This window comes from Wyeomyia smithii, chromosome 1 (assembly GCF_029784165.1).
Source record: "Wyeomyia smithii strain HCP4-BCI-WySm-NY-G18 chromosome 1, ASM2978416v1, whole genome shotgun sequence".
In the NCBI taxonomy this organism is placed as follows: Eukaryota; Metazoa; Arthropoda; class Insecta; order Diptera; family Culicidae; genus Wyeomyia; species Wyeomyia smithii.
Genome location: NC_073694.1, coordinates 46,924,517 through 47,212,874, shown reverse-complemented (window position 1 = coordinate 47,212,874; position 288,358 = coordinate 46,924,517). Strand labels below are relative to the sequence as shown.

The 288,358-nt window shown below is 39.4% G+C and overlaps 2 protein-coding genes and 1 long non-coding RNA gene across 5 annotated transcripts; 2 read left to right on the top strand and 1 right to left on the bottom strand.

The window, feature by feature from the left end:
* The first annotated feature begins 5,866 nt into the window (after positions 1 to 5,866).
* LOC129718580 (uncharacterized) lies at positions 5,867 to 6,556 on the top strand. Its single transcript, XR_008726973.1, has 2 exons — positions 5,867 to 6,013; positions 6,122 to 6,556. It is a non-coding gene; the product is annotated as an uncharacterized LOC129718580 (long non-coding RNA).
* A 4,236-nt stretch (positions 6,557 to 10,792) lies between these two features.
* Positions 10,793 to 70,656, bottom strand: LOC129718574 (mitogen-activated protein kinase kinase kinase 7). Its single transcript, XM_055669471.1, has 8 exons — positions 70,273 to 70,656; positions 69,914 to 70,213; positions 69,089 to 69,595; positions 68,480 to 68,974; positions 68,363 to 68,423; positions 11,606 to 11,982; positions 11,433 to 11,543; positions 10,793 to 11,368 (listed from the first exon to the last, which is right to left on the bottom strand). Exons 1-8 carry the CDS (start codon positions 70,354 to 70,356, stop codon positions 11,120 to 11,122), a joined length of 2,184 nt encoding a protein of 727 aa, XP_055525446.1. The 5' UTR covers positions 70,357 to 70,656; the 3' UTR covers positions 10,793 to 11,119.
* Positions 70,657 to 107,699: 37,043 nt separating this feature from the next.
* On the top strand, positions 107,700 to 264,259 carry LOC129717854 (segmentation protein Runt). Of its 3 annotated transcripts, none has more exons than XM_055668070.1 (6): positions 107,700 to 108,592; positions 109,846 to 110,248; positions 133,308 to 133,530; positions 187,734 to 187,934; positions 251,066 to 251,482; positions 263,179 to 264,259. In XM_055668070.1, exons 2-6 carry the CDS (start codon positions 110,003 to 110,005, stop codon positions 264,045 to 264,047), a joined length of 1,956 nt encoding a protein of 651 aa, XP_055524045.1. In that variant the 5' UTR covers positions 107,700 to 108,592; positions 109,846 to 110,002; the 3' UTR covers positions 264,048 to 264,259. The 3 variants fall into 3 exon arrangements, with proteins under 3 accessions (XP_055524045.1, XP_055524047.1, XP_055524046.1); XM_055668071.1 differs by having other exon boundaries at positions 107,702 to 108,592; positions 133,308 to 133,524; XM_055668072.1 differs by lacking the exon at positions 187,734 to 187,934 and having other exon boundaries at positions 133,308 to 133,524.
* Positions 264,260 to 288,358: the final 24,099 nt, after the last annotated feature.

Sequence of the window (288,358 nt, the reverse complement as noted above, 5' to 3'; positions counted from 1 at the left end):
GCTGGATTGTGCTACAGCAGTGAACGAGACACAAACGAGGAAAAAGAAGAAGCCATCAGTGTCAGCGAGTCGTATCGCTGTGTGGAGTGATCTCACACCTGGCTCGCTGCTGGTGGCTGTTTGGTGCTGCTGTATTGGTGCTGCTGGCTGTAACGGCTGCTACTTCGAACGATCGGACAACCAACCTTACTGGAAGGGAGAAATAAAAAGGTACGTGTTCTTGTCAGCGCTAGTGCGCTAGACTTAAGATGGATGTAGATCCCTCGCCTCCCGCGCCACCATCCCCGAACCCCTCTGACCCTGACCCTTCTGTTACCCCCTCCCCTGTTCATTCTTCAGTCCCCCCTCGCCCCAGGCTTTACCCAGACGGAGCCCAGGGCAGCTATACTGTTTATTTTCGGCCAAAGGCAGGACCGAAATCGAAAAAGTTGAACCTCTTGCAGATTTCTAAAGACCTGACGAAGGAGTACAAGGGCGTGACCGAAATTTCCAAGGTCCGGCCTAACAAGCTCCGTGTCGTGGTCGGTAACCTGAAAGAGGCCAACGATATAGCTTGCTCTGAGCTCTTCACACGCGAGTATCGCGTTTACATACCCGCACGAGACGTGGAGATCGACGGTGTCATAACCGATTCGAGTCTGTCCGTCGAGTGTATACTGCAAAGTGCCAAAGGGTGCTTTAAGAACAAAACGTGTCCCGAAGTAAAGGTGTTCGACTGCAAGCAATTGCGGTCAGCATCGATCATCGGTGGCAAAACAGTATACACTCCGTCAGACTCGTTTCGAGTTACGTTCGCCGGGTCTGCACTACCAAGCCACGTCTCGATCCACCGGGTTCGTCTCCCTGTGAGGCTATACGTGCCCCGCGTCATGAACTGCCTGAATTGCAAGCAGTTAGGCCATACAGCCGCCTACTGCTGCAATAAGGCACGTTGTGGCAAGTGTGGGGAGTCTCATGCGGAAGATTCTTGCAGTGTTAACGCTGAAAAGTGTATTCACTGCGGAGAAAATCTGCATGAGCTCTCGACATGTGCGGTGTACATGCAGCGCAGGGATAAAATAAAACGGTCTCTCAAAGAGCGTTCAAAGCGTTCCTACGCTGACATGCTGAAGAAGACCGTTACCACTTCTCCCGTTACTTCGAACCCCTTCGATCTGTTGCCCTCTGAGGAAACCGATTCTGACGATTCACCAGCGGGAGCATCTTACGCCAATCCTGGGGAGTCTAGAAAGAGGAAAAGTGTTTCCTCTCCTAAACTTCCCAGAAAAGGTCCTAAGATTTCTCAAAGTGAAATGAAAGTTACAAACAAACCAAACAGTGCTGCGGAAAAACCGAAGCAAACTCCTCCTGGGCTGGCAAATTTAAAGTCCCAGAAGGAGTTCCCAGCACTGCCAGGAACATCTAAAACCCCAGTTGCTCCTTTTACACTCCCAGTTGATGAAACAAACTCTGGATTAGGGAAATTTTCTGACATTGTGGACTGGATTTTTGAAACTTTCAATGTACCCGATCCAATTAAAATTTTTCTTACAGCATTCCTCCCAACAGTTAGATCATTTTTGAAGCAGTTGACTGCCCAATGGCCTCTCCTTGCAGCGATTGTATCCTTCGATGCCTAATTCAACTGCGTATATGAAGGATTCTATCTCTGTCTTACAGTGGAATTGTAGAAGTATTTTACCAAAAATTGATTCGTTTAAAGTTTTGATAAATAAAAACAAATGCGATGCATTTTCCCTTTGTGAAACTTGGCTTACTTCAAATATTGATCTCAACTTCCATGATTTTAATATTATTCGCCTTGATCGAGACACCCCATATGGAGGAGTACTTTTAGGGATTAAAAAGTGCTATTCTTTCTATCGTATTAACCTCCCCTCGATTCCAGGCATCGAAGTTGTCGCATGTCAAATGACAATACAAGGTAAAGAGCTTTGTATTGCCTCAATATATATTCCCCCCAGAGCACAGGTTGGGCAACGGCTGCTCTTTGATTTAATAGAACTTCTTCCCTCGCCACGTTTGATTTTGGGAGACTTCAACTCTCATGGCGTGGCTTGGGGTTCCCCATACAATGATAACCGCTCCTCTTTAATCTATAACCTTTGCGATGACTTCGACATGACTATTTTAAACAACGGTGAAATGACACGTATCCCGAAACCTCCAGCGCGCCCAAGCGCTTTGGATCTATCCTTATGTTCGACGTCGCTACGGTTGGATTGCACATGGAAGGTAATCCTCGATCCTCACGGTAGCGACCATCTGCCTATTCTTATTTCAATTACTAACGGGTCAACTCGCATGCGACCAATTGACATTCCGTATGACCTCACACGAAATGTCGATTGGAAGTTATACGAGGAAATGATTTCAAAAGCGGTCGAGTCGATTCAACATCATTCACCACTTGAAGAATACAACCTCCTCGCGGGCTTGATTCTCGACGCCGCGTTGCAAGCCCAAACGAAGAAATATCCCGGCGTAACGATCAAAGAACGGCCTCCCACTCCGTGGTGGGACCAAGAGTGCTCCGATGTCTACACGCAAAGATCCGACGCGTTTAAGGCCTACCAGACGGGAGGTATACCTGGCGACTATTTACGGTATTCGGAGCTTGATACCAAGCTTAAAAGCTTGGCTAAAGCAAAGAAACGTGGATATTGGCGTCGGTTCGTGAACGAGACGTCGAGGGAGACATCGATGAGCACTCTTTGGAACACAGCCCGAAGAATGCGGAATCGCGTAACGGTCAACGAAAGCGAGGAGTCTTCAAGTAGGTGGATATTTGATTTTGCCAGGAAAGTATGTCCGAACTCTGTTCCTGAGCAAAATATTGTTCGCGATGCGTCTCCGGGCCACGACGCGATAGAATCACCTTTTACGATGGCAGAACTTTCAGTTGCCCTCCTGTCCTGTAACAATAACGCGCCTGGATTAGATAGAATCAAATTCAACTTGTTGAAGAATCTACCCGGCAATGCCAAGAGGCGCTTGTTGAACTTGTTCAATAAGTTCCTGGAGCAAAACATTGTACCGCAGGATTGGAGGCAAGTGAAGGTGATCGCCATCCAAAAACCAGGGAAACCAGCTTCTAATCACAACTCTTATAGGCCGATTGCAATGCTATCCTGTATCCGGAAATTGATGGAAAAAATGATACTCCGTCGTTTAGACCACTGGGTCGAATCAAATGGTCTACTATCAGAAACTCAATTTGGCTTCCGCCGTGCCAAAGGGACGAATGATTGTCTTGCGTTGCTTTCAACAGATATTCAGCTGGCGTATGCTCGTAAAGAACAAATGGCGTCTGCGTTCTTGGACATTAAGGGGGCTTTTGATTCCGTTTCTATTGACATTCTTTCGGGTAAACTTCACCGACAAGGATTTTCTCCAATTTTGAACAATTTTTTGCACAACTTGTTGTCCGAAAAGCACATGCATTTTACGCATGGCGATTTGGCAACTTTTCGCATTAGCTACATGGGTCTTCCCCAGGGCTCATGTTTAAGCCCCCTTCTTTACAACTTTTATGTAAATGACATCGACGAATGTCTGGCAAATTCATGCACGATAAGACAACTTGCAGACGACAGTGTAATCTCTGTTACAGGAGCCAAAGCTGCCGATTTGCAAGGACCATTGCAAGATACCTTGGACAATTTGTCTGCTTGGGCTTTACAGCTAGGTATCGAATTCTCTCCGGAGAAGACTGAGATAGTAGTTTTTTCTAGGAAGCATGAACCTGCTCAGCTTCAAACACAATTAATGGGTAAAACGATTTCTCAGGTTTTGGTACACAAATATCTTGGTGTCTGGTTCGACTCTAAAGGCACCTGGGGTTGTCACGTGAGGTATCTGATGAAAAAATGTCAACAAAGAGTGAATTTTCTTCGTACAATAACCGGACAATGGTGGGGAGCCCATCCAGGAGACCTTATAAGGCTTTACCAAACAACGATATTGTCTGTTATTGAATACGGGTGTTTCTGCTTCCGCTCCGCAGCAAACACACATTTGATCAAACTGGAGCGAATACAATATCGTTGTTTGCGTATCGCCTTAGGTTGCATGCAGTCGACCCATACGATGAGTTTGGAGGTTTTAGCTGGAGTACTACCATTGAAAAACCGCTTCTGGAGCCTGTCTTCTCGTATTCTAATCAAATGTGAGGTCTTGAACCGTCCCGTGATTGAAAATTTTGAAAGGTTAATCGAACTTAATTCTCAAACCCGTTTTATGACATTGTATTTCAATCACATGTCCCAAAATATTAACCCTTCTTCGAATATTCCAAATCGTGTCGACTTATCAAATACTTCTGATTCTACTGTGTTTTTCGATACATCCATGATAGAAGAAACTCGTGGAATCCCGGATCATTTACGCGTGCAGCAGATCCCTAAAATTTTTTCCAATAAATATCGAAACATCAACTGCGACAATATGTACTACACTGACGGATCACTTCTTGATGGGTCCACTGGCTTCGGTATCTTCAATAACAATTTAACCGTCTCCCATAAGCTCGATAATCCTGCTTCTGTTTACGTCGCAGAATTAGCTGCAATTCAGTACACCCTAGGGATTATCGAAAAAATGCCCACGGACCATTATTTCATCTTTACGGACAGTCTCAGTTCCATTGAGGCTCTCCGATCGATGAAAGATGTTAAGCACTCTCCGTATTTCCTGGGGAAAATACGGGAACATCTGAGTGCTTTATCCGAAAAATCTACTCAGATTACCTTAGCGTGGGTCCCTTCTCACTGCTCGATACCGGGTAATGAGAAAGCGGACTCTTTGGCTAAGGTGGGCGCAACAAACGGTGATATTTATGAAAGACCAATTGCCTTTAATAAATTTTTCGCACTTGTACGTCAGAATACGATCATCAGTTGGCAAAATGCTTGGACCAGAGGGGAATTGGGAAGGTGGTTACATTCCATAATCCCCAAAGTATCGACGAACCCGTGGTTCAAGGGGTTGGATGTAGGTCGGGATTTCATTTGCGTGATGTCCCGGCTTATGTCCAATCACTATAGATTTGACGCGCTCCTCCGTCGTGTTGGGCTCGGGGAAAGTGGTATCTGTGCCTGTGGTGAAGGTTATCACGACATAGAGCATGTGGTTTGGTCATGCCCTGTACACCGTGACGCCAGGTCTAAATTAATAGCTTCCCTGCATGCCGAGGGTAGACAGCCGGCTGTTCCTGTTCGTGATGTCTTGGCGAGCCGTGACCTATCCTACATGTCCCTTATATACGTTTTCCTGAAATCCATCCACGCCCTAGTCTAGTCCCGTTCCCCTCCGTCTACACCCAACAAAACGACAAGAACACGTTTGAACCTTAAGCACAAAACCAGCAACCAGACCCCGCACAACAGAACCAGGACCCAAGGACTACGAGCCTCTGTCCCAACTCACGACATCGTGGCTCAGCAGAACGAATCCATACATGCCATTCGACGATTATCAGACGACCATTGAACAACAAAACACTGATTGGAAATCCCATGCTAGTTTTAAGTTAGACTTAATTTCAGCTCGTAGTCGGCAGCGAGGATAAAAAATTTGCTTTAGTTTTTAAGTCATCAGATATAATTGGCGCCGTTAAACATTAAATTGTATTTGTGCCGTGTCAAATAAATGTTATGTGAAGAAAAAAAAAAAATACACTAAGCACACAAAGGGTTAATATTAAGTTCACAGTACACTATACACGAAAAACTGCTAGAAAATAGACGGGACGACTTCAGTTCAGGGGACGGATTGAGCCGGGAAGCAGAGATGGCAAACCAAGTGGAGAGAGAGAGAGAGATGGATGGGAGTACACGAAAGCTAAAAGCTTATTGAAAGCTGAGTATCGAGAGTCGGCCTCATTTCCATTGTACACATTCGAAGAGCAAGTGACAAGTTATACCCTTTTGTCAAAATCGATAAGTGTCGATCATCCGGATCGAAATTCCTTTGGTGCAAATCCCAACTAAACCTGGAAAAGAAGGCGAATCAGGTAAATTAATGGGAAAATTGGTAAACTAGAAGCAAGAGCGGAAATTAGAGCCTTCTAGCGAGGAAAGCAGTTTGGCCCCGATATTGAGTATTGCTTTCTTCTCGTTAGGACCCGAAACTTAATATCCCATCGAATTGGACCCGTAACGAGCCCCAAGGTGGAATTGTTGAGTTTAGATTGGAGAAAACTCACCAACCTTCGGGTTCCCGAGCCGTGCCCGGACCGGCGAAAGAGATCCGATAGTGTATGGTACACGTGTAGGAGTAGTCTTCAGAGGAATAAAGATAGAGACCCAGCTGTGATCCACTTTTCTGCTACCAACACACCCGCGAGAGCCTTATCTTAACGCCCACGGCGCGCGTTGCATGGTACCAACGTAGAAAGGAGAGCCCGCCACGTTCCCGTCCCATCTGTGCTGACCAGCCAGGAAACCAACCCCCCTTACCGTCGCCACAAGGTAACCTAGAATTAGCCATACAGTGACACTGATACACACCCACACAGCTTGTATAAATTTAAGGTTATTAAACGTTAAAAGTATAATCACTAGCTTTTCTCTAGTTCACACATATCACCGTCCTGATTAACCGACTAGACTTAGAGCCGACCATGAGTACCCGCCCCAATCGGTCTTCAGAGGAACGACCAGGGACCGGGGGTCTAGAATAGTAGGCCAGTCTGGCCTACTAGTAACAAATTTTTGTCTTGTTTTTTTTTTTAAATAGAATTTACTCAAATTTAAAAAGTATGCCCTTCAAAATGAAACCAAGAGATATTTTTTATATTCGCCCCTAAAAAAATGACATAGAAATGAAAAATGATGATTGATGAAAAATATTAATAACTTTGAGTAAAACTGAGATATTAACGATGTCAGCATCGCAAATTGTTTCTCCTTGAAAGCTCTAAAAGTCGTTCAAAGACAGTTTTGAGATGAATCTTGAAATAAAAAAGTTAGAGGGTAAAATGTGTTTTTTTCAATATAAATCGGTTGTTTTCAAAGATAGAGAAAAACTTTTTTTACAAAGTTAATTAAAATTAATGGAGCTATAACATTGTAGAACAAGTTTTTCTTCTATCTACAAAGATAAAAAAGTTAGATACTTGATTGCATCGAAAATGTTGGTCACCCTAATTTTTGATAATTTTTCAATAAGCGCTTTGTATGTAACAACTTTGCTCATATGTAACAACTTTGTAGAAGAAAGTTTCTCTCTAAAATGTTGCTATAGAGCTCTAGACCCAAATTTCCCCCTAAGTTTGGTTTCTGCACCATTGTGCACTGGCGAGTAGTCCGGAAAGAGAAAAAAAAACCTACCGGGCAAAAGTGTAGTTTTCGTGTAGCTACACCGCGAAAACGAATTCGACATAAGTAAACTCGACCAGCACGAGCAACGCAGTCTATTTTTTTGTCCCAATCTCATTTCCATTTTTGCCATGCTTAGAGCATGCGCACCGGTGAATTGCCATTTGAGTTGCTATTTTCACAACGCTGGCCGTTGCTATTTTGGATGGCAACCGATGTTCGCACCGGTCGTTGCTATTGGGGATTACGGGGATTACCAATTCATCTATTTCTTTTTAACGCCGCAAAGCAAAGCCTTGGTGCTACATTCCGTATCGGAACTCGACCTTCTGTTTATTATACACAGACTTCGCAGCCAACTGTTGAGTGTACAGGACAATTGCGGGGCTAGCGCTACGATCCTACTGACACTAACAGTCTCTCCCGAGCTGAGACTCGAACCAACGACGACTGGCTTGTTAGGTCAGCATCGTACCTCGAGACCAGCTGGGAGGTTTTTTAATTTTTTAACGCCGGCAGTTGCTAATTTCTAAAGACCGTCACTAGCTAGCATTAGCAAAATGTTTGTGTGTGTCGTATTTCCCTAAAATTCTGCGCATCTAGTAATAACCAATTTATCTGTCCGTCAATTGTTTCCGGAATGATCTGCGTTCTTTCTGCTTCATAAAATATCCCCTTTATTTCAAGAAACTCTGTTTTAGCTTTGTTTCCGTTCTCCCAAATTATCGATAACACAATTCTATTGCAGGTTTCTTCGTTTGTGCTTGCATGGATTTTTTTATCCTTGTATGTTTAATTAAAGTAATTGCGTTAGACCGTGCAACGTTCCACTACGTTGCCTTCAATCACTATTAAACTCAAAATTGGCGTACTGTTATTAATTGTATTTTGTACTTTGTGCTGTCTCGATTCCTACAATTTGCTATCAATATTTTCAAATTTGCAGCCAAACAAAATTTAAATGTAGAACGCGGAAATTGTTCTCGAGTATTTGGTTGATTCTAGTGACGAAGAAAATGATTTCGCGAAACAAATCTTTTTATACGCGAGTATGAAAAGGATTTTTGGAAAGATTCGGGGTGGCTCTCAGCCTGGAATACGGTAAGACATTGGTATTAGGAAGAGTCACCTTTACCCTGTAGTTTAATTGGCCAAAACACCTTGCCGGAGACAACGGAGATTGCGGGTTCGAGTCCCGTCTGGACGAGGGAAATTTTTTTCTAATTCTAGTCACACCTTCTATTCCCGTTCATCTTCGCATTCCCGCGAAACTACATACATTGCCCGCTTTACTAAACACGTGATCAGCTGGTCTTGAAGTCCACGAAGATGTGAGGTATGACTCGTTGTACGACATTTCTGGAAGATCAATCTGGCAGTGAAGATATGATCCGTAATAGCGCGTGCTGGCGTTAAGCTCGTTTGATACTGTCCTACCAATCCTTCTGTTAAAGGAAAACGACGGCGAAGCAGGATCTGAAAAAGAAGTTCGTAGGGGGCGTCGATCAGCGTTATGCTTCGGAGGTTTCTGCATTGTAGCCGCTCGGTCTTTTTATAGATGGGGCATGCAACTCCGGCTCTATTGTTCTTCAGGGACCCAATTTCTGGTTTAATTTCCAGAATTTGGAGAAAAGGGATATTACTATCATTTGGAGGTGCCTCAAGGGTAACTTCCCTATCGCCTACTTCGGTTGTACCGCTATTGAAGTTCTTATTGACGAGCTACTTCCACCTGTCGACCACCTCGCGCTGGCCCGTGATTAGCCTCTTACCTTCCAGCTTCTGCCTAACGCACAAAAATCCGTTCCCAGCTCGTTGGTTGATCCACCGCTCTGGTAAAACTGGGTATTGTCGCCACGAACTTCCCACACCTTCTCTTCTTTGCGACAAATCCCCTGCAGAGTTACGATGCCAAATTTGTGGGATTCTGGCGGGTCGAGTTTTCGCTCGTAGTTAAGTACACAGTGTGTCCAGATTCTAAATAACTCGAGCATAAATCACCTAACTGGATACAAATTTAATATACACTCTCCGAAGTTCCCTAATCAACGGAAAAGTGTTTTAATATTGTTCTTTGTCCTTCTTGATTACGCGTAGGACATCGCAATTTGTAGTTTGACCATTCACTTAAATCGCAGTGGATTTGAATACGCTTTTTCGTGAGAGAAATTAGGCTTCAAATGGTCCCAAATTTAATTCTATGAATTATTCATATCTCTTGTTAGAAGAGTTGTGGCACTGATACTGACTCAAGTGGCGTCAACTCTTGTGCTAAACAGTACATATTTCGAGATTAAGAATAAAAATGACGGGAATTAGTCAAATGTTTGTGTCTTGATCTCATTACCAAACGCTCCAGTGATAATAATGGTTGTAGATCTTGTTTTTTTTCAATATTAAAAGAAAATTATTTCACGCTTACTTACCAAGCCGGTTAGACCAGGAGTGTCTCGAGTCTCGAGCTGCATCAAGAAGCCACCACCATTCAACTTGATATTTAGTCTGATCGAATCATCATGCATACTGCAACTACTGTTTCTGATGCCGAAGGAATTGCAGAAGAGAAGTCCATCTGCATCCTTGCGATGTATCTAGCTCTCTGCAACCTGCCGACGTCTACCAAATGTACTATATGGTTCATAGATTGAAAAGTGCTATCCGTGGGAGAATTGATTCGAAATAAACTCACATGTTACTAATTCATGACTCCTTGTTATGCACGATAGACGTTATAATGCTAGAGATAAAATTTTGTAGGCGACGGTTATAAAGCGTAATGCCATGGTAGTTACAGCCTTTAAGCTTGTCACCCTGCTTGTGGATAACGCAGACGATTGCCTTTATCTTTTTTTTTCGGTAGTTTCTTCCTCAGACCTTGTAAATAACCTAGTATAATACTTTTACAGTGTTTGTAGAATTTGTTGTTCGTCACCCTTCCAATCTTCCGTTGAAACTAATGTAGTTCGGGAGCTGATATCCAGTCATCAGCTGGTGGTTCGTCCAGGTTGTCTTTGTTGTCGCTTACGGTTGACGCTTAGTCCACGCTCATTCTAGAAACCCGATGCCATGATATTGCCAGAGTCCCTTTTGATCGCCCATCACGAAGTTCATCAGCTCTTACGGTCTTGTTTGAACTATAGTTTAAGATTCCAGGCAGATTTGTTTCGGTGCACGTTTTTTGTGATGATTAATTTCGTTAATAATTCTCTACATTTGCCATACATTATTTCAAGCTATCGAGTCCATCTACCGAATCATCAGTTAGACACTGAAATATTGATAACAGGCTTCACCAGTTTTTTACACTTAATTTTCAGTCGCTGTGCACTCTGGAAAAGCTGCAATTATATACATTTTAAAGTACTAAATCAAGCAGTTTTCTGAAATTCAACTTACAAACATTTGCAAAAGATTTTTGCCAAGGATTTCTTCTAACCTAGAGTCGTTCGTTTTTTGTTTTTGCGAAACACAAATTTCGTTTCAGTGTAATAGCATCATTAACACCTTTCTATTTGGTAGAATCATAAACATCTAATCGTTTTACTTAAACCTACACAAAATGGTATCGTTACTGATGATTCAGTTGTACATAGATAAATATGCAGCGTACATATTTCAAACACATAATGATCACACAACAAGGTAAGGAAAAGTCCTTCGCGCTGCACAATTTTTTGGCACTTGGATTGCACACCGTACCGCACTGCAAGAGTACTCGCCCGGCAACTAGTTATTATTGTCCGTGTACTGAAACGACCATCACACAATGCTTTTGGAAAACGGAGTCGCTCGTTAGTCGTTCAACTTGGATGTTGATTGCTGGTGGCAGCGTTGCCCGCTTCTATCATCACCCAGTCCGACCCGGTTGCTGAATCTTGTCTCTGGAGACCTGCCGGAGAACTGGAACCACCAGGCGGGGGTGCCGATTGTTGGTGTTGGTTTTGCTGCAGCTGAGGATTTCCTGCGGGATGCAGCTGACCACGGTAAGCCATTCGTTTTCGTTCGTCCAGCTGTTTTTGTAGGTTGGCTTTAAACTTAAGCAATGCTTCCTAAAACGGAAAGTTGATTTAGTCGCAGAAGGATGCATAGTTGAACTGTATATGTAATACATACCTTTTCCTCTAATTTTTTCAAATACTCCTTCTTTAGTCGTAACTCTTCGGCCGGCATGTTCATTTGTAAACTATCACGATGAGCTTGGTTGGTAACAATTTGTGTTTGAATCTGAAAGATGATGGAACAAATTATTGCTGATGCTTTGATTTTTGGTTTTTCAAGATGTATACCTCCCAATAATCCTTCACGAGCTGTTTGTGCTCATTGTGAATCTGCTCGGACCGAGGGTTACCTGGCACCGGTGTCAGCGGTCGCAGGTTATCATCCAGAATACTGTTCAGTGATTTATAGTCAATAGCCTCGGTGGCACTGGTGGCGAACGTTTTGGAGGTACTGCTGCTGCTAACGGCTTCGATGCCACTGCCAGCCTGCTGAGCCTGGCTGCTGGTAGTGATGTGACTAGTGCTGAAGCTACTGCTGCCACTCGACGTTAGCTTGCCGGAAGCTACCGTACCGGACGTCGCCGTTGCGCATGGCAGGTTGCTGCTATCGATTGGACCATTGTTGCGTCTGGTGACGACCAGTCTCTCTGTACCTTGGTTGTTTGCTGCAATTAAAAAAAAAAGAAATGTTTTCATGAAAAATGTGACAATGGTGGCTTCAAAAACAAATAAAAAATCAGTTTATAAATAAGGGAGCAATATCTGAATCAAAAGCAAAAACGGGGCTCGGCAATAGTTTTTGACCGTTTTATAGTTGTGTTAGAATATCATTGTTGCATTTTCAACAAGTAATTTGAGCAACGAAATGTTCCACGAATTCTACAACCAATCCAAGCTGATAGCACGGGAACTTCGTAACCGCAAGGTTACAGAGTCCGCTTTGATAAGCGGGGGTGGTCGTGGGTTCGAATCTCAGAAAAATCGGACTATTTGGTTGTCAAAGGACTTTAACATGAGTTTATTTTCAGGCTCCTTACCACATACTCTTCTATCAAGCTGAACTACTTTCCTTCTAACAAAAAACAAATCCCTTTAATAATAACACTGGTCTGCGTAACGTTTAAAATAGTTCTCATCAGAGAATTGTAATTATGGCGCGGAATTGGCTGGAGGAACGAGCTTTCGATTAGACTCCTCTTTCTTCTCGACAAAACATAAGTTCTTCTTATAATAAAACTGGCTCGAGGTTTATCATAAAAGGTCTCTACAGAGGAATTGGGATTTTAACGCGGTATTGGCAGAAAGAACGAGGGTTCAATAAGAATCCTTTATGTTAACAAAATACGTCCTTCTCATAGTAAAACCATTACGATAAAAATGTTCGTCTACTGGGGCAATTCACGAATAAAACCATTTTTCAAAGTCTTTTTATGAGTAGAACAGCTGATGTGCCATCGAACAAGTAATAATAGGACGACGCAATATCAAGGAAATGTGGCGGATGAGATAAGACTTCCCACTTTAGCGTTTCTAAGTAAGTTTTAGCGACTTTGACAGTATGAGGCCGAGCTCACTTTTTCGTGCTCCAGCTCGTATTGTAGCCGTTTTTCGCGCAGTGCACGGCTAGACTATATTAATTGAAGTTGTTCAATATTGTTCCCAAGTGTGATTTTGTTTGGAATCAACAGCTCATAATGAATAACACCGATCTGGTCCCACCAAATACACAGCATAGCCTTCGCAACGCCTAAATTTGACCGAGCCGACGACGTAGACGTAAACCGGGCAGTCACCACGGTTTCCTTTTTTTTTGTTTTTGCCAGTTGAATCCATTTTTGTCACCCGTAACGAAGCGATGAAGAAAATCCTTCATTTCCACCACTGCACACTGGGCCAGAAATGAAAAATCTAGCGGAACGAAATTATTAGCGCTCTCAAGATTTATTCAATCGGTTTCCAATCTCCCACAAAGTTTCTGGGTGTAGTTGGAACTTCAATTTGAATGTTGCTGCGATGTGACCACAAAGGTGGCACTGTGATACCAACTTTTTCCGCTTACACGCTGGAGCTTTGCGGTCTTCGACAAAGTTGTAGATTAATAAATTTCATAAAACTTCGCGAAAGACATGAAATTACTATCTCTTAACATTTCAGAGATCTGCGAGTTTTTCAAAAATTTCTCTGAATTTTACTTTTTTGGGATAATGTTGTTACATAATGTGGGTTCACTAAAATTTACCTGAAAAAATCCCGATAGAAAATGGGTATTTTCGTTCTTTTCTCCCGAGTATTTTTTAAGTTCTAACTATGACACAAAATTTGAAAAAATACACAGCGAATCTCATTTAGTTGACCATGATCGTTTCTTTGCCCATGAATAGTTTTTCATTCTCTGAAATTTTGAAAGATGTATTTTTTTGTGTTTTTATGATATTCCAATTTAAATGCCTGGATTCATGTAAAAATGAGTTTATTGCATGAAATACAAAAAGTGTAGAATCAAATCATTTTAATAACCCTTGTCAAAGACACAAGATTTGTATCGCTTCAGTTTTTGGTAATATACGTTTTTTTTTCAATTTTTTTCTAATCACTTGTCTGGTTTTTATCTTTTAATTATTTTTCCTCTGGTCATAAATGGAATAAAAAAATTTTCCTTGCGGAGTATAGAAGTTTTGAAAGCGCAGATATTCTTTATTACTGATAAAGTGCACAACAGCGATAAGAAAAATAAAAACAAATAAAATTGAAATAAATTGGAAGGTAAACAAATTTTGTGTCTTCTACAAAATTTCTTATAATTTTATGATCTACAACTTTGTCGGAAACAGCAAAGTTCTAGCGAGTAAGAGAAAAAAAATCAGTGACGAAGCGCCATCTCTGCGGCCAAATCACGAAGGAAAATAAAACATTTTATTTAGGGCTCTTATTACACCGAGAAACTATTCTGAAGACTGGAAATCGTTTGGATTTCCCAATTGCTAACACTTGCTACTAGTTCACAATACTGTATACTTTTTTTCAAATTTTAAGTCAAAACTCATTAAGATACTTTAAAAACTTCCATATTCGATACAAAAAAAGGAATAATTCAATTTCTATCGAGAAAAATGCAAAAAAAAATAATTTAGATTAACTCATAGCATTATCCTAAAATAACGTGAAATTCAGACACATTATACACAAACTCGTAGATCTCTGGAACTTGAAGAGATAGAAACTTTATGTCTTCTGCAAAGTTTTATAAAATTTATTGATCTACAACTTTGTCGAAGACCGCAAAGCTTCAGCGTGTAAGAGAAAAAAGTTGGTATCGTAACATCATCTCTGCAGTCAAATCGCAAACTAACACAACCATTCAAATTGAAGTTCTAGTTATGCCAAGAAACTTTGTAGGAGATCGGAAACCGATTGGATAAACCCTGAGACCACTAATAATTTCGTTCCGCGTTCCAGGCCTAGTGTGAATTGGAGCAATTGTTTACAGACGAAAAAACAACACTCAGCATCGCTTGGCTTCAAAAGCTAAAGAACTCATGTTTCTTGTTTTTAAATAATTCTCAATCCGTGCAATCGTTAGGAAATGGCTTGGTACTATCAATACTGAAGCAAGCTGTTCCTGCGTCTTGCATGGATGCTTAGTGAGTAATGCCTCAAATTCTTTTCCGTGAACTATTTTCAACTTTCGATGTGCTTGAACCGTTGTTTTTTTAATAAAATTAGAATAGTAACACTTCCCACACGCCACCCGACCTCTCAGGAGCGAAGCTGCGAGAATAGGGCTCATCATTAACTCTACCAAAACGAAATACAAGGTGGCTGGTAGAAAACGTGCTAGTCCGACGGATGTTGGTGCTGAGGTGGTGTTAGATGGGGAAACTTTTGAAGTAGTCGACGAATTTATTTACCTGGGTACATTAGTGGAATGTGACAACGAGGTTAGCCGTAAGATAAAAAGGCGGATAGCAGCTGCAAACAGGGCCTTCTACGGATTGCACTCAACAAAACACTAATTCTTCCCGTGGTCCTCTCCGGCCATGAATCATGGACATTGAAGGAGGCTGACCGGCGAGCTCTTGGTGTTTTTGAGCCTAGGATTTTGCGTTCAATGTAGTGCGTAGAAATTGGCGCATAAAGTCAAGCAAATAAGACACGGCAGGTTGCAGTTAGCTGGGCTTGTAGCTAGAATGCCGGAAAAACGACAAGCGAAGATAATATTTAGCAGAAATTCCGATACAGGCCGCCGATTTCAAGGTAGGCCCCGCACTCGTTGGATGTGTGCTGTCGACGAGGATGCCCGCAAAATAGGTGTTAGGGGAGATTGAAGGATAGCAGCCCAAGACCAAGAGACATGGCGACGGATTCTGGATTCGGCATTGGATCGATTGTCGTCTGTCGCCGTAAAAGTAAAGAAAGTAAGTGAGTAACACTTCCCACAGAAGACGATTATTTTGTACAAAATCAGACATCTTCACTAAAAGTGTCTGTCATAATTAGATCGCAAACGTTTCGCGGTTTGTTTACCATATGTCTCAGATTGGTTTATGACGGTTGATATGTATGTATGATATGTCAGAGTCGACCAATACTTACGACTGGTTTTATTAACAAATAGCGAAAATTTATTGGCGTACCTATTATATTAAATATCGATTTTTTTTTAAATCAGAACTTTTTTCTACTATGAAAAATACAATATTTAAATTAGGATAGATTTTTGAACTTGTAGAAATAAAAAAAAAATATAAATTTTCAAATAATTTTTTTCTATGTTTTACAGTGCTTATTTTTCTTTTTTTTTTTTTGAAGGACAAAATTATTATATACAACTTTGCCGAGGACACTGAATTGACCAGATAAACCGTTTTGGCTTTAGATTTTAGCTTTTCAACCATTTTTGTGACATTTGATGCCTCTAGCCAGTGTAGAACTGCGTCAACTTCAAAGTGTCGCATAGTAACTGCTCGCCGGGTTCGTCGCTTCATCGTTAAGTTTACGAGAAAACTTTTCTGAGTCTCTGAAAAAATGTTAGTGGATAAGGGCACCAAAATTCACAGGAATGGTTAAAAAGCTATGTTCTTTTATTTTTTTTAAATACTGAACTTGAAAAGTTGTCGTTTGAGAAACTTTTGTTCTTAAGAGTGCCCATTTTGGTTTGTTCAGAAGTGTTTGAGGCAACTTTTAAAAATTAATTTTTTTACCAATTATTTCAGAGTAGGATCTAAAACTATCACTTCCTGAATTAATTACATTTTTTGTTTTATGACTTATATTTTAAGTTGTAGAGTAGGCAATGTATGTAATTTTTTCGAGGACGCGAAAAATGAGCAAAGGCAGAGAATGTGATTTAGACTTCAAAAATTGTGATTGTGATTTAGGCTTGTTCATTTCTCGCATCTTTGAAAAAATTACATACATTGCCTACTTTACACTAATAAAATAACTCTCTTGAAATAATGTTCATGGAAAATAGTCAGATATGGCCAAACGATGCGGTAGTGGCTGTGCACTAGGCTGTCCCAAAAAAAAGCGATGTTGAAAAAGTCAAGGTGCTCAGCTCTAAATTGTAAGATAATGCTATTTATAGCATTTTTGTAGAACATTTCAACTTTCTGAAAAATTGTTTTCAGGTTGCCCAAACGTGATTTATGAAAAAATGACTTTTTTCAGCTACAAACCCACTCTTTTGCACTTTTTTCAATTCTGTTCGATTCCTTAATTTTTCCATATATTTTTTTATTTTTGTGGGGTTGTTTCTGATTATTTTGCATGGTTTGGTTCAGCACCGCATTCAATTATTTGACTCACAGAACCCATTGAATTTTCAGATAAAACCCTTCAAAACACTAATAAAAAATTTTTTGATCAAGAACTGTAATTTTTACTGCAAAGCGGGATTCAAGACGAAAATTTACATGAAAAAAGATACTTGATATCTTATCGGGGGGCTGAGATATTGACGTTTTTACATGTGATGGAAAACTATGCATTTTGTCAAAAATACCACTAAAGCTTAATATCTCCATTGCACAGTGTTTTGTTTTGCTGTTTGTGCGTATAATTTCCTAAATAGTGATTCAAATGATGATTATAGCCATAAGATATGTTCGGAGGAGTTTCAGGATATTCAAAAATGCATCTTTTAATGTAGAAAGATGGGTGATCAATCCACCAATGAGTGAGATAAAAAATTCACTTTTTAATCAGAATAAGATAGACGCACGGTGTCTTCGACAAAGTTTTAGGTTATATTAAAAAAAAGAAACTTTACCGAAGATATCATGTTTCTATCTCTTATATACTACGAGCAATGTTGAGTTTTCTATTAGAAGGCACTAAAAATCACAATTTCCGTTCTAACTTTTTCCGCAATTTTTCCAAATTTTTAAACCTTCTACTAAGTTATCAGCCATCTAAAAATGCATTTGTTTTCTGAACATTGTTGTTTTTCATCTCCCAAAATAAAACAGTTATTTAACATATTTGTTAAAATGCATAGTTTTTCGTCACATATAAAAACGCCAATAACTCAGCTCCCCGATAAGATATCAAGTATCTTTTTGCATGTAAACTTTCGTCGTAAATACCGCTTTGCAATGAAAATTTCAGTTTTTGATCAAAAAATTTTTTTAATTGTGATTTGTAGGGTTTTATCTGAAAATTTTTAGAATAATTAATTTTTTTGTGATGTTGATTGGGCTCTGTGAGTCAAAAAACTGAATGAAATGCTGAACTGAACCATGCCAAATATTTAAAAACTACCCCACAAAAATAAAGAAATGTATGGAAAAATTTAGGAATCGAACAGAATTGAAAAAAGAGCAAATGGGTGGGTTTGTAGCTGAAAAAAGTCATTTTTTCATAAATCACGTTTGGGCAACCTGAAAACTTTTTTTTTAGAAAGTCGAAATGTTCTACAAAAATGCTATAAATAACATGATCTTTCGATTTAGGGCTGAGCACCTTGACTTTTTCAACATCGATTTTTTTTTTTTTGGGACACCCTACTGTGCACACAACCCTTCGATTATTCAAACTAAAAATTAGACGACAGAGTTTCATCGAACGTCTCACGGTCTCATGCCATCACTCGCTAATAAAATTATTTGAGCCGGATGGAAAGTCTGCCGCTGCCACTGCCACTACGGCTGTTAAATTGTGAATAAAGTGTAATGAATTAACAAACAAATATTGATTCTTCAAATTAAATATTTATTTTTACTCAAAAGGGCAATTTGTTGTTTAATCCAATATCGGATATAATGCTGATCGCATCTCTGTGGTATTTCTGACAATGGGAATCAGGCACTCTCCTAGTAACAAAGTGGAGAGCTGTTTTCACACTGTAAATTTGACGGTTGACAAATTTTGATTGCCAACTTTCCCATTAGTGCGTTATCAAAATAAGGCAAAACTTTTCTCTGGAGAAAGTGCTGGCCAATGCACCTACCGCTACCGCACAAAGATAGTTTTTACTAGAGGAAGTAGTGCCGCTGCACATATTGCTGACGCAGCTGATACCAGCTGCCGCTACTGCTACTATCCGGTGCTGTTAAGTTATGACTATCCTAGTGGCCATCCACCGGTGAATTCATTGGTTTGAGCCAAAGCAGGCTCTTATATAGCTCTCAGAGTGCATTCCTGGTTTTCTGGGTATATAGTTATGTCGACCGTGCTTGGGAAAGCAAGCATTAAGCGACCAATCAAAGATCGGAATCTGCGTTTTAACAAGCCATAACAATTTTCAATACCTAAATATATGTGATAGATATTTCACCAGTTTAAGAAGTGACGGAGACCTGCAAATCAGGTTTTAGTAGGTTCTACTGCACCTTTACGGAAAAATTACTTTGTAGGCTTGGCGAAATGTTTGAATTTTAATTTTGGGTTAATTTGTGTAATTAATGACTTATTTCTGTTTACACTGTATTTGGTTACGTTTATGTTTACTAAGTGTTGCATCAGAACATCGGAAATATTTATTTGCAAATTTGAGAAAATGAACGCCAAAGTAGGTATTACGAGTTTGATGCCCACCCATAAGTAGCAGAAGGAGAATTCCAGAGTAAGAGGATGTTATTTGGACACAGTTTATCGCAGCATAAAGTGTCCACATAATGGTCCTAAGCATCGGAACCTGGAAAGTAGAGGTCCGCGGTTTGCCCGTACGCTAAAAGTGATCTAATTTGTCCGCATTTCCTTAGTAACTTTCCAATGTGAGGAATCATCATAGAAGACAGCATATCACGGGTTAAATCGAACCCAAAGATGGCTGATGGAAAACGTAAAGTTTTGAGTTAAAGAGATGAGACTCCCTAGAAGGCCGATACGTCCCCTGATTTGGCGTGTGTTGTAGCACAAACCTACAAAACATTGCATCCTAGTTTGAAGACTTTGAAGTCTGTCATAACGCGTACGTGGTTATTGATATCGGAGGACTGCGTTCAAAGACATATTCTTTTCCGGCGATGTCGTGAGGATGCCATTGATAAAAATGGAGGTCATTCCGAGAACATTTTTTTTGCAAGAGCTTAATAAGGATAACTAAACTTGAAAATTTTGAAATGATTGGCTGAAGCAGCACCATACATTTACGCATTTTTCCTGTCGCATCCTGTGGCTCGGTATTTAAGGGGTAATATCTACCAAAAAAAATGTTTTATTGGCTTAAATCATGGTAAAACTGTCCTAACATCAAAATATACATCGCCCAAGTACTGATCTATACTCAACATTCGTTTAAACCAATTTTTATCGAATAACTTTTATGCTCCAAAAAAACATTTTTTGTTGAACTTGTTTGTTATTTTGGCGTTTGGTTTGTTTATTTTGGCGATGCTCATTTTTCTTTTTAATTCGAGGCTTTGAAAACTAACAAAAGTTGCCTATGATCGTTACAGGGATTTAAATTTGAAGTATAGAGGTCGCTGCATCAAGTTTCGACCATTATAGCGTCTCTACAGCACGTGTTTACTCACAATTCCCCTTTGTTTAGTCGAACAGCCATTCTCACTGTGTACGTTCTTTGTTTGAGTTTTTCTATACGTTTTAACTGTCAGTTATATTCAAAAGTGCTTAAATATGAGTGACAAGTTTGAGTTTTGCGTGAGATCGGACGCCAACCACGTCAAAGTCACTGAGCGTCGCATGTCCGATACCGCGAAAGAGAGTAGGCGCAGCCTACTAGCCCAGGAATGACAACTTTACGGCGCAGGGATATTATTGCGATTCTTAAGATTTATAGCATTTTGAAACTTTAAACGCGTTTTTCTCAAAACCATGTTTTCAAAATCGGCGAGCAGTAGAACTTAAAAAGTTTACATCCGATTGACTCGAAATTTTAACTGTAGCTTCTTCATTAGATTATCTAGTGAAGTACACACGATTTTAGCGATTGATTAACAACAACAAAAGTTATAAACAATTAAAGTTGGTTTTTTTCTGTCGAAAATGATTTTTTTCTTCAAACCGTTGCCATTTTGCGAAGAAAAATTCTACAAATATAATCATGTGTACTTCACTAGCGACACTTATGTAAATAATGAAGAAAAAAATTTGTTTTGGTTATAGGGGGCGTTGGGCACGACTTCTACTGCTCGCCACGGAAGAACTTTCAAAAAAAGCGGTTCACGGCAATCGCTGCACAGCCGCCATTTTGTAACAAAAATAGCAATAAAAATATTTTTTCTATTCTGCAAGAGTTGCTCAATCCAATGATTTATTATTAATATACCTTAAATCTCAAATGTCCTGTAGAAAAATCATGAAAAAAGCCTTGCTTTTTTGAGCATTTGGTAGATATAACCCCTTAATGCTCATTTTTTTTTCGATGATAGAGAATGTATCTTCATGAGAAAAAAATTGGTTATTCTTTTGGCACATATATCTGTTTTTATAGCAGTCAAAAAAAGTCAAAATTTTAGTCGTCCCTTATTGCTCCTCTTTTCAAAATTTGTAAGCTTAGCACTTTCGCGTGCAACGTAAATTAACATGTAATATTTTATACAATATACATACAATCATACAAACATAAAGTTTGGGGCTGCAGGTGCCGAAATATTGAAAAAAAAAATCCAAATAAACAATTGCAAACAGATTTAACTCAAAATTCCAAAGCGTGCAACCTGTGTAAAACATTCGTGTTTTGTAGATGGTGTCGAAGTTGATGTCTTGAAAACGTTGATTTCGTCTCAGTTTATTTAACTTTTCGTAAGAGGGTTTTCTACGTTGTACGCAGGGGTTTTCAAAAAAATCCAGAGAAGGGTGAGCTTCAACTCAAATAAAACGACGAAATGAATAAAAAATGATAAATGATTCATTGTGTATCAAGCTAGGTTAGCCGTTCGAACATTTCATAGGTTAATTTTATTTTGAGATTTACTGCAATCTAAATGATAGGGGACCCGCCGTCGAAAGCTACGGCCTCTTGCAAATAAACCGCTGATTTTGTAATGTTTAAACATTTCATACGTAAATTTTATTTTGAGATTTACTGCAATCTAAAGGAAAACAGCTGATTTTGTAATTTTTGTTTCACACAAAAATTAGCATTTATTTTGAGTCAAGTTTCTGGATTTTTCCACTTACTGTGAAACTGTTTATCAGTAAATGACCTTCTGACAAAAAATTTTACAGAAGTTCTTAAAGAATTCCTAAAGAAAGTTGAATATGATAAGTTTAGGTTAGCAGCAGAGGTAGTGCCATAAATGACATCTTCTAATAGTCTCAACCAACGAAAAAAAAACAGCTAGGTCACACCATCCATGGCAGCGATTAGTAAAACCGACGGCTCTGTTCGGTTGGTTGTATTTGAAAACACTGGCTGGTTCGTCAAGAATAAAATTGTCATAAAATGTAAGAATTTTGTGGTTCCCACATGTTTGCCTTGATCCCAATTGTTTTGCTTTGATCTAAAAATGCCGGAGCCTAGAACACATTTGTCAAAATTAAATTTATTATATTATAAGTACCAACAAACGAATTTATTCGACCTTTTGTGCAATAAATTATCTCGGGACAGATATCTTTCGGCAGTGCGCAGAACTAAGGTGCATCTGCGTGGAACGAGACGGTACCGTATTTCTAGCTGAGGTTCTCATTGGTAAAGTGAATAATTGTTCCGCGAGGATGTAAATCTTTCCTAATTGATATTCTTCATAACTAGTTAACACAACCGGTCGTGATCATTCCCTATCTTTGTGAACGTTGTACCTCGACTCATTTAGTCTATATCTAATTATCACATTACTAACATTTATGAGCCTTGAAACTAAAAGTGACATCAGTTTTTATCTAGAATAATTGTAAATTATTATCTTTAGATTTGTGGGCAAACCTCCACTGAGAGGCTGCAATATAATTTTCATTAGTACTCTTTCTTTTCTAAACCATTTTGCGCTAGTCTTCGTTCATCAACTGGTTGGCTACCAGCCCGTGGTAAGATAATAAATTATTTTATGTCAGAACACGAACAAATTAGGGTAAGGAATATTTTTTTCGCTTAAACAGCTTTTAATCAGCTTTTATAGTTTGTATGCAGGGTCTCAGAAACGAATCCAAAATGGACTCCAATGTCTGTTGCAACAAAAATAGATACGTATTAATCAAAACTTAAACTATCACCTACTGTATACTATCCAGCAGCTCTGCAGACTGCTGGAGGTGCTCGTGGAAAGCACGGTCGCGGTAACGCTATCACACATTTCGGGGCTGCTGTTTTGGAGGGTTCCGGTCATATGCGCACACACACGAACACACTCGGGCGTAGTACGGTGGGTTATGGTTGCGGGTTCGATTTGCCACTACTGCTTCCGAAACTCGTTCCGCAGGATTGCACGTGTTGAGATCAGTCTTGTCGAATGTGGTTTCGATGGTTACGAATAGCTAAGGCACTTAACGGTGATTACTCTATCGACTCATTTTCGATCCACAAAGATGAGTTTTCTGCACTAAGGCACTAAATTTCTTCATTTCTTACATAATAATTTGGCCGGGTACAAGTGCACATTAACGAAAACAAGTTTATTTATTTTCGTTTATGTTGATTTTTGCTTCCGTGTGATGAAGCACTGAGAGTTTCACTGCCTTTCTTCACAAAGCCGTTTAGAGAGCGTGGTCAAAAATGACGATTTTAGGCAGATATTTTTAGCCGATGAGAAGGCAAAAAACGATAAGTTTTGGCTTGCAGGCATATTTTCCGCACTGTTTGAATGCTTCTACGGAATTTCCTCGACGGCGGCACTATTTGCGCTAGGGTCTTCCAATGTCGTCGATGTTCGATAAACTGCTGCGTCGAAGGCTGCTAATCCAAGATAAATTCCGAATCTTACTTAGAGGATTTGCTACGTGTTTGCGTTTAGGAGCTGTACTCGTTTCAAATGACGTAGTTCTCATGAATTGTCTGATCGCGCTACATTTTCGTGCTACTACACTCCGATATCGATGACTAAGGCGAAACACAGATACACAGACACACACACTCGATCAGATGCTCGGAAGGGGGTGTTACTTGGTACCACCAGCAAGTTGTGTGAGGAAAATTGTCGCGGCGAAAAATAAGCGATTTCTATTTGCGCTGATCGATGGATGGCCGTGGCCGCACGCTCGACTCGATGTTGATCCGAAAGGGCCGTCTAACCGACTGACGCGCAGAGTGAACCCGAGTGCGATCGGAGTGTGAGTGGGAACGGAAAATTGCGTTTTCCTTTGGTCGGATTCACGCTCAGTGCACGCTTAGTCAGACTCTCTGACCGTTCGGTCTGTTGCTTCTCGTGAATACAGAACGGCAGACCCTCGCTCTCTCTCTCTCTCGGATTTCGGTCGAGCCAGTGTAAACAGTGTTTGATACGGAAAAGTACGACTCAACATTGGCCAATAGTTTGACTTTCAGCAGCATTGTCAGTTATTGGTCGTAAACTCCAAAGGAAAGGAAAATAATATAATGGCCAAGGGAAGAACATATTGAAAATAATTTTTTTTAGAGCAGACCTTGGGGTTATCTGAGAAACACAGTCACTTGTTTTTGAAATGCGTATGTTTCATTGTTTGGATACCAGATTACCATGTATTTAAATTTTATCAACGCATGCATCATAGTTACCGGCATTGGTGTCTGAGCTGTCAGATAAGCAAGTAAAGCTAATTGAAGTTATGACTACGGTAGCCTCTTTCAATAACATGCTCACAGATCGTTAATACTACTGCAACGCGTAGACTGAATAAAGATAGATACCGTGGGAACGATTAGGCTGAATAGTTATTTTTTATTGCCACTCCATGACCAGAGATTCCCGATTTTTGAGCCATCCGTGAAGGATACTCTAACTAACACATCGAGAATCCTGAGTGAGAATTTTCAGGATATCTATAGCTCGGTGACGGAATTGTGAGAAGAATCGTTTCTGCGATACGGACAGAATCTGTTCGAATAGCATATGGAAAACCTTCTTATTGATTCCTAAGAATCCAAATATAAGAATCTCTAGATTTCATTTTGAAGCTCTTCCGGATTCGCATATACGCAACTGTAAACGATCCGATTTGTACAGGAAATAGGATATATGTTTCATGCAAAATGGTACTCACTGTGGTTCTACACACTGCCATATTTAAATTTCATCGTAAAACTTTGATGTCACGGAGTATTATAGTACATATATTATTATTATTGATTTTATATAGGTGCTAAAAGCGTCCTGGTTAAACCAAACCATATATTCTATAATATAAGAAAGTTAAGATTGAGTTTTGACTCAGTTGCTGTCCCATTTTGACATTTTTACGCACTGAAAAACAGTGCCCGGCATCCAACAACTTTTGTCTACAAAACAACAGTAGGGAAGAACCGTACAAGACGCACCAGTTGGGTGAGATGGCCCATGCTATTAATTCCCCAAAATACCTACACATGTGGCTTTTTATGACGAAATTCTTCGCTTGTCTCATACAAACCCAGCTTCTCTACAGTTCTCATATAAAAAAGTGTGCCATAATGACTACAATACTCAAAAAACTGTGCAATTGGCTGTGGCTCTGTTCAACAAGTAATTATTCATGAATTTAATTTAAGCTTTTATGATTAACTGGCTTGTAAATAATATAAAAAATTATGGTTCCCCTAACCTTTACACTTTTGGAGTTTATATTATTATGAGTAGTTCAAATTATTTCACTTACTTTCGTTAACTTTTACCTAAAACAATCAAAATCAAAATTGGGGCAGAACGCACTATAAAGAGCTTGACAACTTAGAGCATGTTCCATTATTTTTTATTTTACTTTCGAGACTTCCAGCGCTTGTCACTTCGCGTGCTGATTTCTGCTAGTGGCATATTAGCCTACTGCTTTGGAGCATACTGACCTATGTTGTGGTGCGTTTTGGTCACGGGCTTGTTTGGCGACAATGGTAATTTTTACCGAAAAAGACATTGAAATCGAGTATTTTATAATAAACTTCGTCATAAACATACAATAAATAGATCCTACAATCATCCTACACGTTCAATGTCGCTTTGAAATAATTTGAAGCGCTGTAAATCGCGCAAATGCTTAACTGGTGCGTTTTGTACAATCCTCCCTTATATGACCTAGATTTGCGTTTCTGAGGTGACGGTGAATTGAGGAAATATAGATTTCATCTTATTTATCTCGCTCTCAAAATGTTCTACTTTCTGATATAATCCTGTAACTTGTTATTTTAATTCTGAAAGTAAAAAAAAAACCTATGTCTGGAAGTAATATTGACAAAACTCTTAATATAACTGATGGTTAACAAATGAAAATTTCTTATTGATAAAGATTGCATTTCAGCAAATCTGAATTTGTAGGGCAACTCCTGTTGCCCCACCAGGAACTTGTGATATTTTTCTGTAAATTACCACAAGTATTCCTGTACGGAATGCTTGATTAAACAAGATTAAATTTATTAATTGTAATTACCTTACGCTAACCCTAACTGCTATGTCTTTCATACTTATGCCATTATATGGCTATTTCGTTCTGAACTCACCTGAGTCGCCCATGTGCCGCTGAGTGCGCCGCGTGATCGTTCTAACTGTCCTACTTTTAAATGTTTGTTATTTGACCTGAACAAGAATGTGCAGGCTTTCGCGGTTCTTCGTTTCCGTCCTATTCAAACCCCGCAGAAGGCTTAGTACACCTTACTATCTGTTTAGTAGGCCTAGTAGCTTACTATCTGTTTAAATTTTATCACCCGGTAGAGTATTTGTTCTTCTCCGGGTTCTAGCTACAACAAAGTGACGGAACCCTGAAGGATATTCTTCACGAAAGGAGGAAGGGAGCCGTTACAGATTCACTAATATTTTTATCCGGCTTCCTCTGAGCCTGAAGGAATAACAATTTAGAAAGACCAAAAATTAAACATATAGGTATATCAGCAAAATAAACTGAACACTGTGCACAGGTTACAGGTAGTTCGAACATTATACCGCCTAGTGTTTGTAGTTCGAAAATGACCGTTAATATGGGTAATCAAAACACGCTAGAAAATAATTGTACACCTATTACTCCAGCTAATATTGCTGCCGAAAATATTTTTTCTAATGTCAACTGCCTGGGGCCTATTACGGCAGGTAAACTTTCTTTTTTGCAACAGGCAATGTTCGAACTTATGAACGCCATGTTGCAGGCAAAATCAATGTTTGAAGCCATCCAAATAGGTACAAATTTTACAATTAAAATTGTTTCTAATTTAAATTAAGCAATGATTTTAAATAAACCAATCAAAATTTTGAATTGGAATGCTCGCTCATTGAAGGCCAATGAGAATGAGCTTTTTGATTTTTTAACAGTAAATAATGTGCTTTTTGCAACCTATTACTGAAACATTTTTGAAACCTAACATAAAATTAAAATATGATCCCAATTACGTGGTTCTTAGATATGATACGATTCAGGGTTCCGGCGGTGGAGTTGCAATTGTTATTCATCGCCGAATCAAACATCGTGCTCTTCCCCATCTTGAGACGAAAGTTATTGAAACTTTGGGAATTGAAGTTCAAACTGAACTTGAGATTTTATTTATTGCCGCAGCATATTTACCATTTCAATGCACACGCGAGCACAAAAATTATTTTAAAGGTGATTTACAAAAACTCACCAGAAATCGTTCGAAATTTTTTATAATCGGCGATTTTAACGCTAAACATCGTTCATGGAACAATTCTCAAAGTAATTCCAATGGCAAAATTTTATTCAATGATTGTTCTTCAGGATACTATTCTATTTTGTCTCCGAATAGTCCTACATGCTTTTCTTCTGTAAGAAACCCTTCAACAATTGATTTGGTGCTAACAGATCAAAGTCATGTATGTAGTGATTTGATCACACATGCTGACTTTGATTCTGACCATCTTCCAATAACTTTTTCTTTATCACATGAATCAGTTTTAAACCCTATGAGCTCTGTTTTTAATTATAACAAGGCTAATTGGGAAAGATACAAAACTCATATTGAGAGAAATTTCAATAATGAGCTTGATTTGCAAAACGAAGTGAATATTGATTCCGCTTTGGAAGCATTAAAATGTGCAATTGTTGATGCCAGGAATTATTCTGTTCCAAAGGCTCAAGTGAAATTTGATTCACCAATAATTGACGAAAATCTTCAACTTCTAATTCGTTTGAAAAATGTCCGCAGACGTCAATATCAACGTTCTCGTGACCCTGTTTTTAAAACTATTTATAAAGATTTACAGAAAGAGATTAAGCATAGATTTACTCTTCTGAGAAATCAAAATTTTGAGACTAAAGTTGAAAAATTGAAACCATATTCAAAACCTTTTTGGAAGCTGTCGAAGATTCTTAAGAAACCTTCAAAGCCTATTCCAGTTTTAAAAGATGGTGAACGTTTTCTTGTATCCAATGAACAAAAGGCTCAAAGACTTGCTCAGCAGTTTGAGAGTGTTCATAACTCAAATTTGAATTTTGTGAGTCCAATTGAAAATGAAGTCACACGTCAATTTGATTTAATTTCTTCCCAGAATTTTTTACCTGCAGAAATAATTGAAACTAACTTGAATGAGATTAAATCAATTATTAAAAATTTCAAAAATATCAAAGCACCTGGTGACGTTGGAATCTTTAATATACTAGTCAAACATCTCTCTGAGAGCACAATGGAATTTTTAGTGAAAATTTTCAATTGCTGCTTCAAAATTGCGTATTTTCCCAAATTATGGAAAAATGCAAAAATTACTCCAATTTTAAAACCGGATAAGAACCCAGCTGAAGTTTCAAGTTATCGACCAATCAGTTTGCTTTTTTCAATAAGTAAACTGTTTGAGAGAATTATTCTTAACTAATTTAATTCTAATTTTTGCAAATGAACAGTTTGGATTTCGCCATGGGCATTCCACAACTCATCAATTGCTCAGATTTACTTATATGATACGAGCTAACAAATCTGAAGGTTATTCCACTGGAGCTGCTCTTTTAGACATAGAAAAAGCATTCGACAGTGTTTGGCATAAAGGTTTGATTGCGAAATTGCAAACTTTTGATTTTCCAATTTTCCTAATCAAAGTTTTAAAAAATTATCTTACTGATCGAACTCTGCAGGTTGTCTATCAGAATTCAAAATCTGATAGATTTCCTGTCAGAGCAGGTGTACCTCAAGGTTCAGTCTTGGGTCCAGTCCTGTACAACATATTCACTTCAGATCTTCCTGATTTGCCTCCAGGATGCACAAAGTCATTGTTCTGCGATGACACAAGCATTTCCGCAAAAAGAAAAAGTCTTCGTGTCATATGCAGTCGATTGCAGAAAAGTTTAGATATTCTTTTCTCCGTACTTGCAAAAGCGGAAAATCTCTCCTAACGCTTCTAAAAATCAAATGATAATTTTTCCGCATAAGCCTAGGGCTTCTTTCCTCAAGCCAAACAATAATCACGTTGTCAAGATGAATGGGGTTAGTTTAGGTTGATCTGACAAGGTTAAGTACTTGGGACTAATTTATGATAAAAAACTGATTTTCAAAGAGCACATTGAGAGTATACAAGCCAAGTGCATCAAATATACGAGATGTTTATATCCTCTCATTAACAGGAATTCTAAACTTTGTTTAAAGAACAAACTTTTGATTTACAATCAAATTTTTAGACCAGCAATGCTTTATGCTGTACCGATCTGGTCAAGTTGCTGTTCAACAAGGAAGAAAACGCTCCAAAGGATTCAGAATAAAATTCTGAAAATGATTTTGAAACGTCCTCCTTGGTTTGGTACACTCGAATTACATAGACTTACTGGTATTGAACCATTAGAAGCTATGTCAAATAAAATTATTAACAATTTTCGACAAAAATCGTTGCAATCCTCAATTGCTACGATAAGCTCTCTTTATAGCTAATAAGTTAGCAATTAAATTAGTTGTAAGTATACTTCCCTTTTTCTGACAAGTAGGTTGAAATCCCTACGAATGATAAGTCCTAATTGCGAAAGCAAACAAATCCTAACAATTAAAATTACAAATTTCTAACAGTAATGAGAAGTCACCATTTGTGATTGGACACACATGAGCAATTCTCGCTGAAACCGTCTCACTGGTGACATGAGGTCTTTCAAAAAGGATATTTTTATGTCTAATTGATTGAAAGTAGCAAAAAAATGAGAAAACCGTTTTGGTTAGTTCATATTGATGGACCCCTCGGGCACAAATCGGTTAAACGGTTTTTACAAAAATTGATTTTTGAGCAATTCCTGACCTTTTTATTGATTTATTTCTTCTGAATTTGTCATTGAACCCCCTGCAACCAACACATTGTTTTCAAGAGGAATGATAGAGCTTTCATTTGAAGTAGAAAAAAATTGGCCGCCATCTTGGATCTCGCCGCCATCTTGGATTCTATCAGAAAAACGTGTTTTTGAGCACGTTAAATACTTAAGCTACTAACAAATCCCCCCCCCCCCCTAAAAAAAACTGAACACTGCGACTGTACATGGACCTGATGACCTAGACGTCAATCCGAAATTGCTTCAACTTCTTAGAATGCGAACGAAACTTCTTTGAACATGTGAACCCAATACAAAGTTCAACAAATAACACTAACAAGGACAGGCTAATCAACGGAATAAATTTATATATCCGGTCGAACACATAACTTTCGATTGATTCGCCAGGATTTCTCACATTGGAATCGTGAGCGTCCTCGATGAGCAATCCCGAAAAAAAATTTTCGAGACTGCCTGTGGGACTAGGATTCTTGACTGAGAATCACTTCAAAGGATTCTCAGAACTGGAAACGCCCGAATAAACGCAAACGGATAAGGAATACCGAAAAAAGAATCCTTTGCCCAATCTATGAGACTAGGGTTCTTGAATGAGAAGCGTGTTATGAAAATTTTCCGGATACGAAATCTTTCACTTTAACCTTTATGTGCTTGACGGGATACCAATAGCGATACAAATCAGTGACATCGAAAAACTCAATAAAAGGCAATTTCTAATAACAATAGTTTTTATATAGCAATAAAGAGGGGTCTGAATGGCGGACACTTGAACTTGAACCCGGGTACCCACAAATCAAATTTTTTGTAGCTTTTGAAATTTTTATCCGATTTCAATAATTTTAACACCAAAAGATTCAGTTACTTTTCTTCTTTCTAGCCAGGGGTACTCCGAAACAATTCTCTATCCCCGAAAACGCGGTTTTTTGTGGGCATGTTCCGACACTGAGGGGTTTTTTGAGGATTTAAAAAGAATAATTGGTTCAGAGTTTAAAAAAACACTTCTACACACCATGGTTATGGTTCTGGGGTTTTTGGTGATATGCTTCAGAATGCTACTCCCGAAACAGATTCCACTGGGGATACTGGTAGGTATAAAAACATTGAAATAAAACAAGGTCAAATCCCATCCAATATGGCTCTCTGTTTTACACCAAAAACCACCAAAAACCACCAAATTTGGCGTTCCTAATATTTCAGGCTTGCTTGAACGCAAGTTATTCTCTTGGATTTTTTTATTTCATCGTTGCACTTAGTAAGTGCTTTATTTTCTTCACATATCATTTATTTTACACGGCACAAATACAATTTAATGTTTAACGGCGTCAATTATATCTGATAACTTAAAAACTTAAAGCAAATTTTTTATTCTCGCTGCCGACTACGAGCTGAAATTAAGTATAACTTAAAACTAACATGGATTTTTCAATCAATGTTTTGTTGTTGAATGGGAGTCTGATGATATATACGTTTCCTGAATATACGTTTTTCTGAAATCCATCCATGCCCCAGTCTAGTCCCGTTCCCCTCCGCCTACACCCAAGAAAACGACACTTGGACGTGCTGGAGGTTTCGGAACACGTGTCATTTCACCGTTGTTTAAAATTATCATGCCGGAATCATCGCAAAGGTTATAGATCAAAGAGAAGTAGTAAGTGCTTTACTACATAAGTTACGATCCCGGATTGTTCAGTACGTTTATTATTCAAAAAACTACATGTTGGTGAGCTGAAGGACGAAACTGGACTGATTTATTATGTAGTTCGAAATGATCAACAGCAAAGGTCGTTAACGTGCATTCTGTCAACTAGGGAGTTTTGGTGCTATTGCATCGATAAGCAAAGTGAACGGATTGCTATATGTCGATATAATAGAATTTTATTTTTTTTTGCGTTCTTAACTCATATACCGAGCAAAATCTCAAGTACGTTTTACTGCATTGAACATTTTCCGAGATGTTTTCCTAAAATAGTCCAATTTAAAATTCCACCGCGGCACATCCCCGTTGGGAGACGAGTATTTGACAGAACAACTATTGTTGTAAACGTTCAGAATCATTTTGCTTAGAGTTTGTGAGAAAGAGTCAAGTTTTCGTCTGAACTGATTCTACAGTAGGCTGTCCCAAAAAAAATCGATGTTGAAAAAGTCAAGGTGCTCAGCCCTAAATTGAGAGATAATGTTATTTATAGCATTTCTGCAGAGCATTTCGACTTTCTAAAAAATCGTTTTCAGGTTGCCCAAACGTGATTCATGAAAAATGACTTTTTCAAGCTACAAAACCACTTTTCTGCGCTTTTTTCAAATCTGTTCGATTCCTAAATTTTTCCGTGGGGTTGTTTTTGAATAATTTGCATGGTTTGGTTCAGCATCGCAATCAATTATTTGACTCATAGAGCCCCTTGAGCATCACAAAAAAGTGAATTTTTCTCATAATTTTTAGAAACCCTTCAAAACTAATAGAAATTTTTTTTATCAAGAACTGAAATTTTTACTGCAAAGCGGGATTCGGGACGCAAATTTACATGAAAAAAGATCTTTGATATCTTATTTTGTCAAAAATGCCACTAAAGCTCAATATCTTCATTACACAGTATTTTATTTCGACGTTTGTGCGTATAACTTCCTAAATACAGGCATAGCCGATTTTATGCACATTCTCGTTTTTGAAGTGTGCGTAAAATCGAATTGTGCATAAAATCGAAGCAAGATTTTTTATATATTTATTAACCCAAAATCATTTTCCGTAATTGGAAATTTGCAAAAAAAAACATCTGAGGGAACATTCGATGATCACGTAACGCTCGACAAAGGGGATGGAAAAATTAACAACACTTACAAAAAAAAAAAATATTAAGGTCATAAAAAGAGAGTGACATAGGAGAAGAAGGGTTCGAAGAAAGTTATTACTTGCGTTACGTGATAAATAGATATTCTCTAATGAGCCGTGTATGGTATGGAATATCGGGAAAATGATTTAGAGGAATTACTTAGAACAATGAATATTAGCGTAGGTGTGTATGTGTATAGGTGTGTTTATTTATGTGTATATGAGTGTGTATGTTTGTATATATGTATGTGGATGTGCACGTGTACGTGTGTGTAGGTATGTGTCTATGTATGTATGTGTGTATGTGTGTGTACGTGTGTATGTGAGTATGTGTGTATGTGAGTATGTTTGTATGTAAGTATGTGTGTGTACGTGTGTGTGTATAAAAAAGCAAAGCCTTGGTGCTACATTCCGTATCGAAATTCGACCTTCTGTTTTACTATACACAGACTTCGCAGCCGACTGTTAAATGTACAGGACAATTGCGGGGCTAGCGCTACGATCCTACTGACACTAACAGTCTCTCCCAAGCCGAGACTCGAACCTACGGCAACTGGATTGTTAGGCCAGCACCGTACCTCGAGACCAGCTGGGAGATACACGTGTGTGTGTATATATGTGTGTGTGTATGCATTTATGTATGTATGTGTGTTTGTGTATTTATGTGTGTTTGTGTGTGTATGTGTGTGTGTTTGTGTGTGTATGTGTGTTTGTGTGTGTATGTGCGTATGTGTATGCACGTTTGTGTTTGAGTATGTGTGTAACCCACACATTCTTTTTGCTCACATAATAACGTCGACCTCAGTTTATCTATCTTGCAACAATAGACGTTTTATATAAAAGTGTAAGTAAATCACTTAAAAAAAGGTTGTGTGCGTACGACATCAAATAATGTACACGTTAGCCACCTTTAAAAAGTTTGCTTTTTCTAAATGTTGTTGTTACTGTCTTTTGGAGGTTTACGGCAGATTCACTTGTCTATATGGGCAGCTTCTTCTTAGTTAACGATGTCTAATATATATAATCCTGCGTTATGTATAACATAACCAAAAACATTTGAATTGAAAATATTTTTGAAAAAAGTATGCGTAAAATCGAGGTAAAATGTGCGTAAAATCGAGGATGCGTAGAATCGAGGGTGTGTATAATCGAGGTATACCTGTAGTCAAGCATGGAAATTTTCACTCACTAGCATTATTTCATGCAAATGTGTTCTTTGATTCATCAGGTATCGTTCAATTGTTTCCACTCGCGTACAAGTTATCCATAGAAACGCTGCTGATTGCTTTTCGCGTCTAAGAGTTCTGAATACTATAGAAGAAGACTGAATGATTCAAACACGATAGTATTTATTGTATCCAAGTGTATTTGCATTCAACGGTATCGCGAGAATCTTTGAGATATTATCGCCAGTGATACAAAATTATGAATCCAAATGAACGTTAGATTGCGTTCAACTGTTTGCTTACCGGAGCTAATAGGTATCATCAATGCTTACGGAAATGGTAGCATGGTGCATTAGCATGTGATATTTGAAATCACTAGGAATCATAGCGGTATATCACGGTGAAAGCACGACGTGGAGTAACCGAATTACACCTGCAAGCAACCAACATTTGAAAGAATCGCTGCGATCGCTCGAGTGCAATCGTATACGATTCTTTCGTGAAACACTCGCTATATGTTGCTCGCTCCCCCTAAAGCAGGCAATACTGAAACAAAATCATTAAAGAAAGCTACCATATGTTTCTTTGCTATAAGTTGTCTCTTGCATGCGTTAGAATGTGTAACTTTTAATAGCGATGGTTTGCTGGGATTAAAAGCTTATACAAAGCAAGTTCAGAAATGATACCCGAATGATTGTTATGCGATACGATTTTTTCCATCCTTGCGTGTAGTGATTCAAATGATGATTATAGCCATAAGGTATGTTCGGAGAAGTTTCAGGATATTCAACAGTGCATCATTTACTGTAGGTAGATGCGTGATCAATCCACCTATGAGTGAGACAAAAAATTTACTTTTTAATCAAAATAAGATAGACGCAAGGTGTCTTCGTCAAAGTTTTGGGTTATCTCAAAACAAGAAACTTTCCCGAAGACATCATGTTTCTATCTCTTACATATTATTGAGTTTTCTATTAGAAGGCACTAAAAATCACAATTTTGGTTCTAATTTTTTCGCAAATTTTTCCGAATTTTTAAACCTTCTACTAAGTTGCATTTGTTGCAACATTTGCATTTGTTTGCTGGACATTGTTATTTTTTATCTTCCAAAATAAAACAATTATTTAACATATTTGTTAAAATGCATAGTTTTCCATCACATAGAAAAATGCCAATATCTCAGCCCCACGATATATTATCAAGTATCTTTTGTCATGTAAATTTTCGTCGTAAATCCCGCTTTGCAATGAAAATTTCAGTTCTTGATCAAATTTTTTTTTTATTTGTGTTTCGAAGGGTTTTATCTAAAAATTATTAAAAAAAAATTTTTTTTTGTGATGTTTATTGGGCTTTGAGAGTCAAAAAACTGAATGTAATACTGAACTGAACCATGCAAAATATTCAAAAATAACCCCACAAAAATAAAAAAATATATGGAAAAATTTAGGAATCGAACAGAATTGAAAAAAGTGCAAAAGAGTGGGTTTGTAGCTTAAAAAGTAATTTTTTCAAAAATCACGTTTAGGCAACCTGAAAACATTTTTTTAGGAAATAGAAATGTTCTACAAAAATGCTATAAATAACATTATCTTTCAATTTAGGGCTGAGCACCTTGACTTTTTCAACATCGATTATTTTGGGACACCCTATTCTACAGTCATTTGTGGGAGCATTTTAAGTGAAGGGGGTGTCCTCAGGGAGGAGTTCTCTCTCCACTGTTATGGTCACTGGTGGTAGACGTTCTTCTAACCAAGCTTTCGCAGCTAGGCTAGAGAAGGATGCATTCACTCACTCCTTCGCTATTGATTGGAAAAAGACTGAGCTTCAGCAACGAGACCAAATATCTTGGAATCATTCTGGTATTACCGGATTGGGAACTTATCAGGACAGAATAAAATATGAAAAATTATTTGCGTTTTAATTTGAAAGCTTCAAAAAACTGACATTGAATTTTTATTATTTTTGTTATGTATTGTCATTTTTTATAAAAATTTTATAAGTTTACGAACAACAAACCCTAAAGACGAGTTTTCGTGTAATTCTTCCTATGTATGACAACTGTCTATCAAGTTTGACCACCATCAGAACCAACAAAAATCAACGGGACAAAAATACACACCGCCCCATCCAGAGTGCATTGACCAGCGGCGATCGGTCACTCTTAACTTTTAATATCGCACTTTGTTTTCACTTCGAAACTGTGTTAATGATGTTGACGAGTCTTGTATGATGCATCTCTTCTGTTGTGAACCAGAATGATTTAATCCTTTACTCCATCGAGCAGTTGTTTAAAATTCCTTTTTTTCTTCGTGAAATGGGTGCTTGTGCAAACGGAAAGGGATCTCTCTCTTGAAAGTGGTGGCAATTTATTACGGTAGCGAAGGCCGCAACCGAGCTTAAGAGCAATCCCAGGCATCCGCCCGAGACTAGTCGTAAGGTTAGAGTTCGAGTTATGAGTAAAAAATACATTTGAGATATAACTTGCATGACAAGCTTTCATGATTTGGACAAACACGCCGAAAATACAACCTGTTCGTAGTACGCGAACCTTTACCCTTACGGAGTAAAACAGACGAGAAAAGCCAAACACAACACAACACACGAACGCAGTCATATATTCTAATTCACACATATGTGAATCTATTTTCGAAAACATTTCACAGCAGTGAGTCATTCGTTGTACATGTTTTGCCATTTTTTTGCCGCGGTGCTTTAATTTCACTTTGTACCAAAGTGAGCTGCTGTGTACGTTTCCTACCGCCCCAGACTAAACTGTAATGGAATCGCGACCCCTCTCGAAAACCCAAGAGATCCACAATTAGACGACCAAAGCCACAATTTAGGGTAGAACATTTTCAAGTTAATAAGTGACATAGGTGGATTTATCAAATCATCTTCGCCGTACTCTTGCCCATCGTTCTGACCGAAGCCGTTGTGATTTATTTTTGTAGTACCCTTGTTACACATTGCTTATCCCAATATCCCACACTGACCCGCAACCCGTCAACTCCACGGGTTTCATTCGTCCCCAGTGCCGCCGATCAACGTTGGATGCCAGATGAGCAACTCAACAAACGGTCTGCTAGCCGGTCGGGCAGGAAAAAGCAATGTTATTTTGCCTCAAAACAGGAAGATTAACACATGTGTTTGGTGCTCTGTGTAACGAGCAGCATGAAAGTGAAAAGCATGATAATGCGTCTCCATTTTCACACCCTCAGCGATTTTTTGCGCCACCCAACGACACGAGGAAATGCTAGCCACGACTGATCATCGCTGAAATATAGCCGCGAGGAAGCTCTTTGAGTCATCGTGATTGAGATATTTCAGCAGATGGTTTTCCTCATTTCGACTGGCCGACGATTTCATTCTTTTCATGGTTTGTGGATGACTCAACTGGAAGCGACAGATGATCGGTCGAAGCTGTCCGCTGGAATTCCAGACACATACATACAGAAACGGATACATCGTGGGTGAGCCAAATTGAGTGAGTTTACTCAGCGAAAGCAATCTATAGCTGTTGTTATCGAATTGAATGCGACCTGCATCACCGCGATAATCATTTTGATATAACGATTAGTTATTATGATAGAGAGGATCGACTGATCAGCCTTCTGCCAGCTAGATCTACGGTTTAGGAAGACTAGTTTGTAAATGGATGATAGACACTGAAAAATATATATTTTGAAATAATACAATTCAACATTTGCTGTGTCAAAGCTTTTTTAACGTTGCAAGAAAACGCAACAACGTACAAGTTGAATAGAGTGATGGATGCGTAGGGCCGTACTACATCAAATTTCGAACACTTAAGCTATGGTGTAACTTATTGCACTAAAAAATCAACGAAAAATGAACTTTCTCATCGATCATAAGGGTTTAGCATTTTGGTTATTTCATTGTTGTTGCAATTAAGTGCGATTTATATAGATTCAAACGCGATTTTTGCATGAAAACCAGTAGAATTTAGAAGTCGGCTTTGATCCAAATTATGTACACTTCAACGCAATCGCTTTGAATGCTACATTAATGTGGAGCAAAAATCGCACTGGCTAAATAGTGTATTTGTGAAATTTATGAATAATGGGGCCATTCAATAATTATGTTAGCATATTATTTTATTTTTTCAACCCCCTCTCCAACCCTTGTGAGACATCGTAAGCTTTTTCGCAGTGCAAAATTGTAGGATTTCTAATTTGTGTGACCCACGTTGACATTAATATTCCCTCAAAACTCCTATAACACTTGTAAGCGGATTGCCTAATGAATTTTATACAATTTACGTTTTCGTGACAGTTAAAATCGTCTATTATAAAGGGGAGCTGGTAGCCACAAGGTTACAGAGTCACCCTTGATAAGCAAATGGTCGTGAGTTCGAATCTTGTTGGAGACATCGAAAAGTAAAATCCCAAGCAATAATTGATAAACTCGATTTGCAATTCCGGTCGATCCTGGTCAGTAACGAAGTGGCAACCGGTGGTGATCAATCAAGCTTCAAGCTCAAGCATCAAGCTCAGTTAAAATCGTCTATTATGAAACATGAAGACGTGAAAATTAATACCATTTTTATGTCAAATTTAATTCAAATTAAATTTTCCTTTCAGCAACTCTGGATTTTGAAATCCAGTTACTGAAAGAAAGAAAGAATTTAAAGAATTAGGTATCAATCATGAACGCAGTTTTGACTAGAAGAAAAATCATCAAAATGGCACATACAATCAGGTTTTACAACAACATGGGCAACGCCTTGAAAGATTTTTTGATGTTTGTTAATTGCAATTGCTTTAATCGCTCAATGCTCAAAGGTCTATGCAGATCGCATGTTATTATTCCTTCGTATATTGAGCAATATTGCAATATTGAGTTACATATTGACATCAGAGTCTATAAATAGATTTGGGTCAACATTGAAGACAATAAGTGACATGATATACGACTTCCGAGGTTCATACGATTCAAGGCGTTCAACAGTACCCCGATCAGTCAAAAATATCCGAATTGTAACAAATCTTGATATTCTGTTACGAACTTTTTGTATCAACTTGTGTTTTAAAGTTGGTCTCGTTATAAGTAAAATATCAATATTTCTATCAAAATCACTTACTGAATATTACAAATTATAACAAGTTTTGTAAGGTTTTCGTCAGTAAAAGATCAGAATAAGTTAGAGTGTACAAAATTTTGCTAATTGGATAACTAATTTTGTTATAAATATGCTTTAAAAAACACATTTTTGAACATTCATGTGTATGATAACAGAATTTGATATATTTCTGCACTTTTCATCATTCTGGCATATCAAGAATATTACAGGCTTTGTTATTTCTATCAAATTCAGATATATTTGTATTACCCGTTTTTTATAATCGTTTGATCGGGACTTGATAAAATTCGTTGACTCGCAGCATCGTAAAATGACTCTGAGGATAGAGAATACGGGCAGTGATCGGAACGTTGGGAGTTCGAGGCTGAACTCAACCTTGTAAAAAAAATAAAGCTAAATGCGCATCCAACCACAATAATTATTACATACCAAAGAGACTGTACTAAGTAAATGGTTTTTTTTCTGTGTGGACTCATCACTGCGACCAGAGATTAGATCTATTGTGATATTGGCCAGGTGTTTTCTGTACTCCGCACTTCATATTATTGGCAGTATCACTATTGAAGTAAGTGATACGCTTATCATACATATCCGTGCTTGTGTGTAAGTTTTACCTTTCCGGTTCAAGCTTACTGCTCTACTATACCGAGCCTCTGTCCATTCTAACAATATCGCCTAGTTACAATTCCCTGGAGAGAACTTTCATGCGTTACTCAAACCAGTTTTATTATAATAGGAACTAATTTTTGTTAGAAGGAGAGTCTACAGGGGTACTGTAGAATCCAGATTGAAGGAAGGGTACGTGTTGGGGAGCTTGAGCATAAACCCATGCTAAAGTCCTTTGATAACCGCATGGCCTGATTCTAGTAAGATTCGAACCATTGACCACCTGTTTACCAAAGCGGACTCTGTGGTCTCGCGGCTACGGAGCTAAGTATGTAAATGGTCACGCGAACTTCTCATTGAAAAAAAAAATTAATTGAAATTACTGCTACTCAATTTTATGTTTTTTATTATTTGTAAAATTTAGGTTGTATATAATGCAAAATTTATTCGCAGTACATGTTACCAAATATCTTAAATACCAATATAGTTCACTTACGTGAAATTATGAAGACAAATTGAAAATGATAAAAGCGTTAGTCACCTTTTCGACCGCTAGGTGCGCCACTTCTGATTTTGTTCTACACGACATGCGAAAAAGAGTAACTTTTGACAATAACATGGGTACACTGAAAAAAATGCACATATTATTGTGAAGTAGACTCGACCGAATATTTTATAAGTTCGCCTATGTATGAGGCAATCCATGGAAGATGTTCCACGGTTTGTACGTTTGTCGACCTCCGACAACATTTTGAGTTGTAAAATGGCGACTTTCGGTGACTGGAAAACTGCCGAAAGTGACCAAATACCACATAATGTGTATAATATGGGTGTTTTTAACCCAGAATGACGCTCAGAGGCCAGAAATTGTCTCCAAATGCCATTTTGAAATCCAAGATGGCGACTTCCGGTTTCTGAAAAACAGCGAGATATGACCAAATACCACCCAATATGGGTACAGCCGGAATTCGTTGATTGGAACACGACTGCCACCCAACTAGCGAATCGTGTTCGTTAGTTGGGTGAACTGACAGCTGTGCAATTTTTTCACAGGGGTGCGCCGATTGTTTATTTGCTTTATGCTTTGAAAAAAATTTCTAATTTTATAGCGGTAAAAATATGTCAAAGAAAATACACTTGGCTCTTCTGCCTTGCTGCTGTGGTAAATAATTAATGTATTTGGTAAATACTTTTTTATACAAAAAATGGAGCTTACAACGAGAAGCAAAGTGATAAAGCGCAAGCTTATCACTCTGCTTCTTGCCTAAAAAATGGCGAATCGCGACGCTGGATATTTCCGGTGCAAGCGTTGAAGGAATAAAAGAACAAACAACCGAACAATTAACCTCTAAATTACACACAACATGTTGTAGATGTAGATGTATAATAGATGTATACTTGTATGTACTTTCTATATTACGCGATTGATTATTTCAGAGATGATCTGCATGAATTGTCCAGATAATAGTGCTGAGCAATAAACTCATCAATGCTGAATGGAAAAAGCGTAATAACTAAACATGTTTATAAAATTTTCACAACAATGAATAATATTTAATTTTATTTAAGTAACATTTTTTTCACTTTTTTGACCCCTAAAACGCATTTGAATGACGTTGAATTCTGACATTAGAGTGCTTTTTAGTTGGGTGACGGCCCAACTAGCGAACACCCAACTAACGAACACCCAACGAGCGAATCACCACTTCCGAAATCGTGATGATGCACTGAAACCACAAATCGACCTCAGACAACATTTTGAGTTGCAAAATAACGACTTTTGAGGACTGAAAAACTGCCGAAAATGATCCAAAAACAACCAAATATGGGTGTTTCTTTAACCAGAATGATGCTCAGAGGCCAGATATTGTTACCAAATGCCATTTCGAAATCCAATATGGCAACTTCCGGTTCCTAAACAACAGTGGCAAAATACCAAATAACACTCATTGTGGGTATTTCCGGGATTGTTATGATGCACTGAAGCTACAAATCGACCTCAGACAACATTATGAATTGTAAGATGACGACTTCCAGTGAATGGGAAACTGCCGAAAATGACCAAATACCACCCAATATGGGTGTTTCTTCAACCGGCCGATTTCCATCCAATATCAGATGCTTCGATACCAGAGTGATACACAGGAGCTAGAATCGACCACAGACACCATTTTGAATTCTAAGATGGTGGCTTCCGGTTTCTGGAAAACAGCCGAAAATGACTAAAAAACACCAATTATGGGTGTTTCTTAAACCAGAATGACGCTCAGGGGCCAGAAATTGTCTCCAAATGCCATTTTAAAATCCAGGGTGGTGACTTTCGGTTTTTGGAAAATAGCCTAAAGTGACCAAGTACACCCAATGTGAGTGTTTCTTTAACCATAATGATGCATGGAGCTAAAAATTGACCTCAGACACCATTTTAAATTGTAAGATGGCAACTTCTGGGAGAAAAACTAAACATTAAATAATAGTTTTTGCATAACAGTTGTTATTATGTTTGTTTTGTTGAATATCTTTAATAAATAATATAATGAAGCTTTTAAACCAATTACAACATTATATGTATCAATACTTAAATTGTTAAATTGATAGAACATTCAAGTGTTATCGAAGCTAAAAGTTGCACAACAACCATATACAACTATTGACAACCATTGTGCGGTTTCTCCTTTTATCTTTTCCACGTGGTAATTGAAACATTCATTTAAGGTGAAACCTCACTGAATCCAAAAATGGCCGACTTTGAGTCACCACTATAGTTAATGCGTTCCCTGTGAAAATGCTATTTTATGTTTGCTGTGGTGAAGCAATCATAAAATAGAATTTTCTTAGGGAACGCAATGAGTATTTCCGAGTCTTGTGCTTTTGAAAACTCGAAGTGGTGACTAGTCGGCCATTTTTGGATTCAATGAGGTTTCACCTTATATGTACACTTCGTGGCTTGATTATTAACCTTAAGCTAGACGGCCGCACATTTCGTAGTTGCTTCCCGTGATGGTTCTGAGCTAGTGAAGTTACACAGGGAACTCCCTATATAGCAACTTGGGATTAGTTTACCATTTACACGTCGTGGCCTGATTATTTGAAAATATTTCTTCTTCGTGCCTCGATAAGCTACATTTATTATATTATCAATATTTAACTCCCGGAATGGCGTTATTTTTATATACAAACAATATACGCACGAAATCTGCAACAAGTAATTTTTTTCACATGATTTGCGGTTTTTTCTGTGAAAGTATGAAATTGAGTCAACTAAATCTAAAATTGAGTAAATTCAGATTCGTGTGTGAGAATGTTGGTCACAGAAATTCAACAACAATGCACAGTGGTACAGTAAGGCAATGTAGGCGGACATGAGTTTTCGATGCGATTTTATGGTTTTAGAGTAAAATTTTTTTATAAGAACTTGTTTCTCATATTTAGTCTATCTTTTATGTGCAAATGAAAATAAGGGTGGTCCTGAAATCGACTAAATAAAAAAACTAACTTTTTTATTTACAGAAATAAATGTATACATTCATCGACACAGTTGTAGATTAACTTATTTTAAGCAACTTTCGGTATTTCTTCACAATATTTATACAATATTTGTTCTTTCAAATGAAACCAAAAAATATTTTTTTAGTTTGCCCTAAACGGAGACATCAATATTTTAAAAGGGCCTATTTTAAAAATAGAAATAGTGAAAACTCTTCATCTGTACAATATATCGACAATGTTTTTTCGTCGAAATTGGCGTATTTTTGATTAAAGTTACCGAAGAAAACTTTGTTTTAAAATTTGAATTGAAAAAATAGAGCGAAAAGACTTTTTGGAAACCAAATTTAATGTCTACAAAAAAGTATTTTTTACAAAGTTACTCAGAATTAGTTGATCTACAAGTTTGCCAAAGAATGTTTACAATTATTTTTGCAAATAAAAACCAGCTAGTTTGTTTTTATTTCGTTGATTTTAGGATCACCCTAATTTTCATTTGCACATAAATAGAGGACTATGTATAAGAAACAACTTTTTACAAAAACTATGGCTTTAAACCGCAAACCAAAATCGCAACGAAAAGCTCATGTCCGCCTAAATTGCCTTACTGTACCACTGTGCAATGAGTTTAGTTACCTTTTTCACCACAAGAGGGGGTGTTCCCTGTCTGTCTTCACGAAAATATATGGGAAATTCGAGAGTGAATTATATTGTTATTTTAAGATATTTGATGTTACACAATGCTGCGTTTCAGTTCGTAGTGCACCGTGGTAGAATCATAATACGGGTGAAACGGATTTGTATGTATGTTTAAATTATGGCAACAGAAAATTGTAGTGAGTAACAAACAGAGTTGTTCATACCTCAGATTTAATGCAGAAGGTAATTGTTAAAGAATTGTAAAAAATGAAATAAAAAGTTGTATATATTCAACTGCGCGAACCATTTTGGTACGTATATTGCCTCCACTTTGGTACTTATAACTCATATAGAACGTTGTATACAACTTTATGAGATTGTGCATTGCGTTGGTTGGCAAATGGTTGGACACGGGTAACTTGAGACCCTAATGTGGTCATTCACCTCTGTCCAGCGACTCCTATCCCAAGCTTCACGAGGTGCTGCCTGAGATACGAGTTACCTTAGCGGAGATCGGGTAACCAACTCGCGGTGGAAACTATGGTCGTATGCTGACTGAGAAGGGGGTCGTACGCGGCGGCGTACAACAGCGTCTGACTCGGAGCGAGCGGCTGAATCATGGAATGCTGTATCTCGCCAGCTACACATAAGATGGCAGCCCCATCAGCAGAATGTAGGTATCGCGACCCTTGTAAGGTAGCATACCGGAACCTTTTTTCTACCACGAACAACGAAATTAGAAATACGGAACGAATCAGTTGGCCAAGACCTAGGCTACAAACACGGAAAAAGATTAAGATAAACGATTGAAAATTGGGTACTTAAAACGTCCGATCTCTCAACGAACCGGCGCGAGCTGGCTTGCTTGTTCGAGAACTACAGCGGCTGGGAATCGAAATCGCCGCAATTCAGAAGGTTTGGTGAATTCCAGAGAAAAGGAATTCCGTGCAGTAGCCCTATTGCACTTTTCTTCAAGTACTACATCTATTACAGTGGCGGCAAAAAAGCGTAACGGGGCGTCGGTTTTGTAGTGCTGGGAAATCACGAAACAAGAGTTTTCCGGTGGAGGCCCGTAGATGACCGTATATGTGTGTGAAGGCAGAGCAAAGACTTGGTGCTACATTCGGATTCGGAACTTGACCTTCTGTTTTATCATACACAGACTTCGCAGCCAACTGTTAAGTGTACAGGACAATTGCGGTGCTACGATCCTATTGAGAAAAACAGTCTCTCCCGACCCGAAACTCGAACCTACGACGACTAGCTTGTTAGGCCAGCATCATACCTCAAGATCAGCTGGGAGGGCGTGTGTTAAGGATTAAGGGCAAATTCTTCAACTACAGTGTAATCAACAGCTATGCACCGACAAACGACAAATCCGATGAAGTCAAAGATGAGTTCTATGACAAGCTTGAGCGAATGTATGATGAGTGCCCAAAACACGACGTAAAAGCCGTCATCGGAGACGCAAACGCACCGGTTGGGAGAGAGAAATTCTTCCGTCTGGTCATTGGAAGGCATAGACTCCACTCGTCAACCAATGAAAACGGCCTGGGGCTGTTAAACTTTGCCGCGGCCAGAGGAATGGCCATATGTAGCTTCTAGTTTTTATGTTCAAATATCCGGAAACACACCTGGAGGCATCTAAGTGATGGAGCCAGCTATTACATCAATCACGTCAATCAGTTGACGGTCGGCACTTTTCGGATGTTACTGATGTTAGGTCTTTTCGGGGACCAAACATTGACTCTGACCATTATCTCGTCGTTTGTAAGATCCGCGCATGGTTGTCGAGCATGCAGAAATCTCGCACAGAGAGGACGACGCGTTTCAACATTTAGCGGTTGAAAGCTGACGGAGTGGCAGCAGAATACGCCAGAGAGCTGGATCAACGGATCGCAGAACAGCAGGAGGGAGGGATGGGAGACATAAATGGGCTGTGGAGCAGTATCCACGTTGCCATCGAAACGACTGCGAGAGAGGTGGTAGGTACGACGCGGGGAAACGATGTGCGGAGATTCTATAGAACAGTCAACAGAGTCAGAAGCAGGTATTTCCTTGGTCGGTCATGTGTGATGACAAGGACGGCAACCTACTTACTAATAAACCGACGGTTGCAGCCAGGTGGAAGGAGCATTTTGAGGCGCTGTTGAACGGTGAGGAGCTAGATGAGCAGAGCAGGATGACGATTATCAGTGACGACCAAGCTGTGGAGCCACTAACACAGGAGGTGAAAAAGGCGGTTAGTGAGCTAAAAACCAGCAAGGCCGCCAGGATCAAACTTCTAAAAGCGGAAAGTGAGTAGCTGTACTATGCGATCCACCAGATAATACTAAGGATCTGGGCAGATTAACAAATGACGAACGACTGGTTGGAAGGCCTCGTATGCCCTATCTATAAAAAGGTTCATTGATTGGATTGTTGCAACTATCGAGGCATTACGTTGCTCAACTTCGCATACAAAGTGCTCTCCCGTATCCTGTTCTCAATGTTGAGACTGTTAACGGAATCGTTTGTCGGCGAATACCAGGCTGGTTTTCGGCGGGACGCTCCACGACGGATCGAAATTTCACCCTGCGTCAGATCCTTGATAAGTTCCGGGACTCACCATGTGATTGTGGATTTCAAGGCGGCATACGACTTAGTGAAGAGAAACGAGCTGTGGCAGATCATGCTGGAACACGGTTTCCCGACGAAACTAATTCAGCTGAGTCGTATGACGCTGGAGGGATCGAAATCATGCGTGCGGATAGCTGGCGAGACATCAGCCGCGTTAGCAACGTTAGATGGAAGCAAGAAAATGCGCTCTCTAACTTACTGTTCAACATCGCTCCTAAATGGTGCAGTACGAAGAGCAAACGTGCAAAAAAAACGGTACGATCATCACGAAATCATACATGTTTTTTGGTTTTGCGGACGACATTGATATCATCGGTATCGACCGTGGGGCCGTGGAGGAGGCCGTCGTGCCTTTTAAGAGGGTAGCAACGAGATTGGGACTTGTCATTAACTCTGCCAGAACGAAGTACATGATAGCTGGTAGGGAGCGTCGAATTTCCCGTGGTGTTGGTGCAGAGGTGGAGATAGATGGGGAACGATTTAAGGTGGTTGATAAATTCGTTTATCTTGGTACACTTGTGACATGTGACAACGATGGGAGCCGTGAAGGGAAACGACGAGTTGCAGCTGCAAATAGGGCCATCTACGGACTACGTAACCAGCTAAGGTCCCGTAGTTTGCAAACTCGCACAAAACTAGCGCTGTATAGGACACTGATACTCCCGGTGGCCCTTTACGAGCATGAAGCATGGACACTGAAAGGAAGCTGATCGACGAATGCTCGGTGTTTGTTTTTCCCCAAAAAAAATACACTCTGAAAAAAAAATTTTTTTTTATTTGACAAGAAGTTAAACAAAAAATCAAAAATTATTCATCTTAAAAATCTTATTTTTTTCAATTTAATTTTTGTTTATAAAAACTACAAAAGCTTATCTAAATAATGAATACTGTCCGATTTTTGAGTAATCATGAAAAAAGCTGTGACTCTTTGAAAAAAAAAAATATTTTTTTCTGAAAGGACAAAATTATTATCAACAACTTTTTGATTAAAGTATTTCGGTATGGGTAGGTCGCAGAAGAGACATTTTCAAATTTTATATTTCTAGGAATCACTGCTTACAGCTATCACAGTTGCTACCTAAAATTACCACCTTAATGCGATTCCACCGGAGGGTCTCCTACGAAAAGCAGAAAACCAAAATGCAGAATCACGAAAAGCAGAATTACGAAAGGCGGAATATTTTATGAATCAGAATAACGAATGGCAGAATCACAAAGGGCACGAGTGGCGGAACCACAAAATGGTTTATTTTTTGGTCAATGTGTGGATATACTGCGAGTTTGAACAAGCATGGAAGAAGTTAATTGGTGTTTCAATCTGAGTTTATTGCCTATTTATAGCAAGAATTCCGCAAAACAACGTTATATGCGATGAAACACTCCCATTGGTCTCACAAGGTAATGATCTGTCGTAGTACTTTGTGCGATGTAAGCTGTGCAAACTTTAGCGGCATCTAGCTATCATAAATTCAGTCGTTTAGCAAAGCAAAGCATTGGTGCAACATTCCGATTCGGAACTCGACATTCTGTTTATTCATTCACAGACTTCGCAGCCGACCATTCAGTGTACAGGACATTTGCGGGGCTAGCGCTACGATCCTACTGACACTAACAGTCTCTCCCGAGCCGAGACTCGAACCTACGACGACTTGCCAGCATCGTGCCTCGAGAACATTTTACTGAAACGTTCGTGCTGATTATTTAAAGTATGTTGTATTTAGTATTCGAATACTTAGGAGATAACTGCCCAAAGTCGTACAAACTAAGAAAGGATTAAAACTGTTCATCCAGCAGTCGGAAGTTGATAATCGTTTTTGTTAATGTTCGCTTGGGCTTACTCATTGCAGTTTGGAATTTTTAACAATAGATCGAAAAGACCAACGTGTAAAACTTTCGACGGGAAAAATGGCATCGATTACGCGCAATAGGAAAAGTCCAGCTCCCCAAAACGCAAGAATCAGTCGGTAAAGTGCTGGCGAAACATTTGGGATTCGTAAGGCATAATGTTCTTCGACTATATTGAACTTGGGAAAAAAGCAATAAATATCATCGTTCATTATTGCATCAATTGGATGGCGAAGCATCCGCATAGGTGAAGAAAAAGTGCTCTTTTACCAAGACAACGCTCCCGCTCATTCTGTTCTTGATACGAGCAATAAATTGAGTAAATTGCACTATGAATTAGTTCCCCATCTTCCAAATTTGCCGGATTTAGCCTTGGTCAGTATTTCTAGTTTCCCCGACTAGAGGTGTAGCTTTCTGGCTGAAGAGGTAGAGTAACATAGACAGAGATAAATTGACATTTTTTTGGATTATTGAGTTATCTTGAAATTTCGTAAGCCAACGTGACGCGAAACCATGATGAAACGTTTACATTGTGATAAAAATTTTGTGAAAAATAGACTTCCGTTTTTTCTCATGCATCCTTGCAGTTTTTTAAATTTTAGAATTTAAATGCATGAAACTTTGCCAGTTTTTACATCCCATTGATGATTTATTTCATTCAGCTAATTCATTTGTACTCTTGAATACCGCTTCTGCATTATGAATTAAACTACGGTTTCAGATCTATCATCTCCCGGTGGCCGGATACTCAGAGACCGTGAATTACTGACGCAACTTGAGTGGAACCAGATAAGTAGCTTCTTACTTGCACTAACTTGCTAATGATACTTATGTATGATGATTGTGGAAGATTCCTCGGTCTCTAGTTGCAGTAAGTGTCGAACTAACATTCTTGGCCAACGAGCCGTGACCAGTTATTGACCAATAAAATGAGTGAGATCACCAGGAATTACATTACAGGCATCATGTTCACGTATGACCAAACAAGCTATTGGTAGAGTTGCTAGTTTTCTGAACATATTTTTACGCTCTATACCGCAAAAGCAGTAAACAAACCCTTCGGTGCTCTTATGAGGAAGCTGCTTCGCTCTATAGTATCACACCAACGGAGCTGCTTTTAGGGAAGACTTGAGTTAAAATTAAAAGCTATTTTCAAACCCCGAAACAACAACATGACTAACAACGCGGATAAACATCTAGCTGCACTAATGAGTTTGAAATATCATCATGATATCAAAAGACCGCGCAAAATATTCATCTCAGCAAAGCAGATGAACGACGTGTACGAATTTTCACCGTAGTGCCGAAGCAAACGCTGCAGTCGGCTCGATCCGAAAATGTGCATTCTCATAGTAGAAGATCAAGAGAACCCCTGCTCAAATGTCGTGAATCATCATCGAGCCAGGCCAGAGGGTTTCTGCGAGCTACTTTCGGATGCTCAGAGGAAATTTGACGCTCCACCGAGGGTACAAACTAGCAGATGACGATTTACCGTAAATTGAAATCGCAACAAATTTTCTCGCGCTACGCGCTTCTAGCACGTTTTGCCTCAGTACTTATTAAAATCCCATAGAATAAAAAAACTGGGACTCAGTTTTTTCGCCATCGAGTAAATTGTGTGCCGAGTTTGTTGTTTTGCTAAATCTGTGTTGTACGAAGCGGTAAGCTTGCCCCAGTGCTCGGTAAAACATACACACGGGACTCGCAACTCTTCACTAATGCTTGGGAGTCTCATGGAATCGGGCATCCTGTTGCATCCCATGCTCCCGCTACTCTGGACAGGCAATCGTAGCGTTTCATCTCACGTAATGCGATCAAAACGATTTGTTTATTTTTATTTTTAATATTCTGCTATATTTATATAATTCTCGTCGCTACATCATCGCCAAGCATCATCATCGCGTTCGCTCAGGCGTGTGAAAACTTGCGCGTTCGATGCGATGGGGTAGATCGACTGCGGTCTCCGCACATCTTTTTTTTTTCTAGGAAAAATAAATAGCTCGAGAGCAAATTTTATCCATCCATTTGAGCACGCATGTTTTGTAGTGCGCTTCCGCAACCTCGACGGTGCTGGTGGAGTTACTGGGTGCAGTTTGTATGTTGACAAGACCGGGAAAGTGCGTCGTGTACTGCAAGTCATCGTACCTACGGGTTTGCACAATGGGCCCCGGAGTGGCGCAGATGTGGACAAAATTAGGAGAGTAAAAGCATACTAAGTTTTATCGGCAGTGAAAGGTAATGGCATCAGTAATCTGGAATGTGCACAGAAAAAAATATTTTTGTCACCTTTCTCGCATAAGAAAAAGCAATCAATAGCGATTACTGTAAGGTGTTTTTGATACGAAGGAATATAGAACTCTCAAAAAAATCTTGCAATGACGATGGAGAAAGTGGTGTTTATCAAACTAAAAATCATATCAAAAATTGTCCAAAACAGATTTAACTCAGTTTTCTGGTCTAGCCTAAGTTACATCCTATTTTGGAAATATATTTCATAAATTTCATATTTAGCACTGATTTTTTTAGATTTGTCTTCTATTTGATGTCACTTTTTTGCCAAAGCACTTTGGACACAACTTTGTATGCATAAAAAATGGCTCCAAAATTGTGTATTTAAATGATCTTGGCAGTAAAATGAGATCTGCCATTTACAACCCCGACTGTCTGCAGTGTTCGGACTTCATTCGGATTCCTTGAATCACCCACCTACGGGGCTTGGGTGCAAAATTGATTCGATCCACCTAGATTCTGACTCATTAGACTGAACCGCAACAGCTCCATTTACTGTGATAAATGTTCCGTCCTGCGTCGCCGGCCACCGCAGCGGAATCCACCGCCGCGAAACAACGATACAATATGCAGCGGGGCCAGTCGAGACAGTTTGGTGTTTGTCGGATTCGGCACACATGAGCAGCAACTGCAGCGAAAGTGCATACCCAGCAGTGCGCGTTCAAAACAAGCGAAAGTAGAAATCCAACCGGGTGAATGTCGCCTGTTTTGCCGACAACAAATTGTCCCTTGCACGATGAGCGAAAAGACTCAGCCGTGTTTACGCTAGCCGCTGTGTATTTCTCCCAGTGCGAAATCATAGATGACACCAAATTGCTCAACACGCATTACTGAAAGATAAATCACCAAGACAGTTCATCACCCCGTGCTTGGATGCAGCGTACTGAACCGTCTTGACAGAAACTGCATCTGTGAGCTGATATGCACTTTTTATTACCTTCAACTGTTTATCATATCAATATGAAAATAAACCAATTTTGCCTCCGTTGAAAAATAAATTAAAATATTCGAAGGGCAAAGCCATGCCCATTCCCCATCACTTTTTTCTTACGGTGACGATTTTGGATGCTATTAACTCCAACGTTTAGTACAGGGCCAGCATAACCGAGAACGAGGCGGCACACTTCTCTAGCAGCAAATTAATTAGTTTTAATTAAATAGTTAATTAGAAGACATTTACACATTCGGATACTCACACGGTTGTGTGGCTTGTAACAGTGCTTCTCTAGCGATAGCGGTTACTAGTGAGTGCAAAATTAGCCAACGTTCGTCGGCAGTTGTTGCTTAGCTGAGATGCGATTTTTTTTTCTTGTAAGAAAAATTGGCTCTCCTTTGCTGTATTGAAAATTGTTACGTGACTTGGGGCACATGACATGCATAATAATGTTACTATGCTGCTGTCATTGGTTTATATATAAAAAGGCCGAATTTGATTGAGTTTTTTCAATAATGAAGAAACAATCGGTTCAATAGCTCTGTAAAGTTAATTCCCGTGCCCTTTACATGATGATCTGTTGCACCTGATCGTTGAGATCAGTCAGAGGAAGAACGATGAGGAGGACTCTACTAACTATAGAACTCAACTTGCATTGGGGGAAAGCAATCTAAAATTCGTATTATTGTCACCAACCAGGACAGACATAGAATGGTATTCAACAAAACTGCTTGCTGGGGATGAATTCAGTACGATATCTAAGATTATATTCCATGTGATATCGGAATATATATTTGTCATGCGTACCACAAGGAAGTAACGTAGGCTTTAGATTTTTATTCTACAATAAATATCTAAATCTTTTTTTCTTAGATAAGACTGGTCAACAAAATGAAAAAATTGCATGCCAAACCGGAAAAAATGAAAGATTATAGCTATTCAACCATTCCTATGAATTTTAGTGTCCCTAGCCATTACCCTTTTCCAGAGACTTAAATGACCGGCGAACCCGGCAATTTCTCTACAACACTCTCACATAAGTTGAGGAGTTTTGGTAATGGCCAGGGGCACCAAAATTCGCGGGATGGTTAGGGCAGCGGTTTTTTCGACTTTGTCGATCAGTGCAATCATATTTGGATGTGCGTAAAAGGATAATCACACGTCAAATTGACTCCCGACTTTTATATAATCGAAAAAGCATATTTTTCTTCATAAATTATCAATGAATGATCATTACGGTGTTAACTCATCGATAAATAACAAACACCAGAATTCCGCATTTATTATTTCTTTATTTGAAAAAAAAAACACTGTTTGCACTGTTAGCTAAAAATAGGCCATATTGCTGAAAGAAAGAAGTCAAATTGACGCGGATTATCTTTCCAGGGCTAAGAACTGTTTTTTAAAAATGTGTAAGAAAATACTGTTTTGTGGATAAACTCTTATAATTTTAAAATTTGGCTCTAAAACAAAATGGCGTCGAAAAAACATTAAAAATCGTTGATTTCTCAAAAACCCAAAATGGCGCCATTATTTGGTCTTTTAAGGTGAAATGGGTGCAAATTCAGGGAAATTTGGTTTTTCATCAAAATACATCAAATAAACACAGAAACCGAGGCAGGAGAAAAAGTAAATGTTTATTGCACTGTTTTATTAAATGCAATACAGCTTGACGAAAACTATTATTTTTCTACTCTCTCAACGACGTCAAAATTTGAATAAGTAAATTTAATACTATGAACATGTAATAAAGTTTATATAACAAAAGCCAGATAAAGTCCTTAGTTGAATGATTTTAGGACTTTATGAAAAATGATTTTCGGATGTCGGAGCATTATTTTTTTATTTTTATCTTCATTTACTGTTGTCGAAAATTAATATCCATCAACTCTGTCTCGCAACCAGTTTTAGTTTCCGGGGATTAGTTTTACACATTCATGATTAACGTAGGAGATCAAAGAAAGCACCGCCATTTGGGTTAAAGTGCAACACCTTCCTGCCAGATGTGGAATAAAATTTCATTTTCTTAATGTGAAGGCCACAACATGCTAGAACATGAAAACATTGCTTCCGAGTGATCACGTGGAATGATTCTAAAAGAAGAATTTGTTTCCATATTTTAGTTACATGAATAAAATATTAATAAATACTAAAATTCTAAGCACATGGAAGTGCGGCATACTTTTAAGGCAACTGGGTGCATATCTTTTACCGATCGCAAAAATAGACTGTTCCAAATACACATTCGTGTTCCGACCGTTTTCCTTTGTTCGGAAGCATCACCGTAATCAGTGACTAATGATTCTAAAACGCAGAATCCTCTACCTTTACCATCTGTCGGAAGCAGTCGCGTGTTTTGGGTGCCGGATTTACTCCACTCCCCGGCACGAAGCTCGACTGCGCCCCTCGCCGTCCTATCGTGCCAACACGGCTAAACTGGCGGCTCTTCGCGGTCACCGAGTGTGTGAGTAGTGTGAAACTAAATGGTGGCATTCATCGTGTCGTCGCGAGTGAAAATATGCTGAAATTCTGGCAGCCGATCACCGGACCGATTACCGAGCTGAGTGAGCTTGACACAACATAAGCACAACAGCTGTTACTTTTGCTTTTTGTTCGACTCAGCTATAACGGTTGGCTGCTCTACTGATCTGACCGCGATGATCCCGACAGCTCTGACTCATCGCCTGTTTGGCCTTTCGAAGATATTTGCACACAAACCCTGCACAGACGACGAGCCGTGAGAGACCGTGCGCGGATGGCAAGTGAGCGCAGGATCGACCGAAGAAAGATCCTAAAATTTTCGAGATTTTAACGATGCATTAAAATCCAACTGCAAAAGATTTATTGCTTGCGGAGCAAAATGTCGGTTACAAGCGCAGCCTTGGGTTTGGATTTTCAAATCTGTACTCTAGGGAGCTTAGGCACGTCCGCGAACTCTCGAACGACTGAGCATTTCAGGCGGTTTGGGTACAATTATTGGAAAATTGATTGCGGCACTTGTTGAATTTAATTTGATGTGCATATTCGTCGTACCTACTTTTACATTGTGTTTCAGGGGTTTGCAACTTTATGTGATTCGTAGATTTTACTGTTTGTCGTGACAATCGGAAGAGCAATAAATCATTCTATTAACGCTAGTGTTTGCGTTGCCAGCCAGAAGCGATAGTAAAATGGAAAGTCTGTGCTACGGTGCTTCGTGCGGATCAACGCAATGGTCATAAAAACGCTAGCCATCATAAAAAAATTGCACAGGTTTACCTAGTAACGGTATGAACAGTTTAACTTTCTGGTTTGAACCCCCGAAGGTGACTTAACAACACGAATTATTTCACCGAGCAGTGTCATCTAGTCCTTCTCATACTAACTATTTTCTGTGCTAAAATAAGTACGTACATCTTTATTCTGAAAATATTCATTCAAAACCTTATAAACTCTGCGGCATTCAATTTTTGTTCCACATATTCACATGAACAATTTACGAAGTGTTGAACATATATAATAAGATTATTAGTTTTACATTAAGTTTTAACCGTTTGGATTTTTGTTCCGAGTTTTTAGCTTAAACTCATGACTTGAATTCTTTTTGACAGGAATTAATGCATGCGAACATAAAAAGAACAAATAGGAGAACAGACCCATAACTCGTCCCCTTTATTACAGCCAAAATAACTGATCTAATCATATTAGAAAGAAATTTTTTCCTGATGGGTGTCCAAACCCCCCCATCTCTGAAATGTGACGGAAATGTAAATAATACTAGATCGCATAACTATTTTGGAAATATTCTGTTGCTACCAAAATGTTACAGTTATAAAATAAAAAAAAAACTAGTTAATGATGTAATGCAATTACAGTATGCAAACAAGTGCATACCCCCCCCCCCCCCTTTGAACTAATTTTACGATTTGTTTGTTGTTTAGGTTAATTCAATGAGTGTTTTTTATTACTTTATCAATAAATGTTTATTTATTACATTCCCATTAAATATAAGGCGGTAGTAAATTTTCTTCAAACTTTATGTGATAAATTATGAAGAGAATAACAAATTACGCAAAAAAGTTCGTCCACCCCCAAACGGATACTACGATTTGAGTGTTTAACAGAATTCTAGTGTGTATTCTATCACTTTCGTCAGCAGCTGATTTTGGGTTTGAAAGTAGGTTTCATGCAGATTGCTTAAGTATTACTATTATTGAAATATTTAAAAAAAAAGAACTATTTTCGAGCACAATTTGTCCTTACAATTGTTATCCAGTCTTGTTTTCAAGTAATGATTTAAGAATCAAAAATTGAAAGATTTCAGTATATTTTCTAGTAATATTGTTCTGTAACATTTAAATTCAATGTAGGAACACTTTTTATACGAAATATTTGCTTCAAAATTGGAACTAGTGGTGAAACGCGAAGCACACTGTTTCCAAAGCTGCAAAAACGTGATCGAAATTATTTTCACCCCAAAACATTAATTTTAGAGCCTCCATGTTATAGAAGTTGGAATTTCATGATTAATCCACTCAACAGTGAGAAACGAATTTTATTTTTCTCATTTTGGGATACAAAAATCCACTTTGTTCAGCAAAGTTGTGGCAAACTTTAAAGGAAACAACTTTGTGAAAGACATCATACTTCTATCTATCTATTTAAAAGGACTTTTGTGGAGTTTTCTATAGATTACTACTAAACATCTTTTTCTACAATTTTTAAATTACTACTAAACATCTTTTTCTACAATTTTTAAATGTTCTACAAAACTGTTTGCTACAACGAAACAAACAATAACTTCGAAGAAAGTTTATTTTTATCTCACATATATTTTTGGTTGTTGACGATATGAATTAAAATAATGCGCAAATTTACACTAATTACTCTTAACACAAAAAATAATGATTTTAGAGTCGCAGTGTCTTCAGTAAAGTTGTTCTATTAATTGTTCTCCATTTTGTAGGAGTTAAAATTTTATGATTAATCTACCTAAAAGTGAGAAATGAGTTTTATTTTTCTCATTTTTGCATATAAAAATCCACTTTGCTGAGTAAAGTTTCAGCACACTTTGTAAGAAACAACTTTGTCGAAGACCCAATACTTGTATCTGCTAATTTATATGAACTATTGTGAAGTTTTCTCTAGAATGCTCCTTGACATCATTTTTCTGATATAACTTTTTATAGTGATTTTCTAAAATTTTTCAATGTTCTACAATGTTGTTAACTATATTAAAACCCACAAGTTCACGGAAAAAAGTTTTTTTAATCTCTTAAGTTTATTTAGGTATTAAAGAATTAAATATAGAAATAGTTTAATCTTCAGATATTATTATAGATATATTTTAGTAAATTAGTGCATTGTTTCAATAAAAATCTTAAATAACCAATGAAATATGAGAGATAAAAATAAACTTTCTTCGATGAAACTGTTCGTTTTGTGACAGCAAACAACAATGTAGAACATTGAAAAATTGTAGAAAATCACTATCAAATGTTATATTGAGAAAATAAAATTTTAGTGGAAATCTGTAGAAAATTTCACAAAAGTGCATTAAAAACGCAGATAGAAGTATGGTTCCTGTGACAAAGTTGTTTCTTATAAAATGTGCAACAACTATACCGATCTAAGTGAATTTTTTCATGCAAAAATGAGAAAAGTAAAATTCGCTTCTCACTGTTAAGTGGATTAATCACAAATATGCAACTTCTATAAAATGGAGAATGATTAATGGATCAACTTTTCTAAAGGCACTATTGCTCTAAAATCTATTTTCTTGGGTCAAAATAATTTCGATCACGTTTTTGCAGCTTTGGAAACAGTGTGGCGAAGGCCTGTTTTGTATCATGATCGGACCAGCATTGAACCATGATTGGACCAGCTTACTTCTGAGACATCACCCCCTAACTTTGCTTATGCTTTGCGAAACAAAACAATGAAACTGATACGAAGATAGAGACTCTTCCCTTTCTTTCACGGTCTCAATTGAAATTAGCACCGCATCGCGTCGTTTGATGATAGTTTTCTAATACCACAAGTTGTCAATAACATCCAATAAATACGTTACGCAAGTTCCAATCAATATTTCCTCCCTCTTTTCCATATATGCGTGAAGCAGTCTCCGTCAGCGCTCATTGTCATTTTCAATTGAGAGTGATGGTGATAATCTCCGCTTTCAATTGAAAAGTATTTGTATCAATTTCAAGCCTTTCAGTTGTCAAAATCAAAGCAAAAGCTTTCGACTGGGTTTCATGTGCCTCACGAAGTGCTCGAAAATGATACAAATGCATTTCAATTCAAAGCGACGGGTCAAAGCGTCACTATAACCTGTCAATTGTCAATTGAAAATGACTTTGTCAGGCTCTGCTTGATATACCCAATGAAGGATTTCACGTTTAATTCATTGGAACAGAATATAAATGATGAAGCTTATTTTCTATACAATTAAACATCTCAAAAACGTAAGGTTCGCAAATCAAAGAAAAACCGTTAAAACTTCAGTACAAACAGCTCATCATGCTTTAAATTGGAAAAATATACCTCAGTGTCAACCTTTTTTAAGGAAAAGACTTCTTTCCGCGTATTTCGTCCAGTTTGCGGGAAAGTGATAAATTATAATCAGGGGCGACTCGTCCATAGGTGCAACCTGTGCATTGCACATGGGACCGTCAGGCAAAACTCGTATTAAGTATTTTAAAGACTATTTGGAAGCTGGATATTTCAACTTTTATTTTGCAATAGCAACAAGGAGAATAAATTGCGTTTATTCGCGGACATTATTGAATTTGTAATTGAACAGGTAGGTTTCAAAGTCACGAGTCGCCCCTGATTAAAATATATAAAAATTTATTTTTGTGGATGTTTGGTTGTCGAAGCTTTCATCGAGGCATCTCAAACACGTCTTAGCTTAATAAAACGGTCATAAATATCTAATACAATGATAAATATGACTAAGAAATATAAAACAAATAGCTTTTATTCTTTCAAACAACTTTTTGAAACAGATAACGACGAACGATAACGTTGTTAGTCGTTATCGTTCGTCGTTATCTGTTTCAAAAAGTTGTTTGAAAGAATAAAAGCTATTTGTTTCAGTTTTGAAAAATTCACAGATAGTGCTATCGTGAAGTGATAGCCAATCCCACTAAATTGAAATAGCATAGCAGCGCTTCCGCGAGATATTTCAACCAACAGTTGAAAGGCTATGAAAATACAACGTTTTCAAGAGAACGGTTGGTTTAAAATTAAACAAAAAATGGAACAAAAAAGGAAAGCTTCTGAGTACTTTAACAGAATGGACATAAATTGTTTTTCAGTTAATACATACATGTCAGCAACATACTCTATTCTAACCATTTAGCAAGAAAATTTGGCTCGAGTATAGGCTCTCACCAGCATTGCAAACTTTCACTGTCATGAAAAGATTTTCAGTTGAAATTGAAATATTAGAATTTAGATTTTCAACGAACGAGCTGAGAATGAAAGAGACTTTTAGCTCCAATCAATTGACAGTGATTGTTAGCTAGCAGCATTTCTGTGATTTCGCACACGCTGTGTTGCTTCAACGATATTTATGTGGTTGAGAATGTAGATGCTTATATAGTTCATCGATTTCATGCAATCAATTGGCTCAAATCAAATAATATAGATATTAAATCAGACATCTCATTTCTTTCAAAGACCGGACTTTTATTTAAAATTGACACTGGGGTCACTGAAGGTAGCTGTAACTTGAGACAGTGAAAATGCTGTTTTTGTCATTTTCGTTTGCACTGTCGAAAATTTGCAGCACTGGCTCTCACACTTCAGGCATAAAAGATGATGAATTGCACTGTACGGCAAACTACTTCATCATACATTGTTTCTCAAAATTGTACTTATGGAGTGAGCTATCGGCAAAACGAAACGGTAACCGAAAAAAACACCCAGAAATTGAATAAACAAGCTGGCCGTATTTGAAACTCCAATAGAATTCATAACGTTTTCGAAATAATATAGAAAGGTTCGAAAATATTCTAGAAGCACGAACAAATGTCAATTTCGGAAATTGAGATCCAGTAGCAAAAACCAATAAGCATCCATCAATTGTGGCAGGCAATCTCAACTAAATGGGACCAAATCACCCCGGAAACTTGTTGAATCAATACGACGATGACGAGCAGTTATTGAAGTTAAAAGTGGTCACACGAAGTATTGAAACTATGTGATCCAAAGAGGTGGATAATTTTTTTTTGCATTATTTTTAAACTCTTTTGACATCATGTCTTAAATGCAACAGAATTCGTTTCTAATATTAAACTCGCTTGAATGGGCATTGTTTTTACATAAATAATAATAAACTGAACAACTACAAACTGTGTTTAAATTCTTTGTAGTCTCAAAATTTTGATTTCTCGGTAGAGTAAATCTATGTTTAATCTCTTTCTGTAAATCTTTATAAATAGTTTTAAAACAGGGTCACGAGAACGTTTATATTGACGTATGCGGACATTTTCAAACGAATTAGAAGTTTAATATTTTCGTCAATTATTGGTGAATCAAATTTCACTTGAGTCTTTGACCAGAATAATTTCTGGCATCAATAATTGCACATTTCAATGCTTCCAAAGCGGAATCAATATTTACTTCGTTTTGCAAATCTAGCTCATTATTGAAATTTCTCTCAATATGAGTTTTGTATCTTTCCCAATTAGCCTTGTTATGATTAAAAACAGAGCTCATAGGGTTTAAAACTGATTCATGTCATACAGAAAAAGTTATTGGAATATGCAGGGGCGGATTACCGCGTAGGCGAAGCAGGCGGTCGCCTGCTTGTCAATCATCGAGGGCCGGCAAACAGACGGCTAATGCGTGTGCTTATTTTTTAAGCGACGAGGAAATTTTTTCTCTCTCTAGCAGGATTTCTATTCACGTGCGACGCGACCATCCACATTTTCATGTACTAACGTTGTACTAACACTCCACATGCCACAGTCTACTTGCAAAATTTCAGCTCAGTCGGACTTCGAAAAGTGGTGCCTCGAAGCGGTCAAAATTTCACTTTTTCGGCCGATAAGAAATGCACAGGTAGTTCGTAAAATGTTCGATATTGAAAAAAATGGTCTTATAAATGCATGAAACGTCGAGATCTGTCATAAACTCTTAAACTAATTATCTTAAACTTTTTTTGTAAAAATCAATTTTTGTAAAAATCAATCCGTTCCATGCAGCAACCAATCTTGTTGTTAGCGATGGTGCCAAGTCATGTTTTGATGCAGTAGACTTTTTCAGTGTCGTGCAAGAAATTTTAAACTTCTTTTCTGCTTCAACTCATCGTTCAAAAAACACATTACTTCTCTTACGGTAAAGCCTCTGAGTGGAACGCGTTGGAAAAGTCGAATTGATGCTGTCACTCCCTTGAGGTTTAATATAGGAGAAATTTATTATGCCCTATATGAAGCAATCGAGGATCTGAAGCAAGATGCGTTTGCAAGAAATACTGCAAAAAGCCTAGCAAAAGAAATTAAAAAAATCAAATTCTTATGCAGTTTAGTAGCTTGGCATTCAATTTTGTTCAAAATCAATTTAGTGAGTAGGTACCTTCAAAAAATAAATAGCAGTCTCGAAAACACTATAGACTTGATAGGCAGCGTTTAAAACTTTTCGAAAAATATGAGAAATGAAGGTTTGAATAGCATCATTACTGATGCTTTAGAAGTAAATCCGGAGTTTCAAACAGAAACACGAATTCGGCCGAGAATGATAAAGAAACAGTTTGCATACGAACAGTCAGATGAACCAATTACATCGAAAAAACTCTCTTTCAAAGTGAATTTCTTCTATTCTGTATTGGATGTAGCTATTGCATCGTTCTATGATCGATTCCAGTTAATGAAAAATCACAGTGACAATTCCAGCTTCTTGTATGATATTCACAGTTTAATGGGTTGTAGTACAGATCAGTTAGAGAAAAGTTGTCTACATTTACAGAAAATCCTCACACACAAGAAAGAGTGTGACATCGATGGACATGAAATGCACCAAGAACTTGTTAGTTTATCACCTTATTGCCAGCTGAGACGACTCCAATGAATGCGTTAAACTGCATCACAAAAAATCAACTGATTGATACTTTTTCAAATGTTTTTGTATCTTTGAGAATTTTACTCACTTTACCCATTAGTGTAACAGGTGGTGTTCTTTGAGCTCCTGGAAAAGACATACAATGAAAGCGCAGCTCAATCGGTAGCGAACAGCTGTATCGTGCCATCCATCGGATCATACTGAGAGTGTGGTCTGATGAAGAATTGCCCTCGGACTGGTTGGAGGGTCTCATATGCCCGATCTACAAAAAAAGGTCATCGCCTGGACTGTAGCAATTATCGGGGCATAACTCTTCTCAATACCGTGTACAAAATTCTCTCCCGCATCCTGTTCCACAGACTGAGGCCGTTGCAGGAGACCATTGTTGGCGAGTACCAATGCGGTTTTCGAGGGGGACGCTCCACGACGGACCAAATGTTTACCTTGCGACAAATCCTCGATAAAATTTCGAGAATTCAACTTGCAGACGCACCATCTGTTCATAGACTTCAGGGCAGCGTACGATTCAGTTAAGAGAAATGAGTTATGGCGGATCATGCTCGAACATGGCTTCCCAACAAAGCTGATTAGGCTGATACGTGCCACCCTTGAAGGTTTTACATCAAGCGTCAGGATAACCGGTGAGATATCGGACCCTTTCGTGACGTTAGATGGTTTGGAGCAGGGTGATGGGCTGTCGAACTTATTGTTCAACATCGCATTGGAAGGTGCTATACGGAGGGCTGGTGTGCAGAGAAGCGGCACCATCATTACGAAATCGCACATGCTTCTAGGTTTTGCGGATGATACCGACATTATTGGTATTAATGGTAGAGCAATGGAAGAGGCCTTCGGACCTCTCAGGCAAGAAGCTGCGAGATTGGGGCTTGTCATAAACTCTGCCTAAACGAAATACATGGTGGCTGGCAGAGTGCGTGGTAGTCCGTTGGAGGTTGGTGCTGCGGTGGTGCTAGATGGGGAAACATTTGGAGTAGTTGACGAATTTATTTACCTGGGAACATTAGTGACATGTGACAACGAGGTTAGCCGTGAGATAAAGAGGCGGATAGCAGCCGCAAACAGGGCCTTTTACGGACTACGTAACCAGCTAAGGTCCCGTAGTCTGCAAATCCATACTAAACATGCACTCTATAAAACACTGATTCTTCCGGTGGCTCTCTACGGCCATTAATCATGGACGCTGAAAGAGGCCGATCGGTGAGCTCTTGGTGTTTTTGAGCGTAGGATTTTGCGTTTAATCCTTGGCGGCAAACTAGAAAATGGTGTTTGGCGCAGACGCATGAACCATGAAGTGTACCAGGCATACAAGTCGGCGGATATAGTCAAGCGGATAAAACACGGCAGGCTTCAGTGGGCTGGGCATGTAACGAAAATGCCGGATGAGCGTCAAGCGAAGGCTATATTTAGCAGGAATCCCGATAGAGGTCGTCGACTTCGGGGTAGACCCCGCACTCGTTGGATGTGTGCTGTCGACGAGAATGCACGCGAAATAGGTGTTAGGGGCGATTAGAGTATAGCAGCCCAAGACCGAGTGACATGGCGACGTATTTTGGATTCGGCACTGGATTGATAATCGGTCTGTCGCCTTAAAAGTAAATTAAGTAAGTAACAAATGGCGAGAGAAGTTTCTCAAAATTAGAACTTATAAAGACGTAACTACGATCGACCATGTCGCAAGAACGTTTGTGTGGCTTGGCGATAATATCGATAGAAAGACAGGTGCTTCAAGAAATTGATATGTCGGAAACGATAAAAAAAATTTCAACATTGAAAGCATGAAATGTTCATTTTTGAATTGTTAACACAACACATGATGTCTAATCAAATTTTCGAGTCTATAGAAAATGCGTTTCATATAAAATAAAAATTTGAGGGGGGGGGGGGGGCGGCAAAATCAGTCTTCGCCTGCAGCTCAAATCAGCCTTCGTCCGCCCCTGGGAATATGGTCAGAATCAAAATCAGCAGGTGTTATCAATTCACTACATACATGACTTTGATCTGTTAGTACCAAATCGAATGTTGATGGATTTCTTACAGAAAAAAAAACATGTAGGACTATTCGGAGACAAAATAGAATAGCATCCTAAGGAACAAATATTGAATAAAAACTTTGTCATTGGAATTACTTTGAGAATTATTCCATGATCGATGGTTAGCGTAAAATCACCGATTATAAAATATTTGAACGATTTCTGGTGAGTTTATGTAACTCACCTTTGAAATAATTTTTGTGCTCGCGTGTGCATTGGAATGGTAAATATGCTGCGACAATAAATAAAATCCCAAGTTCAGTTTAAACTTCAATCCCCAAAGTTTTAATAACTTTTGTCTCATGATGGGGAAGAGCACGATGTTTGATTCGGCGATGAATAACAATTACAACTCCACCGCCGGAACCCTGAATTCTACCATATCTATGAACCACGTAATTGGGATCAAATTTTAATTTAATGTTGAGCTTCAAAAATATTTCAGTAATAATTACAATATGTGCATTATTTACTGTTGAAAAATTAAAAAGCTCATTTTCATTGGCCTTCAATGAGCGAGCATTCCAATTAAAATTTTTGATCGGTTTATTTAAAATCATTGCTAAATTTTAAATTAGAAACAATTTAAAGTGTAAAATTTCTCCCAATTTGAATGGCTTCAAACATTGATTTTGCCTGCAACATGGCGTTCATAAGTTCGAACATTGCCTGTTGCAGAAAAGGAAGTTTGCCTGCCGTAATAGGCCCCAGGCAGTTGACATTGGAAAAATATTTTCGTAGCAATATTAGCTGGGGTAATCAATGTATTTTTATTTTCTACCGTATTTTGTTAATCACCACATTAACGGTCATTTTCAAACTACCAACAACAACAATATCGCACGCTAGCCTTGGGGCTAATAGCGGACTCGATCAACTAGATTAGTTGAGAGAATCCGTTATCGATATTGTTTTTTGGCACATTTTGCATGTGTAGGATAAGTACAACGATACACCGTGCCCCAGTGCTGGGTCGAGAAAATTTCCAGCTCGAAAAGTTCCTCGACTCGATCGGGAATCGAACACGATATAACAACCGTGTAGGAGAGCTAGCCGACCGACATTGCTAACCACAAAGCCACGGGGACCACGAACTACCAACATCAGGCGAAATAATAAACGGGTATGCAAAGGAGTAGAAAAATTGGCCGGTACAGCGGGACTTGGAGAATTATGGTTTGAAGTTTTTTTTACCCTGCCTTAACTTAACAATGGCTAACAGGGCCTATGCCAAGTAATCTGTCAAAGTAATTTTGATCTCATCAACGGTTTGATCGGTAGTGAGACTTTTCAAGACAACCTTGAACAGCTTGGCGTTCTTGGTGTCGTAGGTGAAAAATGTGTACATCTTGTCAGTTAAATACTGAACAAAACGGTTACTACCCTTAATTGACTCGGGTAATAAGCGGCATTCGCCTATACGGCCGATTTGATAGATAGCTTCACCATCAGAAATAAACGTTGAAAGTTTCTTTTTAAAAATATTAAATTCAGAAGAAATAGTTACCACGATATGTGGAATTTTTTCAAATAAATAATTTCACCAGCTTCTTGCTCAAGCAAAATATCAAAAACATTTTCGCTGCAGACACTCGAATTGCCCGAGAGAGAATGCTCTCTTTTTCTCCTCGTAGTGATGCGCGGTTTTCCTTTCGCCCTATCATTTCAGGTGATACGAAATAAGTTAAAAACAAATGTTGAATTCAAAAGCAGGTAGTCTTGATAAAGATTGATGTGACATTTAGATAGTCTTTAAAAGACGCGCTGACTAAACACACGTCGCTTGTTGTGTTTTTTCTCCATACGCTTGTCGATAGGGGAAGAAAGGATAACAACGAGAGAATGCTGACTGAGTATGCTGACTGAGTAGCAGCAGAGGTGTGGTGCGGTGAGAGGAAAAGGGTGGTGGAAGGCACTACTTCGGCTGCGGTTGAATTGAGTAAGAGTATTCAGAACCAGACTGTTCCAGCTCCTGCCATGTGTACAGGTGGAAGAGCCTGATTATTGATAGTTGCAGGTGGCCATTGAAAGCAACACGTCGAAGTGATGTTGAACGGTGTGAAAGGCAGGAGACTAGTCGAAGGTAACAGGAGAGAAATAGGGGAGGATGAACGAGCTGTGGATCAGCTAACCTTCGACAAGATGAAAAAAGCTTGCAGGGTGTTAAAGAACCACAAATCCGCTCGAAAAGATGGCTTACCGGCCAATCTTTTCAATATCAGGAGCGGAAAACTGTATAGTGGAAATCACCAGATTATCCTGATAGTATGGTCTGAAAGGAAACTACCTACAAACTGGTTCGAAGGACTCATACCTACAAAAAAGGACGCAGGAAGTACTGTAGCAACTATCGGGGACTAAATCGTCAATTTCGCATTTAAAATTCGCTCCCGCATCCTATTCCATAGATTGAGACCATCGCAGAGGGCCTTTGTCGATGAATACCAGTGCAGCTTTCGAACGGGACGATCTACAACGTACCATATGTTCTCTTTTAGACCGATCCTAGACAAGTTTCGAGAACACAACTAGCAGTCACATCATTTGTTTATGAACTTCAAGGCGGCGTACGATTCAGTGAAACACAACGAGATGTGGCAGATCATGCTTAAACGTGGTTTCCAACAAAACTGTTTTCACATCAACCATCAGGACTGCGGGCGAAATTTCGGACGCGTTTTTGACATTGAAAACCATCATCACCACAACGAAGTACGTGGTGGAGTGTGTGGTAGTCCCACGGGTGTTGGTGCTATGATGAAGACACTTTTGAAGTGGTTGATGAATTGGTTTATCTTGCTACACTCGAAGAGACGGATTGCGGCAGCGAACAGGGTTTATTACAACTTGCGTAGCCAGCTTAAGTCTCGCATACTAAAGATCAGCGAGTTTTGTGCTGTTCAAGATGACTCCCGGTGGCGCCCTACGGACATGAATCGTGGACGTGAAAGATCGATCGGCAAGCGCTATGGGTGTTCGAGCATAAAATCCTGCGATCAATTCTCGCTACGTTGGTTCTGTGCTGTCGACAAGGATGCCCGAACAGTGGATATAAGGGGTGATTGAAGAAGCCCAAAACCGAGTTTCATGGAAATGTATTCAATATTCGGTATAAGATCTCTATGATCTTTCGCCAGAATAGTAGAGTGAGGAAATAGCTCGCTCCTTCACCAACGTTATAACTTATAAGAAATGAGGTTTTTGACCTTATGCCATGTAGCGCAGATAATATAGCTTAACGACTTATGCCATGCAGCGCAGACATTGCCGAGAAATTAAAAAAAAAAACAATGAGTTTAGTTCAGACCACAGACACATCGTTTTTAAGTTAATCATTCGTGACTCAAACCAATACACCTATTCTGGGTTAAACTTCACAGTGTTCTATACTCCAGATAGCTGGTAATCGATCAATGTTTTCAGAATTCTAACTGAAAAGCTTTAAGGACACAAATAATCTTGTTATTTGTGTTCCTGTTAGGTTGTATAGACATAGGAATTTTACATGGTTGACTATGCAATTGAAAGAGCTATCGTGTGGCGAAATATTGCATATTGAAACTGGAAACGTAGCAAATCTCGCAGTAGTCTCGAAAATCAAAACCGCTGAAGAAAACTATGGGAAATGGGTTGTTCGATGTAAGTAGTTCTAGTAAACGACTACAGAGTAATATTAGAAGACTAGGTATTTTCTCTAAGAAGGCATCTGTATCAGTATTAGTTGTTAAAGCGTTTGAAAAGCCTATTGAACCACAAATGTCTGATGACACTGGAGATATGGGTTTGTAAAGTTGTTAAGAGATGTTTAGTGAGGAAAGGGTACAGTACTGCAACTGCATTGTTGAAAGTTCTTGATGATATTGCTCGTAGTATTGACAAAAAGGGTATTGCAGTACTACTGTTGATTGATTTTGCCAAAGCCTTGATCGGGTTTAACATCGGGTTTTTTTTATAGTTGTCCTGTCGTAATTTGTAAATGGAGTCTTACACATAAATCATACTACAACAAAGGGTATGACTATTTCAAAATCAATCACATTATTCGGCTTACCGATTTTGACTAAGTGACTTTGGTAAAGTGAATAATCATGGGTTGATCTTTATGTCCAATTTGTGTTGGGATTCTCATATAAATTTTCAGATTAGAAAAAAAAATTCAAAGCGCCTAAACAATTGAGTATAACTACTAAACACTTAAATGTGCAAATCAAACTTAATCTTTTTAAAACTTAAATTTTTCTATAAGGTTTCAATTTTTTGTAAGGTAATCTTATCTAACGCCGCACTGCAACCAATAGAAAAACCAGAATGATTTTGAACTGCTGTATAAATATGTACTGTATTGAACACATAATATACCTAGACTTGAAAGGGTCGCTCAGTTACTTAAAAGTCAAACTACTTATTTGTAAAAATAATACTTTCTCGTAATGCATGTGTAAATAATAGATTGATTCCGTACCAGTCAAGGATCTCTAACCTAATTCTATTATCATATCACTTTCAAAGTCACGGTTCTGATAAATCTTGCTAACTGTCGCTCCGTAGATTTGCTTATGTTTGCTAATCAAAAACATAACGCGAAACCTTCAGGTGAAGATAACGATAAATCGATTGTAAAAGTATTGTCTTTCGGTGATGGAAAGAATTCACGTATTAAATGGTAAGTGAAAATTTTAGAAGAGGTTCTATCTACTTACCTGGATTGTCAACTAAATCTCGTAGGGGCTCTTCTGTGTCGACTGTTTTCCATGTCATAGACTACAATACAATAAAAAAAATTAACACTTATCAGCTCAACATAATCATCTACCAACCGGATCAATAGTCACACTGAGAGGACTATGCGCGTGACTTGCCGATGGAACGGCATTCTTCGGAGACACCGGTGACAGTGGAACCTGTGGTGGAGGTGATTTTGCACGATTCCTTCGGGCCGCCGTATTATGATAGCCCAAGTCTGGACTGCCAAAACCGGCACCAGCTCGGTTACTTTTGGTGTAGTGCCCACTACCTCCGCCGATGGCGTCATTTTTTATTTGATAACGACCGTAATCTGACGTTCGAGTGTATGCGTTACGACCGCTGCCGGTTACAAGGCGATGGTCGTTACTGCGGAAACCGGAAGCACGAGATATGCTACCTGCACTGGTGACACTGCTGCCACTTATGGGTGGCTTTGTGTTAGTATTGATGGTGCTTTTCGATGTAACCGTGTTGTGTCCTTTGCCATAATAAGTTGAACCAAAGCTTGACGTAGTGCCATACTGGTTTGTGTCTAGGGTATTGTCATCCCGATGATAGGATTGCTCCTGCAAGAGATTTATGGGATGATGAAAATCTGTTGCTAAATTGTTATAAGTGAAAATATATGTCTTTAATTTTATTTAATGTTTTAACTAGTTATTATTGTTGAACATATTTACCTCATCATCATCATCGGCATAATCTGGATATTGAATCGGCTCATTCTCTCCCGGGAAAAACCGACACAACTGATTCATGATGTCCATGACTTTTTGCATAGACGGTCGATCCGCAGGGTTTTGATTCCAGCAGTCGATCATCAGCCGTTCAATGGGCTTGGGACAGTTTTCTATCAGCCGAGGCCGGGTGCCCTGATGTACGCGCCACATAATAGCATACGAATTCTCTATACTTCGGAACGGTTGCTCCCGGGCGATTACTTCCCACAGGATGATTCCCCAGCTGAAGACATCGCATTTTTCTGTGTACGTGGAACCCTCGAATACTTCCGGGGCCATCCAGGCGGCGCTACCTTTGTTGTTGGTCATTCTGGTAGATTTGTCTGTTACAGTGCCAAAGTCGCAGATTTTCAACACGGTCCCATTTTTCACCAGTAATAGGTTGGGTGGTTTCAGGTCCCGATGAATCATGGCCTTTGGTGTCATATCATGTAGGTAGGCCACACCCTGTTGGATAAGAAATCGATTATCGTTCTGTTTAAATTTATCACTTGACAATGTTTAACTTCTAATTTTATCGACACTAATCAGATAAGTCATAAGAAATAAATCTAAGCTTACAATTTTTGCTAATCAAAAGTATGGTTCTTTAAGTTTAAAATTATTACCACTGGTTGTACAGATCAATTTGTACCATGATCATAAAAAAAATTTCAAATTTGACTTATCAGGTGATGTCCATTTGTAACACCAGTAGGTTTTCGCTATTATAAATTGAACAATGTAACTGAATGTTACGAAAACAGTAAATTATTCGCCACCTACCTCCGCACACTGTCTTGCCCAGCTCATGGCATGCGCTGCTGTGTAGAATGGTTTCGGCCGACAGTGCAGCACCGAGTGCAGTGAGCCTCCGTCAGCATATTCCATCACCAGACAAACGTTCGGTCGCTTCGTGCATGCTCCGTACAGACCGATTATGTTTGGATGGGCTACCCGTGACAGCTGACAGACCTCAGTGATAAATGCATTACGTTCCGATTCGACTTCAATGTACTTTACAGCAACAAAATTACTCTTCCATCTGCCTTTGATGACCGTCCCAAACGAGCCTTTGCCAACCGTCTGGAAGAAAACCAACGCTAGAGTATTTCCCAACGTTATCACCTAAAACAGCCACCCACCCCAATTCGTTCAACTTCGTTGATATCAATTTCGGTGACAAATGGAGGAAGAATGTCGGTCATACTTTGCCTTTGTGCGGCCATAGGAATCTGTGCCGGCGTAATAACCGGAAAACAATGACTAGATTTGTACACAAAACAAACGCAAAAACAACTATGCCTCCGCTAGCGGGTTTGGAAAACTCGCGTATAACAAAGCCGAAATTCGACACTTCTTATCTTAAAACTATCGGTAAAACTAATTCTGTTAGGAACCACCAAAAAAATCTTTTCTTAAAACAAAATAAACTCCATTATTTACACTAATAAATACAATTAAACTGAACGCAGAACACAATTTCTTCGATTCTTTTGACGTTTTGCTCCTGCTTGCATTGCATTTCTCGCCAGTACAGCAGCTGTTGCTGTCAAATATCAGCTGATGTATGGAACGTACTGAAAGCGGAATGGCTGTTCTTGGATTTGTATACACTGTGCATGAAAAGTAACTATAAAAGTTGTTGAAATAACCATAAAAGCAATTAACAATTCTTATTTGTAACAGCACCGTTTTCAAGAATGTGAAAATAGTAATAGTAAAAGTAATAGAAATAGTGACGTAGCTATTTGGGTTAACCATTGAGTTCGTCTAGTTGTTTACATTTGAAGCATTTACTAATACTAGAAAAATGCACTCTCCTCCTCACCTCTCTTTTATGGTCATTGATAAGCCAGCAGCAGAAATGTAATTTTGTGCTCTACCAGGGTCATGTTCTCCAGCAGTAGAAGTGTCACTTTGTGCACTACTTGCCAGTTGATGAAAATTTTAAATCATGAAAAATTTTCAATTTAAGGTGAAACGGGATTGTGGCCTTTTCCTATACAATTTTGAAATTAGAGTTCTTTTTTCTTCTGTATTTTGATCGTAAAAAAATCGGCTTCCACTAAATAAACAGCACTCAAATTGCTACTTCAGGCATGCAACAGTTGTGAAAACAATTGATCAAAGTTTCATGTACGCAGTCTTCATAAATCAAGAAAAAATTAGATTGCAAAATTCGAGTTGATCGCGACCACGTCCCGTTTCACCTTAAAAATCAAAGAAAAATCGTTGAGATTTCAGAAAAAATACGTAGCCTACTGAAAGGCCGGTCATCGATTAGTATAAGAAAAAACAGGTATTTTTTAAAATTAAAATCCCCTATTTTCACGGTTTTTCACGCGGATTTCCGAAAACAGTCGTTTCTATGCGGCATGTTTTTAATGGATTTTTGATTGCCCAAAACAACATACACTAAGGTCGCATTTACGCGGTTTTTTTACGCGGCTTTTTAACGCGGATTCCGGAATTTACGCGGATTTCGGAATTTACGCAGTATTCTTGTTTGCGCGAATTTCGGTTACCCTTCACTCGGAATGCAAAATTAACGTTGGTTTTTTACGCTGATACCGGAGTTTACGCGGGTTTGTTTTACGCGGCTTCCGGAATTTACGCGGTTTTCTACGCGTTTTTTTTACGCCGTACGTATCCCCCGCGTTAAAAGCGACTCTAGTGTATACGACGCTCTCAGTACCGCGGAAGGTGTGCTGATAGTTCTTGTGAATAGTGTTCGACATCATATCGGATAGAATCCGAAAAGTCTGGCCAAAAGCTAGGGGCTAGACACCTTTATTTTCATGGAAAATATTTATTTCGATAATATTACACGGTATTGGTTGATATATTTTGATATTTATCGTTTTGAAGTAGAATACTTCTCTCAGGAAGTTCGGCTACATAGGGATGTGTAACGAGGTTACAAATCTTGCCTTCAAGATCCTTTCCCAGCCCATAGTGATCTTCAATTATTTTCGCGGTTACGATCTGCTCTATTTCGACTAGGATTCGCCAGTGGGAGAATCACGGATGTAGACTCAGCGTTCTAAGTCAACGAAATTTTTCGAAATTACTTCGGGTTCGATCGGAAAAATTGTGGCAAAATGAGCCTGTACAACTTAACGTCGCTCTCTCGATATTGGACTGCCAAGGTGAACAGTCGTTAGTGGGTGAAGTGCCAAACAAAAATATCAATTATTTAGCTAGGAAACGCAAAATCAATTAAGAAAAAGTTTATTCGAATTGTGAAACACTAAAGTAAAGCGTAAGTGTAGCCTAAAACTTATTTCAACTTAAAACTAAAATCAGTGTCCGCCGAATAGATTAAATTAGATCGAAAATCGAATCGAGGAAACAAACGCGGAAGCGTGTCGCTCAATAGCGATCATAGAAGCCAGGTAACGCCATAAGAACAATACCTATTGTTATTGTATTGTAAAAGAAAAAAAATGATTGTACTTGTATAAATTGAGCTAATTGTAAATTACAATCGTTTGAAGGTTATCTTAATCCTTAAAACGAAGGTCCACCCTAGAAGCTGCGGCTAACCGGAGGAAAATCCACCCGCTGCTAGAAGACCACCCGTTTCGCTGCACCGCTAAAAATCAGGCCCAGCGACGGCCCTACCGACGGAGAAAGGTGGTGAAAGTTAATCATCGAGTAAAACGACGAATTACCGCATCTGCAAGAAGTTTTTTTTAAATCATTCCATGTTGTTTTTGGACTAGTATTTTTGAACACTTCCGTGTTGTGGCTCAGGTGTTCGATTGAGGTCTACGTAGGTGAAAGTACCCGCTCTGAGGAGTCCCCGCCGGCCAACGGGAGTTTCAGATAAATTAAAATCTCGCCCCTTCACGGTAGGTTTATGGTCTACCTGGCGCTTAAGTGAAGGTCGCTATCTTTCCTTATTCCCACCCCCTCTACCTCCCGTTACAGATGTGAAATGAAAATCTTAAACCGAAAAATGTGAAAAATATGTCCAATTTCAAATGCTAATAAATTGGTTAGTATTCGATGGATTTCCTTCGTTCTTGCAGCAATAGATTGGAAAATCTTTTAAGATTATTCCCAAATGAAGATAATTGTGATTTTATTTTTCAAACTATTTTACTACTGAAAATAGTCAAACCTTGTCAAAACGAAAAATTCGACCTCTGATTGGTCGTTATATGATTGCTTCCCATGTACGGTCGACAGAATCATATACCTTGCAATTTAAAATATGCTATTTGGCCTATGTAAGAGCCTGTTTCAGCCGAAGCCGCCCATAATAGTTCTAGACAGCGACAACAGCAGTCTTCCCTAGCAACAGCAGTAGCAGTGCAATGGATACCAGCGATAGCGGATAGCGGCCACAGCTGTGGCATAGCAATGAATAGCGCACTAGTTGCAGCGGATCTCAGCATCGATAGCAGCTGAGCCAGCTGATGCAGGGACAGCGGATACCAATGGCAGCTTATAGCGGCCACAACTGTGGCATGGCTACGGATAGCGTAGCAGTTGCAACGGGTATCAGCATCGATAGCAGCTGATGCAGTGAGGCACTTTAGTGAAATGAAAAGTTGACTCATTTTGACAACACATGAGCCGTCTAGTTTCGAGTGTTAAATCAGCTTTTCACTGTTTATTTTATCACAAGAAATTTTTTATTCGCACTGTCAGTGACAACGCCAAGATGTGATCGGTATCTTGTCCGATATTGAATTGAACAACAAATTGTCCTTTTCAGGATGAAATAAAAACCTGATGATTGAAGATTTGATGTTTTTTCTTGTGTTAATTTACATTTATAAATTTGTAAAGGTCATAAATTTTACTTTATTTCCGTGTCTCAGAACATACTGGATTACCTTTTTCTTCATTCATGAGCACGACATCCGAAAAACTTTCATTATATGCATCAAAATTATTTTTTCGCATAACCAAAATTTAGAAATTGTCAAGCTTCAATCATGACAAGCAACTTACTATATTATTGAAAATGGTCAATCCTTGTTGAAGCGCAAAATTCAATTGATCTGATTAATCAACGTTTATTTACTAGAAAAAATGACTGACACGCAAGCAACTGGGTTATCCTTTATGTAAAAGTGTTCTACTTCAACCTTGCGGTCGTGGCTTTGCACACAACCCTTCTGTGATTTTTCTATCAATTGACATCTTGCTAACGATAATGTACACGCTCACCCAAAACTGAGTCAAAACCTAATCAGTTTCGCTAAAACCGTATGTATTCAAAATTGAGTAAAAGTTGTTTTACTCATTTTTGAGTACCACCGAATGTTATAAAAATTGAGTAAATTTTACCCATATTATACCTGACGCACGATGCGTAGAAGTTACTCATTCTCGACTTAAAAATGAGTACTTTAAGCTTCAATGAGGGAATTTCGGAAAAAATATCATTATTGACTCGATATTTTTATATTTTGCATTTTTACTGAATTTTATTTAAAAAAAAAGGCTTATTTCAAGAAAATTACCTTTGTTCGCCGGAACACGGGAGATCTTTGAATTTATTCGCCGTATATCCAACTAACGAGTCCTGGTGAAAAAGAAAAATTGCCATTAGTTGCAGCCAATTATTTCAAATTATGAATTACCTACCGATAACAACTAATTTTAAACATTTCTATTCCCTCCTTTTTCAGACGGTTTGCTTGGTTTGCTGTTTGCTTTTAATTGCAAAAAAAGTTATTAACAACACACAAGCACCAGTATGCAACGATGAATACTTTGTAATATTAAATATTGGAAATATTTCGCAATATATCAATAGTGTCTTGCCCCTAGACCAAAAGTCAGATAGGAAGCTCAAAGTCAGGTTGAAGAAGAAGGTTTTTTTATAGTAAGAAGCTGATTGGTTGAAATTGAAAACCCCGAGTGCGTCAAAATTTATAGAACTTTTTACGTACGAATGTATTAATGCCACTAGTTAAGAAAAATATTTACAAATAGCTGTTTTGTTTGCAATGCTATGTTTTTGGCAGCTGAACAAATATTCCGTTGAACACTCATTAGTTTAGTTTAGTTTTGTTTTGTTTTTTTTGATACATGACGTAAGACAAGTCTTTTTATGTGTCATTAACGGAATAAGAACGAGTATAATAATTTCCAGCGTTACAATTATTCTAGGGCTATGGTCTAACTTATTAGCTATTAAAATGAGTTAGAGCAGCTCTTTTATACATTACTTCCGAAGTTATTTGCTTTAACTCTCTTGGTTGTGCATTTCAATGCACCACACCTTTCACGAATAATGTATTACTGTACAACGAAGTCCGATGAGTTGGAACTATGAAATTCCGCGTGCGAGATCTTTGCAAAGCTGTTAATTTGTCGTAGAGATACGATGGACACTGACGTAGAATTAGCCTCTGAAGGTAGATGCACGCCCTCAACGTGTAGAATTTCCGAAAGGGACTTCCAAGTAAATATTTCTGTAAATGACGGACTGAGGTGAAACGGTTTACATTATACACGTAGCGAGCACAATCGTTTAAAGCAACTTCTTGTTTTGACAACAAAGCTGTGTGCATACTTAAATGAATAACATCCCCAAAGATGAGGTGAGGAAGTATAAGCGTTTTAAACAACTTCAGTTTAATGTTTTGTGGAAGATCGGCCGTAGTAGCTCGCAGTGTATGTAGCCCAGCATAAACTTTACCGCACTGGTGGGACACTGTTTTGTCCCAGTGAAGAATACTTTGAAAAAAAGATGCCCAAATTGTTCGCATGATCGGTAAACTGGATTTGATTGCCTTCTAAATAGATCTGCAATTCCGCTGAAACTAAACGACGGTTGGTTCCGAACAACATTGCTTCCGTCTTCGTGTGATTCAAACTAAGTGAATTTCTTGAAGCCCACCATGCAACACGTTGTAGATCTTTGTTGAGCAGTGCCGCAGCTGCGGTGGGATCAGGATGGATAGAATACAGTTGAACATCATCGACAAACATCTGGATACGACAATGTCTAAGCACACCTGGAAGATCATCTATGTAAAGTGAGAAGAACAGGGGCCGAGAACAGATCCTTGTGGGACTCCAGAAGTAACAGCTATAGCGTCTGACAAAATATCATTGCAAAAACCAGTCTGCTCTCTACCAGTAAGGTATGACCGAACAAAGGAAACAGCTGATTAATCGAAGAAGAATCGCGCTCTAAGTTTCTGGCATAAACGATGATGAGATATTGTATCGAAAGCTTTTGCTTAAATCCAACAGCAACATTACAGCCACACTTTTTCTGTCCACTGCAGCAGAAATATGATCGAACACTCTCAATAATGCTGACTTAACTCCTTGTCCTTGTCGAAAACCTGCTTGATGATCGGAAATAAGGTGTCCAGAAGATAGGAATGCGTTGATTTGCCTTTTTAATATTTTTTCAAATACTTTAGATAGGACACAAAGTAAGCTTATTGGACGAAGATTTTCAATCGATTTAATATGTTTCTTTTTACGTAGCGGAATGATTTTCGCGCATTTCCAAGCTTTAGGGAAAACCGACGTTTCAATTATTCTGTTGTATAGATGCACAATTTGATCGAGCACAATGGGGAAAATAATTTTTAGAAATTTTTTGGAGTTGTCCGATCCGGCAGGATTCGACTTCATTTCGTAGAAAGCATTAACCACTTCGTGAACGCTTATCGGTTGAAATCGAAAATCACCTTCGTAGTGTGAATTTTCAAAACTATTTTGTACGTCGTTTGTAAAGTGGCCTGCAAAACTGGCGTTGATCACATTCGAGTCATAAGGATGATCATCATGAGTTACAGATTTACCAACTCCAAGTTTTTTTAACTTTCTCCACAGGCGAGTCGGTGATTCATCAGAAACAAACGTTGCGCTAAGATGATCAACTTTAGCTCGGCGAATAAGTGTATTTGCTCTATTTCTCAGCTGCTTATAGATTGCCCTTTTCCGATCTCTCCACTCCAAGGATGCAACTTTTCAATCGCCATATGCCATACCCCTCTCCACTATGGCTTCGCGGATTTCCTTATTGAACCATGAATTTTACTGCTTGCGACGGTGAATTGTTCGTATAATCAGCTCAACAGCCAAACATTCAGTTTTGAAGTGTGAGGTAGCACTAACTGTTGATGTATATATTGTTTTGCAAGGAATACCTTCACCAACGTAGATAATAATTCCCCCGCCTCTTTTGTACCCACGATCGTTTCGTATAACACGGTAGTCAGGTATAAGGACTGCTTGATCAGAAACTGAATCACTGAGCCATGTTTCAGAAAAGCAAGCAACAGAAATTTTGGAGTTAACTAGTAGGAGTTTAATTTCCTCAAACTTCCTCAATCAATTACCAAAAGATCTAAAAGTGCGCAAGGAGTTAATACGGTTTTGCGTAAAGCATAAGAACAGCATCACGCTGCTCAATGTCGGAAATAAATAGTGTAGTATAAGCTTGTTTCTACTTTTGAATTAGTGCTGGGACTATCCGGATTAAAATAACCGGATATCCGACCTCGGATATTGGACAAATATCCAAAATCCGGATCAATCCGATATCCGGATATTATCCGACAGGATATCCGGATTTTCGGATATCCGGATATTGTATCCGAACATAGTTTAATGAGAATTATGTAAATAAATACTTACGAGGGGCTGGGTAATTGTGGAAAAAGCCATTTTTCGCGTTACATTTCATTCGAACGGGCCTAAAAGCTAGAAAAAAAATCCGGATATCCGGATAGTATATCCGGATATCCGACTATTCGATTATCCGTATCCGGATATCCGGACATCCGAATAGTATTCGTTTACACATCCGTGATCCGAGCTTCGGATAGCCGGATCACGAATATATCCGGTTAAAAGTCCCAGCACTATTTTGAATCCGTTCTGGATAAAGTTTGGAACATACCTGTTGAGGCATATTGCTTGTGCGGAGAGTACAATGGGAAGTTTTAATTTGAAAAAATACTTGCTTTTTCTCATACTAATCGATGACCGACCTTTCAGTAGGCACAGCGTATTTTTTCTTAAATCTCTACGATTTTTCTTTGATTTGTAAATTGAAAAAATGATATATTTTTAAATTTTCACTAACTGGCAAGTAGTGAACAAAGTGACACTTCTGCTGCAAGAAAATATAACCCTGATAGAGCACAAAATGACATTAATAGAGCTTTCTACGCCAGATCTCACCAATACAGGCTCAGTCGTGTACCCTTATAAAATTGATTTGTTTCAACCAAAAAATCAGCTGATATTCAATTTCGAAAAAACCTAGCTTATGAATCCTAGTTCATTAGTGTTACCTGTTTTAATGAACTTTGTTTTAGTAGAAAAATAGATCAAATAAAACTTGAATAAAAGTTGAAATCGACACTAATACTAGCGCAGATAGGAAGGTCTATGTTGCTGGCCTGTGGAAATACAACCCTGGTTCACATGCTATAACAGGGATGCCAAATGCAAAGACTTGTCTTAATTTCGAAGACATTAGAGCTCGTGTGAATAAGTAAAAGCCTAATAGTCGGTTTGTTAACCGCACCCGATTGAATGTGTTCACTGGAATTTTTGCTAACATTCGATGGGGACCGTTTTTACAGATTTCCTATGTGTGGAGATATTTTTTATGGAGTGTGAAGACATTTGAAAAATGTCCTGGCATCGCTGTGTCACGATTTCTTGACGGCAGGGTTTGTCTTGAAATCACTTACAGTTGTTGAAATTCGAAATCGATTTTTTGCAATAGTTCTGCTGTTTAAATTAATAAAAAAAAAATCAGTGGAATATGAATTTCTTTGACATTTCTTATCAAAAGAAAAAATAATATACATACCCCTAAAACACCCTATTCAGATGGGTCAATAAATGAATCATAATCATTGATGGATGACATGTTCGATGTTAAGGGTATTGCAGATTCTCCGGTAAACCTCAGACGGTAAAACCTGAGAGGTAAAACTATCACCTGCAGGAGGGATTGTGCATAATGCTGATAAAAAGCATTGAAAACATTCAAGTGAATGGCATCACCTACGAAAAATACAACAGGGATCATCGAGGTGGGTGAGTAAGAAGAGTAAGAAGCCAGATGTCTTCCCTTAGGTTAGAAGGAGAAATATTTTTCATAGTTTTATAACACATTTTTTGCGAGCACAAAGCACATTTGAAATTTTATGTTTTTTGACGTAGGGCTACGTAGCAGAGCAAAATACGTCCAATTTCAACGGATATTTTAAAAATTTCAGCGGATTTTTTTGTGCTAGAAATAAAAAAGATATTTTATCTTACATAAAACTTATTTACGCCGCTAAATTTTTGTTTTAATCCTAATGAGACTGTATTTTTATGTGCAAATTGAAACTGCATAGCATTTCAACTTCTTGTTTGCACACGATTTTGAAAAAAGTTCTTTAAAATTTTGTTCAAAATGTTGTGAAGCTCTAGCCCAAGCTCTCTCTCATACAGTTTAAACAAATTATTTACTATGAGATGGTACGACCGTCGGACATGATTCAGCAGAAGCGGGTAGTAGCCGTGAATAAAATTGAGAATCTGGCACAATAAATGAAACCCCTAACGAGTTCTGGCTGTTCACCTCGAGTGACATCAAAACGTTAGAGCCCAATCAGGTTGGTTGTCCTGATTTAAAATTTAAGGAAAAATCATCGGCAAATCTTGGGAAAAAGTAGGAAATTGATAATTGATTTGAGTGGCCACCCTGGAGATTTGAATGCCGTGTCGATATCCTATAAAATTTAATACACTGAATTCTTTTTTTACGCGATTGTTTTTACGTGATTTTATTATACACGATTTTTTACACATGGCGAATCAAAACGGCGCGACCTTTTTTTACACGAGTTGTTCAAAATTACGCGATTCTTTTTTCGCGCGGACGCATCAATCGCGTGAAAAAAAAAAAAAGAATCCAGTGTAAAGACTATCAACATCACCAATTTTAATGCCCTGGCGAAGTATCATTGTGCGTCCTTCTGGCCAGTTTTATTGCTAAAAGGAATTTACTTTTGTTAAGAGGAAGTCACGCAAAGGTGTTAGAGATTTCAGCGTAAAGAAACCGTGAGTGCACGAATTATCCTCTTCACACTACTCATTCGATCTTGTTCAAAGTTCCGATCGACATGTTTGGTATGTTTTTTTTCGTGGAAACCCAGGTTGTCTTCATATATTCCTCCGATTGGTAGTGTCTATGATAGATAATCCCGAAGTGTTTGCTTCATTGACGTTCTTAACTGTGTACTATTCCAAAACATCTTTCGAGAAATGGCATGAGACTAAATCAGGTCAGAAAAACATTTTTTAAAGCGTAGGACCTTTGTGTGACTTCAGAAGTGACAGTAGTTGCTTTTGGAGGTATTCCTTAAGTTTATTTTTCTACATTTTAGTTTCGTTCATAAAACCTACCTGTGAAGAAAATTTATTTTCTTAGACTCTTCGCAGAATTTTGTTCTAAAATAATAATTAAAACACTTTTGGTAGCTGTTAATCTACAATCACTTCACTATTGCATTCCGATCCTAAGACGGTGTCACCATACAATAATTTTTAATGTCTCAATATGCTGACCGTTGAATCTGTTGACTTTCTATCAAAATTAAACTGACAAAATTTGTATGTTACAATCATAATATGTCTCTCAATTTTAAGAATTTAATATAAAACTGTTCTTTCTCACATTATGCGCCAGTAAAAAGTGTATAAAGTGGGCTTCAAAGTATCCCCCACGGGACAGGAACTCGTTTCGCTTTGTTAAACATGCATGTACTTCCTGAGGGGTCGGATCCAATTGATAGTAAAATACCCCTGGGATTTAGAGCAGATGCTATAGCACCATCATCTGTTGGCTGGACATTACTTTGCATACGAAGAGTGTAAAAGGATGAAACTTTTATTCTGCTACAAAAGATTTTTCTCTACGACTATCACATACATGTGTTTTATAAAGAATATCGATATAAATTAAACTGAATTCAATCAAACGGAAATCTAATAAGTCTCCCCCCTTATTCAACGACAGTAATCATTATAGTTGCAGGTTTTTTTTTTCTTTTTTTATTGAATAACCTTCGCTCAAGATCGAAAGGGCAATGGTTGTAATTCGACCGATTGGATAGCATACATAAATTCTTCTCAAGGGTATCGTTTTGTCCAGCCAAGTGGAGAGTCGTAACGCTATTCAATAAAACGAGAAAAAAACTTCTCACTTAGTCACCGACTTCGGCCAAACCTTAATTTTCCGGCCACGCACACCTCCCCCTTCATCACACACGTACCAACACTCCGATCAGATGTTGCTGACGACGACGACAACAACGACGATGGTGTTTCTGCGTGTGTCTCCGATGGTTTTCCACATGACCAAAAAGTATCACGCCAAACGACTGCCATTCTTTAGGACTGCAGCAGCGGCTGCTCGACGAACGGACGGGAGAAGACATGCTGTGTGAGTTCTCCACCCCTGCACCGTCGGATTGCCTGTAAATGATAGCAATTCGCAAAACTCCTGCCTTCACTTTCGGTTCAGCATGACCATCAACGTTGGGATAATATAGAAAAATAAACGGGGCATGGGTCAGTTTTTTACCGTTTTGTTGAAGGACAAAGTTAAATCGTGTTCTTCAAGGTAAAGTGAAAGTGGTGTTATTTTATGTTAGCAGAAATAGGATAATGATTTATGTTGTAAAATATTAGATTACGTTTAAATTAATTGACATTTGCTACAAATAACTATTGTTTAAATTTAAAATTGTCTTACAATTTTCTAAATCTAATAAATATTCAAATTATTGAACTGGCTTTGTTTAAGACTCACTGAACTCTACTTTTTTATTTAGAGCAGAATAAACCTACAAAACAGCCTGAAAGTCCCTCGGGTAAACATGCCGCGGGGAAGCGATACAGGACACACCAGCAACATTGTATGTGAGGAAATGTGCTTGTCGTGTTTAGAATATGTTAGACGGAAGGACATGATACCACCCAGAAATCTATCTAGACAGCAAGGCAGAAAAAAAACCCGACCCCAGCAAACTGGACAGACAAAGAAAACTCGCCTGACGGTTCTTTCCGCCTATGGATTGATAGCCGGTCCACTCGCGCAATTATGACACTGATAAAAGGGATATCGATACCGCTTGTCCTACCAAAACCGGTTTCGACACCGATGGCTATCGGATGCTGGCAAATGTCGAAGTCAGCAAATACTTTTTGCCCCTTATCGGAGCTCCTCTGAAAACAGCTATATACTGAAGACATAAATAAAAGTAGCCAGTTTTGTACCGGCCGTTAGCAGAGTCCCAAAAAAAAACTTTTATCATTTTTGTTTTACATAAATTGGGTACAAGGGTGCCATAAAAACGTCTCTTCCCTATAGCCCGGAGAGGAAAAACGAACAAGACACGGAAAAATTACGGACGAAGTGCAATTGACATTAGAACGAAAGGACGTTGTTTCAGTGGCCGGATTGGAAATTGGGAAATTAGCGTTAAGTGATCCAATAAATATAATCACCTCACACAATCGTTCTGGGTATTTTTAGCTACAGAGTAACCAGCAAGTGGTTTTTTATGGTTCGTTACACAAAAATGTTGAAGAGGAAAATTGCTCAGCCAGTTGTGATGAACAGAAAATCACATTAATTTCTTGATTTCATGAAAATTTCTGTTAACCAAAATAATAAACTGATAAACCATTTCAGTATGAAAAGAAAGAAGCCTACAAATATTCAAAACATTTTTAAGGTACGATAATACATCAGTAAAGCTTGAAAAAAAATAGAAAGGTAAAATTAATATCAACATGAAAATAACATAACATGAAAATATAAAAATAACAAGAACAACAAAAATAGAAAAGAATATCTCAGATGTGAAGCAAAAATTGAAAGACGAAGAATAAAAAAAAAATAACAGTAAGATAAACAAGCATGAAAAAATAGTGGGAATAATGATAACAACAGGAACAACCAGATTGGGAAAAAAATACAAGCACAGCACGGATAGTGAAAACAACAAAACTAACAAGAATGGCAAGTATAACAACTTTATCAAAAACAGCAAGATAAGAAGGAATAGCTAGAACAGCAAGCGTAGTAAGAACAGTAAGAATAACAGAATAGTAAGAATAGTATCAATGGCGAGATTAGTAAAGTTGGGCAGAATAGCAAGAGTATAGTATAGCATGAATAGAGAGAATGGTAAAATAAAACAGCAATAACAGCAGAAACAGTAAAAGCAGTAAGATTAGAAACTTAACAAGTTTGGAAAGAATAGAAAGAAGCACACAGAGATGATAATAACAAGATTATTATGCTCGAAGAGAATAGAAATAACTGCAATAATAATAAGATAATTAGGATTAGCAAGTAAAAAAATAAAAATAGAAGAAGAATACCAATATAAGCAAGCTTAAAGGGAATAGCAAAGAATAGCAAGATTATTAAGATTAGGATTAGCGAGCCTAGAAAAAAAATGAGCACAGCTAGAATAGTAAATCTTTACTAGTTTAGAGTAACAAAATAATAAGAACAATAAGAATCCCTATAATATCAACAAATGCAAAATGGCAAGATGAGCAAAAATATTTACAAAATACCAGCAAAAAATTACAAAATATCACCAAAAAAATACAAAGATACCAAAATACAAAAATACAAAATTACAAAAATACAAAAATACAAAATATAAAAATACAAAAATACAAAAATACAAAAATACAAAAATACAAAAATACAAAAATACAAAAATACAAAAATACAAAAATACTAAAATACAAAAATACAAAAATACAAAAATACAAAAATACAAAAATACAAAAATACAAAATTACAAAAATACAAAAATACAAAAATACAAAAATACAAACATACAAAAATACGAATATACAAAAATACAAAAATACAAAAATACAAAAATATAAAAATACAAAAATACAAAAATACAAAAATACACAATTTCAAAAAAAAAATACTGAAATACTGAAATACTAAAATACTAAAATACTAAAATACTAAAATACTGAAATACTAAAATACTAAAATACTAAAATACTAAAATACTAAAATACTAAAATACTAAAATACTAAAATACTAAAATACTAAAATACTAAAATACTAAAATACTAAAATACTAAAATACTAAAATACTAAAATACTAAAATACTGAAATACTAAAATACTAAAATACTAAAATACTAAAATACTAAAATACTAAAATACTAAAATACTAAAATACTAAAATACTAAAATACTAAAATACTAAAATACTAAAATACTAAAATACTAAAATACTAAAATACTAAAATACTAATATACTAAAATACTAAAATACTAAAATACTAAAATACTAAAATACTAAAATACTAAAATAAAATACTAAAATAAAATACTAAAATACTAAAATACTAAAATACTAAAATACTAAAATACAAAAATACTAAACTACTAAACTACTAAAATACTAAAATACTAAAATACTAAAATACTAAAATACTAAAATACTAAAATACTAAAATACTAAAATACTAAAATACTAAAATACTAAAATACTAAAATACTAAAATACTAAAATACTAAAATACTAAAATACTAAAATACTAAAATATTAAAATACTAAAATACTAAAATACTAAAATACTAAAATACTTAAATACTAAAATACTAAAATACTAAGATACTAAAATACTAAAATACTAAAATACTAAAATACTGAAATACTAAAATACAGAAATACTAAAATACTAAAATACTAAAATACTAAAATAATAAAATACTAAAATACTAAAATACTAAAATACTAAAATACTAAAATACTATAATACTAAAATACTTAAATACTAAAATACTTAAATACTAAAATACTAAAATACTAAAATACTAAAATACTAAAATACTAAGATACTACAACACTGAAATACTACATTACTAGAATACTAAAATACTAAAGGGGCCATCCACGTACAGGTCGGACTCGATTAACCGGAGTTTTGAAAAACAATTCACTCCGAATAATCGAATCCTCCGGATAATCGAACCATTTTTATTTTTTCTATTTTTAATATCTTTCATTTAGAATAGTGCGTTTTCTATTTTAGTATGTTGTACACAAAACATGTGCTGACGAAATAAATTAAAAATTGTCTTTAAACTATTTGTCGGCGTTTGTTATACATATATACGTAATAATAAATTATGTTTTATTGATTGTTTCAAACATGTAAAAACAAAATAAAAAAAAAATCAAAACTATCATTAGAAAGACAGCTTTTGCTTCGAGAGATTAAAGGATATATTTTCCAGAAAATATAATAGAATTTGAATTGATTTAAGTATTTATCTGATTTATTGTCTTAAATATTAAGAAGAATTGAGGTGTTACATATACAGACCCTGCTCGATTTTGACAACACTCTTGTTTTGTTTTATTTCCTAAGTGACCTACAACGACCTAGATGCTTTATATGGCCACTAATGGGCTACTTTGCGGATTTCAAACCGTTATTGATTTCGCTTGATGAGTTTTGGTTCAATAATCCAGGAGTATCCGGAACACCACCGAAACAGGCCAGCTTGTGGTTCTAAGTACACTAAAGTCGCTTTTTACGCGGGGGATACGTGCCACGTAAAAACCGCGTAAATTCCAGAATCCGCGTAAAAAAAATACCGCGTAAATTCCGGAATCCGCGAAAAAAAACTGCGTAAACTCCGGAATCCGGGTAAAAAATCCCGCGTAAAAAATAACGCGTAAAACGCGACCTTAGTGTACTGCATTGATCATGGCCACTATATTACAGGAATATGTTCCGACCATAAATTCGAAACCGGTTGACCTATAGTGGTTGTCCTCATCGGCAACTAAACCATAATAACTCGCTTTTGGAGGTTGTTCAATATAAATTGGTTGAAGAAATGACGAGAAAACTGCTACAAACGAACTACCTAAACAGAGCGGGGCATTGTTGTTAAAATTTTGAGCAACCCCGAAACTCCCAATGACCCGGAAGACAAAAGTACATTATAGAAATACAGAAAAAAAAATACTCCGGATAATCGAGCCATTTTCTCCGGATAATCGAGCCCCGGATAATCGGGCCCCCGGATAATCGAGTCTCCGGATAATCGAGTCCGACCTGTACCATGTGGACAGATTTTTGCCGATTTTTAACCCCCGTGGACAAATGACCATATAAATTCTTCTTATTTGCAAGGACCGTGGACATTACACCCCCCCCCCCAAGCTGTCCACGTGATATGTGGATGGCCCCAAAATACTAAAATACTAAAATACTAAAACATTAAAATACTAAAATACTAAAATACTAAAATACTAAAATACTAAAATACTAAAATACTAAAATACTAAAATACTAAAATACTAAAATACTAAAATACTAAAATACTAAAATACTAAAATACTAAAATACTAAAATACTAAAATACTAAAATACCTTAATACTAAAATACTTAAATATTAAAATACTAAAATACTAAAATACTAAAATACTAAAATACTAAAATACTAAAATACTAAAATACTAAAATACTAAAATACTAAAATACTAAAATACTAAAATACTAAAATACTAAACTACTAAAATACTAAAATACTAAAATACTAAAATACTAAAATACTGAAATACTAAAATACTAAAATACTAAAATACTAAAATACTAAAATACTAAAGTACTAAAATACTGAAATACTAAAATACTAAAATACTAAAATACTGAAATACTAAAATACTAAAATACTAAAATACTAAAATACTAAAATACTAAAATACTAAAATACTAAAATACTAAAATACTAAAATACTAAAATACTAAAATACTAAAATACTAAAATACTAAAATACTAAAATACTAAAATACTAAAATACTAAAATACTAAAATACTAAAATACTAAAATACTAAAATACTAAAATACTAAAGTACTAAAATACTAAAATACTGAAATACTATAATACTAAAATACTAAAATACTAAAATACTAAAATACTTAAAATACTTAAATACTTAAATACTAAAATACTAAAATACTAAAATACTAAAATACTAAAATACTAAAATACTAAAATACTAAAATACTAAAATACTAAAGTACTAAAATACTTAAATACTTAAATATTAAAATACTAAAATACTAAAACACTAAAATACTAAAATACTAAAATACTAAAATAATAAAATACTAAAATACTAAAATACTAAAATACTAAAATACTAAAATACTACAATACTAAAATACTAAAATACTGATATACTAAAATACTACAATACTAAGATACTGATTTACTAAAATACTAAAATACAAAATTACTGAAATACTGAAATACGAAAATTTCAATATTCACTGGTTTTCTTTTCACGAGTTTGATGTGTTATGCTATTTCTTACGCGGATAACGGAATTCGTGCGGTGTATTTTACGCGGATTTTCCAGAAAAGTCGTTGTTTAGGTGACATGTTTTTAATGGTTTTTCACTATAAAGTCGTTTATTTAGAGTGTTCGATGAGTTTATTTGATCCAATTACTTAACATTCACAGATTTGGCCTTACCTTTTAGAATTTTGTCCTGATACTATGGTCAGTCCACTGAAGTAAATACCACTGCTGTTGATTTCATTCTGGAAATGGTTACCAGCGATGACTGAAACCCTTTATTAAACACTAGCTGACCCGGCAAACTTCGTCCCGCCTATTTTTGTGTTTAATTTAACAATTTTCAACATTCCAAGTTCATTGATTTCTCGCGATTTGTTTATATTTTTTGAAATTATTGGTTTTATCGGAATGACAACATCCTCGTCTTTTGCCTTTAGTACATATTGGGTGGTATTCAGTTATTTTCGTTGTTTCCCAGAAACTGAAAGTGGTCATCTTCGAATTCAAGATGGTGTCCAGGGTCAATGCTTGGCTTCTATACATTATTTCGATTACGGAAATATTCATATGTAGTAGTATTCGGCTGTTTCCCAGAAGTTGCCATCTTAAAATTCAAAATGGTGTCTGAGGTCAAATTTTAGCTTCATGCATCATTCTGGTTAAAGAAACACCCATAATAGTCACCATCTTAGAATTCAAAATGGTGTCTTTGGTCGATTCTAGTTCCTGTGTAACATTCTGGTATCGGAGCATCTCATATTGGATGGAAATCGGCAGTTTTTGGCTGTTTTTCAGAAAGCGGAAGTCGCCATCTTGGATTTTAAAATGGTGTTTGGAGACAATTTCTGGCCTCTGAGCGTCATTCTGGTTGAAGAAACGCCCATATTGGGTGGAATTTGGTCATTTTCGGCTGTTCCCCATTCAACGGAAGTCGTCATCTTACAATTCATAATGTTGTCTGAGGTCGATTTGTGGCTTCAGTGCATCATAACAATCCCGGAAGTACCCATTTTGAGTGTTATTTAGTCCTTTTCCACTGTTGTTTAGAAACCGGAAGTCGCCATATTGGATTTCAAAATGGCATTTGGAGACAACTTCTGGTCTCTGAGCGTCATTCTGGTTAAAAAAAAACACTCATATTGGGTGGTATTTGATCATTTTCGGCCGGAAGTCGCCATCTTGTACTTCAAAATGATATTTTGTGACAATTTCTGGCCTCTAAGCATCATTCTGGTTAAGGAAACACCCATATTTGGTTGTTTTTGGGTCATTTTCGGCAGTTCACTAAAAGTTGCCATTTTACAACTCAAAATGTTGTCTGAGGTCGATTTGTGGTTTCAATGCATCATCACGATTTCGGGAATACCCATATTGGGTGGTCATATTCCGCTGTTTGCCAGAAACAGGAAGTCGTCATCTTGGATTTTAAAATGGTATTTGGAGACATTTTCCGGATAGAAACCGAAAGTTTCCATCTTAAATTTAACAATGGCGTCTGGAGTCGAAAATTTTTCTTGCTCTCAGAAACTTCAACATATCAAATTTGGTTCCATTTGCTTGATTATTTATTTTAAGATATGCAGAAATTTGGGTGGAACCCCTCCTTTCAGAAGAAGAATGGGTGTCGAATTTGGTTCCATTTAATTGGTTAGTCCTCGAGAAGTGCAAAAATTTGTGTTTTTAATTTGGTCAGAACCCCTCCCTCACATATGAGGGAGGGGTGTCGAACTATTATGGGCATATTTGTTACCTCTAAAAACATTTACATGCCGAATTTGGTTCTATTTGGTGGATTGGTTCTCGAGCTGTGCGAAATTTGTATTTCTTTTGTATGGGACCCCTCCCTTTTTAAAAGAGGGAGGGGCGTCAAACTGTTATGGATATATCTGATACTCCTAAAACATCCACCTGCCTAATTTGATTCCATTTACTTGGTTAGTTTTCGAGATGTGCATGAATTTCTGTTTCATTTGTATGGGACCCCTCCCTTCCAGAAGAGGGAGGGGTCTCAAACCATCTTAGTCTCCTTTCTCGGACCCTAAAACCCCTATATACAAAATTTCACGTCGATCGGTTCGGTAGTTTCCAAGCCTATATGAATCAGACAGACAGAAAGACAGACAGAGTTGCATTTTTATATGTATAGAAAATTGTATTTCTTACGCGGATTTCGGAATTTACCTATACGTATCCCCCGCGTTAAAACGGAATCTAATGTACTGTGTTTGTGTGTAATATCATCCACTCCGTAATTACTACGATATTTCTTAGTTCGTTGCTACAAATAGTATGAAGAAAACTTATGGAACGATGATTTTCAATAACTTGAGGATATTCTCACCATTTTCAATTCAAAATTCATTAATTATAAGTGTTTTTAATTTCATCATGGAGTAGAAAATTGGGTTTACTTTTAAAATCAATATACCATTTGACAGTTCGTCCAGGGCGAATTTAAGGGCTAGCGCACAATATCGGATCCTAATTTCGCCGACTATATTTAGGTTTAAAATAACAGTAATTTTATATGTTTTGGATTGTATGAACACGAAAACCAAACAATAACAGCAAAATTGAAAGATCTTTTACAAATGTTAATATAAACTAAATGATTTATGACAACCTTTCCACTGAAATTTTTGACGTAGGACTATGTCTTTCTGTAAGGTTCCATTTTGATATATCTCACGCATCTTTTAAAATGTTTTATACGTAAAATTTCAACCATGTACAATAGCGATGTGAAAATCGACACATATGTTTATCGTTTATGCATCATTCGATTTCTGTATTGTATAAGATTTGTTATTAGCATCAACAGTACGACATAGAATGTAATAACAGTTATTATTAATGAAAAACAATCAGCAAGTCCTACTTTAATTCAAAATCAGTATCATTCAACCAACCAGGCGCACGCTTTCCAAATAGAGATATCGCAAAAATGTACCAATTATTAACTTTTCACCTCGCATCATCATCGTTATCACGTGATTGGTCATTTAATCAATTATTCAACTGTTCCTGGTCTCATTTTCATTTTATGAATCTTAAATTTTTTAATTGTTCACTTCTTCAGTTCATTAGACTTTAGTTTGTTCAATAGATCGTTTTCCTCGTAAGTCTGTGACTTTAAGCCGGGTTACTTTTAAGCTCTTGTTAAATATTTCAGATTTTATGCTGTTTTGTTATTCGCAGTTTTATTAATTGGAACGGGGTTTCATGTCATAATTTTATCGAGATAAATTAACTATTGTCATTATGTAATCAAATTATTGGTTAAACAAATTAAAATGAATGAACTTTGGAAATTTATTTTATCTGTATGAATGTTCATTCTGCACAGAATTAATGGATCCCAATTGCATACATACTTCAAAGTTGCTGAGAATTTCCTTTTATTTGTAATACGGTAGATATATTGTCTTCTAAAATAACTCCCGAATGGAATATTTTAGTAACCTTCATGAATACACTAGACTCGAATGTCATACCCCGTACTCGTAAATTCTGCATTTACTCTCGCCCCTGAAACGATTCAACAGTCGTTCAAACAATTACCAACGAAAACAATTCCTAATAGCGCAACAGAAATACTCTCATGATTTGTGTACCATAAGCGTGACTATATGTTCGCCAAACGGCAAGCGAAGGGTGAGATACTTCTGCAAACACATAGATTCCGCCTTCTATCGAAGGGTAAGTGTAATAAAGTCTCATCGTACAGGGGGAACATTGTTACGCGAAATTTGCCCTCTTTGTCGATAATAATTGCAGTTTTGAATGTCACAACATTTTACATTTCAATTCGTGTTGCAGAAAATTCTGCTCACAAGCAAAATCACGGAAATGGATGCGAAATCTTTCCTACACTGCTCCCATGAGTCTGATTTTGCTTTAAAATTTTTATTTTATTTTATTGCTCCTACAATATGGTTGCGTCAAATCAGGATCCGTTTATCATACAAGGGGCTGCTGAGCAGCAGCGGAAGAACGCAGCACGATGTTCAAAGCTAGAATAGCGTCAGATAAAAAGGATCGCTTCCGTTGTTGGCTACCCCAGCCATTCAGAGTCAGCAGCAGCAGCAGCAGGTCATTTGAATGAGTAAAATATTCATAACATTTTTTTCCTTGGCGTTCCACTCTATCCGGCACGATATGCGAATTGAGTCTTCGGCACGGACTGATGACTGGGGGATTCAGTCTGAATATGGGGGGAAGCTGCATTTTGTCAATTTCCTTCCTGCTCTGTTCACAGGCTCATTTACATAATCCACAGGAAATCCCTTCAAGCTGAAACACTGATGATGGCCACTGAAGTAGTGAAGGACCGTAGCGAGAATCTCCCATCATGTATAATTTATGCGGCGTAAGGCCAAAGCTTAAACATCTACCGGTAACTAAAAAGAGGATACATTGTGTGGGATTCGCCGCTGAATGCCCCATTCAATTGTCCGGTGTAACTCTCAAGTGTGCTGGGAACTGTCGCCCGACGATAAGACAAGGTAATACTACACGTATGTAAAGCATCATCAGCATCGTCGTCTGAGTAGAGAGAAAAGCAAACACTAGATTGACTCACTGTGGAAGCCCAGCAAACGGTGTGGAGGAGTGCCGTCACATTTTGATACTGGTATCAGCGGTAGTAGTGGCTCAGAATCAACTGCACGAAATCTTCCAGCTTAATGCTAACTCGGGTGGATTCGAAGACTGCGAACTTTATGCAAATGCAACCGGACTTCAATGCTATCTGGAAGGATCACTCACGGGTCACCGAGAAGGTTGTGAAGCTCATTGCAAGCATCCGGACCAGGGTTCGCAGTGCTCCAAAAGGAAACCTACACGCATCAGGACTTGTTTGCAAACGATTGAGGACTGCAGCAAATGATAATTGAGCAAGAACATTGGTTTGGGGCGTTCTACTGGAACTGTATCTCGATTCATTGGTGATAGAAATTTCACCACAATGAAGGGGTAGCAGAGTTTTACATTCGATTTCGTGGCCAAATTTGCTCCAGATTATTTGGTGGACAATTTATCTGTTTAAGCTTCCCAATATAAATACATATTTTCATTCTCAGCCTTGCTTTATATTTTGTTTTAGAAATACATTCAACAACACTCGAAAGAATTTCGTTTACACTTGGCGACGTCATGCCTGTAGTGTGTTGATTTTGTGCAAACCAGGGTAGGGAACAACTTAAGCAGTGGCGCCTATTTTAATCAGTCGCAGGAAACGCGCCTCAAACTCCTGAATTTTAATTAATATCGACAATTTTAATGACTAGAACGAAAAGTCTAATTACCAAACTGTCGTATCATTAATAAACATAAAACGAAAATAGTCAACCAAAATTGCAGCCATCTAGGCGCTAGTGTCCCTCGATTGGGAACAATAATTGATTATTGTTAAAGTTTGCTAACTCAGTTTTACAATCTGGAAACAAGTGTTGACAAAGAAAGAAATAGAGAACCAATTGGTATGCTTATTAGGGTGCCAACCAAAATGGTCAATTTAAGAAACCCTATATAAAATGTTCACCTGTCCGGGAAAACACCCTGTGACAAATTTCAGTTTATCGTTTCACGATTTTGGTGATTTTTCGAGTTTCTTAAGGTCAAACTTCAATCGTTTTGCGCCACCCTGTTTTAATTCCGATCGAGCTTAAATTTTGCACATGGTGTTTTTTCGGGTAGGTGAACATTTTGTGTAGGTATTTTTTTTATTTCTGGTTACTTTTTTCCCAAATAAGTGATTGCTAGCCTAATGCTTATGTTTGAATTTCACCCAACACATTTTGAGTATTTCGTCTCAATACACAGGCGGTTCCTTGGTGGCCCCGAATCCCAGCTGGTCTCGAAGTACGATGCTGGCCTAACAAGCCAGTCGTCGTATGTTCGAGTCCCGGCTCGGGAGAGACTGTTAGTGTTAGTAGGATCGTAGCGCTAGCCCCGCAATTGTCCTGTACACTTAACAGTCGGCTGCGAAGTCTGTGTATAGTAAAACAGGAGGTCGAATTCCGATACGGAATGTAGCACCAAGGCTTTGCTTTGCTTTGTGGCCCCGAATGCTTTACACAGATTACAAGATACTCAAACTCATTGATGAAATTGAGCTAGTTGGTTGTCAGCCTGTGCCCCAATTCGGAACAACACGATTGATGAAACCAGTGACCGTTCTGGGATAAGTTTTCCATACTTAGTATGAAGTTCCGAAGAAGTTGAACCTCAATAAAGCAAGAGCCAAAGGCGGCAATTGTCGGTTAGGACTCTGCCGATTCTCTTCAAATGATAAAGAACAGGAAAGTTATCAGTGAGGAGTCTCGTGATGATGCGTAGTTCACTATGAGTTGAACCAAGTAGCCTATTTGTGACCGCAAGATTGAGGAAGGTAAACTGTTTAGCTTGTCTGAAACCCTGCGCATGTTGCCGATGAGATGATATTACTAGCTTTTCCCATGTACGTAGTCCTTTAATGGCGGATGTGGAGGTACCCAAAACCGGTTCAGGTCCAATAAATTGATGAGCAGATTCTTGTCTTGCTAGGCTGTCGGTATCTTCATTTACTACGATTCCGTAGTGACTGGGTATCCAAAGTAGCATAACTTTGTTGAGACGTGAAAGTTCCCTGTAAGTTGTAATGCACTCCCAGACTAGTCTGGAAACACATGTGGCAGCCTGACTGTCTAAAAGATTCCGATTTTCACATGTCTATACTTTAGACATGTAGCACAGATGTATATTGCGTATACCTATGCTTGAAAGACGGTTGGGCACTTACTTGGGTAGGTAGAGATAGTGGCCTTTGTACCTGGTCTTAGATCCCTGATCCAGTCTGGGATCCAATTTTTGAGTCATCCGTATAGAAACGGATGGTGCCCGATAGAACAATCGGCCCTCCATTGTTCCACGTTGGGTGATCTGTATCGATCGGCCTATATGGAACGTCCATGTTTGGCTTCACTTTCATCCAGTCCTAGACTGTTGTTATTAAAGTCATTAGCTTGAGCTTCTTCAGGATGCTTAGATGACCCGATTTTTTCGCAGCCTTAATGCGTCAAGCTCTGCCTCCATCTTCACATGGAGATGTATTGTAGGGTTTGCAATCCCGGGAACGATTTCCCGGGAGTTAACTTTTCCCGGGATTCCCGGGATTCCCGGATCCCGAGAATAGAAATATTTAATTCCGGGATTCGCGAGTTCCTCAAAAAATTTCCCATACAATATTGCAATAAAACTAAATATCATATCAAAACGATAAACTTACTTCGTCAAAGTGTAAAGCAGCTTCTAAGGGGGCATTATACGAAGCAAATATTTGCTTGAAATGATAGTGTATTATATGTCAAAATTATTTGCTGTCTTATTCAGTAAACGAAAACTTAGGCAAATATTTGCGATATCGTTTTGCTAGTTAGTTCACTACTAAGCGGATAGATTCAGTTAACTTAAGCAGAGTTTCACAGAAGGAAATTACATTATTTGGGCTTAACGGAAAATTGTCAGTGGAGCTGAAGCGATTGTTCGACGTCATGAAAATTCTGGTAACATTTGCGACAAAAATCAATCATGATTTTCTGGTGTGAACTTGAATATGTTTTGTTTTTAATTCGTTTTTCATGCGAATTTGTAAACGATTGTTTGATACCTTCTATTCTATATGCTTCATTTGAAATCTCATTTTCGCTAAGAATATTTTTTTCCATTCCCAATTCCCGGGAATTCCCTGGAAATGATATTTTTTATTCCCGTTTCCCGGGAAATCAATTTCCGGGATTATGCGCAGCTAACTGGTAACTGCAAGACAAGCCAATCGTTGAATCTTTAGAAACAAATACTGAAACTGGAGCTCTGATCCTGATTTTCTCCACATTATTTCTCTTCCATTTGCTCCGAAGAGGTTGATTTTAGTTCCATCCAGTATATAGAACTTTGTTCTAGGACTCTTTTGGTTTGATTATGGTTGCTACCCTCCGAAAGGTATCTGCACTGACAGGACTTTCGACGGTGCCATCTACTTCGGTCGTTAGTTTCGGAATTCTTTTTTAAAGGTTCCTTCGCAATATTCGCACTATTATCCACTCATCACCAGGATGCTGAATCTTTTTCTTTACTCTGCTAGAGAGATTTTGGATGGCCCTTTCGTATTTCCATTTGTTGGCGATCTTTGGTACAGTAGAGTGGGTTTTCACGACAGTCGCTGCTATTGCCCGCAACAACTTTACGCAACAACATATACTAATTAATATTATGTGTGTATTAATATCCGTTTCATTTCTTTTAGTTGCTATTTTAATCAAAAAATACTCTGTCCAAGGTGTTAAATGTTGAAGTTACACACTGACAAAAAAGAGTGCGTTTTTCCGTAATAATATTCCTTATAAGGTTGATTTTTTTGGAAATATTAAAAGCGTACACTAAATTTTGCAATGATAGAAATGGAGATATTTTTTCCATTTTTAGGATTAATTGTGTATGTAATGTGTATGTAATTATGTACATCAAAAGTTAAAATGAAATAGACATATTGCATTCCAAATAATTGGAAAGTATCGTCAAGTCGCATGCGAACGATAAATTTTGAGATTGACTGTAGATTTTCGGAATTAGATTTATTTCGATGGACACGGAACTAGATTCTGTTCTTTAATACTTTTCAGGATTGAGCTACTGTGGGTTACGGTTGTTCCACTAAATAATCGCCGCTAGACTAGCAACCTGAAATATAGTATTTCTTATGTAAAATTGGTCAATAAATCGATTGGTGATGGTTTCATTTTGTGCAGGGCACGAAAAATGGTCTATTTTGCCCTTTTTAACCCTATTTTTGCATATTTTTGGAAATATAGACCTTTTCCCGTGCCCTGCACAGGATGAAACTATCACCAATAGATTTATTGACCAATTTTACATAAGGAATGCTATGTTTCAGGTTGTCAGCCCAGCGGCTTCTATTGAGTGGGAATTTGGATTCATTTTTTCCCAATATGCAATGGTGAAGATCCTACTCTGGTTTATCCCTCCAAGCTGGTTCTCATTTTGCTTCTTATGGGCTAAACATATATTTTAAATTGATATTATTAGTTGATTCTTTTACTACACGACCACTATCAGCCCTGCGCATAAATTAAAATAGTTAAAATACCTATGGAAACCTGCTCTAATCGAAAGCAAATACAAAGTTCCATTCAAACTAAAATAGAGTTCCGAACGTGCCCGGCAGTGGTTTTTCTCGGCAGGTTTTTACAAAAACTGTTGGAGAAGACTTGCCGAAGAAAACAACTGTCGGAGACGTTCGATGCCCTACCTAAATCGTTTTGTCATTTTTTCTATTTTACGGGGAAATGCATGAAAACAATTTCCTATTTCTGAAACTTACATTTCAGACAAAAAAAGATCGTGGGTACAAAGAATGTCGAAGTTTTCCATTCGATTATTTCCAGCGTTGATTTTGGTATTGTTGTGCCAGCAAGTACACTGAAAATATTTTTTCGTGATTCTCTGCACGCACGTTTCGTAAACATGGAATTCGTAGATTGTACAGCACTTTTGTTGATTGTATAGAATATCGAATAGAATTGCAGCATTACGCATAATTTGTACGATTCACAAATGTACTTTCGTACGAACGTGAATAACAGCGAACAAAAAACCGAAAGCACGATTATTTCTTGAACGGAATTTTTGTGTTCTGTTATTTTGATTTCGTATAATGTATATGTTATTGCGTAGGCATACAAATCTTTCGTACTATTTACATTATGCAGCGTTTGTTTGTACGAATGATTGCGTTCATTTTTGAAACCTTTCGTTACGTATACGAATAGAGATTTGCAACCATTTTGATAGTTCTGACGAAAGTATCTTCACATTTATTACGCATTAGTTTCGTTGCAGAAAACAATAAAAGGTTTTGTATATAATACACACGTTTCCGTGGAATAAACTTAATATATTTTCAGTGTAGAGCAAGTAAAAATGAATCTCTTTATCGATTTTAAAGAGTGCCACAACAAATGTACAGAACAGTTTTTATTTTCGTTTCTTTCTCAAAATCAACTTGTAAATTGAAAAGTAGGTAGAATGCAATCCATTATTATCAGGTCAACTTGTCCTGTTGATTCGCGATACAACATCCTAGGCGGACGGAGCCTTGTGGTGAGTAATCCTTGCGAGTCGAGCGTTGTTAAGTTTCTGCCTGCCTGACATCGACAGAAAAGGAGATAGAACCGATGAAACGTACCAAAGGACTGAGGTTGTGAAATACCACGTGTTTTTTTTTTATTTTTTGTCGCGAGATTTGCTTCTCTCTCTCTCTCTCTCTATGACTCTCTTACCTTCCCATCATCTGTCTATCGGTGCACAGTGGTATTAGTGTCTGACAGCAAGATTGTCAATATGATTTTTCCTTCGCTTTATTATGTGGTGAGAGTTTGTCGCAGTGAGAAGTCTCGATTTCCCCATTTTTTTTTTGCTCAGCCAGAATTTTTCCTGCTATAGTATACACACACTTTGCTTTCGAGCGAATGTATTGGTCTGCGAGCTTCTTGAGAAAGCTCGCGTTTTCTTTTGAGCAGCTTTCTGGCAGGAAGAAGAGATCTTACGACGTACCCTTTCGTTTCTTTATTGTGGCTTTACCTTCGTCACTCTCACGTCTCAATATCTCTTGCACTCGCACCGGAAAACTTTTATCGTGGGTGCACTGTGGGTTGTGGATTGTGTGTAACTCGTTGTTGGTGGTCGTGTGGTTGCTGGTGGTGAGCGAGAACGAATGGGCTATCTGGGTTGGAAGGGGTGCCTAGCTAGCGGTTTGGACGAGACAGGTTGTGGGGTCACATTAGGTAGCATTTTTCTTCGCCGCTTACTGGTTTTCCTTAGCGGTTCCCGTGGTGAAGCTTTTGGAGCACGTCAAATGAGAGAGTTGGCCGGCCGGAGCTTGGGGTTTGGTAGGAAGGGTATAAGCTAGAGTGTGGTATACCAGAGAAGCAACCGCTGACGACGACGATGTGGCTGGAAAAATGTACTTCTTTAGTGGTTGTTGTTAAAGACTCCGCCCTTAAATTTTTTACGTTTATTTTTTCCTGAGGCTCTTCGTTTGATGGCGCTGAAGATGTTGGCGCGCTATAGCGGGGCAACGGAATTTTCTTGCGACCGAATCGGTTGGAAAGGGTTGCCACCGAGCTGCAAGCCTGGGGTTCGGGGGCATCCGCTCGGTGCGAATGGAACTGATGCCGGCGGAGATTGGTGAAAAATTTATTCCTCGCTCATACTGTCTTTACATGGCTTGGCATATATGGTTAATGCTGTGGTTGTACGGGTGAAAGTGAGAAAGACTGACACACCGTGGAGCGAGTGCGAAAACGTCAGCTACAGAAAGATTTATTTTTCTAGAAGGCCCCCGCCGCAAAAGTTGCCCACAACATAGAACTTTTGCCCGTGGTTCGCCTGTGGGCGGAGGAGATAAGATTTTATATACTTTTGCGAAATACTTGTGTGGTGGCATATGGCGGTCGATTAACGCACATTTTGGAAAAATCAACGTGAAGATTTTCTAGCAGAAGCGGTTGTTATTACGTTCTTCTGAAATACAACGCCATTGGTGCCTAGAATATTCCACGCTTTAATACTTTAGTTAATCTTGATTTGCACATTACTAATGAGCCTACTGACGAACAAGCCTGCAACTGTATCTTTGGTTTTCAATTCACGTTGATGATTGCCTGAAAAGTACCTATCGCACAGTTATTGGAAAGCGTTTACATTGTCTTTTTCTAAATACTCGTGATGATTACTTAGATAATTTTCTGAGCATTACTAAATTTTAATAACTGTCATTTTTCACTGTTCTATTTACCTTTTCTTTTTACTTTTTACTTTTTACTTTTTACTTAGTTTTACTTTTTTTTACTTTTTACTTTTTACTTTCTACTTTTTACTTTTTACTTTTATTTTTTATTTTTTACTCTTTACTTTTTACTTTTTACTTTTTGCTTTTTACTTTTTACTTTTTACTTTTTACTTTTTACTTTTTACTTTTTACTTTTTACTTTTTACTTTTTACTTTTTACATTTGACATTTTACATTTTACTTCTACTTTTTACTTTTTACTTTTAACTTTTTACTTTTTGCTTTTCACTTTTTACTTTTTACTTTTTACTTTTTACTTTTTACTTTTTACATTTGACATTTTACATTTTACTTCTACTTTTTACTTTTAACTTTTTACTTTTTACTTTTTACTTTTTACTTTTTACTTTTTACTTTTAACTTTTCACTTTTTACTTTTTACTTTTTACTTTTTACTTTTTACTTTTTACTTTTTACTTTTACTTTTACTTTTTACTTTTTACTTTTTACTTTCTACTCTTAACTTTCAACTTTTTACTTCTTACTTTTGACTTTTAACTTTTACTTTTTACTTTTTACTTTTTACTTTTTACTTTTTACTTTTTACTTTTTACTCTTTACTTTTTACTTTTTACTTTTTACTTTTTACTTTTTACTTTTTACTTTTTACTTTTTACTTTTTACTTTTTACGTTTTACTTTTTACTTTTTACTTTTTACTTTTTACTTTTTACTTTTACTTTTTACTTTTTACTTTTTACTTTTTACTATTTACTTTTTACTTTTTACTTTTTACTTTTTACTTTTTACTTTTTACTTTTTACTTTTTACTTTTTACTTTTTACTTTTTACTTTTTACTTTTTACTTTTTACTTTTTACTTTTTACTTTTTACTTTTTACTTTTTACTTTTTACTTTTTACATTTTACTTTTTACTTTTTACTTTTTACTTTTTACTTTTTACTTTTTACTTTTTACTTTTTACTTTTTACTTTTTACTTTTTACGTTTTACTTTTTACTTTTTACTTTTTACTTTTTACTTTTTACTTTTTACTTTTTACTTTTTACTTTTTACTTTTTACTTTTTACTTTTTACTTTTTACTTTTTACTTTTTACTTTTTACTTTTTACTTTTTACTTTTTACCTTTTACTTTTACTTTTACTTTTTACTTTTTACGTTTTACTTGTTACTTTTTTATTTTTTTTTATTTTTTACTTTTTACTTTTTACATACTTGACAATTTTTTACTTTGTTCTTTTCACTTTCAATTATTTTTGTATTTTTATAGAGTAAAGAGTGAAGAGTATCTTTACTTTTTACTTTCTACTCTTGTATTTTGAGTTAAGGCCTTAGTATTTAGTGTTTCACTCTTGTATTTGTTTTTACTCCTAATTTTATAATTTTTACCTTGTTTTGTTGTGCTTTATTTTTTATTTAACCTGTTATTCTCTATTTTTGATTATTTTGTGGTACCTACTTTTCACCCCTTGTTTTTTTCTTTTCATGTTTTACATTCTTGTCTTCTTCATTTTTTTTATATATTTATATGAGAATTTTAATTTTTGAATTTGGTGGTTTGACTGTCGTCTTTTTGATTTCGGCTTCTGATTTTTGATTCTCGTCAATTGACGCACTATTTTTTATTTTAGGCTTTGATTTTTGACGTTGGGGTATTGGGTTGAGACTTTTGAACTTTGTAATTTATGTTTCAACTCTGATATTTTATTTTCAGCTTCCTACTTTTATTTATTGTTCATCACAATTCCCATTTGTTCTGCAATATTTAGCATTCTTACTATTTGTCTTGCGCTTTCCGCACCTAATTTCCCACTTTTGTTTGTAACTTTTATGTTTTATTTATTTTTATTTTTTTACTTTTCCTACTTTTACTCTTTGCTCTATATATTTTCCTTTTTGTCTGCAACTTCATAATTTTTATTCTTACTTTCTACCTTTTGCTCTAATTTTTTGCCCCTTTGTGTACTTTTATAAACTTTTATTTTTAATTTTTTTTGACGCTCAACTCTAGCTTTCAAACTTCTACTCTCTACATTTTATTGTTACATCTCTCTTTCAATTTTCACATCTGACTAGTAGATTTTTACTTAAGTTTCACTTTTTGCTTTCATATTCGTTTTATAATAATATTTTTCATATACATATTTGCTCTCTAGTTTTATTTATTTTCTTTGCAAATTGTCTATGTATGTTTTCGGCATGTTGCGTTCGAGATTTGGAATTTATTTTTGGTAGGTTTTATTCCATTTTTACTACTAACGTTAATATTTTACTTCATTCATTTCACTGTTTACTTATTATATTTTAATTATTATTTTATTGTATTTATTAAATTATTTTATGGTGTTTTGTTTTTTTTCCTTTTAATTGTATTTGTTTTACCTTTTACATCGCATTTTTTCCTTTTGATTTTTGGCTGTTTTTAACGTTGGATATTTATTCCCAAATATTTACTTAAGACTTCAGACTTTAGACTTTAGATTTTGAACTTCAGACTTTGGAATTCAAACTTTAGGCTTTAGACATTAGACTTCAGACTTTAGACTTCATACTTTACACTTTAGATTACAGATTTCTGATTTAAGACTTCAGACTTTAGACCTTAGACTTTAGACTATAGATATAAGACTTTAGACATTAGACTTTGAAATTTTAGATTTCAGACTTCAGACTTTACGGTTCTAGATTTTAGACTTTAGCCTTTAGATTTAGATTTTAGACTTTGGAATTTAAGTTTTAGGCCTTAGACTTTAGAGTTCAGACTTTAGACTTAATACTTAAGACTTAACACTTGAGACTTCAGACTTCCGACTTCAGACTTTAGACTCTAGACTTTAGACTTTAGACTTAAGACTTTAAACTTTAGACTTTAGGCTTTAGACATTAGACTTTAGACTTTAGACTTTAGACTTAAGACTTTAGACTTTAGACTTTAGACTTTAGACTTAAGACTTTAGACTTTAGACTTTAGACTTTAGACTTTAGACTTTAGACTTTGGACTTTAGACTTCAGACTTCAGACTTTGGACTTTAGACTTCGGACTTTAGACTTTAGATTTAAGGCTTTAGACTTAAGACTTCAGACTTTAGACTTAATATTTTAGACTTTACACTTTAGATAACAAGTTTCAGATTTTAGACTTTAGACTTTACGGTTTCAGTTTTTATACTTTAGCCTTTAGATTTTAGACTTAAGACTTTGGAATTTAAATTTTAAGTTTTAGACTTTTGACTTTAGACTTCAGACTCTAGACTTAAGACTTTAGACTTTAGACTTTGGACTTTAGACTTTAGACTTTAGACTTTGGACTTCATACGTAAGACTTTAGACTTTAGACTTTAGACTTCAGACTTTACACTTTAAACTTTAGACTCGTGACTTTTGTGAGATATGGGATTCTTGTGACTCTTGTGAGTCTTGTCACTCTTGTGACTCCTTTGACTCTTATGACTTTTGTGACTCTTGTAATTTTTGTGAATCTTGTGAGTCTTGTGACTTTTGTGACTCTTGTCACTCTTGTGACTCTTGACTTCTGACTCTTGACACTTCCCGGCTCTTGACTCTTCCTGACTCTCGACTCGACTCTAGACTTCTGATGCTTGACTCTATCTGACTCTTGACTCTTCACTCTTCACTCTTAATTCTTCATTCTTCACTCTTCACTCTCACTCTTCACTCATCACTCTTCACACTTCACTCTGCACTCTTCACTCTTCACACTTTTCTCTTCACTTTTCACTTTTCACTCTTCACTCTTCACTCTTCACTCTTCACTCTTCACTCTTCACTCTTCACTCTTCACTCTCACTCTTCACTATTCACTCTTCACTCTTCACTCTTCACTCTTCACTCCTCACTCTTTACTCTTCACTTTCTACTCCTCAATCTTCACTCATCTTTCTTCACTCTTCACTCTTCACTTTTCACTCTTCACTCTTCTTCATTCTTCATTCTCCAGTCTTCACTCTTCATTCTTCACTCTCCACTCTTTTCTTTTCACTCTTCACTCTTCACTCTTAATTCTCCGCTCTTTACTCTTCACTCTTCACTCTTCATTCTTTACACTTCAGTTTTGATTCTTGACTCTTGACTCTTGACTCTCGACTCTTGACTCTTGACTCTTGAATCTTGACTCTTGACTCTTGACTCTTGACTCTTGACTCTTGACTCTTGACTCTTGACTCTTGACTCTTGACTCTTGACTCTTGACTCTTGACTCTTGACTCTTGACTCTTGACTCTTGACTCTTGACTCTTGACTCTTGACTCTTGACTCTTGACTCTTGACTCTTGACTCTTGACTCTTGACTCTTGACTCTTGACTCTTGACTCTTGACTCTTGACTCTTGACTCTTGACTCTTGACTCTTGACTCTTGACTCTTGACTCTTGACTCTTGACTCTTGACTCTTGACTCTTGACTCTTGACTCTTGACTCTTGACTCTTGACTCTTGACTCTTGACTCTTGACTCTTGACTCTTGACTCTTGACTCTTGACTCTTGACTCTTGACTCTTGACTCTTGACTCTTGACTCTTGACTCTTGACTCTTGACTCTTGACTCTTGACTCTTGACTCTCTTGACTCTTGACTCTTGACTCTTGACTCTTGACTCTTGACTCTTGACTCTTGACTCTTGACTCTTGACTCTTGACTCTTGACTCTTGACTCTTGACTCTTGACTCTTGACTCTTGACTCTTGACTATTGACTCTTGACTCTTGACTCTTGACTCTTGACTCTTGACTCTTGACTCTTGACTCTTGACTCTTGACTCTTGACTCTTGACTCTTGACTCTTGACTCTTGACTCTTGACTCTTGACTCTTGACTCTTGACTCTCTTGATTCTTGACTCTTGACTCTTGACTCTTGACTCTTGACTCTTGACTCTTGATTTTTGACTCTTGACTCTTGACTCTTGACTCTTGACTCTTGACTCTTGACTCTTGACTCTTGACTTTTAACTCTTGACTCTTGATTCTTGACTCTTGACTCTTGACTCTTGACTCTTGACTCTTGACTCTTGACTCTTGACTCTTGACTCTTGACTCTTGACTCTTGACTCTTGACTCTTGACTCTTGACTCTTGACTCTTGACTCTTGACTCTTGACTCTTGACTCTTGACTCTTGACTCTTGACTCTTGACTCTTGACTCTTGACTCTTGACACTTGACACTTGACTCTTGACTCTTGACTCTCTTGACTCTTGACTCTTGACTCTTGACTCTTGACTCTTGACTCTTGACTCTTGACTCTTGACTCTTGACTCTTGACTCTTGTGACTCTCTTTACTCTTGTGATTCTTGTGATTTTTGTGACTCTTGTGACTTTTATGACTGTTGTAACACTTGATTCTTAACTTCTGACTCTTGAGTTCTTGACATTCGACTCAACAGCTTGCCGTGGAATCTGTTTAGCATAAACAGAAGGTTAAGTTCCGAAGCGTAATGTAGCCGCAAGGTTTTGCTCTAATACTTTATTTTATTTTTAAGTTTTTCCTTCTACTATTTAATATTTACTGTTCTATTGTGTGGCTTTTTTCTTTTTCCATTTTTCTTTTCACGTTTTACATTCCTTTATGCAATTTTCGGATAACTCTTTCTCTCGTTTGACTTCTGAATTTTGACTCCGGTCTTTTGCCTTCTGATTCTTGAATTTTGGCCTTGATCTTTAGTTTTTGGATAGTAAGTTTTGACATTTATCTTGTCACTTTGACATTTTTTTGTTAACTTTCTTTTTTGTTCGTTTGCTCTTGCTCTTTTTCTCTTTTGCTTACTCTCTTCTTTTTACATTTTGCTTCTAATTCTCTTCTTTTATTTTCAGTAATGATGTTTTCTCTCTTTTTCTAATTTCCTTTTCTGTATTTTCTCGTTTTGTTTGTTTCTCTTAACACTTTACATTCACTCTTTACAGATGACTGTTATATCTTTCTTTTTGTTTTGAAATTTTAACACAGGTGGTAAGTTTTTACTTTATTTCTTTTTTTACTTTTGTTTTAGTTTTGGGGTTGCAAATCAATTTTTACTTTTTACTTTTCTGCTTTTTTTCGCACCTTTTTACTCTGTTTCAAATTTTTTTTTGGTTTATTTTATTTTTTACTCTTTTCTTTGTCATTTTGCTTCTTATATTTCAATATTTGTTTAATATTTTTATTTTTTTGGCTTGTTCTTGTTAGGTGAGAGTGTTTCCTTACAACGTTTAAGTTGATAATGTCAATTGTTTATGCTTTAGGTTTGAAATCGCATCTTGAATTCAAATTTTTGACTCTTTCTTTTGACAGTTTTTCTTTTTCACCAAGGCTTTCCTGTTTTGATAATTAATTTTCCTACATTCGCTCTTTCTTTTTATTTTTTACGTTGCTTTTGTGTAATTTTTTCCATTTCTTTTTTTCTTTTTACGTTTCACATTCCTTTGCTCATATATTTTAAGTTTCTCGCTTTTGAATGTTGACTTTTTATTCGTTAATTTTGACTTAATTTTAGACTTTGAACATCTGATTATTGAATCTAGTTTACATTGATACTTTATTGTTAGCTCTTTATTGTTTACTCTTTGCTTTTTACGTTTCATTCTCTCTTATTATTTAATTTTTTCCGTTTACTTTTCACTTCTGCTTTTACTTTAAGCTTTTCAGTTTTCTCATTATTTCTTATATTTTATTCTGCTTTGATTCAATTATTTTTTCACGACCTAACTCTTTACATTTACACTTTACATATCACTGTCATGTCTTTCTTTTCGATAATATTCACTTATCATTGGTAACATTCTACTCTATTTTTAATTCTACTTTTGTTTAGTTTTTCATTATTGCCGTTTCACTATTTACTCTTTACTGTTACGCTTTTCTTTGTAGCTCTTCACTGTTTGGGGTTGTGTGTGTTGCATCTGTGTTTTTTTCTGTTTTCTTTCCATTTTCATATGTTGTTGTTTATATTTTACTGTATACTTTTCATATTGTAATTATTGCTTTGATCATGTTTAGTGCTCCTTATCACTTTCTAGTTTTTTTTGTTTATTGTTTGCAGTTTTGTTTTCAAATAGCTCGTTTTATTGTTGATTTTTTTTTTGATTTTTGATTTTTTTTTAGCTATCACTCTTGAACTTTGAGTTTTGAGTTTTAACTTTTACTTATGAGTTTTTAGTTAGGAGTTTTGACTTTTGGCTTCTGTCTTATGCCTTTCCGTTGTCAATTTCGAGTGTTTGTTCACAAATCGTTTTTAGACAGATTGTTTGTGCCAATGAAGATTTTTGAGGTACATCGTTTAGATGTTGAGTTAAAAAATTGATACAATAAACTTTGAGTTGTTGACTAGAAACACATCAACAGTAAAAATTTCATATATAGTTACAACATTTCATTCCGTTCCGTTGTTAAATTCTATACTTCTGACGTTAAAATTTACTTTTGTTATTGGGTCCTTAATGCGATTATTGTGGAAACTTTTGTGGTTCTTTTGAATATTTTCCGAGCATTTCGCCGGTAATCATTTTTCCATGATTTAAAAATTCCATCTGTGTGCAAACGACTTCAAAACCTTATCAAGAGTTTGCGTTTGACTTTAATGCGAAACTGTTTTTATCTTGGCTAACCAAACCAAAAAACGCAAGTGGGAAGCAGCGAAAAATTGCTTTGAGTATCGTTCGCCACATTTGCCTGCCTTCGCAGTAAATGGCGGTTCTTCTCGATGGCAATATTTTCATGTATTATTCATTATTTTCATTATTATTTCTAATGTTCCTTTCTTCTGTTAAGGACCTGCTGCTGCTTTCATTGAAAATGAGAGGTTTTGCCGCTTTTTTTGTTCTTTGCTCGACTCTATGACAGGCTTACCAAACGTCTTATGTACCTCCTGCTCCCGATTCGGGAAGATCTCAAGTGTCGTCTTTACATACACACAGCCAGGACAGTCGATCCACAACACGGAAGGGAGTTGTTACTCGAAGCTGTCAGAGCTTTTTACGCCGTCCGCCGCCGCCGCCTCGGAAGCGGTGGGTGGCGGATGATTTTCCTGTGTTGTTCCGAATGGGGTCGATTACAGAGTGTGGCAGCATAAAAATGAGCGAAGAAAAAAGGGCATATTTTTACGTACAGCCACTGGTGGGTAAGATGAGTAAGAGCAAGAGAGTGAATTACCACCACTACCGCAGAATACGGCGGGCGACTTCTTGGTTGGTATGGTTGTGCGTTGTATTCTGCCGCGGAAGGACATCGGCGCGAGCGAGCGGGCAAAAGCAAGTGAGTGAGCGAGAGTGAGTCGCGGTGTAGCTTATGGGAAAGATTTTTATTTTCTTCGACTTTTCTTCGGTCTCTCGGTGATTTTTATTCTTCTTGTGGCGTGATAACCCTCGCCTTCGCTCGGGCGTACGGTTCCGCACTCCGACCGGTCGGAGGTTGGCGCGGTTGACGATAGTCGCAATCGCAATACCGCAGCTCGTCGGTTTGAGCGAGCTCAGAGGACACAACAACCATGGTCACGGGATGCTACAACATTTGCGAAGCCAGTGGAACACGTGTGTGCGTTCGGGTGCTGTGGCGGCCTGGCGTCGGGGGAGTGGGTTGGAGTTCGTCGGTTGTTTATTTTTTTCGCGCTCTCTCTCGCTCGCTACTACTTCTTCCTGGACGGCATTTTTCATCCCATCCTCCGCTGGTGCTTCTCGGGTGGTGCTGGAGAAGTTATACCACGATACAACCACACACCAGACCACCACATCTCGATATATTCCATGAAAACGACGCTGGAATCGGAACTCGGGGAGGCAACAGCATCGGCGAAGGCCACAAGGCTTTGGTTGCGTATTTCGGTATCTCACTCATCATCATCATCGTTGGCGCACAGTTACCGCGATCGTACACCACAACGGCAGCCAGTTAACCGAACAACCCGACCGCTGACACCGTCGCCAGATTGTGGGCCACTTCGGGACGGAATCCGTCCGGGCGAATCTGTTTTCCCGTCGCGGTTCCTTCAATCAAGTGTTCTCAGTTTTCTGCGGAATGTACATACGGTTGACGGTGGAGCAATTCGTCGGTTGCCGCCGCGTAGTGCACAGTTAGGCTCATGACCAAGAGTGATATGTGGATTTTTTCGAAGGATTTCTTGGAATGGAAGAAGATGATGGAATGTGACTAAAAATCAGCTGGATTAGAATCTCCGATGGAAGCATTCGCAATTTTAACGACAATTTGTGTTAATTTAGTGCATTGAAGTTGTGAGTAATTTGTGATATTCTTAAAAATCAATTTTAGGTGGTTCTGAAAATCGTGCGATTAGAACTTAAAACTCAAATTAGATTTCGATCAATGGAGAGTTTTCAATTGATGAAAGACAATCTCGAGTTCATTCACAATTTGAATAGTAATTCTGGATGAAAACAATAATTCCAACTATTACAAATATTTGTGTTTGGAGTCATGTTTTGAACAAACACAGTTCCTTTATCACCTAAAATTGATTGTTTCCGCAGAGTAAAACAATAAATTTTTCCCACAACTTGTGGTTCACGTTGCAGGCGCAAAGTGCAATGAATTTTAGCTATGGTATTTTATCACCAATAATAGCCGATCACCTTCCGAGGTCCGCCCTCTTCTCCTAGTGGTTGCCAATGCATCAAACTAAAATAACCGAATACCGGGCTGAAAACTTTGTGGAAACGGCCACGAGCTGAAAAATATCTATTCTGCCAGAATACTAACCATTCGATATTAATGACCTGTACGGATCATTCCGCGTCTAAATCCGGAGATCGAAGAGCCATCAAAAAGCTAGCAATAATATCAAATGGGTTTCGGTTGCCGGAGGCTGGCAGCGGGCAGAGCGTGGCGGTGGGGCTTAGCGCAAATGTGCGGTGAAGGTTATTACAAAATTAATTTATTTAAAATGCATGCAACGTGCACCCAATTTTGCGCCTGCATTGTGCGGTTACACACTACACATACGCAGCTGGACCCAGCCATAGAACCCTCAGCGCCGGCCCGATGGCCAACAGACAGCCCGATACCCGTTTTTGAATGATGTTGCAGGCTCCGGTTCGATGATGATGCTGATGATGAAATATCGACTGGTTCGACTTTGTTACGGACAAATAGCGCACAAAAATGAGATTAGATGCAAAATCATGTTAAAACAATAGATTTTAGGTTACTGCGGAAGCCAACCGCGCTCGATGGATTAGTGGGCAGTGCGGCAGAGCCTTTGTTTGCGTTGGTGTCCGCGTATGGAAATATTTTTTGAAACCTAGGCGTGATTTTGCCGCGGAAGTTCATTAATTTTGTTATGCTCAAATATTGGCTCCGGATTGGAAGCCAAATATTTTCCATCGTTTAGATGGCGTAATTAGATGGTGGAAGTTTTTTTATGACCAATAATTTTACGCGTGATTTCATGTTTCACTGCAAATAAACTTATGTCTGATTATGTCTTTCAAAATGACCTAATTTGATTTTTCATATTAAAATTGTTTAGCCAGTGTAAAATAGAGCCAAACACAAAACAAAGTAATTTGAGCAAAAGCACGAACAATGCTATCAATTGATGCTGATACAGAATCAGGACAGTGTAGTGAACGACACTCAAGTGAAAGTTTGTGATCCGATTTGTGACTTGACGGTCTTGTGTGAAAATGCATCTTGCGGCTTCGGAAGTAACCTCCACAACGAACCCCACTACGATGGATCTGCACGGTAGTGGCAGTGGAAGTGGTGGAGCCAGTTCTGAGGGGGTAAACAATTCTAGTGGTAACCTGGAGAGCAACAGCTGCAAACACCAGCAGCAACAGCTGACGGCGGAAAGCCTAGCCGAACGCACCATCGATGGACTGCTGGCAGATCATCCGGGGGAACTTGTTCGAACCGGGTCACCGCATGTGGTGAGTATTCGTAGGTTTAAAACTTTTCAGATTCGGTTTGACCCAAGATATTAAATAATTGTTAAAAATTGCAGAGTTTTTGCGAAAATTTGGTAAGATTCAGCATTAGAAACTCTATCTTTCTGACAGGTCACACGCATTTGTTCGGTTTATTTTCCTTTAGTGAACCTGTATGTTGAAGAATCGATAAGGCACTCACCGTCAAGGCAACTGTCACACCAAAACGATTAACGGTAATGCAAAATTATACAGCTCGCCCGTTTGGATGTTAACAGTTGCCCTAACGGGGAGTGCCTTGTCGATTTTCTAACATACAGGTTTACTACTTACCTTTATCGACTCTTGTTTCACTCTAGTGGGTGATGCACAAGTCTAAAATTGAAACCTTTTTCGTGTTGCTCCATACTGAAAATCGAATACTATAGTTGTAAAACACAATCCGTAAAAGAATCGCGCAACACGCGTAGGAATCAATTGTCAGGCTTGCAACAGTAAATTTTTGAAACAGACTTTACATATTTCTATTCGGTAATTTTAGACTTCTCGGAAGTAAATTATTTCAACTTAATTAGTATACTGTTGAATAGTTTTTCGATCGGAATATTGTGAGGTTTTGTTGTGCGAATGATTTCAGTTGAATGAAGTTTTTCGATCAGATTTTCAATTAAAAATTTCAACAAAAAATATATTCTTCATTGCATGTGTGCAGTTACATGCAATATGAGATCGTAATAATAAAGTTAGATTGACAGTTTTTGAAATTGATTATAGTCATAGCATAGCATAGCATAGCATAGCATATTTGATCGCCCGTGTGTTGCCCGCGATTGACCAGAATCAGCTGAAATTGCACAAAGAACCGTCAAAATGGTGCCTAGGAGTAGCAAGCCATTTTCAGTGTACAATTCCTGGTGATCTTTCTTTTCACTGGTCAATAACGTAGCTGGCCACGCCCAATGCAGATCAATAGAGGAAGGGATATCGGGAGTGTTAGTTTAATACTTGTTGCTACTAGAGACCGAGGAATCCTCTGCATCATCCACAAGTATCAAAGGAAGGAATTAGTGTTAATGGAAAGGAATTGATCTGGATCCATCGAGGTTGATGGTGCGATCTTTTCTACACCAATTCGCGCACGATATGGTTACTTCTCGGTCTCTGGGCAACCGGTCACCAGGAGACGATATAAATAGAACCACGCCACGATCGCTGCATCGGCATTCAGGAGAATTAAAGTTTCTAGTTATCTTCGCCAACCTACAATCGTTAACAGTCTGGATCACACCAAACTTCGCGTTTCATCCCGTGAACTTTTTAAATTTACCTGGAAACAGATGGATTTCGTAAACGCAACAACCGCACGCCAAACGCAAACTAAGCAAACTACTGGTACCAGTGGTAAATATCATACCGCGTTGTTTCGTGACATGATGAATAAGCGCTCAAATAACCGATAAAGCAAGTGAGGGGGAAAAAAGTCTCTGACCAGAGAGCCAATACGAGGCACACCCGAGCATTATACGATGTAAGGTCATTGATGTTTGGTCGTTGAACTTCGAAACCGATGTATGAGGATAGTCACACTGAGCGCAGTCAAAATACCGCGAGCAAAACCTAATGTAAAACGCGGTTACTTATGCACCATTCTTTTCTCGAGTAATAATCTGGTTCGGGAAAGAAAACCGACTAGGGTTACCGGCTAAGGATATTTGCCTAAAAAGCGCGGACTTTGTAATTCGCGGAAAATTTTATATAAACTATAATACCTACTGAGTATAAAAACTGGCAAAGTTGCATGCCTTCAAAGCCAAAAAAAAAATTAGAAAAATGTCAATATGCATATCAATAAAAACAGAGTTCGAAGTTCATTTACGAAATGCCAAAACAATCGCTATCAACATTCAATCGTATGGTCTATTGTTATGCCGACCAACGAAATTTTCAAAATTGATTTAAAAAAAAATTGTTCAGGTTTTGCAACATTCGTCCAAAAGCTAGTAAAATCATAAAATTGGAGCGTACCATCGAATACAATACCAGTAAAAACTTGGAATAGATAAGATAGCTTGATCTACTATATAACGTTGTTATATAGTAGACCGCAAGCGCTCTGTCCATGCTCCCATGGCGCACCTGACCCACCTCGAACACTTCTACTGAAATCGCCCAGATAACTCCAATAACAACCCGATCAAGCTACTCCACGTTGGCCGCCGAATGCCAAGACCAACCATAGGAAAGGCACTCTACAGGTACGCAGCATTGCCATCAGGCGTGCAACATTGAAGTGGCGCGGCTGCCCCGGCTGGGCATTTCATGCCCCGGCTGGACATTTCATACACAAGCGCCACCAGGGTTGCCAATGTTCCAGTTTAAACTAGATTCCTCCAGTTTTTTTCAAGTGATCCAGTCAAACAGTTTATTTCCAAAATCTTCCAGTTTTTTGAGATATTTTCCAGTTTAATCCAGTTTTTTATTCACTCAAGCCCCGATTGGTTTTCGGAATTTTATGAAAAAATTTTAAAACGGATATTTTGTAGATTGATAAATTATTTTGACAATCCTTAACACAGGGGGGCGAAAAATTTTTCAAAATAAAATTACCTGATTTTCCCTGAAATTTAACATCAATTTCCCTGATATTTTTCAGCATTCGGCACAAAAAAGTAAAACGCAAATCCGAAATCACAATGAATAAAGTATTCAATCGGATTTGAAACCCAACAGCAGATTTTTTTTCTTCATCTATTGCCCAACAGTAGATGTCCCAAATTAACCTTTTGCGCTGGAAAAATCAGCTTTTGCACTAAAGAGCCGCTTAAAAAAATCACTTCTTGGTTTGAAAAATTTTCCCCGAATATATGTCAGTTCCTTGATGGAAAAATGAATTCCCTGACATTCCTTGATTTTTCAGGTTTTTCCAGGTTTTCGACCGCATTTTCAGTATACCATCTTCTCGCACGAAACACGGTCAAATAAAAGACGGCATGACATGGTTGAGATAAAGCCAATCAAATAGATTTTACCAGACCATAAAAAAATCATCTATATATTTTCTGTTGCGTAGCAGTTAAAAAATTTTCAGAGGACTTAAATACCAAAAGATAGCGAAGTCAGAAATAATTGAAATTTAAACTTTACTGATGTAACGGAAGGAAATGTTGCGTTAATACTTTTGTTAAATATAAAAGTAAATGGATAAGCTTTATATCCTAATTTTGAGATAGATTGATTGCGTTATTTTAAATTTTGCTGCTGTTAGAGGAAATTTTTCAGTCCATAATTTTAACAAAATGTAAGCCCATAGCAAAATAGTACTGATTAAAATGAGTAATTTTTTGCGAAGAGTTATCGCTTTAGTTGCTGTATCCAAAACTGACACTGGATTCAATCCCCGTAACAGAAAAGCTTTTTCACAATCCTTTTTTTCCCTTTTTTCTGAATTTAGTTGGGATCCAGTTTTTTCCAGTTTTTTCTTCAGCCTTTTTCCAGTTAAATCGAAAATTTTATTGGCAACTCTGAGCGCCACCCATGTTACAGTCACTGCTCGTTGAACTCATATTATTAGGGTTACCATTTCGTCGGAGTTAAAAATCAGGACAATTTTTTCCAGCAAAAATTTGTTCTAAGCTATTGTTATTTTTTATTTTTTATTAGGTATCAATAAATAAAACACGTAATTTGAGATTTGCACTTCAAAATACGCCAAAAGCCTCATATTTAACGTATTTCTCGAACGATTCAATTTTTCAACTTTGATTTATTAGGCGTTAGTAGATACCTTAAAAAATGCAACAAAAATGAAGATTCAACCAAAGAAAAAAATCGTTCGAAATAAGTTCGTTTCTTCCCGGAGTCAAGATGAAAGTACTGAACAGTTTGCTTCCTTTTTGAATATCCGGCATCATTCAGAAAAATCAGAACGAATGCTCAAATATGAAAAATAAATCAGGACGCTCCAAATGGATCTCAAAATCAGGACATGTCCTGCTAAATCAGGACGGATGGCATCCCTACATATTATTGCGAATTATCTCCGAGACCAGAAAAAACGAGCTTGTTTCCGAAGTGCGTTGTCCCCTGTATTGTCTTGATAACATCACAAACACAGGCACCACTTGTTTATATTCATCAACCCATAAAGTACACCTATGCTACGTAACAACATCGTGAGAACAAGAATATAACAACACAACTTTCTAATCGCGCTTATAGCACTCTTATATGACTACTGTCACTGTGAATTACTCCCCAACATGTTTTGTGTGGTACTTGGGAAAACTCATCCGGGCCGCAGACGCGTTTACTTCAGGGTATTATAAACTACCGCTGTATTCCGAATAACGCAGATACGCCATTTCGCCACGATTTTTTCTTACTTGTCAAATAAATAAGCTACAAAACCTACTTAGCAAAAAAAAAAAAAAAAAAACTGGCAAAGTTTCATGCGTTCATAGCCTAAAAATTCAGAAAAATGTAAAACGGAATATGTAACAAAACATAGTTTTATGTTTAATTATACAATGCCAAAATAATCACGATTTAAGTACAGTTATCATGGGTTTTTATCACGCCGACCAACTACTGATTCCATAGCTTCGGCTGATGTCAGGACGGTCTCTTGAAAATTCATCACAATTATCGAAAACTTGCTTGATACAGCAACATTTAATCAAAAGCTAGAGAAGTCATAAAAGATGAAATACATAACAGTACAAACAATTTGAAAAATCATCGTAACAATGTGTAAATTATGTTGCATTTGAAGTTATATTATTTTACTTGCGTGCTACACTTTCTCAAGCGATGTAAGTTAAATACTGGTGCAGCTCGAATCACAAGCGAACAATTTTAGTAAGAGAGTGTTTTACCGTTTTAAAAAATTCGACATTAAATGACGCACGAACCCACCGTTAAAGGAATCGTGTGGCATAACCTGCATAACACAAACTCACGAATACGAATGAGCATAACAACTAGATTCGAATCTAAAACCTGCAGCAAATTTGGAGATAAACATTTTATGTAGATATATGCACTTATCTTGAAGAAATCCGACGTTTTTTGTTTGTGCAGGTCACCATTATAGTCGCAACGGACTGTTTCATTATGTACCATCATATCCGCAGCCTTCTCCGCTGCCCTAACATATAAACATGAGCAAAACGTTTCTGTGGTGCTCGCTCGCTGTCTGCCAGCAGATGGTGCTGTCTGTCGGTGGCAGTTATACAATGAAGTAGAGAAAGAAAAAGTTCTCTCCTTGCAATGAACTCCGACACGTTGCACTCTCCGTATGCTCGCGACCGTCTCTGAGAAAAATCACAACACCACGCAGAACTGTAGGGCAGCCATTTTCAAAGCGGGAAATTATTATGAATTGTTTGACTTGGGAATCGTACATTCACTTCAAAAACACTGGACAGAAAGCGAAATATTCTCCGCCACGATTTTAACTTAGATTTCACTTATTTTCCGTTATATACACTTCGAAAAAGCGCGACAACTTCGGAAGAAAATGCAAACCACCGACACCCGACGCGCGTTCGCTAACTCGTTTTTGAAATTGATTATAGTCAGCATATAAATTGAACGTGATGAAAAATCTTGTGGGAAAAATATTTTAACTGTTATTATTGTCTCAGTAATATTAATGCTATATTTCAATACAATTGAACAATACAAATTTTTAATCGGACGGGTATGGTTTTTATAATTTACAATGTTGGTTGTTGGTTGTTGGTTCTTAAGCAAAGTTACCTTAATCTTACGATAATGTATGTAGTGCTGGGACTTTTAACCGGATATGTTCGTGATCCGGTTATCCGAAGCTCGGATCACGGATGTGTAAACGAATACTATTTGGATGTCCGGATATCCGGATACGGATAATCGAATAGTCGGATATCCGGATATACTATCCCGATATCCGGATTTTTTTTCTAGCTTTTTGGCCCGTTCGAATGAAATGTAACGCGAAAATTGGCTTTTTCCACAATCCCCCATCCCCTCGTAAGTATTTATTTACATAATTCTCATTAAACTATGTTCGGATATAATATCCGGATATCCGGATATCCGACTATTCGAAAATCCGAATATCCTGTCGGATAATATCCGGGTATCCGATTGATCCGGATTTTGGATATTTGTCCGATATCCGAGGTCGGATATCCGGATATTTTAGTCCGGATAGTCCCAGCACTAATTGTATGATTGGATGCAGATGAACAAATTTGTTAGTTTTTATAATCTGCAGTGAACTTAATTCAGCAATAACGTCCTGATTTCGCAATCTCTTGATATAACATCAACGAATTGTTTTTCTGACTTCTGTGTTGTCCTTTAAATATAAAATTTTGTGATGAGAATAAACTTTGCTTACTTGCTCCGATTTCCGGTTGTTCACAACCGTAACCTCCGCCTTATGATGCGCTAGCTACAGTTTCCTGGAGCGCATCCAGTCCTCGACCTTGCGTATACAGTGCGCGGCCGTCAACTCGACCTCCTCGATAGACTCGCCGTAAACCTCTAGCGTTATGTCGTCTGCAAAGCCGACCATCACAACCCCTACAGGGAACTTGAGTCTAAACACTCCGTCGTACATGACATTCCACAACACCGGACCCAGGATGGAACCTTGCGGAACACCTGCGGTAATTGAGATGCACTACTGACCCTCCTCCGTGTTGTAAACAAGTACTCGATTCTAGGAGTAATTTTCCAGAATCCTGTACAGCGACACCGGTGGTACATGGATGCTCCTGAGCGCGAGCGCTATGGAGTCCCAACTGGCGCTATTGAACGCATTCTTCACGTTAAGCGTGACGATAACGGAATAGCGTATTCCTCTTCTCTTGCGCTGGAGTGCTACCTCCGCCGTCTTGGTGACGGAGGAGATGGCATCCAGCGTGGACCTGACTTTCCGGAAACCGAACTGGTTACTTGCCAGAACTTGTACACCCTCTGTGTACCTCACCAGTCTGTTGAGGATCATCCTCTCAAGCACCTTGCCCGTGGTGTCCAGCAGCCAGATGGGCCTATATGCCGATGGGTCCCCTAGCGGTTTCCCAGCTTTCGGTAGTAAGACCAGTCTCTGCCGCTTCCACCTATCCGGAAAGAGACAGTCATCCAGGCACCTCTGCATAACTGCCCTGAACAGCACAGGGGCCGTTTTTATCGCCAGCCTGATTGCCAGGTTAGGGATACCATCCGGTCCCGGTGCCTTGCTCACCTTTAGGGATTTGGCGATCACGATGAGTTCCTCATTTGTAACCCTCATTCGTAAGGCTGTCGTCGCTCACGGATTGGATGTTCGGCGGCTAACCGACCATCCCTGGTCTGTGTCTGAGATACTGGAACGTCGAACGTGAGACTCGACCGCCGGAGGCAAAGGGTTTGGCTCGCGGCGCGGAAAGAGTCCCTCAATGATACGCTCCAGCATCGCTGGTGATCGCTCTGCAGGCGCCAGCGCGCTTTTAGTCTTGGCCATTACGATCCTGTAGGCGTCACCCCACGGATTTGTATTGGCACTCGCACATTGCCTCTCAAAGCAGGCCCTTTTGCTGGCCTTAATCGCACTCTTTAGCATCGATCTTGCAGAACCGAATGCTGCGTGGCGCTCTGCCCTCTCTTCTTCGTTTCGCGCACGCTGCATCCTCCGTCTTGCACGGAGGCACGCACTGCGAAGGTCAGCTATCGCGTCCGTCCACCAGTAAACCGGTGGCTTCCCATTCCTAGGTTGGCGAGTCCTAAGCATGGTAGCGTCGCTGGAGCACGTCACGTCAATGGTCGACTCCGCACCATTTCTGCTGTATGTACTTTTGTTCCCAACGTTGGCCAGATCTAGGTTGAGCTTTGCCAAAGCCTCCAACAAGATCTGACCCCTCTGGTTCTTGAAGCGACTTCCCCACTCGACAGCCAGAGCGTTGAAGTCGCCTGTCACCACCAACGGCGTGAGGCCCGTAAGCTCCATGGATAACAGAACGACCATCTGGGTGAACCTTTCGGTAGACCAACGCGGCGGAGCATAGCAACTGCAGTAGAACACTCCGTTTACCTTGGCAACTACATACCCTTCTTCTGTGGTTGAGACAACCTCCTGAACCGGGAACTTGCTCGTCGTACATATGGCCGCCATACTGGACTTATCAGCAAATGATGTCTGACAACGACTCAGTGGCTGCTTGGTGTAGCAGCTGCTGGGCCGCGAAGCAATGGTTCTGGTTTAGCTGCGTCACCCTTACCGGCTGGGCACCTGGGGCCTCCCATAAAGTGTTTGGCGTCCCGTCTACCGGAACATACCATATTCCCGCAGTCCTTCGCTTTATGGCCTGCACCTCCACATCGCCTGCACTTATGTCCAGGACTTATGTCCTCCCTCAAAGCACCGGAAGCCACATCATTGCTAAAGCCACACGTCAGCTTGGCTTCATCTCCACAATAGCTCGTGATTTCAACGACCCTTACTGCTTGAAAGCATTGTATTGCTCATTGGTTCGGCCCATTCTCGAATACGCAAGCATGGTTTGGTGCCCTAATCAACTGGTATGGACTATTCGTATCGAACGTGTGCAAAAGAGGTTCATCCGTTTTGCATTGAGAAACTTGCCTTGGCGGGATCCACTTAACCAGCCTCCTTATCCTGATCGCTGTCGTCTGCTTGGACTCGACACTCTTGATCGACGCAGGAGCAAGCGCTTTTTGTTGCTAAAATTATTAATGGTGAAATCGACTCCCCGAAATTTTTGTCACTGTTAAACTTCCGTGCTTCGCAACGCAGTCTACGATCTACTGGTTTGCTACAACCTAGTTTTCATCGTACTACGTTTGGATACAACGAACCTCTAGCCTCCTGCATTCGTACATTCCTTAAGGTGTAAGACCTCCACGATTTTGGTGTGCCGTCATATAAGTTTAGGCAACTACTTGTTAAATGTAGATTATTTTAACCCGTAAACACCCAGGACGGAACTTGTTTTTTGAAAATGCCCGTTCTCAGCACTGGAACGGCCGATTTGGGAAAACTTGAACTTTTATTCAAGGGGAATAGTTGCTCTAAGTTTTGGTGAAGGTGCCACCACTCTGGACCCCTCCCCGTTTTTGTGAGACGCAAATATGTCTGTGTTTTCATGTCAGGTGGATGAAATATGGTATGTAAGAGTGAATTTTGGAGTTTTCAAATTATTTCAGTACAAAATCACAAAACTACGTATTTTCATACAAAATCAAATAGGAAAATCGTTCTTCAAATTTTAAGCTCTACAATTTTGAAGTAAGGTTTCCTGAATCAATACGCGATGAAATATTTATTTTAGCATGCAAACATTTTGAGAAAACGAGTTTATATTCACTAAAGTACGAATTTTCATGGAAACCTGATTTTCTCAGTCTCCCACAGTTGGTTTTAACTTGGCTTTTCAATTTTAAAGCTCTACATTTCTAGAGTAACGTCTTCTGAATCCAAAAATGCTGAAATATTTATTATAGCGTGCACAGATTTAGAGAAAATCGAGTTTGAATTCACTATAGTACGAGTTCTTATGAAAACTTGATTTTCTCTCAATCTGTGCATGCTAGAATAGATATTTCAGCATCTTTGGATTCAGAAGATGTTATTCTAAAAATATAGAGCTTGAAAATTGAAGAGCTAAGTTAAAACCTACCGTGGGAGACTGAGAAAATTAGGTTTCCATAAAAATACGTACTCTGGTGAATTTAAACTGGTTTTTCTCAAATTGTTTGCATGCTAAAATAAATATTACATCACGTATGGATTCAGGAGACCTTACCGCAAAAATGTAGAGCTTAAAATTTGAAGAACGGGTTTGTTTTTAAATTTTTATAAAAATACGTAGTTTTGTGAATTTGTACTGAAATAATTTGAAAACTCCAAAATTCACTCTTACATACCATATTTCATCCACCTGACATGATTTGATACATGGAGCAATTGATACGTATGGAAATTACCAGTGTTTGCTCAATCTGTTTGAAAAATTAGAAAAAAACACATACATATTTGCGTCTCGCAAAAACGGGGAGGGGTCCAGAGGGGTGGCACCTTTACCAAAACTTAGAGCAAGTATTCCCCTTGACTAAAAGACTAAGTTTTCCCAAATCGGCCGTTCCAGTGCTGAGAACGAGTATTTTCAAAAAACTAGCTCCGTCCCGGGTCTTTACGGGTTAAACGATTTTGACAATCATTCATGTAAACCTAGGTTAGATGAATTATTTGCAAATACAAATACAAATACAAGCAAATGTCTGGTTGCTGTAGTACGCTCAGAGGGCATACAGACCAGCTGACCTTCAACTTACTTTCTTTCAGGGCCAGGTTAGCGTCCCCCGACGGTAGTCGGAAGATAGCGACCTGGGTCCCCGCCGGACCTTTGCGGAGGCGGATCGACTCCTTAGTCACTTCCACCCCGCACTTCGCTTTAAGGGCTTGTGCAATGACGCACCCCTCGGTGATTTCATCCAGGTTTTTAAGCTGGAGAGTCACCTCTGAGGTGAGTGCCCGCACTCGCACCTCCTTCCCTAGGACCTTTTCCTCTACCGTTTTGTAGATAGCTCCCTTGTTTTTGGCGTCCTTCTGGAGCTCCAGTATCATCTCGCCAGTGCGAGATCGGCGGATACTCCGCACATCCGCCCCCAGATCCTTGAGCTGGGTTTACCCCTTCATCTTCTTTAAGACTTCTGAGTACTTGGACCCGTTCATCTTGAACTCTAATATGGGTGGATTGGGACAAATGGACCCTAAAGGAGTTTATAGTACTTCAGCTTAACTTCAAGGAAAAGTATCGACATCACCATTCCACTTGCCCCTTTTTAACCTATACGTTCTTGAAGATATCGAAAAAATAAGCTAAAATATGAAATAACTTTGTAAGGAAAAGTCATGGAGATATATGACCTTTGGCAAAAATGTGTGTTTTGTATGCCCTAACAATTCCTCCGAACAATACTTTCGTGTAAAATGCAACTAACAAAAGTTAAGTACAAAAAAATTTACTTTTAAGTAAGTTCCATGTAATATACTTTATAACTTTGTACCGAAAGAAAATAGGATATTCATTTGTTCAACAAAGTTTCATATTTTTGAATCTTCTACAACTTTGCTGAATAAACTATTCTTCTATCTCTTAACACAAAAAAATTATTGTTTCTAGTATTAGTATAGTAAACTTTTCATACTTTTTGACAATTTGCGATTATGCGGGTCATTCATACAAACAATTGTTCCGAAGACTTTATTAAGCTAAGATAAAGGTAAAAGGCGCTATGGAATTAAGTTCCACTTTTTGCCTTATTGGACCACTGTGCAGCGGGTTGGCGGCAGGGCCGGATTTAGACGGCGGGGGGCCCGGGGCAAATTTGTTTGTGAGGCCCTCTTTCCTTAAAACGTTTAACGATACCTGTTCTGGAAGGTGACGAGCAAAAAAAAAACCTCAATTAATCCACCTAGCGGTCAGACTCGGCCTTTCTCTTTCAAACTTATTATTTGTAAGAATAGATTTACATGAATGCTTAAATCCAATAAAGGTATATTCACTCTTTGAGTTCTAAAATATTGATGCTGTAATTAAAGTATAAAATATGAAATTTGATGTAATGTTAGTGCTTAAGAGCTAGCGGAATTAAAGAAATGACTCTTAATTTTGAACAATTTATGGGGCAACAAGACTTTCCATATGACACTGATTTTATGAAAATCGGTCCAGCCATCTTTGAGAAACATGAGTGAGATTGAATAGTCTTCAGAACACGTTTCTTTCCATAACTTCTGTTCGTTTGAAACCAATTTTGTTCAAATCGCTTGTGTAGTTTCTAAGATATTGATGTTTCGTGATTATTACATTTTGATACATAACCTCTAAATTAGAAATCAGATTGCGATAAAATTCAATAGGGTCTTATAGGGAAACTAGACGTTTCATTTGCAATTAATTTCATTGAAATCGGTTCAGCCATCTCTGGGAAAATCGGGTGAAATTAGGAGAGCGTTACACACACACACACATGCAGAAAATGCTCAGCTCGTCGAACTAAGTCGAGTGGTATACGGCATTCGGCCCTTTTGAGCACTTTTATACATTTAGTTCTTGCAGTGATTGCTATACCTTTCTAGGAGAAAGGCAAAAAGGGTGCACATACACACATACACACATACACACCCACACACAAACATACACACCTATACATGCATATGGGCAGAAAATTCTCGATTCGTCGAACTGAGTCGAGTAGTATATGACATTCGGCAATTTGGATCACTTTTCTACCTTTGAATTAGCCAGTGATCGTTAGGAGAAAGTCAATATGTTTACTTTCATTATATGATTTCACATTTTTATGAACAACGGACAAAGTTACAATCCGATTGCAATAAAAATTCAATAACAACCTATGGGGCAACTAGACCTTTCATTTGACACTAATTTTGTGAAAATCGGTTCAGCCATCTCTGAGAAAAATGAGTGAGTTTAACCAACCTCAGGATAACTTTTCTTTACATAACTTTTGAACCATATGTTCAAACATAACGAAATTTAAAAGTTAAGGGTTCTGGAGACAGCCCGATCATTTGAAACCAGTTTTTTTGAAATCGGTTGTGTGGTTTTTGAGATATTGATGTTTCGTGATTTTTACATTTTGATACATAACCTCTAAACTAAAAATCCGATTACAATGAAATTCAATAGCAACCTATGACGCAACTAGACCTTTCATTTGCAATTAATTTTATGAAAATCGGTCCAGCCATCTCTGAGGAAAGTGAGTGAGAAAAAAAAGTTGCACATACACACACACACATACACACATACATACATACATACAGAAAATGCTCAGTTCGTCGAAGGGGGTCGAGTGGTATATGACATTCGGCCATTGGTACACTTTTATACCTTTGGTTTTTCCAGTGATTGCTATACCTTTCTAGGAGAAAGGCAAAAGGTCGCTTCAGGACTAGGGGGGCCCCTTGAATCGGGAGGCCCGGGGCATCTGCCCCCTTTGCCCCCCCCCCTCAAATCCGGGCCTGTTTGGCGGGTTTGAATAATGACAGTTTTACGTTGAATAGTTTTGACTCGAGTCTATGTATAATATAGAGTCGCGCAAAGTTGAAACCAAACGAACCAATTTAACGTCAAACAAGAGTACCAATCGAGCAATAAGAATAAACAAAGTGATAATGTTAGGTGTGGATGAAAAGTGTTGTAATTGAGCGTGATATAGAACTCCGAAGTTTCAAGATTTTCAAAAAACGATATTCGCTTATACATGGTGAAAAACAGTACTGTATAGTTCTTGGCAACAAACGGTACAAAAAATGTGTTGCCAGAGAGATGGATTTTCTCTTTGCGCGACTCTATATAAACATAGACTCTGGTTTTGACTAGCAATACTCAGATGAAGAGATATGCAGAGATAAAGTTGTGAGCCAAACGAACATGTCCAAATCCGAGCAAAACGAACAAGAAAGATAACATATTGAGATGTATTGCAATTAGGTACAATAAAGAATATATTTATTTTCACACGTTTTCCATGTTATATTGCTAAACAATAAATTAAGAATGCTCCGAAATTGCTTTATCACAGTAATTTTTAACTGTTGACATTTTGACCTTTTGTATGATCAACAAAATATTAATGATCAATTATGGTGAAAGTATACAAAACCAAACAAACTAAAAATTCAACACCTTCACGGTTTTTGTGATGCACTTTATTATTTCCCAGAACTTCCACCGTCATCATCAGTTATACGAGTCGAATGAAAAAGTTAGTCAACATTGCGCTTTGAGAAGAGATCTAGCACTTCTGACATGTGAAACCTAGTTGCCAAATTGGCGGTTTTTTCATCGCTTATCTCTCTCTCTCTCTCTTTCTCTGGGTATCTCTAGTTTTGACATCAAATGTATGCCTGAAGGGCACTGGGTACTGAAATGCCACTGCGACAGTCTTACTGATTGTCTTTTGTGGTTGGATTGCTGTGCACAGATTACGGATTGCTCGTACTCATTGATAGAGTAGAACTGTTTTGTTGTAAACCTGTACCCCAATCAGGTACAACATAGTTGATGAAACTAATGACAAGCTTGGGATTAGAGCTCCATACTTGGTATGGAGTTAAAAGATAACTTCCTAGTTAGTAGTTAATAGCGGAGTTAGTTTGAACTCCCTAAGTATGTGAAGGTGGCCGATTTGGTCCCCTTCGAGTATAGTTATCCTCCTTTGCAACCTTAGAGCGCCAAGCTCAGCTTCCTTTTTCACATGAAGATGTAGAGACAGGAGGCAGAGCATTGCTTCCATGGCTGCAGTTGGAGTTGTTCGCATAGCGCTGGTAGCCGAAAGACATGCAAGTCTTTGAATTTTTTTGAGTTTGGCTTGCGCAGTCTTTTCGTTCACCTTAGGCCACCACACAAGGGCAGCATAGGTGATTCTTAGTCGGGCAATGATCTTGTAAGACCAGAGTGCCAAGTTTGGTTTCAGTCACAGAGTTCTGCAGGCCCAGATCGCCGAACTTTCTTAGCGGCATGATCCAGTTGTGCAGATCAATTCAGTTTCTTATCCAGAATAATTCCGAGGTATTTGACTTCATTGCTGAAACCCAGTCTGACTCCATTCAGTGTTGGAGGAGTGATGGAGATCTTCCTTCGTCTACTAAATGGAATTAGGACCGTTTTTAAGGGGTTTATGTTTAGTCCCTCCTGTAGACACCATAACGTGGTAGCATCCAGAGCCGCTTGCATTCGGCTCGACAGAGTTGCGTCATCTTTACCTCTGACGGTGAGGACGATGTCATCAGCGTATCCAATTACCTCATATGCTGTGAAAGCTTATTGAGAAGTGCGTCGACAACTAGTGACCATAACAAGGGCGAGAGAACTCCTCCTTGTGGGCATACCTAATCACTGACATTGTTACAGATGAATCTCCCAAGGTTGCTGTTATAACTCTGCTAGAGAGCATTGCGTGTATCCAGCTCCTTGAAGTGTGGTCGATTCCCTTATTGGAGAGAGCCGTATTAATTGATGCAAAGGACGTGTTATCGAAGGCCCCATCAATATCAAGAAAGGCACATAGCGCCGTCTCCAGATAACTCAGGGACTTTTCAATCAACGTCACTAAGCTGTGAAGGGCAGTTTCTGTTGACTTGCCGCTTTGATAGGCATGTTGGTTCCTATTCAGCGGGGAGTCTTTAAGAAACTCATCACGGATATATTTATCCATTATTTTCTCCGTTAAGCGGTGTTTGACCAATAAATAATTAATGGGTTCAATGATGGCAATTTCGGTCACGGCTTTGACATAATAAAACGTGTTTTAAAGAAACCCGTGACCGAAATTGCCATCATTGAACCCATTAATTATTTTCTCCTCACTTTGCAGTGATGTTGCCGTTTTTGTCCGGATCGGAAGATGATGCTGACGACTGCCAACAGCGGTTTGGCTGGTTGATGGAAGTTGCTCTTCCTCACTGTTCGGCTTCGGTTGCAGCAGTCAATTGGCAACAGAAGGTCGTCGCGCACTCTGTGGCGGTTTTTGACTCCGGGGGGTGCGACTGTTCGGTGGTTGATGCTTCACACTCTTGCGAGTCTTCGGTGGAACCGTCCGAGCAGCCGCGGGGTTGCGTTGTTTGGGTGGTGACAAGGCACTCACGGAGGAGCATCCTGCGCGTACCTTCCCAGCCGCCAGGTTGCGTTTGGGTGGTTGTGGGGCACTCCCGGAGGAGTTTCCCACGAGAACCTTTAGCCCATTCGCAGAATCGTTTTGCCGGGGTGGTGGCAGGGTACTCTTGGAGGAGTTACCCGCACGTACCTTCCCTGACATTGCGAATAGCATTGAAACGGTTCGGGATGTGTTCGGACGCGCCTCAGTTTTCACTGTTGAGGTTATTCCTTCAAGTGGGGAAAGACGATGTTCGTGCCGCATCTTCTCCTGTATGACCTCGGCCTCACTCAGTTTCCCACCTACCCCTTCTCTAATGAAGCAGCATTCAATTCTTGAATGAAGCAGCATGCGACACGCGGAGAGTGTACAACGTTGTCAAATTTAAACGCTCTCAATGTTTGTTCTCATCTCTTCAAGTTCACTGAGGGGCCATCCACATACCACGTGGACAGATTTTTAACGATTTTGACCTTCCCCCCGTGGACAAATGCCAATATAAATTCTTTTTTTTTTTGTAAGGACCGTGGACATTACACAACCCCCTCCCGTCCCCCCAGTGGCGTGAGTGCACGGTCTTGCAAACCAAATTCACTGGCCACAGCGTGCACGCTCTGTATGTAGATTGTAGATACGTAACAATATTGTGTACATTGATAAGTGCACTGCGCAGAGTGGTTTTTGGTCTGTTTTATGCCTCTCGTTCGCATCACTCATTGATTTCCAGAGTTAACTTATGGTAGGGTGGGTCACATGTATTTTTTTCATTTTGTGCGCTAGAAATGGTACACAGCGAGCAATACTAGTTGATCATTGATACTGTTTGATGGATTTTTTAGCTTTTGATTTTGTTAGTTATTCTTGAAATTGGTATGAAGCCCCCACCAACAACACCTGGTGTAGTGCACGTAGTGCACAATAGGACGAGACGCCACTGATTAAAAATGTCTTGAAATTCCAAACTGAAATATATCTGATGACTCTGTTTTGATATCCATTGTTATTCCGTTTCTATTTATGGCTTCACTAGCTTTTGAATAATTATTTTTACTCCATAGCAAACTTCTGTTAAATATGTCAAATTTTCATAGACGCAGATCGAAACGGTAAAATGAAAGTGATGTTTTCACCCAGAGAGTACTGGTGTGGTTTATGGAATTTGGAGTATGGTGCATTGATGCTAGTCGAAGTCGAAATCTTATGATTCAATTTTTTCGATTTTTCTAGCTTTTGAGCAGAGGTTTTTGTATACTATGTCCCAATTATGACTAGTTTGGCATTTTGTCAACAAACTTAAGATATATATTTTAGTCAATTTGCATATTTGCATTTTTTAAATTATTGGGGCTCGCATTAACAGCTAATAGAGAATCGGCGTGAAATATCGTGCTCCCGAGCGTCTCCGTCGGTAGGCGTGGATTGAGCGGTCGTGCATAATGCTTCGGTGTAAACGCGTCTCCGGCCCGGGAGAGTTCTGCTCATATAAATGTTTTCGAAATGTAGTGACCCAACTGTATAATATGTTAGTTCAAATCGTCCACATAGTGTAGTATAACATTTTGCGTTTCACTAGAATATACCACACACACACACACACACCTGTGCGTGGCCCTAATAACACTTTATTGTTTATTTCTGCTTTAAATCGGTCTCAAATCAGGAAATCGCTTTTCAAGAACAGACGAACAATTTACAAGAAACGTCGTTAGTCGACGGTCACCGAATATCTACAGACTTCGCGTCGATACCTTTCATGAGGTCGTATTTTCTACAGATTGGTTATCACCGTGTTATAATTTTCGGTATAAAGAGGGTCACTTCACGAAGAAGTGATAGGAGTGGCGAGGCGTTAACGTAGACTCAACTCTCGTAGCTTTCGTAACATTGTGAGAAAAATCAATGAGAGATACGTTTCGGTTGTTGCATAATGACTTCATAAACAGATTTTCGAATCTTTGAGTCTGTCTTGATTGAGTCATAGGTCCGGTATCCTAGCGTGCGCTTTATTTTTGCGGTGTTACATCATCAACCGGAATGAGTTCGGATCGCGTTATGATTTCCGTAGAAGATACAATGAACTCGTACGCGCGATATTTGTTATTATGAACCCGGTACTAGAACTCAGCGCATCGTTTACCAAAACGAGACCTGCTGCAAGCCTTGCCCTTCTCTTCAACATCCCAGTGATTTTTCGTGGAAGTGCAGAGGTGTTCTCGGCTTCCAATAAAGCGAGTATCATGTCAACATATTCCTATACACACTCCTTCTTTGACCTGCATTCGGATGCGGCCGGCACTGGTATTGCCTAATATAAAGATTAAGGTCACCAGTTTTTACACATTGAGGATGAATGTTAATCCCAAGCATCATCCATTGGTTCTCTGTGTAATTACAGCTGACCTGGCAATAACGGAGTAGCAACCGCGGGCGGTCAATCATGCTCATGCTCATATGTAGAGAACATTTCAAACATTTCAGATAAAATAAGATAAATTTCTTTTTTTTTTTTGTTTTCTCTCGTTAGTAGTGGTACTTTTGAGTTTTTTCAGGTTAATTTGAAATCATTTTTCATAACCTTTGTTTTAACTCCCTTTTCATAAATTTTTTTTAAACCTTTTTTTTGGCACTTCCAACTAAGCTGTTAGCTAAATTTGCAACCAGTTGTGTCTTTAGTTTTATTCATCTAGTGGCTCCACCACTTTTAGCTTAGTTTGGAATCAATCTCTGCTCTGCCCTTTTATTCATTCAGGAGTGTTCTTCAACCGTTAGGCTGACTTTGAGTTATTTTCTATTCGGCTTCTTCCTCTCGTTAGAATTACTTTTCAAATTTGTGTCGAATTTCAAATTATTCCCATTTGTTCTTGTTTATTCGTTTTTTCATAGTAATTTTTAAGAAATTTTCAGCCAATTTTATATTTTCTTTTGTTTCTTCCGTACCTAACAAGGCTAATTTTTTATCGTATTTTGTTTTGACATTTTCCATCTAATCAAAGCATTTTAAACCACTATTTCCATTATTGGATTTTGACCATTTTGGAGCTGATTTCGGATTTCATTCATTTTATTCGAAGTATTTTCAGATGTTTGAAGAGATTTTAGGTATTTTATATTAAGTTTGATATAGTTAATTCTTGAGTTTCGTATTTTTTTCTAATTTTTCTTGGTTCTGGTTGGCTGAATTTTGATCATGTAATTTTTCTAGTTGTTCTGTCTCCTAGAAGTTAGAGACAAGCTTGTTTTTTTTTTTCTATTTTTATAGCCGCTTGAGGAGGCATATTCTTTTTTGATTCGTTCGTTTTCACTAAATCAAAAATTTTTTTATTACATTATCTTGAACTACAACATCTTCAGAACATTCTCACAAATTTTCATAAAGATCTTAGTAATAGCGATTTGCAACACGCCTCGCTACGGCCGCATAAGCTAAACATGAAACTTTTAACGCGATTATCTCGGAATAGTGTTTTTCGAAAAATGACTTTGCCGTGATCCTGATTACGGGAAAACTACTGAACCGATTTTCTTCATCTTTTTATTTTAATTTTCGTTATTAAATTCGCCGGTCCTTGAACGATCGTTTTTTGAAACATACAGTGACATTTTGCCGCAAAAAAAATTGATGCAATTTTTAGCGCTCAAAACGTGCATTTTTTGGGAAAAACGTTCCCGTTTGCACTGAAAACAAAATACTCATAAAAGCGATCGTTCAAGGACACGGCACACTTCTAAGCTAATGAAATAATATGAGTTTTTTGAATTCCGTTGACCCGCTTAGTCTCTATCAGGATCACCGCAAGCCTCTGCGAAGAAATGCGTTTCGGGCAAACGGCCATTACTCCAGTAATAATTGGTATATCTCAAAATCAAACGTATTTTGTTGTTGTTGATAAACTGTATTTTCAGAAAAATACCCCTTTGATGCAACGAAAATGGTGCTATGCACTAAAAATAGATTCAAACTTCCCTCATTTTTCCCGACCAAAAAAGTATATAACCTCTTAATGAACTTGTGTGTTAACGGGTAAAAGCCGTTGTTAGAAATAGAAATTCAGTTCGCCATCTTTGATTTGGAAATGTTACGGTCTCCGAAAATTAACTGGCCTCCAGATATGGCCAAGAGCTCGGAAGTCATGAAGTGTTATCCTGCTATCATAAGCAATTTCGCTTACCGTGCAACTCACGTACCATTTAATTTAACCGTTTCATAGTAAACAATCAATTTGAGATCATTCGAATAATTGTTTGTTTATAGCATGACATAAACAGTTAGGTGCCAGCAGATATTGACTTTTCGAATTTCATTGAACGATTTGGTCTTCTCGCAAAAAGTCCCGGAATCAATTATAGACACAAAACCCTATTCTCACAGACAGACAGACAGCCAACGGATGCATCATTACGTTGCAAGGTTTGATATTTTACTAACATTTTTTTCGCCGGAATAGTGTGCTGATACTAGGCACCTTGTTTAACGTTAGAAAACCAACGACGTCCGCATAGCAGCGAAATAAGTAGGCAACGACTAGCTAACTAAAGGTGACAGGGACATAGTTAAGAAATAAAAAGGGAGCAAAATCGGAAAAAGAAAAGTTTTTTTCCTCCGAGGTTCCAATAAGTAGATTTTGATTAATAAAACCAATCTAGCAACAGACTTGATTCCAGATGATCACTATTTTCTCCGCACGAACGGAGACCCTAGTGTTACAAGTCTCTGGCAATGGTCTAAAAGACTATTTTAGCCTTTGTAATCGGATTTGCGGAAGTCGTTCCTCGAATTTTTCAAATATTCCGATTATATTTTTACACCAAATGTCTTACAACTGCAAGAAACTTTAAGATCTAGTGCTGTCTTTAAAAAATTTGTTTTTAGGATCGATTTCCTTATGAAAAAGTTCTGTGTGTTCTTTTAGAGAAGACCATGCTTTTCCCTACTGCTAAATGAAACTTGAAGGTCAAATTTTTGAATAGTTTTGATTAGCATAAGCAGTAATGTCTGCCCCGAAAAAAAATATCAAAAGCTCTGGGGGTTTGAATTCTAACCACCCCCCTCCATCGGCTACGCCTCTGCCCCTACCAATTTCTATAGTTCCATGACCACCTCCTTTGTACAAAGAATACGTATTCCAAAATGATACACCCAAAACTTGGCTTTTTATACTAAAAGGTTTTTGTACTAAAAATGTTCCTCGAATTTTCATTTCATAATAATCTAGTTTTGACAACTTTTCCTAACGCATTTTTCATCCCGAGCGCTCGATTGAACTCTTCGTTATCAAATTATAATTGAAAAAAGTTTCGGAAAGGTATTATATTCCGATTTTCGGATTTAAGACGTCATACGGTTGGAATTTTTAGCATTGGGGAGTATTTAAACATTCTTAACTTTCAGTTATGTGACCGGAAGTTGCGAATTGGATTTCAAAATTCATCATTTTCTGGGTTCATTCAGCTCCGAAAATACCTATATTGGGGAGTATTTGAGCAAAGTATTTGAACGTCGTTATGTTCCAAAACCGGCCCATACTGAGGAATATATGATCGACTTTCACAGATTTAAAGAAACCGGAAGATCCTCTGAATTTCGAAAAATAGTGTTCCTGGCTTAGGAAAAAGACTGTAGTGTCAACTATACTGACGACTTTTCACTCTAACAGCCTCATGAATCCGATGAATGAAAGCCGATCTAATGCGGCCTGCCTTGGTAAATATACGCCTAATAGAACGTAGACAGATATTAAAACTCTTCATATTATACATCACCTACGTTAATGAAGTAAACGGTAGAATCGATGTTGGGGAGCTTGAGTTTTACATAAGATGTGCTTCTGTATAACATGCAAATATTTTTTTTGAAACAATAAACAATACTTTTTCACACAAAAAAAAAAGCTATTCATGAGACCTCACATTCAGCTACAGCTTACACAAGGCAACGAAACTGTCTTGTGTTGCACACGACAGGTCATTCTTGCGCATGTATTTTGTTCGTTCGGACATGACAACCTAGTTTGCTCATCTTGAGGATGTCCTGTTGGCTTGGCTTGCGCTGTTGACAGCCTGCTGATCGGCTGCGGCTGTCATCGACTCGCACTTTTTCGTTTCTCCTTTTTCTTAGGCCAGTGGCATATTGGATACAAAGCAACCCGTTTCATATGTCCTTCGCACCCAATGAGATTTACATAGATGAGGAAGAAGAAGAAGACACTTGTCTGTATTAGTAGCGAAAAACAGGCAAAAACCACGTGCTTTTGGGTTGTGACGTTGATCTGCAAAAACAAGCAAATGTCATTTGAGATTGTATTCCACATTGTTTATTTGCTCGGAAAGGCTTTTTCAGCCGAATACTTTTATGTCTTGTGAAAAATTCTTGGAAAATGTACCGAACATTGATTTTTGGACATTGTTTTTAAACTTCTACATCATCAATGCTGACAAAACAAGGGCCCTTTAAACCTAACACTAAAACCATCTCCGTACCTTTCTATATTCCATTGCTTCGCACCATCTCACTTTCATTATAGCATCGGCCTTACTGTCGTGAATCATTATCACCTGACATCGCGCTGTCGAAGATTATAGGCTGTCAAGAGAAACAACAGACATAAGGAGATGAAAAATAACACCCCGTTTGGCATTGCATGTAAGTGCTGTCGTCAGTTACTCTCGGGCCGAACGTATGGGGAGCAGGTAGGGCTGTGCAATACAATGACAGCCGAAATAGTTGAACTGTCATACAGACTGTATACAGTCTTTTTCATAAACTTGATTCCAGTAGCCTTTTTTTAATGGAGGCGCTTGGCTAATGTAATGCTTGATGAAGACGAATCTGATATCCTGAAGGTCAAAAAATGTCTATCTCTGAAATTAAAAAATATACCTTCGTCTAAATTTATTATTGTGTGTGAAATGAGCTGAAGAACCTAAAATGTAAAATGATAGGTTTTTCTGGGTATTCAACCCTCCGGAATGGTAAAATTCAGTTTGTATCTTCATTCAGCATAGTAATTGTTATTCGAAGTTTGGTTTTTTGCCTCGAGAGACTCACTAATTATATGTATGTACTTAAAGTATACAACGTTGTGATTTCCTACAAGATATTATTAAAAAAATAAATAGTTCGAAGTTCGAGTTAATTCAGTACTTCCACCTGCGACAGCACGTGTAGGCAATCATAAAAATCCTACAAAATGATAGTATATGTAGGATTTTTCTGATTACCTGGTATTACCCACCATATTAAACTTTTAAATTGACTATTTTAGTTAGAATGGATTGTGGCATATTTATCGTATTTTTAATAAACTTCTGTTTGCTGCTGTTTGCTGCACGTGCCCAAAAGATGGTAAACAGTTTAATGGTTTGTTGTTTTCCGACTTTTCTCGATCAGGTTTGCACGGTGCTGCCGCAGCACTGGCGCTCGAATAAAACCCTGCCGATGGCCTTCAAGGTGGTGGCACTGGGAGACGTCGGCGATGGCACCATGGTGACGGTGATGGCCGGCAACGACGACAACTTCTGCGGCGAACTGCGGAACAGTACTGCAATCATGAAAAATCAGGTGGCCAAATTCAACGATCTGCGTTTCGTCGGACGTAGTGGCAGGGGTAAGTGTAAGTGTACTTTCCATTTATTGCATCGAACCAGTCGGAAAGGGTTTTTTTTTCCCTTGATTACACGCGGGTTCCAAGGGGTTGTAAAGTTTTATCTCGCGGCGAAAGATTTATAGCGGTGTTGGGGGTAAAAAACATTATAAAACCCAATGGTCTTCTAGATTCCGGAGAAGATTATCACTTTCATTATTCCTTCCATTAACATGTTCCACTTTAAAATCGCGCCCCCTTTTGCTGTTTGTTTTTGCTTTGGCTTTCGTTTTTTTTGCCGGCAGCATCTTATTTAAATCTGCCCTGACTTTCCCTGAACACTCAACAAGGGATTATAAATTGTAAACAGTAGCTTCGTTGTTCTTTTTTTGCTTGGTAGATTCTACGAATCTTAATTTTAATTTCCGGGAATTAAAACTTTTTTTTTTCTTCGCTCGTTTTACAACACCCTAAAAGACGATCCGCTTTCTTTTTTTTTGGGGCGATTTTTCCCTGCGTAAGGGAAAATTGAAGAAAATGAGCAACTTCTTCGCGGCAATTAGACAATGAGTAATAAGTAGCTGGTTGGGACCGTTCCTTTTCATTCACCATCGGACTACGCCGGTTTACGCAACAGTTCGGTTGACCTCACTCGAGTAGAAGGGGACGGACGGAGGGAGTTTCAATTTTAATTATATTCTTTCTCGTGGCCTCCGGCGGAAAGGGAGATTTGGTTGAATAAAGGTGAACATCGCTGAGGCATTTGAAGTGGTTTAGCGGCATAGATAGCAATTTGATTCCGTAACTGGAATTTTCTCTTAGTAACATTATACTGTTTATATCAAAAGTGTTCAAGATATACTTGTTCAGAAAGTATAGAAAAATAAAAAATCTGTCATTTAAGAACATGTTAAAACGATTCTCGTTTCTCTGACCAACCAGATCAACTCTGCCATATTTATGCAAAAACTTTGCGCTAAAACTGTGATGAATGAGAACAAATACCGAACCAATTTGTATCCTTCCCGGGCGACCAACACTAACGGTGGCACCAACAATTCACTTGCACCCGGGTTTCTAAGGAATTTAATAATTTTTCACTAATGAGTAGTGGAGAGGTTGACAGGCAGCAGTGGCAGACTCTACTGGGGAAGACGGTAAATTCCCCGACCTTTGTTCTTCTGGATGGGATTTCGTTTTCTGGCTCGACTCGCACCGGGGCACCCGGGTTGGTGTCATCTTCGCCAGCATCTTTGCGAATGGCAAAAGATTCTTCGTGTTACAGGGAATTATGAATTAACCTTAAATTTCAGTCTCGCACTGCGTGTCCTGGCAAACAGCAAAGGAGTAAGAAGAGCAAACATGTAAATACGACACCATCATCCACCTCCAACCTCTCTAGGTTTCTTCTGTGAAAGGGTGCTGCTGGTCCCAGCGCGATCGTTAAGCCGTTGCTTAGCCGTCTTCGTGAATGGCTGTGAATAAGGACACCTTGTTCAGTTGATAAATAGACGTATCCGGGAGCCAGACGGTGGCGACGGTGCGGTGGCGATGGGGCCGGCCGGATGGAAACGTTCATTAGATTTTTCCTAACTAGGATGACAGCTGCTGCTTTCTATTTATCAACGTTCACGTGTAATCTTGTTTAAGCTAGGTGTGCCGTAATCATCACAGAACCGCACATATTTTAGCCTCTATTGTGAAGCTTCTACGACAAATTATTGTACTAAATTATTTCCGAACTTGTGCAACTAACCATCTAAACATTTCGGGTATTGATAGTGTTGAATTTATGCAGCCATGTACTTTTTCTAAATTAAAATGCGGTCTTCATGTACGGCTCCATGAGGATTTTCTACTAAGTCACAATATTTCAGAAATGGTCTTGGGATACAATAAATTTATTTCTTCCTGGAACTCTTCTGCGTCACTAAAATTGTTATTTTTATGAAGAGTTTCATGTCGTTTGCGTATATTGGCGTATATTAGTTTTTTTTACTTTTTCAAGAGTGAAATGTCGCTTGCATACAAAATGAAAATGAGTGGACCTAAAGAGAACTCTGGGGCACCCTTAAAACTGAGATGAGTTTTGAAAATGTGCTATCTGTTTGTGATTAAACATGAATAGAACTAACTCAAAAGTCGGTATGTGGAATGTCGGTCTAGTCGAATTATTCACTGAAGTCAGTTCATTGTGTTTTGAATACGAGGTTCGGCTTATAACGGGACTATTGCTGTGAAATATGACAAGATGTGCCACTTTTTCAATCACATCTACAACGAATTAAAATCTTTTTTTTTACTTCAGATTTGGCAGAAAAATTCCACGTAGTTAACCAGAAGATTCGCCATGGCGGACTACGGAGCCACATCGATAAGCAGCCGCTCCATCTCTCCCAACGATCACTTCGAGTACTGGGTGGCCGCCAGATCCGGCCAGAACATCGCGTCTTATTTATTGATGAATGACGTAATTTCCGGTAGCCTCTTCGTAGTATTAATTTTTCCGTTCACGGCCAGTTCGGAGTGAAAGAAGAGCGGCTTTGACATCCCATCTCTGCTTGTTAGCCACAGCAGCACATTCTTGGGGAGCTTGGTTTGTGAAATGTATTTTACCTCAATGCTTCGTGATGGAAGAAAGCTACGAAGTGCCCTGCCAGACATTACCATCCATGGTTGGATAAGTCTCGCCGTACATCATCACCGCCACGTCGTGATTCGCCAGGGAAATCGACTAGACCATTCTATTCATTTGCTGCCGCTGCGTCATTGCCAGCAGCTCCGAGACTAGACGACATGTATGTCCATATTCGCCAGGTAATTTTTCACTGGTTTAGCCAGTTGCACCGACCACCCGGCCAAGCGCACGCAGCGATGTAGCCACTTTTCCCTCGGTCTTCCTCTTCAGCATCCGTTGGAGCTTCTTGTCGCTCAGGATCGTCAGTCCTGCGGAACCGGGTTGTTTTTCGATGCTCTGATTACTGTCCAATAAGGCCTGTACTCGAAAAAAAAAAACGCACCAGACAAAAGTGTGTACCAAAAACTTATTTCAAGCCGGATTTTCTTGAAACTTTCAGGAAATGAAATAATACATATGTACCAATCCAACGTCGATCGCGCGTAATGGAATAATGCCATGTCCGGCCAAAATAATTTCTCGCCTCCGTGAGACCGCGGGAAGGGCAACAAACGCTTCTGGAGGCACTCGGTGCGGTAAAACTAACTGTTGATGGTAGGTAGCCGTTGTGATGTCCTCTCGAACATCAAATCGTGATTTGGCAACGTAGAACTCTACCCTCGGTACTTTGCGTCTGCCTTGATGTTTCGTCATCCATAACCATGCACATCAGTTTCGTAAACCATTCTCGATACAGCTTCCTTGCGCGGGATTTGGCGCCATGTTTCGTTGATCACGCCGGTTCAATACCTTCCGGACCTTGAATAAACGAAGCCCAGCTACCTTCATAATTTGCTGAATGAACCAGGCTGAACACTTTGCCTTCAGAGCCGCGTCGCGAATCGAATGGTTCGGATTACGCTTGAAATAATCCAACACCTTCCGGGCCTCCACAGGGTTAGTTGTATCCGATTTTCTTCCATGGTCCTATGGGACTCCCTAAACGATTTTACCACCCAAGAGACAGTAGGATCAGAAGACAGGAATCACCCATATTCCGGGTTATCTTCCGATCCATATCATGAACACAGTAGGATTTCATGACGGCTCTTAAAAATCTTTGGCGATTTTCTTTTTGTTTCGATGACGTCTCAATAACCGTTCAGTGGTTGTTTTTAAATTTTGCACATGTAAATAATACACTCCAAGTTAGTTATACCCAGCTTTTCATCAATTTTTACCCACGGACAAAAAAGATACACACGGATAAGGTTTGTACATTTTTTCGAATACTGACCTTAGAGAATCTGATTGCTGTCCAAGATTGCTAAATGTTTCAACGCGACGGAGTACCGTACTTTGAACGTGCACACTTCTGAACGGAAAATCTTCACGCCACCACTGTTCGAGTTCGACTCATAGAGCTGTCATTTTTTTTTCTGCTGACTCATGGGCTACTTTGATTGATGCTGCATGGGTAATTTCCTCAGTGCGTGTGAGGGTAAACCCATGAAGTAGCGGCAATTTCTGTTCAAAGGCAAACGTTATCAATGGTTAGTGCATTTCAAAAAACTACAGCAACCGAAACAGCCAAAAGTGATCCTTGTTGCCTTAGAAATTATTGACGCTAGTATCAGTAACACGGAATCGAATACATATGAATAATTCTAGAGTCGTAGTTTAATGCAATATTTTTCGAAGAAGTCCAATGTCTCTCTAATTTTTACTAATTTGACAATGTCTGAAAGTGAATCGATCAATTGATATTTTCATCAATCTAGTCAGTACCATGATATATAGAGACATGGTGTAACGGTATGTCAAATGCGGCATCGGCCATATTGGAAACAGATTTGATTGCGAAGAAGTTTGTTTATAAACAGCCTCTGAAAAAAAAATTCGCATCGTTGAATATATCGTTTTTATGCATTTATATTGTAAATCTAACAATGATAAAAACCTTGCTATCAATTTTTGTGCTTCTGAAAGCAACACATAAGTTGAACACTAAGAACTGGAGAGTTTCTTTTTTAAGTGAGCAAGGAAACGTAAATAAACAAGGAAAAGTTTTTCCTGTTGCATATCACTACCAACCTATTGTCACTAACCTCCCCAAGCAAAAAATGCTACCTCACCCCGCGCCTACTTTTTGATCAAACCGTTACACCATGTTCTACTCATCATGGTCAGTACCAAAATCGTCAATATGTATTGCTGGTTGCACTGCTTCAATGTAGTGCTGGGGCTTTTAACCGGATATATTCGTGATCCGGTTATCCGAATCTCGGATCACGGATGTGTAAACGAATACTATTCGGATGTCCGGATATCCGGATACGGATAATCGAATAGTCGGATATCCGGTTGATCCGGATTTTGGATATTTGTCGGATATCCGAGGTCGGATGCCCAACACACATCTGTTGTACTGGTTTCAAACTTAATCAACATTTGCGCTGAAATACACGACATTGATATGGTTTGAAGTGCAGAGGAAAGGTTAGTGAAAATTATGCAGTTCCATAAAAAATAACCTAATATTTTTTATCTAATTGAAACTTTGAACAGATGTTCTTATGAGCTGAGGATGTCATATAGTGCTATTGATTATTTTTTTGACGACTACTTTATGAAAAAAAAAAATTAAAAGGAGGGTATTGTCCACATAATTTTAAAGCCAGAACGGATTGTTTGATCGGTGTGACGTTTTGGTTATAGTTGTAGATAATAGTTTTGTCTTTCAGGAAAAAATATACACCGCCGAAAAAATTTAGTTATCAAAAAAAAAAAAAAAATATTAAAAATCTTTTGTTCCGAAAAACTCATTTTTTATAAAAACTGTAAAATATAAGGTAAACATTGATGGTTCTCTGATCATGGAGGAATGAGAAACAAAAAAGGAAAAAATTAAATCTAATTAAATATCTCAAAAAATCACTTTTATGCATCGCCGGTTTTTTTTTTTACAAGCACTACGATCTGTAAGCTAATCAATTATAGTGACCTGAACTTGGAAAAAAAAATTGTCAAAATCAACAATTTGTTTTTCAACTATGTTTTTTACAGTTTTTTACATTTTTGGAAAGACAACATTATTATCTATAACCTTGTCGAATATATACCGATCAAACAAACTGTTTGGATGCTGAAATATTCATTTTTTTTTATTAGTAGACACTCGGCGCAGGAACTGAATTAAACGCTTTGTTTGTTGTTTGTTTATTTTGGCAATTTTTTTTATTCCTCCAAGTTTAGTTAACTATTAATGGTTAGCGTAAAGTCTGTAATTTTCGTAGCAAAAAATTCAGATTCATGAATAGCTGAGAATTTGAGATGTCTTAGTTATAACTAGCTGACCTGGCGAACTTCGTCCCGCCCGTTTTTGTGTTTAATTAAATAATTTTGATTATTCCAAATTGATTGATTCGCCAATAGTCTGCAAATGCACGATGAATCGGTCATAGGGTTTGTTCAAAGTCAAAAGACAAATCGTTTGAAATGATTGGTTTTATCGGAATGATAGAGTACGGAGAAATGTCAAGTGTCAAGTGTGTTTGATTTGTATAGTAGCCCTCATCTAGAAGTGAGATGGACGTCAACCACCATGAAAATATTTTCTGCTCCCAAAAACCTCATAATTTCGCATTTGGTTCCGTTTGCTTGTTGATTTCTCGTTATGTGCAGAAATTTGTGTTTCATTTGCATAGAAGACATATTTTTCACCCCTAAAAACATTCACCTGCCAAATTTGATTCCATTTACTTGTTTAGTTTTCTAGATGTACAGAAATTTGTGTTTCATTTGTGTGGGACCCCTCCCTTCCAGGAGAGGGAGGGATCTCGAACTATCTTAGTCCCCTTAACCCCTATATACAAAATTACACATTGGTCGTTTTAGTAGTTCCTAAGCCTATATGAATCAGACAGTCAGATAAACAGAAAGACAGACAGACAGACCGAGCTGCTTTTTTATATGTTTAGATTTATATTTTTTATGTTACCAGCAAAATATTTTTTGTCTATATTTTATGATAGGATAAGATTAAGTTCTACAACTTATTAGTAGGGTTCCTACACAATAATATAACCTACTGCAGAAGGCAGCTAGCTACTCTCGGGTTGCATAATATTGCAGACCCTATTTACAGTGACTTTCGGATCACTGCTATCACTAAAGAAATAAAACAAACAAAATTCCATTTATTCCAGTTCCTCTAGTTGTCAGCAGCGGCGTTAGCTGCTCGTGCAGCTTCAAATATCCGTCAGTCGTTGCAACGTTACTCGGTGTGGCGTTGTTTTCCTGCTCCTTGGCACCTAGCCGAGATAGCCAAAGAAAAACACAATAGAACGCGCGCTGAGTAATCAATAACAACAGGCGACGTGTGTTTCCTACTGTGATCGAGGCTAAACTCATTCATCCCGCGATGGCTGCCTCCGTTGCCGATCATAACGAACCCACCGAGACGTCGAAGTCAGCATTCAGCACACCACTCTTTTACCGCTAGAGGAAATACCGGCCTATCTAACCCTAAACATTACCTCACAAATATGACAAAAAAATTACTTCACTTCTCTATCGCGATGATGTCGATAAACGAACGAGTGTAAACTATTTTACGTGAATGATATTCAGTGCAAGTGATGAGAGTTGTCGTGTTGATTACACGCTCTTACGGAAGTATTCAAATCAGTGTTATTTTTACTTATGCACTCTCTCACAGCAGTACCCAAATTTAGGGAAATTTTCCATTCCAGGTTACAAATTCTGTCAGAGACGTTAAAATTCTTTAAATTTTTTACGGTTTTCATTTGTTTTCGAAAAGACAAAAATATTATCTACAACTTTGCCGAAGATGTCACGCCGATCGAACAAACCGTTTTGGCTCTAACAATATTTGTAATCGACAATACCATTTTTGACGTAGAATTACGTCTTACGGCAACATTGAGGTATTCAAATTCAAAAACCGAGAATATCGAGAGCGTCATCAAAATTATGCAAGGAAATGAACTATTTGAGTTAGATAAAAGTCTGCTTCTGCTCAAACTAATCATTTTATTAATGGATGGTAGGAAGAACGGTCCCAACTTAGCAGCAGCTGATAGCAGCAGCGGAAAGCAGTATGGGTAGCGGCAGCGATATATCCAATCACTGTTGCAAAAGGATGATTTACTGGGAACTGGATCGACCAGCAACAAGCAAAGCTGCGGCGGGCGGAGACTTCAAATATCTCTCTGCCTTCCATAGCGGACGCTACTCATGTTTCATAGTTTTGAGAAAAATAGGTTCGAAAATCTAAAACTTCTCATTCTTATTAATCCTTTTTGATTCTATTGATATTAGGGCTTTTGGAGACACGTAAAAGGTGAAGTATGAAAAATTCAATAAGAGTTGAAAAAGAAAAAATAAATTAGAAGAGTTGAAAACACTACAATGAACTAGATTTAGAGTATGCTCTCGAGAATTGAAATCACAGCTTTATTGGGAGATGCTTCGATTGTAGTTTCAGCAGCTGTTTCGGAATCATTTCCCCATTATTTTGGTCGCTGGTGATCAATGCAATAACATTACACGAGCTAACCTAGTTTCGTTATGAGATCGTTGGCTGATACAGTCCTCATAGGTAGCAGAAAATGTGGCGCAACACTGTCGAACCGGCTTCAGAATGCACTAGACATTACCCTGAGTTGATGCACCAAGGAGAGGCTGAACATAAATTCTGCTAACGCAATTATTGTACCCTTTACGAAACGGAAGAAACTCGTCACGCCGCCTTTTTCGCTGAAGGGGTTTTACTGAACTTCTGTAATGCATTATTGGCACTCAAGTTCTCAAAATGTGCGTCCAAATTAGTTTGGAAGTGCAACGCAGTACCGCAGAACTGAGTTCTATTGGACTGTATACCTAGACACCGCAGTATTCAGGGTAATTATAATACAAGACAAAGATGAGCACAGCACTTCTCAAGACCAGGCTTTTGTATTTACTAGGTACTACTTTTTCGGACGTTACCTATCAACTCCATATCATGCACCATGCGATATCAAATTGGAGCACAGCATTGATAACCAACCCAGTTCCATTCACGAGTACGGGTACCTCGTAATCTATGTACAGCAATCGAGGTCAGCCACAAAGCAAAACAATGGTCGACAAAAGCGGAAAAGGGGATAAAGGCATATTTTGGCGAAATTAGTACCGTAAACTGGGGTGACTTTGATCACTTTTTTGATTGTTTCTTAAATATTTTTGAAATATTCTGAAAACAATATTGTTTGATATTTTTAAAATAAGTATTTTTAAAATAAGTACTGACATTCTCAATAGGTTCAGTCACTACTTCAAAAGTTTAGCAACTATTTTGCTGTTTTTAAATATGCTTTAAATTTTTTACATCAATCGTCATTCCGGGGTGACTTTGATCACCTTGTTATTTTGATGAATTTGGAGTAACACTTTGCTACTTTCACTAAATCAAACAGCCTAAAACGACTTAAGCGAGTTTATAAATATGGGAAGCAATTTTGGGACCATTCACATTCTACGTGAACAGTTTATGTTGGCGAATGTCCAAGATTCATACAAAATTTTTAGAATATATATGAATGGTTATCCACTGAGAGGGAAGGTGGTCTAAAATCATCAAAAACTAGTCCACGTTGAAAACGACTTATGCAATTGTCCAAATTTGCGTGTTACTTCACGTCTTGGGTTTTTGTTAAGAAGAAATATGTAATACGCTGTGGAGATTATTGGGACTCAACATTGCCTTCGAGGAAAAACTTGCACAAATAACAATGAAATGCATTGTTATAATATTTGTTCATCTTAAGAACTTATCTGAGAACAAAATAAAAAACTTTACGTATTGCAACTTGTTGTTTTGAATCTGTTTGAACTGATTGTTTGTATGCAACAAAAAACGCCAAAAATACACTTTATTTTCAATTAATATTTTAGCATGAAAAACGCTCTTCAAATAGCAGGAAATGCATGGATAGTAGCAATGCAGACATATATCTACACAATCAGTGAAGATTACGACAAATTTCAAGCACTACGAGCGCTTTTTTACCACATTTTCAAAAAAGAGGTACAGTGATCAAAGTCACCCCGGTGATCAAAGTCACCCCAGTTTACGGTTCTTTCATAAATAATTCACATTTTGCTTCTTTTCCAATGAAAAGTGTGTGATGAAAGTGTGCTTTACATTAAATCGCGAAAAACACCTTGAGCATAAACCATCGGATGACTAGTGCTCGTAATTATTCTCAGGCTGTAGCGAAAGCTGTCAAACATGATTTGATAAACAAGTTTGGAAATTAATTTACAGCGCGTGAAAAGGATTACCACGTTTCTCCATCGCATCGCTTTCACAACTGTGTATACGAGAGGTGCGGGGATATATATTAAGCCAGTCGTGTACTATCGCGCTGGTGGCCTAGAAAATTTTAATTAATTCCTTTGCCGAGCCCAACTAGATTCGTTGCTGTGAGCAGCGTCAAAGTGCTGTGAGTGTAAATAAATGATTCGATTAATCGACTTTGATAATTTTGCTGGTTGTCGAAGAAGTGCCATTTCCAGTCGACATCAACGCGCTCGAAGATGGAGGCTAATAGAAGCAAGCTGTCAACCGGATCAACTCTACTGGCTGAAACTGCTTGTACCGCTGCTAGCAGCGACGTAAATCAAGCATGTTATGTACTGAGACATACCAGTAATATTACAATACGCAATACGCGTCTCTGCCGATGGGGATAAATTAAAAGGAATCACATCAGAAACACTTGATTCAAACGGTATCAAATTTCCTCCGGATGAAGGCAATCGGAAGAAAATTGGAACTAGAAATGTGCCATGATTAGTAGCTTTTTTCCCTGCTTTGAATTCGAGTCCCACTGTTCACAATGATGCATTAGCGTATATTGGAAATCGGAGGCCGTTTTCCCGATGTGCTTTCGTTTGATGTGACAGATATTGGGATTAACCCCAACTGAAAAGTTGTTAACATATTCAGTCTTTCTTTTTTCTCGTTGAGAGATACGTAAATCCACATCTTTTCAATCGAAGAAAAAATGTGTTCAACTTTATCGCGAGTACGTGAAAGGGTAACCCTTTCTTTCGGTCGGCAATTGTTTTCCCCCACTTGGATTCAGTGGAATCAGCGGCAGCCAGCGCGCGGTTGCAACGGTTGATTTGATTTTCTTTCTCTCAAATGGTTCAGTTGAACCATAAATATTCTGCCACCATCATTTGTTGTTGACCCATGGACGTGAAAGAATTTTCGGGGGACACATTTTTTTGTATCCATTCGTTCTGGACTCAAAACCCGGAATAGATACTGTTTTTTTTCTCCAGTGAATCCTTTCTTCGCATTCAAACACCATTTTTCCTGGTGTAACTTTTTGCGCGGAATGAACAAAAATGTAATTAAGGCTTCCGGTTGTCAGTGCACAGAAGGCTGAGGATGGAAATTTCAAATCCCCAAACCGAGACCAATCTGTTTCGCTTGGAAGGATTTTCTTTTTTTTCCCTGTGTGTTTGTTCCTGTGCATCACGCTAAATCTTTCACTCATTCGTGTGCCTAATGGGCTGTGGAGAGGAAGTGGAAATCGTCTGTTTTGAAATGGGTTGAGGGCTGATGTTTCTTATCCGACGGGCTGCAGCGTACATTCTCACCAAGCAATAGCGTACACAGCGTGGTATCCTTCAAGCACACTGTAGCTAAATAATTAATTAAAGGAAAACATGCCGGAATCCATCAAAGTCGAAGGAAAATCCAGAAGAGAAGAATGTCGTGGATTTTTCGTGAATCTTTTCGCTCCCGAGCTTGATAAGGATCACATGTGCGAGTCTGAAACGTCATTATCGCTTCATATTAATTTTTAATCGTATCCAATTAATCTCGCCTTTCTGCTGTTCGTGTGGGTGTTTGTGACATGTATGTCAAGCCTTTCCCGTTTCTTGCACAGACCGGCTAAAAAGGATTATTACTATTACGAGTGAGCGATGGTGGTTTATTTCGTAGTATGCATCCAACAATCGCTAAGATATGAAGATACGTAATCCTCAAAAATTATCCCCGCAAATTATTTTTTTCCTCTAGTTCCAATAGATGAGACTTTCGCGCTGTTGCTTACAGTTTTTAAGATTCAGAAAAAACCTTTCTTACATTTCAATAAAGTAAACCTCGACCTCATCTTCAAGCACTCGACGAATGAAAATTTCCATCTAATGGAAAGCAGCACAATTTCTCAGGCTGACTGATGTATGCACAATACCAAGCAGGCAGCAGCTCGGGATTAGTTTACCTTTACTTTCCGCTCGAGGCAGAACCCCTATTGACGAAATGTTGCGGGAGTGGATGTTCTTTCAAGGGTCGATTTTAATATACGTAATTTGTGCTACCTCCATGAATAGAAGAATGTTCTTTTTGTGCAGTTTCAAAAGGGTTACGAACCCAAGTGCGAAAAACAACTTCAAAGAAATCTACGATGTGTCGCCCTAATGGCAGGCAAACACGAATGTGAAAGTCGATATCCGCCGGATTCGTATAAGTTTCGTAACAGTTTCTACTTAAAAATTAAGAGGGAAAAACTCACTCCCGTGAGCGGCTAACCCTGAAAGTTGCTCAATACAAATTACGCATCCGTATTTATTCAACTCAGGTACGGACAAACTTTGAAGGAGGCTAACAATTTCCGAGAGGTTATTAATTATCACTATTTGCGGAAGAAACCTCATCCTCAGAGCAGTCGACCCACAGCAAGCCCAAATTAAGAGGCTAAATAAACCCGCACTGTTTTCGCAGCGTGATATTAATTCAAGCTTATGAAAAGGTAAAAAAGATGTATACATTTCCGGACGACTCCGGCTGCCGGTGAGCCGGGAAAACTTCGGCGACGACGACGACGACGTCGACGGATGGTGCGGTGCTGCAAAGTCGCTCGTACTGCGCTGCTGGCCTCTATTCCGTTGGCTGTTGCTGTAGGAAGATAAATTAGGGGATGTTTTATGAATTTTAATGAATATCATGTCTTGCTATTCAGCCGTACCATGCATCCGAAATCTATCCCATTTCGGAAAACTCACTTCCACTTCGAGCGGTCTGATCCGTTAGATGTGTATGTAATGTACACTGCGATGTTAACTTGGGTTGTGTCGAGGTTATCTGTGGTAATCAAGTAGCACACCTGAGTACATGACGAAGGTTAAATTACGTTATATTCGGCAGATGTGACAAATGGGATTCGTGATTCGAAAGAGCTAGACATTATCAAAAATGGCGATGGTACTTCAGAAATTTTCGATATCCAGCAAAATCGTTTGAGCACGCCGAATAGAATGGCACAAATGAAATATATAATTGCCTCCTCTGCATGTATCTTCACTATCAAGCATTTCATATCTAGCAGTGAACTCAGGTTCTAGTTGAAGTTTACCAATATTTTGGCTAAATGTTTCTCTTAAATAGCCCTTAAACGGTGTTTAGAGACAGTTTTAATATGAAAATTGCAATAAAAAAGTGAGAGTTGAAAATGAGTTTTTTAGTCTAAATTACTTATAGAGAAAAACTTTTTTCTACAAGTTGCTAAGAATTCTAAGAATTAACTGAGCTTTTACATTGTTGAACAACTTTTTCTCCTATCTACAAAGATAATAACGTTGGATACTTGATTAATTTTTGATAATTTTTCAATCAGCGCTTAATCATATGTAACTACTTTGTAGAAGAAAGTTTTTTCTCTAAAATATTGCTATAGAGCTCACAAGACCTGAATTTCCTTCTAAATTCGGTTTCTAGACCACTGTGCATTGGTCAAAACAGGGGTGGACCTAAAGCTCAAACTGGAAAAAACGAAAGATTATAGCTTTTCAACCATTCCTGTGAGTTTTGGTGCCCCTTCTCTCGTAAACATAACGTTAAAGCGACGAACCTGGCGAGCAATCACTATGCGATACATTTACGTAAGTTGACAGTTTCACAGAAATGGTTAAAAAGCTGCAATCTTTTTAGTCTGTGTAATTAGACTGTGTAGCTGTGTTGCTGTTAAGCTGGCCGCTTCTATACCGAACTACCGGCTGATCATGCTGTCAAAGTCAACTAGAGCATCGTTAAACAGCAGGCTTGTAAATGATCAACACGTTCATTTGATTTCGCTTTGTTCGTGTGGTCGCAGCAGGCTCTTGCTCGTCAATGTAGAACGATCATCGGTTCTCGTACACAGAACAGATGGTCAATTGACATTCGCGCATCGAAAAGATGCACATTGTTACTCGTTGGGCAATGATACTTTATATTATTTCTGTCTATTCAATCCTATTTCTGTTGAAAAATAATACAAGATAAATGACTTAAGTAATTTTCAAAAACTCCGTACACAACGTGCGAAATTTACACTTCTAAAAAATGTCAGAAAACGCTTAAAAACGGAAAAAAGGTCGTGGTGGCGAGTACTTCTTCGACATTTTTGTTCAAGATAACATAAGAATAAGTAGATGATTAGAGCTGTAGATAATTATTCTACCGTGACCATTTTCAAGCCTGGTTGGGAGTACGCTTCAAAACAAAGAAGAGTATAGGTACGTGTCTGTATGTGCTAGCGCTACTTGTCTGTACTAGTGCGCTAGCTTAAGTGCAATGGATGTGGATCCCTCTAAAAGCCCTCCCAATCTTGTCCCTCCTGCTCGCTCCTTTTCAGTTCCTGTTTCAGTCACTCCCTGCACCAAGCTTCAGCTAGACGGAGCAGAGGGCAACTTGTTTTCTATTTTCGGCCCAAAGCTGGTCCGAAATCAAAGTCGTTAAAAATTCTACAAAATGAATGAGTCCTGAAGGTTTTTTTTCCAAAATGAACGATGTCTGTTCAATGTAGTTCAAAACTTTACCATTGCACAGTGGTCCAATAAGGCAAAAAGTGGAACTTAATTCCATAGCGCCTTTTACGTTCATCCTAGCTTAGGTCTTCGAAACAATTGTTTGTATGAATGACCCTCATAATTGCAAATTGTCGAAAATTATGAAATGTTCACTATACTATAAATAAACAAATTAACTTTTTTTGTATTAGGAGATAGAGGAATAATATATTCAGCAAAGTTGTAGAAGATTCAAAAATATGAAAGTTTGTTGAACAAATAAAAAATCCTGTCCTTTTTCGGTACAAAGTTATAAAGTATATTATATGGTACTTACTTGAAAGTTAGTTTTTTGTACTTAATTTTTGTTAGTTGCATTTTACACGAAAGTATTGTTCGGAGGAATTGTTAGGGCACACAAAACACACATTTTTGCCAAAGACTATATATCTCCAGGACTTTTCTTACAAGATTATATCATATTTTAGCTTATTTTTTTCGATAACTTCAAGAACGCATAGGTTAAAAAGGAGCAAGTGGATGATGTCCATACTTTTCCTTGAAGTGCTGCTGAAGTACTTTAAACTCCTTAAGATTCCATGTGTCCCAATCCACCCATATTAAAGTATGGCGAGCATATGTCACGATAGGCTTTCATATATCAAAAATACTAACTTTTTTGTGTTAAGAGATAGAGGAAAGGCTTATTCGACAAAGTTTTAGAGCGTATAAAAATATGAAACTTTGCTCAACAAACAAAATTTCTATCTCCATTGGGTACAGAGATACAGAGTATTTTATGTAAAAGTTACCTGAAAGTTAGGTTTTTGTACTTAACTTTCGTTGGTTACATTTTACATTTGATTGTTGTTCTAAGGAAACATTTGGGTATACAAAACACACGTTTTGGTTGAAGGTGATACATCTCCAGGACTTTTCCTTACAAAGTTATAGCATATTTTAGCTTATTTTTTCGATAATTTTAAGAACGTATAAAATAAAAAGGGGCAAGTGGAAGCATGATGCCAATACTTTTTCTCAAAGTTTAGCTTGAGTGTTTAAAACTGTTATAAGTTCGATCCGTCCCAATCCACCTAATCTTTATTCTATACGTTGCTGAAATTATCGAAAAAATAAGCCAAAATGTGCTACAAACTTCAAAGAAAAGTCTTGGATATGTCCTCAACAAAAACGTTTGTTTTGTAAGCCCAAATGCTTTTTCAGAACAACGTTTTCTTGTAAAACATAACCAACAAAAGTTAAGTACAAAAAACTAACTTTTAAGTAACTTTTATAGAAAATACTCTGTAACTCTGTACCCAATGAAGATAGGAATTTTGTTTGTTTAGCAAAGTTTCATAGTTTTGTACGTTCTAAAACTTCGCTGAATAAGTCATTCCTCTATCTCTTAACACAAAAAAGTTAGTATATTTGATATATAAAACCTACTGCAACATATGCTCGCCGTACTCTAATATGGGTGAATTGGGGCAAATGAAACCTTAAGGAGTTTGTATTACTTCGGATAATCTTCAAGGAAAAGTATTAACATCATGATTTCACTTGCCCCTTTTTAACCTATACTATTTTCAATTTTAGTATAGTAAACTTTTCAAATTTTGTGACAATTGGCGATTAAGCGGGTCATTCATACAAACAATTGTTCTGAAGACACTATTAAACTAGGATGAAGGTGAAAGGCGCTATGGAATTAAGTTCCACTGTTTGCCTTATTGGACCACTGTGCATTGGGGCGGCGCTGTCGCTAACTTCTCAAGGAAGCAAAATAGAAGAGCAATACCTAAAGTTAGTTTGAAAAGAATAGTATTTTGAGAAACATTTCCTGGGATATAAACTAAGTACATGATGTAATTTCATTCTAAATTCAGCAATTAATCCTAAACAAATATGGCATACGACTATTTATAGGATGTCGAAGAATTAACCCCAAAAATTGCGAATTTCACGAGCTAGACCTTAGACGAAGTTTATGTATTCGTAATGGCTATTGAGATTTGTGCAGTTCGAATTTACACCATATAAGTCTAAGTTAACATTGCTCACTAAAAAATGGCCGCTTGCGCGTCGCGTGTTCGTTCTTTTTTATATTGTAAATGTAATATATTGTAAAATTGCCCTGAAAATTTTATTGTTCCTATCTCTATGAACACGGGGCAATTTTCTAGTCGTTGAATGAGTATCGACGAAGATACCATTCAAAACTCATGAACATAAAGTTGGAGTGCCACGTATACCTCATACTTATTTTGTGGAGGGCTTTTTTCCACGTCCCAAGATTAAAAAGGATATCTGAAGTTGTGAGAGTGATAGAGTAAGGTCATATAATCCATTCGACACTTTTTTGTTTGACAACATCGATAATCTGAATATTATGATGAATTCCCTCATAGTTCAATCCATGTAGAAATGATTCGCGATGAGTGCCTGCTCGATGCATGAATTTGAAAAAAAAAACTTTTTTCCAACTAAATGCAGTTGCAGACCACTGTCACGCTACAAGGCCGTAACCGAAATCTCGAAAGTTAGACCAAACAAGCTCCGTGTCGTGGTTAATGACTTGAAACAGGCCAACGATGTTTTCTGTGCTCTTTACTCGGAAGTATCTAGTATACGTATCTAAGCGATACGTGGTGATCGATCCGAGTCTGTCCGTCGAATGCCTCTTAGAGGATGTTGTTGGATGTTTTAAAAACAGCAGCCTTCCTGAAGGAAAAATATTGGACTGCAAGCAATTGCGGTCTGTGTCGCTTGTCGCCTGGCAAGGAATTCTATACATCATCAGACTCGTTTCGCGTGACATTCGCGCGTATTTGCATTACCTTCTCACGTCTTAATTCATCGGGTTCGCCTGCCTGTGCGGCTGTATGTACCCGCGTAATAAGTTACTCTTGCAATAAGGCAAGGTGCGGCAAGAGCGGGGAGAGCACCCCAAGCAAAAAACGAATACCAATCACAATAACGAAAAGATGTTTGAATTTTTTTGTATATACATCATAGACCGTTCTTATCAGAATGATCATGTGCGTACAGTCAACTTTCCCAAAAGTCGCAAAATATATTTGCGTACGTTATCATATAGTGAAACTTTTCTATCTTGACATAATTTTGCCACCCTTTAGATCAAATTATCTGAGTATCGCAGAAAATTAGACAGCCATCATACGTAAATTTCATACCTCAGATTGACATCAGTTGAAAGAAGTACCTGTAGGACATGACAGCAACACATGTGCGTGTGTCAAAGCACCAGCAGGAACAAACAAATGTCACCCCTGCTACTGTAATTACGTGTCAAAAGAACATCAGATTCTCCCACCGTTGACGCCAATATGGTACTCGAAGCTTTCTCGCATCGACAGGCCCCCATCCGGATAGAGTAACAGAGCGTGGCTGTTGTGTAAGTTTGTTCCATTGGGGATGCAAATACAACGTTCAGGATTTATTCGTCCGAGCACGAACCACACGACCGTCCCAGTCGCTATGCTAATCAATCACGTCGTCAATCTTATTGACGATATTGCTACCTTCCGGAAGATGACGTTCGGTGGTGAGAAGATTTTCACCGGTAGACAAGCAAGCTGGACGTGTTTCCGTAGGCAATCGGCGATTATACGCATCGGTAACCGTCTTGCATTAGCATTGTCGCAGCGCCAACGGCGGAGGAACATTCAAGCCCACCCACGCACATACATACACATTGTTTAGCTACTTATCGCCTAAAGGTGGGATTAGTCTAACAAATCCCCTTTCGTCCAAAACCGGCGTGTATGGCGATATTGGATAATATCAGCTCGTTTCGAGTCGTGCCGGTCTTCGATTGTTTGTTCGTGCAGAAAATGAGAATCCTTGCGCCTCCCAGCGCCGGCCGGCGGTCCTCGGCTCTCGTTGGTTGCACTGCAGGTCTGAAATTCCTGTTGTACACGAGATCAAATATTTATCTTAAATAAATATCAGCCAATGATTGATTTTAATAGAATAAATATTTGCTACATTATTTATTGCCGTCGTCTTCCAGAGTGGGGCAGACTCGGAACGATTTGCTAGCGTCAGGCAGAAACTGTGCGTGTGGCAGGTGAACCTAATAAGATTGAGGGCGCTTTTTGTGTGCTCCATCGGGCCCGGGAAGGCAAGGTGTGAATGAATCCCTTACGCAAGATTGCCACTCGTCTCTGGTTCTGGAAGGCTTACGGCGATACGGCGATGGTTTGACTGTTGTACGCATTGTTTGCACAGGCAAGTGTCTGCTTGTCTAGCTTACCGGGGCAGGTTTCGATTTTAAAGGCGGAAATTGTAAAGGGTGGAAGTCATTACAGAAGCAACTACGCGCCAACGACGACCGGCTCCATTCAAAAGGTGTTCGATAAAGGCCCGGCAAAGGTGCGAAGTAAAATTAAATTTGTCCTGGCAGATCAGGTGAAGGGGACACAGGGAGGAAAGGCGATACTGCGTTTGCCTAAGGGTGACTAGTTGACATCTGAAGATCAAATTATTTCCGTCTGTTTGTACGGCCTTTTGACGAGTAAATATGTACTCGTTTGCGTAGCAGTCCAGAGTTACAATTTTTGTTTGGATTCTATTGGTTGAAAGTTAATCGGCGAAATGCTATTTATAGATCAGGTAAATTGATGTAGTCAGGATATGACCAAAATAAAAAACAATGGAATTGAAATGCAACCTACTTTAGATTTCGCTTTTTTTTATTGTTTTCTGACGATTTTGATGAAAACATGCTATAACTTCGGAAGAGAAAATCCTGGAGATATGTGGCTTTTGACAAAAACAACGCATGAGAAATCGTCAAACCAAATTATCAATAAGTTCCGACAAAAATCGTTGCAATCCACAATTACAACGATTAGCTCACCTTATAGTCAGTAAGATAAGTGTAAGATTAGGTTAAATTTTTATTTTAGATTCATTTATTGCTTGACGTGTAGGTTTACATTTTTACTACAGTTGTATTCACTTAACTGCGGAAGAGATACAATCTATTAATGAAATAAAATTTGAAATACATGTAATAGTGTTGGTATGTTACCGTTTGTGGCAGAACTTACAAAATCTCTGAATAAATATTAGTAAATAATTATTTCATCTTAACTTTCATAGGGTTAATTAACTATTGACAAAACGATTTCTGATCGAATAGCCAAAGTAAAATACAGAAAAGCTAAATTTTAAGTTAATCCCATTTTAAATTCTCTATAACTCTGAACCCAATGAAGACAAAAATTGTGTTTATCTAGTAGAGTTTCACATTTTTACATTTTCTAAAACTTTGTCAAATAAACTGTTCCTCTACGTTTTATAATAAAATAAAATATTTTGCTTCAGTTGTATCATCGAAAGCTTCAATAAACTTTTGATATAATGAGATTATGCGCATCATGCAAGCAACTGTTCCGAAGACACCGTTAAACAATGTTGAATGCTATGGAATTTAATTCCACTTTTCGCCCTCTAGGCCCACAGTGCGCTACATGGGTAACCAGAAACGACTGCGAAAAAAGTGGTGGGGCAGACCTACCATTTGTTTGGATTCAAGACGGTGTGTGACTAAGTCAAGCGAAATGAGCTGTGGCAAATAATGCTAAAACACGGTCTCCCAACAGAATTAATTAAGTAGATTACAATGACACTGAAAGGATCAAAATCGAGCAGATGAATATCTCACTATCAGTCTATTAGTCGCTTTCGTGACGTTAGAAGGAAACCTACTATTCGACATTGTTTCCAAAGGTGTGGTACGAAGATCAAACGTGCAAAGAAATGATATCTTCATTGCAAAATCTAACATGCTTCTTGGTTTTGCGGATGGCATCGATAGAATCAAGAATAACCGTAGAGCAGAAGACTTTCAGCTCTTCCAAAAGAAAAACGGAAAGGTTGTGCTGATGATCAACTTCGCCAAAACATAGTTCATGGTAGCTTGCAGTGAACGTGGTGTCGGTGCTGAGGTTGAGCTTGGTACCCTCGTGCCGCAAAGTCTAAGACTTTCTATGGAATACCAAGCCGAAGACTTTCAATGAATTACGTAGCCAGCTGAAGTCCAGTATCCTGCAGACCCACAAAAAATTAATTCTGTATAGAATGCTGATACTCCCGGTTGTCCTTAACGCTAAAAGAAGCCGATCAACACTTCGATAGTGGACTCGAACACAGTAAGACGGGATAACGGCTGAGATCTCACGACGCGGCGTAGACATCACCCGAGTCGGCCCAGAACTTTGCGCGGTTCGTTCTGAACTGATACGGATGGAGTCGAAGGCAATCACGCCGATGATGTAGACGTGACCGGTGACAGTGACGGCGTACCTGGCGAATACTGGTTCGACGCGGCTTACTCAGCGTATTACTTCGGCATCGTGTCAGCAGACCGACTTCAAATTTAATTGACATGTGACCGAAGGATTCGGCGATCTTCAACCCATCTGTTCAGATGTAATGTCACCATCCAAACGCCCCCTGTTATCAGCGCATCGTTATCACCAGCAGTCGTTCAACGATTGGGCATTGATTGTTTTCCCGCGCTTACGAAGCGTCGCTACTGCTATATATAAAGGACAGCCACCGTCGGCATCGCGCGCATCTCATATCATCTCATCTCAGTAGTATTAATTTTCGCATCAAGTGATCAGTTAAGAAATAATAATTGTAAATTAGTAAAATAAATTGAGTATTAGTAAGCTTAGGATAAAGGTGGTGTTTGGTATAAATTACGGCTTTTAATTGAAACGTTTTACACGGCCGTTAACTCTCTAAGCGATAGACTGTGCGGTTATTCAACCTGGTGATTTAACCGACGCTGTTAGGCTAATTCGGATAGATCCGATTCCAATGCACACCTATAGACACCATCCGTTATATATCACATCTTTTATCTTCTCGATAATGACACCGGAAGCTCACTTCCAACCAATCCGACCACAGAGCTTAGTGTATACGTGGTCGTTGCGGCCAAAAATTCTCGGTTTCTTGTGGTCGTCGTTCATTGGCACTGGAGCTTGTACCGATGGAAACATGTCCGGATTCTGCGACCCCAGATGGCAATTTTTGACGGCAGGGCCTTTCAACAGACCTCAACAAACTGGTTAGTTACACGAAGGGTGTAACTTCTCTGCGTCGTTGCAATTTGTCAACCCCAAGCAGACGACAACGATCAGGATATGGAGGCAGGTTAATCGGGTCACGCCACGAAATATTTCTTAATGCAATCCGCACGAATCTTTCCTGCACTTGCCAAAGTCGCAAAGTCTGGACTGCGCCAAACTAAGCTAGAAATTTCAAGAAGTGGCCGAACGAGAACACAATACAACGCCAAATCAAGCCAAGGGAATCCATGAAGTCGCTAGGAGTTTTCGAAACGAAACCGAGGTTGTCTTGTGGCTTCAGCAATTATATTGGTACGATGTAGATTAAATGTAAGTTTAGTATCCATCAGAATTCCAAGGTCACTATCGTGGTCAACTCTTGTTAGATCTTGATTGTCTATTGAATACAATTGGATTCATTTTGCGGTGAAAGATCATCACTTGACACTTACTACTACTAAATGTCGCATTGTCCAGGCTTTGTGGTACTAATAAACAAACTTATCCGAAAGCCCTTGTAGTCGTCGACAGTCGTTGATAGAGTGTATTATCAAATTCAACCCTTCTGCGTATACTAGTCCTTCTGCGACTAGGCTGCAAACTAGAGCTTCTGCGTATACTAGTTTACAGCCAACATCCAGCAGTAACTCAGGGACCATCCATTAATGATGTCACGGGTTAAGGGGGGGAGGGGGTTTCAATTATTGTGACATTTTGTGACATATGGGGGAGGGGGGGGGTTAGCTTGAGTATGACATCATATTTCAACTCAAGAAAAAAAAAATAAATAAAAAAGTCACATGCCTAACCACAGAGTTCAACTCAGAACTATTCATGATATTTGCATCATTCATTTATAGTTCTTCGATCCCTTTTTTGCTTAAGATTTGCTTATTAGATAAAATAAATGACTATTTTTTTCTCGTTACAAAGCATAATGTTCGTTAATTCTGTTTTACCGTGCATGTTCGTTTATGAGTGCCAGCACAATTTCATTAATTTCTAGTGTCTCTCAATCCAATCGATACAAAAATTGTGACAAAACGTAAATAAAAATGCTTGGCTATTGTAACATGTGGAGAAGATTTGTATTGCGAATTGATTGAAGAAGAGGAACTAAATATTGATGGTCTTTCAAAAATCAGCAATGATGCTGCAGTTACTGTCTCGGCTTGCTATGTCGTCGATATGCGACTCCATCAATAGCATCCTTGGACTAAGAACTAAACGCCTTTTCTAGTTATCTTCTATAATCTTCTTTTCCTTTTAGTTCCAGTTTTTCTTTCAGTAAAATCGTTCTTATTAAAAAAAATTCATCCCTAACAAATTTCTCGATTTTCAAAGAAGGGGAGGGGGGGGGTATAAAAACGTGACGGAATTAAGGGAGGTGGGTCAAGGAAGTTGTGACAGCTTGTGACAAGGGGGAGGGGGGAGTTAATTTTTTCCAAATTTTGCGTGACATCATTAATGGATCGTCCCTAATCGTCATTGAAGTACAGCGTAAATAACATAGGTCCTAAGTTGCTACCTTGTGGAACGCCATTGGTGTTTGAAAACTGTGACAAACAGCAGGAAATAATATATACTAGTGAAACACTATCACATAAGTATGAGCATAGGTAACCGACAAACTTCTGCACGGTCGATAACTGGATGCATATGCGCCCATAGGCACTTTCCAGAGTACCACGGTAACTGTTGATACATAGCGCTTTGGATCACACGCAAGGTCTACATATACGCAAGGTTGAAAACAAAAGGCACTCCAGGAAACTGAAATGAGAAACCCAAATTGATCCACCTAGCGGTGAAACCAAGCCTTTTTAAAAATAGATTTACACGAACACTTCAATTTAAAAAAAAAAAACATTTCGATAATTTCTGCTGGGCTTATTCTTCACTCTAAATCACAAATTTTTGGTAACCAACAGCACAATTATACCGAACATTTAAAACTTAACATTCACACACGACAATATATGACGCGAAATTTTTTTTTGATCGTGGTATAATCGAAACGTCGAATAAACGAAACGTTTATATTAGAATTTTTTTATTGACGTAGAATACGTCTTACGGCAACATGTGCCCAACTTGAATACAGGGATCCAATTTTGAGAACCGAAACATCGAGAGCGTCACGAAAATTGTCCAATTTCAAACGTTTTAAACTCAGTCAGTTTCCAACCAATTTCCGTCATTTCTGCAGCAATCGATTGGAAAATCATTTAAGCACCCGTCCAAATGCAGAAAATTGTAATCTGATTGGTCGAACTATTGTACTATTGAAAATTCTTGAACGTTGTCGAAACGTAAATGTCGACTTTCGATTAGTCGCTTGCTGTCTTTCCTTAAAAAGGACGACAGAATGGAGTACCTATTTAGCCGGGAACGCACTCGTTGGGCTATATAAGAGACTGCTTCTCCTCAAGCAAGCTCAGTTTACTAGCAGCAGGCAGCAGCGGCGGACAGAAGCAGTGATAGCAGTAGGCAAAGGTGGCGTGGAGCAGCAGCGGGCAACAGCGGAGGTGGTAGTGGTTAGCTGCAGTTCCTACCTTTTTTTTACCTCCCCTTCGATCTGGGTTGGACCCCACCAGCGGTAATCCAATTCAGATATCGTTGGGTGAATACAGCTAGAAACTGAATGAGGCTCGCACCGCCAGGTGGTTTGGGAAGCTACCATCATCCAGTGTGTATATAGGGCGTGTGCACATATATAACGTGTGTGAATATCTATAGCGTGTGTCGCTAGTGTGCGTGGCTAGCTATATAGCGTGTGCGTGTCTATAGCGTGCCTGTGCATGTCTATAGAGTGTGTGGCTTGCTATACAGCGTGTGTGGCTTGCGTGTGCATGTCTATAGTGGGTCTGTGCATGTTTATAACGTGTGTGGCTTGCGTGTGCATATCTATAGCGTGTCTGTGCATGCCTATAGCGTGCGTGGCTTGCTATATAACGTGTACATACCATAGCGTGTGTGCATGCCTATAGCGTGTGTGGCTAGCTATGAATGTCTATAACGTGTTTGTCTAGCTATATAGCGTGTGTGTGCATATCTACAGCGTCCATGGCTAGTTATATGGCGTATACTGAGTGTATTTTAACATTTATTTTTTTTAATACCCTCTACTGACCTCCACACCAAAAAGCTCACATGGAGCCCCTTGGTAGCGGACACTTACTAAAAAATAACATTAAAACGCGGAGACATTTATTTGAAGAATGTTTGAACCAGTGAGTCCGAATCACATAATTTTTCGCTTAAGTCCTACTATTTACAGCAATCAGTTGTAAAATTGTCTACGCTACCGCAAACTTTAGAAAATTGTTCGTATTAAATCTAGTTAACCGGGAATGCACTGTTGACCCTCGTTTATAACTTCTTCGTGGCCACTGCCTCAACTTGATACAAAAGACAGCCTCAAAACAATTCAATTCCATTCTTGTTTTGGATACGGAAGCAGGTTAAATTGCAAAGCTGCACATAGCTTCTGCTGTTGTTCATTGTTGTTAGCGGTGCCGTCTGTAGAGGTAAACGTCATCTGGAGCAGAGAGACCATTAAATTGATTAACCCCATTGAGTGTATTCTCAATTCTATTACAAGAAATACATTGACTTAACCCTTTCCCGCTCATGGTGACTCTAGAGCATGATTCAGCTGGTAGTCTATTGTAATTTTATGATTCGTGGAGATGTGCGATAGGAGCTTGTGAGGGCTGGAGCTGTCTTTCGCTCTTTACAGGTTTTCAACTCTCCATTCAAAGCCAGTTTGGAATCCACTAAAACACTATGATCGTTGACGTGATCTTCTCCCGCGATTTTCCGAACATCGAGTCGATAGTCGAAGATTATGTATTGGCTTTATTGTACGATGAAGGGTTATGACCAGGCAACAGCAGACAAAAATGTCCAAGAGATTTTACAAACGGTGACAACCATCAACAGTAAAAATTATAAGGTTATGCCACACCCAACAGCAAGAGGTCACGTCATTAAAAACAAAGCAAAAAGTAGAGGGCCCGTATTACTGCCCTGTGGCACACCGGAATTATTTGTAAATTTGTAAACTCTTCCACGCAGGTAAGAACTCAACCATGCTTCTCAGAGGCACTGAGTCGCATCAACTTACCCTTTTCGATTTATGTTGGAAATGCATGTCGATGTGGAGTCAAGAAGTTTAGTGTTTTTTTTTTATTCTCGCTTATTTTCCGTCGGTCTAGTTCCGCCACTGTTGTGGCCAATCACCGACGCCCAGGGAGGCGACTCCACACCCAGGACCCTAACTCACGACCCGTTTATCTACGGACCGGCGCCAACGGCTTTACTTCCTCATGCGATGGAAGGCGTGATCCCAGAGATTTTTCGCCTCAGAAAATCTCCCGGTGTCGGCTAGGATTGTATCTAGACCAGTTGGGTTGGTTGTGAGTGGATCACGCCACCTCACAACCATCGACACCTATGTCGGCGGTGGGATTCGAACCCAGGCGTCGGGCGTGGTTGGCGGAGACGTTACCAACCACACTAGGCCCTCGCTAAGAAGTTTAGTGTTAATGTACAGTAAAGTGGCCTTTTTTGCAACATCATGCGATTTCGATGAGCGCCGGGTGGAAAAAGATTCCTTTTTACTCCAATAATAAGCCATAAAAATTTGAAGTTGATCCGAGGCCAGTTAATGGACCCACAAAACGCTTATATTTGAAAAAAATTGATTCTCGTAAAAAATGCTGGTTTTATACAATTTTTTGCAGTTTTTTGCCTTTGTTTCTCAAAATAGTTGTATATTTTGCGTCGAAATACTCTTTAGTTACAAAAGTATATCATTAGGGACATTCACATATTACGTAACGGGAAGTTTTGACAATTTTGAGTTCCTCCCACCTCTAAGAAACGCAATTTTGCGTTGGGGCCCCCGACAGTCGAACGCTTCGTTTAATACCACCCTTCTCTGAGTACGTTATGTGATAAATGAATGACCTCCTATATACGTTAGAGGGTTTGAAGCCGCCATTCTATACCTTATGTTGATCGAATTGCAATTTTTGTGAGTCACGATGGAACAGCAAAGTTCTTGGGCGCGCTTAAAATTGATTCAAGCTCCGGCAAAAATATCGCCAAAGAGGTTCATAATACGCTAGTGGATTGGAGTATTTCGGAAAAGTTTGTGTTGCTGTTTTCTTTCAAGTGATTTGTTCGGTCGAAAGCTAACCAATCTTACTCGTCTTTTTCATATCTATGAACTTTCATGGCACAACACTTGTCTTCAACCGTTTTACAAAAGCATCAAACGAAACCAATTCATTCATAGCCAATCAATGATCCAATAGTTCGCTTAAACTGGCTCAAAGGCAATCAAGTTCGTGGCGATTATGAAGAGCTCCTTTTTTCCATACAGGGCACTGCGACCAGAACAGTTGACCTATTGTGAGATATGCCCGGGTGTCTGCTGTATCCTGCACTTCTGTTGTTAGCAATACCGCTATTAAGAAGTGGCATGCTTATTATCATTTTATCCCTGCTTGTGTGTAAAGATTTTACCCTTCCTTTTACACACTGACTCGCTATACTATACTAAGCCTCGTTCCTTCTGCCAAATATCACCAATTTTAATTCCTTGGAGAAGTTTCGTTGGGCGACCTTCTGGTCAGTTTATTATGTGAGGGACTTATTTTGTTCAGAGAAAGTACACCAAGGTATTATAATAAAATAAACCCAACTTTAAGATCTTTGTGACAACGAATGCCCAGATTCTACTAGGATTCGAACCTACGACCATCCGCTTGGCAAATCGGACTCTGAGACCTTGCGGCCACGCAGCTCCCTTAAAGAGCTCTTGGAGTTGGCATTCATATTTCCTGGTTGTAATGCGACCCTTTTTCACTCATCCCACGCAAGATTCATGGCAACAAACGTTTATTGCCTGAAAATAAATTTGTTATGATCATTGACCACAGAAGAATTAAATTGCATTCGATACATTTCTGTTTTTAAAGTCAAACTTTACATTCAGGTACATTTCCGTTGTACGAAGCCTATTCAATGTCTAATCGATTTATGAATTCTCTACATGATTCTTTCGCATGTGCCGAGATTAATAAAGTAGTTTCAGACGCTGTAACTGAAATGATGAAGAATCACTTGTAGTATCTCAAGCATTCAAATCCTGAACAGTTACTAGTATGTGATCCCATCTCGTTTCATATAAAACCGATTCTTTCTTTCCGAGTTTTGAACTCAATATTGATTTCTTAGACCGTAACCCAGCCAAAGAGAAAAATAATGAGCAAACTTCTGTCAAAAAATTACTCGATGTGAATTCTGAAAGATTATACTCGTGTTTCAATACATAATGGAGACGAACTTAAGTTTATATTGCATGTTGTTGATTCATACCGAAAAAGTATCCATCTCATTCAAAATCCGCACTTTTTACCAAACATCAAAAGTTATAGATCATTTTAAACCTTAATAAGAATAATAAAATTATTATTTTATAAAAATATAAGTATATTCAAATACGTTTAGCGAGAGATATATGTTAAAGAAATGAAAAAAAACCGTACAATTTTCATGTAAATCGATTTCTATAATATGAGCGCTTTGTGGGTCTATTAAATAAGCTCCGATCAACTTCAAATTTTTGTGGCTTATTATAGAGGTCGAAAGGAAACTTTTTTCAGCCCGGCGCTCATTAAGATTGATAGTTTCAAAAACGGCCATATAAAATATGGCCAATCTAATGTACAGTCCGGGCAAAAATCCATGTGGTCAGTAGAGACATAGTTTCCTACGTGCGACAAGATGATAAAATGCGGCCACAATGTTCCAAATACCACAATCAAAACTGTTAATGCCAGTTGATTCGTTTCACCATCCTGCACTTCTGAGCCAAATTTGAAAATCATTCTTCGACGAATATTTGATTTACACCCTTTCAAAATTTTAGGAGGTATTTCTCATACAAAAAAATTGAATTACCTTTCCAAATCAAACGTAAATCATAGTAGATATTTTTTTGCATGCCACACATGTCCGTTGACGATCATTTTAGAAGATTTAAACTGTATAAGCACCACCGGAAAATTCTCCGGATCACATATCCAGTAAACATTATTTGACACCTCAATTCACACTAGAATTTGATAACTAACCTAATGGAAACATTATTTCTAGAACATAAATAGCAATAATAGTGAATATGATTGAATTTTACAGAAAATATACTTTAAAAGTTTTCGGGGGTTTCGAAGAGCGCTACAACAGTTGACCGATAGGGACAGCAAACGACGCCATACATTTTCCGCTCTTTTGACTTTTCTTTTCAGTAAGGTTTGCATTTTGTAATGAAAAGATACACGATCCAACAACGATTGGATTCAAATTTTTCCACTAGACGCTGAATTGTTGATCTAGCAGTGTGATTATGACGACCATAAATAGGACGTATGGCTCAGTAAGACATCGGACAGAAAATATAAAAAAATTCTTGAAGTAATACAAATTACAATTTTTGCGCGTAGTCACTGGATACAAAAAATAAGAAAAAGGTAGGAGACTTGGTATGAACGTAGCTTAAAACTTTTCCTTAAATATCCACGTATGTATAGTAAATAATATTGATAGATTTACTCTGAACATAGACATAGGTATAGTATATGAAAAATAATTATTCTTATAATAATTCTTCGAGACACCATCTAATGTGAACAGTATTTAAGGTATATTTTTTGTATAATTGAATTATGTTCGGATTTAACCATTGTTGTTGAAGGTATAAGGTTTCCATTGGCAGGGCCGGCGGTTGATGTGGGTAGTACAGGTAGTAGTACCCACTCGGAAAATATTCTTGTGGGTACTTACCCACACGGAACTATCAGACAAAACCAAAAAAATGCAATGTTTTCTATGTTCGGCATTGCCGATTTTTCATGGGTTTACTTTTTGACGCACTGACTAGGTCAGTGCCACCAGCCAAACTGTGAAAATTTCCTGGCGAACATGGATATAAATGTCAGGAAGCGGCAGTTCCGTCCACATTCCGTCCAAATTTATAAATAAGACAAAGAAAGAATTCAAAAACATGTCTACACGCATGTTTTCGCCCGCCATTGCGAATGTTCCTGGTTACTGCCGAAAGGCAACCTGCAAGGTCGAATATGGATGGAAAATTTATCAAACCCAACTATCTGTCTTAGTTTTTTTTTCTATCACCATCCGATAAAAGCAATTTTTTAATGCAAACATTATTGCTGATTGAAATTCGAATATCAAGTTGTCATACATTAGCACCCTATTGTCTCTGTTGTTTTTCGAAAAATTTTGTTCAGGTATCAGTGGGTTCCCCCCTCTCCAAGCTTTTTGACCATGCCTTTGTCACCCAGGAACCTTCACTTTTCCTTACTACCCACCCGAGAAAATAGTGTGACGCCGGCCCTGTCCATTGGTCTAGTTTTTGAATTCATGTTTTTTTTTTGGTTTAGGTTGAAAATTTGTCATTTTACCTGAGGTTTTCTGACCCGAAAAATTTTCTGATGGTTATAATACAGTTTAAATCGTCTAAAAAGGTCATTAATGGGCTATGACTTACGTTTGTTTTGGAATAGTAATCCAATTTTTTTTTGTATGAGAAATTCCCCCTAAAACTTTAAAGGGGCGTAACTCAAAAATTAGTCCAAGGATGATTTTCAAATTTAGCTCAGAAGGGCAGGATAGTTATACAAACCTTCTGGCATTACCAGTTTTGATGGCGTATTTTATTTTTCAATAACGGTGTTTGGAACACCGTGGCGGCAGGTTGCAGTGACTGGGTATAGGGCAAGAGCCACCAATACTTTTTCAGCTGGGAACCAGAAAGAGACAGTAGACTTCGGGGTAGGCCGGCACCCGCTGGTTTTGCACTGCAAGGAAGAAGCACTGACTTTCGAGGAGACTGGAGAACGGCAGTCCCAAACCGACAAACTACGGCATTAAACCACTAGGAGTGAGGCTAATGCCGTAAAAGTAAATTAAATTAAGTAGTTAGTCAAATTCTTTTAGACTATATATTTTATGCTGAGATTGCTTATCTAAAATTTTAGAACCTTTTTGATAAATCGATGTGTCTGAATATAGTAAGAACTGAACACAAGGAATATCTTTTGTCTCTTTAAACTTTTGTTTTTAGATACACAATGACATTGTCCATAATTCTTCTGAACATTCCTAACCAAAACTTTTTCATGTTCACAACTGTTTTACTTCTAAATAACCATGCATCTCCATTCTGGTACTATATTAAACTCTTAAAGGTAGAAAAAGAAACCATCTCGGCCAAAAAAATACATAAACAAATAAATAAAAACTGTACAGCAAAAGTAAATCAAACTTTACGTTACACTTACGTACGTAGAAATATCATTAAGTAGTCACCATTAAATGTGACTATTTCTTTTGAAATAAAACATATTCGAATAATTGTTATGCCAAACCGTTCGGTTACTTCTCGCAATCAATCATATCCCCGGGGGTTGTCAGATATGGTGTAAACATTTTGTCGCACTTCAAACCCCGCTCTCCCCCGAAATTCATCGAAACCCTCTAACCGGAAGCTACCGTCAACGTATCACACACACGGCCCGATAAGGAGTGCGACATACCACACGCAACGGGAATTCCTTTCACGTGGGCAAGTATGAACACAAGAAATATGTTCATCAACCAACATCACGCGTACGGATTGAAATTCCTTCGTTTCGGGAAGGAACGAAGCCATCCGATGATGTGGGAAACAAAATGAAGATATCTCACTCAATAAATGTTGGTCGGTCGGTCCGTAACTTGGCTGCACTGCACGGGCCGCCCAGCCTCCTCCAGTCCAGTCGGCAGTCAGTCAGTCAGTCAGCCAGCCAGCCAGTCAGCGCACTGTACTGCGGACCGGATACGGATTCTTCCCCGAGCTCGACCCAAGTGAATACGTTACGTATGACGGGATAGGCATTATACCATTCAGCCTCTAATCTCCCGTAGCCCAGCCAGAAACAGCGATTACTGACCATGATGTGTGCAGCTCTTGAAGCGTGCATTTTGTGCATTTGATTTGACTCCGATTTGCAGGCTAGCCAGAAAACAGTCGGCCACAAATAACTTGTGCACACTTCATAGACACAGGTGGAGCGTCCGGCCAGAAGGGGAATTCGAAACGTGCAGTGCAGAATAGGACCGACCAGGCTCACCAGTAAATTTGTTCAGTGGATTTAGGCTTTGTCGGTTGCCGAAGAACGACGGCTCTATTCCCGACCCGAGCTCTCCTGTTTCAGTCAGTTTCAGTGCATTGCAAGCGTAATGAAGAGACACGTTCGGTTCGAGTTTCAAGAGGGGCCTGAAGGATCTATTGCAACGGTTCAGCTAGCACAACAGCCGAGAAAATCATGATTGAGATATCAGTTTAATGCGAGTATTTTACCATGTAATTAAATTAGATTGATTTTGATTAATGTGTAATTAATTCCTGGAATCCCAGTAGCAGTTGAAGCTCCGCCGGATTGGAAAGGGGTTGGTGCATAAAGTTTCGAAAGGATTATCAATCTCGTCGGTATTGTCTGTCGGGCTTAGAAACTTCGAGGTGCAATGTCGTTAACACTGTACTTGCAACTCCCGGTAGACTGGTGCTAATGAGATTCTTGTTAGCCACGCTTCGGTAGGCACATATATACGAGAGCCTAATTGATTTCTGATGCAGATGGTAGAACGGGAAATGAGGTTGAATTTCGTTGACCAAGTGGCTAATGGAAAGCGTGAAAACTGTTTGGCACCAGATTTTGAACCAACTGAAAGATGGTGTCTGAACAGGCCTTTGTTCTCATTATCGCAATTCCCAGCATCGTTTCAGCTGTTGACATTTTCCGGAGTTTAAATGAATAACAATAAGCACCGCTCCACTTCCAATTACGTAGCGCTCAATCACCCCACGTAGCTCCCGGAAGCAGTGGAAAATGGCTCGTCATCGCAGACACATTCATACCGAAACAAGCCTGCAAACAAGGGAATCGAGAAAAAATGTGAAGGAAGTTCGAAATCTTGCTAAATAATTTTGTCTTCCGAGTTCTTAGGGAAAAAATTTACCGCCTTTTAAATGGAAAATTCAACAAAAAGAAAATCAGGAAGCATCTGATCCTTGACACACGATGGTGGTGGTGGTGGTGGTGAAACAGGAAGCCGGAGGATGGGCAAATTACGAGACGCCAGTCAATCAACTGCCTGGCTGCGTGTCGTCACTGACACTGTCGGCATCGGAGCATGCCGAGAATTACGGGTGGCAGGGGGTGAGAGGGACATGATTACAAACCGAGTCGGGCGCGTACGCACCTTGCGTTAGTGACGGTCAGGAGTCTGTTGAAATGAGAATTTTTCTTGTTCATGGCTTTTTTTGTGTGCTGTGTTGCGTTTGGTGTGAGGTTAACGAAGGGAGAACTTCGTTGCCTGGCAATTACGAAATCTTATCAATTGCGTCTCCGTTCAGATGTTGAAGACCATCTCCGGAAAGGGAGGTGGTGTTCGAGTGAAAAATGATTTTTTTGCTCTATCTTGTTCCGAAAGTTGTCAAGTTGAAAGGAAATCCGTGCAGCGTGTTTGTTGGTAGACCGAGAAAAGGTACCTACTCTGTACTTTCTGGCGAATCATTGGATTATTGATTTGTTATATCATTACTTTGTTTGCTTGCGAGGGATGATTTTTGAAATTTAATTTTGAGTTTCTTTGACTAGAAAATTGTTGGTAATGATGCAGACTATAACATCTATATTACTTTATTTATTTTAGCTGTTTTATTCAATAGAAACATTTATTGATTTATAACCATTTCGTCATACTTTATGATGATGCTACCATTTAATGTGAAATAATAATGTTTCTGTGGAGAAGTTAGTTTGAAATGAAATTTGAATTTGTCTCGGCCGGTTTTGCATAATACTGCTGTAAAAATCTTAATAAAGCAGTCCAATACCCTACACGTGCCAGTATGCGACACTTCGCCCCACTGCCGGCTGTCGGTGCACGTAACAAAACCGGGTAGACGAAGAAAGCATTTTTGTTTTTGAGCACAGTTTTTTAAGCAAAACTCCTAGTCGAGCAATTTTAGTCGATTACTCCTACTTGCTAGCAGAAACTCGCGTACTCTTCTACAGTCGCTGAGTAGCAATACAAAAAAGTTTTTGCGTGTCGGTGCGTGTTTGCTGCTACTCAGGGGAATGCATGATGAATAAAGAGTTTCTCGAAAGCGTGTGTGCAAAAGACTTGAGAAGCGTAGTATATGTCTCATTTTCAAACAGAAAGAAGAAGAAAGGTTTTGCTTCTTGCTCACTTTGCAACGCTGCTCGAAACTTGTCGAGGATCTGTCTCAAGGTCTGGTCCGTTGTAGATTTTCCCACTCGAAAACAGCATTGATATTCTCCAACAAAGGCTTCCTGCAACGGCCTCAGTCGCTGTCGCTGAAACAAGATCTGAGACAATAAAATTTTATAAGCGGAATTGAGGAGGATTATGCCTCGATATTTATTACAGTCGAGTATATAACCATACCCTCAGGATAATTTGGTGAATTGCACTACACTGCCGCTCGCTTCTGACTTGGGAAAGTTTGTCCTTCAAGCCGTCCTTCCCAGCGGTTTTGAGGTTCTTCAATCTGTGCAAGCATTCTTCGCCTCGTTCAATGTTGGTGGGTTCACAGCTTGTCCGTCGTCCCCAATTTCTATCCTGTTCCCCTCGACGACTCTCCTACCTTCCTCAACGTTCAACACCGTTTCAAAATGTGCTGCTTCCAACGTCTGGCTACCTGCGATTCATCGGTAATCAGGTTCCCCTCATGGTCCGGTTCCCGATTCCGTTAATCGTTCTATAGAAGCTCCTCGTGTCGTGTCGGTGAAGCACGCGTCACACGATTAGATGCTACTAACGTGTTGGCGTAGGCTCGTTTCTTCTCTTCCGTTACCTCTAGACACTCAGCATCGAGCCACCCACTACGCGTGGTTCCCGTTGTCATGCCTACCACTTCTCGCGCTGTTTCGCTGACCGCATCATGGATGTGATTCCACTGCTCGTTCAGGTTCACTCCAGCTGGTTCATCGATCCGTCTTTCAACTTTCTGAATATACTCTGCAGCAACTTCTTTCGTCGATAACCTCTGAATGTCCAGACGGATCTTCTTCGTCAATCTCGATTTAAATATGTTTAATAACCGGGCGCGAATCTTGCCGACCACGAGATAGTGATCCGAGTCGATGTTTGGCCCTCGAAAGGACCGGACATCTATGATGTCTGAAAAGTGCCGGCCGTCGATTAGCATGTGGTCGATCCAGGAGCAGGCCTCCTCATTTGGGTGTCTCCAGGTGTGCTTCCGAATGTTCAGACGTGCAAATAAGTACTACAGATGGCTATTCCTCTGGCCGCGGCGAAGTTCCCTGACCTCAAGCCGTTGTCGTTGATGGTGCAGTGAAGGCTTTCTTTACCAATAACGGGACGAAATAACCCCTCTTGTCCGATCTGTCCAATCGTATTCGATGATGATCTTCATGTCGTGTTTTGGGCACTCTCCATACGTTTTCTCAAGGAGCTCATAGAACTCCTTCTTTGGGTCATCGGTTTTATAATTTGTCGGCGCATCGCATACACATTGATAAGTCATTGATAGGCCTCCACTTAATGACACGCTTCATTTGGTTTCCGAGTAGCACGAAACCGATTCTCCGTTCCGCTCTGTCGCCGCCACTGCAGTAAATGTGGTACTTGAAGTGTTTTAGACCAACGCACCTCTTGTATGGCTGCTACCTCCACTTTGCCTTCCGTAACTCTCTGGCAAAGATGCCCGCGCGTGCTGGTTTGAACAGAGTTCTAACATTCCAAGTGCCAAGTTTCCAATCGTTGTCCTTTTTCGTTTGCTTAGGTCTATACCGATTGTTCCGATTCATGTCATTCTTTGGATTGTACGTATTATGTTTATTTCAGCATGTTGCCTTACTAGGAATGCGATGCCTAGTCTCGCGAAGGGGCTGCCGTCTTGGGTGTAGCTGTCGAGGCACCGCATTTCATAGTTTAAGCCGTCCACTGCGGATTAGTCGCTGTTTGAGCCGCCCCTAGCCTCGGTAACAGACGCTCAGGCAAGCTGCTCTCCAAGAAGAACTTTTCCTGCTTCTCTGTCACGACATTCATTCTCAAGAAGCGCCAAAGTTTTACCATAAACTCAACGCATCCCGCACAGGGTTTGTGCCGCAAGCCGCAATGTGCCGAGATAAGAAACGGAGTATTCTGGTGGATGATCGTTAGGTGACCGAAAAGTGGGAGCAGCTCTTTCACAAAGACAACGCTCCCGCACATTATGCTCGTAGTTAATACAACTAACAAATTGAAGGAATCGCGCTACGAACTGGTTTCCCTTTCTCAGATTCAGATTTAGCTGCAAGCGGTCATTTCTTTTGACGTAGAATTACGTCTTACGACAACATATACAGGGATCCAATTTCAATAAAGGGATCCAATTTCAAAAACCGAAAACATCGAGAGCGTCACGAGAATTGTCCACTGTCAAACGTTTTAAACTCAGTTTGCAATCGATTGGAAAATTATCTAAGCACCCGTGCAGAAAATTGTAATCTAATTGTTCGAACTATTGTACTATTGAAAAATTGTCAAGCCTCGTCGAAACGCAAATGTCGACCTCTGATTGGTCGCACAAAGCTTCTTTCCCTAACAAAGTCGACAGAATATGCTTAGATGACTAGAAATACGCGCTTTGTGTTTTTTGTATAATTTATTCCATGACTGTACCGATACCGCACGGACGTTGAATGCTGATCGTGGCGAAGAAGAGAGAACCAGAGAACTAGAATCATCGGGGAATGGTTATCTGAAATGATGATAATTGAACAAACTTACCAGTGTTGTTACTGTTGTGAAATATAAAATCATTTTTTGGGGCTCTATAATTATGTGATTAAAGTAGTTAAGATTTTTCTTCATGTGTAACAAACGTAAAACTGCAAATTTCAGCATTTGCAAGGCAAGAAAAATTCAACATTGCCTCAAGAACGTGTTGGTGGCCCTGAGGAGGGCCGGTTGTAATTTATACTTGTTCTCGTGCTGGATGGCAGCAGATAACAGAAATGCAGCACTTACGCTATTGCGTCTTAAAACAAAACGGTTATAATTTGACATCACAGCAGAATTTCGACCTCCATACTCATGTCTACCTTCGGCAATTAAACTCGCAACAATCTGCTTCCATTCGACACGGGGACGGTGACATTGTCTCCTTTCAAGCCGCAACACGACGCGATACATGTTATTTTGTTGCCTTTATGAGAGCTTTATCGGTCCGGCTCTACAGAATGTCCACAAGACATCATTTCTTGTACATCCGTCGTATTACGAAACTGAGACAAACTGTGGGAACTTAAAATAAGGGCGAGGCTAATCAGAAGATAGCTCTAAACCAGAATAAAATGAAAATTATTTATAGTATTGTGACATACGAAATAATATTTTTCGAACGTTGTAGAATGGTATAACTGGAAATAAAGGAGTCACGCCTCTATTTCCAGTTATATCATTCTCCAATGTTCGAAAAAATTATTATGTCAGGGCGAATATCGCCCTATCGATCTGACCGTGAAGCATTTATGCGATAATTGAATGAAAATGGCAGTAGCAGTAATCGGCCTTTTGCAAGGTTATGGTTTGACATAACAGCAGAATTTCGACCTACATACTCATTTCTACCATCGGCAATATCAAATACGCAACAATCTGCTTCCGATCAACACGGGGACGGAAACGCTGTCTCTTTTCAAGCTGCAACACGATACATGTGACTTTGTTGCATTTATGACAGCTCTACCGGTCTCTGTCCGGCTCGACAGATTAGCTTTGGTTTGATTTTTGTTAGAGAGGCTTTAATCTGAGGGGTCATTCAGTTCTTCCACCGGCTCGACAGAATGTCCACAAGAAATTATTTTGTGTGCATCCGTATTACGAAATTGGGACAAACTGTGGGAACTTTAAATTAAGGCGAGGCTATTCAGAAGATAGCTCTAACCAGAAAAAGTTCATTATGTCAGAGCGGATATCGCACGAGATCATGAAGCATTTATGAATTAATTAATACAATTTCTTTTCTTTTTCATTCATATTTTTTTTCAACAGAGTAAACTTAAGCACATCGATTAGTGCGCTTTTGACATAGAATTAGAATTGCCCTCTTTCAAAAATTTTAAAGTTAGTCAGTTTTCAACGGATTTCGTTCATTTTTAAGGCGAAAATAATATACCAAAAAAATATACGAAAAAATATACCCTTCACACCATTAAATTGATTAACCCCAATCGAGTGTATTTCCAACCCTTTTGATAAAGACAGGCTATCGTAATTCTACGTGAACCTTGCGGTCGTGTCTTATAAACAACCTTTTCAACTATTTTCTTCGGTTCAAAATGTGGCTCTCTGTAAAGCGATTTGAATCGACTGAAAAGATAGAGTTAGAAATAAATGATTGTTTTGAACGACTTAATGCACAGCACTACAAAACTGGCATAGATAATGTTAGAAATCCGCTACAATAAATGCATTACTCTACATGGAGACTATGTCGAAGAATAAAACAGTTTTTAGCACTAAATTTGTCATTTTTTCGCGAATCGTGGATAGAACTGAACTTGGACAACAGTCTACACAGAAAGTCATAACAGTACCATTCTTTTTTAAGAGTTTCCTGTGATGCGCGTCAAACAACGCCTGGATTCAATATCTTCAGAAAAAAAGAGATCAAAAAAACCTCAATATCAATCACAACTACTCGAGTAATCTAAACTTTTTAATTGCAACTAGACAATGTGCTTAAAGCGTATGTTGGATCAAGTCCCCACGAAAAAAAAACAACCTGCACACCTCAATAAATCCTCCCCTCGCACGACACATCAACCCAAGGACGACTTTCAAAGATTGTTAAACGACCAAATATTTCATCCCACATAATCCTCTGGTGAGCCTGTAGCGGAATCGGAATCAGTCAGTCAACCAGCTTCCTCCGAACGAGAGCAACGAAAAATTTTCCGACAAAGACATGATTTTTTTTTGACACGCACGAATTTATCATATTTCCTGTCATGACAACCATATCCAACCGACGACTGGTGCTGAGGAAACTGCGGAACCCTCCTGATGCCATAGACAGTCCATGTACAAAGCACCCTTCGCTGGCAGCAGCTGGAGAGTGTATCAAAATTTAAAAAAGAAGCCAAAAGACGGATCATGTCTCGCCTTCCAGTCCGCAGGCAACAAGGCAACAAGAGGAAGCAAAAATACAACCGCTGCTGGGTGGTGGAAGAATCGGTGTATTAAGTGAAAAGTAACGCCGAGAGATTTGCTCCGTTGCCCTTTTTGAGCTAGGAACGACTTGGGGGTGTGAGATTCAGATATATTGATTTATATACACACGCCCTACGTTGCACCCTGGCATCATCGGAGCAGATGATTCGGGAGCTCAATTCCGGAATAAATATGCCATAATACTCAATCTGCTAAATTTTGTGTCTTCGCCTTAAATCTAGTGCGGATAGCAATTTGTTTTTCGCCAGAAACCGTCGACTGGGGGAATTAGCTGGAAAGGGGGTTTAGGGAGTTGATAAGAAAAAAAAAAAACAAACGGAAAGCTGTGATAAGTGTGGAGAATTTAACTGGTTGGTGGCAGGAGGGAGGAGGTTAATGACGCAATTATGAAACGTATGTTGAACGAGCTGAGATTTTGTTTGTTTTTTTTTTTCACTCGTTGTATCGGATTGGATTATTTTAGAGCATTCGAAGTATTTTTTTACTTTATTAGAATTGAGAAAAATATTGTTACTTCTACATTTAATCATTCGTATATCAATGTAAGCATTTTTTTCACAAACGAAAAACAAGCCAATGAATATAAATTTTAATGTACTGCAGACCATCAGGAAAGTTTATGGCATCGCGATTGCATATATCAATGTAAGCATTTTTTTCACAAACGAAAAACAAGCCAATGAATATAAATTTTAATGTACTGCAGACCATCAGGAAAGTTTATGGCATCGCGATTGCAAATTTTTATGAGCGATGTTCGTCTGTTGTATTGCATCAGATTGATGGCCGTGGAACTGTAAAAAAAATATTTTGGCAACAGTGTTGTTTGCAAAAATTTAAATAAATTTTATACGAGTAGGAAAGTGGTTCATAAACCACCCGATAGTTCCGTGATTAAACTTGTGGTCTAGGTTCAAATCACTTTTAAATTGTCCAGGCTACTTTAAGAATACTAACGATAATTTCCGACGCTTTTGACGCCGTTTAAAAACTGTAATAAACTAAAACATCATCAGGAACTACGAAGCAATAGTTAAATATTCGTAAAGAATGATGAACAAAAAATCGGGTGGCCCACCTTCCGCTTCAGATCCTAATTTAATTAATCGGATCTACTTGAAAAAATAACTCTCGCTTACAGCCAGCAAACCTCACAACAGGCAGCATTCCCACAGCACAATCCACCCCGCCTAGCAACGTGCAAGATTTAGAACCTCATCGTAAGCAATAATTTCCGCTTCAATCAACGAATGATTTACGGGACAACTCGTGTCGGTTTGGTTCGGTCCAGAAGCGAATCTTGCCTTCGTACGGCGCGCTCCAGAATCCGGCGCCGGGGCCATATATATCATTTGATTTAGTGAATTAATTAAGGGTTAGCATCTTCAGAAATTCTACGCGCCCTTCTCACCGGGCTAGACAGACACTTTTCCCGAAAATAGTTGGAATTTTTCCACTCTCCCGATACCGGAGCGAGCCGAAGCGAAACGACTTTTCCGCCTAACAAGCGGTCGGTTTCCCAAGGAAACCGATCCCTTCGGCTGCAAACGGGCTACCGCCGCCCGCTCATGCAGACTAATTATATTAAAAGGACTCTCTCCGGTGAGTCTGGAGGAAGAAGAGGAAAAATATCTTACGCTTCACTAGAGCTCTGTTAGGAATAAAAATCGATGGAGGGACGCTCCAGTTCGGAGTTAATTATGATTCATAATTGCAATCGCGCTTTAATATATCTAATGAAAATCATTACTGGGGTAGGGTAAGAGGTGCACTTAGGCAGGGCGCTTGTGAGTAGGAAACAGAAAAATGCATTCATGTAATAAGGGAAGGCAAAAACATGTTTTCTACAAGCAACTAATGGCAGTTTTTTTTAATTTACGTATGCGTTAAAAAATTGGACTTTTTCAGATGATGGTAAAAAGATAACTAAGAAAGCTAATTAGGTTTGATGAATTTCCCATGGAAAATAATCATGTTAACTTCCTCGAAAAAAAAAAATACGTTCCTGCGTGCGGCTTTTCGACAGTAAACCGGAACCTTCGCCATGGCGAACGAAAACATGCGTGTAGGCATCGTTTTATTTATCAATTCCACCTCAGTCTTCGCGACAATATTGTTGAAGCAGATCTCACGCTTCAGGCTTGGCCAGAAATCCTTGATGGGACGCAGCTTGGGGACGTTGGGCGGATTCGCCAACTTGGGTATCGCATCGATATTCAGCAACTCCATCTCTTTCAACGATCGCTTCGAGTCAAGTCGACGCTAGATCCGACCAAAACACCTCGTCTTCGACCTTTTGGTATCTCTTGATGAATGACGCAACTTTCGACAGGCACTTCGTACTAAAAATTTCCCCGTTCACGGCCAGTCCGGAGCGGAAGAAGAACAACTTTTATTTTGACGTTCTTGGGAAACATAGTGTGTGAAATACACTTTACCTCGGTGCCCACTTCTTTCGTGAGGGAGGTAAAATACGAAGTATCCTGCCAGTCGTTGCCTTCCAGGGTGAAACAGGTCTCGTCGTCCATCACCACCGCTACGTCGTAATTTGCCGGGAAAATCGACTTGACCATCTTATTCAAGCGCTGCCCCTGCGTCATTGCCTGCAGCTCCGAGACTAGTGGACGAGACTTCTGCATTCTGATATGTATGTCCAGGTTCGCCAGGTACTTTTTCACTATTTGGCCGGTTGCACTGACTTCCTGGCCGAGCGCACGCAGCGATGTAGCCACTTTTCTCTCGGTCTTCCTATTCAGCATTCTTTGGAGTTTCTTGTCGCTCAGGGTCGTCGGCCGTCCGGAACCGGGCTTTCTTTTAATGCTCTAATTGTTGTCCAATAGTGCCAAGATGTTGTAGATGCCGGAACGGGCGTATCCGGTGTCCAGGAGCTGCCGCACGATTTTCTTTTTTGACGCTATGGGGTACCGTTCTTTGAACGCGCTCACTTCTGAACGAAGTAGCTACACTGTTTTCGTATCACTGTTAGAGTTCGACTGATAGAGCTGTCAATTTTTTTCTGTTGACACATGGGTTAATATGATTGATGCTGCATGCGTAGTTTCGTCAGTGCGTGTAAAGGTAAACCCATGAAAAATCTTCAAGTTTTGTCCATTTTTTAAACGCAGCCGTTAATTCGATAAAGTTCACAAACCACAATAATCTGTGATAACAAAACCAATATTGTGATTTCATGAAAAGCGTGCTTTTATTTTTTTTCTTGTCTGTTTTACATTATCTCACGTTGTTTCTAGCTTATAAATTACCAGTCAGATTAACTTAGTTTGTGCGAAAACTAGAGAGATTTCTAGAAAACTTCTTTTATGTTATCCGGCTAATCTGCGTTTGGATCACGAAAACTTTTGTAAGTTCCAATTTACATTCAGAGAATAAACAGATTTTCGTCAGGGTGGTCTACTGTAGAACGTGGTCTCACCAGGTAGTTCTACCTTAGCAGCACTGATTTTACATTCGAGTTGAAGATTTGGATTCTAATGCGAAAACTAGGTAAAAATACCTAGGGTGGACCACTTCCTTTAGTGAACCACCGGTCAAAATAACTCAATTTAAGCAGAAACTCGAGAGTTTCGGGTACTATCCTATCCAGTTAACCTGCATCAAAGTCACGAGAAACATTTGAAAATTCTAATCCTATATCAAGAAGATAAGCAATTTTTATAAAGGTGGTCCACTATAGGAAGTGGTCCATCCAAGGTAGCTCTACCCTAACTTGAAATTGACAAATATTTCTCGTGATTCTGGTGCAGATTCCTAGGTAGTTGGATGGGATGTTTTCCAATAGAAGTTTTCTGTAAAATTAGCTTGGACGGACCACTTCCTAAAGTGGACCACGCTGACGAAAAACTAATTATTCTCTAGATATAAATTGAAATTCACAAATGTTTCACGTGATTTTGAGGTAGATTAGTTAAAAAAGATGTTTCCTGATGAAAATTTTCTGGAAATCCTTCGAGTTTTCGCATAAGTTGAGTTAATCTGACCCACAAATCCGTCAACTTAAAGACGTGGTCCATCCAAGGTTATTTGACCCTATTCGCGCAAATTAAACTATTCTGACCGGTCTTCTATCTGTACGTCTGATATGACGAAATAGAGTTTTATGAGGAACACTCCTCAAAATTAGTTTTTCGTCCAAAACTTTTTTTGTAATCGTCGAAACAATTCAAGATGTTCTAAGATTTTGTTCATTCTACTAAACCTCGCATATTTGTAGAATATATTGGTTTGATAATTTTAGTTGTTGTAAAGATATTTCTAGTTTTTTGCTGAAAATAGCCATATTTTGAGTCAATATTTCTCCGAAGATTTCGAATTATTTGCTTGCATTTACAATTCGGTTGTTCATTAAAAGACGTACACTAAAAAAAATCACACGCTCATATCAAATGCTCTTTACACATAAATACCAATGAACCAATCCCATCATTCTAACAGGTCGACCCATATCGATGTTTAATGGATTCCACGGTATTTTGACGTGTTTTGGCATTTGACGCGGTTTAGCATTGAAATCTGAATGTAAAAAGATTGATGATGGTATGCATGACATGGCAAACCGAAGTGTGAGACACTTGATATTGTGCTGTGTGTATTCCACTTAGATATGAAAGGTTTACTTTTTAGCACAAAAGTAAGTGGAATCCACTTGGCAGTATCGTGTCGATTTTTTATAGTGTAGTCCATCACAATATTTGATTAGATCTTCAGATAACCCTAGCCTTTCTAATCTGTGCACCTAAAGTAAAACTACCTAGGGTTGACCACTTTCTTCAGTAAACCACCCCGACGAAAATCTTTTTATTCTCTTGATATAGAATATCAATAATAAATAATAAAATAACGCCAGTTGAGTCTAATTTATGCGAAAACTCGAATTATTTTTAGCAAACTTACATCGTGAAAGAGAAATTCTATCGCGAGGAATTACAAATGTTTCACGTGATTGTGATGGAGATTATCTGAGTAAGATGTTTCCTGAAGCAAGTTTTCTAGAAATCTCTCGAATTTTCGCATAAATTGAGCTAATATGGCGCGTGGTTTACTGAAGAACATGGTCCATCCAAGGTAGTTTAAGCCTCATGTCGTTCTTGGTGCCGTCATGCGTTATTTGGCACTCAAGATATTGGAAGTCTTAAACTTCCTCCGCTTCTTGCTACTTTGAAATGGGACTACCGAAGATGGACCACATGTTACCGGTCCGATTAACTCAATTTATACGCAGTTTATTTCCAGAAAACTTCCATAGCGAAACATGTTATCCAGCTAGGGTAGATTTACCTTGGATGGACCAGGTCCTTTCGTGGACCACCGGTCAAACTGATTTAATTTATACGAAAACTAGAAGGACTTCCAGGAAACTTGCATCGGGAAACATCTTATCCACCCAATCTGAATCACAAACATTTATAAATTCCGATTTAAGTTAAGAGAAATTGAGGTAATCTGACGGGTGGTCCATTATAGGTTAATAAAGAAAGTGGTCCACTATAGGTTAATTTACCCAAATCTGCATCAGAAACATGGGAAATATTTATAAATTGCAAATTAATTTACAGAGGAGTATAAATAGTTTTTCGTTAAGATAATCCATTGAAAGAAGTGATCCATCCAAGGTAGGGTAAATTAACCTATAGTGGACCACTTTACTCATTTAACCTATAGTGGACCACCCGTCAGATTGATTTAATTTCTCTCAACAAAAGTTGGAATTTATAACTGTTTGTGATGCAGATTGGCTGGATAAGATGTTTCACAGAGGAACTTTTCTGAAATTCCCTTGAGTTTTCGCATAAATTGAGTTTATCTATAGGAGAGGGGTGCAATAGGCCAATTTGCCCTTGTAGGTCAATTAACCCTAGATCTATTTATTATCGATCGCTTTAGTCTTGTTGCTGTTGATGTTGAGACCTGCCGCAGAAGGTTCGCGTTTTCGGGTTCGGCCTTGAGAGTGTTTGAAAATCTTGGGTATGAGTAGGGTTCGGGTTTGGTAGAAAAAAATCGTGCTCGGGTTGGGTTCGGGTTTGAAAACCAGAAGCCTAACTATCTCAGCGTTTTTTCATTGTATTAGTGGGAACATATTTCATTTCATAGTGATTCTGTCAAGTATAAAATGCTTACAATTATACGTGGTGTTTTTAGAAACTTCGCTGTCCATGATTTAGAATAGAAATTGTGCTCGAAAAAATACAACCTATTCTCTTGTGTATAACTTTTTATTGCATAAGCGAAATTCAATGACATTTTGGGTAAAACTAGCTTAGAGTGTTGTTCACATGCGTGCAAAAATTCTTCAGAATCTATCAAGTTGTTGCCGAAATGGCTTTGATACTTATAAGCGCAGGCGTGGAAAATCCAGGCCAGTCTCGCAGATCGCTTGCGAAACAGGTGAAAATCGATCATTCGACCGTATTTCATGTGGTAAAATGGTTTAAGGAGATCCAGATGGCAAGGCAAGAAAAGTTAATTCTTTCGTCTGGTTTGTCCAAGATATTGAAACAGAACGGATTTTATATGATTAGTGTAGTGAAAATTTTATAAATAATAGGGTTTCGGCTTAGCAGTCTTCAAACTCTATGTTCAGAACAAATTAGTTGTTATTCGTCCAAACGTTTCTGCACTTGTTGGCGCCTTCATCAGGGGAAACTGTTGAGGGGTGTTATTTATTATAATTTCACATATTTGATATATATATATATATATATATATATATATATATATATATATATATATATATATATATATATATATATATATATATATATATATATATATATATATATATATATATATATATATATATATATATATATATATATATATATATATATATATATATATATATATATATATATATATATATATATATATATATATATATATATATATATATATATATACAAACATATAACAAATATGTGAAATTATATTAAATAACACCCTTCAACAGTTTCCCCTGATGAAGGCACCAACAAGTGCAGAAACGTTGGGACGAATAACAACATATTTGTTCTAAACATAGAGTTTAAAGACTGCTTAGCCAAAACCCTATTATTGGTACCCCCTACAGTCGACCTCTACCACACAAAGAAAATTTTATATTTAAATAATAATCACATAATAATAACACACGAGAAATCTGTCATAAACTAATCATAATAACACAGTAAAAATTTTAGAATTTTACACGTCACTTTAAATATTTTCTTATTTAAATTTCAGATGCTTCTGGCGTATACAACGATTTCGTTTGATAATTATGTGCAATATCATTTAAATTTGCGTGGAATATTATGGAATTTTCTATCATAAGCGATGGAGGCAATTCTTTATATGCGATTCAACATAAAGTCTTTATGTCGAATGTTATGTTGATCAGTGTAATTAAATTTCCGTTTTATGAAATTTGCAGTATTGTGCTAATGCCAACTTAAAGTGAGAAGTTAATTTTATCTTTCTAAGTTTTACATAGAAAAATCCAGTTTGTTCGGGTAAGTTGTGGAACATTTTATGCAAAACAACATTACCTAAAACAGTATACTGATATCTACTTTTTTCAATAGAGTTTTGTGGAGTATTCTATAGAAGCCTCCTAAAATTATTAAATTTAAAAAATAGTTAGTGTTTTTCTATGTTTTTGTAATATTCTACATTATTGTTTGCTAACACAGTTTTACCAAAATAAGTTTGTTTTCGTTTGTAGGGGTTTTTGGAGCTGAGAAAGGTTCCTATGATAGTTCGAGGCCCCTCCCTTCTCTGGAAGGATGGGGTTTTACACAAATGTAACACAATTTTCTACATAACTCGGGAACTTATCACGCAAATGAAACCAAATTTGGCATTTGAAGGTTTTTGGGAGCATGAAATATTTCTGTAATAAATTGACACCTTTCCCTTCTCTGTAAGGGAAACATCTCATACAAATGAAACACAAATATCTGTATAACTGAAGAATTTATCAAGCAAATAGAATCAAACGTGGCATGTGGATGTTCATGAAATAAGAAACATTTCCATGGTGGTTTGAAACCCCTTCCTACTCTAGAAGGGAGGGCTCCCATACAAACGGAACACGAATATATGCATAACTCGAGAACTAATCAAGAACTTAGAACAAAATTTGGCATTTTGTGGTTAACGGGAGCAACACATATTTTTGTGGTAGATCGACACCCCTCCCTCTTCTATAAGGGAGGGCTCCTCTACACATGAAACACAAATTTTTGCATAACTCGGGAACTCATCAGGCAAATGTAACCAAATTTACGTCCAGGCTTTTGAGGGCAAGAAATTTATTTATTTATTTATTTATTTAACATCACCGTCTTCGACAAAAATATCGCACAGACTGTAAACTTATTCTATAATATTCTACTAACTAACCTAGTCTACTATTGCGGTTTTTAAAAACATTTCTAGCCATGTTGAAGTCGAATTTGTCGTACACTTCGTTGAACAAGCGAATGCATTTCTCCAAGGGATTGTAGTACCTGGGCAGGAGAGCATAACAAAATCATAACTGATTAATAACATATTTAGCTATGAGGACTTATCGTGTTATTCGAAAGATATTCACGTTTCAAGCATGCATATGAAAATATCATAATACGTTGATATCATATCTCGCTATGCCTTCAATGAGATATTTGTGTTGATTTTAAAATATCTCATCAATAGTAAGTTTTTTCAGTGAAAATTGTTCATTATTGATTATTTATAATATATCAGTTATGCATTCAGCGTTCATAAGTTGGAAATATCTGTATCGGCCATTTTCGTGATTTTTAATGCAAATTCTTGTTTTGTTATTGAAATATCAAGCTTTGTTATTCATATAGTCTTGGAGGAACAATATTTTGTTATTATTTTTTGTTATTTTACCAACTATGTAAACCATATTAAGATCAAAATGAGGTGCATTTCCAATATCTGGTTGTGATATTATAATGATATTTTCTCCTGCTCGGGTATCCATAATTTTTTCTGTGGTAGCGGGTAGCCAGTAGAGTATAGTTCCGGAAACGACGAGGAGTGACGTTTATCTGCATTTGCTCGAGTAACGCAGGGCAGTCAATCACCCCTTGAAGCACAGCAAAAACGAGGAGACACCGCGCTTTATCACGTCTGGCTGACAGCGACTCCAAACATATAATTTGACATCTATCAGGGTAAGGGGGAAGCTCGACCGGGCCGTTCCAAGGGAGTGACCGTAACGCAAACCGTACAAATTTCTTCTGCTAAATCCGCTAGGTTTTGTCCTAGGCAGTGCGGAGACCAAACAGGCGAGGCGTACGTAGAAATGTCCGTGAACTCAGAAGCGTGACGACGAATAAACCCAAGTACAGAAAAAGCTTTGGCAGTCATAATTCCGATATGGTCATTGTAGTTGAGCTCTTCGTCAATGGTCACACCGAGATGGCAGATAGACGAGACACGTTGGAGCGCTTCGGTTCCTATACTGTACTGGTGATGAACTGGATTGGCAGAGCGAGTAAAAGATATAATTTTGCATTTCGTACTGTTGACACGCATACCATTATCATCACACCAAATCAGTGAAATGTTGATATCATCCTGAAGGGCAGTGTGGTCATCCGTGGACGCAACTACCCGAAATACCTTCAGGTCGTCGGCGAAAGAGAGTTTGAACGAGGATATGAGCAGGTACAGATCATTCACGTAGATGTTGAATAACAACGGTCCAAGAACACTACCTTGGGGTACGCCAGACGTAATACAAAATGTGCGGGATCGAGCTGAGTTGACTACAACATGTGAGGTGCTAGGTGATAAGTATGACAGAATCCAGTCCAAAATCCATTCTGGAAAGTCAATATGCTTCATTTTTTCGATGACATGGTAGTGAGGAACGGTATCGAATGCTTTCGCAAAATCAACGTACACCGCGTCGATTTGCCTCCTCATTTCCATTTCCCGTGATAGTGTAGGAACATAGCACATCAAGTTTGTTGTAGTTGAACGATGTCTTCTAAAACCGTGCTGGCGTCGGATATGAGAGGATGGATAAAGATAAAGGGATGGAACTGGATAAAGGGAAGGTTGATGTCTTGTGAAGGAATGTGGGCGAAACGGTTGTGACGTGGTACTGGTGATGACTTGCTGAAAACACTTTCGAAGTAAAGGGCGAAAAGGTTTGCTGCTTCCAAGTTAGAGCTGGACTGCACATCGTTGAGATATACGTTGGATGGAATGCGAGAAGATGATTTTCGCTTCTTAACAAAATCCCAAAAGCGTTAGGGGTCCTGTTTCACACTGGCCTGGATCCTTGATATATAATTATCGTAAGTGGCCTGTAGAACCGTTTTGTACAAAGATTCAACATCGTGCAGTTTTAGTCTGTCGCTGTCAGATTTCGTTAAAAAGAAACAGTGACGTGCTTTTCTAAGCTTATTCCGCAGAAGACGCAGCTCAGGGGTCCACCAGGGTTGATTAAAAGTTGAGTTAAACAATCGTTTTTTTTCCGTGGAACGAGATCGTTACGAACTGCGTAGAGCTGGTTGTAGAAAGATGTTAAAGCGCTGTCAACTGAATCGGCTTGCAGTACAAATGTTGAAATGTTTCTATAATGATATGACACCCCTCACTACTGTTGAAGAGGGGGGGGGAGGGAGTTCATAAAAATTTCTGGAATACTCGAGGACTAATCAAGCATATAGAACAAAATATGGCATGTAGAGGTCTACATGTATGTATTTGTATGGTGGCTCGAAACCCATCCTCTCTATGGAAGGGAGGGTTTCTATACAAATAAAACACAAACTTTTGCATAATTCGAGAACTATTCAAGCAAATGGAACCAAATTCGACATGTGGAGCAGGGATACCAAATGGGCAGATTTGTCTGCAAAACGCAGGTTTTTGGAGTCCGTATGCAGATTTTTATTGATTTGCAGATATTTGCAGTTTTACCTCGGTTTCTGCAGATTTTTTTCAGAGTCTCCATTTATTTGCGCAGATTTTCTTAAAATTTGTGCATTTGTCAAAAATATCTGGCATCTCTGATGTGGAGGTTTTTGGGAACAAGAAATGTTTTTATGGTGATTCGACACCCCTGCCTCTTCTAACAAAAACGGCTTCCATACAAATGAAACACGAATTTCTGTATAACTCCAGAACTATTCAAGTATATACAACCCACCACATGCAAATGTGAAAGTTTTTGGAGGCAAAAAATATGTTTATGGCGGTTCGACATCCCTTCTCTTCTTAAAAACTCAGGAACTAATCAAGTAAATGGAATCATATTTGGTATGTGAAGGTTATTGGGAGCAAGAAATATTTTTATGGTCCTTCCTTCCCTCTTCTGGAAAAGAGAGCTCCTATACAAATCAAACAAAAATTTCTGCTTAATTCAGGAATTAATCAAGCAAACGGAACAAAATTTGGTATGTGGAGGTTTTCGGGAGCCAGAAATGTTTCTATGATGGTTTGAGACCAATTTAAAAAAAAAACTGCCTAAATGATCGGAATGATGAGCAGAAGCCAAAAATCGACCTCAGACGCCATTTTCAAATCCAAGATGGAAACTTCAGGTTTCCGGAAAACAGCCAAAGATTACCGAATACCCACAATATCGGTATTTCCGAAACCGGAATAATGCCCAGAGGTTAGGAATTGACTTCAAATGCCATTTTAAAATTCAAGAATTGTTCCATGTTTTCTTGTAAAATTTGAGTTGAGTTCTGAAACGTTTTGTAAAATGGTCTATAGCCGTGTAGGGTAGTTTTTGTTTCGCTCGACTTGTGAATCGTCGTATTTCGGTGCTCCGATTTTCCACCTTTGCCGATAACGTTCGAAGTTCTGGTAGGTACGTGAACGTGTGGAGTGGATAATCTGTTTGGATGACTTTATGCGGTGAATGGTTGTAGAATGGAGCGACCCGTCTGAAAGCGCTGCAATGTTGTTGTAATAATTTATTTCAATTCATGTTTTCAGCCGCAGAGAGAAGCATAAGAACAACTATTGATATGTCACGAATTGGTCTCATGAAAGTTCATCACTGGGGACACAACATAAGAGCACACTATTTACATATTTTTCAAGTCTATTTTTATTATTTATTTTTGAGCTCTCTATCCCTCTCTCCTACTTTACAAAAATCTTAAATAGAGCGAAGTATGTAAATCTTTACAAAGTAGTCATCGATAACGCACAGTTTTTATGAATGTGTTTTGCCGCTTCGCTGAAAATTTGGCGATACAGGAGCTTGCGTTCCGTTGATCGCACAAACACCAAATTAACAAAATCGCTTGTATGTTAGTAGAAAATAAGCTCGTTAGCTAATGTCTGTCTGGAACTGCTTCGCTCTTTACGGCTGCTAAACCAGATTAACTGGGTAAATTGCTGAGTTCTTTGGCTATTTTTTTGCGGTTTCGCCAACTTATTATCAGTAGTCGAGTTTAATTTAAATAAATGGGAGCTAGTAATCAAGTAATCTTTTTTTTTTGCCAGTATATTTATAAGGCTGTTTTAAAATCGGTCAAAAAAAAATATCAACTCGACTACCACAAAAACTTCTTGAACGTTTGTTGACCACCCGTAACAGATCATAGAACCGGTACCGTTACCATGGAACTGACATACCCACCTTAGACGCCACCCGACCAGCTCCAGCAACATCCTCTGCCAATACCTAAATCATATGCTTGCTAATCTCAAGTACTTTTTGCCGTTCTCTGTTTGCATGTTTGTCTCCAGCAAACAAGCAAACAAAGCTCACGCGGAAAGCGGAAATCAAGGTACCAACAAGTTCAACTCGTCCGGGACACCGAACACGGAAGACACCGCTGAGACAAAGACGACGACTACGACAAAACCAATCCCGGGCCGGGGAACAATATGCAGCCGGCTTCCGACTTCAGCTCCATCCGGCAGGAGGAACCGGCAGATATTAACGCCTCGAGTTACAATTTAGAGAAGGACAACCGACCATACAAGTCGGCAAACACCGAAGCACTGTGCCAGTCTTTGTACAACCGTCATTTGGAAATCCGCAGCGATTTGTAGCACATCGCAACCGTACAACAAAGGGTGAAAAACGGGGCAAATATTAAACACTTGCTTCCTCCGATGCCGGTGCCTTCCGGCAGTCGGCTTCCTTCGTTACGGTGGTGTGCCGTTCTCCGTTTGCCGAGATTCTTTAATATTGAATAGTCATAAAGTTATGAAATATGTAGACCGATTTTTTTTTTCTCCCGCATTCTTCTTCTTACATTCCGTTTCACTCTTTGGCTTGAGAGCGGAAGAAATACTCGCTTCGCTAACAATGAAATTGTGTGCTAAAGCCCGTTCCGGCACTGCTGCCAACGACTGATGCTGCGGCGGAAGTCGGAATGGAATTCCGGCCGCTCCGAATCAATAAACTACCCGGGACGGGGCCGTGATGAACTGACAAATTCTCCAAGAAACTGTACCCGGGATATAGCTAACATACCAACCTGGATGGAAATTGCAAGCGTCTTAATTACGCATTCTGCTACCTACCTACCGACTACGTGTAAACATATCCGATAATGAAAAACAGGAAGACTGTTTGGTTTCAGTTGAAAGGTGTAGGATTTAGACCAGATAAAGATTTCGGAAGTGATGGGAGCTAAGAGGTGGATCATCATGTAAAACAACGTGTTATTTGCAGTACTTCGGACCGCTCGTGGTAATTGCATGGGGAGGGATGGCTCTGCTGTAAGTTAATAAAACACTACAAGGCAGCATTATAATCGTTATCGTCAGTGGAATGTTATTGGGGGAAATCGGTTACTGCATTCGAGGAATCATTATAGGGAGAAATTTAATTCCCGTTACATAATCATTGCTATTGTATTTTTTACTTGAATACTCCTATTAATGTGTGTTGATTTGTAAAAGCATTGGTTTAAATTTTTGAGAAAAACTAGGCTGTCTTTATACTTATTTCCAATGGTGTTTTTTGATACTTTGATACTTTGACTGGAAGGACTCTATTGCTCACATCCATAAGCTTTGAACTTCATTCAAATTCTTTAATTTTTGAACCAGGTTGAAGGTATGAGATCTTCTTGTAGATTTATTAAAACTTGCATAAATAAATGAAACCAGTACTGAACCAAGAATCTCACACAAATAATGTGCAAAAAATTGACGAAAAAAATATCTAATTTCCTGTTTAGTCTATTCGATGCTTTTCCCCTAAGCGATGACATCTTGCATTCCCCAATCGATGACAGCTGATCCTTCCGGCAATCGCTTGTGTTGTCTAGTCGGCAGAAAGTGGCCTAGTTAAACGAAAGGCATAACGAATCCTATTAAAATTGATGCCCGGTAGCGGTGCGATGCTAGGAGAAACAAAAACGTCGCATTGAGTAAAGTGGGGCAAAATTAAAACGATTCAGAATTAATAAATTATTAACTATCAATTGGTCAAAAATAATACTGCTACTGCAGCAAATTGCTTTCCGATTGATTTCAACTCCACTCTGCAGCTTGTTATTACCCCCTTGCACTACAGCAGTTGATTTTCACCGCCAACCATCGGTTTCCCCAACCCAAGGTGACGCAGCGGATTTTTTTTTTGCTATGCTCCTTGCCCAATTTTTTCCCCGGCGCCTTCGTCTATTTATTTATTGCGTTTATTATTACGTTCGGCGACGGCATCGTCAATAAGTTAAGCTTATACTAATTCAATTTGGTTTGTTTTTCGTTTCGCAGTACGAGTTCCCTTCGCAGTTACGCAAATCCCGCGTCCTAGGATGATGTCCCGCGGCACTCCCACGCACTGTGCCCGCCTGAATCGGGTGCGGTGTTGTTGATTTTCAATCACTCCTGCGTTTGTTGGTTGGAGATTTTTTTCTCTCTGTTGATGTTTCTCGTTGGACAATTTATCCGATGTTCGCCGACCGTTCTTTTGCCGCGGGGGACGATATTGGTTTAACAACGTCGAAAATCACTGGTTAAGCGGAAAGACTGCTCTGCGAGGACGGGAGTGTAGTAATCTTGTTAGCGAAAATGTTCACTGCTTGTTGGAAAATTAAAAATAAGAGCGAACGGCAGAACAAAAGAGCATCATAAAAAGTGATAAAAGTTGCGCTTCGCGTGTGCACAACTACATAGGGACTTCGGTGGAATTTTAATCGATTGCAAGTGAGAAAAAGTTAACGCTACTATGGAGGGCGGAGGAGGGCTCGACCGGGAGGGGACGGGGATGTTGACGCCGTTGTTTTTTATGGCTGCCACATTGTCTTCTAATGAGATTTTCCCTGTTTCTGTTATCTTTACACCCGTGGACGCAGGCAAAAGTTTCACACTGACGATAGTGATATCCACGGTGCCGATCCAGATAGCGACGTACACAAAGGCGATCAAAGTGACGGTGGACGGACCCCGGGAGCCACGGTCCAAAATTCGACACCAGGGCTTCCATCCGTTCGCCTTCGGGCCCCAACGGTTCGGACCGGATCCGCTGATGGGAACGCTGCCGTTCAAGCTGCCCGGTAAGTGTGCATTTACTTTATTCGGTTGTATCAAGCCATGTTTTTCGGGTGGATAATAATTATGAAGTCATGTTGTTACAAATGAAAACTGTCTCGAAACAAATTTTCGGTACAGTGGTTTTAATGTTCGTGATAGTGGTAATAGAAATTGTTTCCAAAATTTCGGCCGCAATAATTATGATTATATCTTAGATTTTTATCAACTTTTAGATATCAGTGAAATTTTATGATTTTGATATTGGTAAGTCACTTCTCAGACTTGGTAAAAATTTTTCACTAACTTTCTCGCAGAAGCAATTTGATACTCTGCTCTATCAAGTACATAATTTTCATTTTGGAGATGAAATGAAATGTGGGATATGGATTATTATTATTATTGATGTTTGTTTAGGGAGTGTTTTAACCATTTAGTCATTTATCACTCGGATATGGTTTAATTATTCCATAAAATAATGAATACAATTAATTTACGTATTTATTTTTTCATCAATTTTATTTATTTATTTATTAGTTTTTTAATGTTAAGAAATAAATAAAAATTAATTCACAGAACATATTTAAATACTACAAGGTATACAGCCCTAGGGTTGTATGAAATGGTGACTACATAAACACTGTAATGAGAGGATTTTTTGTTACAAAATGTACAGAGTCTGCAGACAGAATCAATGTGTTTGCTCAGTGACTGTACGTATTTTTATTTTCAGCCTCCCCTGGAAATCAATTTTTGAAATATATTCAACAACACTCGAAAGAATATGGTTTTGTTTGGCGATATTATGCCTGTAGTATTTTTTTTTTGTACCAAAACATGTATTTGATAAGGCACTAGCAAGAAGCACCAAGAATTTCTCGTAATGCGTCAAAGTCAGAATTAACTCTATATCCTCAAAAACCAAATTCAATAATACTTACGTTATCATAATGAATGGTTTTATCTTATTTAACTCTGATAAAATCAAATTTATAATATGGATCTTAGTTTTAAAATAATATGGAAGCCTTCACAAAGGTTCATTAATTGGCAAACATAAGAAGATATGCTAAACAAAATTATTAACAAGTTCCAGCAAAAAATCGTAGCAGTCAACAGTTCCACTTTTGTTTTTTGCTTGACAATTTTTTTTTCATTTACCTACAACTACATTCACTGTATTACGAAAACAGCTTTTATTCGCTTATTATGGTAAAGCTTAGAATAATAATATATCATCTAACAATTTTGAAACGTAAAAAGAGATTCTGAATGAATCTTAGTAAACAAACGTAAAATTTACAAGCATTCGCAGGCTCTTACTCTTCCATACATGCATATATTTAGGAATTTACTCTTTCGAAACTATCCGGTCACGATTTTTTAGTGAATATCCGTTACAAAATCATCATCAGCAGCAGCATTGCAGTTAGAAATGTACGAACAAAAGTATACCACTGCAATACGAATAGTACCGCTGCAGTACGTAAAGTACCGCTGCAGTACGAATAGAAGTGTACCGCTGAAATGTACGAATAGAAGAGTACCGCTGCAATCATAGACGACGAGAGACCTGCGGTTCTCTACTCCACTGGTACTGTTGCTTTTACCAGCATATTTTCTTTCAAGACATCAGTTTTCATTAGGTTCTGAAAGCAGGTTTAGAAATTGTTTAATAATGGGGATTGTTTCAAACTTTTCGGAAAACTTTTACCTTCGAGACATCATATTAGTCTAAGCTCATGGGAGCAAGAATTAATTGACCTATTAGGACGGGGAGGCTCTGTCAATTTTTTTTTCGATATTGATACAGAGAATATCACAGGGAACGGATGGTGTCAATTCACGTCATCTTTGCTACGAATGCTCGCATGTAATTGGTTCATCGTTCGTGTAAATTTGTCATTGAAACTTTTTTTTTACCGCTTAGCAATGAAATTAGAGTGATAACTAGCATATTACAAAACTGTTATACATTTTATCTATCCAACAACATATTGGTTATTGTTATTCATCATGTGGTTATGCTGTCATTAACGTTTGAAATCTGACGCAACATTTGCCAGCTTCATTTCCAATTTTACAGAATGCATCCCATTAAAGTAAACAAAGACGTAGTCCCACGTCAAAAAAAAATTTCACTTTATCGTTGACATCGGTTGAGGGCCAAATTTGGCAGATTGAGAACCTAATAAAGGTTTATATAAAGATGTGTTCTTTATAACAAATTTGGATTTATTTACAAAAACTCGCCAGTCCTTCAGAAAAATTTTTGGAGGCGTAGAAAAATTCCATTATGTTTCCAGTTTTCAAAAGTGCTGATCACAGCAACGTCAAAAATTACCGTGGCATCATTAGTTTATCTGCTGGCTCGAAACCGTTTGAATTAGTCGTAAGTGCAACTATGCTACGTAGCACTGGGCACTACATTTCCCCTAACCAGCATACTTTTATGCTTGGCCGCTCGGCGACTACGAATCTTCTGGACTTAACCTCTAGTTGCATTAATGAACTGGAATGTAAAGCACGATGAATCATCGAATATTGTTGGGCAAGATCTTGCGAATGGGTTCTTCGTGTCAGTTCGTAGAATGGCCATGCTCATATTTGTGCGATGAAGTTATGCGAGTAAAACTGAGATCACAATTATCGCCTCCACTCACTAATAGATCGGGTGTACCGCAAGCCAGTAAGTTGGGACCGCTGTTGTTTATTTTATTTTTCAATTACGCTGCTGCTGCACTTGGAGTTGGCTGTAGGCTGTTTCATGCTGACGACCCTGAAATATTTTTGATGATTCGTTCCTACGAGGATTGTCGACGTCTACAGGATATGTTAAATTTGATCGTGTATTGGAGTAAATTAAATTGTTTAACAATCGGAATTGCTTATTGCGGCGTAATGACTTTTCATCGCCTAAAATCGCCTATATTATTCAATTATCAAATAGATGGTCAAACACTGAATAGAGTTGAATACGTAAAAGATCTTGGTGTGACTCTCGATCCTGAACTGACTTTTCATCGTCATCGCGCGATAGCTATTTAGAAATCCACTCGCCAGCTAGGACTCTTACCAAAAGGACGCGACTTCAAAGAGCCGTACTATCTAAAATCACTGTATTGTGCTCTTTTCCGCCCTGTCCTTGAAAACGCAAACCTTTTTTTTTGATGCCACACCAACTCCATAGGAATCTACGCATAGAACGTGTGCAGCGAAGATTCATACGGATGGCTCTTCGGGACCTGCCTTGATGAAAATCTGACAATCTGCTCATCTGACAATCGTACTCAGGCCGCTGCTGCTTACACAACCTAGAAACTTTAGAACGTCTCCGCAAGATACAGCAGGTTTTGTGGCAAAGCTGCTGGATGGTGAGGTTGATTCTCCAAAACTTCTGTCGTTGTTGAATTTGTTGAACTGACAAATCGTTTTCATCACACGAACTTCCGTCGCAATAAACGAATTGCCTCATGCATTAGCATGTTTAATCGCGTGGAGGAATATTTTGTGTTTGGTGAACCTTCGTTTAATTTGACGAAAAAGCTAGCAAGGATAAGTTTTTGGTATTATATATTAGTGTTATACTAGTTTATGAAGAGTCAGTCAAATAAACTTTATACACAAATAAAGAAATAAACAATAACGAAACGAAAAGTTTTTCCATTAGTTTCTGTTAAGCGAGGGCCTAGCGTAGCTGGTAACGTCTCCGCCAACCACGCTCGACGCCTGGGTTCAAATTCCAACGCCGACATAGCTGTCGCTGGTTGTGGGGTGGCGTGTTCCACTCAAAACCAACCCAACTGGTATAGATCCAATCCTAGCCGACATCGGGAGATTTTCTGGGGCGAAGAATCTCTGGGATCACACCTTCCATTGCATGAGCAAGTAAAGCTGTTGGGGTCCTGGGTGGAGTCGCCTCCCCGGGCGTCGGTGATTGGCACAAACAGCAGTGGCGGAGCTAGACCGACCGAAAATAAGCGAGAATAAAAAAAATAGTTTCTGTTCTAAGAAAAATGAAAACCAAATCAATTTAGTCTTTGACATGCCTATTTTTAAAGATATCCTACTTTTCCCTTTTTTATCTCCGAAGTTTCACAGATTCTCAGAGCAAGTATTTTCTAGGTAAAATTAGAGTTAGACGTATTCTGAATTCCTAGAAATGAGAAGCACGTACGTTGTGTGTGGAGATATCGGAAATCACTTACACCATCGATCTTATAGGTTAATTTCTCAACAGAAATAGTATTAAGGAGACAGAAAAAAATAGCATCGTCAAATAAATGAAAGTTTGCATCTCTTCGATGCGCGAATGTTGTTCTACCATCTGTTCTTTGTGCGAGGGCCGACGGTCGTTGTACATTTAAGGGCAAAAGACTGCTGCGACGTACACTAGCGAAGCAAATTAAATGGCAGGGTTGATCTTTTACAAGCCTGTCAACAACATTCCATAATCTAGCTGCTCTTTTTGATCTTGTTCGCTCAGTTTCTGAGGGCCATTTGACTATAAAAATTTCAGAAACGAGATGACTACCAGAGGCCATCAAATAAACAAAAAAATACATTAACAGTAACGATGCACAGTGCGTTAAATGTTTGGGAGCGAGGGACAAAAAGGAAAACAGCCATCATAGTATTTGTTTTCAATTGGTGTGTCATAAAATGTGTTTACTATCGATGAGAGCTACTATTTGCAAAATTGGCGAATATCAAATACGTAATCGCAAAAATGTTTCAAACGCCATTTTTTGTACAGAAGCATAAAATGATAATTTCTCAAGAATATTATTCATTTCGATCTAAAAGGCTTGAAAAGCATATTCAAATAATTTCTGAGCGATAAAAGAATGACCTGAATGCCATCATATTTAATATTCATTATTGTTTTCGTTTGTTTCCTTTTTGATAATGATTATATACGGTTTACAGCTGCAAAACATTAAGAAATCGTTAATCCAGGAATCTTTTATGTGTTTTACACATAAATTACGTGTTATACATGAAAATAAGGGACAGATGTACGATAAATTGCTAACTCTTGGTATTAGAGGTATCATTCGAAAACGCGAATCCCGGTTGAAAGAGCAAACTTGAGCAATGGCAATCACTTCCACAGTTTGAAGGATATTCCAAATAAGGGCAAAAAGTGAAATTCAGAGAGGAACTTTGGGGTACTTTTTTTGACGATCGATTTTAAATCGAATCGTCTTTTTTCTCTAAGCATAAAGAAGTATGACCAAGAAGCCTTTAACTACCAAATGCGCTACGTTATGTCTCAATAGTAACGTTTAGAATGTAGTAGTTACGTGCGCTACCGTTGCCGTTTGGGTTTTAACTTGAAAAGATTAAGAGTATATTAAAAAATTAATTTGAAAACTAAGAATTTTTTTGAAAAATAACGTGTTTGCTGGATAGTTGAAACCACTTCACAGTAGATATGGAACGCATCGTATGGGTAAACTTAAGAGGTTGATAATATCATTACAGTATGCCTCAAACATGTAAAAAACATATCAGCATATAGAGTTGGTTCAAAAAGAAATCCACTTTTTTGATTTTTGTCTACACGCAAAAGTTCAAGACTTGTACAATCATTTTACTTCCCGATTCGCACAAATTTTGCACTAAAATCGCACAATAAATGTGTGAAAGGATAACGCAACAGTTGTACTGCGAATCAGGGTTGATATTTGTTGACACTCTTGAGTGAAAGTGAAAAAAGCATCCATAAACGTTATTTTTTTACAATCCTTTCAGAGTTCTCCCTTCCCGCTTTTTGCATGAAGGTGAACTGTCAGAACACCTCATTATATTTCATGCGATGGAAGCAAGACAACAAAATAAGTTTATCAGTTAACGAAGATTGTTAAGGCATCGGTCAGTGTCAGTGAAAAAGTGTTTCGGTGAGGTTCATTTTGGTTGAGTGGACTGTTTGTTTTTCTTTTTCGCTTTGAAGTGAAGATCATTTGGTTGGATTTGTCGTCAAATTTTATTCCGTAACCGTGAACGATGCGCGCGATCTATTTCATCTGCGTGTAACAGCACGTTACTAGGATGAAAATCTAGTGTATCTGAAAGAGTGCTGCGATCATTGGAAGTGAAAATTGAAAATGATTGGCTGTGATTTTCGAAGAATTTTGCTGGGGAAAATGACTTTTATCAGCACTGCTGCGAATACATTGACACAGATTGAAATCAGAATATGTATCATATATCGGTACTTTATTTCTCACATCGATTGTATTAGTGACTGCTACTCATGTGAACTCACCAGATTTATATAGCCATAATACTCGATCGATTTATCTCGATGGATTTGGTCATTTAAAAGTACCATTGAATGATTTGCAAAAAATAACGAAACAAAATTATGCTAACAACATTTTGTAATCAACGCTAGCTTTACCGAAAACCCTCCATTCCACAAAGCCACAAAAGCGTTGCTGGCTTTTTATGGCAACACTTGTAAATTGTGAATAATTATTATTTGTCATTCTGTGCACGCGCTTTTTTCTCAAGCGACGAGCGAAATTTCTCTCTCGCTCGTAGAATTTCCATGTACGTGCGACAAAACTAGACACGTCACATACAATTTGCAGGTTGCTCTTTCGCTTCTCTTTCGGTTCGGATTGCGACGCGCAAGGCGATATCTTGTTGCTTAACGAATTGAGCGAGACACCCGTGCTGTACATACTTGATACCAGTGTTGCGTGTATGGTACGTTGCACTGTTCGATGTTTCAACAGCTTCTCACTAGAGTGAAAGCTTAGATTTTTTTTGCAGGAACGTCTTCCGTTACTTGAACTCTTTCTCTCCCATACAGTGGTTTAAAAGTCCATTTTAAAGCGCTTAATTGATAATTCCACATAAGTTGGATATGGAATTATGACGTTTTCAGCAAAATTGATAGGTATGACCCCCTTCATCTTTTGGTGCTATGAGATTTGTGATTAATCTACCCAAATGGAAGATGCAAAATAACACGAAAAACCAATACGACCAATTTTGCCGAAGACACGAAATTCGTATCTCTTACTCAAATTGACATTGGGAGTTTTTATCAAAAAAAGACCTGTTAAAACACATTTTTCAATGAAACATATTTTTTTTTTATTTTCTCGGCCTTCACTATGTTCTACAAAGTTGTTAGTAGAACTATGAGTTATGGACTATTTTTTAATTTTTTTTGCCATAATTTAAATCTCTGTATCTTTCTCAGGGGCAGATAGATGCAGATTCGGTATCCAGCATATAAAAGTACAACAATATATTAGAACATGGTAATTTCATAGGGTAAAGCAGGACAAATCAAAGTTTATTTTTGTTTATTTTTTGCTGCTAGTAACAATTATCAAACTTGCGCAGAAGGTTGGTCCCACGATGGGTTAGGGGCGTTTTATACATGCTTACCCTATGCTTGTTTTTAGTTCACCTCGAAGGTTCCCAATCAAAAACAATATGGACTTTTACACCACTGTGCCATGGTGCCCCCAGGATCAACTCTCTCTGCCTTTCTCTCACTCTCTCTGCCTCTTTCTTACTATCACACTCTCTTTATTTGTGTCCCTCTAACACTCTCTGTCTGTCCCTCTCTCAGCCACTCTTTCTGTCCCACTCTCACTCTCACTCTCTATCTCTGTCTCTCTCTCACTCTCTCTCCCTCACTCTCTCTGTGTCTCTCTCAGTCTTTCTCTGTCTCTCATTCTCTATCGCTCTCATTCTCTCTCACTTTATCTTACTCTCTCTTTTTATGTAACTCTCTCTCTCTCTCTTTCTTTCTGTCTCTCTCTCTCCGTTGTACGGTTATTATGATGTTCCCCTGTTTTGATGACATTCCATGGGGAGGTGCATACAGATCCTAGGGTCACCGATGACAGCCTAGAGCAAAAACTGTTTTACCCAACCAATCAGTGTGTGGTGATCTCTCCTCTAATCACAAGCTCTTAACCTCCTGAGCAACTTTGCTGAAGACCACAACTCTCTAGGTTTCCAGAATCAAAAGATAGAGTTACATTGATCTGCCCAAATCAAGTGATGCTAAACTTTTCGGGGTGTTGCAATATTCAAACTGGGTGTTGCAATACTCAGTAAAGGGATTCCAAACTTATGACGGGTAGTGTATAAGATACGGCACTGAGAAGCGACCAACCTCCGAGTTTTTTATGTGGAAAAATCTGAGTTTCGAGTTTTAATCCAACACTACTATCTACGCCGAAAAACGCTATTCGAGACCAAGTCCAAGATGGATAGGTATATTCTGGACTCTGCACAATTGATTGGAACGATCCATAAGTGGTTTATAGAGTTTCGTTGTGGCTGTATGAGCACAGTTGATGCTGAACGATCCGGGCGCCCAAAAGAGGTCATTACACCAGAAAGTGGAATTGGAAGGGTAGCTAATGCTGTAGGCAAGGCATGTCACTAGAATGCGTGGGCAATAAGAAGAAGCTCTGCGCGCGATGGATGCCGCGTTTGCTTAAAAGCAAAGCCTTGGTGCTACATTCCGTATCTGAACTCGACCTTTTGTTTACTATACACAGACTTCGCAGCCGACTGTTTAGTGTACAGGACAATTGCGGGGCTAGCACTACGATCCTACTGACACTAACAGTCTCTCCCGAGCCGAGACTCGAAGCTTCGACGACTTGCTTGTTAGGCTAGCATCATACCTCGAGACCAGCTGGGAGAGCCGCGTTTACTCACAGTGGACCAAAAACGAATTCGTGTGACGACTTCCCAGCAGAATTTGGCATTATTTTCGTGTAAGCCGACCGAGTTTTTGAACTGATTCATAACCATGGGTGAAACCTGAAACCATTACTACACTGTCAAGTCAACGCAACAGGCAAAACAGTGGGTTTTACCGGGCCGAAGTACAACAATGGGTAAAAAGGTTATGGCCTCCATATTTCGGGCTGCACATGGCATAATATTTGTGGATTTTCTTGAAAAAGGTTAAACCATAACCGGAGCATACTATTCATCATTATTAAACTGATTGAAAATCAAAATCGCCGAAGGACGACCGCATTCCAAGAAGAAAAAACTGCTTTAACATCACAACAGTGCGCCTGTTTATTTATGCTTAGTTGCAAAATTGCATGAAATTGGCTCCGAATTGCTTCCTCAGCCATCGTATTCACCAGACCTGGCCCCTAGCGACTATAACTTGTTCTCTGACCTGAAGAGATGGTTCACCGATAAGCATTTTTACTCAAATGAGCAGCTCATAGCTGGAATTGAGGCGTATTTTGGAGACCTTTCAGTCGAGTACTTTGCGGACGGTATCAAAAAGTTAGAAAATCGTTGGACTCGCCGAACCGACCTTAAAAGAGCATATGTTGAAAAATAAAACCGACTTTTCCAAAAAAAAAAAACGTCTCCGTGTTTCATTTTTCAGATGCTTATCAGACTGCCTATAACATAAATGTTTCAACACCGGTAATAATATCATATGGTTCATATTTGCTTATGATTCACAGCAGTTTTCGCGCTTGTGAACGATGACAGCTTCACAAGATAAATAAAGCAACTCATATCCGCAAAGCGTGGATTTCTTTCAGCATAATAAAGACGTCCAAACAAATGCGAGAGATTATCTAAGATTATGCTCCTGCTGTTGCCAATGCCGCCCTGGACGAGGTGCACCTCGTACTTAGTATGCCTAGGGCAATACTAATAGCGACTAAACGAAAAACTTTTCCCCCTCGGAGGCGCAATCGAAAGACCGAGTTTAAAACGGTTTGGCTGCTACCGCCGCCACCAATTGTACCCCCTCTCGCTCGAAAAACCCGGGAGCTTACCGCGCTAATACTTCCAACATATTCTAAGAAATAAACACTGTCATTTATTTCAATTTTCACTGTCCTAAAGGATTGTGATTAATGTTGCGTTTTTCGGGAGCAACCCTCTGTTTCACCCCGGTCGGGCGCGATTTTCACGGAATGTGGTGCTAACGAGCCGTCGCCAGGCAACATAGTCGGCATCCTTGGTTTCGGCTTATCAAACCAGAGCTGGAAACAAACAGCCTCGGGGACTGGGTGAAGGAAAACTCCTCCGAGTGAATGACTTTAAAACAAAAGTGTTGAGTTTCAGTTCCTACATTTGCGAAGGCGGCTGCCGTTTAAAGTCGCTCTCGAACAAGTACCCTCCGGGGATGGCACACGCGGTGATATCGATTATACTCGCGGATGCTTCCTTTGTTGCCTGCGCAGTCATCGGCATCGGCCTGGTAAAACAACAGCTGGAGGAGTATGAAAGCGCAGAATAATAATTATTTTCGCGCTCAACTTGAAGGGTGAAAAACAAAACCAGTGTCTTCACCTCGCCGTGGGTGGCATTTTAGGGGATTCGACGTTAAGGAGCAAAATTAAAACACTTCATCCTGTCTCGCTCTCTTTAACCGCGCTCGGATGATGGCACGGAGTAAGGGCTGCAAAATGACGGGTACCGGTGCCGGAAGGAAGAGACCGTTTCCAGCCGGCGGAACGGGCGAAGGAGGGATGCTCGTTTGTGTTGCTTTGACTTCTGGCTGGGGTTGTGACAGGTTGCACCAAGTAAAGTGTCGAAGAAAGTTATTATACTGTTTTGGAATAGGAAAAATGACAGAATTTGCAAATACTTTGAAAACAAATAGTCGAATCTTCCGCTACTGCATTTCAGAAATCTTTGCATCAATGTTTTTTAGTTGACAACTGAAAATGCTGTTACTGCAAATAAACAAAAATGTGGAAGACTTTCTGGACGTTTTTCGTGTAAACATACTTTCAGATTTCAATGAAACGTTGTGGGCTTGATGACATTAGTGAATTAGTGAAAAGTGTCTTTTTTAATTGCCCACCACTACCCCCACACCAGAGAGCTCAAATTGAGCTCCCTGGTAGTTGACTCATCTTAAGTACAAAAAAAAAAAACATAATAAAAACTGATAAAATAATAATAATAAATTATTCATTGGTGTGTTTGTTATAGTGATGAACACTTAACAATGTTCATCTACATATTATAACTATTAACGAATTTTATGTACCATTGAACGGTCTTGAAGCACTATTTTTTCCAACATTATTTATTTTAATAGACCACACCCTTGAAAATGATTCTCGAGCTTGGTAATGCATACTACTGACTAATCACGGTTTATCCTTAATTTATAAAAATTAAAACCGAGATTCAGCTACACCACCCAGGTTTCAAATAATTTGCGCCGAAATTTCAGTTAGGTTGAGTTAGGTTAGGTTGAGATTGACGAAAAAATATGACAGCTGTTACGTTCCGGAAGATGTTACGCCAGATTTAAACATCACATTTCGCAACAAAATTGACAACCATTTGACTTCTTCTATTCTCCTATTCTCATAATATACAACTTAAATGTGAGAAGAGTACAGTCCGTTCAAGAATGCGAGTTTCCACAGGGATCTAAATTTTTGAAACAAAACAATGAAACTGAATATCTCGCGCTGTTATTTCGACTCGAACAGTTTCATTTCAATTGATTCCTTTCGACCACTGTCATCGAATCACTACTTTTTTTCTTTCCCGTCTGTTGTTCATCGGATCCTTTCAAATGAAACTGATGACGATTTCACACTCTTTCCTTTCCATCAGCGTCTCAGTTGAAATTGGCACCGCATCGCGTCGTTTGATGATAGTTTTCTAATACCGCAAGCCGTAGTTAAAACGGCAATGGCATTTAAAAAATACGTCACGCAAGTTCCGATCAATATTTCTTCCTTTTTCCCTATAATTGCGTGAAGTCCTGTATGGAATGCCTCCTGTCTCCGTTTGCGCTCATTGTCATTTTCAATTGAGAATCGTCATGTGAGAGTGATGGTGATAATCTCCGCTTTCAATTGAGAAGCATTTGTATCAATTTCAAGCCCTCAGCTGTCAAAATCAAAGCAAGAGCTTTCGACTGGGTTTCATGTGACTCACGAAGTACTCGAAAATGATACAAAAGCTTTTCAATTGAAAGCGACGGGTCAAAGCGTCACTATAACCTGATAATTGTCAATTGAAAATGACTTTGTCAGGCTCTGGTTTTTACCGTTTACAAATTTCTCTCGAAAGAACAGAATGTAATTTTGGCGCGTATAGAAGCAATTGAAATGTGTAAAAAAAACTGAGTTAAAAAAATGTGATTTGCTTTATCTTTTCCAGCGGAGCGGATGGTCCGAACTACTCTAGCTCTCGTCTCCACTCCACTGCGGAGTGTTCTCTGATGGCAAAGTACCCAGCGAGGATCTTGTTCCTCTAAGTTTGATTTTTTTTTTCGAGAAGGTGATACAGTCCACTTTGCTCGTCCCCCCGGACGAAATATTGGTCCTTCGAGCCGGATCAAGTGCATCAGGCGGATCAAAGTGATTTTCTTTAGGACTGTGCTGCTAACAAAGTGATTCGAATGTGTGCTTGTGATATTCTACCACAATAGTTCGTGTATGAATCTGCAAAGTAGAGTGACGTGAAATGCCGCTCGAACATACTCCGGCCAAATCGAATCCGAAGGACACTAAAGTTCCCGAAGAAAGTGTAGAAGAAGAAGAAGAAGACTGTCTGGGATCCTTCAGCAAAAATGAAAAACAGAAATAGAGTAGAAAAACAGGCGATGGATGAGAAGATTGGTGTACTGTTTCGACAGCGTCTCGCGGCTGTGCAAAAGTGAAACGTATCGGAGAAATGATGCAGTCTAGTGAGTTTGTGCTACTCTCGAAACTGAAAGTGTTTTCAAAAAGTATCGATGCTGCGTACTCCAAGATCAACGAGCTCTACAACAAGCTGGCTGAAATTTTATCCAGAGATGAGCTGCATGAGCATGACGAGGCGTACAATGAGTTCGAAGGATTCTACCATGACGTGGCAGCTAGAAGATCATTGCTGCTATGAAAAAGGAAACCGTATCTGCTAACCCATCTCCCAGCCAAGTGATCGTGGCCAGCTCGAACGACACCAACGCCATCAAGTTGTATCACCTCGACCAGTCTCTCGTGGTCAGGCTTCCTGGACGCGAAGACCATTAACGAGAACAACTACGATTACACATGGCAGATCCTAACGAAACGATACGAATATCCTCGAGTCATCATCAACACCCACATCCGTGGACTGCTCTCTATGAAGAAAATGACCAAGGCGTCCTACCGTGAGCTACGTCAGCTCTACGCTAGTTGAAGCAAGATCTTCTTGGCGTGTCGGGGCTAGTAGTTATCCACCTGCTAGCTTCATCGTTGGATCCAGTCAAAAGGAAGTATTGGGATGTGACCATCGTACGAGGAGTACTGCCCACGTACAACGGCATAATCGCGTTTCTCAGAAAAGCAACATTATATTCGTGAAAGCTGTGAAACATCCTATCAATTAGCAGCGTCGCTTGAAAGGCAACCGAATATGAAATCCATCGTCCAGCCGAAAAGTAATGCAAAGAGTAATCAGAAGATCCTGGCTGCTTCGATCAACAGTGGTAATGCTTCCAACGAAGAGTGTGACATCGGTGGTAAGTCGCATAACTTCCAGTGTGGGTTGCTGAAATGTCTGCGAATGAGTGGAGAAATCCCGTTCCTTAGGATTGTGTTTCAATTGCCTAAGGACGGGTCATCGATCGCGTGAGTGTCCGTCAGACAGGAAGTGCATTAAGTGTCGTAACCGCCACCATACTCAACTACATGACGATGCAACAGTGAAACTGGACCAAACCGACAGAAGGAAGAAGGAAGTTCCTGAATCTGAAGCCCAAGCAGGCCTATCCTGTGGTTCAACGAGTACCGTCACATTGTTATGCTCCGTTCAAGCCGTTCAAGAAGAACCTGCTAACAGCTGTGGTTAACGGTTTCTATCGCCAAGGTAAGCCCTATCTTTATCAAATTCTCCTAGATTGTGGATCTCAAGTGAACCTAATTACGCAGAGCATGGCCGATGCTACTGCGGTAAAGATTCTACCAGCGAATGTGAAGATCTCTGAGGTGAACAACCGCATAACAAGCAGCTTAGAAAAAACAGTTGTCTAAATCCACTCACGCTACAGTAACTACCGTGCAACGATGGAATGTTTTATTACTCCTACAGTGAGTGGTCTCATCCTGGATTTCAGCGGACCCCGAGTTCAACTATCCTCAAGACATAGATATGATAATCGGCAAAGGTCTGTTCTTCAAGCTTCTCCAGTTCGGTCAGTACCGACTGGCCGAGCATCTTCCAGAGTTGCGAGACATACATCTTGGCTGGGTGTTCACAGGTGAATTCGAAGAAATTGGAAACCAAGGTCCATCCTATTCCCACACGGTCACCGTAGTAGATGTGTACGATGCTGATCAGCGATTTTGGCACAATGAAGAAGTTCCTGGCCAAAAAGCCAAATCTACCGAGGCAGAAGAATATGAGAAGCATTATCTCTCCACCCACAAATGTACAAAGGAAGGGCAATTTGTGGTGCAGCTCTCCTTGAAAAAAAAGGCAACCAGCTGAGCAGTTGCCAATCACCGGCTTTGACAGGTTTTTACTCACTCGAGCAGCGTTTTACTCGAGATCCCTACCAACGTGAGCAGTATGTGGATTTTATCAGGGCGTATAAACGTTTGGGTCACTGCAAGCAAATCGATCAACGTAAAGATCCTCCCAACATGCTAAAGTTCTACCTACCACACCACGCCGTCATCCGTCCAAACAGCTCTTCAACGAAGTGTTGAACATCAAATTATACTACCCGATTACGAGAATGTTGATTCATGCATATTAAATCAACTGGTGTCCGAACCTGTGCAGATATTGTCTGAAGCAACCATGGTCTGACAGGATCTGTGTCAGGTGGAAGTTCATTTCATCATTGCGTCCCCCAACCCAACCGAATATCTCCGGCGGTTCATCCATCTGCCTCTTGTGGAGTTAGACCATTTCCGCTTCCAGCGGAGCATCGAGAATGACCTTTTGGTACCTCGTATGCTCCTTGTGTCACGTTGGTCGAAACATTCTCTGTTCTCCTTGATGCCGATGCTGATAGGCATCATACCGGACAAGACACAGATGGCATCGTATGACACCGTACGATACGCACTCGCAACTCTCAGGCACATGAGCCTGTAGCTAGCGCTCTGGACTACACTGGCCCACCATACCTAAGTATGGACGAAGCCACGCTGGTAAGAAGTCTTCGCTTGCTACCATAAACCACTGAGCTATTGGACATCATACGAGATAGTGCTGCATTAACCGATGAGGCCCTCTTACAGGCATAGTCGACGTGACTCCCGAACGTGAGCTTGTCGTCAACCATAACCCCCAAGAGCTTCAGAGATCGCTTTGAGGTGATGGTGCAGTCTCCAACTCTGACCACCGCCTGTTGCTCCGATTTACGGTTGTTCACAACCGTGATCTCCGTCTTATGATGCGCTAGCTACAGTTTCCTGGAGCGCATCCAGTCCTTGACCTTGACCGTGCGCGGCCTCCTCGATCAACTCGCCGTAAACTTCTAGTGTTATAGCGTCTGCAAAGCCGACGATCACTTGAGTTTCAATACTCCGTCATACATGACAATCCACTACACCGGGCCTCGGATATAACCTTGCTGAACTCCTGCGGTGATTGTGACGCACTTCTAACCTCCTCCGTGTTGTAAACAAGTACTCGATTCTAGAAGTAATTTTCCAGAATCTTGTACAGCGACATCGGTACATGCTGCAGCGCGAGCATTATGGAGTACCAAATGACGCTATTGAACGCATTCTTCACGTCAAGCGTGACGATTGCGCAATAGCGTATTCCCCTTCTCTTGCGCTGGAGGGCTACCTGCACCATCTTGATGATGACATCCAGCGTGGACCTGCCCTTCCGAACTGGGTACTTGCAGGATCGTTTACACCCTCCATGTACATCACTAGTTTGTTGAGGATATTCCTCTCAATCACCTTGCCCGCAGTGTCCAGCAGGCAGATGGGCCTATATGCCGATGAGTCTCCTGGCGGTTTCCCAGCCTTTGGTAGTAAGACCAGTCTCTGCCGCTTCCACCTGTCCGGAAAAAGACAGTCATCCAGGCACCTCTGCATGACTACCCTGATCAGCCCGGGGACCGTTTGTATCGCCAGTCTGATTGCCAGGCTGGGGATACCATCCGGTGGCGGTGCCTTGCTCACTTTTAGAGATTTGGCGATCACTTGCCTCTTCCTTAGTGAAAAGACATGTCGCGGTGTGTGTCTGCATGGTCACTAGAGCCGTGCACCTAGAGCTGGTGTCCAACATGACGGCCTGTGCATTTATTGCGGCACTCCGAAGGTTCGTTAGTCGTCGTGGCATCATTCATCAATTGAACTCGGATAATGGGACGAACTTTAGAGGTGCCAATCATGAACTGAACCGCCTTCGCCAAATGCTCATTCAGGAACAGGGGACCAATGAAATTGGAAAGATCTGACATGTCAAAGGGATCGAATGGCATTTCATTCCGCCGTATGAGTTCGGTGGTCTTTGGGAAGCTATCCTCAACTCTCGTCCGCTATTCGTCAGATCTGCGGATCCCGGCGGTCCAGAAGTTATCACCCTCGTGCATTTTTTATCGGTCGTCCGCTTACTGCCATCCCGGAGCCATCCTACGAATACGTCCGAGCAGGTTGTTTGTACAAATGGCAGCATGTACAAAAGCTTAAGAAGATTTTGGGAAGGCTTGAAAACGGGACTACCTGAGTAGCTTGCAACCTAGAAAGAAAAACCAAAGGCTCATACCCAACGTTAAATTAGGCATGATCGTTTTGGTGCAGAGCAAAAATCTCCCCCCGTTGCAGTGGAAGTTAGGAGTGATTACCGAGACCTACCCTGGGGTTGATGGTTTGGTGAGACGTTTACAGCAAAAAAAACAACGTTCCGTCGATCGATCACTTAGTTGTCAATTTTGCCGATTAATGACAGCCAGGCTTACTTCGATTCATGTTCAATTTAGAAATTACCATATCAACGCGGCGGTGTTTGTTCCGCAATAAGGTTTATACGAAGGAGCGGCAGATAAGCGTGGTTGCAAGTGTTAGGCAGCAACATTTTTCGCGTACTGAGATCGTGACGTCACAACAACCAATTGAACACAGTTTGGCATAGGAAAATATATAGATTTTGTTTGAAATCGTATCGAATGCATTATATTGTTGTACTATGATAATACCAGACAATACATGTGTCTTCCAGGTTTTGTCATAGATTAACTAAACTAGCTCACCGTTAGAGAGATCTTCAAAATATTTTTTCATGGCAGTCGTCTTCCGAAGAGTCTTCAATTTCATTGGTGTAAATGCCCAGTTCGGGGTTACTTTCCAAAACTGATCGAGCGATATAAATCATGGCGTACTCTACTCCATCTGATTCCTCAAGGGGTCGCTGGCTTGTGGGTCCACATGTCGTCTTCATAACTTGGGATGAGTCCTTCCGCGATTCCAGGTTAGTTAGAGAGCTCTTTTTTTATTTTCAAACAGGCAACTCATAATGAACTTATCTTCGAATGGTGTGAAATATGTATTTTGATATTTGGCCGAAGGAGCGTATTTTTCAGCTGGTGCATCTGTCTCGTGTTGCCTTAAAAGCTCTGCTCCGTCCGTGATAATGGATTCACCGATTAAAGTGTAGAAATTGTTGGAACGGCTAAAATGTAAACAATTACTTTTGGACAGCTACGAATGATAAATTGATACATTACCTTCCGATGTAAAATGCGCCAGGAATCGGCCTGGAACCTATTCTCGAAATCCTCCGCGCGAAAATATTGTGAACAAATATAAAACATTGCGGGAAGATTTGGTACCCGCCAGAACAAACGCCATCGTTTCTCTACATCGGCATTTTTGGGAGAAACCAAAATACCACATGATTTACCTCCACACGACTGTATTCGCGTTCTTTGGTAACCGTAGAACGTTAAAAACTCGATAAAAGTACAATTTGTCGAAAATCCGCACTGGAAACCGAACGTAAACTATTGTTGTGACGTCACAACTTTTAACTCGCCACCTCTGATCACATATCGAGAACCTATCTGCCACTCCTTTGTAATATACCTTATTGTATGTTCCGTTCCGGAAGATATGACGCTAGATTTGAACATCGCACTTCGTAACAAGATTTAGGGCCATCGAGATTTTTCCATTCTCCCATTCTCATAATATACAACTTAAGTACCGCTAACGAGAGAAAAGTACAGTAGGAGATTTCGGTGCGTATAGAAGCAATCGAAATATGTAAAATAAACTTAGTTAAAAAAATGTGATTCGTTCAATCTTTTCCCAGCAACACAGTCTAAAATCGAAAAGCTCATGTCCGCTCAAATTGCCTCACTGTACCACTGTGCAATGAGTTTAGCTACACCCAACGCAAACGGGGAATATTTTATTACTTTAGGGCATTTTTTTATTACTTATTGTGTCTTATAACTGCGCATTATACACAAATAGTAATAACCGAAAAGTAACAAAAATTATGACGGGCACACGCTTGTATATGTTTCTGCAGGAAAACATACAACCAAGCACCGCAGTGCATGTGTTAGCAAGACTTCACTCGCTGCATTTGTATTGATGCAAAGATCAGATTCATTTTTGCTCCCTTCATCCACACATAATGAGAATCTCACCCGTCAACCTCAAATGTCTAACTAGAAACACTTTCGTTTCGTCCCCCAGTGTTTACATGAAATGAATATATGTTATACTGTCTGAACAGAGTTGCCGAAGTTGCGAATATTGTTCTGGATGGGCACAAGTGATGTATTTTCAAACAGGTGCAAATGAGTTTCGATCAACCAATGAGTATGTGTTTTGGATAGCTTGCAAGAAAGCGAATGTTTTTGTTTTTCTCTAACGCAGTTTACAGATCGTGATGTCATTTAAAGACGCATTTCAAGTCTTTAAAATCATCAACGTTTGCATACTCTATGACAGGGAAAATGCTGCTTGGCAGCTCTTGTCATGTTCTTCCTCTACTCCGGATGCATACAACGAGCGAACTAATACACGCTCACCGGATGAATTGGAGATTGAAGAAACTTGTAACATGTGCAACATATGCGACGGTGTGTGATATTTTTTACTTGAGATGGAAAGGAAGCAGTTTTTGACAGAAACAATCTTGCATGTGGTTGAAACGACCATTATTAGATAGTCGTACTCCCGTAACACGTGCTATATATACGACAGTATGTGTTGTTACTTGACTGGGGAAGAATTTTATTGCCTTTTTAGTAATAGGTTTGTTACCTAAAAAGCAATTTTGCGCTATTGCTTCTAAGGTAATAAGGAAAAGTTTTGCGTGTACCATTTTCACCACGAGAGGGGGCTGTCCATCTTCCCGAAAATATATAGGAAATTCGGGAGTGAACTATAGTGGTAATATAAGATATTTGGATTTTAGCAAAACATTTGAACGTATTGACATACCAATGCTACTTTTTAAACTATATGGGTCAGAATTCGTGAAACGGATCACTAAAAATCGCGATGTCTATTTTTTTAAAATAAATATTAAAAACTTCAAGTGTTTCACTCGGGAAGTTGATTTTCCAATTTTTATTGAATTTGAGTAAGTTTACAAAATGTTATGGTCATGGTAAAAATATTGCATCGAATTTGATGAAATTTTCACAGCAGATGCTCCTAAACCCAGTTTCCTTCAGTTCTAATACCAAAAAGTGCACCATAATGACTAAAAGTAATAGCACGGACAATCTTACCCCGCTGATGCGTTCTGTACGGTTGTCTCCTAACTGAATTTTGTATTATTTTTTTAGTAAAATGTGTAGGTAGGCTTGCGAGTTGTTAGGGGCATAGAGTATACTGTCTGCATCTATAAGTTGTTAAAATAATTTCACAAACCTTACAGAATTTTTGCATATAACTGAAACTGGAATTGTCAATAGTAGTACTGCTCACTCGCTTCTCGCTTGAAAATGCGTTCGGCACCAACTTCGAAAGCCCATATCTTTTGATGAAAGAATAACACCACCACGAAATTTTCAGGGTAGTTTCGAAATTTGGTCAAAAATACTTGTGATTTTTCAACATATTGTTTTAAATAGTTACTATTGAAAAAAAATATATTATTTTCTTTTAAAAAATATGTTCGTAAACTAAAACTTAAGATGCATCTGCTGTGAAAATTTCATCAATTTCGCATTGCGCATTTGCTCTGTTTTTACGGAGCTCTTGCTTCATCGAGGTTCAACTTTCTCGGTAGTTATCTCTTAACTTCACACCAGATATGAAGCACTAGTCCCGACTTGTGAACCTGAAGTTTCATCTTGCGTCAAATTCTCGACAAGTTCAGTAGATTCAATTGGCAGATTTATCAATCATTGATAGACTTTAAAGCCTTTATCAGACTAACCGTTGCAGCGGTCAACCGCTACCGTTCCGTTCTTTTTCGACCAATCAGAACACAGCGGTCGACCGTCGCTTGTTGTTGTTGCAAAATATAGAATCTTTTCTATTTTTGCCGCCGACCGTTCCCAACGGTTGCCGGCTGCTGTCATTGACATGGCGAAGGCAAACGAATCTCTTCACACCTACACAAGATCACATATAGAGACTTGACAAATGAAAATGTGTGCTTCTCTTTTTGGCACACACGACAGCCAGTCAAAACATTGATAGCACCGGCAACGCTTGTTGGCGATGTCAATTTTCGACCATCGCACACTGGCAAAAATGAATTCAAATTCTCACTAATTAAAAGCCGCTCGGCTGGATACCTTAAATATAGCATTTCTTATGTAAAATTGGTCAACAAAATGATTGGCGATGGTTTCATTTTGGACAGGCCACGGGAAATGGTCTTTTTCGCCTCTTTTCACCCTATTTTTGCGTATTTTTGGAAATATAGACCCCTTTCCGTGCCCTGCTTAGAATGAAAATATCACCTATCGATTTATTGGCCAATTTTACATAAGAAATGCTATATCTAAGGTATCCAGCCGAGCGATTTTTAATTAGTTAGAATTTGGATTCATTTTTGCCAGTGTGCGTTGGTCGAAAATTGACATCGCCAACAAGCGTTGCCGGTGCTATCAATGTTTTGACTGGCTGTCGTGTGTGCCAAAAAGAGAAGCACACATTTTCATTTGTCAAGTCTCTATATGTGATCTTGTGTAGGTGTGAAGAGATTCGTTTGCCTTCGCCATGTCAATGACAGCAGCCGGCAACCGTTGGGAACGGTCGGCGGCAAAAATAGAAAAGATTCTATATTTTGCAACAACAACAAGCGACGGTCGACCGCTGTGTTCTGATTGGTCGAAAAAAAACGGAACGGTAGCGGTTGACCGCTGCAACGGTTAGTCTGATACAGGCTTAAGGCAGGCTTCGAAATGGTCACGGTCGAACCACTTTTCACTGCGATAATCGTCTTCTTCTTCCTCTTACGCTACCAAGGCTCGCTGTCTGAATACATTCTTAAACAAACATGTCAAATGAGTATCGCCTTCACGACGTTATTTTCCTCAAACGTATTTTGACATTTTTTCTAGAAATGAGAATTACGCACGTTGAGTGCGTGTATTCTGGAAATTATTTATATCATTGATCTTGTAATAATATTTCTCAACATAAATAAACGAAGTAGACAGAAATAGACCGAAATAACATCGCTGAACGATTGACAGTGTGCATCTCTTTGATACGCGAGTGTCGTTTGACTGTCCTGTTCTTTCTGTGAGCTGAGCGACTATGGTATGATTGTTTTACATTTACGAGCGAAAGCCAACTGTGACGCACGCTAAGGAAGCGAGATCAAATGAAAATGGTGACCGTTTACAAGCTTGCTTTAAGGTGGCGTACGATTCAGTTAAGTTAATAGATTTGTAGCAAATTAGGCTTGAACATAAACATGATTTTTTGTTTCCGGATTTCGGACACCAGCTCAAGCGTTACAGCAACTTTAACAGAGTTTCGTTGTTTTTTTTCTGTGAATTTTGCGTCTTTGTCTGGAATAATTAGTAGGTGTATCTTATCTTATAAAAAATCTACGGAGATAGAATGATGATGGTTTCATTTTTTGTAGACATAGAGGAAACGGTTCAGTACACCTCACATTCTTTTTATTTCTGGACGAATGTAACATAAACGTATTCTAGGTTGAAATCATACCTCTATATAAGAATACAAACTCGTTCCTTGAACATTCCAGCACAATTCTCTCTGGTACAAACGCAGTTCAGAAATTCATTAAAACAGTAACTCACGCTATATGAACTACCTACATTTATCCTAATTTACTCTCCCATTAGGTTTCTAATTTCCCTCCCACCGATTTCCCATACGTAGCCTAAACAATTCCCAGCTCACGGCAGCAGCGCCGGCAAACAACTTCCAATTGGAAGCTAATGATATTCAAATTGTAAATTATAGCATATCTACACCTTCAAACCGTGTCAATATCGTATTCGGGTCGGTTTCCATCGCCGGCACGAAACCTGGTGATCCGGAAACTCACGTATACGCACACACCGGAGGAAGGCGGAAGCCAAATTAACCTTTCGCTTCCTGTGCCGCTTCGCGTCTGCACCGTTCGTGGGAGAAAGTTCGGATACCCTTTCCCGTCTTGTGTGATCAACCCTGGTTCGAAAGAGAATGACAACATCGGTGTGTCTGGTGTTTCGACATTCTTTTTTGTGTACCAATTTCATATTCATAATAGATGGTAAATTGATTTGCAATATGTGATCAAAGTTGTTCGCTGCCATATCGAAACAGCGAGACGAGGGAAGAAGCTGTTCCGCCGTGGAAGATGCTGAACGCCTAGGGACCTGTACGCCGGCATTCCCCCTTTTATGCCTGTTCTGGTCGATTGTGCGGATCTTGTGTCACCGTGAGCTGCTTATGTTATGGCTTTCCGACATAGGGGAGGAAATTCAAAATTTTTGATTAAGTGCTCGTATTGACACGAAATTTCGCAACTGGATTGAATTTAAATTGTTCGCTTGCTGAGCTGGCTCCTGTGGGAATTGGACCGGAATTGGGGATGGGTTGACACTGAATTCAGCTACGCAAGGAGCAAATCCCAAATGTCACATAGAGAAAGGAGGCAGTATTTTGTAGAATGATGAGTACATTGTGTAATTGTGAGTAATTTGTGTTTGTTTTGTAGAATGTTAGGAATAGTATTAGTAACCTACCATTTTAAAACTTTTATTAAAATCCCCCTGCCATTGTCGTTTTCCGCCAAGTCTTCTCAAAACGACACGCGCAGCCCTAAATAATTATCACTCTTTCGCAGCATTCTTCACCGCTCGTCAACACTTGTCATATATGAGTAATTATAATTGAATAAATTATCCATCTTTCGCCGAAGGGGGCGAATGAGAGTCAAGCAACGAAGTGGTGCGAATCCGATTTGAAACTTAAGGCACACTGCTGGTGTCTAATAAGACAGGCAGAAGGGTTTGGCTGCCGGGGAAACACACGAGATACAATTACACACCCGGAGAGTTGAGTTTTCACACCAGGACGCGATGCTGCGACGGGGAAAACGACGAAACACTTCCTTAGACCGCCATTCCGAAAGATGAATGATAATGAGCGATAATGTATTTCAAAGTATAGGAAATGAGCAATTTATTCACGCGTCAGCAGCACATTAAGTAGCAGCTTCCGATTGTTGCTCTGCATCCTGGCTTGGGATGGCACTAGGAGGACACTTTGATGACATATTTATCAACCATCAAGGTTCGGTGGTGTTAGCAGATGGGTAATATCTACTCTGTGTCTGCATAGCGAGTAAGAAGTGTAATTTTGGTCCGGAAAATCGCTCAGCTAAATTATTCAACTGAAGCACATTAAGGAAGACATTAGATTGCGTTGGCGATGAAAGCGGCCACAATCAGGCAACTAGAATCGTGGATTCTGTGGTGCAGCATACCACTTATTGTGCGTGAACCTTGATCTTCCCGTTTTAGAGTTATTGGGAGAGCACGAACGAAACATCTTTTGGATGTGTAACAGCTGTGCTGATCGATTTTCCAACAAGCAGTTCAAAAGCGTTGACAAATGTGCTAAATCTGAACGAGAGGTATTACCCGACGCTATGCAATCCATGCGAGCCGATATAATAAAACTGAGTTCGGCAATCGAAATACTCACAGCAAAAGTTGAAAATAACTTACTACCGCCTCGTCCTCCCACCCTCACTCACACTTTTTGGCCTTACGTCAAAAGCGCCTCGGTCATAACACCCAAGCGCAGACGCATTGACAATGAAAAACCTGCTACTATTCCGAATATTCGTGGAACAAAAGCAGTTAGTGGCTCAATTAAAACTGTTTCATTGAGAGATGATTTCTTCTGGATCTACCTTTCCGCTTTTCACCCGGGCACTACGGATGATGACATCAAAGCCTTGGTTATCGTATGTCTAGGACTCAACAATGATGCCAAACCGAAAGTCATAAAGCTTGTTCCTAGAGAACGGGATCCCGCTACTCTGAGATTTGTTTCGTATAAGATCGGAGTCGAAATGGAATACAAAATCGCCGCTCTTTCAAGTAACACATGGCCCGAGAATTTACACTTTCGGGAGTTCGTAAACTATCAGACAAAAAACGTCATGAGGATCATCGGGTCGAATCCAACTTCGAGCGTCGCAGCTTCAACAGAGACCTAACCCAGCACCGGACCAGGTGTACCTTTCCATCAAGCTTTAACATTCCGAATAATTACGCACAGGCTTCCGGAAACGGTCCACTGGGATGCCACACCAATACAAACATGGGAGCCCTCGATCCACCTAGTCCAGTCGCGCAGTTTATCGACGTCCGGCAAAGTCATCCCAGTCCTGCGACTACGGTTGGAGAGAAGGTCTCCCACACTGCCATCTCAGGCAAGTATTCACGTTTTGAGAACATTTATCTGCCTGATAAACTGTCGTCCCTTAGGCAAACACGCTCTTCAAACATCACCTGTCCGATAACACTCAGTTCCTACTGGGGCACTTCAAACACCATCGTCACCACCGTAACCGACGCTAGCCATGCTGCAGTTACGAGCGACCGAAACCCAGCTCGCTCTTCAATTTGTAGTCGCAGTGGGGGAAAAAGCGTAAATTGCACAACTGTTTTGGAACAACCGATAGCTTCAGCCGAAGCTTTACCCGCCTTTCACGAACCACCGAGTCGCACCGATTGCATTATCTTGGATGCCCTACTCAGTGTGACCGAGTCGAGATACACTACCGAATCGTCGATTACCGTTCCCGAAGCCACCCCAAGACGCACGTTCGAAAGCATACAGGAAGCCTCCAACTCTCCCGACTCAGTCGCGCAATCTTCAACGTCTGCATCTTCTTCCACTGCATGTTCCAGCCGTCAAAGTCGTCTTGGCCCTGAGGTCGTGGTAGAGGCGGAGGGCTTCCAGAATCACTTTGCAGGCGAGTTTTATCGTAACGAAACAAATACACTACCTGATCATTTTTGCGGTTCCAGCCCTACCAATGAAGTTGCTAATACTTCTGACACGCCAGCAGCCACACATCGAGATGCAACTGAAAACAATAATCTTCTAACTGTGTATTACCAGAATGTGCGCGGTCTACGTACTAAAACAAGCGAATCGAGGCTGTTGCTCTCCAGTTGCGACTACGACGTTTACGGAAACCTAGCTTCGGCCGGACATATGCAACTCGGAACTTTCGCTAGACTACCACATATTTCGATGTGATCGCAATGAACTCACCAGTGAACTTTCGCGAGGGGGAGGTGTGCTAGTTGCAGTTAAAACCAACCTTCAATGCAACTCGATACCGTTACCAGACTGCAACCACCTCGAGCAGGTTACTTTACGCATCAAACTGCAAACTCGTTCAGTATATATATGCTGCATCTACCTACGACCAAACTCTATTGTCAATTTGTACTTGGCCCACGCCGCAGCAATCCGTAGCATCTGTGATCAGCTAGACAGCTCTGACATTGTTATGGCACTAGGAGACTACAACCTTCCACACCTTACAGTACGACGGCGACCTAAACGGATACCTACCCATTAACGGATCGTCTGAACAGGAACTGGCTCTCACTGAATCATTGCTGTCACATGGGCTGCTACACATAAATTCACTTAGTAACTCAAGTGGACGGTTGCTTGACTTAGCCTTCGTCAATGTACCAGATGATGTGGAAATAGTTGAGCCCCCTAATCCATTGTTGCCAGCCGATGTGCATCACAAACCGTTCGTCTTGCTGCTCGATGCTCTCAGTGTAGTGTCAGAGGAGTTAGAACAACAGACTTCGATGCTGAACTTCAAACGCTGCAATTTTGATGCCCTAAACAACGCTTTTGCTTCCATAGACTGGCGGCAGTGCTTAGTTGGTGATTCTGTTGATTTGAACGTGGAAACCTTTTATGATAAGCTGCTCGGAATAGTTGATGTACACGTTCCTCGAACACGCTCCATGCCCGACTTGTCAATGCGAAAACCATGGTGGACCATTGAGCTTCGCTGTTCGAGGAATTCTCTCCGCAAAATAAGAAAACGGTACTTCAAGTCGAAATCCACGGTCGATCTCCACTTCCTCCGAAGCATGGAAACTGCGTACAAAAACCTTCTTGCTGAAACCTATAGGTCGTACATACAAAACGTTCAAGAGAGTTTAAAGCAAAGTGCGGCCGCTTTTTGGAAATACGTCAAGTCATTGAAGACGAGTGCAAAGATACCCTATATTATGGAATTTAATGGAAAATTTTCAAATTCAACAACCGAAGTGGCCAATCTTTTTGCCGAGTTTTTTCAGACCGTCTACACCACAACGACGCCCTTGTTGTTTCCGGGTTGTTTCCACCGTGTATCAACGTACGAAATGAATCTTCCTCAAATCATGTTCTCAAATACCGAAGTTCAAAAAGAGCTCGAAGAAGTTTCCGTTACCAAAGGGGCTGGCGTCGACGGCCTACCACCATTGTTCCTGAGACATTGTGCTTCTTCACTGGCCTTTCCCGTTGCTTATCTCTTTAACCAATCGCTCTCAGAAAGGACTTTCCCAGCGATTTGGAAATCTGCCAGAATCATACCGATACACAAATCAGGCAGTACCCACCGTGTTGAAAATTACCGTGGAATATCGATTTTATGTACGCTCGGAAAGGTTTTCGAGTCTATGGTCCAATCAATAGTTAACAGAGCTGCACGTCCATTGATATCGGAGTACCAACATGGTTTTTTACAACGTAGGTCAACGACGACAAATTTAATGTGTTACACAAACCTCCTGTTCAAGGAAATCGAGAATAAACACCAGGTTGACTCAATCTACGTCGACTTCTCAAAAGCATTTGATGTTGTGCCGTACATTTACGCCATTGAAAAATTGAAGTATATGGGATTTCCAGAACACATTACCGACTGGCTACAGTCATATCTTACTAACCGCAAAGCATCAGTAAGGGTCAACTTGGTTTGTTCCAAAGAATTTGTCATCACATCTGGTGTACCACAGGGAAGGGTACTAGGCCCGCTCATTTTCATTCTGTTTGTGAATGACGTGTGCTCCCGACTGAAATATGCCAAACAAATGTTTGCCGATGACCTCAAATTGTACAGAATTATTGCTTCCCCTGTGGACTGTCTCGCGCTCCAAGACGATGTAAACGAAATTTTATCGTGGTGCAATGAGAATGGCATGAGAATCAATGCCACAAAATGCAGAGTGATTTCATTCACCCGTCGGCAGAACGCAATACATCACTCGTATTGTATCGGTGACAACGCGCTCGAACGTGTCGATACTATTCGAGATTTGGGAGTAACTATCGACTCTAAACTGCGCTTTAACGAGCATATTTCAATCACAGTAGCCAAGGCTTATGCGGTGCTTGGCTTTATTCGAAGATTAACACTTCATTTTACGGACGTGTATACACTGAAAACGCTATTCTGCTCCTTAGTCCGTAGCATCCTTGAAAACGCTGTTCCCATCTGGGCACCGTACCAGCTTGTGCATACTTTAAAACTAGAGCGGACACAGAAGCTATTTATTCGGTATGCCCTGAGACAACTACCATGGAATGATCCCGTCAACTTGCCTGACTACCCTTCCCGTTGCATGCTCATTAGCATGGAAACTTTAACAGCTCGTCGTCTCAAACTGCAACGAATGTTCGTGTTCGACATCATAGAAGGAAATATTGACTGTCCTGAACTGTTACAACAAATTAACTTCAACGTGCCCCAGCGTGCTCTTCGTAGTTTTCCTGTCATTAATGTACCGTTTCACAGAACAAATTACGGACGTAATAGCCCTTACGACTCCTGTCTTAGGGCATTCAATGACGTCAGTAGTGTCCATGAGTTTGAAATGTCTAAAACTACTTTTAACACTAGAATAAGATAATTTAAGATCATAGTCTGTACGATTTTATATCGAAGACCATAAGACAAATACAAATACAACTAGAATTATGAAGCAAACAAAAATATACGAAATTAAAATTTAGTGTTTGGGCATACTTTTTCATATTACTACCAAGCTCTCGCTGTTTATCAATAGATGACGCTAGCAGTAAGTGCTGGTCGATTTTGACATATCTGATGATGAATCAATTGAGACATATGGTAAACAAACTGCTATTTACTTTTAGTTGTGTAGAAAAGTCTGAAGTGGGAAGTGTTACTTTTCTTATTTCATTTGAAGGAAACGGCGGCTGGAGCGTATTTAAAGTTAAATAAAAGTTTACGCAATAGATAAAAAAGGCCTTCGTATTTCTTGTCGCGACTTCAACAAAAACGGTTCAATGAGTTAACGGGATGCTGCTGTTCTAGTTCAAGGACTTAAATGATGTCGTAACGCAGCTTTCTTTGAAATTTTTAGTTCTTTGATGTACAAATATAACGGCTCTTGAAAAATGCTGCGTTCTCACCATCGTTAGTACTGGAATTTCTGGGTGCCTTGCTTTCCAGCAGTTTTAAGTTTCCGAGCCTCAATGTCAATGAGTTGCAATTGGGCACGGAACACTTTCAACTTTTCTTTGTTTTTCTAGCTGCTCCACCTTAACGTCAGCACCATTTTTACCACCACCTACCGAAAGATTTCCTCCTGACTTTCGGGGCCTCATTTGGTTCTTGAACTTCAAAAACAACATCGGATTTCAAAAACAACATCGTTTCAAAATAAGGCCAGGAAGTGTGTGTCTCGAAATTTGATGCGTTTTCATTGCCCGATCTCCCCCCGGTATTTTTCTTAATGCTTTACCGAATGCATTCCGGAGATTTTACTTTTTTTTTATTTTTACATCATTCGTTGGAAAGTTAAAAAAATGGACAATAAATACTTTTTATTTTCAATTACAAGATACATCTTCTCCCAGCGCAGTCGCCACTTCTTTCCACGGCTTCTCAGCTTTCAATCTGTTTTGATAAGCTTTTGTGGTTTTGGCCTAAAACGCTCTTTTGCGAAAACAGAGTAAAACAAATTCTTCTTACTTTTTATCAAACTTTCATAATTTAAATTTTTTCAACCGATGTAGAAACGAACTAGATAATCAAAATGCTACAAAGTCTACAGCCCAAGGGTTGCATAAATAGGTGACGTGGGACATAACACTGTAATCAGAGGGATTTTTGTTGGTTACAAAGGTTACAGTGCCCGCAGACTGAATCAAATCGTTTGTTTTCAAATTTTTAGGAATATATTCAACAACACTCGAAAGAATTTCGTTTACACTTGGCAGTTTTGTGTCTGTAGTGTTTGTTTTTCTTCTGCAAACAACATCAAGCAAGCGCAAGCGTATCGTTGTTGTTAATCAAGCTCCAAAAATTTCTCGTAATGCGTCTTAATCAGAATCAAATATATTTTCCCAAAAACCAAATCTAACAATACTTACGTTATCATGATGAATAGTTTTGTCTTATTTAACTCTGAATAAATCAAATTTATTATATGAATCTTATTCTGAAAACAATTGTAACGTGAGATATAGCAAAGTCTCAGATGACAGAGTTATGTCGCAAAACCACGTCTCATATTCGAAACCACCTGTGGATAAATTTTCATGATGTTATGGAGCTTACAAATAGTAAATCTACCCCCCCCCCTTGCCACGGTAATGGAATATAATTAATTCAAAGTCGTTTAAATACTACAGTCATCATAGATTCTATAAACCGAATTTAATGCTGATCGATCCAGCAGATTTGAAATCATCAATGGTTAACATCGCTCCCTACCTCGTCCTTGAAACGCCTCTGAGATAAAGGAGGTCTAACATGATACAGTAACGTCGCAAAAATAAATTTCAGACTCATAAACATCTGTACCACCAATTTACCCCCCTCCCCTTCCCTTCGCTTGTGAGATAGAGCAAAACTAATATTTTAATGTTACTCCCCGTACTCTAAAACTCCTATGTACAAATTTTTACGGTAATCGGTGAGTTTATAAAGAACAAACAGACAGACATTCGCATTTATAAATATAGATGGAGAAATTTTTGTTTGAAACTTTTTTTTTAAATTATGTTTTGTTTTTTTTTGGGAACAAAAAATGTAAAAAAATAATAAACATATAGAGAAAAATATCATTCCTTATAAATAATGTATGGTTTTGAGAATCTCTTTTCGTTGATTTGGATTAACTGAAATAATCTTCTTGAGATAAACTGGTAATCACCGTCGACACTAGCATTGTTGTCACAAACTTTTCTGCAAAGCTTTACTTTCGAGACATCAAATTAGTTAAGGCTCTTGAAAGCAAACCTCAATTGTTTTGTCGATACAAGGAGATTGGGCTGGTGAAAAGGCGTGTGAGCGACAAGGGCCTTTGTCAGACTATCAAAGGCCACTGTTGCTCAATTCAATAAACAACCCGTCGATCCATCATTCAGACTAACCAATTGGTCGACTAACGGCATACGGCATTCCTCGTACGACTTCGCTGCGTCTGAACGCTAGATTAATTGCGCATTCCAGCTGTTATCGATGGCACTCTAGAGATGAGTGCCACCGAGCAGACCATCAAAGGTATTCGAGTACGTGAAAATTTATTTCCTCGACTCTCATATATTTAACGACCTTGATTATGCTCCATCTTCGGTCAGTATGTACTGACTTTCCGCCGCAAAATACCATATGAAAACATTTTTGACATATGGTACCTTGAACATCAAAATGTTGGAAATTAAATTCAAAGAAAACTCTTTGATTTTATTTCCAGGTAATTAGATAATCTTCATTCGAAATCATCTCGTGGTCCTCCTGCCAACCTATTGTTACCTAATAAAGGCAACAATATAACATGAGTATCGCGTCGTGTTGCGCGGCTTGAAGGATGAAAATGTTTCCGTTCTCGTGTCGGATTAAAGGGTTGCAATTCTGCTGTGATTCAAGACGTTACATTCTTCTTAATGAAGTTTTGTGAATTTTCTAAAACGGACTCAGCATCGTGAGCAGAACGTGCGGAACTTTTCTGTTTGAAATCGGATTTGTTCGTATATACCGCTTGTCATGCACAGTATCAACAAATCGTAATAAACATCACACTGCTGTGCATTTTCAGCAGCATCAAACCACAGTTGCAGTTTAGTAATAACCATTCATTATGCTCTTCTAAATACATTTAGTAGTCTTGAAAAAAGGCCGGTTGCTGCAATTGCAATTTTCATTCAATTATCGCTTAAATGCTTCATGGTCAGATAGCGCGCGTTATCCGATAACACATTTTTCGAAAGTTGTGGAATGGTATAACTGGGAAAAGAGGTGTGACTTAATTATTTCCAGTTATACCATTCTGCAACGTTCGAAAAATTTTATTGGTCCGGCTCCGTCGGCTGCCAACATGAAATGAAATTAATATTTTGTGCATTCGCATTACGAATCAGAGACAGGAAGAAACTTGAAATAAAGGCGGAGTCTTGTACTTGTAAGACTCCGCATTTATTACAAGTTCTTTCCAATTTGTCTCTGGTTCGTAAGTTACAAAATAGTTCTAAAAAATATCAGGAATAGAAAGCGACCTCGAGTAAACAACAACAACAACAAATCGTTTACAAAGTCAGATCGATTGTATCCGTTAGTGTCGACTGTGCTTGTGAAGAGAGGTGGTGATTGGTTGCTCGGTATGATTTGGACAATCAATGTTATTTATCAACTTTTCAATAGTGTATCTCAAACAATAGGTTATTTTTGTTCCATACATTTAACCGTAAAAGAATTTCTGATCGGTTGATGCCAAAACCTCGAAATTCTGAAAAGAAATGACTGATATATAAGCGCTCAAAGCCTGACCCTTTTTCTCTGGTTTTCCTTGGTTGATTCACAAAAATTTAAAATTCAACGTCTAACTTCGATATAGACGTTGGTCAACGTCAAAAAAAAAAATAAAATAAAATAAAATAACACTCATGCGAAATTCACAAACTAAATTATTTAAACTAATGTGATTTACCGACTTAATGAGTATTCTTATCTAAAATTCTATTGTATTTATTCTTGGGAAGAGTATATTCTAGAGCAGTGATTTCTAACATTTTGGGATCCGCGGTTTCTTTTGCTAAGCACGAAGAGCTCCGCGGCCCCCTTTGCGAAGCATAGAGAGTTTTTCAATACGAGGCTGCATTTTCGGTCTCATATCCTCCTGCAAGTCTAATTTGTTTCACGTCTTGGTCCTTACACGCAGTAGAGTTGAAAGTCCGCATTCTCAGAGATATCTAGAAAGAAATTTCATTTACCTGTCAAATTTTCCAAGAGCTTCGCGGCCCCAAAGATGAGTCGATCGGCCCCCTTGCTGGCCGCGGACCCCCGGTTGGAAACCACTGTTCTAGAGTTATTCTAGAGTGCTACTGCTAAGATAACCTAGTAGCTGGAACTCAACCTAGAGGAATAAAAACCTTTCGATTCACGGTTCCAGACTTACGATAATAAGTTACAAAAAGGGGACTAAACGATGCACAAATAAACACATTAAAATAAGAAATTATATACTACAGTACGTTTATCATTACAGAAAAATGCCACTTGAAACAAACCCTAGAACTATTTTTGAAGCTACAATGCAAGATAATTTGAAAGAAGCTAAAGTTACTAATGCTTTGCCACTTGTTCTAGACTAGTAGCTAATAGTAAGCAAATATTGACGTTTAGTTTGCTTCAGTCTGACCAGCAAATTGATTAACTTCAATCGAGTGTATTCCCTAACCTATCGCAAGAATTTTGTTGAATGTCGTAATTCTTCGTTAACCTTGTCTCATCCACATGATTTCTTCAGCTTTTTTACTTTAAAATCGATGACTCAATTTCATCTTGATCTACAGTAATTTTTTGTTTGTTGCTTGTTTGAGAAACAGTAATAACTAAATGATAAAAACAATTTTGATTGCTGAGTTATCTAGAAGGAGACTGATTTTTTGTTACACAGTAAGAAAACTTTATGTCGAATCGCATTTAAAGAATTACCTCCATCGCTTATGATAGAAAATTTCATAATACGCAAATTTAAATGATATTGAACAAAATTTTCAAACAAAATCGGGGTTTACGTCAGAGGAAACTGACATTTAAATGAGAAAATATTTTACGTGACGTGTAATATCCAAAATTTTTTACTGAGTAGATTGGCGTCGTTTGCTCGTCGACAAATCTGATTTCCTCAATTTCTAGAACTGTAATCTTTGGCACTACAAGCGACATCATTAGAGAGTACACTGCACATAATATTCGTTTTACCACTAGTTTTTAGAAAAAAATTCAACGAATCATACTAAAGGCTGCAGTTATCTGTTAAACCCCTTCCGATAAGAATAATCCATGTAAATTTAAATTCATTGTATCGCGAATTTAAGTGACGTAAAATCCACAATACCCAGTTTATAATGAACTCCTATCCGTGGTCCCATGCACTTGAAGAAAATCGATTCCGTTGCCGTCGCGGTCTCGAGATAGAGGAAAAATTAGCAAACAACCTCGCCAGTGAAGCAGCTGGCGTAAATTTAAGAAATTTCCTTCCTCTGGCTGCAGAAAAGGACAACTGCCGGCCACGATTTCCTTCAGTCGGATTGTGAAACGAAAGATAGTGGGCTTCCTCCCTGGGTTTTTCCTTTTTTGTGCAAAAATTCGTTCGCTGAATTTTCTCTCGCTCGCTGCTCTCGGAAGGAATGTTTGCGTGGTGTTAGTATTTTCACGCGCACACTCACAACTCTAGAGTAAGGAATCTTCAACGGAGCCGTTGCACCGTTGTCATATTCCGCTGACCCCGCTCTACTGGATCGGCAAAAGTGTCATTGCGTCCTGTTCGCGATGATGATTATGATGGTGATGATGGCAACGATGATGAAAAACTAGTTTAAGTGCGCAACATTTTGCTGTATGACTGTGCGAAGCAATTTCAGCCAACTGGAATCACAAATGTACTAGAAAAGTATTACGTTAACAATACACCTCACCAATATGGGTCTTGACTTAGAGAACTAATTAGCGGATTTTTCCTTCGAGATGAGGAATACAGTAAAGGTCAGTAACCCACGTTGCAATCATCCTTGATTGAAAAGCGAGTAATTTAATTTGTTTTTTTTTTGTAACTGACTTTAACGATAGAAATTACCAACGGCATCATTAGAGATACGGTTGTAGTATATAGCATTTAACTATCTATCAATGCTTAACATACTATTTATTTATTGTTTATGTTTACTAACTAATAGGCAATCGTCTGCGGACTTCTTCTTTTCAAATGATTAACAAAAGGATACCGATAATTCATGTACTATTGGAGTAACATGTAAGCCCCCTCATCACTCGAAGATTCGGACTACTCTTATGAATTTGCTCTTGTAGATAAAAGTCGGACTTCGGGGCTTCATTGTACGGTTAAAATGATTTGATTTTCAGGAGTTATACTTTTTTCTGCTGCATCATACAAGTCAAATAACAAAAGATAATTATTACGATCGGTAGAAGCTTATTTATTTATTTGATTGTAAAATTTTTTGTATATTTTGTACATTTTGTACATATAATTTGAAGATCTACAACCTTACCAGAAACTGGCCAGTGTGCACTGATGAGATAAAAAAAATACTCACTACTGTCCAGTCAGTCTCACTGATTTACACCAGTAGAAGTGTACAATAGTAAATGGGGAGCTCCGTCGCCGCAAGGTAACAGAGTTCGCTTTGACAAGCGGGCGGTCGTGGGTTCGAATCTTAGTGGAATCAGGCCATTTGGTTGTCAAAACACATCAACACGGGTTTATTCACGGGCTTCTTTCCACATGCCCTTTCTTTAAGCTGAATTTAACAGTACCCCTTGTTGACTCTCCTCCTAACAAAAAATAGTATAAAAATGCTTCTCAGGGAAACGGTATAGTAGAGCAGTAAACCTGAAATGGAAGGGTAGAACTCACATACAAGTACGGATATAAATGCTGAGCGTATCACCTACTTTAATAATGATATTACCAATAACATGAAGAACGAAGTATGGAAAACTCGTGGGCATTACACAATAGAGCAAATGTTTCTGGTCGCAGTGATGAGTTCACATAGGAAAAAAACATGAGGGTGTTTCAATGTCAACATTTTTTTCCTTAAATTCAGCAATTTATCATCTCACCAGTTTTTCATAAACTTGCTCTCTCATCTTTTTATTTTATAACAATTTTTTTTTCTTTCCGGAGTGATTCGAAGAACAAAAGTAAACTACGGTAAAGGAAACAAAATGGCGTTTGCACCACGTTTTATACTTACGCTTTCCGACATGGCTTTTGTATGCAATTTCATTTCTTTTTACTTCACTTTTCATCAATTATTTTAAATTCGACAGTACTTCATCAAAGGCCTTAGTTTTCTCTGCTTGCAACTAGCACACTGTCTAAATCATGCCTTTTTGGCAAGTTGCTAATAAGAATTCTAATGAAGAAACCTCTCCTATTTGCATATCAGCATAATCTTATTACTCATATTTGTCGAATTTACCAAAATTTTTGATGATGTTGGGGTTGCTATCCATATTAATCTTATTACTCATATTTGTCGAATTTACCAAAATTTTTGATGATGTTGGGGTTGCTATCGAAAGTGGTGGCAAGGTAATTATGATTTTCTTAGATTCCTCGAAAGCATTTGGTTCGATTTCCCATAACCAGCTCTGTAGAAAACTTTATATGAATTTTTTTTAGTGAATCAGCAACCAAACCAATGGAATCCTATTTATGTAATCGTAAACAAGCGAAATCAATCAGACGAAAGCCGTTGTGACTCGTGCTGTATCAGGGGTATGACGTTGAATGAATATCCCGTATCCAACATCTTAATGCAATATGGCGTCATTTGTTCAGTAAACAATTTGAAAGCCATGATTTTTTTCGACCACTTGAATAAACAGTGCAGTACTTGCAGAATTTAACGTGTAAATGGTGTTACGTGTAAATGGTGTTACCAAAATTATTACAACAATAATTGTCATTACTGGCAAATCTTGTCGTGTTTTGCTGTGTCAGTGTCAGTACCGCTATAAAATTTGGTAACGCGACTGTTATATCAAATTTGACGATTATAGCATGGCCCTGTGCTGTATCGAGAAGTTGTTGCCATGTTGCTCGGTTTTGGGCTGTGTTTCGCCAGTTCCTCAGACGTTTCATCACCCGCAAGTCCCCTTCGATCTGGTCAAGCCATCGTGCACGCTGCGCCCCTCTATTTCCAGTGCCGGCAGGGTTGCTGAAGAACAGTAATTTCACATGGTTGTCGTCCAGCATCCTTCGCTGTCCGATTCTTCCGGCTTCGGTTTTCAGTTGGGTGCAAGTGTGCTTCGCCATCGCAAAGTTACGTATTATGATGCCAAAGTCATCCGCGAAGCCCAGAAGCTGAACAGACCTTGTGAAAATCGTGCCCTTCGTGTCGATGCCCGCCCTTCGGATCACACCCTCAAGGGCGATGTTAAACAGCAAACAGGAAAGTCCATCACCTTGTCTTAACCAAGCTTAGGAGAACGACTGGAGAGCGACATTATACTGACGACTTTTCTCTCTTTTCATTCTAACAGCCTCATGCATGAGCTGTTCATGAGAGCTCACATACAGCTACAGCTTAAACAAGGCAAAGAAACTGTCTTGTGTTGCGTACGATAGTTCATTCTTGCGCATGTATTTTGTTCTTTTGGACATGACAGCCTAGTTTGCTCAGTGTGACAGTCTGCTGATCGGCTGCGGTTGTCATCGACTCGGATTTTTTCGTTTCTCCTTTTTCACAGGTCGGTGGCATATTAAATACAAAGCAAACCGTTTCCATTGTTGATATTATTCCCCACGTAAGAAAAAACGTGCTTCGCTCCATCTCTCTTTCATTCTTTCATCGGCCTTACTGTCGTGTATCATAATCACCTGACATCCCGCTCGGGTTCGTGCTGAAGGATGTCGGAAGATTATAGGCTGTCATTTACGACAGCTTGGAATAACCAACAGACATAAGGAGATGAAAACTAACAGCCCGTATGGAGTTGCATGTGTGCTGTCGGCAGTTGCTGTCGGACTGTTTACCGAACGTATAGGAAAAAGAGAGAGCTGTGCAATACAATGAGAGCCGGATCAGTTAAAAATTTGCTGTCAATGTCTTGCAGTCATTTTCATAACACTGGTCTTAACCCTCTGCGCGATGACCGTGATCAGTCGAGTCAGTTTATTGGGAAATCCCGTGTCGTGCATGATCTGCCACAGCTCCTCCTGGTTAAAGGTGATAGACGACGGAACAGGATCTGTGAGAGTGTTTTGTAGACGGCATTGATAAGTGAGATACTGCGGTAGTTGCGGCACTCCAATGTGTCGCCTTTCTGTAGATGGGGTAGACGTCTTCTTCCACCGACTCCCCTGGCAGTTTTTCCTCCTTCCAAATCTTGGAAATGATCCATTGCAGCGCTCTAGGAGATGCCTCTCTCCCATGTTTAAGGAGCTCACTCGGCAGGCCGTCTTTGCCTGAGGCTTTGTTCTTCTTCAGCTTCCCGATCTCACAAAGAACTTCATGAACATCGGGGGCTGGTACTCGATCATATGCTGCTGGTGTTCCTAGGTCAGTTCTTGTTCCGCTTCTGTTTACTGTATCGCCATGCAGATGTTCATCGAAGTACTTCTTCCACCCGTCGACCACCTCGCTGACATCCGTAAGAAGGTTCCCATCTGCGTCGTTACAAATGTCGGCTTGCGGCACATAGCCTCTGCGAGACGGTTTACCTTCTCATAGAACCTCATAGATCTCATAGCACAGTTCCTCATGGTCTGATTCTCTTGCTGGCGCTTCTTTTGTCTGAGAATCGTGGTCATGTCACTTCGTGTCCATTTGTTTGAACAAGGCCAATTCTCTATCGTTGACCTGCCCTGGTATATCGCGCAGGTCCGGTTCTTTTCATTTACCGCTGCCTCGCACTCCTTGTCATATCAGTCGTTTCTGCCACTCGGTGCTTGCTGCAAATGGTGCACCAGCCGTCCTCGAGAGGCGATGCGCCAAGCCCCTCCACCGTGGGGCTTCGAGCTGTTCTGCGTATTCCTCCGCTGTAAGGGGGTAGACTGGGCTTCAGCAATGAAGTCAAATACCTCGGAATTATTCTGGACAAGAAACTGAACTGGTCTGCACAACTGGATCATGCCGCTAAGAAAGCGATCTCAGTGATCTGGACCTGCATAGTTCGGTAAGACCTGGGGACTGAAACCAGACTTTGCTCTCTGGTCTTACAAGACCATTGCCCGACCAAGAATCACCTATGCTGCCCTAGTGTGGTGGCCTAAGGTGAACAAAGTGACTGCGCAAGCCAAACTCAAAAAAGTTCGAAGACTTGCATTTCTTTCGGTTACCAGCGCTATGCGAACAACTCCAACTGCAGCCTTGGAAGCTATGCTTTGCCTACTACCTCTACATCTTCATGTGAAAAAGGAAGCAGAGCTTGGCGCTCTAAGGTTGCAAAGGCGGAAAATTATACTTGAAGGGGACCAAATCGGCCACCTTCGCATACTTAGGGAGTTCAAACTAACTCCGCTATTAACCACAGTCTCCGACTGGATGGACGTTAGGACCAACATGGATATTCCGTATAGAGTGATGGAAACAAACCGTTCTATGTGGAACAATGGAGGGCCTAATCTTCCACCTGGCATCGTCAGTTTTTATACGGAAGGCTCGAAAATGGGATCCTTAACGGGATCTGGTGTATACGGACCCGGTATCAGGGAAACGTTTTCCCTGGGACAATAGCCCACCGTTTTCAAGCAGCACTACTAGCACTTAAGTCCGTCAAATGCGCTTCTTTTTTGGGAATGCATTGAAACTCTACGGGAACTTTCCCGACAGAATTCAGTTTTTCTGTTTTGGGTGCCCGGACAATGCGGAGTCGAGGGTAATGAACACGCTGACTACCTAGCAAGACAGGGATCAGCTCAGCGGTTTATTGGCCCCGAGCCGTTTCTGGGTACGTCCATTTCCGCTATCAAAAGCGAACTACTAACTTGGGAAAGGCTAGAAATAGTATCCCAATGGCAACAGGCACAGGGTTGTAGACAAGCTAAACAGTTTATCTATCCGAACCCTGGAACCAACAGAAAGCTACTTAGTCTAAATCGTAGTGACCTACGGATAATCACGGTACTCCTTACCGGACACTGTCCCGCTTTTTATCATTTAAAGAAAATCGGTGTAGTGTTGAACGACACTCGCCGATTCTGCAAATCATAACCAGAGAGTTCAGAGCATTTGCTTTGCTCTTGCTTCCTCTATGTACAACTTCTTAGGCAGCTATCTTTTAACTCCATACCAAGTGTGGTTACAACAAAACAGTCCTACTCCATTAATGAGTACGAGCAATCCGTAATCTGTGCACAGCAATCGGGGGCCCCCACAAAAGACAATCAGCAAGAATGTCGTAGTGGCATTTCAGTACCCAGTGCCCTTCAGGCATACAGGGATATGAAAAAATGGGGGTAATGGAGCAGCTGGATGTTTAACCGCGGGGCTCGGCGATGTCGCGTGTGGTATACGGTCGACAGTTTTGAGCGTAAGATACCGCAACTAGGTAGTGTTCCGAGCCAGTATTCGCACCGCGATTGGTGCGTACGTTTGTAATGTCTGAAAAGAACCGGCCATTGATGAAAACATGGTCAATTTGGTTTGCTGTACGTTGGTCAGGTGATCCCCAGATGGTTTTGTGGATGTCCTCTCGGGGAAAGATGGTACTTCTGACTGCCAGTCCTCGGAAAGCTGTGAAGTTGCCGCATTGCTGGTCGTTGTCGTTCGTCACGGTATCCCTGATGACGATCTTGATGTCTCTACGCGAGCTGCAATCGTAGAATTTCTCCAGTTGTGCGTAGACCGCTTCTTTCACTACTGCGGGTTTTTCTACACAGCAGTGCACAATTAGGATAGTGTAGTTGTAGAACCGGCCTTTTATTCTCAATAAACACAACCTGTCGCTGATCGCTTGCCAGTTGATCACACGACTCTGCATCCTGCCCAGCACGATATAGCTGGTACCCAGATCATTGGTTGTGCCTGCGGCCACAAATCCTTCGTACCTTCTCTCCTTTCCAGCAAAGTTCCTGGAGCACAACGGTATCGAAGTGACGGGGTTCTAGCTGATCCAGCAGAGTCCGGTCGCCACCCGGGACCTTCAGCGATCTATTGTTTCATGTACCGAGTTTCCAATCGTCATCCTTATTTCGTCGCCCAGGTCGTTGCCAATTGTTCTGGTCCGTATTCAATTCTTAATTCTACGAACAATCAACATTTCAACATTTCGGCATGCTGCTTTAATAGCGCTGCGGATGCCTAATCTCGCGCCGAGGCTACCGTCTTGGGTGTGGCTGGTGAGACACTGCATTTTATAATTCAGCCGTCCGCTCCAGATCAGACGGTGTTTGAGCCGCCCCTAATATGGAAAACAGACGCTTAGGCAAGAGAACAGCTCCCCCTTCCCTATTTTCATTCGACCAAATTCCCACCGGTTGACCGATCTTCCCTTGGTTTCTTGTATCCTAGTCCATACCACATGTAGGTAGGGATAGGAGTTGCTGAGCATTCTACTTTGGGCTATACTGGGGTCTATTCAATGCCAACTAGTACTGGTATACTATTGGTACGCACTGCCCAACCGTTTACCAACCAACCAGTCGGCCAACCTGCCTAACGTCGAATCCGTAAGCAAAGACAGCCGTGTTTGAGATTGAGGAGAAGGTAAGGGTTTCGAACTAGGTACTCATAGTGATCGCCAAGACTGCCGTCTTAAAGGTGAGCAAGGCATTGGGACCGGAGCCTGGCAATCAGGTTGGCGATAAAAACGGTCCCCGGGCTGTTCCGGGCAGTCATGCAGGGGTGCCTGGATAACTGCCTATTCCCTGTTATATGCCGAAGGCTGGGAAACCGCCAGGGGAGCCATCGGCATATAGACCTATCTGTCAGCTGGATACTGAGAGTAAGGTGCTTGAGAGGATTATTCTCAACCCACTGGTAAAGTTCACGAAGGGTGTAAGCGGTCTGGCAAGCAACCAGTTTGGTTTCTGGAAGGGTAGGGCCACGCTGGATGCTATTCTTTCCGTTACTAAGACAGCTGAGGTGGAACTCCAGCGTACCAGCGTAAGGGAAGGGGCACTCGCAATTGCGCAATCGTCACGGTCGGCGTGAGATTGAGTTTAGAAGCATCAGCTGGGACTCCATATCGCTTGCGCATCCATGTGCCGGTGTCGCTGTCCAAGATTCTGTAAAATTATTTTCAGAATCGAGCACAAGTTCACAACACGGAGCAGGATCAGAAGTACATCCTATTCACCGCAGGATTACTGCGAGGTTTCATCTTGAAGTCGGTATTGTGGGATGTTACGTGCGACGGAGTGTTGAAGCTGAGGTTTGCTGTCGGCTTCGCGGACGACACAACGCTGGAGGTCTACGACGAGTCGTTCGGAGAATCAGTCCACGTACTGGATAGGCAAGGTCGAGGACTGGATGCACTCAAACTCTTGAAGGTTGACGACAAGCTTTGAATGTAAGCTTGAAAGCCCCGTCAACTCTGTCTGTAAGATGGCCTCAACGGCTATTACTGCGCTATCTCGGATGATGTTGAACAGCTCAGCGGTATACTGTAAAAAGCGGAAACTTTTTGCCGAGCGTGGTTTCATCCATACTTAGGTATGGTGGGCCAGTGTGATCCAAAGCTTTAGTTAATAGTTTTCATACCTAAGTTAGTTAGTTTTCATACCTAGTTAATAGTTTTCATACCTAAGTCATTCCCGATGGTCAGATGGCAGCGAGAATGGTCCAATTAAGTGAAGGGTAGATAGGCGCACCGACTTATTCCGTAGGTATCAGGCCATGGCTGTTTCAGGTAGTATCCGCACAGCTTTGAGCACGCGGGGTCCTCCATGTGTCCCGAGTGCGTGGATGTGGAGGAGACCGCTAAGCATGTTTTCTTCATATACCCGTTAGGCTGGAGACTGGCGGGGTTTCGGTGGGCTCGGGTAAAATCAACCCCACTCTCTGAACTGTTTTCTCAGCTGTCTGTTAACAAGTTTTCTCGCCACCGTGGAAAAAATACAAACACAGATATCAACGAGCTATGTCAGTGGGTATATAACACTTAGCCCTGTGGGTTTCTGATATTTTTTACGATTTCAACCGATTTTTAACTTTTGTTGTTAATGTATGACAAAAGTTGAAAAAAAAAACACCAACTGATGCTAGAAACACTTACTTCGAGAACAAGTAATATATTCGAACATAAAACAGTGTGAAAAACTTTAAATAACATGTAAAATTGTGCAACAGTTAAATATTGTAAAATAGCGTATTCTATATTTTTTTCCGAATATGTCCAACTGTGTTTGAAAGTTAACAATTTAAATTTCAAATAAATTCAATAACGTAAACGTATTCAATAACGTTTCAGCTCTTGTCGAGAAAATCGAGTCAATTAATTGATTTTTATAAATAGTTTAAAATCGAAACTCTGAACAAAACAAACAAACATTATAACTAGGCATTCACGACGTTTGTATAAAAGAAAGTATTGAGCCTCTCATTGCTTAGAAAATTTGGCTGATTGTACTCTTCCCTAATAGTACAATGTATCTAAAATTTGTACAAACACACTGGATACATAGAAAACTAAAGAAAAAAAACATTTTGCGACAAAAGGAGTGATTAACAATAAAACTAACAGAACAAAAACTTTTCGCAATATTTAAAAAAAAATTCGAAACAAAACAACTAGAACGGTCTGTGCCTAAGTGTAAACTGTAAAAACGATATGTATACACTGAAAATATATTTTAGTTTATTCCACGAAAACGTATGTTTAATATACAAAACCTTTTGTTGTTTTCTGCAACGAAACCAATGCGTAATAAATATGAAGGTACTTTCGTCAGAACTGTCAAAACTGTTACAGATTTATATTCGTATACGTAACGAAAGGTTTTAAAAATAAACGCAATCAATCGTACAAACAAAGGCTGCATAATGTAAATAGTACGAAAAATTAGTAAGCTCGCGCAAATAATTCGTACACAGAACGCTGCATAATGTAAATAGTACGAAAAACTAGTAAGCTTACGCAATGATGTATACATTATACTAAATCAAAAATAAAAGAGAGAAAGAGAGAGCTTGATTGATCATCACCGGTTTGCCACAACGCGATTCTAGTTCTATTGATTGCGAGAGAGCGACGACGCGCGTCTTCCAACTTAACCCCAGAGACGTACAAATGTCCACGAAAGTTATTTCAATACTAAACCTGAGCGAAGGGTATATGTATCGCGGCGGTTCTATCGATGCGAGAGTGATGTTGTTCCAGAAGCGTACAAATGTTCTCTACCTCATTATCGTGGAAAAGCAACGGATTCGGACCAAGTGAAGGAGTGGAACTCACGACCATCTGCTTATCAAAGCGGACTCTTTAACCATGTGGCTACCAGCTCTGTTTATAAGAAATCAAAAATAATGGAACAGCTTCAAGTAATTACTCGTTGTTATCCACGTTCATACGAAAGAACATTCGTGAATTGGACAAATTATGCGTAAGTTGCAGTTCTATTCGATAACTTGCAATACGAATGTGAAATCAACAAAAGTGCTGTACACTCTACGAAATCCATGTTTACGAAATGTGCGTGAGTGGAATAACGATAGAATATTTGCAGTGTGGTATATCTTTAATGAGTATCAAATATGAAGGTACATACTTTCGTCAGAATTGTCAAAATGGTTGCAGATCTCTAACTAGAAATGAACGCAATCAATCGTACTAACAAACGCTGCATAATGTAAATAGTACGAAAAATTAGTAAGCTTACGCTATAACATGTACATTTTACGAAATGAAAAATAACAGAACACAAAAATTTCGTTCAAGTAAATACTCGTGCTTCTGTTTTAAGGACACGTAAACATTGCCTCGTGTTGTAAGATCAGTATCTTTGGATTAGTATTTTTTATCACGAATTTTCAAGTGATCAACTTCACCCCACTGATCAATTACACCCCATTCCACGGTACCTAAGATTGCTATGAAGACTGTACAAAGCCGTACGTATCGGCAGCTACCAAAAATTTACTCAATATCAATATTTTTATACCATCGATTAACATAATCTGAAGTGGGTGTAAACCATGAAGCTTTTCATGTATGTTTACAACATTGTTAAAAAATAAAGAAAAAAAAATATTATACAAAAAAAGCTTTTATGTTTCAACCATCCAACGATACGATAATTATTTCATTCGGTTCATTGTAAGTTCAAGCATATTGGAAAGAAAATTTCTAAACCAAATCGGAACATAATCTTTATCAGCATTTACCCACGCACACAAGGATCGCGAAAAAAGCAAATCCTTGGGCACGAGCATTTCCACTGTCGCAACTTGCCCTGTTTTTGCAGCCAATGATCCGAGATTCTAGTTCGCACCGAGTTTTCGCAATTACCCTCAATTGGAACACTTTACCTATTCTTTAAACAGGTGTTCAATATGTGGAAGAGCGTAGCCTTCACAAAGCTCCTAAAACGAAAAATTCATTCAATCAAAGCCGGAGATGGGAAGCAGTTTCCTTCCATTAGCGTGAAAAAAAAAACACCCGAGGGCAGAGAAAATTGGGTGACATCACCCGCTTCTGGGATGCAAAAGTCAGCCTGCACTGCAATACGCATTAATTTTCGTCAGTGCTTAAACCACGCTGTTAGATGCCGTGCAATTATTTTCAACATGTTCCACTGCTTTTTTGTTCGTGTCTTTAAGCTACCAGACCAGCCAATGGCGAAAGGCTGCAATCCTTTATGTATGAATCGCTCTGTTTTCCCTTTATGTACACTTTCATTTAAGCTGCAAGATGTGTTCTTTTTTTCTTCTCATCTTTGCAATTTATTTCTTTCCACCGTGGCAGGGTGAAGAGACCTGTGGTACTACGGGATAACGGATGCCTGCGGAGGCCCGCGACATTGCTCGAAGCTGGGTCCCTACCATTAAGAGAAGGTTAGATTGTGTGTGCAAAGGCAGACCGAGAAAAGCACGGCGAGGCACGCGAACGTCTCCAAGGCTGGTGCTTTTGTGGCGCACCAATGAGACCTGGTTACTCCCCTCCAATGCTCTCTGGCTGGCTGGCTGGTGAACTTTCAAGTTGTGGGGCTGCTTGCGGGGTTTAGCGGGCGTTTGTTGCCTGGCGAGCTTGCGGGAGAGATGGGTGATGATGATGGAGATATTTTTCATGTGCTGCTGCTGCTGCTGCCAGTGGTGTGCATGTGTGCTTTTCTCGGGATGAATGCATGTGTGTTGGTGTTAGTGGTTGCTGGTAGTATGTGTCGGTATGTGCAAGAGTTCCCCACCGGAAAGGAGCTTCAGTAAGAAAAGGACGAAAGTCCAAATGGTCTCACCTTTCGGCGGTGATTGCTAGAGAGGTTTGAGAAAAGAAAAAAAAAGTATTCGTCTAACAGCGGCTAACCCTTTATCGTACGACGGTTTTCCTTAACAGCACCACATACTTGGCTTTTTATAGTGTGGAGACGGCATTCCAGGTTTGATTTTTGGTCCGCAGCGCGGACCCAGCTCAAGTATGTACTGGCAGAAACTTGCAGAGATAGTCGAGACACCATGATGGTAGCTTTTGACTGAAGTAGACTGAAGCTCCCAGCGAATACATAAGCATCCAGCACCACAAGGAGGCCAGCTCTGCATCCTCCCGTTAGTGTACCGAGTGCTCGTCGTCAATGTGCCCCGATGCTAAAGATGCTGCTATTAGTGAAAAATTCATCTAACTTTTCATGTGCGCACCAGCACGGTAAAGAAAAGGGTTCTGGGCTCTTGCTTTGTATATTTTTCACTTCTTCTTTATTTTTCCTGCTTTTTGTTCTCGATGGTGGCAAACAAGAAGGATACCATCAGCCATGTGCTTGCCACCGCCGACAGATGCATTACTGTAATGGAAAACGTCATTTTGGGATGTTGCATGCATAATGGAGGACGTTTCCAGAAAATTGAAACTGGATCAGACTTTGTTTCCATTTGTGGCAAAATGGTGGATAGCTTCATCGAGAGTGCTAACAAACAAGAGAGGCCGACGGGGATGACGGTTTATTACTTAGAAAGTTGCAGATGGCAATTTGGCGAGCTGTATATATTTTTACTGGTAAACAGACTCTTTTTTAGTAAATTTATTGGAACAACTATTTAAATTAAAAAAATCCATTTAAAGAGATCTTGGGAATTTTGATTCACGGGTAGATCTTTGTGGGATAACTCAACCTTGATCGGATGACGTCGGCATTGGTGCAGATAAAGCTTTGTCCTCTATTTCTTCAATCAGAGATCTGAGAGATCCAGCACCGGTTACATCGAAACAGGAAGAGTCTTGTAAGATGTATTACCTATTGGGTAAATAGATGTGGAGGGTATTGCTGGATCAACCCTTGCAGGTGCCATTGAAGAATGAACAGCTTTAACCAGAGTAGTTGATAGCATCAAAGAGCTGCTTGACGTCCTTCGGAAGCGTTCACAATGTGAACTATTTGTGGGTATTTCTTCAACGTCGACCTGCTGGAAGGTATCTGATAAGTCGAGATGCATTAAAATAACGTGCTCCAGTCAGTTCCGCAAAGATGTAGACTGAGTTTGGAAGAGGATGCCGATCACATCCCAGCGCGTTGTTCAGTACCCCGTCAAATTATCTACACACAAACAGACTGATACGTTGCCCGGTTTGCATACGACGACTATTGGAGCTAACTAGTCGTTTTTTTTTGGCAGGTCATTTGGCACTGTAGGCAGGTACAGTTTCTCTTATGCATTTGTGGACCCATCCTGCAATTTTAGCTCCCATGCACTTTTCGTGTTCCCTATGGGTCCTCTAACAACTGTGTAACTTTTCAGATCGATCAGTGGAACTATATTTTTGCGCACGATTTTTTAAGTTTTCATACGATTTTATATGGGAAAATACACTTTTTCAAAACTTATTCTCTAGAGATGTCCAGTTGGCTCCTCAAAATATATCGATACATGATAATTGTAGGAAATTTTTCTGGATAAACTCTTCTGAAGACCGTAAGGCGATGCTTGTAAAAAAAAGTTATTCACCCCAAACTAATTTAATGTCTGACGAACGGCTCATAATTGAATTTTTCCCATAGCGTTTAGTGACCATAGACAAAACGATGGCTCCAGATTGATCTGGTGTGGTTTGTGTATTTTTGTTCACCATGGCAGCATACGATGTGAAACTATGCGCATTGCCCTTCGAGCACTGCAAGTACTAGTAACGGCAATAGAATACGGACTTTTTGTGACCGGACAACTTTTTCATTTTATTGACAGCCTCGTCCAGACTTTAGTCCTGACCGTATGTGGAATATATCAATATGTGCAAAGAACAGAGTGAATATTCACTTCTCTACTCACTTCTTGCCCAGCATGAGGGCTGCGTGTAGCCATTTTTTGCACCACACTTCTTTCTTCTGCTTTGTGCTGTGTTTCTGCCGCTCGCAGGAAAATAGTACACTTGCTGGTGTAAGCAGCTGAAAAAAAGGGGGGAAAACTCAAGCAAGAATATACAGAAGCAAACCGCGGTGCGCACTATAAATTCGAATTCGATTCAGTGCTCCCATCTTTTGATATATGCCTAAAAGACACACAATGAACGCACTGCAGTGAGCTCAGTTGTGTAAATATTGTGTGTAATGTTCTTTCGGGCGAGAAAGCTCACACCAGATTATTATCTCTCTGAGAGATATTTCATATTTCACCGCGTCGATTTTTTGTAAACTCCTGCTGCTTCGAGCAAGTGCGTCGCTTCGCTCGCCAGTGTGAGAGCAGTTGTTTTCGCAGTGAAAGATATTGTCCTACACGCTAGTGATTATCTGAGGAGAAACGACAAGCCTGGTGCTGGAAGTGTTCAGTCCAAACTGTTCGAACTGAAGCGACAAGGTGGCAGCGAGCGAACGCAATATCCACTAATTGCGTCGCAGTAGGTAAACAGCGGTGTGAGATTCAGCACCGCCCCTTTGTAAGCTTTCGCACTGCGGAATGGAATAAAAGAGCAACAGATGCGGCAGCAGTTATTAGTATTTTTTCGACCGCGATACGATACACATAGGAAGCAGAAAGTGAAAGGAGAACAGCAGCAATAATAGTAGCTGCAGTAGCAGTAGCAGCCCATCGGTGGGCAAAAGTTGAGTCACCGCGAAGAACATTAACGCGGCGAATAGAATAAGAATAAGAAGAAGAGGAAAACGAATAAATTAGTGTAAACAGTAGTTCTGTGTTTGCACCCGACCGCCAAACATCCTGTCCTCCGTCTCCACCCGTAAGAGTTAATTGAAATTGAAGAGTTTTTTGAGAGTCTTTTTCAAGGCTCACATCTTTGAGTTTTGATTGCTGCTAGCCAAGTGGGCTAGTCCAGGCCAATCACGTCGCGGCGTCATGAGGCGAAGCCGATCAAAGGAGTCCAGGCCAATCTAATAGCCCTCCTGGGAAGGAACGAAAAGGTCCTGCTCCCATCCGGCTTGGTTCCCGCTGTGAACGCAAGCAACGTTTACCGACCGGCGCAGTCACAGTCCACTGCAGCCCCAACAGGGAGCGCTTGGAAAGAACGGTATTCACGTACTTTTCATTCAACAGGGTGCTTAACTAGTGTAGAAGCAATCTCACTCTAGCGACATCGTTTAAAGCTTCGTCGTCCTTCGTAGAAACATCCCCGTATCTCGTCGAAGAAAACTCTTGCGATCATACTAAAAATGTGGAATATCGCTAACCAGGAAAACCGGTAGCTGACAGGCGGATTGGCATAGTTTCCGTGGTTTTCGATCTGCTGATTCGGTCTGAATTGGAGAGCTGCAGAATCGTGTTCTTCAGATCTGTGTACGACCTTTTCTTCAGGCTTGGGAGCCGCTTGAAAGACTTGGAGATGCTTCCAAATTTTTTTATTCCATTCTCGTTGCCAATTGTTGCAGCCGTAATCAAGGTTATAGTTTGGAGTGACTAAATGTTATCTAACTTATGTGGGCAGGTCGGCTTTAGTCCTCGTTGTACAGGATGCCGAAGTGTCATTCCGTGTGTAGTTTTAGTTCGTCTTACTTCTGAGCTTCCACTGAGACCAGTTGACATCACCAATTGGCCAACACAATTTCGCCATACTGGAACGACAACGACAATCTTGCAGTCTCCCAGTTCTACAAAATACTAAACTCGGTTGGATGCTTTCTGCTGGTTACAAGAAAACCGAGTGATGAGTGCTCAAGGCCTGATATACAAGGATATTTTTTGAAATAAACAACTCGTGACAGCCTTGGACGGTTTATTGTTCGTCTATTGTTGCTAAAAAACCCTGCCACCTAGGCGGCTTCTAAATCAAACTACAAATTGCGGTATTATGCAGGATTACATCCAGTTGGGACGCATGTCGGTAGCTACGAATGCATTCTCTATGCGCGCAATTTTCCTTCCTAATCACTGCGTCGTGAAGGAAGACAGCACGACTACCAAATGCAGAGTGGTCTTTCATGTGTCTGCAGAAACCTCCAGTGGGTATTTCGAAATTTTCTGGTCTGGCAAAACTAAAGCCAATAATATCGTCTTACCGTGGAAAATACCCACAGAGGGGGGAAAAGCCGTTAGGGAATAATGTTACTGTCGGAGTAGAAACTATCGAATGAATACTCCTGCGTTCAACACTTTTTTTCACTTTTTGACAGTAGATGTTTTCTCCTAAAAAAATAGGCTTCTAACTGTGCATCTGTCCTCATAGGTGTTCCGGAGATAGACATCGAATTAAAGTTTGATTTATTCCAGTCGTTCCTCTGGGGACTGTTTGGAGTTGGGTTCCCATGACCTCTTTTCTGTACTCCCTGTCGGCCATGAGAGACTCGAAGGACCTCAGGGTCGGCTCCGGGTCTACTTCGGGATCAAGAATCTAGCTCACTTCTAATTTAAACAATTTTCATTAGTTTAAACAACCACTCACTCTGGTATATTGTATTCGAATGGTGAGGGCAAGCACGTGGGCTACGCTGCGTCGCTCTAGCGGTACCACTGCTGCTCTGCCCGATTCTCGTCGATGCCAGCTGGTTGCTGAACGATAGTTGAGCTCCCTGTAGCTTGAAGGACGACTGCCCGTCGTAATTTCTTTTTAGGACGACTACGCCCTCACAAGCTGCATCAAACTGGGGTTCCGTTCAGTGGCTGTTCAGCCTGGATTAAGTCAAATTACAATAACGGGTCCTGGTGGGTTTTTGTGGAGAAAAGCTTGAAGTCATATCAAATACGCAGTTATTCGGTATTCTCCTGTCGTACCTGACTTGTGTTTCCCTTAACGGGCTCGCTAATTTTTTGGCTACTAAATTTCACTAAAGTAGCTTGGAATGGTCTTGGAATATCGTTTATGATCTTCATCAAATAGCTCTTAACTTGTTACCGGTCACATTGAGAAAACAGTATCCGGTTCACAAGCATCTCTACAACCTATCAGTATATCCATCTGCAACTCTCTCCGTACATAGTGCAGCAGATTCCGTGCAGTGCATCAGCAGGGTTGTAGTTTAAATTTTTACTACAATTGTTTTTTAATTATATATATATATATATATATATATATATATATATATATATATATATATATATATATATATATATATATATATATATATATATATATATATATATATATATATATATATATATATATATATATATATATTTATATATATATATATATATATATATATATATATATATATATATATATATATATATATATATATATATATATATCGTTATTGTCCACTGGAGTTTAAATATTCATTTTAGTCCCTACATTAAATTATTTCAACACTCTGACTTTATATACATTTAATTGACAGTAATTCAACAAACAAAATATAATTAAAAATAAACACATGCACAAACTTTACCTTAACAAAAATACATCGAGATAATTTTATGACAAACTACACTTCCTGTTCCCCTGCTTGCACTTTCCTGCATGAGCATTGTAGGGCAACAATTGCGCAACGGTAACAATTTTTTATGGAACGTCGAAAATACTATCTACCACTTTCTTGAAGACATAACATAAATCATGCAAACTATTTTGGCTCAGGTTAAAAAGAAAATAAATCTTCCACAATCACCAAATTTTGACAGATTGTAGTAAAAAATATTATCTGATATCTATAAATTGATTATTTGAACTATGGGATTTCAAATAAAGTTTGTTAATAAAAGGTAACATAGAGACGTTTAAAATTACATTTCCATTTATGAGAAATATGTAAACTTGAATATGTTTTTTTGACGTTGGACTAACGTCTATATCGAAGTTAGGCACCTGAATTTGAAAATCTAGTAATTCAACCGGGGAAAACCAAGGAAAAGTGGTCAGGTTTTGAGCGCTTATACATCAGTCATTTCTTTTCAGAATTTCGAGGTTTTGGCATCAACCGATCAGAAATTCTTTTACGGTTGAATTTATGTAACAAAAATAACCTATTGTTCGAGATACACTATTGAAAAATTGATAAATCACATCGATTGTCTAAATCATACCGAGCAACCAATCACCACCTCTCTTCACAAGCACAGTCGACACTAACGGATACAACCGATCTGACTTTGTAAACAGTCTCACACTTTCAACCAATAACGAGCTCGCTTTCGGTAGCTGCAACAGGTGTTTCAACACCGTTTTAAAATGCTTCTTTTATCATTACCACTGAACAGATTCTAAACACCAATGGCTTGATTGATAGGGGAAATATTGCGCAAGATTGACATATAATAATTCAAATATGTTTTCGATACTAAACTAGTTAAAAGTTGTGTTAAAAGTCGTGCACATTCAACCAATCACAAGCTCGCTTCTTGTTTGCTCGCGGATGGATTTTTGCTTTGGGCTATATAATAGCCTGTGTCGTCTCATTGCAGTCATCAGTTAACAAGTGAAAGGCCACCAGGCCGGTCTTGTATAATCAGCAGCGGTGGCTGATTCCAGCGGCCAAACTGAGCTGCAGCAGAACCAGAGCGGTGGTATCAGGCAGCAGCGGCGGAGGTAGTGGGAAGCTGCATTTCTTCATTCAGTTCGGTTCTCCTTCGATCTGAGTTGGGTGAAAACAGCTAGAAACTGCACGAGCCAGCACCGCCACTAGGAAAGCTACCGCCATTTAGTGTGTGTGCAGTGTGCACATATAGCGTATGTGCATCTGTATTGCTATGACATTTGCGATGATAGGGATGGCGCTGTTGCGTGTGTATGGCTAGCTATAGCGTGTGTAAAACACTAGCATGTGTAGCATATTATGGCTATTGCGTGTATATCTTCAGCGTGTGTACGGATAGTTATAGCTTGTGTGTGGATAGCTGCTGCGTGTGTAATGATTAGTTATAGCGTATGTATGGATAGTAATAGCACATGGTTGGATAGCTTATGCGTGTGTATAGATAGTTGTATCGAATGTATGGAAAGGAATAGCGTGTGTATGGATAGCTATAGCTACAGCGTGTGTATGAATAGTTTTAACGCGTGTTTAGATAGTTATAGCATGTGTGTGAATAACTATAGCGAGAGTTTATCGAAGATTATAATTGTCATTGAAAATATTAAAACGTCTTAACGAACACAGTTGTGAATTTGATTTTACAGCAGCGATTTTAACTTCTTCAGCCAGTCTTCATTCATCGAGGAAAAATTACTACCTATGAATGATCAACACTTATTTACTAGAAATTTGATTTAGGTCAAAACGGGTTCTTTTGAGTATCATAAGTTATTGGTAAAAAGAGTTGCAAGTTTTCTCAATAAGCATTCATTAAATTTTCGTTTTTGTTTCTCGGTTCGCGGTTTTGATTTTGTTTCTCGCACACAGAGAAAGAAACAAACTTGTCGCTATCGTGAAAAATAACGAAACAATTAGAAATGCTCTAAATCACAACTGAAGAAGTTAAGATATTTTCCTGTCACTCGCCCAAACCTTGATAACAACAACCGAAAAACGTGTGATTGAGCTCTTGCTATATTGAGTTATTGAACCAAACGTTTTTTTTTTGACGTTGACTAACGTCTATATCGAAGTTAGGCCCCTGAATTTGAAAATCTAGTAATTCAACCAGGGAAAACCAGAGAAAAGTGGTCAGGTTTTGAGCGCTTATTTTGCAGTCATCTATAATCAGGTTTTCGAGGTTTTGGCATCAATCGATCAGAAATTCTTTTACGGTTAAATTTATGTAACAAAACAAACTTTTGTTTGAGATACACTATTGAAAAATTGGTAATTAATATCGATTGTCTAAATCATACCGCGCAGCCAATCACTACCTCTCTTCCCAAGCACAGTCGACACTAACGGATACAATCGATCTGACTTTGTTGTTATTGTTGTTGTCACTTTCTGTTTCCGATGTTTATGCTGCTGCTAGCGGAAAAAACCTTGCAAATATGCATTTTTTTGTTGGTGTTAATATTACGACAGCGGCCGGCGCCCCATAATTCTGATTCCAAAACCGCACCAGTGACATGCGGACGCTAGGTGTTAGCAGCTAAAAGGAGGAAAAACAAAATAGTAACGGTCATCTCGTGCCGGTTTGACACGTGATGCTGGTGGCTACTGCAAAATACTAAAATGGCTGGAATTCTGGACGGAAACCAGTAAACAAGGAATCAGCAACTGGCACCTTTTGGTGCCTCGCAGTTTTATGATAGAAGCGGTTAGTTGAATTTTATGTTTTACAATTGCTGCTGTTAGCGGAAAAAAACCTTCCAAAAATGCATGTTTATGTTGATGTTAATTTCACGACAGCGCTAGGTGTTAGCAGCTGAAAGGAGGAAAGACAAAATAGTACCGGTCATCTTGTGCCGGTTTCACCCGTTATGCTGGTGGCTTTAGTAGTAAATGGCTACTGCAAAACACTTGAATGGCTGGAATTCTGGACGGACTAACCAGTAAACGAGAATAATCGGCAACTGGTACCTTTTGGTGCCTCCAAATTTTATTACAGAAGTTTTGTAAAAGAAGCGTTGCAATTCCCTCTACTATTTGTTTCAATGGAATATTTTTTTTTATAAGAATACGGTAGTCAACGTCATGCGGTCGTGTCTTGAATACCACCCTCCTACTTTTTTTCAAATACATGAAGTTATATACTGGGCTGGAGCTAACCTAGCATGAGTTTTATCGATTAAATGTCAAACAATTTTCAAATTTAAAATTTTCGGTTGAATCGTTCTGGGCTCCAATTTCAGATAGTTTCGTAAAGTTTGCTTTTTGCTTAGATAGGAAAATTTTACCAATTTGCTCAATTAAATGATTGTCTTGGTAGTGCAGCAAACAAAGGGTTGATTCGAATATGTATGAAATGACAGCGATTAAATAAAAGATATCCATTCTTTTAGTATATATTATTATTTATAACGTTTTAACGTCTCAGCATCCAGAAATGCACTGTTAGATAAAATTGCAGCAAATACTAGAGTTGCAATTCTCTCTATTATTTGTTTTAATGGAATATAAGAATACCGTAGTCCAACGTCATGCGGTCGTGTCTTGAATACCACCCTCCTACTTTTTGGGCAACACATTTCTTCGGGCTTCAGCTATTACACTACAGCAAATATTTGCTCAAAAATCTGTTTTCCTTAACGGTAGCGAAGCGGTAGGTAGCGGTACAATATTTCAAACCCTCTGGAGTTGGTATCACCATCGATTAGCAAGTAGTTTTTTTTTGTTTTATTACTTTTTGTTTGTTACTTCTGACGTAGGACTTCGTCTTTGTTTTCTATACTTGATTACACTTTGTGAAATTGAAAATGAAACTGGTAAATGTTGCGTCAGATTTCAAACGATTATAGCGAGCGAATGACTTAATGCATCTCAGTCATTTATATGTCGGTGGATAGATAAAATGTGTAACAATTTTTTTAATATAATGTTCAACATTGTTGCTTTACTGCTTAATGGTGGAAAAAGGTGAAAAGTTCCAAGGTCAAGCTTTCCCATACATTTTCCTCATAATTGGCTTGCTTCCCGAGCACAGATAACAATAACATGGATGAAATGAATTCCACTGCCTAAATATTTTGACTCAACAAAGTGTTTTGGTTTATTTGTTTTTATCTAAGCTGTGTGGCCACGCCCTAATGGCAATAATCTACTCTGAACTCGATACAAAAGACTGCGTGTAGAAAATTCAGCTTCAGTCTAGTTTGTAACACAACAGCGAGTGGAGTATAGCTGTTAGAGGTACGCGACATTGAGAAACGAGAGCTGCATACAAGTCAACTTCCAGGCAGTGCGGAGCATGTTACCTTTATTTTGCATACGGCAGCAACAGTTACCATCGTACGCTGCAGGATCTTTTGCTGGCACAGCTGCTGGAGGGTACAGCGGAGAGCAAATTTTATGCGCGGCCAACAAAATATTCAATACTACCAAAGGGTGGTGCGATCATCAGCGTTCTGTAGCACGAATTTCATACTGAAGATTACGGAATCGGTTCTTTTCAGAACTATAAATGCTTGAAGATAAGAGTTATGAGAATTTTCACAACTACTACTAGGGTAAAATTTTCATGTATTCATGCATCGTTAGTTTTACAATAACGACTATCAAATATAAACGGTAGTGTTGCCTATGAACAGTTTATCGCAGCATATAATGTATACATTTAGTCCTACGTCACCATTTCATACAATCCCTAGGGCTGTATACCTTGTAGTATTTTGTCTAACGCGCGACCAGAAGACAAGAAAGTAATAAAAGGTTGCTCAAAAGTAACAAAAATTCTCCGTTAGTTTTGGGTGAATTAGAATACTGAAAGTAACCCCAAACCAAAAATGCTTAGCGCTTTTGAAGACTGCTCGAATTGATGGTAACCAGTTGATTTGTTAGAATTCATCAGAGCGCCTATAATTTTGAATTTAACACTTGATTTTTGCGATAACCCGAAAATGGACAAAATATGAATCAAACTTTTTTCATTGGAGTGGAGCTCTGTACGCTTATTTGACTTATTCAACCGAGTATTTTCCACGGATGAAGAAATTTTTTACCATAAGAAATGTAATATGATGATGTGGTTGTTGCTTGGTTTAAAATTAGTTTAAAATTAGTTTATTTGACACGGCACGATACATTTTCTGTTTTACTGAGCCAAGTACAATTCGTATTAATTCTACGTTAGCAGGGAAAAGAGGGAGGCCTTTTTTTATTTTCGCGGCCGACTACGAGCTATTGGGGATTTAAGGTGAGAGGAGGGGAGATACAATTTTGACTTAAAACTATTTTGGAACTTTGTTTTTCAACTGGTAGAGCAATTGTATTCTTGTTTGTTGTGGGTTCAAAATATTTGTGTAAGCATAGATGCGGGCTCTTCGTTTCCGTGTCTTCAGCATAGCATATTTGTATCCTTAATCTGACAAATAGACAAAGAAAATTTTAAATTTTAATGTCAGCGTTTTTCAGAAAGCAGTATAGCTGTGTCATGTACTGGAGATCACCGCTTCCCAGAATGTCTCTAACGGGTACGTTCGGTTGTTTTCCTCGGGCCCGAAGGGAGCCTATAAGCTCGGACCTAACACCACAGTATTCGGTACACGACCAAACAACATGCTCGATGTCATGGTAGCCATCGCCACAAACGCAGTGATTACTGTCTACAAGCCCTATACGAAAGAGATGCGTGTTTAACGTGTAGTGATTGGACATAAGTCTGGACATCACGCGAATGAAGTCCCGACCTACATCCAACCCCTTGAACCATGCTTTCGTCGATACCTTAGGAAAAATGGAATGTAGCCACCGTCCCAGTTCATCTGAGTTCCATGATGATTGCCAACTGTTGAGTGTTCTCTGACGCAAAATGCTATAAAATTCATCATAAGCAATTGATCTTACGTAAATATCGCCATCAATAGCACTCACCTTAGCTAAAGCGTCAGCCTTTTCATTGCCCGGAATGGAACAATGGGAAGGGACCCACGCTAAGGTAACCCGGTAATTTTTATCTGTTAAAGCACTTAAAAACCGCCGTATTTTCCCCAGGAAATACGGGGTGTGCTTCACAGTCTTCATCGATCGCAGAGCCCCAATGGAACTGAGACTGTCTGTGAAGATGAAGTAGTGGTCTATGGGCAGGGTTTCGATGATCCCAAGAGAGTACTGAATAGCAGCAAGTTCTGCGACGTTCACGGAAGCAGGAGCATCGAGTTTGTAGGAGGCGGTAAAATTTTTGTGGAAAACACCGAAGCCAGTGGACTCACCTAGATTATATTCGTCAGTATAAAACGTTTAATCACAACTCACCTGTTTAAACTAATTTAAAAAAATCTTAGGGATCTCTTGTGGGCGCAATTGATCCGGGATACCAATAATGTCTTCTTTCATGGTGGTGTCGAAGAATATAGCATTGTTAGAAGTATCTAAAGGTGCGACATTGAAGGGAACCTACGAAGAAGGGTTAATATCTTGAGCCATGTAGTCAAAATATAAAGTCATAAATCTAGTTTGGGATTGAAGGTCGACCAACCTCTCGAAATTTTCAATTACTAATGGGTTCATAACTGTGCATCGAATTAGCAACCGGTAAGAGAGATTCCAAAAACGATGTTTCAACACTTCTCTAACACTTCAAGACTCATCGTATGGGTCGACTGCATGCAACCCAAGGCAATACGCAAACAACGATATTTTATTCTCTCTAATTTTATAATGTGCGTGTTCGCGGCGGAGCGAAAGCAGAAACAGCCGTACTCAAGAACTGACAATATCGTTGTTTGGTAAAGCCTTATAAGGTCTCCTGGGTGGGCACCCCACCAGGTTCCGGTAATCGTACGAAGAAAATTAATCCCCTGTTGGCATTTTCGTGTCAGATACCTAATATGACAAGCCCAGGTGCATTTAGAGTCGAACCAGACCCCGAGATATTTAGCGACTAAAACCTGAGAGATCGTTTTACGCGTTAGTAGGAGCTACAGCTGAGCTGGGTTATGCTTCCTAGAAAAAACGACCAGCTCAGTTTTCTCCGGAGAGAATTCGATACCCAGCTTAAGAGCCCATTCAGACAAATTGTCTAAGGTATCTTGTAATGGTCCTTGCAGATCGCTAGCCTCGCTACCAGTAATGGATACAACGCTATCGTCTGCAAGTTGCCTTAGCGTGCATGAATTTGCAAGACATTCATCGATGTCATTGACGTAAAAATTATATAAGAGAGGACTTAAACATGAGCCCTGGGGAAGGCCCATGTAACTAATTCGGGAAGTTGTCGAATCGCCATGTGAGAAATACATATGCTTTTCTGACAAAAAATTATTCAAATTTAGTGAAAGTCCCTGCGAATGAAGTTTCGCGCTTAAAACTTCTACAGAGACAGAGTCAAAAGCCCCCTTAATGTCCATGAACGCAGAAGCCATTTACTATTTTCGAGCAAATGCGAATTGAATTTCAGTAGAAAGCAACGCTAGGCAATCGTTCGTCCCTTTGCCCCGGCGAAAGCCAAATTGAGTATCTGAAAGTAAACCGCTTGTTTCGACCCATTTGTCTAACCGTAAGAGGATCATTTTCTCCATTAATTTCCGGAGGCAAGAGAGCATCGAAATCGGCCTATATGAATTGTGATCAGAGGCAGGTTTCCCGGGTTTCCGAATAACAATGACTTTTACCTCCCTCCTGTCATGCGGAACAATATTTAGCTCAAGAAACTTGTTGAACAAATTCAACAAGCGTCTTTTTGCAGAGTCGGGTAGATTCTTCAACAGGTTGAATTTTATTCTATCTAACCCTGGAGCCGTATTGTTGCACGACAGGAGAGCCATTGAAAATTCCAACATCGAAAATGGAGGCTCTTCCGTAGTTACTAATAACGCGTCGCGAAAGGTTTTCTGTTCCGGTACAGAGTCCGGACAGACCTTTATGGCAAAATCGAGTATCCAGCGATCTGAATACTCCTTACTCTCATTCGAAACGTCACGGTTCCGCATGCGCCTGGCGGTATCCCAAAGAGTGCTCATCGCTGTTTCCCTCGACAACGCGTTTACGAACCGCCGCCAGTACCCGCGTTTTTTCGCCTTTACTAAGCTCTTCATCTGCCTGCCCAGTGCCTCGTACTTTCGAAGTAGGTTGACAGTGCCGTACTCCCGGTAGTCCTTATACGCCGCGGACCTTCGCGCGTACAGCTCAAAGCACTCTTTGTCCCACCATTTGTTGGGAGGGCGCTGTCTAATCGTTACCCCGGGTATCGGTTTCGTCTGAGCTTGAGTCGCGGCGTCGATTATCAAGCCAGCTAAGAACGCGTATTCTTCCTCCGGAGGAAGTTCCTCGTGAGTCTCGATAGATTCCGCTATAATAGACTCATAACGCTTCCAATCAATATTACGTGTAAGGTCGTAGGAAATATTGATTGGGTTCGGGGGAGTTGAACCATTAGCAATTGATTACTACCGCGGGATTGGAAGATGATCACTACCGCGGGGATCGTTGATTACTTTCCACTGGCAATCTAAGGCTAGTGATGTCGAGCAGAGGGATAGGTCAAGCACGCTTTCACGTGCTGGAGGATTAGGTACACGTGTCGCTTCCCCAGTATTCAAAAGTGTCATATTGAAGTCGTCGATCAAGTTACAAATTAAAGAAGATCGGTTGTCGTCGCACAGCGACCCCCATAGCGAACAGTGAGAGTTAAAATCTCCCAGTATCAAAAAAGGTGCGGGAAGCAATTCTGCTATATCAAGGAGTTGCTTCTGTTCAATCCGCGCGGATGGGGGAATATATAACTAAACACGGCAAAGGTCTTTTCCATTCATATTCGTTTGAATGGCAACAACTTCAATATTCGAGATCGAGGGGAGGTCGATTCTGAATAAAGAATAGCACTTTTTGATCCCTAAAAGTACCCCTCCACCGTGTGAGTCTCGATCTCGACGAATGATGTTAAAATCGTGGAGATTAGGTTGGTCATTTGAATTGAGAAAAGTTTCACAGAGCGCGAACGCATCACAATTGTATGTGTTTATCAAATGTGAAAATAAATCAAATTTGGGGATGATACTTCTGCAGTTCCACTGTAACACAGTGACAAAATTCCTAACCTCTTTCGACGTATTAGTCATCGAAAGATACGATAGCTGAAATGAGGGGCCAAGTTGCTGTGAGTTGCTTCAAAAAGGTTTTCACTGTAGGGAGAAGGGCAAGAAGGATGTTTTGAAGGGGATCTGGTATGTTGAATGTTTTAAATATCCAGTCCACAATATCAGAGAATTTTATGAACCCTGTTTCTTTTATGTCTTCTGATCGAGAAATGGGTGCACGAGGGGTTTTTGGTGCCCCAGGAAGCGGTGGGTACTCCTGGTTTGATTTGAAATTAAAACCGGGGGGTACTTGTTTCGGTTTTTCTACACCGCTTCCTTTTTGTGTTGTCTTATTGGTCATTCCGCTAGGGCTTATCTTACGACCTTTGTGAGAAAGATTAGGAGAGTTGAGCATTCACCTCTTCCTAGATCCCTCTGGCAAGGCTTAGGAATACCCTTCGACGGGATCGTCAGATGTACCCTCATCAGTTGGCAAGAAGGAAAAGATGTTTCCTGTCGAGGGTGGCTAAGCCCTCTTAAGCATTTCTGAAAAAGAGCGCTTTGATCGTTCCTTAAGGGAACGCTTAATTTTTTCCTCGCGCTGTTTGTACGCGGGACATGCCGAGTTCCCTCGCAATAAAGACACTTTTCAGTTTCCCCACTGCAAGCGTTCTCAGCATGATTGCCTCCGCACTTGCTACAGCGTGCCTTGTTGCAGCAGTTGGTGGCTGTGTGATCTAATTGCTTACAGTTTTGGCAATGCATGACCCGTGGTACAAACAGGCGTACAGGTAGACGAACCCTGTCCAAGCGGACGTAGTTCGCCAGCGCGGATCCGGCGAATGTTACTCGGAAGGAATCCGAAGGGAGGAATTTCTTCTTCCCTTCTTCGATGGATACTGAATGCAATTGCTTGCAATACAGTATCTTTACACTTTGCATCAAGGGGTTTTTAAAACAGCCAACTCCATGACGCAAAATGTCATCGACAGTGAGATTCCCCTCGGTAAACACACCGTCGATTTCTACATCCTTGGCAGGGATGTTAACGCGATACTCTCTCGTGAAGAGCTCGTAGCCAGCAATTTCGTTTTCTTGCTTCAAGCTACTCACGACAACTCGCAGTTTGTTCGGCCTCACCTTCGTAATCTCGGTTACGGCCGAAAAATGTTTTGCCAGGTCTTTGCCAATCTGAATAATATTCAATGTCTTCTTTATGGGCCGGAAAAAAACAACGTAGGGACCGCCAGCGGCATCTGGGTAAGCTTTTACCCGTACCTCCGGTACTCTTGGTACAGGACTTGGCAAAGGGGAGGTCACAGGGGAAGGTAGGGGTGAGCTGATGGGAGAAATTTCAATTTCTTCCCCGTTTGTTTCCACATCCAGGAAAAGTTGCACCTGTATGTCGTCCATTTCGCGGGAGCGTTACGCTCTACCGCACACAAACGATAAATATTCGAATATGGGGGGGGGGATCAAGTAGTTGAAATTAAATTTTAAAAACAATTTTTCAATCTACAATGGATCAAATAAAAAAAGACAGTAATACTAATACTAATAACAATAGTAATAATAATAATTATAACAATAATAATAATAATAATAATAATAATAAAAGTAATAATAATAATAATAACAATAATAATAATATCAATAATAATATTAATAATAATATTATAACATAGTAATAATATTGATAATAATAGTAAAAATTCTAAAGGTAATACTTCACCGAACGTCTAAGTCACGTCTTCACGGCTGTTAGTAGGATCAATCTGGAAAAGTGTCTCCGCAGAACAAACAATGACGATCCAGCTTTGTGTTGTGACACAGTGGCCGTATCTTACACGCGACCTTGTAGATGCCACTTGTAGTTGACTTCCACTCGCTCGATCGTATGGTGGTCCGTGCTGCTAGCGGGGTAACAGCGGTGCGGGAGAATTATTCTTGCTGATATATCAGCTGCGTATCGAATCACTGGCGGGGTAGCCTGCCTCTACCAGTGTGCAGATGTTTCTGCCGATATACAACAGGCTATTGTTATCGCGCAGCACAAGAAATATCGACAAAAAAAAAACACCCGTACGATAACTCGTGTATTGTTCTTTTGCGAACTCAAACGGAGATAAACAATTTGCGTCTAATCGAGACGAAAGCAAAACAACGAATGTATGTGGTTGTTGTAACAGATGGCATTTCAACATTCAAATTGACAAATTGATTACCGATTTGTTGAATTACATTTTCCAATTTCTTACAAACAAACATTTTTTCATTTACAACTTTCGACACGTACCAACCGATTTTTACAACAAATATTGTGGGTAAACCATCAGGCACGGCTAGGTGATAAAGATGGGCTGTGTAATTGAAGGTATCTTTTTGCTCTGGTAGGTTTTTTTTCCGGTAGTAAACGATAAACTAGATGCTCACAATACAAGATTTCCAAAGTATATGGTTCGATTGGTTAGAGAATGATATCCTACTACTTCCAAAATGTATCTGCGAAAGAAATCGGATTTATTATCCTTCTAAGTTTACGAAACTAATGATAGCTAACAAAATTCTAATTCGAACGTATTTTTTCTTCTCTGCCTTTTTCTCCACCACGACTGTTCACTGCGACGTCTGCCGACGGCACCCGGATCCCGAACCGAACCCGCCAACGCAGGGTTTCCCCATCAATTAGGTAGCATGGCAGGCCATTTACATATGGCCAACGATTGGCGGCAGCTCAACGGTCGGACTGCGGCTGGATTTCCAGGTTCGCATTTTTTCCACCACCACGCTGCGGCAGCGGCGGCGGCTTCCAATCCGGCCCATTTCGCACCGCACATGTTGGCCGCCATCGATCGGATGGAGCAGCAGCACCAGCAGCAGCAGCATCGGCAACACCCGACGGCAGCGACTACGATGGGAATGCTCTCGGCAGTAGCGGCGGCGGCATCTTCCACGGTAGCAAACACCGTCGGCATCTTCGGCAACGGCAGTATAGCGGGCGGGAGTAGTAGCGTGGGTGGCGACGACGGCGGTAATAACAATGGCGGCAGCTCTGCGATAAACTCACCCAGGATTAGCGATTCCAATGGTGAGTTTTATTCCACTTTTTTTTTGCCTTCTATAGGACCCAACCAAACCATCCCAAGTTCATTTTCGGTAAACCAGCAAAGTGGGCGAGGGAGGTCTAAACGAAGAGGTTTCCTTCCCAGAAAACAGCCACCAATGGGAGGTTGGTTTGTTGTTGCTGTTGTTGTTTTTTGGCTTATGATCTCAATTTTAGCTCCGGGGTTGGCTGTAAAATTTTTATGTGTTTTTATGATTCGGCTTCGGCCAGGTTTCAGCTTTGGATGGCGGAATAATCCCGGAGCTTATTGAAATTACGCTTCTGTTTTTTCCCGTGTGTGAAAAGACGGAAACTGGGTCATTGATTTTTTGGACTGCCTTAAAGCTCGTTTGCTGATAATGATGCGTGGAAATTGAGGCAGATACATTATCCGTATGACTTAGCAATATGATATGATGTTTTCTTTCAACAATTTCAATTCAACGTATATTGCGTTATTTTTTAAGGAAAAAATATGCGAATCGTCGTGTCATAAGTCTGAACGAATTATGTATAACTATCGATCAAGGCATTAGTGTTAGAAATTCGTTTGGCGGTGGACTTTAGTAAAGTTAGAGTTACTTGAAAAAAGCTTTATTAGATACATTTTGTATATAACGATGCCTTCACTATTCGAAATTCTTCTTTCGATTTCTCGAGGCTCACTCGAACAAAACTTCTAAAATTCCGCACAGACTTTTAAGACGCTTGACAATTATTAAAAAACATTTGAGCGAAAGAGAAAAAATGAGCTGGTGTTTATTTATCGGAACAATTGTGCACATAATGGAATAACTTGATTCAAGATACTACTAAATACTATTTCGTTTTGTATTTTGAAATGGGTAAATGTTTTTTTTTTGGTTATAGACGCTTGACGGAATTTGTGAACGAAATGTCCAGTCAACCATTTGTACAACTTTCCCACTGGACAGTACAAATATTATTTTACTACAAATTCTAGTAAGACGATAAAAAAATTTCTAACCCTTGAAAATGAACATACAAATTGTCGACTTTTTTCCTAAATATCAAAATTTATGATTGATGAACTATCAAAAGCAGATTTTTGAATGTGGCAGATTTATACGTTGAGAGGAAAGGCTGCTAGTGGATATCTTTATTGTCGTTATCAATATATAACTAGTAATGACAAGTGCTTTGCTAGTGATACAAATGCAACTGTGTCTGATTCTGTGTGGATCAAGTGATTATCGATTCATGATTCAAGTTAACCTAGGTGGTTATTAGATGCAACCGCTAAAATGCTTTTTAAATACAGTCGAATCCCTCTATTAAGACAATTTATATAGCGACAAATCTCTCTATAGCGACATTCTCAATGATGCCTTCTACTCTATATTCATAAAAATTATTCGTTTTATTGCGACATTTCTCTGTAACGACGGTCCCTTGCGATGTCGCTTTAAAGCGAGTCAACTGTACTAACGAACTTCTGGCAGAGATTGGAAAACTTGGAAGCTTGAATTAGTAGCTTCCATCTTTGACAACATGAAGCTCCAATTGAAGTGGAAAATACTGAACCAGTACGAAGACACCAGATTCTTTGAAAAGCATATATGTATGTATGTATAAATGTATGAATGTGTGTATGTATGTATGAAAGTATGTATGTATGCATGCGTGTGATTTGTCATGGCATGGAAAGCAAAAGACATAAGTAGTCATAAGTTATGATGAGTCATCGGTTGGCAAAAAGGAAAAGATGTTTCCTGTCGAGGGTGGCTCAGCCCTCTTAAGCATTTCTGCAAAAAGAGCGCTTTGATCGTTCCTTGAGGGAGCGCTTGATTTTTTCCTCGCGCTGTTTGTACGCGAGACAACCCGAAAGGTCATGCCGAGTTCCCTCGCAGTAAAGACACTTTTCAGTATCCTCACTGCAAACGGACTCAGCATGATTGCCTCCGCACTTGCTGCAGCGTGCCTTGTTGCAGCAGTAGGTGGCTGTATGACCTAACTGCTTACATTTTTGGCAATGCATGACTCGCGGTACAAACAGGCGTACAGGCAGACGAACCCTGTCCAAGGCTTTGTAGCTCGGCAGTGCGGATCCGACGAATGTCACTCGGAAGGAATCCGAAGAGAGAAATTTCTTCTTCCCTTCTTCGATGGATACTGAATGCAATTGCTTGACATCCAGTATCTTTACATTTTGAATCAGAGGGTTCTTGAAATAGCCAACCCCGTGACGCAAAATGTCATCGACCGTGAGGTTTGCTTCGGTAACCACACCGTCGATCTCCACGTCCTTGGCAGGGATGTATACGCGGTACTCCCTTGTAAAGAGCTCGTAGCTAGCAATTTCGTTTGCTTGCTTCAAGCTACTCACGACAACTCGCAGTTTGTTAGGCCTCACCTTCGTAATCTCGGTTACGGCCGAAAACTGTTTTGCCAGGTCCTTGCCGAGTTGAATAATATTTAGAGGGTTTTTTATGGGCCTGAAGTAAACTACGAACGGACCTTTCGCGGCATCTGGGTAAGCTTTTACCCGTACTTCCGGTACCCTTGATACAGGGCTAGGTAAAGGGGATGGTACAGGGGAAGGTAGAGGGGAATTGATGGGGGAGATCTCAATCTCTTCCCCATTTGTTTTCACATCCAGGAATAGTTGCACCTGCATGTCGTCCATTTTTTGCGGGAGAGTTTTGCTCTACCGCACGCAAACAATAAATATGCGTATATGGGGGGGATCAAATAATTGTTGTAAAATGTAAGAAGAATTTTTCAAAATAAGGTGTATGAAATTAGAAAAGAGACGACCGTATTGAAAAAAAATAAGAAAATAAAAACAAATGTGAATACTTCACCAGACTTTTTGTATTTTTGCCTACGTGCCCTCCTGGCTGATAATTGGATTAATCCAGTAGGTGGCTTGGCAGGGATCGCAATCAGTCTACTCCAGCTGAACCGGCACTAGGGGCTAACCAACTGTCTGGACACCAAACAGTATTGTTTGTTCGATGAGGACTGACCGCAGGGGGTGAAACGTAGAAAAAAACGTTGACCAATTGGGCAAAGAAAGTGGATTTGACAGTTCGATCGTTCGTGCCGGTATTACATTTTCAATCGGCAGTGTGACTAGATTTTGGGTAACAGTGGGGGTGTAAGTCAGAGGCGGAACTGACATTGTATGTGTAGGGGAGGATTGTACAAAACGCACCAGTTAAGCATTTGCGCGATTTACAGCGCTTCAAATCATTTCAAAGCGACATTGAACGTGTAGGATGATAGAAGGATCTATTTATCATATATTTATGACGATGTTTGTTATAAAATACTCGATTTCAATGTCTTTTTTGGTAAAATTACCATTGCCGCCAAACAATCCCGTGACCAAAACGCACCACAACAAAGGTCAGTATGCTCCAAAGCAGTAGGCTAATATTAAATATCTTAAAATAACAATATAGTTCACTCTCGAGTTTCCCATATATTCCCGTGAAGACAGACAGGGAACACCCCCTCTTGTGGTATAAAAGGTAACTAAACTCATTGCACAGTGGTACAGTAAGGCAATTTAGGCGGACATAAGCTTTTCGTTGCGATTTTGGTTTGCGGTTTGAAGCCATAGTTTTTGTAAAAAGTTGTTTCTTATACATAGTCCTCTATTTATGTGCGAATGAAAATTAGGGTGGTCCTAAAATCAACGAAATAAAAACAAACTAACTTGTATTTGCATAAATAATTATAAACATTCTTTGGCAAACTTGTAGACCAACTAATCCTAAGTAACTTTGAAAAAAACTTTTTTGTGGACATGAAATTTGGTTTCCAAAAACAGTCTTTTCGCTCTATTTTTTCAATTCAAATTTAAAACCAAAGTTTTCTTCGGTAACTTTAATCAAAAATACGCCAATTTTGACGAAAAAAACATTGTCGATATATTGTACAGATAAAGAGTTTTCACTATTTCTATTTTAAAAATTGGCCCTTTTGATATATTGATGTCTCCGTTTAAGGCAAACATAAATAATATTTTTTGGTATCATTTGAAAGAACAAATATTGTATAAATATTGTGAAGAAATACCGAAAGTTGCTTAAAATTAGTTGATCTACAACTGTGCCGATGAATGTATACATTTATTTATGCAAATAAAAAGTTAGTTTTTTCATTTAGTCGATTTCAGGACCACCCTAGTTTTCATTTGCACATAAAAAATAGACTAAATATAAGAAACAAGTTCTCAGAAAAAAAATTTACTCTAAAACCACAAAATCGCCTTACTGTACCACTGTGCATTGTTGTTGAATATCTGTGAGCGTGTGACATTCTCACACACGAAACTGAATTTACTCAATTTTAGATTTATTTGACTCAATTTCATACTTTCACAGAAAAAAATATGTTGCAGATTTCGTGCGTATATTGTTTGTATGTAAAACTAACGCCATTCCGGGAGTTAAATATTGATAATATAATACATGTAGCTTATCGAGGCACGAAGAAGAAATATTAAAATAATCAGGCCATGACGTGTAAATGGTAAACTAATCCCAAGTTGCTATATACGTGGTTCCCTGTGTAACTTCACTAGCTCAGATCCATCACGGGAAGCAACTACGAAATGTGCGGCCGTCAAGCTTAAGCTCAATAATCAGGCCACGAAGTGTACAATTAAATGAATATCTCAATTACCTCGTGAAAAAGATAAAAGGAGAAACCGCACGATGGTTGTCAATAGTCGTTCGTATATGGTTGTTGTGCAACTTTTAGCTTATATAACACTTGAATATTCTATCAATTTAACAATTTAAGTATTGATACATATAATGTAGTAACTGGTTTAATATCTTTATTTTATTATATATAAAAGATATTCAACAAAACAAACATAATTAGTGATAACAACTGTTATGCAAAAACAATTATTTAATGTTTAGTTTTCTTCGTTTTGAAAGTATTTTTTTGTTTTTTCATCCCTCCGAATTTTTTGCTCTCGAGTTCTAATCTTCGTATGCATCACTTGCAGCTTTGATTTAACCAGCATATTTATGTATTTACTATCTGACCCGGCAAACTTCGTCCCGCCTATTTTTGTGTTTAATTTAATAATTTTCATCATTCCAAATTCATTGATTTCTTGCGATTTGTTTATATTGTTTGAAATTATTGGTTTTATCGGAATGACAACATCCTCGACTTTTGCCTTTAGTACATCACCTCTATTCCGAAAACACTCATATTGGGTGGTATTCAGCTATTTTCGTTGTTTTCCAGAAACTGAAAGAGGTCATCTTCGAATTCAAGATGGTGTCCAGGGTCAATGCTTGGCTTCTATACATTATTCCGATTACGGAAATATTCATATGCAGTAGTATTCGGCTGTTTCACAGAAGTTGCCATCTTACAATTCAAAATGGTGTCTGAGGTCAATTTTTAGCTCCATGCATCATTCTGGTTAAAGAAACACTCATATTGGGTGGTATTTGGTCCCTTTCGGCTATTTTACAGAAACCGGAAGTCACCACCCTGGATTTTAAAATGGCATTTGGAAACAATTTCTGGCCCCTGAGCGTCATTCTGGTTTAAGAAACACCAATAATAGGTGTTATTCAGTCATTTTCGGCTGTTTTACAGAAACCGGAAGCCACTTTCTTAGAATTGAAAATGGTGTCTGTGGTCGATTCTAGCTCCTGTGTATCATTCTGGTATCGAAGCATCTCATATTGGATGGAAATCGGCCGGTTGAGGAAATACCCATACAACAATATCGCACGCTTAGCCTTGGGGCTAATAGCGGTCTCGATTAACTAGATTAGTTGAGAGAATTCGTTATCGATATTGTTTTGGCTCATTTTGTATGTGTAGGATAAGTACAACGATATACCGTGCCCCAGTGCTAAGTCGAGAAAATTTCCAGCTCGAAAAGATTAGGCGGTTTCCCATTCACCGGAAGTCGTCATTTTACAATTCATAATGTTATCTGAGGTCGATTTGTAGCTTCAGTGCATCATAACTATCCCGGAAATACCCATAATGAGTGTTATTTGGTCTTCTGCCACTGTTGTTTAGGAACCGGAAGTCGCCATATTGGATTTCAAAATGGCATTTGGGGACAATTTCTGGCCTTTGAGCATCATTCTGGTTAAAGAAACACCCATATTTGGTTGTTTTTGGGTCATTTTCGGCAGTTTTCCAGTCACCAAAAGTCGCCATTTTACCACTCAAAATGTTGTCTGAGGTCGATTTGTGGTTTCAGTGCATCATCACGATTTCGGAAATATCCATATTGGGTGGTGTTTGGTCATATCTCGCTGTTTCTCAGAAAGCGGAAGTCGCCATCTTGGATTTCAAACTGGCATTTGGAGACAATTTCTGGCCTCTGAGCGTCATTCTGGTTAAAAAAACACCCATATTAGGTGGTATTAGGTCATTTTCGGCAGCTTTACAGTCACCGGAAGTCGCCATTTTACAACTCAAAATATTGTCGGAGGTCGACAAACGTACAAACCGTGAAACACTACCCATGGATTGCCTCATACATAGGCGAACTTCATTATTATAAAATATTCGGCCGAGTCCACTTCACAATAAAATGTGCATTTTTTTCAGTGTACCCAATAGGGTAATATAATTGTCAAAAGTTACTCTTTTTCGCATGTCGTGCAGAACAAAATCGGAAGTGGCGCACCTAGCGGTCGAAAAGGTGACTAACGCTTCTGTCATTTTCAATTTGTCTTCATAATTTCACGTAAGTGAACTATATTGGTATTTAATATATTTGCTAATATGCCACTAGCAGAAATCAGCACGCGAAGTGAGATGCGCTTGAAGTCTCGAAAGTAAAATAAAAAATAATGGAACATGCTCTAAGTTGTCAAGCAATCTCCTGCAAGCTCTTCATAGTGCATTCTGCCCCAATTTTAATTTTGATTGTTTTTAGGTAAAAGTTGACGAAAGTTAGTGAAATGATTTGAAATACTCATAGTATTATAAACTCCAAAAGTGTAAAGGTTAGGGAAACCATAGTTTCTTGTATTATTTACAAGTCAGTTAATCACAAAAGCTCAAATAAAATTCATGAATAATTACATGCCACAGCCAACTGCACAGTTTTTTGAGTATTTCAGTCATTATGGCACACTATTTTATATGAAAACTGTAGAGAAGCTAGGTTTTTATGAGAAAAGCGAAGAATTTCGTCATAAAAAGCCACATGTGTAAGCATTTTGGGGAATTAATAGCATGGGCCATTTTACCCAACTGGTGCGTCCTGTACGGTTCTCCCCTACCTACGGCAAGAATCTCGCCCGATCGCTCGCGTTGGCATTCAGCCTAGCAGAGGCCTAACATGCGCAACATATGCGACTGTGTGTGATTTTTTTTTTACTTGAGACGGAGAGGGAGCATTTTTCGACAGAGAAAATTTTGCATGTGGTTGAAACGACCATAATTAGATAGTCGTACTCCCGTGAAACGTGCAAAATCGATTACAGTATGTATTATTTCCTGAATGGGGAAGAATTTTATTGCCTTTTAACCAATGGATTTGTTACCTAAAAGGCAATTTTGCGCTATTGCTTCTAAAGTAATAAGGAAGAGTTTTGCGTGTACAAACACGTGTCGTGAAAATCGCGTTGGAGAAAAATCTGGTTCTAGGTCCGGGCCATAATGGGTTAAGTGAAAATGTTCTGTATATAGTGATTTTACAACTCGGAACTTTTCATACTAAAGAGTGAAGACAAAATTGCAGAAAATATTGCTTGACGTTGTATAATTAGAAGCGAAAGAATTCCAGCATTCAACCTTCTCAATGATATGTATGTTTGCAGTTGGATGCGTTGTGACCGAAAAACCCGCTGCGCCTGTCGTTTCGTTATTTCCTCATACTGTTTTTCTAAAGGTTTCCCTTGCACTTAGCATTGTGGTATAATTAAAACCACAAAATATTAACTTTCCTTTTCCTAATTGATGATTCCATAAATTAAATAATAAATCCTGAAAATAAACAATTTTTCCATTTCCCAAGTTAATGAGTCTGTAACTCAAACCTTTATTACCATCCCAAACACTTTATCCAAATATCCAGTTTCATTACGTAAACACTTTCCCATAGTCAGATTTCTTTATACCAAGCCAACATTCCAACAAACCGATTCTCACAATCGAAATCGATTGTTCTTAGTATCAATTTCCATAGACGCAATCCTCATCACTTTGCATTATAGCAGTAAACTCAAGTGCATTCCAAACGCACCGTCAAAAATCCACAATTTCCCACAGAAGTGCACATTGCTAAGCAAGCACTAATTAACAGCCGAACCCTAACCAATATCCACCAACCGTCATGATCATTCTTTTAGATTCCGCTTTGACCAATTTCGTTCGTCATCGATGATTGCGATCGATGACACTATCTATCTCGGTAGGCTGACCAGATATTCTCGGGATGAAAACGGGACAAATGGGTTCATAAAACGGGACACATGATAAAATTGATTTTTAAAACTTTTTACCAACCAAAGCATGCAAAAAATTATTCATTGCTTCGATAAACTTACCAGATCCTAAAGAGTGTGATTTTTTGCAATGAGTTTCTGAAATTTGTCACTCAGTAATTTTAAAAAAACCTGGCTACTTGGAAACTTATTTTTCATTTAGGAAAATTATGCAAAGCTCTATTTTCAAGAAGTATCCGAAAACGGTACAAAATGGTAATAAGACGGGACGGTTAAAACCAGTCGAAAAAACGGTACTGTCCCGTTCAAAACGGTACGTCTGGTCAGCCTATATCTCGGTCATGTGTGCACGCTCATATGGAGCTGTATGCGACTGATGTTTGTTTTGTTTTGGTATGCGTAGTTTCACAGGCTGCGCGTATCAATATTTACATGTATGCACGATCAGGCTCCTCCTATCGATGTACGCGGATAAAGATTTTTGTGTTTTTTCTTTTTTATTCTCGCTTATTTACCGTCGGTCTAGTTCCGCCACTGTTATTGTGCCAATCACCGACGCCCGGGGAGGCGACTCCACCCAGGATCCTAACTCACGACCCGTTGATTAACGGACCGGCGCCAACGGATTTACTTCCTCATGCGATGGAAGCAGACCGATGTCATGGCAACAGTTTCCTGAAGCCGCCGCCGATGATGATGGCGCTACTGTTGGAAATATGGTCATAAGCTCCGTTCATTGTGCCGCATGTGTTACTGTATGGATTTTTTGCGTGCTTCTAACTACATCGAATGTAGGGCTATTCGGAACGTGTTGAAACATGTTTGAACGTGACCATTTATGTCCTGCGCAAAATCTATAAAACGCTGCTTTCTGCATTTCTTCACCCCACTTGCAGCAACAGTTGATCTTGCACGGCCGGTGCTTAATCGGCTGTTTCGCAAGCACTGACAGCTTTTTGACGTATAATCGAGCCAGAGAGCCAGAGAAAAACGGCCAGTGACTTTTTAAAATTGCCGACAGCATCCACCATCCCGATAACCAGCTCCATCAGCTTTTCTACCTTGCCGTGCTCATACTGCTTCAACGTTCGCCTCGTTCTCCACCTTGACTGCGGTGCAATTCCACAAAAAAACGGTCATCCAATTTGATCGACCATTTTTGATTTGGCTGAAACTTTGCATAAACGTTTATTAAACCAATAGCACAAAATGGCATCTTTTTCCAACAAAAAAAGATGTCATTTCGTGATGCTTGTTTTTTTTTGAAAAAAAAAAGTTTAAAAAAATTTAAATTTATACTCTAAAAGGCAACTTTTTTAAAAATATATTTTTTTGATGAAAGCGACATAACAATATTTAAACTCTGAGAACTTTCCGATCATAGAGAAATCAAGAAAAAATAGTTTTGGAAAAAACAATTTTGAATTTATTTTTCGCTGGTTATCTTTATTGTTGATTAAAATTTTTTTACAGCCAGAAATATTTGTTTGATTGGCAAGTGCTTTTAGCAAAGCTGTACTTAATAATTTTGTCATTCTGAAAAAAATTAACCTTGTAAAAAAATTATTACCTTTTTTTCCTGACCTCTATATGATGGGACAGTTTTTTATGTTCAGGTAATATTTTGCAGTTTCTATAAAAAAATATTAGATCAAAAATGAACTTTCTTCGATGAATAATTTTTAATTTTTTTTTTATTTTTTTTTTAATAAATCATTATTTTTTGAGTGAATATTTTTTCAGGAAAGGTAACTAGAGCTTTTATATACAAGTTTGTCTAAGACGTTACACCAATCCAGCAAATCGGTTTGACTCTAAAAATGTTTGTAATCATCAATACCTTCTCAATAAAACATTTTTAAATAGCTTCTCAAAAATAAATCGTGTTTTCGAAAATATCAGACTAATAGCACAAAATGGCATCTTTTGCCCATAAAAACGTCTAGGGAATGTTTCAGCCAAATCAAAAATGACAATTAGAAAAATATTCTGAAACTGGTAAATTTTTAATGGAACTGCTCTAATGGAACACTTGGTTAGCGCTGGTTACGCACCAACATTTTTCTCTGATGCATCTGTTCCTTTTTAGTTTCGTCGAAGGCACCCTTTGCGTTTTTTTAGTTACTATGAAAAAAAAGCTTTGTTCATTGTACAGTCAGGTTTCTCACAACATTTTGGCAACGATTAAAATTTTGAGATTTAAAAAAAATCGGATACATTTTTCTCAATAAATAACATTTGAGCAAAAATGCTCTAAATACCTAACAAAAAACAGTGTGTCCTCTGGATAATCAAATCAAAAATACTTATGTTTTGTCCTTTACTTATTCACGTGCATTTGATAAGCGTTAGAACAAGTGTTGTTGAGATTAACGGTGCGCTGAATATCACTATTTGGGCATTCGACCGCCGAGAGACAAATATTTGAAACCGTATCATAACCGTAGTGTTATATTATGATCGCCAGTTCGTGCACATCTTCATTTACCCGTTCACGAACTGAAAAATAGTTTGACTAAAACGTATGCTAAACCCCAAGTGACGACCTTTAACCAAACGCGAAAAATTAGTACTTGTACTAAAAACAAAAATTTTAACGCATTCTTCTTCACCGTGATACGATGGAGCATGCACTCGAATATTTGGTATATTGAACATATCACGGAAGAAATTTTCAACCCTTTAGTGCCCAAGTTAATTTCTAGACGGGCTTCGGTAAAATCACTATGAATCATTTTAAACATTTTTTAAGTATTTTTAAAGCTTTTTAGAGATTTGACTGAAGCCCGCCAAGTGGCGGTATTGGGCACTAGAGGGTTTAGCACAAGGCTACTATGAGACACAAATTGAAACATTGCAAAATTTTACATTGCAAGGTCACCGCATTTGAGAGCAGATGAATTTGAATAGCCATACTGGGCACAATCATAATAGCGCGCATCGAAACTCGAGTAAATTGCCCACTATAAGAACTAAAACACTCTTGACGATTCTGCTGATGCAGTGATAAATGAGCTAAGTCAATAATTGAATGTAAAAATTTGCTAAATTCCATAAGCAAACGGAGTTTACTATCGTAGTAAAAAATGCGTTTCACTGATAAAATCCAAAACAGCGACTGTATTCAAGATGGTGGTCGAGCTTTTGTTCGCTTCAAAATATGAACCTTATTACCTTCCAAAAAGTCGACGTGTATGTTAATTTATACTAGTTTTGACATTAGCTTGGCACGTATTAATGCATTTTCATTTTCTTCCACAGATCATCACGCGTCGCACGTCAATTGCAATCCACACAGTACCACCAGCCCGAAAAGCTCACCAAATCCTACCAACGACATTCACCACACCATTTCGTCCAACACGGATGACGCCAAACCTTCAGCAGATGGCGATTACGATCGGGACGATCTGGATGATGACAACGATCAAATCAGCGTTACCGGCAGCGACCTTGGCAGCGGCAGTCAGAACGAACAGGAACGTCGAAGTCCACTGATAGGAGGAGCTTTCACGTCACTGATCCAGAAAAACCACGCCAAATTAAAAAGCGGCCTGGAGTTGTTCCAAAACGGCGCCTTCTCAGCGACTCCGTACCCTTCGCAAATACAGCAACCTCATCCGCTGAATCACGCTTTGGCTGCGCAGCTGTTCTTCCAGAATCCATTGATACCTCAACCGAACCACTGGCTGTACAATCAGCTGTACGGTAACTATCAGGAACTTCCCTGGTTCCGGCAGTCGCTGTTCGCGAACAAAACGGCAACACCGAACAACGACAGCAAGGACAGTCTGGACTCTCTGAAGGGCAGCGAGGTGATCAGTAACAAGCGTTCCATAACGGTCGTTTGCAGCATTGGTGATGAAGGCGATGAAAGTCCACCGCACAAAACGATTGCTATTGCGGACGACGAAGATGAGGATCGGCGGAAGAATTCACCATCCGTTACGTCAACGAAGCGTTCTCCCAGTCCGGCGGAGGTGATGTCTCCACTGCTCTGTGAAGAAACTGTTTCCAGTTTGACGGTTTTAGAACGAAGCACAAAGTTAAAACGGTGTGTTTCCGGTTCGGACAAATCTTGCAGCTTGCAGCAACAGGTTAAGCAGAGTGATGTTTGGCGTCCGTACTGAAGAAGCTATTATGAGGAAATGCCACGTGAGCAATGTATAAATGGAATAGCACACCACATATCTCTTGTCGTGTATTTAAAAATTATTATTTGTACAGTATTTAAATTAAAATAAAAACATACGTGTAAAATCAAGTTATTGGCAAGCGCTCCCGAACCAAACTAGGAAGATTGTAAACTGCAATTGGAGCACTGAATTAGATGACAAAAAGAATAAAGTCAAACTTCATTAATTCCTAGTTTCATTGTCGTTGGGCAAATGCGTGGCATTTGCTATGCATCACCGGTTCATTGCACACGCCTTTCGCTAATATAGACCCACACCTTTTCGGAAATGGTCAACCTCCTAAAATGCATCTGCCTCCAGTTTGGCCATCAGCAAAATGACCCCTCCGCCTGTTTGTTCCTCACCGTCGTCACTGTCTACACTTCACAACAACGCAACCTGCACAATTCCACAATATGCAATAATAAATCAGTTTACCCACTATAACATTTTAATGAGCTTTTATGTGTGCAGCCAGCCAGCATTTTACGCGGAAACGCGCTCGCAGCTTCCCGTCAAAGAGTGGTCCAGCATCATCACCCGGGTCTTCCGCTGCCACTACCCGCCCAGAGCCCTTTCGAAATGCAGTACTGCATCAACCGGTTGTCGTACTCCGCCGAAAGTGCACCGTGCACACGCCTAGTCAAACGTATCAAAACTACCCTCGTCAACACTCCGTCCAGCCGCATAGCGATAGGCCAACCAGAGCCCATAAACATATCCACGTACACATCCTATATCAAACCACACCAACTAAAATCCAAACTTACCGAAATGTTTGCACACTCGAATGCTGCCCACTACACCTTCCCCTCCTATGGCTTCCCGTTATTGTTCAGCTCTACTCGAGATGCACTTAGCAAGGTTTTGGAAAAATTAAACACTGAAAAAAGTGTTGGGATTACGTTAACTTCTAGAATATTTCCCACAAAATGCTTATCATTAGTAACATACAAATCTTGTAAAATACGTGACTTGATTGGTGCGCTTGGTGATTCTGGTTTAAGGTATCTACGGTAATTTTTGCCAGTGCACACAGTAGCCATCGCGACCACGGTTCCACTAGCCTGAAGCGTTCAAATTTTTAGCGAGTGATGAATGCAATTTCGATACACAACGCAAGGCCACGCGATCAGAGAGTGCTGGGAAAGGAGTCCGAGCCGTGCTGGCTGGCTGAAAGGCCCTCAGCTTGACCGGGTCGATAGCGGAGTGTATCGGGAAAGTGGAAAAAAGCAACGGCAGCGAGCAGCACAGCTTAAATGAGCCGATGCTGTTCGCCAAATGCAGAACTCAACCGCCAAACTGAACCACGCCAAAGAGCCTGGCCACAGGCAACTATCGAAATGCGTTATTGATGGCTGCTTGCGCGCTTTAGGGGGGCCGGAAACGGTGTGTGTATGTACTCTTTGGTCTTGTATACTGAACTGATGACCGCAGTCTTTTATGGAACCCGATTGCTTTGGTGGAAATGCGATATTTTGACTCTAATACATGTTCTACCAACAAATTTCTAAGTGAACTTTCTACAAAAGGCCAGTTTGGAAGTTTACATTATTTGAAATCGCAAATCACGAAGCCAATAAAAATTCTTACCTTTACATAAATTGGTCCTGTGCAGCTAACCAAAGTTGACTGTTTTACAGAAATGATTCTCTTCCTTCTTGGCAGAAAAATAACATCTTTAGTGGGCCGAGCTCGGATCTTAGTCTTTGAGATGCTTGCTTTTTGTACTACACTTTTCAAAGCTATGTTGGAAAGTAGGTATTAGAGCTCATCACTTTGATTCAAACCGTTCAATGTCACGAAACGAGACGAAATTATGTCCACCGCACAAGTCAAAGGTGGCATAAATCAGTTTCATCGGGTTATACTGAACTAGTCACAAACAGAATATACTTACCATACTTTTATTGTGACAGGTCGGGATCAACGAAATGTTATCAAAAAGTGAAATATCAGCACGCCTTGGAAGCTCTCATATAAGTGTTAAAGCTAAAGGTGCCCGCAAGGAGGAGTGATATCTTCTCTACTGTGGTCATAAATAGTTGTGATCATAAATAGTTGTAAATAGTGTAAATTGTCTTAAACATTATTTCTACGTGGTGCGATAGGGAAGGCTTAAATGTAAATCCTTCAAAAACAACTATCGTTTCATTTACACGTAGAAAAAAATTATGCTTGATGATATTAGACTAAACGGAGAGCTTCTAGAACTCTTAGAAAAAGTCAAATACCTTGGAGTAATTCTTAAGAAAAAGCTTAACCGGAATACACACCTAGAGCAGGCTACAAAAAGATACGAATAATCTATGGATATGTAATAAAACTTTTGATAAACAATGAGGACTCAATACTATGCCTATGGTGGACAAAAACAAGGGAGAAAGGTGCTCAAGACAAGTTGGAACAACTTCCAATTCCGAATCCAGAATACGTCGCCATGTCAATCGGTATCGGGCTGCTATCCTCCAATCTCCGCTAGAACCTATTTCGCGGACATCCTCGTCGACAACACACATCCAATGAGTGCGGAGCCTACCTCGAAGTCGACGGCCTCTATCGGGATTTCAGCTAAATATAGTCTTCGCTGCTCGTTCTCCCGGCATTCTAGCTACATGCCCAGCCCACTGTAACCTGCCGTGTTTTATCCGCTTAACTATATCCGCCGATTTGTACTCATGTCACACTTCAAGGTTCATGCAAAATCCTACGCTCAAAAACACCAAGAGCTCGCCGATCGGCCTCTTTAAACGTCCATGCTACATGGCCGTAGAAGGATGCGGGGAGGATTAGTGTTTTGTAGAGTACAAGTTTAGTACGGGTTTGCAGGCTGCGGGATCTTAGCTGGTTCGTCAACTACTGCAAAAGTTTCCCCATCTAACACCACCTCAGCACCAACATCCGTCGGACTACCACGTGCTCTATCAGCCACCATGTATTTCGTTTTGGCGGATTTAATGATGAGCCCTTTTCTTGCAACTTCCCTGCTGAGAGGTCCGAAGGCCTCTTCCACCGCTCTACACTTGATACCAATGATGTCGATATCATCCGCAAACCTAGGAGCATGCGAGGTTTGCACGCCAGCTCTACGTATAGCACCCTCCAATGCGATGTTGAACAATAAGTTTGACAGCCCGTATCCCTACCTAAAACCATCTAACGTCACGAAGGAGTCCGATATCTTACCGGCTATCCTGACGCATGATGTAGAGCCTTCAAGGGTGGCACGTATAGGTCTAATTAGATTTGTTGGGAAACCATGTTCGACCATAATTCGCCATAACTACTATTCCTCTTAACCGTATCGTACGCTGCCCTGAAGTCTATGAACAGATAGTGAGTCTGCAAGTTGAATTCTCGAAATTTATCGAGGATCTGCGCAGGGTGAACATTAGAGTGGCCATATTTTATATGGCCGTTTTTAAAACTATCGATCCTAATGAGCGTTGGGCTGAAAAAGTTTCCTTCTGACCTCTACAATAAACCACGAAAATTTAAAGTTGATCGGAGTTTATTTAATGGACCCACAAAGAGCCTATATTTGAGAAATCGATTTACATGAAAATTTTACGGAGTTTTTTCTTTTTAAACATATATATCTCGATAAACGTATTCAAATACACTTGTGTTTTCATGAAACAGTAATATTATCACCCTAGTTTAAGTTTAAAAAAATCTATAACCTTTGGTGTTGGTTAAAAAGTTCGTATTTTGAAAGAGGTGTGTATTTCTCCGGTATAAATCAACAACATGCAATATAAACTGAAATTCGTCTCAATTATGTGTTAAAACACGGTTATAATTTTTCATAAATTTAACATTAGGTATTGAAACCAAAAATGGCCGACTTCCAGCTACCATTTCGAAATTTCAAAGGCACAAGGCTCGACAACAGTTAATGCGTCACCTGTGAAAACGTTATTTCATATTTGCTGCGGTGAAGCAAACATGAAATAGCGTTTTCACAGGGAATGCATCATCTATCTCCGAGTCTTGTGCTTCTAAAAATTCGAAGCGGTGATTCGAAATTGGCTGTTTGTGGTTTCAATACCGTTTTACCTTAAGAACCATTCGTTTTGAAACGCCTGATCATTTTTTTTAATTTTTAACGGGATATCAAGCCAATCCAACTTGTTCTGGGCTTAAATACCATAAGCGATTCTTCATCTTTTCAGTTACAGCGTCCGAGACGACTATCATTCTCGACATAAGCGAAAGAATAACGTAGAAAATTCATAACTTGATTTATACATTGGACAGCACTCGTACATCCAAAAAATACCTGACTGTGAAGTTTGACTACCAACATGGACATGTCTTGAATGCAATTAATGGTCAATGATCAGAACTTTTGGATCATTGAAGCTGTGAGTGAGTTGATTGGGTGTGAATGAGTTGATTTCGTTTGATGCTCTTATGAAATGGTTAAAGACAAGTGTTTAAGGTCCGATGCTTTTGCCATGTAATATATTTTGCATAAAAGTTCATAGAAATGAAGAGGACAAGTAATATTGGTTCGTTTTCGAAACTTTTCCGAAATATTTCAATCCACTAGCGTATTATGAACTTCTAATGCAATATTTTTGCCGCAGCTTAAGTTAATTTTAAGCGCGCCCAAGAACTTTGCACTTTCATCGAAACTCATGAGAATTGCTATTCGATCAAAAGGAGATCTGCCGACCGTATTTGATAAAATTCACCATCTTAGTTCATTCAGATCACTAGTCCTGAATTGTTTCATAGCAAAAAATAATAATAATAATAATAATAATAATAATAATACTAAAAATAACATAAAACCCTTACAAAAAGTTTTGAAGTAGAATACTTCTCTCAGGAAGTTCGGCTACACAGGGATGTGAAATGAAAATCTAAAACCGAAAAAAGTGAAAAACATGTCCAATTTCAAATGCTAATAAATCGGTGTTCGATGGATTTCCTTCGTTCTTGCTGCAATAGATTGGAAAATCTTCTAAGATTCTTCCCAAAAGAAGATAATTGTAATTTTATTATTTAAACTATTGTACTATTGAAAAAAGTCGAGACTTGTTAAAACGAAAAATTCGACCTCTGATTGGTCGTTATATGATTGCTTCCCAATGGATAGCGCACTAGTTGCAGCGGATCTCAGCATCGATAGCAGCTGGGCCAGCTAATGCAGGAGCAGCGTTACCAATGGCAGCGTATAGCGGCCACAATTGTGGCATGGTTACGAATAGCGTAGCAGTTGCAGCAGGTATATCTGACCATGAAGCATTTATGCAATAATTGAATGAAAATTGAAATTGTAGCAATCGGCCTTTTTCAAGACTACTACATGTTTTTGGGAGAGCATAATAAATGGTTAATAATAAACTGCAACTGAGGTTAGATGCTGCTGCAAATGCAGAGCAGTGTGATGTTTATTACGATTTGGTGACACTGTGCATAACAAGCGGTATATACGAAACAAATCCGATTTTAAACAGAAAAGTTCGGCACGTTCTGCTCACGATGCTGAGTATGTTTTAAAAAATTTACAACACTGCATTAACAATGATGTAACGCCTTGAAGAAGACGGTTATGGTTAGATATCACAGCAGAATTTCGACCTTCATACTCATGTCTATCATCAGCAATATCAAACACGCAACAATCTGCTTCCATGCGACACATACGTTTTTTCGTACATTAGTATTAAGACATACGGAATAAAAATTTTCGAACTTTGTAGAATGGTATAACTGGAAATAATTTAACAAGCGTAACAAATCCGATTTCAAAAGGACTGACACGCAAGCAGCCGGGTTATCTTTTTTGTAAAAGTATTCTTCTTCAACCTTGCGGTCGTGGCTTTGCACACAACCCTCCTGTGATTTTTTAATAATTTTTATAATTTTGCTTCACCAATACGATTGTGGCGGTTCACTTCACGCAGTTGCTGCAATGAAGTACGATATGACGAATATGAGAGGTCACGGTCACGTTATTACGTAACATACGAAGAAGAAGGGGATATTCAACGAAGAGTTCCATTGCGCGAGGCCCCCATGCAAAATTGCGTTATTTAGGGGCGGGAGGTGTTCAAAATTGCTATAATTTAGCGTTACGTAATATGTGAATGTCCCTAATGATATGATTTTAAAATTAAAGAATATTTCGACGCAAAATATACAACTATTTAAAGAAACTAAGGCAAAAAACTTCAAAAAGAGATAAAAAACAACAGTTCATAGGACAATCTATTTTTTTTAACACAAACGTTTTGTGGGTCCATTAAATGAACTCGGATCTACTTTTCAAATTTTCATGGCTTATTTTTGGAGTAAAAAGGAACCATTTTTCGCCCGGCGCTCATCGAAATCGCATGATGTTACAAAAACGGCCACTCTAGTGAACATTTGATCTGTAGTGGAGCATCCCTCTCGAAAACCACATTGGTAACCAACAAAGGTCTCCGACAACGGCCTCAGTCTATGGAACAGAATACGGGAGAGAATTTTGCAAACGGCGTTGAGAAGGGTTATGCCCCGATAATTACTACAGTCCCGGCGGAAGCCTTCCTTGTAGATTGGACATATGAGACCCTCCAACTCTCAGCATGATCCGGTGTAAAGCACGATACAACTGTTCGCTCTCGACTTTGAAGAGTTCGGCTAGAATTCCGCCCTTACCAGCTGCCTTGCACTTATTCAGCTCTTTCACTGCTTTCTTCACCTCGTCCATAAATGGTGGGTCCATAGCTTTGCTACCATCCTCAATCATCATCCTGCTTCTTTCGACTACGCTGTTTTTTTTTCACCATTCAACAGTCCACTGAAGTGTTCCTTTCAACGGGTTCAGGTTCCAATAAGGTTCCCTATCGTTGCACGTGACAGCGGCTGACATGTTTCGGTTCCTGATTCCGTTAGCCTTCTTGTAGAAGCTTCTCGCATCGTGCCTTGAGAAGCAACCTTCCGCCTTTACAAGAATACGCTTCTAATGAATACTGTCGTTTCTGTCGTCTGGCCCGTCGGACGAGACTCTTATTAAATTTTGTCACGGTGCAACGTGATTGACGGGTTCGAAACCGCTTTGGTCACGAATTAACCTATTCAATTTTGTTGGGAAATCGTGTTCAGACATTATCTGCCGTAGCTCGTTGCGCTTATCTGAATCGTATGCCGCTTTCAAATCTATAAATATATAATGAATCTGCAAGTTTAGTTCTCTAAACTTGTCAAGGATTTGACGCAAGCTGAAGCTTTGGACCTTCCCGAAAACCCCATTGGTACTCTCCAAAAAGGGCTTCCTACAGCGATTTCAGTCTATCAAAAATGAAGCGGTGGAGAGTTTTGTATGCAGAACTGAGGAGTGTTATACTCCTTTAGTAAAGTCGTGTAACAACGGCTTGAAACGGAGAGGTGGTACCCGGTGCAGGGGTCTCCGTCCCATAAAACCTGGCAGGCCTTTCAGTACGTTCCGAGTCCATTGCCTGGTGGCAACCGGACAGCAGTAGGATCAGATGGTGAGTCTGCAAGTTGAATTCAGATGGTTGTTTCTGACTTGCGCTGGTCGGAAGAGTTGTTCATAAAAAGCAATGGCTGCCTACCCTAGCCATGACCTCATTGCTTCGGCATAGATCACCATGGGACTACATAGGCGACTTCTTCATCACGGACAAGGATAGCGGCTGGAAGTCGGACCCTATAAACAAAGATGAATTCAAGTAAGAAACCAGTGATGGGTGCGGAGGGACTACCCAATTCCGTCGCGCGAGGTGGCATCCAGCCGTCTCCGCAGAACAAGACGGAGACGGATGCGGCGAGATCTGGAGGTGGAAAAACGGCGAATACGTCCTTCTCCACATCGGGCATATCTGTAGACGGTCTCTTGCTAGTCGAGGCCGTCGAAAAGTGTATGGACACGCGGCCGAGAATGACGTTCTTGGCGAATAGGTGGAATATCGCTGGTGACTTGAAGCAGACCTACCTCTTGTTTCGGAGTACCATCGATGCAGCCAAGAAAAATCAAAAGTAACTCGTAGCTCGAGTAGAACGCCAAAGATTCTAAATCGGTTAAACGATTCAAAAGTTAAAATTTTTTGAAAATTGCAGATTTTGAAAAGAGTTGATTTTTTGGCCATCATTTTTCAGGAAGTGTCACTCTAAGGACCAAACAGAATATGGTTTTGAAATTTTCAAGTAAAAACCAACTATAGCAATTTTGAGCATGATTGAAACAGAAACAATTGCGGATAGGATTGTTGCGTAGAATTGTTTAACAGAAATATAGAAACATAGAAATATAGAAATAAAGAAATATAGAAATAAAGAAACCTAGAAATATAGAAATAAAGAAATATAGAAATAAAGAAACCTAGAAATATCTAGCTACCTAGCTACCGAGAAAGTGGCCAGGACCAGTAGAGGGCGATTGCATCTTAAGCGGTGCAGAGAGACGCCCCCTCGTTTGCGGCGGTCTGCTCTACGGTCGCTAAGCGAATAAGGCAGTCCCTGAAGGAAGCGGACTTCGGGAACACTAAGAAATGGCTGGCTTTGCTACTCTGTTGCCGGACATTTTTTTAAACAGAACGGTAACGAATGTAAAACGTTTTGGTGTAGGTTTTTGTAAAATTAAGTAAAGTAAAGTTTTTAGTTTTTAGGTTAAGTAAAGTTTTTCTTGTTTTTCTGGCACTTTTCTGTTAATTGTAGTTAGTTTGTTTTTGTTTGCCAAATCATTTTGTATTTTTGTTTAACATAGTGTAAGTGTACTAACCCATAAACCAGCCAAAGCTTCGAAAAATTTGCGAAAAAAAACTCGATGTAAACTTTACCGTTTGAGGAAGTGAGGGGGCACTGTCTAAAATGTCAGCTCTGCCTCCTTAAAAGAGACCTTCCGTGTCCACCCCGGAACTTCCAGACCAGGTGTTGGGGCGTAGCACGGAGTAGTGCTGGGACTATCCGGATTAAAATATCCGGATATCCGACCTCAGATATGTAATCGATCGTTACAGTAAAATCAAATGTTTTTTAATTGTATAAAATGTACCTAGTGAACGCTCACCTATTTTTCATGTAACGTACTAAGCCTTTACACTTCTTACACAAAACCGATGGGCTGTCGCATACGGGGCGAAAAGAGTCGACTAGCCGCCATACCAAATTTGAACTACGAGCATTGGCGGCTATCGAGTACGCGCCAACAGCGCATTTGAATTCAGGCGAGCGAGTGTGAAACAAGTGCGAGTTAATTTTTGTAAGAAAAAGGTTAGTGGTGCCAAAAGATTTTTAATCGGAGAAACCTTAGAGGAGAGTAGAATTTTAAGGAATATTCAGGTAACCTCGGGAACAAATTATTGTTTTCCCCGCCACCGTAAAATACCTCTGAACCTGGCTAATTTTGGGAAAATTTCCCGCCCATAGGACCTTTTTTGCTATATTCGATAAATTTGCGATTGGCGATCGCGATAGCATTTTGCACCCGCTTCGGCCTAGGCAGCATTAAGTTGTCTACGTCTAACCGTAAAAGACCAGCGAACTCTCGGGCAACGGCTCTAACCGTAAAGGAGAGGATTCCCTTCTCGGTTCGGCAGAAGTTGGTCTCGTCCGTCGCCAACCGATCCCCGCCAACGAAGGAAACGCCTGAAAAGACCCTTGCCTGGAACGCCTTTCCAGGTCGCCTACACACCACCCACGCAGTTGCAGCTGCCTTGCCACTGACCGGCGGAAAATCATCGTTTCGACGCGGGACGCCGCACATCGAGCCAGGAGAGTCGAGAGAAGCAGCGGTACGTACCTGTTGTGACACCCGTCGAACTACACACCACACCGTTCAATAAAACACTTTTTAAGAAGTTGTGCGTTTCAGTGTTAAATTTAGTATCGCGAAATCCCTCCAGTTTGCCAAGTAGCGCGCCGGCCTTGTGACTAAGTCCAGGTCTCGTGCTGCTGAAGTTTGTCAGGAAGCTACCCTACTTGGAGGGTAGTGACAGATATCCGACAAATATCCAAAAACCTGCTCAACCGGATATCCGGATATTATCCGACAGGATATCCGGATTTTCGGCTACTCGGACATCCGGATATCCGGATATTGTATCCGAACATAGTTTAATGAGAATTATGTAAATAATTACTTACGAGGGGATCGAGGGTTGTGGAAAAAGCCATTTTTCGCGTTACATTTCATTCGAACGGGCCTAAAAGACAATAAAATAAAATCCGGATATCCGGATAGTATATCCGGATTTCCAACTATTCGATTATCCGTATCCGGATATCCGGACAGCCTAATAATATTCGTTTACACATCCGTGATCCGAGCTTCGGATAACCGGATCATTATTATATCCGATTAAAAGTCCCAGCACTAACACGGAGGCACTAAAGCCTCCGTAAAATATAGCCCAAGGAAGGGACAGCCTAACTCCTCAAACGATAATAACTTTAAATTTATATATACATTTGTAACGGAAAGACTGCAACGATAAAAGACGGCAAAAAGTACGAACTAAAATTACCCACCCCTTAAAACGATCCAGAAAATAGTTTATACCACTTGTGTAACTGCACGAAAAATTGATATCCGGTACGGAGATAGGAGAGTGAGAGAGAGGACAAGCAAGAGAGAGGGAGAGAAGAAGATCGGGAAAGTGACAGATCGAGAAGAGATAGTCTGAAGATAGCCATCAAGAAAGATAGTCGCAGAAAGCTAAAGTAGACGAAAATTTGAAAAGGTGTTGGAAATTGACAAAAGTGGTGACTAGTTTTGTCAGACAGAGTTGGCGGTGGAGCTGGAGTGGTATCTATCCCTGGCCGAGAATCGACGTTCATCAGAGCTCGAATACCGGGAGCTGTAATTCTTTTCCCGTGGACCGAGGGATACGACATTACACAAGCCCTTAAAGTGAAGTGCGGGGTGAAAGTGGCTACTGAGTCAATCCTCTTCCGAAAATGTCCGGCGAGGACCCAGGTAGCTGGGTCGACTCGCGTCGGTGGATGTTAACCTGGCACTGAAGGGAGGTAAATTGAAGGTAACTATAACAACCGGACATTTCATTCCGCTGCTTCGAGGGAGGACATAAATCCTGGACCTGCAAGGGACCCGATAGAGTGGAGAGTCTCTAAAGTCTATGGTATGCTCCGGGATACGAGACGCCAACCACTTTATGAGAGACCCTAGCAGCTCAGCCGGTAAGCCGGCTGCGAAGCCACGGACGTAAGGGTGACGCAACTAAACCTGAACCATTACTTCGCAGCCAGATAGCTGCTACATCAAGCAGCCACTGAGTCGTTGTCGGACATCGCCATCGTATCGGACCCCAACCGCATCTCTCCCGGAAACGGGAACTGGGTTGCGGATAGGTACAGTATGGCGGCCATATGGACGACGAACAAATTCCCGGTTCAGGAGGTTGATTCAACTTAAGAAAATTGTACGCGGTTGCCAAGGTTAACGGAGTGTTTTATTGCAGTTGCTATGCTTCGCCAAGTTGGTCTACCGAAAGGTTGGCCAAGATGGCCGACCTGTTAGATATGGCGCTAACGGGGCTAACAGGAGCTAATGGTTGGTGGTGGGCTGTTGAGTGGGAAAGTCGCTCTACGGTCAGATCTTGTTAAAGGCTTCGGCAAAGCTCAACCAAGATCTAGCCAACGTTGGGAACAAATGTACATACAGCAGAAATGGTGCGGAGTGGATCACCGTATTCGACGTATTCGAAGAGAGCGCGAGGGGAGCAGTTGGCTCCGCTCGACTGCTGACCAAGTAGTTGCCAGGCTATCGCGGGCGTGCGACGCCACCATGTCTAGGACCCTCCAACCTAGGAATGGGAAGCCACCGGTCCACTGGTGGACTGACGCAATAGCCGACCTTCGCAGTGCGTGCCTTCGTGCAAGACGGAGGATGCAGCGTGCGCGAACAGACGAACAGAAGATTGAGCGCCGCGTAGCATTCGGTTCTGCAAGATCGGCGTTGAAGAGTGCGATGAGAGCAAGTAAGAGGGCCTGCTTCGATAGGCTATGCGCGAGTGCCAATACGAAACCGTGGGGTGACGCCTACAGGATCGTAGTAGCCAAGACTAAAAGCGCGCTGGCACCTGCAGAGCGATCACCAACTATGCTGGAGTGTATCATCGAGGGACTCTTCCCGCGCCATGAGCCAAACCCCTGGCCTCCAGCGATCGAGTCTCACGTCCGACGTTCCAGTATCTCGGATATAGTAGAGGGATGGTCGGCCAGCCTGCCGAACATCCAATCTGTGAGCGACGACCGCCGCGTCGAGATTGATGGAGAGGTAAGGGTAACGAAAAAGGAACTGATCGTGATCGCCAAACCCCTAAAGGTGAGCAAGACACAGGAACCGGATGGTCTCCCTAACCTGGCAATCAGGCTTGCGATAAAAACGGCTTCCGGGCTTTTCAGGGCAGTCATGCAGAGGTGCCTGGGTGGCTGTCTCGTTCCAGACAGGTGGAAGCGGCAGAGACTGGTCTTACTGCCGATGGCCGGGAAACCGCCAGGGGACCCATCGGCATACAAGTCTATCTTCCTGCTGGACACTGCGGGCAAGGTGCTTGAGAGGATTATCCTCAACAGACTGGTGAAGTACACGGACGGTGTAAACGGTCTGGCAAGTAACCAGTTCGGTTTCTGGAAGGCAGGTCCACGCTGGATGCTATTCTCTCCGTCACCAAGACGGCGGAGGTAGCACTCCAGGGCAAGAGAAGGGGCACACGCTATTGCGCAATCGTCACGCTTGACGTGAAGAATGCGTTCAATAGCGCCAGTTGGGACTTCATAGCGCTTGCGCTCAGGAGCATCCATGTACCGGTGTCGCTGTACAAGATTCTGGAGAACTACTTTCAGAACCGAATACTTGTTTACAACACGGAGGAGGGTCAGAAGTGCGTTCCAATTACCGCAGTATGACGAGGTGTTGAAACTCAAGTTCCCTGTCAGAGTTGTGACTTTGCAGACGAAATAACGCTAGTGGTCTAAGGCGAGTCGATCGAGCTCGCAAGGTCGAAGACTGGATGCACTCCAAGAAACTGAAACTGATAGAACGGAGGTCACGGTTGTAAATAAGGGCAACCAGCGGTGGTCAGAGTTAGAGACTGCACCATTACCTCAAAGCGATCTTTAAGGCTCTTGGAGGATATGGTTGATGTTAAGCTTACATTTAAGAGTCACGTCAAGTATGCTTGCAAGAGGGCTTCAACGGCTATTGCAGCACTATCTCCAATGATGTCGAACAGCTCAGCGGTGAATGGCAGGAAGCATAAACTTCTTGCCAGCGTGGTTTCGTCCATACTTAGGTATTGGTGTACATTCTGGTCCGAAGCGGTCGTCCCGTGGAGTGTCATGGGCTGGATACTGGATGGTTTTACCTTTGTTATATTACCTATGTTATACTAAACAAAGGTTATAAAATCGGTCGAAAAACGCAAAATAGATCCAAGGCCCGGAGGGCCAAACCGTATATACCATTCGACTCAGCTCGACGAACTGAGCAATGTCTGTTCGTGTGTATGTGTGTGTATGTGTGTGTGTGTATGTATGTTGTCTGTATGTATGTGCCGCAAAATACTAACGCACCTTTCTTACAGAACGCAATATCCGATTTTGATGATCTTATACGCAAACGAAAGCTACTGTGGTCCCCCTGAATGCTACCGAGTGGATTTTTGATTAATGGCTTAGATTTTAAGATATTGATTGAAGAGTATTTTCTTACATGGGGTATTTAACTTTACACGCAAAATCGATCTGGGGAGGACTAAGTTTGAAATGTCAATCGACTCAGCTCGGTGAGTTGAGCAATGCCTGTATGCGTGTGTATGTGTGCCGGTATGTGTGTATGTATTTTGTGTGTATGTATGATACATCATGACACATTATTTACAAAACGCGTTATCCGATTTTGATGTTCTTAGGCGCAAATGAAAGCTGCTGAGCTCCCCTAATATCCTACTGGCTTGAGTTTCTATTATTTACTGAAGATTCAAGATAATGGACAAAAAATATTTTTGAACTGTTTAAATATTTTTGAAGACTTTCTTTTAGAAAGAAATTTCTCTCTCTTTCTCTCTTACTGTCTCTCTCTCTCTCTCTCTCTCTCTCTCTCTCTCTCTCTCTCTCTCTCTCTCTCTCTCTTGCTCTTTTCATATCTATTCATTTTTAACAAAGTAAGAATCATAGACAGCTTTTTACCTTTGTTATACTAAACAAAGGTTTTGAAATCGGTCGAAAAACGCAAAATGGATCCAAGGCACGGAGAGCCGAACCGTATCCGCCATTCGACTCAGCTCGACGAACTGAGCAACGTCTGTTCGTGAGTATGTGTGCGTGTATGTATGTATGTGTGTGTATGTGTGCTGACTGTATGTATGTGCCGCAAAAAACTAACGCACCTTTCTCATAGAACGCAATATCCGATTTTGATGATCTTATATGCAAATGAAAGCTACTGTGCTCCTAAAGAATGCTACCGAGTGGATTTTTGATTAATGGCTTAGATTTCGAGATATTGGTCAAAGAGTATTTTCTTCACATAAGATATTTAACTTCAAACACAAAATGAATCTGTTGAGGGTCAAGTGTTGTATACCAATCAACTCAGTTCAACTAAATGAGCATTGCATTTATATATGTGTATGTGTGTCTGTACGTGTGTAGGTGTAAATATGTTGTTTATCTGTGTGGTATATCAAAATCGAACAAAGAAAAACAATAAAAAATCCCACATTTCTTATAGAACGCATTATTTGATTTTGGTGTATACAAGTGCAAATGTAAGCTCCAAAGCTCCTCAAAAATCATACTGAGCGAGTTTTTTATTAGTTGCTTGAATGTTAGAATATTTAAACAGAATGTTTGAACATGAGATATTTTTCATTTTGGATCATTTCTCTCTATCATTTTTTCTTTCTATCTCCCTTTCTCTCTTTTTCTCTTACTCTTTCTTTTTTCAACTGCTATTTATTTTTCAAAAGAAACTAAGAGTAAAAGACATCTGTGCTGTGTTTCATACCCTGTGTAGTGCGGTCCTAAAGGGTGTAAATTAATGAACCTTTTGTTTTTAATAGCGCTTTACTAACAGCTTCCAATATATTTCAGAGGGAACCGGAATGCTTAGTTAAATCCGCTTCTCACTAACCTGATACACTACGCTTTTGTGTATTATAAATATTGCTTTCTAATTTAAAAGTCAGTGCAAACAGAGTATCCATGATATCCCACTTCTCGTTGTCGCAGTAAGTTTTATAAAGTTCTGAAATTGTTTTGAATTTTACCATACAGTCTAGGCCTTGAAAAAGAGTAACGTTCTCGAATACACTTTGAGAAGTTTTAACTTCTTTAGGATTTTAATCCTTCATCCTTGCGAAAAACCTTCATTTTCAAATAATGCATTTGAAATAGAATTGAACTGACAACTTTCAACAGCAGTTATATGAATTTCAATGAAATCTTTTAGCATTTGATCCTCACAGATTTTATCAGGATTATTGTTGATTTCTTGAAATAATCACACGTATGATTCAAGTAATTTTTATATGGAAACAAAGCATTTAACGCGTTCCTGTATAATTCTGAACTATAATTTCTTGAGAGCAAGTTTGTAGAACTTCGATGCTAATTCATAATCTAAAACCATTATGCTCTTTTCTAGATTTTGCGATTATTGAAAACGAAGCGATTGTGGTATTTAAGCTTGGATTATGGGGAATTATATCAATAGTGTTGCAATGAGCTGACAAATATATATGCTGTTCTAGAATTAAATTTGCATCATTGTTGTCTTTACTGTTTCTGCACGTTAGATTATGTCAAAAATTCATTTTTCTACCCTAGGCAGCTTAAAAAAATGGTTTGGGGTCGAAAAAATATAACCCAGATTTCACATTCACAATATTTGTGAAAACCACGTCGAAGTTTGGTTCAATGATTGTATTTGTTTCATCCACTGTAAAACTATCTTTAAAATTTAATTTTAAACGATTTATGGTTGACTGGCATAATAAGTTTCTATTTAGTGTTAGTTAGTATAACAAAGGTTTCTGCACTGCTAGGTGGATTAATTCAGGTTTTTAGAGGGTCAAATTCCACACTACCTGAGGTTGGTCTTCCAGGTGTTTGGCAGGTGATTTTACCTCTACCTGAAATGAAAAAAAAAAAAACAGAACGGTTGTCTACCACTTGGCGCAATTTCCGAATTCTGCAGAACTGTAAACTGGAAGTGTTTTTGAATGCATGATACATAAACGCTCCGTAACAGCTAAACCTGTCTCTACCAAATTTGGCACAGTTATTTCTTGACATAAGGAACTGGATATAGAATGATAAATCAGAGATTGACCCCTGATTGCCAAAATGTTCTTCCTATGCTTTGGCTCAAAATTACAGATTCAACAAAAACATATAAAATCAATTTTCGAGCCCAACTAATCAGTCTTCAGTAACTTCTAAACCAGTAATATTGAATTCCGATAAGGATCGGGTACTCAGCTAGCGAATACATTTGAGTTAAAAGAGTTAGTAAATTTTAGTTTTTCATCCCGACGTGGATGATTTTTATAAGTAATATTTCCAAAGTTATCATTTTCAAAACTGAAAAAACCTCAACTCAGATAATGATTTTCTAGCATAATAATTTTTTACAAACCAGACAAATGGAAACCAAATTACAAAAAATATTTTCTAATGCTCTTCACAAAAACATTCTTGCTTGCTAAGAGCAAGAATAGAATTGAAAACGTAAGTTTAAAAACAAAAAGTTAAGTAGATTCCTAACCCCAAAATCAGGAAAATGAATCGCTCTTGATGTCAATTCCAGGCAATTACTTTTCCTCGAAACTGTAACCCACTGCAGCTGCAGGATGAAAGTCTTTACTTCGGTCGGACTCCATCCGATAATGTTGCCAGAGCTGACGCGCTGCAACTGTTTCAATTAAATTTCCAATTACAAAGCGCGTCAAATGACGAATAATTATTTACACTTTGGTAATCGAAATTTTAGCCATTGAAGAGTTCCGGGCTCGCGGTGACACCATGACAGAAGCACGTTCCGGCCACGGTCGCGGCCAGCGACAGAGAGGAGAACTCAGTCAATGGAAAATATTCCCTGATTGCAATTATTGTTCTCCGATCCGGGTGCGCTCCTCCTGCTTGGCCTGGTGACCGGGAGCGACAGAACAGCACAACTGCTGGCCCGAATCGTTCCCGAAAATTGGAAATTCTACCAATAATCATAGCGAGGTGGACTCCGAGTCGAGTTTATCAAACTGATTTGCCGATGCAAATTCGATTGCGCCGTGCACTCGATTGCAATGAGTTTGGTTTAGTTTCCGCTACTGAGTGATGTGTTCAATTTATTTGTCCGCAACAGAAGGTACCGGTATTGGAGAACATCTCGGTGCAGTGATGGAAGGCACTTAATTGTAAGTGTTTGGTCTAAAAAAAATTACACACACTGGCGCATTCAGTAACAATTATAGTGCGCAATAAACGACGAATCGAGTACAACAAAGAAAATCATTTCAATTATTCGCCTCATTTGAGTACGTAGTCTGGCTCCACTGGTACCGTAACGGTCCAGAATATGCTGATCAATCGAAAAGATGCGGTCTTGTAACTACTGATGCTGATAATTTTGTTCGGCGCTTCAATCGAACCGAAGCCATTGTCCTCGAATCCTAATAGCGCACTGCTCTGCATTCAGCATCCACTATCGACGATCAATGTGTGTTCATCGTGCTGATGGGTTAATTGTGAAACTCGCGTCCGCCTATCCTGCTAAAGCTGCTACCGATGAGTTGAGGATTGATTGAAGCTCCTCGCTGTCTGTGTGTGTCTCTCTGTACACCGGACGGGCATTGTGCAGTCAGCCGAAAATGGTCCATCCGGATGTGAAGTTACATTTCAATTGTTGGCTGTATCTCCGGTGGAGCGAGACAATTTCTCGCACTATTCATGTTAGCCCATTCCAAACCTCCGCATCCGCACGCACGCACGGCACCGAACGAACCACGCTAGGCGCTGATCATCATCATCACCACCTACGCTGATGAGATGAGATGAAACAGTTTCCGATTCCCGAGCAGCAGCAGGGGTTAGATGGACCACTGCAGTGTGCTTTGAATTATATATCGTAATTCTAATCCCGGAAACGATAAAACCCTCTTTAACTAATTACCGACTCGGTAGGGCAACTTCGCAATTGGTTCAGTGAGAAAATTACATTATACCGGCAATGTCTGATGTAGACAACAGTCGGTTGAATTTGGGAACAATGTGAGAATTAAAAACAGCATTAGAAATTTGGTACAAAACTTTCGTGCGTTTCGGAGCATTGCATAGTTAAACAACTGTTGCATATTCTAATCCCGATAAAACATAAATTGTTCGTCACTGTTTTTTAAATGAAGGTTAGCTATGTTTTTTTGGGAACTTTTATAGACAATATTTAAATTAATTAATAATAGTTTATATAAAACAAATTTACCTCCTCCTTAATGATAGTCATAATTAAGTAACAAGTAACAATCAAGTAACAATTTGTGAAAAAAAAACAGCAAGATTTCACTAAACACCCATCTTTACATTAAGCTTAAAATATTTAGGTTGAGTAAATTGCAAATGGAAAATACTTCCTTGTAGAGCAACCTTAAACACTATCCCTCCCTGCAGTAACTAATCCATAAAACCGTGAAATTCCACCAAGGGTAAAAAAGTCGAGCCAATCATCTCGAATTATATTCAATTACATGCATAAATACTCACGCTCACAACAACTGTCAGTTCTTGAAACGGTCCATTTGATTTCACCCCATATTCTGGCAGATCTCCGTCGAGGAGAAGAGAGAAAAAAAGACCACCAATAATTCTAAACTGTTCGAAACGTTCCCTCTTCGACTAGACCACGCGGCCACAGTCTAGTCCTTTGCGGGCTCGTTGCTCTTACCCTCCGCCGAACTTCCCCGGTGCCGCAAAAAACCGATGCAGCAGTAATTTATTGATTTGTTTGATTCGATCTCCGGGGCAACACTGTTGTGAAGCAGCAAACGGGAGGGATGCTACACCACTTGTGATTTCCATTTCGCCTCTACCTAGTTTACAGTAACTTTTCAAAGAGCGAACGGACATTCACAGAGCGAGTGGATGCCGAAGAAAAAGATGACTAGCCGATGGTAGATTTGCTCGCTTCTGGGAAGCGGGCAGATGGAAAATGTTTTTCTGATTAAAAACTTTTATCTTAGTTGATTATAAATTTCTTCGCCATACATCTTCCATTGCTGGGGAGCTTACGGTGTACCATCGGGGACAGAGCCGGCTGCAGGTACTGCAGATTCGATTCTAGTTTCGACTCCGCTAAAAGCATCCCCTACTACCGACTCTTGCAACCCCAATTTATCAAAGAACCTGCTTCCATACACCAAACAGCAAAAAAAAAAACCTCGAAGCTGTTTGCCGGCCAGTTGATGGAAAATTGGTGGGAAATGGTTTCTGCACCCTGACACGACGTCTGCAGCTTCCCCAAACACTGATGGAACGTTCTAATTTGATTAATTTTTCACAAATTTGTATTTATTGACTGTTGCGATGGTCCGTGACCGAAGCTGGCGATGGCGAAGAAGAGCAACGCACCAGCTTGGGGGAAAGACATTTCCTTTCTTTTTCTTTTCAAGTGACCAAAGTTTTTCGTCGTCCCCAAATGTTCGGTTTCGATTTTCGTTCATCCAAAGAAAAGGCCCATTTAGTCCCGTTCCACGCCGCGGAAGAAAGCAGAACGCGACGGCTTTTATCGTTTATACCGAGAACTGCTACCAGAGAACAAAACCTAATTCCAATAAATAAAAATCAATTGGCTATCATTGATGCTGGCCTCTTGAGGCTTCGTTTAACTGGTCGTCGTCTTCTCCTGTTGGCCTTTGTCCGCCAGCAATAGGGAATCATAAAAATAAAATAAACGTTCCGCTCCAATGCTGGTCGAAGGGGACAGCTGAAGGAAAATTGAGAAAATCGTTGAACCATTGCCGAATGGGGTTCTAGCCAGCCGTGGTCAAGGAAGGAAAACATGACCATTACATAGTGTTTTCTGGGACAGAAACCGGATACTAAACCGGGCATCGGAAGAAGTAGATTTTTAGGCACGACACATGTAATAAAGTGCCGTACCGGTAGTCGTTCGGGTGGTTGCTTAGGGGGCGAATCGTATCGGATAATCAGCATTATCATCAGTGACAATGTGGGACATGGGTGTCCAGTTTTCTCCAGGACGGATCAATACAATCGAAGTTTCGTTCGAGTGCTTCACGCCTGAGATGGTATTCGGTTCGATGCTTATCGATGGGATCATTTTGTGTTTTGCTTCTTTGCTGAGCTTGTGTGGCTCAACGGTGATGTACACATTTAACTTTTAAAGTTGTATCAGATACAGAAGAACAATCCGCTCAAAGGCCATTTGACAGGGTATTCATACTAAGGTGTTTTTTTAATTGACAATAAGAAACGACTGATCGTCTTGAAATTTCAAAATTTATTTAGACAGTAAACATTTAGAATAAAAAAAAAAAAACATTGTAGAAAAATACGTTCTAATTTGAAATACTACAAGTATACAACCCCTAGGGTTGTATGGGATGGTGACGTGGGACTGAACACTGTAATTAGAGGGATTTCTGTTACGAAAGTTACAGATCCCGCAAGCAGAATCAATTTATTTGCTCAGTGACTCACGTTTATTTTATTCTCAGCCTTTCCCCAAAATCTATTCTTAGGGCATCTTCAGCGGTGGTTAAAATCGTTGTTTTGTTCTATTTTTTTGGAACAAACTCAAATTTACTGCTGCACCGGTGGTGTAAATTTTGTTTTATACCAGACCTAAATTGAAAAAAATTGACACTGGTATAGGTTTTGGTCTATTTTTGTCACTTTTGACGTGGGACTACGTCTTTCTTCACTATACTAAGGTACATTCTGGGAAAACTGGATTGAACATGTAACGTTTTTAGTTGGCGGAATGGAAAATTTTAGATGCTAATAGCGCTCAAACAACTGTTCCGATTTTACCGTTGGAAAGCTAAAATATACAAAATTTTTATAACATGATAATTTTAGTAACCATTTTCTTATTATTCCGTGAAAATTGCGGAAAAGTTTGAAGGTCGAATATCCACATACATTTTCCGTACGATTGGTATATTTTCCTAACGCAGATTTCAAAAACATAGACGAAATGATTTCACGCATTCAGTCATTGGCTAGCAACGCCAGCCAATTGGCATCGCATTCATCACCCAACGTAAGCGACGAAGAAAGAGAGCAGAGATGCTTCCACGTGATTGGTTCTTCCCCCAATCACCCAAGTTTCCCTCACTGAGTGACGCTATAAAAGGACATTCCGTGTTGAGAGAAGCTCATTCTCTGGTCGACCGTCAAAGCGAACAGTTCGGCTTCCCTTCGATCTGAGTTGGACCCCACCAGTGGTAATCTAACTCAGATATCGTTGTTGGAATACAGCCCGAAACTGGACGTGATCGTCACTGGGGACCATTGGAAGCCGTTTGGATGCTGCCGATAGTAATTTGTGTAGGTATAGTCGTATACCAAGTGTGTGTGTGTGTCTGAGTAGCGTTATCGTATGTGTGTGTAAGTAGCGTGTGTGTGTGTATGTGTGTGTGAGTAGCGTGTGTGTATGTGTGTGAGTAGCGTGTGTGTGTGTGAGTAGCGTGTGTGTGTGAGTAGTGTGTGTGTGTGTGTGTGTGTGTGTGTGTGTGTGTGTGAGTAGCGTGTGTGTGTGAGTAGCGTGTGTGTGAGTAGCGTGTGTGTGTGAGTAGCGTGTGTGTGTGAGAAGTGTGTGTGTGTGTATGTTAGTGAGTAGTGTGTGTGTATGTTAGTGAGTAGTGTGTGTGTGTAAGTAGCGTGTGTGTGTGAGTAGCCTGTGTGTGTGAGTAGCGTGTGTGTGTTTGAGTAGCGTGTGTGTTTTTTTTTTGTTCATGGATTGTTGTATATGGTATTTTACGTTTGGTGTGTGTTATATACTATGGCTGTGTGTGCACTCAAGCACATACCCTTTACCTTTTTTGGAACAAGAAATAGATCGTGTACGCTGCCAATAGGTGGGTAAAATGTCATATTTTAATTGAATACCTCAGTTTTGGATATTTCCATATAAGCGTTGGCTTATGTTTCATTTTTCGTATTTTTCGACTTCGCGGGTTAGATGAGCTGCAGGAAAAATGACAATGACTGCTCCTTTTAAGCTTGAAGCATGACTGGCAGTATGTGACCTACTCGAAAATAGCTAAAATCGTTCGAATCGAGCTGCGCAATGCCACCAAAGATTTCAAAAGATTTATGAGACGAAAACGGAAGATGAACTCTTCTTGTAGCAGAAATTTTTCGATTATACCAATCCATCCTGAGAAATGTCACTGACGCTCGGGTCAAGCCGTCAAATCCATAAGGTCTTGTGGATATAAAGTGTCTTGCCAAAGTTATCGTTTAATACGCGTAAAAATTATCGAATTTCCGTTTGTTGAATGTTGAGTCTTTTCATTATAACAAGTCTCATTAACTGATAGCATGGGGTATTGAATTGTTGACAGTGTGACAGATGTCAGCGGTTTAAAACAACAAGATATACAACACCGGTGCGGAGAACGAAAAGTTGGTCTATATTAGCTGATTCTATTCAGGTTTCGCTGGTTTAAATCTAGTATAAAGTTGTTTCAAAAATAGACCACCGCTGAAGATGCCATTAGAAATATATTTAACAACACTCGAAAAAATTTCGTTAACATTAGGCGATGTTATGCCTGTAGTATTTTGTTGGGCAAACAACATTTTTTTGACAAGGCACAAGCATACCGTTGTTGTTGCTTCTTCACCAAGAATCTCTCGCAATGTGTCTAAATCAGAATTAACTCTATTTCCTCAAAAACCAAATCCAATAATGATGGAGATGAAGATACAACACATCCCTACGATAGTTATAGAAACCCGTTGTTTGTTGTAACTATGTATTTAGATTAGAAACCAAGTTAGGATATAATTTTCACCGATTAAAATAAATCATTCACTGCCCAACCACAGAACAAGCTAGTTCTATTTCAAGTATATTTCTAATAGGTTATGGGCTCTTCAGAAAATTCTTTCAAGAAGTAATTTTGTGGTAGTAGAAGTATTTCAAGATTTGTCGAAATAGATCGCTTAGGTGTCTCGCGGCTGAATAACCGTAATTATTCACGCAATGTGAATAGCTGGTGAGAGAACCACATGTGAATGCGGCGGATTTATTGGCTTAGCAAGAAGGAGACCAGCGAGCGAAAGCGACAATTGGATTGCTGATTGAAGCGAATCAGATCAACATAATTCGGAACGCAGAGACGGCGAAACAAGCATGGGAGCTGTTGAAAAACCACCATGAAAAATCGTCATTAGAATCCCAGCCTGGGATTCTCAGGTGAGCCTACCACAAGTATTGTTGACCGGAAATTCGAAGAGGGAGACGATATAGAAGACCACTTATACAAAATGGAGGACATGTTCGATAGACTTACATTATCAGGAGTGGAATTGAGTCGGAGGTTGCAGGTTATTCTTGTACTGAAAAGTCTTCCTGAGTTGTTCAAAACTTTAACGACGACTTTGGAATGCAGAAATGATGATGAACTGACGTTGGACCTCGTAAAAGAAAAAATAATTGATGAAGTATCCAAGCAGGGTAATTCCGAACGATCAGGAGCAGTTCATAAAAGTACCGAGAAACGGGAAATTGTGTGTCATCATTGCAAGAAAACAGGTCACAATAAAAAATTCTGTAAGCTGTTGATGCGAGAATCAATGGAAGCTGATAAAAAGAATTCGTCAAAGCCTAGAACAGGTGCGAAAGCCAAAGTAGCAGTGGAAGGTTCAGAAGCCTACTTGTTTGCTGCACCGACATAGAAAATTGGACTATTGATTCTGGTGCTAGCTTACATATGAGTGCAAATAAACAATTTTTCGAAGAAATATTGAGCCCGGATGCTGACACTCCGTCATTCGTTGTCTTGGCAGATGGCAGAAAAGTTAAGGGAGCTGGAATCGGATCATGTAGTATTAGTTGTATCCAGAGCCGGATTTAAGGGGGGGCCCAGGGGGCCCGGGCCCCGGGCCCCCACATTTTTGGGGCCCCCACAAAACGAGAAAAATTTGAACAGACCATTTCAATCTGAAACTTTCCTTCAGTGTTATTTTTTCGCGAGCGCCAATATCACAATCACATCCATAAGATTTCACCTTCGATTCTCTTGGAATGACACACATTAACA

Excerpts from the sequence above, each read along its gene's own strand:
- LOC129717854 (XM_055668070.1), top strand. The coding sequence starts at position 110,003 with ATGCATCTTGCGGCTTCGGAAGTAACCTCCACAACGAACCCCACTACG. Across the intron at positions 133,531-187,733 it reads ACGTAGTGGCAGGGGTAAGT|GCAAAAGTTTCACACTGACG; the intron begins GTAAGTGTACTT and ends CCGTGGACGCAG. Across the intron at positions 187,935-251,065 it reads GCTGCCGTTCAAGCTGCCCG|GGTTTCCCCATCAATTAGGT; the intron begins GTAAGTGTGCAT and ends CCGCCAACGCAG.
- LOC129718574 (XM_055669471.1), bottom strand. The coding sequence starts at position 70,356 with ATGGCCGCACAAAGGCAAAGTATGACCGACATTCTTCCTCCATTTGTC. Across the intron at positions 11,983-68,362 it reads AGATTTAGTTGACAATCCAG|CAAACAACCAAGGTACAGAG; the intron begins GTAAGTAGATAG and ends TTTTAATTGCAG. Across the intron at positions 11,369-11,432 it reads TGAAAAAATTAGAGGAAAAG|GAAGCATTGCTTAAGTTTAA; the intron begins GTATGTATTACA and ends TTTCCGTTTTAG.